This window comes from Strix aluco, chromosome Z (genome assembly GCF_031877795.1).
Source record: "Strix aluco isolate bStrAlu1 chromosome Z, bStrAlu1.hap1, whole genome shotgun sequence".
Lineage (NCBI taxonomy): Eukaryota > Metazoa > Chordata > Aves > Strigiformes > Strigidae > Strix > Strix aluco.
This window is the reverse complement of record NC_133971.1, coordinates 7,648,885-7,937,242: the sequence shown is the minus strand read 5'-3', so window position 1 is coordinate 7,937,242 and position 288,358 is coordinate 7,648,885. Positions and strand designations below refer to the sequence as shown.

Below are 288,358 nucleotides of genomic sequence, written 5' to 3'. Positions count from 1 at the left end.
AGTTAAATCCGGTTGGCGGACGGTCACGAGTGGTGTCCCCCAGGGCTTGGTTTTGGGGCCACTCCTGTTTAACATCTTTATTGATGATCTAGATGAGGGGATCGAGTGCACCCTCAGTAAGTTTGCAGATGACACCAAGTTGGGTGGGAGTGTTGATCTGCTCGAGGGTAGGGAGGCTCTGCAGAGAGACCTGGACAGGCTGGAGCGATGGGCTAAGGCCAACTGGATGAGCTTCAATAAGGCCAAATGCTGGGTGCTGCAGTTCGGCCACAACAACCCCCAGCAGTGCTACAGGCTTGGGGAGGAGTGGCTGGAGAGCTGTCAGAGGGACCTGGGGGGTGTTGACTGACAGCCGGCTGAACATGAGCCAGCAGTGTGCCCAGGTGGCCAAGAAGGCCAATGGCATCCTGGATTGTATCAGAAATAGCGTGGCCAGCAGGGACAGGGAAGGGATCTTACCCCTGTACTCGGCACTGGTGAGGCTGCACCTCAATTACTGTGTTCAGTTTTGGGCCCCTCACTACAAAAAGGACATTGAATGACTCGAGCGTGTCCAGAGAAGGGCAACAAAGCTGGTGCAGGGTCTGGAGCACATGTCATACGACGGGCGGCTGAGGGAACTGGGGCTGTTTAGTCTGGAGAAGAGGAGGCTGAGGGGAGACCTCATTGCCCTCTACAACTACCTGAAAGGAGGTTGCAGAGAGCTGGGGATGAGTCTCTTTAACCAAGTAATGAGCGATAAGACAAGAGGGAATGGCCTCAAGTTGCACCAGGGAAGGTTTAGAGTAGATATTAGGAAGTATTTCTTTCCAGAACAGGCTGTTAGGCATTGGAATGGGCTGCCCAGGGAGGTGGTGGAATCCCCATCCCTGGAGGTATTTAAGAGTCAGGTTGACATAGCGCTGAGGGATATGGTGTAGTTGAGAACTGTCAATGTTAGGTTAATGGTTGGACTAGATGATCTTCAAGGTCTTTTCCAACCTAGACAATTCTGTCATTCTGTGATTCTGTGATTTTAGTGGCTGAGAGTGAAGGACAGGTTACTCCTGTATGATAATAGCTGATTATAGACTGAATGTATTTGGACATCAAATATGTGTTGGACTTCACCACACACAAAAGTGTTTATAAAACATTAAAAAACAAAGAGGAATAGAAGTGTTTTACAGGTTATTTGCATATGTCTCTTATTTTTCTTACAACCTTAGCAATATCTAACTACTTTACTTTTTTTACTGTAAAAGATGCATTCCCTAAGACACAGGGAAGAGCTTCATGAAAGGCACAAACTGCAAAGGCAAGAAATATACAAAGCGTATTATCATCCCTAATGTGCTACCAGGAGCATGATCACATTTTCATCACACACCTGAAGTCCAAGAGCCAAACAAGAAGTGGAGTGTATTTCCCAGCATACCTGTAATGACTAAAGGTCAGCAGAACTGTTTCCTTCACTATAAAAAAAAATTGCTTTCCAATTCTTAATTAAGATTTTTTTTATCAGAAGAATGCTTACTGCTGTTTTTATTCCATATTCTCCTGATTTGATATGAACAAAACTAGGGTTGATGACCATAATCTTTTGTGTGGTACTGTCTGACAATAAATACAAATTATATGAGAACTTAAAAAAGAAGACAAAATCAACTGAGAGTTCAAAGCCAGAACCCTGACTGTAGGGGCTGAAAGGACGACTCTAGGGATGTGGGTGGAGGCACGGAGAGTTGACTAAACTTTACGTGTGTGTAAATGGAAAATGAGAGGAAGGATTTGGGGCAAGAGAGAAAGATGGCTGAGGAAATACAGGGTGACAAGACAGGTTTTACTCTAGACCTTCACACTGCACAGCTATTATCTTAGTTAAGGACAGGAAGAATATTGCACTTGTGGGAAACAGGACAGTTTATACAGGGCTGTCTGTGCAAAGATGGTCCTGAAAATAAAGTCACACATGCTGTTCTCTTGGAACCTAAACAAGCACCTGAATACTGAAACACCCTAGACACTAAGAGAAACCCAGGGAGTGGGAACAGTAAAGACGTTTGGTTGCTGGACGGGAAAACAGAGTGAGTGCTACTTTTTGCTGTTTGATTTATCTCCCTTTATTGCTGACACCATCACCTGCCAGCTTGCTCTAAATCCTCTTCCTTTACCTGTATAAAGTGTCATACTCTGGCTAAAAATTCTGGACCATTTTTCCTTTTTTTACCACATCCTCTGCAGAATCAGTACTACCTCAGTAAAATAAACATAACAATATGGGTTTTGGTTGAAAAACCTAGCAATTTGTGTATTTAAGAAAAGATCTCAAAAGCACAATGACTGTATGACACTGGATCATTAGCAAGAGCAACATCTGGTTACATGGACAGGTATTTTAAACTTTTGAGTTGAAATCTTACTCTCCAAGACTTGTTCTGTTGGAATCACTGGAATTTGCTGGGTCATGTGAAGAAAACAGGACTTCTTAACATGGAAGTAATAGGAACTCGAGCCACCCTCATCCCATCACAGAGTATGAGTAATTTAGGAGTACTCTAAATGTACCTTGTAAACCGAAGTGCCTCCGACGACCCAAACCATGTCTACTTTACTTTTTAACTCTGGTGAATCCAAAAGAGCTAAAGCATCATCCAGACTTCTGGAAAGATAATGTGCTCCTTGTGGGGTTTCCCTAGAAAAAGCAAAGTTTTATTATTAAATAGTTAAAGAACCATTCAACATGATAACCAATACAATCTAGACATACAATGTGTTTTGCTGAATTCACAAATAACTAAATGTTTCACATAAGTTAATTATTTTGAAATATCTGTAATTACTAAACTATGTTAGAATTCTCATCTGACTCCAGGATTGTCTAACAAATCACAGTTTAATCATAACTGTGACTTAAGAGGCATTATAAATTACAGATCTGAAATTTTATATCATGTTTTTTAAAAAGCGTAACTGAGAATTTTAGATACCTATAAAATTAAATATAGACTTTTACTTGAATTCTAGAACATTAGTATTTCATTCAATAAAACTGGTCAGAAAACCCCTATCCCCCACTCCACTACATATTCAGCCCCAAAGCTACCACCATCCTCCAAAGCGATAAACCACCATAAGTGGACATTTTTGTTTAAGAATATTTGGATGACTTCTCAAGAGGAGAGCTCTGAAAAAGGACTGTTATTTTCCCTTAAATTCTAATAAAAATAAACTTCAAAAAATGGATGAAGAGCCACCAATCAAACCAGGAACTAGAGAAATATAGTTTAATACATGAGTCAGAAAGACTGCTGACAACTGTCAGATGGTTTGTGTGTAGAGCTAGGAGTAGTATTTATTATGCAAAGTAATGACAATCATCTTGTGAATTAATTAAAAAATAAAAGAAATAAAAATAATAATTAAAAAATTAAAGATAAAGTAGTGATATCACTCAGAACCAATAGGAGAGATGCTTCCTAACCAGATATCAAAAATGTTACATTTAGAACACTTTATGATGTATTGCTACACACATTTTTAGGTGCAGACTTTTTGTTTCTTTTACAGGCCTATTATTCATCATACATACTTGAGCTCCCTGCTGAGCACTATATTAATTCTGCCTTTTAGAGGACGATTCTTCTCAGGAATGGAGAACCAGGTTTTTTTACCCATTATCAGTGCATTCTGTTTACCTGGGTAAGAGAGAAAACACTTATTTAAAGGGTATTTTTGCTCTGTCACAAATTTGTTTTGCTTGTTTAGTGACACTGCTGGACTTTCCCTCCCAAACTCCATTTCAGCAGTTAACAGAATACAAGCTTAGGCCCCGATTCTCAAATTAGTCACATGCAGAGAAGAACAAGCTCGTGGCCTCAACAACTTGTCAAGCAGTTGACACCAAAGTAGTCTTATGGACACCTATAAACTTATAATTGAAAGAAGATCAAAAAAGACATGTCACTGCCCATTACATGCATTATACATACATTGGCTCTGCTATAATTATGCAGCCAAATTAATCTCTGTGTGTGAGACCAGCTCACACCCTCAAGAGTCCTCTTAGTGTCAAAATAACATAATTGTTCTCTGTATAAATCCGAGCAGTATACAGTAATCAACTTCTGTGTTTGCATGTTTTATCATTCCAGTTATACAATCAAGAATAATTGCCAGCTCTGAGTGTTATTTAAGAAAAAAAAAAGCCAGGTAAAAGGATAACTTTTAGCAGAAGAACCACACAAATTAAATCCAAAGCAGAAGTGCAACAGGTGTTCTGTCATATTCTAGGATTCACCCATAAGTATAATTTCTGACCAAACCCGAACATTCATAACTTGATTATCTCTTATACATACCCTGCTAAGAAGAGGGCTTCTCTTTATGAGCAAATGGAGTTGTCAGAGAAATAAACAGAGGTTGAGACTCACAAAAGGTAACAGGAAGTTTTTTAAAGTGCTGCACAGTGGGAGAGATTTTAGAGAAAAGAAAACAATATTTGTTCACAGCTATCCTCCCTGCTTCTTGATCTGAGAGAGGCTGGATCTACTAGATCACATCAGAGAACTGATGCTCCAGTTCTTTGTTAGCAGTGTTTAAAGACCCTTCTCCTGCCGATAAGCTTCATCAGCAATTTTCCAAGAGGCATCCTGCAGTGTCTGTTTAGATACGTTAGCACAGACCACTGGGACCACTGCTGTAGGAAATGCACGTGTTCTGAAAAATCTATGTATTTTCTTACTAAAGATTCACACTGGGATACCTACACAGTCAGAACAAAGATTTGTCTAGAGCAATAGCTAATTTACAGCAGTGGTCAGTGCAGGTATGCAACCAGACTAAAAGCAAGATCAGGTGAGGCTTCTCCACTGTATTCTTCCTACTTTGAAAAATCTCATGACTTTTTTGAGCCAATGGTGATATCCCTGCTGTGAAGATTTATGGCAACATAGCCAATTAAGAAGCAACTTAACTGCCTAGCATTTAAGGTCATAGCTTATCAAAAGATGTGCAGGCAGGATGGAGCAAAATTTTTCCTTTAAACTGTATTTAAAACATTTTTTTGATTACGGGTTTTTTGTGCCAGGTAGGATGCAACTTGCAGACATAAAAAAAGATTTACAATTGTGTTCTGCCTTTTTTGTACCTAAGGTTGCTATGGGCTGAATCAGATCTCCAAAACATAAGTAAAATCCTTCATTTAAGACTGCTGCAAAATGAGATTAGGCATTCCTCATGGAATATGGAACAGACCTCCAAATCAGAGTATGTAACAGGTCACTTCATTAAAACAAAGGCACACGTTAGGATGCCCTGAAGTTTTAGCAAACAAGTGAGTTTTGCTAGACAGCAGTTTTAACAGAAGCATGAAAAAAACCCCACAGGAAAGAGAGTGTCCATGTTAGCAAACAGAGAAGCAGCAGAAATGTGAGGATAAACCTGTTGTCTCTCATGGCTCTGATTCCACCAGACACAGTGAGGTCCTATGCCTCCTTTCCCAATGCCTCCATGCACCTCGTACTAGCAGTCCCCACAGACACCCAGTAGCCTAGTCTACTGGGTTAGAGAATTAAAACTGTAAGGAAATGTCAAACCAGCACTAAGGTCAGTGTGAAAGAGGAATGGGTGCAATGCGGCAAGACTTGTCTCTTCTGGGAGCGATAAGTACCCAGTCAGAACAAATTAGCTGTTTTCATCTTTTGCATTCCTATCTCTTTGTGCTGATTTTCACCCCACAATAACTGGTTTTATCTCACCTAATCGATAGTCTATATTACTTTGCTGCAAAGGTCTCACTGGGCCTGAACATTACTGCTGCCTATTACCAGTATGGCTGCATATCACTGTGTACAGATATAGTGCATACGTTTGCAGTACTGTTGCTGTGTCAGTATGGTGAGGGTTGTCTGGCGTATTGGGATGGCTCAGCACTCAGAAAATCAAGCAAAATTACTGTCACAAGGGTCAGAGGGGTGGAACAAATGGCCAAGGCTGAGCTACAGCAAACAAGTTAGATAAGCTAATACAGCCTGAAAAAACCCTCTGCTAATTTATCAGCATATAAAAACCTTTCCATTTTTAACTTATTCAGGGTTGGAATTGTAGGTAAAGACAGGTAGGTGAAGTTTCTACCCTGCTGGGTAAACAGGACTTTGAAATTCTTTTTATTTACAAATCACCTGCAGCCCTAAAACATCTGACTCATCTCCAGTTTCACCATCTATCCAAAACTATCTGCAGATGACATATTTACAAAGGGCTAAAATACTTGTGAGGCAGTGGAAGAGGGGGAAGGGCAGGCTGTTTGCAGAAGCAGGACTTTTAAGTCAGGGAAAAGTAAATTTACCAGTCTTTTCCATGACTTATATCACACAGACTAATGTTACTAAGTAGAGGCACACCTCGGGAACGAGTACATTGTTACCTTCCACACGGGATGTACTAGTCATTCTTTGGAAGTACTTGTACTCATTCCTGGCAAGAGAACAAGAAGAGCATTACAACGTTGTTCAAGAATAAGGTACATTTCTCTAATTGGAAAAAGAAACATAAAACGCAAGTGCCAGTGTCCGGAGAGGAGAGGCTGGTCGGGGCCCGGCCTGCTGCCATGCCTGAAGTGAGACCTTTGGCCTCGGCTTTTCCTCCATGCGAGAGAACCCGCAGCCGGGAGCTGCCGACGGGCCTCCCCGAGCCCCTCGGGGCTCGCCAGCACGGCCCGGCAGCCATTGCCCCGGCCGCGGTCCCGCCAACCGCCAAGCCGGGCACTTTTTCCCGCCCTGTCGCGCATCGCCTCTCCCGACTACAGCTCCCAGCGTGCAACGCGCGGCTCGGCAGCGCCCGCCTGCGGGAGCGCGCCGCGCTGCACGCCGGGAGCTGTAGTTCGTCCACCCGCCCGCCCGCCCCAGCGGGCAGACCCCCGCTAGACCCGCGGTACCTCAGCGGCGGCCAGGGCAGGCTGCCGTCCTTCCCGATGCCCATGTTCTGGCACACGGCCACGATGGAGTTGAGCGAGCGCACCATGACGCCCACCGCCGCACCGGGCTTCGGTACGAGCGAGCGCGCAGCAGCGGGGCGGGGCGGCGTGAGGGGGGGGTGGCGGTAGCGGCGGCGGCGACAGCAGCAGCGGGGCTCTCCCGGCCGTGGGCGGGAGGTTGGCGGGAGCGCAGCGCACCAGCGGGCAGAGGCGCTTCCCCTGCGGCCCCGCCCCGCGCCCGCCCCTCGCATCCGGCAAGGAAGGTGGTGCCGGCGACCGCGACCTCGGCCTGGGGGCTGCCATCGCCATGCTGCGGGGGCGGCGGCGGGAACGCGGCGGCGGGGGGCAGCAGCTGGTGCTGAGCAGGTTCTTCGGAGCGGCGGGGAGCGGCGGGGAGCAGGGTGCCGCCCAGCAGACGGTGCGCCCGGGGCGGTGGCGGCGGTTGGGGCTCGCTCAGAGCGCCCGGAGGGCGCGGGCCGGGCCGCAGAGGGCCTGCGGGACCTCTCTTGGTGGTGTCGGAGGGTCCTCGGGCCTGTCTGGTTACCCCGTGTCAGAAAGTTATGTCAGAAGGGATGGGCAGAGCTGGCCGCGGCCCTGCTGCACCAAGGGATGCCCTGCGGCTCCCCGCCGGCGGGCAGGGCCTTCCAGTTACCGGAGCTGGCGGTAGCAGCTTTGCCTTGTGTAACACAGGGCAGCGATACCTCGTCTTACAGGAAACAGTCGGGATATGCCCATTTTGTAGGAGCTGAAGCTTGACGTGGGTGAGCTTGGCAAAGCCAGCGTGCCAGTTTGTGCCACAGCGGCTTCTCTCCCTCCCAGTAGTGTTGGACCTTCTGGCACAGGTTCTGTCTCTTGGCATGCAGCGGGTCAAGCTGGTGGCCCAGGTCATGGAACTCGGGTGACCCTTAGTCTGCTGTCAGCTGCAGGGCCAAGAGGGCCTGCAGTGATCCAGCAGTCTCTCCATGTCCCCACTGGAAAAAAAATGCAGTCTCTTAAGCAATGGGATTTCATTCTGAGTTTGTATTTTCCACTCTCCCTGTAGTTAATGCTTCCAGCCCTGGAAAGGTGTATGCTTTTTTTCACCTGTGTCTCAAGTTCACCTTTTTTGGTTATCTTTGGTCCAAATATATTTTGAAAAGTGTGATTAACGCTTTCTGTTCATCAGAAAAACTGCTTCCTAATTAGTGTTAATCTGGTGGTATATAATAGTGGACTCAGAAGGGAAGCTCTTTGCTGCTCATGTGGGCTGTGCATGCGGATACATTATGTAGATGCACCAGGGAAGGTTTAGACTAGATACTAGGAAGTATTTCTTTCCAGAAGGGGTTGTTAGGCATTGGAATGGGCTGCCCAGGGAGGTGGTGGAATCCCCATCCCTGGAGGTGTTTAAGAGTCAGGTTGACATAGCGCTGAGGGATCTGGTGTAGTTGGGAACTGTTAATGTTGGGTTGATGGTTGGACTGGATGATCTTCAAGGTCGTTTCCAACCTAGACAATTCTGTGATTCTGTGATAGATGTTACGGACTTAGTTGCTGAGGGTGAAGTTCCTGCTTAGTTATAAGGAGATTGAATTTCCTCAGTAGTACACTTTAAACCATCTAAGATGACCATATGAAACGGGGATACAAGCTGTTGTGTTTATCTGCAAAGTGAAATGGTAGTGTGTTTATACATTGTTGCAGTTTCAAGTTACCTCTTTATATTTAGTCATAGTTCTTGCATTCTGTCAAAGAGTGCATCACTGATGAAACAACATAAATGGACGGATTTTCTGTTTACAAAGTGCTAAAAGTGCACGTGTCAAAAGCCATGTAAGGAGCAATGCTTGAAAGTACTGTATTCTATATAAACCCAGTATGGTGCTAGCTAGGTGTTTATGGATAGTTTAGCAAAATTTTTTAAGTCTGGGTTGACACTTCTAGGATGGTGTGGAAAAGATACTCTTTCATCATCAGGATGTAGGCCATAGGAAGTAGTGCCTCTCCAAGGCAAATATCCAGTATCTGTCAAGAAGAGGGCTCTGAACTGTGGGAATGAGGATTTGCAGAAGCAATCCGATTCAGGCACACGGTGGTAGCGTGTAGTATGATGGGAAAGTCTGTTAAGTGCTGGTTTAGTTCTCTGCTAGAGAGGTACCTCTAAGCTGCCTTTGGAAGCCATGGTAGCTGCAGGTGTTTCTTTTCTGGCACAACAGCCAATTTGTTCCCAGGATGCACTATTTTTCTTCCTTTTGTAGCCTTGAACGTTACAAGAACTATTTTATAAACACAATATGTAGATAGGTAAAATAGTTAGGGATTTTATATATTGTCAATGAACTTTGCATTTTGCATTATCTCTTTATGAAATCCTTGGGTGCATTATTGTCTTTTATAGGGGATGCCAAAGAGAAAAATGAACTGAACTTCTTCGTTTAATTTATGTTTCAGGCTTCTGAATTTGGTGCAAAAAGGAGAACATCAACTGAAAGCAATGAACCCTGTGAAAAGAAGACCAAGGCACGACAAGTTACTCTAGAAGACATCTGTAATCCACTGAAGACTCAGGATAAAAGTGAGTTTAGTGTAAATGAGCCTTCAAGCATTTATACCCAATAAATAGTTCTTCATTGTCCAATGTAAAAAAATTTGTCAGTGGATACTTTAGTAACTGCATCTTGAGTGTAAGATACATCTCTGAAGAGCCATTGTGAGCATACTAGCTGTACTGTTAAAGCACCTTTCTGTGTCTCAGAAACCAGGTATTTGAGTCTTGCTTCAGAATTACTCTGCAAATCCCCTTCAGTAGGCTCAGCTTTAACAGTTTGTTCAGTCAGTGAAGTCCAGATGCCCAGACAGAAATGCTGCAACTTACCTTTCTGTGGTTTAACAGTCTGTCTTTTAGACTCAGGTTGAGGTGTGACTGACACCTCGCAGCTCTGTGAAATCTGGCCTGTGACTGGGATACCCAAATTCTACTTCAAAGTAAATAGTTATAATGCAGTGATCTTGACTGTGAAATGACAGCCACTTAATGACATTGAAAATGCCTGTGCTCCATCTGGCTTTGAACTGAGAATTTAACAAATTACTGATGCTAGTAGAAAAACAAGCAGTGAATATAAAGTTCATTACACCTACACTTCATTGAAAGGAATTAGCCTCTATAGTTTTTTTTAGGGAGGGAATTATATTCAGTTTTGTGGGTGTGACGATTTGAAGTATCATTTAGACACCATCAGCTAGCAATACTGTCTGCTTCAAATCCGTACTGAAAAAATACTACTCATCTTCCAATATTCTTGGCTAATTTTGTGTCTTTGCAGTTAGCAGTCCAGAAAATAATTGTACTTATTTTCCCATGTATGAAGAAGCATACCAGTGAGGAGTACTGATTTTCCAGGGAAGTTAACTGAGCTGATTGCATGCATGATTCTGTCAGGCTGGCAGAAATACTGCGGTGGGAAAGGAGAAGGAATGTAGGGGAGAGAGAGACAGAGCAAAATGTTTGTGTTCTCTGCTTACTGATGTTATTCTAGTAGACATTCTGTTGTAGAAAAAGTTGCTAATATGTTTTTGTTGTATGTTTTTACTGAAGAACCTCAGAAGTGTGAAAAGCCTCGTATATGTTTGCAAACTCTAGACAGACTGAGGGAATTCTGCAGTGATTCAGACCAGCAGTGTAGCAGAGTCCGGGAGGATAGTTTTCAGAAGAAAGAATCTCTGACTTCGGAAAAATGTCCTGGTATTACTGGAACAAGTTCAGAATTGAAAAACCCTCTTCAGTCTCGGGACACTAGCCCAAAGGTTGCTCAGAAGGTAAGTAGAGATTTGGTCCAGTGCTGCATAGATTACTTTTTATGGTTTCAAAAGGCAATCTTTTCCACAAAAGTCCTTTTGTGTTTGTGCATTCTGTCATGAAACAGTGCAGCAGTACCCAGTAGACCAGTGTTTATGTACGGATGCTTTCCTGGAACTCTTAGCATGGTGAGCAGAATGCCTCTCATAGCTCTTCGGTGGTATCATTGAAAAAAGCAGTAATGAGAGGGCAGAAACACTGGCAGTGTACCTTATTGTGAAGAACCTATAACAGCATAGTAACAAATGTTCAGTGTGTCCCTTTGCTCAGCTTTCTTTCAGTTCTGTCAGATTTGATACAGACTGTAAAATGCCTAACAGGCTTTCTTTGCAAAAACATGATTGAGTATTGTTAGTAAGATGTAGCTTAATTCAGTTGCTAATAAATCTTAACTACTAAATGTATCACTGGGCTTTTTTCATCTGCAGAAGGTGTGGATAGCTCCCATGAAAAATTATCATTAGTATACCTATGATACAAGTTGATAAGAGTGTAATAGTATTTTGCGCCTCCTTTAATTATGTGGCTAAGTAACATTAGTTGATGGGTTGGGTTTTGGGGTCAGCTTGCTCAGGTTGAAGTATTCAGGTCCTAAAAGGCATCTCATGGCTTACTGTGGTGGTGTTGCATTGGGACTGTTACGGTTTAAACCCAGCCAGCAGCCAAACACCACACAGCTGCTCACTCCCCCTCCCCTTCCTGGGGGATGGGGAGAGAGAATTGGAGGGGAAAGGGAGATGTTTAGTTTGAGATAAAAACAGTTTAATAATTGAAATAAAATAAAACAGTAACAATAATAGAAAGTACAATCAGGTAATGCACAATGCGATGGCTCACCACCCACCGACTGATACCCAGTCTGTTCCTGGCTAGCACTCACGAAGAAAACCAAAATCCCAAAACCACAATCCTGGAAGCAAGAGAGAATCCCCTCCTTCCTGGCCAACTCTCCTCTATATACTGATATGGAATATTCCATGGGCCGATTTGGGTCTGGTGCTCTGGCTGTGCTCCCTCCCATCTTCTTGTACACCTGTGCACAGGCAGGACATGCGGAGTTGGAGAGTCCTTGATCTCCTGGCAACAACCATAAACATCAGTGTATTATCAACATTCTTCTCATACCAAATCCCACGCTGAACCCAAAGCACAGTACTATTCTAGCTACTAAGAAGAAAAATGATCTCTATCCCCAGCCAAAACCAGGACAGGGACTCAACTGCTGTTTAGCAAAGCTTTACATGTGGCTTTTTGAGGGAAGGAGGTTTTATGAAAGGTTGTATAATTGATTTGACCTTCCCTGTGTGAAGACCATGACCTTAAACTGGGGTGTCTGGGTTGTGTGAACAGGAGATCAAAATAAGAATAGTAAAGTGAACAGTTTGTGGCGAGAGGTTTCTGTTGTGATGAGCGATTGAGATTATATAGGTGTGGTCAGTTGGAGAACACAGAAAACTGATTCCTTCTCTGTCCCTCTTTTTTCAAACCCTTGTCTGTCTGGAACTTCTTAATTTCTGAACCTTAGTCCATCCAGTTACATTGACACCAGATGCTGCCCCTCCCAGTTTAATCTGTAAATCATACTTTAGCATGTCTCACAGATGTTTGAGAACCAATTCTAGACGCTGAAATTATAAAATATATGTGTTTTACACATGCATACATGTGAAGCATGCATGAGGAGTATTTAGTGACTTCTTTTTGGTAACACTGGAAAAAGCATATGCCTGGCACAAGTTGTCAGTTAAAAATGTGTGTTACACTAACCACAGTAGAAGTAGGTGCTTTTTGAGCAAAGGCATGTGCAATTCTCTTTCCACCTAGCTCTGGGCCTAAGATGGTTGTTTCTGCAGAATTCAGGTTTCTCTTTATCTTTCAACAGATGTGTTTGTTAATCTTTCAGGTATCAACAGGTGCAGTATTTCTGCCTTCCTATTCCAAAGCTGATTTCCAGTGCGTTAACACTGGTGTGCTTTTCATAGCAGTATTGCCACTGCATATTCATGTACTTCGATGCTTGTTGCCAATCAGCACCTGGGTCCAGTCGATCACAGATTGTAAGATTGTTAACTCTCCCTTCCTAGATCACGAGGAAGGTCAGTTTTAACCATGTGCAGAGAGGCTCTGTAAGCAAGATTTATGCAAACTAAAAGTAAAGAGCAATTATTTCTTTCTCACTATACTTAGTAGATAGTGAGGACACATGACACACTTGACAAAGCATGACTGTCATCTTTCTCTATAAGACACCTACTGAGTATGTGCTGGCCAGGCAGTCAGGTGGGGAAGGGCTGGCCTGCCTTCCTTGGAATGGCTCATCTTAGATGTTTATGTCTTGCTTTTTTCTTAGACTTATAACTTTTTTAATGTACTTTTCTTCTAAATTTCTTGAGCTGCTTACTTGCTGCCATCTCAACAATTCAACTTCCATGTATGTTTTTACTTCTTTTACTTTCTTTCATGACCTTATTTCACATGCCTTCTGACAATATTTTTTTCTGTGAAAGGAGATGAGATCATAGTGCTGGTCTGGTGGAGACCTTGGATCAAAGACTGCTGAGTCCTTGGACTGAGGATTTTGCAGTAGAGACATTAAGCTCCTGGGGCCATCTGAGTTCTAGGAGTGGTACAGCTTTGTTTGTGCTGGGCTATGTTGTCTGCTTGTTAAATGGTTCATCCCTTGACTGTGTGCAATTCTGGGAATTTTGCAATTCAGAGTCAACAATACAGCTAAGTGTTCTTTTTTTCTCTGTTGTTTTCTGACTGCATTCCTTGTACATTCTGATGACCCAGAGTGTATGATTTGTGCTATCTCTTTCTTTTCTCCGAATTACCATTGCTTCTAAACAGTCTGCTGATGTTGTTCCTTGTAATCTAGATGGGACAGTTAGAAAGTGAAGTTTACCAGGGTTATTTGCAGATACAGAAACTCAGAGCACAAACTCATCGATTGTGTTTTGTATAGTCATAGGCTTTAAAAGCTTGTGGAGGGTGTTGTTGGAGGGTATTTTTTTTTTTAACCAATTTTTTGAGTACTTGATATTGTGATATAAGTGAGGAGGAACTTCACTGTAACTGAAGCGCACCTTACCAGTGTTGTTCACTGCACTTCTAAAAGACTGAATCCATCACCCTGCTTACCATATGGAACAGAACAAAGTTGTAGAGCTGAAGTTGCTTGGCTAGGATAGGCAACATAATGTTGTTGCAAATGATAAACCTCAGAGAGTGGGCTCAAAGCCTTAACTCTTACGAGTTTTAGAAACTATAATATAGATTTTCTGTGTTTAAGAATAAATTATTCTGGGAGGTTTGCTGAGCTTATGTAGGAAGGGCAGACTGGAGAAGAAATATGGTTTTGGGGCTTGAGACAGTGAACTGAGACTTGTATTGAATTGTTTTGTTTCTTGATTTACTGTGGATTTTTGGAACATCGTTAATCTCTCTGCGCTGCAGTTTCTCATCTGTAAATTGGAGTGGTAATTCATCCTTATTTTTATATCCTGCCAGTTTAGACTGCCCAGTCTTTGCAGCCTGCATGTCTCTGGATCTGTGTTTTCAAAGCTCGTGATACAGTAGGGATCTGATTTCAGCTGAGATGTCTGAGAACTGTTGTAAAGCAAGCTGACTAATTGATGAAAAACCTTTGCCTTTCATGGCTTTAATTCCTTTTAATTCCAAATAAACTGTATTCTGTATGTCCTACTTTAATAGTTTTGCTGCAGTTCTTGGGGCTGTTTGCTGCAGGAACAGCTCTATGGTCAAAGTGAGTCAAGATCTGCAGGGACAATGATTTATTAGATGATTCCTAACTATACTTTTCTCTATTTTATTTACAGGAGGAGTTACGCTGTGATCTTAGTCAGTTTTCTGCATCTTTTAAGTCTTACGACAGTACTCAAAATACTTCAGATACAAATCTTAATAAGAGAACCAAAAGTATTTACACTCCACTAGAACTTCAATTCATAGAAATGAAGAAACAGTATAAAGATGCTGTTTTGTGTGTGGAATGTGGATACAAATACCGCTTCTTTGGAGAAGATGCAGAGGTAATTTTTGCCTGGGTTATGGAAAGATACTTGCATTATGTTAGTGTTATACTAGGTATATGACCTCCAGAATGAAGGTGTTTGGAGGGCATAAACTTCATGGGGTTTTTTTAATACTCGAAATCAAGATGGAGAATCTCTGCATGCTTAAACTGAAGACAATCCACTACGCATACAGTTTTTACCAAAATAGCATTTATTACTTTGTAATCATACAGTAGTGCTTGCTGTCCTGCATATTGAGAACTTAAGATGAGTTCCTAGAGTAATTACTTGTCTGTGTTGAAGTTGAAAAACTTTCAGAGGTGAATTCTCTATCATGGCCCAAAATTCTACTGGCAGTATTTCAGTTTGGATGACAGTGGAACAAGTGGTGTAAAAGTAGATGAGTATACCTGGTATAGCCTGGGTGCAGAAGAGCATCTTGGATGCATGTTCAGATGTGGCACATACACATGCCAGATCTGTAGGAATTGGAAAGTACTTTGTAACAAGCATGGTTTTAAAGTGACAGTTCATAAATGGTTCATAATGAGTTTTTTCATGATCCGTCCCAAAATCACTCCTAAAACCTCTGATCTGTGCTGTTTCCACACTCAAGACGAGCAAGAAACTTTGCTTAGTTACTGGGAATTAATTTTCCTGATCAGATTTGTACTGTGTAATTTGCCTACTCGTTTGCTGGTGCACTCACAGTCCAGAAATAGAAATATGCTATCCAGGGACACAATTCAGTGTTTGACTGCAGTTTCTGCTTAAAACCAGTTTCCCTAGTCGGTGAACACCTACCTTTTTGCCAAGGGGCAAAAAGGCAAATACAAATCATACATTATAATGTCACATTTTAACAAGCGTTGTTACTCTTCTTCTATGAAGTATTTAGTTTCCACTGCTGTTTGATACTGATTTTTCAGTATTTTAATTGATTAGGTAGCTTAATACCATCTTTATAACCACAATTAAGATAACTCCATTCTTTCTGCATTTTTAGTGTTGTGGAAATTATTTGACCCTTTGTTGAGGTGTGTTGCAGAATCCTTGTGTGCGGTGTAGGTAGTTTATCTCACGGTGGTAAAGATCAAGGTGCAGCCTAATAATCTGACATGTGAGGTCTGTGATACTGAAGCCCCTGTTTGTGACAACACGCTGGGACAGGACAGTGGAGGGGCCCAGCTCTCTGGGCATTTTCCTTTTGACACTGGGCTTTTAATTGTAGTTGTACATCAGTGTTGTCATAGAGATGAGCTCTTGTATTGCATTTTGAACTATTGGCTGACACTTCTTCTTGTACTTTACAGATTGCAGCTAAAGAATTAAACATTTATTGTCATCAGGATCATAACTTTATGACTGCCAGTATACCAAGTCACAGACTGTTTGTCCACGTACGGCGACTTGTAGCAAAAGGATATAAGGTTATCCATGGCTTTTATTAAATGACAATAAGTACAGAATAGCACTGAAATAACTTGCACTTATTGTACCAAAGTCTTACTTCAACTGTGAAGTGGGAAGCTCATTATAACCTGGTTTTGTGATTAAAATGGCTAACTTTCCTTTGTTTCAATTTCTCTATTCTGGTGAGTGTCACGAAATTTAAGTAGATTCAAGCTTCGTCTGTTTTACAGAAAAGTATCTTCATGTTTTCTAGAACAGTTCTAGAACAATTTTTTTCTCTCTTTTTTTTTATCAAGCCTTTGTATTTGATAAAGAGAAATTTATATATCCGCTCTCTTTTATTTTTCCTCACATCCTTTTCTTATCCTAGCCCATATTTTTTCCTCTTTTCTTTCCTATTGTTGATCCCTGTAATTCTGTGGCTTTCTGTTGATACCTCTTTTTTTTTTTTTTTTTTTTTTTTTCCCCCTGCTTATGAGAAAAGGACTGGTTGAATTTAAATTGATTGCAGCAACCATTCTCTGGCAACTGGTGAACTCTAGCTAAATTAGCTAAATTGTTTCAAAATAGGACAAGAAGCACAGGGGCAGGAGTTGAGAGGGCAGTTAGAAGTGGATAGAGTGTAAGGAAAGCAGTGCCTTATCGTCTCATTAGTAGGATTGATGCTAGCCTCTGCCCTTCCTGCTCAGCTTTAATGATGCACTTGCTGTTTGCACATCTTAAAAGATCACTAAATTTATAAAATAAAAAAAAATAAATCATTTGTTATCAAAGAGCTAACTTTGTTTCTTGTCTGTGTGCCTGTAGGTTGGAGTAATAAAACAAATGGAAACTGCAGCACTGAAGGCTGCTGGAGAAAATAAAAGCTCTCTCTTCAGCCGGAAACTGACTGCTCTTTACACAAAGTCTACGCTTATTGGAGAAGATATCCTTTTCAAAGAAATTTGGTTTCACACTCTAATCTTCAGTGCATGAGAGGCTGTAATTCTAGTATTATCACCTAGATGGAAAATGAGTAACTAGTGACATAAGAGTGGCAGCAGGAAATAAAATTCCTTTAATTTTATGTGGTGGTAAAACATCGTGCTGGCTTTATAAAGAATTTAATCTCTTCAGGGCTTTAGGTGTGTTGTGAAATGTCAGAGTTTGTGTTTACTGTAGTTGCTTTCTGAAGTCGGAGAGTGGACTTCCCCATCTACAGTGTTCTGTAGGTTTTTATCTTCAACTGGGTGTTTCACCAGATTGACAATGCATAGCATTAGTGATTCAGGAAAGTGTGAAGGAAGAAAAATTGACTGTTTGGTGTCAACGATTTGCTTTAAGTGACAAGAAGGTGATAAAATCAACGGGCTGTTAATAATCTGGCTAGGTAGTTAACTCCTGATTGTTGTAGTAAAGAAAATGCAAAAATGAGATTGAAACATTTTTTAACCATTTAAATTATTTTCTTAATTTCTTTCCCTCCAGATTTTGTTTTCCTATCTCCTGCCTTATCTACCTCATGTTTTTTTTCTTTAATTTCTCAAACTAGTACTTACTAGATACCAAGAGCTGAAAAGATTGTTAGATCAATGCCTGTGAGGTTGCGCTTACAGGGTAGATCAGGGAAGCAGATAACGAAGTCCTGAGATTTTGTTGGAAAACTTCTGGTATATTTACAGACTCTCTTGTAATGGTTGGCAAACTCGATGAAAGCAGGCTCAGCAGTATGACCCAGCCTGGTGGATAGATACATGGGAAGTTTTCAATGCAACTAACCTAATGCTTCTGCTAAGATGTAGACTTTTGTTTAACTCGGGGTACTGTCTGCTTTTCAGTTGCTCCATACCTAGTGCCTTTAGTATTTTCTGTCAGGTGCATGCGGTTTGTGGATATGAAGTGAAAAGGACAAGGTGGAGTAGCCCATGTGCAGAATCAGCTGCTGGTTTAACTTTTGACACAGCTGCTCTTACTTAAATGGGGAGACCCACAGACATAGTCAAAGATGGTCTTTGCCTGAGCTGATGAAATCTGTACATTGTGTAAGTGCCTGTCCTGTGAAGACAAGCGCTGACTTCAGTTCTCATGCTAACAGTCACGTGAAGTTCACTAAAATTACAGTAGGAGTCAAACTAATAAAAGTCAAATAGACCTCTACTCTGACAGGCCTAGCACAAAAGTCTAGTTGAGGACTTAGATCTAGAAGGATATCCGAATAATCCACCAAAATCTGTACTATTTTTTTTTAACATTTGTTACATGTGAACCCTTTGCTGAAGCTAGATGATTCTGTAGATGTTGAAGAGGTTACAACAGATGTCCCTGATAACTACCTCCTCTGTATCTGTGAAAATGGAGAAAACTTAAAAAACTGGAAGAAAGGTGACATCATTATAGGCATTATGGTAAGTTAGTTTCACAGGGGAATCAGTATTTTAGGGTTCTTGTGGGGTTTTTGGGGGGTTTTGAGAGGTGGGTGGTTATCTTCTTAAATTCATGATTGTTCTGTCAGATTTTTTGGGGTTTTGTTTTTTTTGTAACAAGGTGCAGTTTAGCTAAGATCATCTGTGTGTGACTTGTGATGTCTTTATATTTGAAAACTGCAGAAAAGGTCTGTCTGGAGTTGATAGTTGAATATTCCTGGTACTGTTTTTGCTGCCATGTCACTTCAAAACATAGCTGTGTTTTAACCAAATACAGGGAAATCGTTAGTTCAGATGCTTTACTAACTTTAAAGTTTAAATGTTTTTAGGGTCAATATTTTAAAGCTTCTGAGCACTTTTTTCCTCTACAAAATACTGTTCTTTAGAGGAAGAGGTGCTTTTTTTACTGTTTACACTTCAGACTTGTATTCTCTTTTATGCTGAAAATTAAATCCAGGATTGTTTAACTGGCAAAACACAGTGATAACTGAAGCCCAGTCTGCTGGTAATTCATTAATTTAAAAGTGTCTTGATTGTGCTTGTATTTGAATGTCACACTGCAGCTGGGAGAGAACAACAAAAGCAAGTGCTGGTGTAACAGTTTCAAGGCTGAATTGCATGTACCTTCCATAGACTTTCAATTATGTAGATCTGCCTTGTGATAAAAGTTGAGCAGTGATGGGCTGATGATAACAAGAGCACATTTACATTTTTAAGGTATTGTTATCATTTATCAGGACAAAATTGTGGTAAGTCTTTTGGAATTACTACAGTATCATAGATTTGAAAACCCCGATTATATTTTTTTGACCTGCCACTTTCACTAAGTGTGTGGGTGCTATATAATTTTGTGCTGTACATCCTAAATTTTCTTTCTGACTTAACAATTTGAGTCATCGAAACACTCCCTGAAAATATAAATACTCTGTGCATTTTTTTTTTTTTTTTATTTGACAGGCAGTCCAACCAACTACTGGAGAAGTAATTTTTGACAGTTTTCGGGACTGTGCATCTCGCTTAGAATTAGAGAGTCGGGTGTTGCGCCTGCAGCCAGTTGAAATAATACTTCCATCTAGCTTGTCAGATCAGTCTGAAAAGCTCATCAACAGTATAACCTCCATGAGGTATGTTCTATGGGGATTTTACTGTTTGGGGTTTTTTTGCCTTTTTCTTTAATTACGGTATAGCTATTGGTAAGAGTTTAGATACAGAAGCAAGCATGGATGTGTGGTTCTGTCAAGGCCCATTTCAGAATGGCTGTAATTTTGCTGCTGGATTGAAAATTCCTCAGTTCCCACTGAGTTCTGGACACTCCTTCTTAAGTTGTATTTAGGCTGAAATTCATGGGTTCTGTTTCAGGCCTTTGAAAGATTTGTGCGCCTAAACATTTGTTGTTTTCATTTAGATCGTCTTGCTCCCACACTCCTGATCATCTGATCTGTTGGATTTATTTTAGAGCTCATATACTTCTCTTTGGGATCTGAAAGTGTTGTTGTGTGGCTTTTTTTCTTGTTTGTCATAGTCTTAAGTTCTCTAAAAGGCTTGAAACTTCTAATAATGTAGATAGTATAGAAAACCTTTGCAACTGGTATGTCATTGTTTGTCCTATTACACTGCCTTGAACTTGCATACACACTGGAAGTATTGTGACTGATCATTTGTTTATATTTTGCATTCTCTTTGTGTATTTCAGGAGTAAATTTGTTGTGTGTTTTCTATATCAGTTTTACTGTGGTATAAAGACAGAATACGATGTAATTTGTAGGATGATAGATGAAGGTTAAAGCAATCCTGTGAACATGTGGTGAACTTGCAAAATCTTGCAGATGCAATTTTTGTGAGAAAATACCAGGTTTTCACTTTTTCTTTTTGTTAAACTGTGCAGCTCTGGGTTGTAGAGAGCTAGCTTAGAACTTGGCATTTCCATTTTGAATGAACTAGTCAGAAAGCATATTTTTCTTTTATGTGTTAACAAAACTGAAGCTAAAGAATGCCAAAGAAAAGTGAATGTATTATATAGGTGAAGTTTTGTATTGGAAGGAAGATATAAATTTCATCACTCTGCCATATTGTAAAGACAGACAAATGTATCACAGTCACATGGATGGTAGCCACTTGAAAGACAGTTAATTCTGTGCCTTGACTACCTCGCTTAAACTCTGCTCAAGTCTTGTAGCTTCCTCTAATGCTCCAGACAGCTGAGCTGCTTAATCAGTGTGCTCCACAGGCATTCCTTTTCCCACCAGCCATTGTAATCCTTCTTGGTCCCCTTCTACTTAAAAAAAAAAAAAAAAAAAAAAAAAAAAAAAGTAGAATTTGACACGAAGTGTTGGGTAGGCAGTCAGCTCATCAGGAAAAGCTGATTTTGTGGCACTTTATAGGAACTTGCACAGATGTTGCTGTACTCAGCTATCAAGCTTTCAAGGGCACATGCATGTGAGAGGCAAGACTGAGAGGAGGGACTGAAAATGTCTGATTTGGTGTTAGGCATTTTAAGGAAATGTGGCTTGTGAAGGCGGCGTATTCATCATCATTCAGTGGCATTGTAATAAGCATTATTACACACTTGTAGTGAAGTGTTCTCTTGTCATTCAAGGCTCTTCTGTTCCCTCAGCTCATGTATGGACTGCAAAGCCATAACGAGTTGTAAAGGTCAACTCTAATTAAATGTACTAAGCAAACAATATCAGTGTATTTCTTGCTTGTTCTTAAAGTCTTAAAATGGCTTGTTAAGGCTTGGGCAGATGACATACCAGATCAGGAAGTAACAAACCTCTTCCAACTGCCAACAGATGTACATTTTTGCCTTGCTAGTCCTTTGGTAACTTTCTTTCTTGCAAATCAATTCTGTAGGAGTATGCCCAAAATATTTCTAAATATACCATGATGAAGAATAACAATTCTTATTTTTGTTTGTTTGGTTTGGTTTTTTTGTTGCTGGTGTTGTGCTGTGACAATTTTGTGGAAGCCATAGGAGGGTAAAATGACGTAATAAACCGACAAAGCAAGTGCATTTTTAGTTGTGCGTTAAAGTAATTCAGATGCAGGTTTGAGAGCGATTGTATTTTGTTTTTCCTTTGGTTGTGCACAGCTGAGAATGTTAGTCAGTAACTTCTAATTTCTATTAAGAACAAAAATTACCACCCATTAGCTGATTTTTGTGAACAGGTACTAATTTGTAGGTTTCTCCCCTTTCTGGTAATTTACTAGGCAGCTCTCTGGTGTAAATGTCCTTGATTATATGGGCGTGGTAAAAATAAAACACATTACTTCAGTATGCTTCAGTAGCCTTATTTCAAAACAAATGCTTCATGGATTTTCTTGTATCAAAGATTTAACCAGTAGAGGGCCCTGAAGTATTTAGTATTAATTTAAGTGGTTCCAATATGCTGTTTTCTTGTGCTTTTAACTAGACTCTAGTTTTTATATAATTGCTTTTATACAGGCAATAATTTTAATGCATATTGAGTGGTCTAAAGTATTCAATTTTCGTTATTGTCCATTACCTGGTAATTTCATTCTTTGTCTGCTCTTTTCTAATAACTCTTGGTGAGAATCATCCATTAGCTGGGAAAGGTTTCATTTCTATAATTTTAAGACCTTTCTGACTAAAACCATGGGAGCTAGATCTTGTGTTTCAAGAAGACTCCTCGTCTTTTTATGTATTTATAATGCAGCAGAAAACCACTGAATTTATAAAACCAGGGTACAAATGGGAGAGAAAAATAGTCCCAGGAGGTATACAGCTTGGAGTGGCTAAGAGCAGGGAAGAGAAAGGTTCTTCTGCTCACTGAATGCCCGTGTCATGTAAGAATCGCAGTAGAGGTTGTCTCAGTAACTTGGGGGACGATTTGATTTTGGATGTTAGAACTTTGCACTGAGTGACCAAGGTGATGTGGCCTAGGTCTCTTCCAGGACAAAGAGTGTGCTGATGGTTATTAACAAAAATTAAAATATCTAGTCCAGATAAACAACTGGAGCATTATGAGAGCAGTTATAATCTGGTTCAGTGCCTGGTTATATTGACAGAGTTGAAAGTATCTGTGTGCTTTCCTTCAATTTCTGTGTCCTTTTTTTTTTTTAAATATACAAAGACCAAATGTGAATATTATATACTGGTGTACATGTCTCTCTGCCTTTACTCTACAAAAATAAAACATACAAAATTCTTCCTTATGGAATGCTGTGCTTCCTTCTTCCTGTTGTCTTCTTGTTGCCACCACAGCTATGTCCAGTCTCAGCTATGTCATTCATTGGTGCTTCTATTTTGGGACTGTGTACATATTCACAGCCAAATTTACATCAAAGAAATGCCTGTCACAGGAAGAAAAAACAGCTGAGCAGTAGGGTGCTGCTGTTCTAAATTTGTTTTTATCAGAAACAAGAGCCAAATAACTCGCCAGAAAGGTTCTAGTGTTTTAATCTGGTTGACAGTCACCAAGAGCTACTACTTAAGCCTAAGCAGTACTTTATTATGGTAGAAATTTTCTGTGGATTACTGTAGAATAGTTGTAAAGAGTTTTGAGTCAGAAATGAAAGTATAACTAAAATACAGAATGGAAAGTGGCCTCATCACTTTTAAAGTTTTATGCAGTACAGTGATAGTGAAAAGTTTGCTTACCTTGCAAATCAGTGGAGAAAACAGTTTCACACGTTTATCTGTGGCTGTAAACGCAGTCTTGCAATTGGAAGATTGTTAAGTTAATACATGACTGAAGCAGCAGCAGAGCTGTTTTAAGAACTGTCCAAGAGCAGCAGTTTCAGCTGTGCCCAAGAAAACAGTTTGCAGTTTAAGTGGAAGATTTGGTCCTGATTTTGAAGTGCTTCATGTCTGATTTAGTCATGGACATTAATGCAATGAGCAGTAAGCAAAGCCAAAGGCTACTGTAGCAAGATTACTTAGCTGTTTGTATATGATGTGTTCATACAATGGAGTTTTAATTCAGTTAGTATGAAGCCAGTTTAGGTAAATTTCATAACAGGGCAGGGGGAATCCTAGCCTTAATCAATAGGTATTTTACCACTGGTTTAAATGAAGTTAGACTCATCCATCTTTTTGTAAAGATTTTGCTTAACCATTTGGATTACATCTGGTGTTTGCCAACCTGGAGCAAGCTTTAAAAAATAGTTTAACTTGTGCTGTAGATTTGTGTTACAAGTTACAAACTTTCCCCTTTGGTAACTTAAAACTCATGGAAACATGTATTGAAATGTGTAGTATGGTTTCACATTGGTTTGCTTCTAGTGTATTGCTGTTCAGGGGTAAATTAAATGCTCCTGTTGCCAATGTTACAACAGACATTGTCCATAAAAAAACTAGAAAGTACTATTCAAGGACAGATTTAATGACTAGAAAGTACTGTTCAAGGATACTGAACCGGAGGTCAGTTTCAGTGGAGAGCCTTCCTTCAGAAGCGCGGCGTAAGTTAAAAGTAGGTTGCAGAAACTGGTTCAGAACAGACTGTTCTGGTGGGTACTGTTCTGTTCTCGAACCATTAGTAACATCTGTTTGCAAGTGCTGGCCTGGCTGAAGGAAAATCTTTCAATACTTTTAATTTCCTTCTCTCTAGAAAACCAAGAAAACATTCTCGCCTTTAAAAGAATGTATGTTTTTCCCAGAGAACACTCTGTTTTGTAGTCCCAGCTCTTCCTCATCAAGGGTCAGTACTCATACTTCCTAATATATTGGCTGGTTGAGAAGTCTTGCCTGTATTGGTTTTCCTGATAGCATTTTTAAGGCTCGTTTCCCTTTTGGTTCTTGCTTTTCTCATGTGCCCCTTTCTTGTTTAATTGAAAAATTCAGTGCATCTTAAGAGTGCCCCAGTGCTCCTCTTTATATTTTTTTCCGTTTGCCCTTTTTTATGTTATGTTTTATTCTCTAGCATTCTTTGACACCATGTAAAAACACACTGATCGCAAGTATGCCACTTTCAATCCAAAGCATAATTTCACCCAAGTCTGCACTGTTTTGGTTTTTTTACATGTCTTGTTTGATGTCTGGCCAACAATCTAAAATCAGGATGATACGATAACTAACCTGTTGTCTATGGCCACTGATTTTTCACTTTATTATGTTTGCAGAGCATAATGTCTTCCTTTTACTAGCTTGGGTCTGTAATCTGGCAGACAGTTTTGACACAACCTCCATCATGCACTACTTTGCTTAGGCCACAGGTAGGTCTGCTACTTGTTCCCCTGTAACATGTCTAAGATTTTTTTCCTTCTGATCATGGCCTTCAGATTTCTGTTTTCTCTTCAGTACTGCAATATTGTCTTTGGCTTGGAGTTTGCTCCCTGGAATTCCCTTTTCTTTCAAATCCATTGAGAACTAAAACCATCTTCCCTGCTCACTGGTATGATCAAGTTACTCCTGGGCCAAATCCCTCAATTAGATGATCTGGCATCATTACATGCAACACAGGTCTTTTTGTGTTTAAGGACCTCTCTAAATAACATTTTAAGCTCTTTCTGCTTACACTGTGTGGTGCTGATAACCCCCTCTGTTTTAGCAGTGACTTCTGCTGTTTCCTGTCAGTTGTGGTCTCTTGGGTACCTGTGTTGATCTTAGGTGTGTTACTTTATAGTTTCAGCTCTGTCATGATCTCTTCTCAGCCCAAAGTATTAGCTGTGGCATAGCTGGTGGTGATACTTGCTGGTTGGTTGTTTCTTGTCATCCTGCCTCCTGACTATAGTTTACCAGAAATGAAGAATAAGAGATAATCTTTCGGCTTTTTTGTTTCAGTATGTGTGGTGCCATAGTAGAATGCAGGAGTGCTTTGGATTTCTTGAAATGGGAAGTACAACTGTCTTTATAAGTTAACTTGTAAAGGGTGTAGGAGCGAGCTATAGCTGATTTATTGCGTGCATTGGTCAGTAGTGCTATTCATTGGTAATTGCATAGCATATATATCCATATTCTCATGGACAGAGTTACACATTTATGTCATCAGTCAAGGACTAGAATCTCAGCTGGAATGAATTTGGTGGTCTTGTAAAATGCTTTCAGTTTTGTGGATCTCAATATGTGACTAGTGGTTGCTCAAATCAGAGGATGCTTTCATATAGTTAATGTTGAGGATTTTTTTAAAAATGGGGAGCAGTTGTGGGCATATATTTATGCAGCTCAGCTCATAACGTTTGTAGGTGAGCAAGGACGGGAAGACTTTTAGTGGCAAAAACAAGACACAAAATGGTTACAGTGAGAGTAAACAGTATTGCAAATGAAATTGCCAAGCAGAGGAGTGAAAAGTATGTAAAGGGTTGGTAATCATAAAAACTGGTGGTTTCATTGTTTGTATAGTTTGTAATATTCCCATGGATTTTTAAGTGAAAGGCAAGATGTGACAAACATCTTGAGAATGTTTTGTGTAAGTGGAAGCTGCAAGCAGTTGAATTTGTAGCAGGAAAATGCAAGTAAAGTACAAAACCAGCATGTGAGCTATTTTCTGTAAATACAAAAAACAAATGCATCTCTGAACAGATGTTTACCAACTGAAGAGGCTTTTTGCACTGCTAATAATCCAATTCATGGCCTGGGCAACTCAGGTGTATGGAGGACTGGTTGAAGAATATTGGTCATGTCATAGCTCATTTGCTTTGAATGGGGCGGGGGGGGGAACCCCACAACAGTATTATCAAATCATGAAATGACCTGAAGGAATTGTTGGATAGGTTTTTTTGTGATTTAATCTTGTTGCAGTCATGAAATATGCTGTTCTCAATATTGTAGTTCATTATTGTCTTCTATGGCATTGCAGTTGAGGGAAGCATGGGGCTTAAATCTTTTAACAAGTTGCTTGTGTAAAGTCTACTTTTTTACCATTTTTACCATTTTTACCATTGCCTGCCTTACTGCCCTTCACAGTTTAGGACACAACACAGGCATATTGGCATCCTTTAGATGAAATTACTGTTCCGTTGTGCGTGCAGAGTTGTCACCAGAAGAATGTGGGAAGGCAGTTGCAAAGTAATGTCTAAATGCATTGCAGAGCACTTTTCTTAACCTGGATGATATATTAGATTAAAAATGGTAACATTGCTTCTTACAGTAACAAGTGGCCTTTGCAGGTCTTGCCCAGCCCATGTGTTTTTGTAAATTCCTCCAGGAAAAAACAGAGATACATGTTCTGATAAGCTTCCCCAGCCATTCCTACCTGTTTCAAAGGTACATTATTTTTCATGTGATTGCAAGCACAGTGAAAAATGTGCTGTGTTCAGAAGCTGTATTCATGGCATTATGGCACTGATTAGTGATATTCATGGTTTTGGCTTTTTTTTCCCTAATATCTGAACTAGAAATTATTAAATGAAGAATGATTAAATTGATCTTGATGCTTGTGCAATTTCTTGCTGTCAAAAAATTAACTTTTTATCTAGGGAAAAAAACACCTTATTGAAAGAAGCAGGAAAATTAAAACTTTAAAGCATTTGTTTTCATGTTTTGGTGCTTATTTGATTTATTATTATAGGATAGATCAGAAACTGCAGGAGGTGGTATGTAACTAGTTCTACTTTTTGTTGACCTCTTTGGTCGTTATAATGTTACTTGTTTATTTCTCTCAGTATATATTTATACACCGTTGACTTTTCACAACAGCTGTCGAAGTTTCTCAACCAGGGAAGGGTGCTGAAGCTCACAATTACAAACCCAGATGGGAGACTGGAGCTCTACACCTCTGTCCTCCAGGAGGTGGCACCACCATGCTGGGGCGCTGCTGGTCCTGGTCCTAGACAGGGAGGGGATGAAAGCAACCAGTTAGTAATAATTCATTTTCCCTTGATATCTACGAGGACAATAATTGTGGTGCATTAGGTGACTTGATAGAGAATGGTAATAAATTCCGAAGTTCAGTAATCCCAATTTGAAGGAACAATTCTTATTTACATTTGAAACTTTTAAAATTTGAGGTAGAGGTCATTGCTCTGATAAAAAATTTTCAGATAACCTGAATATCCAAATGGCATTGTTATTCTGATGTGATTCATATTAGGAATTTAATTTCCAGTTTTCAGATAATGCAATTATCATTCAAAGAAATGAACATTTCCTAATGGACATTTGCTTTGCTGATAAGCTAGTATAGATGTCACACGTATTGAAGATTTTCATGATAGAGCAGGTGATTATATCTGACAGGCTTGTGTAAATTGGAGGGTTGTACAGTTGTTATCAGTCTGGCAACCACATACTGTACTGAGGTAAGAGGAGGGAAGGCATACACACAGGCACACAAAACTGGGAGTTGTCTCAACTGTGTTAAAGTACAGATATAAATGGCTTGCAAAAGTGTTGAAGTGTTGCAGTAACTAATTGTACAGATACTAGGGAGTTCTCAGGTCTACGGTAAGTTACAATAAACCAGCCACTTGTTTATGTGCTTTGAGGTGACCAGAACAAAAAAGGTAAGCTGCTTTTCTTCTTAAAAATAGCCACACCCCAAACATAACTGGCAACTCTGTTTGGACTGAAAGTGGTTTTGAATGAAAGTAAAATCCTTTTTGAGGGATCCAGTAACATCACTTCTTTGCTGTTGTAACTCTATACTCTAAGGCTGTCCTGCACCTTGACTGGTCCATGGTAGCTTCCAGTGTGCGTGTTCTGTGTGTTAAATGTGAAGGTAACTTGGCTATTTTCATCAAGAGGTAATCTAACTGGACCTTTGTGAGGGTAAATGCATGTGTACAGTTTGATCCATTGTGGGGGAGCTAGCATACTATGATGCAGCATGTGTACATCTGATGCCGACTTGCTCTTACAAGAACATCAGTTACGTGTTTTCCTTTGTTCCAGGTATCAGTGAAAATGTTGCAGTAACCTGCAGCTAGAGTGCACGTATTCAGATGCAGAAGGACTCCTAAGCTCTTAAAGCTGGCATGCAAATTTTAAAATTTTTTTAACAGCCTATGAATGTTTGTTGGCGTTTGTTAAAGTCCTAGCTTTTTTTTTTTTTAAACAACTACTTCCTTTCTGTGATTTAATGTTCTTTGAAGTTGCCTTGGGATATAAATCTTTCCCTGTGAAACAGTTTTATCATGGATACCTTGAATGTGTTAATTTCTCAGACATTACTTCTTCCCACATTTCCTGCCCTCATTGTTAGCACTAGGAGTTAGAAATTCAACAATTTTAATCAAAACAATGTAGTGATGTGAGACAAGTATGGGAGGGAAAAAGACTGAAACTATCTGTGTGTTTGACATGCAGATAGCAACGATACTAGAGTGAGGAGGAGAATAATGCTCTTGCAGTGTTTGTTCCCAGCCCTCCTGAGTTGGGGAAGAAAGGCCATGAATATATTTTTCATAAAACCAGGATATATTAATTTTCTTAATTTTGAAGAAAATGACACTGAAGTGGCTTTTTATGTGCCATCAATCTACTGAACTGCAAAAGGGAACAAGCTTTATCTTTCAGGCTATCCTTAACAGTTTAATTTTGTGCTTGACTGGCTTACAACATTTGTGTCTTTTAAGATGTTCTTTTTGATGTATGGTATAGGTAAGAGGCTTTCAGTAAACTAGGGTTGTGAAGAGTGTACTTTAAGTGTGGACTCTTCCTCTGGGAATTTGAATAATAAAAATGATTGTTAGAAGTTCATACTTAAGTTTGCTTCTAAATTTACAGATATTTTCTGTGTTCTTAATGAAGAATTTGAAATCATTCCTATAGTAATTAATTCTTCCAGTGCACAGCTTAGTAATACAGTATTTTTTAATGCAAAAAGGTTTTGTGTTGTGTATTTGTTTTCCATTTACATGAAAGAATGGCTGTACTTAAAAACAGTTTCTAGCAAATATACTTGAATCTATTACTCTTCCTATTTTATATTGTGCCTGTTTTTCTTGCTTCTTGTCAGGTGGAAGATAACTGTCTGCCCCTCCATCCCGTCTGCCTATTCTGTTACAATAAAATAAATTCTTGATGCATCTGAGAGAAAGGGAAGTAGGAAGAGCGAAAGGCTGAAAAAAGAAGCCTTTAATTTATAAGGAACAGTTGTGTAGCTGTCAAAAATCTTTACTTACAGTATTAATTGGTGTGTTAAACTGTTTTAATTAACTGAAAAGATAGCACATGGATTTGCATCTCAAAGTGGAGAAGTTGTGCCTCACCATATAGCATTCTGTATATATTGCAAATACAGTGTACTTTTTATTCCTTGTGGCCTTGACAAAAAAATACTTAATTCGTCTCTGAAATTTAATTAAAGGATTTGTGCTTTGAATTAATCTAGGTGAAAGTACAGATGTGTAATATAGCAGTTTTCTATATATGGATGAGCTGTGCAGGGTTTTGTAAACTCCTTGCCTATAAGGAAAGTCTTTGTTTCATGAAGGATTCTTAGCTGTAAAGAGCAAACTAGTCCAGCCAATATTTTTTGGCTTATAGACAGCTTAAAAAAAATCTCTAAGGAAAACTGTAAACTGATGACTGGACTTCACTTTTTTTTTAACTGAATTTGAAGGAACATCAATTTTCCTAGACAAGCTTTTTAATGCACTTTTTGATAAAGTTTAATGTCTGCATCAGAGCTCATACAGGATCTAGTTTGTGTGCAGCAGCATTATCAGGACAGGACTGTGGAGAAAACGTACCTTTAAACTGGGCCAAATAAAATCATCAGTCAACCTAGAAGATGCTATAGACCACTTATTTCTCTTTTGAGTGGGTATTTTACAACGAGGTTCACCTAATGACTGTCTGTTTAGGCCAGCCTTGAAGTTAGAAGATTAGGAATTGAACGTAGCATAGGGAGCTGTGTAGCCAACACAAGCCAAGGATGGTACTCCCTTCTGCTAGATTTCTCACACAGGTTTGTAGAGTGAACGCCTCAAGGAGGGATCCTTCTCAGCTGCTAGGGAATGTATAGTGCTTGCTGACTTAAACTGTACAAAGGCATCAAGATATACGTAGAAAACATTCTTGAAGCTAAGCTGAAAAGGACTGAGAATAGAGAACATAGTAGCAAACATTTAGTTACCCAATCTGGATGGGAGAAATTAAATGTGGCCCAGGTTTCAGACACGGCCAGATTCAGACCACAGACTTGATCTGGCATAAATTTGAATGCCAATGCCTTTGGGTTGCCTAAGTAAAGAAATGCTTTCATAGCTGTCATAATTGAGTGCAGTTATGATTAACTTGCATGAAATTATTTTTTGGAATGCATATTTTGGAATCTGTTTGCTGTTTATTACTGAAAATCATAATGTAATTTTGTGAGCCATGGCAGAGTGGAAACTACCAGCTGTCAAAAAAGACTAGTGTAATCCTGAGGAGTAGGGAGAGCTGTTGGTTAAGATCCCTGGTTTTATGCTGTTTTCTATAGTGCGGATTTCTTGATTAGCTAGAATAAATACATCTCTCTTACTTGGCTGTGCCTGAGTCTGCACATAGCATAGGGATCTGGATCTACACTCTGTCACAGCCATGCATTTCATACAGTCCGTTAGACAGGTACTGGATTTGAAGTGGTGACTTTGGTAATATGGAAGACGGGCAGAAAAGAGCTCTGTAACTTAGTGTGAGTGTGGGTCCTTTGAAATATGATGGATCATCCTAAACACAAGTGCTATAAAAAGCATAGGTAGGAACTGTGATGAGACAGACCGCCTCAGCTCTGATGTGAAAGGACTAATCGTTACATTTCTAATAACACTGCATATTGTACTTTTAGAATTGTTCTAGCTTGCTCATATTGCAGATTCAAAGATAATGTCTGTGTGTCAGAGTTATTTCCAGTGGAGTCATGCCCCAAAATGAAGGGGAAGGACTGAGGGGAAAGCAATCGTAAGAAAAGGATCCCACGGCTGCCCGATCAAGCTTCATATATCCTTTTTAGTACTCTACTAGGCAAATAAAGGGGTATGATCACAGTGGAGTTATATCTGACTCTTGGTATTTGTCTCTGAAAGGGTTTAAAGGAGAAGCTGGGGCTTCAGCCAAACTAACAAATAATTGTTGTGTAGCTTTTTGATGTTACAAAAATGAATTGAAATTTGCATGGCAGTTTAATCATATGTGTGATATTTAATTACTATATTATCAAAAGTTATTAATTAATAATATGTTTGATTTTTAATATACTGTGGAAAGGCACCTCAGAATGGAGTTTCATCAACAACTTTTCAGTGGTATTGGGGGGTTAAGCAATTGTTTCTGCTATCACATGGCCCCTTTCATATGTTCAGCACAAAAGTTTTTGTGGCTTCATGGTGAACTGCAGCAGGTAACTGGGACAGGTGAAGAACTGCTATGGTCATTTGTTCTTTCTGGGTAAATTTTTGACTAGTTAGGATTCTTGTCTCGGTTGTCTAAGCTTTTATGCCAGTGCAGGAAAAGGATAAGAATGAAGATGTTGGGAATGGTGGGACTGTTGTGTTTGGTGACTGTGTTAATCTATGTCAGTTTGCATAGATGCTCAGGCTGTAGTCTTGGTTGTGTGAGTGCTGTGCTCTGAACAGGATCTGTGATGTGATAAATGAAAAGAAAAAAGACAACTCAACAACCCCCCCTGCTTTTAACATAATTACTTTTTTTTAAAAAAGAAAATTTGTCTTAAAGCATGGTCATGTTGATGGTTGAACAATTCAGGTTGGCTGTTGAGAGAGGACTTAGCAGGGAACTGAAGTCCCTTTATTACAGTGCATACACATGTAGTATTTCAGATGCAAATCATATTAAGAAATGGATGTGTATTAATAGGGATGTTCTTTCAGATGCTTCTTTCTCATAATTTACTATAAGTAGATTCTCATCATTTAATATAAGTAGACTGTAGACTAGTACCTTGTACCTTTTACATGAAACTGGGTGAAGGGAATTCTTGTGGTTTTGTTACTAACATTCTTTAAAGATGGATTTCAGTGTGTTATGCCAGCAACTTCATGTATTTTAAAATACAAGAACTGAACAAAAAAGAAGGCAGTGCGTCTTGTGTGTGAAAATCCTTTATCTGACAAAAATAAATAGTTTCACTTAGTAGCTTTATCCCTCTACTCCCTCTAACATTGTAAGCATTTCATTTGTTGGTAGTAATAGAAGTTTTATTCTTCAGTTTCCTGAAGTCTTGACTTACAAAATCTAATAAGGTAAATATCAGTTGCCAGTAGAATTAAGATGCTATTTTTTTTCCTTCAATTTTTGTCTACTTTAAAAACAAAACAAAACTCTGTCACTTCTGTTTTCAGTTCAGTTCTGCAGAGCTGGTGTGCAGCCTTGTGGTATTGAAAATCATATTTTGGGCTGGACCATTGCCAGAGAGAACATTCACTCAAATCACGGCCTCTAAAGTGTAAACAAGAGATAAATTGAGTTTCAATTTTAACTCCTGATCTGCTTTTTCATTTTTTTCTTAAAAAACATACCATTAAGCCTACGCTGCCTTCATCTGTTTCCTTCAAATGTATTTTCCATTTGTAAAATAATTTAACTAGCGTTTTGCTGTTGGCTCATTGATCATAAATCCTAGCAAAGCAGCAGTATGAAAAACGCATAGTGTACAGTATCTCTATGTTACGTACTAAATAAAGCCGTGGGAAAGATAACTTCCCTGCTTTTTCACTTGTATTAATTTTTCATAGAATATGAAATCCATTTATGGTTAAAATATGCCACTCTTAGTTACAAGAACATGGCAGTGAAAAGAAAGTTTTGTATATAGAGGGCATAATTATTAATGCTCTTTGTATTTATTATATTAGAAATGTCACTGTGTTTAAGCATCTTTGTCCATCTCACAGGCAAGCCTGGAATACCTTGTTGAAAAAGGAACAAGGTCATTTCATCACAATTAATGGGTTCTTAAATCTGTATCAGCTTATCAAAGGAAGTGTTAATTAAAAGTGTAATTGACTAGCCAGCTGTTTCCTGTTTTCTGTCCAGCAGCCTCTATTAAAAACATTACAAATCATGTAAGGCTCTTTATCAGAGGGAGATGAGAAGTTCCCTCTGACAAATTCTGCTTAAGCAGTGAGATTTAAATGGTAGTTTCTTAGTTCAATGCATGTTGGGTGACCAGTATAAGTAGGCATGTACTACTTCGTATGGAGGCAGGCTATGTCACCAATTGGCAGAGAAACCCCCTTTAAAACATGACATAGATGGCCAGCATGCCAGAATGCTTTGTTCCCAGAGGGGAGCACTGCATGACTAAAGCTGAACATGTGGTTGCATTTTCCTCACTGCACACAAGAAATCCTTTGATAGCAGTGCAGTTCTCAGGCTAGGCTCATATATTGAGGGCAGTAAATGGGCACATACTGAAGATGACCTCTACCTTGCTGAATTGGCATACTTGAACAACGTAAAATATACAAATCTTTTCTGCATGGGTAGAATATGTTTTGTCCATAGATTTACAGCGTTCATTCCCAAGCTTGGAAATTATTCTCCCCAGGTAGAAGGTGTCTGTCAGGGAACCATTCCATATTTTAGTTTTCCTTTTCTGAGATGGTTGGGAAGTACAAAGGTCCCCTTGATCATGGAGAGTCTCTGTTGCTCTTTTGGATGTGCCCAGTTAACAGTGGGGATGTAGCTGACCTCCTGTGTTGATACTACACTTTCCATTGGGCCAGCGCAAGACAAATCATGACCAAACTTAGCAGCTGTCTTTCTCTTTCCGGAAACCATAGTTTGGCCTTCTTGGGGATTAACACAGAATTTTCAGGGTCTGAAGACTTCTTTGAGCATCTGTCTACCATTTGCAGGGCTTTTTTAATGTACAAGAGCTAAATTCTGTTCGAGTTAGAATTGTTAAAAATAAAAATCCCATTTGCCATTAGCGCACATGACCAAAAGCCTGAAGCCTCTTTTGCTTTTGTTGTGGAGAATGAATGTGATACTCATTCTCAGATTAAGACCTGTAACAATAAAAGTTCCTGCTCCTTTTTTGCTTTAATTCAGATTACTTCCTCAGGGACTTCTTGCTCACTCTGTACTTGGATTTGTTGTTATATTCAGCTCCCTCCTGCCATCTTAAATATCATCCTGTTTTCATGGGGTGTCTGAAAGATCAAGTTAGAAAATTTTGTTCTGGAGTGCTGGACAAATGTCAGTCACACTGGAGAGAGGTAGAATGCAGCAGAAACCAGGGTGCTGTGATGGCTTGACAGCAACAAAGGAGAATAACTCCAGTAACAGCAAAATAAAAAGGAGTGGGGATAGAGCAGAACTTCGCCTATTGTGTTTAGATTTGAAGGTAGTGTCTTGCTGGATATCTTTGTGAGTTTAGAATTGGAATCTCTTTTATTTTAGTCATAGCTGGAGAGCTCAGATGGAGTCATTTCTGGAAGAAAATCAGGGAGATTTCCAGCCATATTACGTTGTAGAATCATTATGAAAAATGCAGTGTAGCAACACACAGCTAGATCTTCCTGAAAAAGGATAAAAAGGCTTGTAAGGTATAGGCCATGTACAATGGCAAACTCAGTTCGATTACTGAAACTATTTCAAAACAGAGTATGTTTGATTTTGGGGATGGAGATGCTTAATAGTTGGGCTTTTTAATGGTCTCTTAATTACATCTGTGGGTACAAATGCTGACAGCTGCAAGATTGTGTTGTGGCTTAATATTTTTATTTCTGTAGTGTAGAGGGGACTTGAATGTGTTAGGTGTCCCAAACATTGATCTTCCAAATGGAGGGAAAAATGGGAAAAACCCTAGTTAACTGAGTAGTTGCATAATCTATCATATCCTTTCAGTTGGAGTAATTTCAAGCGATGTTGTCAGTGGTGTGAGAAGAGAATGAAATGTGAACAGCAAGTTATACATGCCAGAAATAAAAAAATAAGAGACTTTGTGCCACAGTCTCAGCTGAAAAATATGGTTAGATAATCAGCTTAAATAGTATATCCGGTCCTTCCTGTTGCATATGAAGTTTGCCCATAGGAAAGGGAAGAGCATATCTCTTCATCTAACTACTGGATGGTTGACGTTGTCTGTGTGAAGACATATTAAGAGAATTCCTGCATGGAAAATTCCTTGGATTTCCAAAGAACATCTGCCACAGATCTTGAGTTCAAGATGTGTGAGAGACTTTGTGGAAGCAGATCACATGAGACCATGATGTGGTCACAAACCAACTCTGGAACTATAATTATTCCTGTGTCAGATCCTTTTCTGATCTCATTAGTAGATCATTGTAAACAGTAAATTAAATGTTACATGCTCATCTCTTTACAGCACAGAAGAAACTGCTTGGTGGAACACTGCTGTAAGGCAAGAAGGGCTATGCAGCTGGTCTGTATGTTCGTGTTCTTATTGGTGCAATTAAGCTACAGCTGGTTTATATTGTATTTAATAACTTTCACAGTTTCTTAGAATAATTTGTTTCTCAGAATCTTGGAAAAGTTTGGCTTGGATGGGATTTCTGGAGGTTATTTTGTTTAACCTCTTGCTCAAAGCAGCAGGCTGTCTTCAATGTTAGATTAGGTTTCATGCAGTTTTGCCCGGTTTGGAAAATCCTCAAGGAAGGGGAGTCCCCAGCCTCTTTATACTGCCTGCTTATATTTTACCTCTGCTAGCTGAATTACAGTTAGTTTTGTAACTAATGTACTAATACAATGTATTGTTCCTCCAGATGGGTCCTGTAGACCTATTGAATGTTACTCTGAGTAACTGAGTGGAGCCTTGTGTGGTATATAAACACCATGCTTGTTGGTTTTCTTTTCCTCTGCAGCTTGGATGAATGTATTTCCCACCTTTTTTTTAATGATGGGTAATACTCGGAGGGGTGTCTGCCTGAAAGTTTTGGTCTGGATATAGATCAGATACTTATTTTGCAGATAGTGAATAATGAAAAAATTAAGAATATCAAGTCTTGTGCAAAAATATCTGGATAAAATGATACAAATCCCGAAGACATATTTTGTAACTTTTCTCCTTTTTGTTATAATTTGTTAGAATAATGTGGTGTTTTAAGCAGTCAAGAACGATTGCAGGTTTTCTGCCTAAGTGCTGGGTGTAATGACCTGTCAGCATAGTTTGAAAACACAGTAATGTGTATACTTTCCTTTCAAATTTAAATGAAAGTGAGATGTTATGGGCTGAAGTTTGATTTCATTTTTTTTTCTGCTTAATTTTTTAAAGTTAGTCTGTAATCCTACAGAGTCATGCAAATTATTTATCAAGAGGATTCAGCGTTTCTATTTTTTTTATGGGAGATTTTTTTCAGATATGTGTTGCTAGTTGACATCTGTCACTTGAGAACCAGAGAGTTTCTTCTGACAGGATTTGGCTGAAGAATGCATGGGAGAAGGGTTATGCCATTGTCTCTGCATTGAACTGTGATCTGCACTCCTAGTAAACTGAAAGAAGAAAATTTCCAGTTTCCATTAGTTTATTTGGTGTGTCAGGTGTTCTCCAGCTGTGAACACAAATCTATGGATCAGAGGGCAGAATTAGTTACATGTAGCTAATTTTGACTGCTGATCAGTTTCCAGACAGGGGTCATAATATTACTTTCTGTAATGTAGACAAGGCATAGATAGATTCTTCCTGGAGGCCTTTCAGCTCTTCCATTCCCTCATGACATCTGTGTGGAAAGTACAACCATCTGCTCCCTGGCCTTCTCCCTCCTTCAAGCTGTCCCCGGGGGCCCTCTGGATTTTCTCTCTTCCTCTAGTACAGCAGTCCAGCCCAACAAAACAGCTAGACTGTCTTCTCATACGAGTTTCCTTTTGCTGTATTGTTAGTGTATGTGTAAGTGTTTGTTTATTGTAAAAGTCTCTGAGCTTCCCTTACACGAAGTTGAAAACCAAGCAGTGGGCATACTGCGTCTTTACAGAGCACAGGAGGGTGTGTAAGAGCCTGAACAGGAGCTACATCCCTTCTTCAGAGCTGTTAACTTAAACGGTTTCAGTGCAGTGGTGAGTGGAAAATCCAGGTATGGCCTTCCTGCTTGCAGAAGCAATATACTTCCTTAGTGTGGTCCGTATTGGATGTTCAGCACTCCTAGTAAATTTCCACAGCAATTCTTGTGTTGATTAAAGAACAGGATTTATGTTTTTGACAGTTCTTGGCAGGTAGAGTTGTGGTAGTAGTGTGGGAGGTTAGTTCAAATTGATTTATAATAGATACATGGATGGACTCTCTCTGTCATCATCTCCATTATTTCTTATATAATCATTGGAAATTATGTTTCATAAGCCAATGATGACTTCCATTCAACTTCCTACTTATGCTATCTATTTGTGCTAGTAAAATATCCTTTTATCCATTACCTGGGCAAAAGCTTGGTTCATGCTTCAGCAGCTCCCCTCAGAGCCACTGTGGATTTTCTGTGGCTGATACGTTCTGCAGCATTCAGCTTTGATTTGGGGTTCATTTAGCTGTGGAATAAGTCACTAACTTGAATTCAAGATTCTTTCCAGAAGTACGTTGTATTGTAGCCATTTGCTTCTAATTTTTACTTAAACAGCCTCACCTAGGAAACACTTTCCTTTCTTGGACAGAGCACTAAATGCTTTGCATATGTATGTGTAGGATCCAGATAACTCTGAATGTTTTGAGGCCCAGTGGTATTTCAAATATATTGAAGTCAGAATGCCTGAGATTTTTGCTCAGGCACAGCATAGGGGAAGGGGAGATAATTAAAATGGGTGGGAAGCATTGTTATGCATTGAGCTTGACTTTGTTCAAACTGAATTTGGGCCGTTACTTCTTCTGCTAGGGAAGATGTGTCTTTCAATAAAATGTACTCTACTGAATTTTTCTCCATCAGCTTGATTCTAGAATGGGGTTGTAATGGTGAGTTTTAATGACAGTAGGCAGTGATTTGACAGAAGCACAATGGTTGCGACTTCACTGCAAGATCTGGTAGGTGGGAAGCCTTTCCAAAAAGATTAGAAGAGAAACAAAGAAAAGTGCTTTGTGCTCGAAAGTTTTTGCTATTCAAAATGGGAAAGTTTCATGTTCCTGTCAATCAAGACAGGTATGATCAGACAACACGTGACCCTGTGAAGCAAAGAGCCAGTACACTCATTTTGGAAAAATGTATAAAACAGTGAAGGAGGTGTGGGGTTGTGAGAGGTGTAGCAGAAAAGCTGCCATTTAGAACAAGGTGATAGTCCAAAATTCACCATACACATTTGTATTAGTTTCAAAATTCATTTTACTTCAAGGTTCTATCATCTTTTCCTTCACTCTTCCCGTCCAGACTTTTTCCGTGTGTTATAGCTGTAGTCCTGTTATTTTGTTGCTAATGTTTATGAAGCACTTGAAGTTTTTTTTTTTTAATGATGCAAGGTAAGTTTGTAATATTTCAAGTTATATAATATGTAATACAGAGCTCAATTTTTCTCTCTGCCACCCTATTGTCTGGTGGTGTAGATGTTCTTTTACAAGTTCCGTTTGGTAAAAACTCATGGTAATTTAGGGGGAGTTTTGAGAGTCAATTATCACTGTGTTAGAGGACGATTTAAAATAGTATTAAGTGGTTGCTGTAGGTCTTATGGTCAAGTATGAAACTATCTAAAGTATTTCTTTATATGAGCAGATTCAGCAATGTTTTGCAGTAGGGCATCATCTTTGTAAAAATAAATATTTCAGGATGAACTGTAGCTGGCTTCTGGGGGAATTATATCAAAAGCAGATTAAAATGATGATATAATTCCTGGATTACATTTCTGCTTTCTTTTCCAAATAGTTGTATAGTTGGGACTCTTCATTCAGACCCTGACAATCCTTGTCTAAGTTAAATCTCTTTTCCCTAAACATCAGTTGTGTTGTACTTTCCAGAGAACAGCAGTTCTCTACGTGTTTCTAGTGTTTGTCACGTACTGGAAAATTTTGGCACTCAGTTCCTTGTCATGGTTTCAGTAAGGAGCAGTTACAACTGTTTTGCTTTTCATGCTGCAGTATTTCCTTTTAGTGTGTGGCCATATTAGCAGATAGATGTGCCATTGTCCTGTGCTGTTCTCTGTGGGAGTTCAGGGTGTAGCTCCTGCAGCTGTGGCTGCTCTATCCCATAGTCTTTTCTTTTGTGCTGCATTTTAAAATTCACTTTGGTCTGACCTTAGACTTGCTCTTACAACCTGCTTCACATTTCTGTCAGCTCCTCTGTTATACCAGTGACAGACACTTATGCAGTTTAGTGAATGATCCAGCTGATGTTGGTGATGGTCCTGCTTCAGGTGGAGGGCCAGACAACATGACTCCAGAGCTCCCTCAGTGATACCTGCAGTTTTAGAGGCAGCTCTGTGTGGCTCTACTCTGCTCACTGTGATAATTGCTTTCATTCAAAATCAAGTTGTTAAGCAATGAAAATAGGAAAACTTGGAGGGGGAGGGCAGGCAGAAGTGTCAGGCAGTGAAAGTCTCTAAGGGGTGAATCATCCTGCTGACCAACTGCAAATAGAGAAGTAAAGCTTCTGGCCCTAGGGAGGATTGGAAGAGGACTGTGGTACAAGCCTGAGACAATAGCCAGTGCTCCCAAAGCTTTTTGGTGGCAAGCTTTTGCCAAAGTCTCCCTTAGAAACAGCAGAGCTCGTTGTTCTGGTCCTGTCACCATCACCATCTTTTCACTTTCGCTGAGCCATTTAACCATGATAAACCAGTAAAAAGCTCTTATTTCCTTCCCTCCACAATGAATTCTTTCTGTCATAGCTTGCTCAAAGTGCTTGGTGCAGACTCAGAAAAGTTCTACAGCTATTGAAGACAAAGCAGTGGGAATAAGCAGCCAGGGATGAGGTGGGAAGAGTGGTACTATGAGTCAGTAGCTACGTTGATGTAGACATGCACAGAACTGCAGCTGCGAAGTAACTGAGACCAGACACAATAATAAGAGCTAGTGTTGAGGTAAATGAATAGTTATCCCTTTCATAAAAGTATGCTTCTCCAGCTATATGTTATTGTATGACATTTAAGACCCGACGTGAGAAGAAAATATAGAAAATCACCCTGTCTGATGGGAAAGAACACAGATAATTAACATTTTAGTTAGTACTCAGCAAAAACTTGGGCAATACAGGGAGAGGAAGCGATCCATTCTTGAGGAAAAAAGGGGGACAGAGGAGTTCAGAGTTTGAAAATGATCCCAAAAGCACAATGTGGTGCTTAGGTGTTTCATGGCCTGTCAGCTAGGTGCAGAGGAAGAGACATGGAAAGGAGTCTTCCATATCTGATTTTAGAACATATGACATAAATGTGGAGTTTTATTCATTTCTGTTGCCTGTGCATTTTTCATCTTCGTAACTGTATTGTCTGTTTGGCGTTTTAGAAATACTTGCATTTCCTGTTACGTTGCCTGTCTTTCTTCCCCAACTAGAGTTAACATTGGCTTGAAGCTAAGTAGCATCAAAGCACTCTACCTTCAGAATCCTTAAAATGCTGGCACACTGGGTTGCTCTGGCAGGATGCAGCAGTTCATCACATTCTTCTGTATCGTAAGAAAAAGATGTTACAAGCTTTATAGGTCGTGTTAGGGCCATGTTAGTGGTGTCCTTTTGGAGAAACTTCCGGTGACAATTAGTTGGTAAACTCTTTGGCATACTGCTGTGTGCTTGAACCCAGAGTGTTTCAAGGAGTGCAGAATAGCGTGCATCTGGAATTTGTTGAACTGTTCTCTGACAGAAAGGCACCACAGGGAAATCTTCTGTCTAAAAAAAAAAAGAAAAGTATGTGCTAATTCTGCTGGAAACTTCCAACCTTAAATTTGTGTAACTAATGTCAGAAAATTCAGGGCAGAAATAGCCACAGACCATTTTAACAAGGCCACAAAATACACCCAGCTGTGGGGGACTTGATGGTGTGCAGAAAAGAGAGGCAAGCCACAGGTGTGATCCCCACCTATCACGAGCAAATGATTGGGTCTATGGCTTCACTTTCTCCTCACTCACGGTTTGATTCTGAAAGAGGTATTTTCCATGGTGGGATGTAACTGAGGGAGCATTATTTCATTGTTACTCAATTATTACATTGTTAATGTAGTATGGCAGATATTGGGCAGGTGTTCCTATATTTTGTTTTGTGGTGGTGTTGTTGCTTTGGTTTGGTTTTTTTTGTTTGTTTGTTTGCTTGTTTGAAGACATGCAAGAAGAGAGATTTTTGCTGGTTGATATAATCTTGAATGGAGGAATTGTGGTGCCAGTGGTGATTCTGGGGACAGACTTGCACAGCTGGTTTATGAAGCTGTCTCTAGCACATCACTGTCAGGGGTGCAGGTGGAGGGTAGCAGTAAAACAAGCACATAGCAGATTAGTCCAGTGTGCTCTCAGTCTTCTGACGACACCAAATCAGGGTGAGCTGCATCCTCCCAGTGTCATGTTCTATATAACACCTGTAAAACACAGAGGGAAATACTGCTGGAAGCATGGAGAAGATACTGTGCTGACTCTGAAGAGCAGTTGTATGAGCTGATACACAACTGCACGAGGCAGTGAAGATCACTTTAAGTAGTACTGTTCATTGGATATGAACTGCTTTTTGTCATTTTGCAAGTAAAGTATATGTGTTTTGGATGTTTAATGGAGAGAGCTACTATATTAGAAGTTAGAGCTTCTACTCATTTATCCCCTGTTCTGCTCGTGCATGTGTTGTTCACTCGCAGCCATACATAATGGAGAGAACTTCTATTTTTTAGGTAATTTCTCCACCATGTTTTCAGTTCAAGCCTGGTTTTCTAACATTCTTTGCAGTCACTTCAACCTCATACCCTTTGCATGTTGACTGGAATTGTCTTCTGTTTTATTGTCCAAGTGATAACTGAAGTATTGAGTGTTACCAGATGCAGTATTAAGCTTTATGGAACTTTGAAAAACACATTCTTTCATTTTGACAGTGAACCCCTGATACCATTCTGAGTATTGTTCTTCAGCCAGTTTTGTACCCATTCTGTAATAAGTACTTTCATGTAAATCATGCTTCCATAGATCAGTTATGAGAACATGTGAAACGATATAAAATAACCTCACTGAAATCAAGCATGTAGGAAATCATCTGCTTCCTCTCTGTCCACAGAATCTGTTCCTGTGCTATTGAAGGAAACTAAATTGATTTGATGGGATTTTCTTTTTCTTGACAAATCCATGCTGACTATTAATCATCTTACTTTCTTCTAGGGGCTTAGAAATAGTTTCCTAACAGTTCTTGATCTTTTCTACTAGGTTTCCGTGAAACAAGTGTAGTGTGTCTCATCCTATTCTTCAGATGAGAGTGCCTACACAGCCCTCTGGCCTTTGTTTTTCTGATAGTGTCTTTGCTCTGCTTCCTTGACAGCTGCTGTCTCTTGAGTTCCTAAAGCTAAAAGAATGTTTTCTTCTAATTTCCTGAATCCAGACTCTTGGCTTGTAGATATGGTTGGAGTTCTTTTCAGCTGTAGCTTTGCTAAGGTGACTGGAAGGAAACCAGGATGTACTTGTTGAGAAAGGTTGATAGTTTGGATAGTAAAAGGCAAGCAAGGAGTTTTCTGTAAGTTTTTTCTCTGTGTGTGTATATACATATATATATGTAAAAAATATGTGTGTGTGTATGTATGTATATAAATTAAAGTGTGTCAAAGTTGCTTCTAGGCTTTTCAGAAGCTTCTAGCATAAATGGGGGTTTTGGGATGGGATGTTTGAAAAGCTGGAGGTCTTGTGGGGTAATGTGTTGTATGTAGTTGTCCCGATCCAATGTCGGGGGAGGTTTTGATACGATCGCAAGAGCGAGATTAGGACACAAATGAGGTCAGATGCCATACAACCTTTTAAGCTTTATTCCCGTAACAGGGCATAATAGTGATAGGACAGAGAGAAGAAGAAGGGAAAAGTCAGAATACCTAAGCAAGCGAACAGAAGAGATGCAGCAAGATTAGTTACCACCACCACGAATCCAGCGACGTCCTGTTGGCTCAGTCTCAGTGCAGGTGATGGGGTGTGTGAAAAGAGTTCGCAGTTCTTTGCTCCAAGCTCCGAGCTCCAAGCTCCGCAGAGAAATAATGTCCAATTCCCTGAGAGAGGAGTACGCAGTCCTTTTATTGTCACAGTCCCCACGAATTCTTCAAAGAGCCTGCCCATTTCCACAGAGCTCATTGTCATACACGCCACCCCATGTTCCTCCATTCACGCATGCCCAGGTGTTGACAGTGGTCGTGCCAGGGGGTGTTGACCTGTGGCATCTTCAGCCTCCGCTCATCTTCCTCACTCTGATTTCCTCTCCACCCAGCCTTGCGCACAAGTGCAGCTTGGTAGGTGCTACAAAGGATGTTGCTGTTCTAGTTTCAGGCGGATACGGTGGATTCTTCAGGGACATTAGTCTCCTTCAGAGTGTACTCCTCCACGGCGACAGGATGTTGAGGCCAGGAAGTGGTAGTGGTGCAGCAGCAATGTTGAGACAAACACAGTCCAACACAGTCTCTTATAGTAGTATATTGATAGCATACATGTGGTGTTTATTGTTTGGTTATTACAGGCAGCAGTGATTTATATTATTCTGAGAGTGGCAGCTAGTCAGAGAAGGTGGCTGTGCTGCCATTTTCCTTGCAACAACATTGTCTCCATCTCTGGTATCTGAACGTTGTTCAGAGCAACTGTGGGAAAGTACTTTACTCCGGCAGGAGAAAAAGCTGTGCTTATAAAAATGTGAGTGCCAAAAGAACAGTTGCTTGGAAATGTCATTGAGGCTTTGCCAGAGAAGCTATTTGAGCACCATGCCAAGATTTACCAAGAAGGAAGAACGATTGTTCTCCAGTTCTCACAGACAAGTTCAAACCTAGAGCCCCTGAGCTAGAAGCAATTGTGTAACAAAGGTAACACAATTATGACAAAGGAAACGCAGTTTCTGCTAAGCATATTGATAAGGGAGGATGATGTGGTATACTTGGACTTCTGAAAGGATTAATGCATTCAGGTTTCCTTGCTCTACTGGGCAGCGTAGGCATTTTTCCTCTACAGTGTCAGGCTGGTCATCCTAGCAGAGCACACTCTGAGGAGTGCAGAGAAAATAGCAGCTTGAATAAAGTGTATACAAAAAAATTAAATAACAGTTATTTGTGCTTTATAAATCTGTGCTTAGCATCAGAAATAAAAACGTCTTACTAAATTTTAGGAGCAGAGATCTCCCTTCCCAAATTCTGTTTTGTTTATGAACTTTGATATATGGGATGAACTTGTGATATGTGGGTGTACAGTACAGTATTGGTGCCTGCACCCCTGCATTTGAAGATTTTAAAGCAGAATGGGCAGAGCAGGATAGTAGTTGGAAGGTAAAATTCTGGAGTTATTTACTTTCCTTAGGAAGGCGTCCTGAGCTTTAAGAAAACTTAGTTTGGATGGGTTTATTTTTCAGGAAGTCTTTATGCACTTTATGCCTGTTTAATTGTGAATTATAGAGCAGTAATGAGTTGACTCCTGTTTTATTCAGCACACTGCAGTGAGCTCTTGTGCTTATATGCAAGCTCATTCTTACAATAAAAGATTTCTGTAAATTAGTTTTACATTGTTTTACATTCTTCTAGCTTCTAGGTTTTTTTAGTGTTTTTATTAAGAGATCTTCCCCCCCACCCCCACCCCGCCCCCCTCATTTAGTGATCTCTTTAAAATGTTTTTCTGCAGCACTTGGTAAGCAAAGAATCTTTAAGTGGATGCTTCGAATTGCTGGATAAATAGAGGGATAAAACCCAGCAATTACGACCTTTTTTCATTTTCCCAGTAGGGTGACAATAAATTAGTCGCTGTAGTAGTAGAATCATAGAACAACATAGATTGGAATGGACTTAATATATTATCTTATATACACAAAAGCGTGTGTATGTCTGTGTAAACATGTGATTTTTAGGATCCCATCATTTATGTGTCTATTTATGGACACATTGATTTCATATCTATAACTGTGGCTGATGTTCATCTCTTCAAGCATCTTCCGTAACTCATCTTGTGGGGAAAAAACAGTTCTGCATCAAATCCTGGTGCTATAGGTTCATTTGTACCATCAGTTGACAGTTTGAAACCTTGAAACATCTCTGCTCAGTATCTAGTTAAGGGTGGTAGCAGAAGAACTTCTACAAGGAAGGTAAAAAAAGCTTTAAAAAGTTGAGTTTCATCATTGACTAGCGCTATCAGTGTCATGGGACTATGAGGATTGCTTGCTTTCAGAGGTACTGAAGGGGTATCAGTACTGGATGAGTTGTGCAGCAGTTCATTGTAGATGTTCTGACAAGAATGATGTTTACAAAAGTTGATGGGAAATTGACTTCTGATTTAAATAGGCATTGGTAGCTGGAGAGATAAATCATCAACATAAACATCAACATATCATTCTGGCTATAATCAGAAAAATGGCCTATGGGTGATCATCTGACTAAACAAAGGACAGATGTGAAAACCTTCTGTAGCAAATTTTGTTTTCATACATTTTGATAAAAATTCATGTTTTTTCATATGTTGAATAGATATCTATAACCTTTCAGTTTACTTGATCTAGAGTATCAGATGCATACTTTCAGATAAAGTGTCAGATATTTGTTTGATGATGCCATAGCTAGAATATAAATATTAAAATATGTGAAGATCTTTACAAATCACGGAGTTGTCGAATTCTAATTTGAACTATTTTCTATCAATGTAGTTGATGGACAAATGTACTGCTATAAGAAGTCCCTCAAGTTATACTGATTGTAACTGTCATTTGCCAAAGTTTATTCTAAGGGGTTGTATAAATTTGGTTATGAAATGAAAGAAAATCCTAAATGCATTAAAGAAAGTGACACAATTAATTTTTAACCATTACTTTAAAAACAGGCAGGTATGGCATGAATCATCCAATGAATGACACCCCCCCCCCCCAAGCCTTCTGTTTTGACTTTGGTTCTAAAAATTAGCTCTGCGGACCTTGCTAAGCCTTGCTTTTCTGAAGTCAGTGTTATGAAAACACAAGAAGTAGAAATGAAAAATAAAATCCTGTTTTAAAAAGGTTTCTCTTAAGTCCCTACTCACACATGGTCAACCCAAAAGCCCTGCTGTCTTGCAGGACTGATTCAAAGGTTTGTACTCTGCTAACCTCCAGATATCATATAACACATTTTAAAAAGTTTAATGCTGAAGTGGTATTCTTGCAAAAGACCGTGGTGAGTATACATGTTAATTTGGCAAAATGGATGGATGTGCTAGAGCAGATTATTAGTGAAGGTTGGAGCAAGTGAAAAACACAAGGAAGAAAATAGCTGATTGCTATCGGAGGTTGAGGAACACAGACTAATTGTCTTTTACGGAAATCCATTTACTTTAAAAATGTTTGCTCATTCTGAGTAGAGTTGGGGCAGAGGGGAATCCCAGAGGGTATGAAGACTGAAAACTTAATTGGATCAGTCAGTTAAAACTAAGGCAGTCGAAGTAAGCAAGGGATCATCTAGGATGTGCTGAGAAAAGTCAGACCTCTAAGACTTAGTTAGTTTGACACGTATTATAGGAAAATAACTCTCATTTTTAAGAGGTGATCCTCAGAGACATATTGATTCTTTCAGATGGGAATATGTACAATGTAGTGCAGAAAACCTGTCTGGTTTTTCCTGTGAAGTCAAAAAGCCCTGCAAAAAGGGTATCGATTAATTTCCTTCCTATAATACCTACACAATCCCTCTCATTGGCATAATTTCAATGTGCTAGAAGTATTTGGTGAATTCATGTCCCATGGTAGTATGAGACTGGATATGCTGAAGCCAAGTTGGTTTGATATATGTCTTTTACTGGCAGCTTTCTACTGGCCACTTCTTCAGTGCTTGTTCTGTAGCTGTGTAATTATGCTCAGAGGTTGAAGGGGCAGTGTGTGTAATTTTTTTGTTTTGTTTTGTTTTTTAACCAGCACATCAGTTTAATGCTGTATTAACAGCTGTACAAATTGAATTGATAATGCAGCATTCAGTTTTAATTTCAGTGAGCATTAAGGAAAAGCAACCAGTGTAGAAAGGCTGTATCTTGTAAACACCACACACATACTCTTCTCTGAGTCAGATTTTGGCATCTTGGGTGTACTGCTTGACACTCAAGCCCAGGTACCAAGCAGCTTTGATCTCATGCACATTGTGATGAATAAAGGTTTTTTGCCACTGTCTCATGTAAGTGGGCTGTGGAAGCAGGGGTCACAGAAAATAGGCTAGATTAATTTCTCATGGGTTGAAAAACTGGCTGAAATCCTGTACTGCTGTAATTCTCAATTACTTGTCGACAGTAGGGAAGGATTCATGGAAGAGATCTCATTTGGCTTAATGGTGGAATAGAGTAAGTTTGCCATGTTTGCTGGTACTGTTAAACTGGAAGGAAGTGCTGGCATGTTGGGAAGACTGGATTATCATTAATAACATCCTTGACAACCTGGATTGCAAAAAGACTGAAAGAAATCAAGTCCTTTAGCACAAGGAAAAGTCTTCAAATAGTTATGAAATAAAGGACAGGAATACTTTATTTCAGCTGCATATAGTAAAAGAGGCAGTAGGTTAATGTTGCAACAAGATATACAGCATAGAACAAAGCCTTTAAAGATAAAGGATGATTAAATATGGTAATAGCATAGGAGAACTGCTTCATTGTTTAAGTCTTTAAGAACTGATAGGGCAAATACTTATTATGATTGATTAAAACATATCTACCTTGCAGGTATACTGGACAGCCTCTTGAAGTCTCTTTTGGTCTTGCTTGCTGTTGCTGTTTGTCTTTTATTTGTTTGCACTTTTACAATGGAAAGAAGAAATGTCTGAAAAAATCCCCACCTCTTAGAAATGTTCTCAACCCACCCAAGTAGCTCATCTTTTCATTCTTTACCCGTTCAATTCTTCACAAAGGAAAGACAAAAGAAAGTACACCTTTATAACCTGCGTAAGTGTTGTTCATGAAAGGAGCATAAATACTGAAAGTCAATTATTTTTTCTTTGCAGGTTACGGGATGACAGAATTAGGATAGAAAGGATGGAAAACCTCCATTTTGAATACAGCCATGCTTTCCAGCTGATCACAAATTTTTATGCAAAAGAAGTGCCTGATACTACAGGTATGTCATTTAGATTTTTATGTGAAAGAAGTGCCTGACATTACAGGTCTTTCATTCAGAATGTCTTTGAAGCATGCATCCTGTTAGCTTTTAGATAGATAAGGAATACATGTGGGTGCATCCCATGAGGTCTCATGGACTTGCCTACTTCCACTTTGTTTAAGTGTTTCCTAACTTGACCCTCCTCTGTTAACGAGAAGTCTTCATTGCTCCAGAATTTCCCACTGGTCTGAGAGGCCTTGGATTCCTCAAGGCATATTTACCAGTAAAAACCAAGACAAAGAAGGCATTGAGTTCCACAGGCTCTTCCATGTCCTTTGTCACAGGATCTGCTGCCCCATTCAGCAGTGGGCCCACATTTTCCCTTGTCTTGCTCATGTACTTGTAGAAGCTCTTGTTGTCCTTCCAGACCTTGCCAGTCTCAACTCCAGGTGGGCTTTTGTTTTCCTAACCCCATCCCTGCAAGCTCTAACAATGTCTCTATATTCTTCCTGGGTCACCTGTCCCTGCTTCCACCTCTCATATTGCTCCTTTTTAATGTCTGAGTTCATCAGGAGCATCTTGTTGATCCATGCAGGCCTTCTGCCACCTTTGCTTAATTTTCTGCACGTTAGAGGAAGCGAACCTTGAAAGTGAACATTGTTTAAATAGGAATGGATACAGCATCCCCTTTCTTCATAGCTTGAAGATGTGTGTTTAGACAGATGTAAATTCACACATATATAGCAACTGAGGGAAATCACTCAACATCTGAAATGTTTCAAGTCCTTGTGTGTGTTAACACTCTAAGACCAGAAGAACAGCTTTAAAAAACATCTCTAAAAAAACTTAATAGGGTTTTTAAAAAATGCTATTTTATGTTGAGATATCATGGAGTGAATTTTCCTATTGTTGCAACTTGAAGAGGGACTGTGGAAGTGCACTGTTTAAAAACATTATCAAATACAAATAGCTGTTTCACAAAGATGGAACCATGTTCTTCAGACTGGCTGAGGCAGATAAATCATCAGCACATGCGCCAAAGCCTGTTCATTCCTTTTAACTTGCACAGATGTTGCCTGCAGCGATGGAGATTTCCGAATTCAGTTGTTAGTTTGGATATTTAGAAATTTCTTATGTCAGAAGTTAGTAATTGTTATGAAGAAAAGCCTGTGGAGTCAAATGCTTTATGTTTCATAATATGTTTACATTATTATAATGTTCTACATGCTTTGGAACCATAAGTTCCAAAATTTTGGGAACCATAAGTTCCAATTATTTTGGAGCCTCACTTTATGTTGATTTATAGATATCATAGAACACTGTACATATATTACAGATTTCTATTTTATTAAATTGAAAAACAAAATATGCTTTTTCTAAAATACGTAAGTAGTAAACAGTGTTTTAACAAGAAAAACTTTTTTTTAGATCCTCAAAAACTATCTGTAATAGTAAGCTTGGATAAGCCTGTTATTTGTTCTCTGGCAGCAGTAATTGCATACCTCAAAGAATTTAATTTGGAAAGGATCCTTTACAATCCAAGGTAAGTTGCCATATATAAACTTCCAATTCAAAGCACCAATACATGTACCACTGTTATCTTGTAAGTTTTAGCAGACATTCACTTCAATGTAATGAACCCATCTGCTAGACTGATAAACGTAGTCTTTGTAAAAATTATACCTTACATTTAAGCTCCTAATCAGAACTGAAAGAATCAAGTGACTTCTTTTTGTGGTGTTTCATGAAAATCTTTATGAAGTATGTTTGTCTAGACATTACTATCAGTAATGTAAATGAACATGAACTGCTGCCAAGTGTTACTGAAAACAAACAAGGTGCAAAAACTAGTAGATATTATAGAGTGGAAATTCTGAAGTTTGTTAATCACTATCAGCCATCATACCTCAACCTCAGTTTTATTTTGTGAACAAAATTTGGAGGTTTTTTGGGAGCTTTAAAAAAAAAAAATTAATGCTTTGTAGATATTGTTTTATTTTTGCAAGAGGTGTGTAAACAATTTTCTCTTTCTATAGCTCTGGAAGCAGGTATAAATACTAATGTGTTGTAATGTTTAGACAGTACTCAGAAGGTCTGTTTGAGCTGGTGAATCTAGTTATCAATTATAAAGAAAACAGGCGTTTAACACATCCCGGCTTTCTGAAAAATCCCTCAAGTTGGCTCAGTAGTAACTGGGAGTGGGGGAACAGTCCTGCAAAAAGTTGTTGATAGACCATCACCATTTGTACAACGTTACTACAAAAACACACAGACACAGAAATAATCTTGCCTTCCCTTAAGTAGTCCCAACACTTAGGTTTATTAGATATGTTCAGATGAGTACTCAAAATTTGTAACAGGATTATGCAGGTGGAATCAAATGAAATTGGAAAGATATTGCCACTCAAGCATATTTTTGTCCTGTCTTGCACAAGTATAAAAGATTGCTATGCTACCTGGCTTACGTTTGAAAATATCACTGAGGTTTATTAAATGCTTTATTAAAATAGGTTTATCTGGCATGGATCCTGTGCAGAATGTTCTCTTGGTTGTCTCAGTATTCCTCTATCCTCTAAGTAGGCAGGATTTAACAAAGTAAGTCTGACTGGAAACTTAGAAATACATCATGCCAGTTGTAGATCATTCACATGTATGAGGATCTTAAAGTTTCAACTCTCACTTTGAAGGGCTCCCTACATTACCAGGTTTTTTTAAATGCAGCTGCATTTAAAAACCTGACTGCAGATGTCAGCTTTAAACATTTTTCAGTATCTATTAAAATATCTGGAAATTATATGTACCTTGGTTTTCTAGATTTTTGGAATGGATTTTCTTCCTTAAGTTACCCTTTCCCTTGTTGAGTACTATTAAAATGTTAACAAAAAGTTTGCTGGGCTTATAGGCCTAATGTGGAAAGAATTTCTGTGACATCTTCTAAGCCATCTCCCCTGCCTCGTCCATCAAGAAGCGTTCTGATCTGTGGTGTTCTGGCACCATGATGTTCCCACTCATCCACTTCAGTTGGCTTTTTAGTTGCTTGGGTGGTTGGAGATACCTTGTTGTAAGAGTTTCTGAAGAAAGTGAACTCCAAGGAAATGCCATTTCATGGTCACACTCGTAGATCACTATTGTGACTGTGCCCTATGTTCAAGCACATAAGGTAAATGCTCTTTCAGATGGAAGAAGTACAAAATCCATCTTTTATGTAGAAGTAATTCAGGCTTATCTAGTAGCAGCCAGTCACATTTGTAATAGCTGCATCTTAAAATCAAGTAATTACAGACTGGGAAGGAAAAGCACTAAATCCTAGTGTTGACATTTGTCGGTGAAGGTTGCTCTAGTGGACTTTATGTGAATGTATGACCATCTGAATGGAAAGGCAATGAACTATTTGATATCTTGGTGATACACTATGAAGAAATAAAATATATTACTTGAGATAACTTTGTTCCTGTGTTTAGGAGCTTAGATTCTGCTGTATTTATTTCTAAAGCCTTTACTACTTTGACTACCTGCTACTGAATTCTACTTGCTGTTTTTAGCAGGTCACATATATTGAAATAGTGAGCTACATACTGAGACAAACTCAACTTCAGTATTTTTCCTAATGCCAGCGAAATACTATCTAAATACTGAAAAGGGAAAGCCTTTTAAGCAAAGGGTGTCAGGGTCATGGATCTTCTATGATTCTGCAGGAAACAGAGAAGAAATACTTCCCTTGCACTGTCAAGCAACTTTAAATTCCTAGGAGAATTCAGGTCAGTGAGCATATACTGATGAGTCAGAGAGCATGAAGATAAGAGTTGTGAGATAGTTTTCAATTTATTAATGTAAGTGACACAGATCTGGATGAAAAAGACCTATTTGATAGGAAGAATGACAAAAAAATTCCTTACACCTTTGTACCTTCTTTGGTACAGAGTTTTGGGCCCAGCTGAAAAAAAATTCCAGCTCAATTTAATAATAATAATCATGAAACATCACATAAGTGGTAAGGGATTCTTATTAGTTGGGGGAAAACAAGTTTTGTTTTAATATTTAGATGAAGCTTTTAAATCTGCTTTTAAGATCCTAAAGAAAGCAAAATACTGAAAAGAAGAAAAGGTTCTTGCCCCACAGCAGGACCTTGGGATATGGCTAGGCTTCATTGGAGCTCTAGCAGCAAGTAAAAATAGATTTAACAATGAATGAGACAAGCTTTTTTTAATCAGTGTATTCCAATACCTTTACATACTGAGAGACCTTTATTGGCTTTTGACAAGAAGTTGGTACACTTCTAGGACAGGTTTTCAAATACAGTTTTGCTTGAAAAATCATCATTTGCATAGCAGTTGCTGGGGAAGTGTCTCAGTGTATTTTAATTTTACCTACAGGTTTTGCAGCATATTGGAAATGGAAGAGAGAGACTGTAGTTTTTAGATTTTGAAGAGCGATAGATGAACTTCAGGAAATGCAGAGAATAGAAGAGCCAGGTATCTTTCTGAAGGAGAGGACTAGCTTTGGGATTGGAGAACTACCAGCAGTGAAGAGAGAAGACAGAGGCAGAAGTGTAAGAGGAGAAGGAAGGGTTAAAATGACTTTGAGGGAGGAGGGGAAAGAGATAAAGAATTCAAAAGGAGGATAAATGTTTGATTGTACCTTATAGTAGGCGTGGAAGGGAGTTGGCAAGATGAAATTGAGAGAAGTCAAATTAAATTCTTCAGCTTAAAATGGTGAACATCCTTGAATTTTCAGGGGAAATGGCATAGAAATTGAGGGAATGGTGTTCATAAGGCTTTCATATCTCTTGGGTGCTGATGATGTCAGAAACATCATGTATACAAGACAATTCTTAGATTTATTTACACACTCTTTATGAGGAAGGGAGTGCTGAAATGATTTTGGGAGATTTCAAAGTCAGCTCAGGAGCATGAGGGACTGAAAAAGGAATGGCATGGTTTTCAGACACTAAGAAGAGGTGCTTAGCAAAGGATTTGCTGTCTCTTTTGAGACCACAGAAGAAGAGCAGCAGGTGGGACCTCTTGCACTCTGGACATTTGGAGCTTGTAGCAGTGCTGACACTGTGTGAAAGGGAAGCGGACTAAGAGAGTGTAGACATCTAGGTAGAACATGGTTGCAGGCCCACTCCTTGGGGTGAGTTCAGTGGAGAAAAAGAAGTCTAATTCAGGATAAAAATGATGGATGTTATTTTTGGTTTTCTTATTTGTTCCGAGGTCCTCTCATTTCTGTTCTTGTTCTTTGTTTTGTATTTCTCAGTTTTGTATTGTGCGGGGGGGGGTGTGTGTGTTTTATTTTGTTACTGGTTTAACTGGAAGTTTCTGGACTCCTATCACATCAGGGATACAGATCAGAAGTTCTAGCCCTGTAGCAATATTTGCTAATGGATTTAAAACTGGTTAATTAAATACAAAACATAGTCTAGGCTTGATGTCGTTAACTACTTAGAGTGTGGTATACGTCTTTCATACCTAAAGAAGGCTAATGCTTCTGAGAAATGGAGAGACTTGTTTTTATTCCTTAAAGCTGAACAGGGATTCCTTCAACTCTTGTCTAAATATACAGGTTTGTTCTGTGGTTTATTCACTCTTAGAAATCTCAAAGACATGGACTCTAGAGGTCTGTAAAAGGTAATTGAGCAAAGAAAATCTGCTGCTTGGTAGGCTTTCATTACAGTGCCTTGCAGCTTTGCTCAAATGTTTTACAGATTTGCAAAATTAAAGTAGTTGAAAACTACTGATCTGAATAACATGCATTCACTTAGGCTTGGTTACTGAGTACGAAATTATATATAATATCTCCCGTGGAGAGACTAATGAATAAAGCATAAAAAATGCCCTTCACTGCAAGCTTCTAAGGAGACAGAATGACCAAGAAAGTCCAGTTTCACAGGTAGCACATAACTGAAATCTGAGGATGTAGTTTACTGTCCTAAAGCAATCATAGTAAACCTTAAATAACCATCAGGTGTGGTTCTACTCTGAAAAGTTATTTCATGAGTAGGAACCTCTTTCTCTTGAGTATTGTCCAAAAGTTTCCTAAAGCTTACTAGAAGCTTGTGTTTCTTTTTGTTCCCTCTTTCCACTTTTCTCAGCACAGATGGCTGATGATCCCAGATGATCCTACCTTGCCTTGCTCCTCAGCAACGAACTTGCCAGCTATTTCTGTCACTTGTGTTTTGTGCTGTTCGAGTACGTGGGACAGTTGCAAATCTGTTATTTGAAACTTAGGTCACACTGTCTCTTACAGAAGGAATTATGACATTGTGATCCACTTAAAGTGATTTTGAAGAGCCATTTTTACTGATGCAGGAGGTGGCTGATAGCAGCAGGTTAGAATTTCTCACAAGGAATGTGTTGACACCCTTGCTGCAAAACCAGCACTAACAATATTTGTTTATAACCACCTTATGCCACTTGGTCCCTAAATTCCTTGCAAATAGTCTGTCTTTGTTCACATTTTTACCAAGTTCTTATCCCAAGCTGTGAAGGAAGATGAGGGGGTGGAAGCAAAACATATTCTGTGCTGTGACATCTGGAATTGTTGGTTGGGCATATACTGCAGTTGATCTTGGCTATTATTCATATACTCTAAGCTCTCAATTACTAGGGTTAATAGCAGGGTGGAGTAACTCAGATAAAGCAAACACCTGGATAGTATAAAACACACATAATTTATGCTGTAAAAACAACTTTAGCATATCTGATTCTGAAAGAATAGTAAATATACTGTGCAGTGGACCAGTTAGTTGTCTTTAAATACTACCAGAGATCAAGCTTGCTGTGAACAGAATATGCTCTGTGTTAAGTGCTCTGAAGCCAGGTGAAGTGGGGAAGCACTGAAACTAGTAAATCAACAATCTTGAAACTCATGTATGGGTGACTGAGGGTTTATAGAAACTGCCAAAAACATCCTTTTCTGTTTTCAGGAAGAGGTGTGAAGGCATGGTTCTTACCCAGCTGGGTTTAAGACATCACAGTCTTGAGTAGTGGCAAACTAAGATGCAGCAAATAGGGAAATTGCAGTTTAGGTAAGCCCTAGATGCAGAACAGGTGTTTTCAGAAGAGTGGGTAGGATTTGTTGTTGATCATAGGTGTTAGGAGCCAAGCAGAAATCATTCCTATTTAATTTTGACCAGCATCAGCAGTTGCGACTGAAGATAATAAAGGAAGTATTGTTTTGTTGCTTATAATACTGTGTACTTTGGAAAGTGCTGCTGCTTTTGCCTCCAAGGTTTGTTTTGCTGGTCAACTTTGTTGGTTGCTGGGATAGCACAGCAGAGCAGAATAATTATGACTGTGGGTGCAGTTCTGAGTCAGCTGTACTTCCAAACTATCCCTGAACTTCTTGAGGGCACTTAGTTGAATCTACTTTTTAAAAAAAAAAAAAAAAATTCTGTGGAAAATACTTCTAATTTGACCTACTGTGTAGGAACAAATTTGCTAGGAGGCCCAAACACCTGCATACAACATAAATATATAACATTAGTCTCTGAATATTTCATGTTTCTGAAAGTTTTAGTGCTGTTTTTGTTTTTAATATAGCAATAATGCAGCTGTGTGTGCCTAACAGAAAAGTTTGAGCATTTGAGTGCTCCTCCAGAAGCTTAAAATTGAATGCACTGAAAAAAATTTGTGAAAAGTCAAGAAAGCAGTTGTAAGTCCTATCCAGCAAGTCATTCTGTTTTGTCTAAGACAATAAAGAGTGTCCTAGATTTTGTGCAAAGGGCAGTCAGCAGTATGATTAACCTAGACAATCATGACTTGATTTGTCAGAAGCATTTAGTGAGGATCTTGAACTTCACAGTCCCAACTACCAGATGTGTATGTCTGAGACTGAAATAATTTTCATATCTAATATGATTACACATCTAATACAATTTTTTTATTGATTCTAAACCAACACAACCTTCGGGTTGGTCTCATCCAGTTCTTTTAGGGAGTGTCAAAAAGTCAAGTAATTTTGATCACGGTTATTTCATATTAAAAATGAAATAACTTAGTTTAACTATACTCTATTTTTATTTTCCTAAATAATTGTACTAACAGCCTGTTTAAATTTGTAGTAGTAGTAAAAAATAAGAATATGTATTTTGATATGCTGTTTGATGATCAGTTGTGTTAAAAGTCCGTTCCACTCTTATTAATTCTTAGACCTGTCCCTGACCCTAATCCTACAGTGATCATAACAAAACACTAACTAAAGCACATACTTTTTCAATTTCATCATAGACTGAAGAAGGGGTACTTCCTTAACCATTTAGTGGATCAGGATTAGATAACAAGAGAGCTGGATTTTATTCTGAGCTTTGTCAGAGTCATTGTAGAAAACTGGGAAGCGAGTCATAAATCTTGTTTTTCCAAGCAATATAATAAAATAAGTTATTAGTGTTCAGTTCTTTTATTTATTTGAATAGATTTTTAATTCCTTACTTGATTTTTTTTTTATTTTGAATAACTAATGAATTCTGTAATATGAGAAACTTGACAGTGTTTCACATTACATCCATGCCCAAATTTAAAATATAACATATGAAATTCCTCTCCCCAGCAATTTCAAACGGTTGTCAAATGAAACTGAATACATGACAATTAATGGGACAACAATGAAAAATCTCGAAATTTTACAGAATCAGGTAAGGACAAATGTAATTTTTTTTTTTAATAAATGCTGAGATTTTCACAACTGTTTGACATACTGTTCCCAATGAAGTTAAGTTTGCAAATCTCACTCAGAAGGTTTGAATTATTTTAGATGGGATCAACTGAAGGAGGATTACATTTTCAGAGGCATAAATGAAAGTTAATCTGTGCTGGTTTTTAGTATGAGTTAGGAACCTTATTGCGCTTTGACTAGCAAAGAACTTTCCTAAAGTTTGAGTTCTTGAGCAACTGCAGGCAAGTGATATTTTCTGGCTAAAGGAAGAACATACTTAAGTAGCTTATGACTATTGGAAGTACTTTATGTAAGGCATTGTAGGCAAAAAAGATAGGTAAACAAACATGTAGTTGCCATATCTTAAAGCCTAAACAGAATGTTTAAGTAGTGTGGTGAAGATCCTTTCACTACATTGTTGATGTTTCAGTTAAAAATAGTGACACTATTTTTATTATTTTAGACTGATATGAAAACAAGAGGAAGCCTACTCTGGGTCTTGGATCATACTAAAACTTCCTTTGGACGTCGGAGATTGAAGAAATGGGTAACCCAGCCCCTCATGAAATCCAGGTGAGAGAGTTCTTTATCTTGGGCTAAATTTGTATCATAAAATTATGATGCTGAGTATGCCCAAGGTCTTCATTTTTCCTGGAGACCTGAGAGCCACAGTAGAGTTTAGATAGGAAACGATATGGTAGAAGATGTGGACATTATATATAGGTTTGGAAGTGCTAAACTGCTCTTTGGGCACAGAGTGGTTTGAGCACAGAATTTCTAAGTAATTGGAGTAGCCGATTTGGAGCAAGTTAGAAATTCCTATGCAGAAATCAGATTGGGTACCATTCTAAATGAGTATCCTTTTTCAAACAATGGATGAGGAATACCTGCTATTGGAGGATTATTTATTTTTAAACTTGCCAATTAGTGTTTGATGTCTTTCTCACTTCACAAATATTTGTATCCTTAATGTATTTAATTTGTTCTAAAGTAGCTGTGGATGTTTCTGTTATTCCTGTGTGCAATGTATTGCATATGAAAGTATTTCTTTTTTAGTCCTGAAATGTGGTGATTGTTTGGTCACTTGTGTTTTGAGCTATACTTTATTTATTAATGCTTTAGAAATGCTTTATTTTGTATATTTGTCATGCTTGGTTTTACTTGTCTCTGTCTTGAAAGGGACTCCATCTTTTCTGATTTCTCTTCACAGGCTTTACTGGAGTGTTGTACTTGAGTATGTAGTAAATAACAGTATTGAGTCCATGGAATGTTTGTTGCCTACCTTTTAAGGTTTTGGATCTGTGCCTTTGAATGTGCATTCCCTGAGCATTTTCAATGTAGAGTTTACTCAACTGTCACTTTGTTCACTTCAGCTATAGCATACAGAAAATCCTTTTGGTTTGGTTGTTTATTTCCTCTGTTACTTTTGTAAGTATGTTAAACAGTTTTAATTTTTATTCATTTTTAACAGTTTTAAATAGTGAGGTATACCAATGCTTTAGTGTCTTGCTGTTCTTGGTAATTTACAAATGTTTCTACAGAAGCATTTTTTTTCCTCGACCAATTTTTAATATGTTAAAGCACTATACTTCTGAAGCATCATTGCTTAGTTTTCTTATTAGCCTTTTTGTAAGGATCTTTTCTCAGTAGTGTAAGAAAAGCACATAACTTTTTTCCTTCCTGTTTTGTTAATTTAGAATATTTGAGACATTTTTCATTTGTAGGAGCCATACTGGTTAGACTGTTTCATGCCACAGTTTCTGGCAGGGATTTAAGAGGTTGATTGCAGTATGTCTTTTTTTTCTTAAAAAAAATTCTTTTGATAATAGCTTTTATATATCTTACCCACTTCAAAAAGGCTTTTGATGTAACCATCCTAAATAGTATTAGACTTTATGGAAGTTGACTATGTGCCTAGTGTTCACCTTAAAAGCATATAGATAGAATTTCTGGGCCACTTTACAGGAATAAGTTGAAATAAATTAGTTTATTTCTTTTCTGGCCCTTCAGGCACCTTACAAGTACCTTTTGGGAATTGCTTGTAAAGTTGTCAGAGGGGGGAGCCAGAGCACAGGCTCTGGTCTGGTGTGGTGGCAGCACTGAGGATGGGGACCTGAAAAGGAGTGCCTCTAACCATTTTGCTCCCAAATGGTCACACGTGTGATGCAGCAGGTGAAATACCATTCAACAATACAATAGACAGAGTTCTTACCTGAATAGAGAGGATAGAAAACTGCTTGCTTGGGGACTGCAGGCCATCTTTCTTAACCAGTAAACTTAGTTTTAGTTCTCTCTCTTCTCAGTGCAGAACCAGCTTTACAAATTTGCAATTTTGGTTTCTTCTCTTTCTCCTCAGCTCTTTGCTACTTCTAGAGATTGCTACTTACCTTTTTCAGCCTTATTTCTCAGTATGGAAGAAAGTTCATGGTTGGAGATGACAGTACCCCACAGCTGAAGCTAAACAAGCTATTTTGTTTATGTGTATTTCTCCCTTTCTGACTCTTAAGTTGTAATTTCACATACTTAGTGCATCAGACATTCGGCAGTATTGTTTCCAGTAATGCACACAAATGCACTTAAAGAACATTCTGTAACTGTAATTCACCTGTGCCTCCTGGGTTGACGTTTTCAAAGGAAATAAGATTTCTGTACTGCGTCTTTTCCAGTCAGTGGGTAGGTGCATTTCCCTTGGTGTATCAAAAAGTGAGAGGGTGTAATTACTGCTTTATGCCTTATAGTTGAAAATCACTTGGGATGATGACTAAATTTCCAGGGGAGAAACCATACACTGGGTTGAATAAAGGTAGAATGTGTACAGACAGCTCATTTGGGCAAACTTGAAGGTACCCATTAGATCATAAGTGATGTAATACATTTAGAGACTTACAAGAAAGTTTTAAGCATTAGACATGTGTGATTTTTGGAAAAAAAAAAAAAGCAGCTTAACCAAGGAAGGTGTAATGTCCTCACTTATTCACCTAGGTGTACAAACCTGATGGGATAAGAATGTATGAGTCATTGAGGACTGAGCTTTTTAGGAGGAATCAGGAAAGTCATTGTTTTTTGTAGGAGTTACGTCTTTATGGCTTACAGAACTGTTATCTTGCCTTGCCTATCTTGCCTTTGAAATGTAAGTTCCATCCAGTGCCTTTCTTGCCTAACTTTTGTAAGGGGAGTGGAAAAAAAAGGAAATAGAAAGCTGAGGCAGTTGGAACATTTTTGACTGAATGAAAACGTGCTGTTTCCATGTCAAGCAATGGAGTTTCCGCAGCAGAAAGAGTAGAGCTGTGTATTACCATACTCAACAGCAAAAGGGCTAAGGACTGGTCCTGGGACACAGTGTTGTAACAGAATGTGATCTTGGTGTCTTTGTATGTGTGCAACATTTAAAAATAATTTCTTTCCTAATGCAAAATAAATCTTCGAACCTCTGCAGTTGATATGAAGCAGTCACTGCTTTTTCAATAGCTACAGGAAGAGGAGAAAGATAAGCTTAACATAGGCCTGGTTAAGTAAACCTGGATCTGATTTGCATCTTTCTTATTTTGTTCTTGTATATTATGGATGTGTTGGCCTATGGTGGTGGTATAAAAGAAAGTGCAAGGAAGCTGTTGCCCTGCACATCTACCATATGAAGCCTCCTCTCTGCAAAATGTGTCTTTCCTTGTGTCTCTGTTATATCCATGGTTACTCCCTCCCACCCTCATCTTTGCATCTGCCTTTCCTGTTCCATAAGTGTTATGACTGGCTCCAAGCTACAGCAATGCTGCTTGTCCAGTCTGGAATCCAAACAGAATAGACAACTGTGGAACAAATATTGCATCCTTTTCCTCACCAAGTATTATCTGTCTCTCTACCTTGCTCAGCTGTTGATTCTTGCACAATTTTAAGGAAATTTGTTTCCTTGAGATCAAACACTTTCCTCGACCTTGTCAAGTTTGGCTGGAATTGAACAAAGAGTTCAAAACTGAAAAAGGCAGATGAGTAGCACAATTGTATGGAGGTTTATTATTTCCATATTAGATCAGACTGTAAAGCTAATAAAGCTGTAACTAGGTGCTTAAAGTAGAACTTGAGATAAATGATGGATGTATCATACTGAGCAATTTATAGCCACTGTAGGGGAACGTGTAGAATTCCATTGCTGTGCAGAGAACTCTGTGGTCCGTATGTATAGAACGTATTGCATAAGAGAGATTATTTTTTCACCCCCCAGACTATTCCTGGAGAGATAGAATATCTTTTTAATATCAGTGGGTGGACATCATGAAGTGTCATTTCTAGTACTGTAGCCAGGGAGAAGGTAGAGACTTTCCTATCTAAGTGGAAGATAACCTGGATAATGCTGGTGTTTGCCTTTGCAGAAGTGCTTAGTTTATGAGCTAGAAGAGCATCTAGTGCAAAATTTTAAAAGCTTAGGTGTGGGGAGCAAATAACTGAAAGTGATAAAATGTTTGGGGCGTGTGTGTGACATGAACATATTAGTTTGTACAATGCTCTGGTTTTGGGGTGATATCTACTGGGTTTTGAGGGTGTTCATGATTGAGTAGCTTAAATGGATTGAGTGATACACAAGTACCTAAACTGTATGTCTTTAGTATTCTGTTAACTCCCTTAGTTTTTTAGTATGTTACGTATGATGTGCAGAAGCTAATGTAATGAGGTTAATGATGAGATTAGGGAGAGCAGAATGCCCTAAACATAGAGTTCAGAAGTCATGCAACTTCCAGCATGGAAAGCTTGCTCAAGACTTTGGGGTGAATAGGCTTTGCACTTGTCAGGCTGTGTTGAAATAGGAAACACCCGCGCACACAACCTCATGTCGGTGTTTTGGGGATACGTGTGTCGGTTCTGGTGTACTGCAAGCCTCAGAATATGCTTAGTGTACTGGTGTAAATGTAAAGCAAAAAATTTAAAGCATCTAACACAACATCGTGTGCTACAGGAAGAGAGTGGTGGTGATCAGAGGTTTCATCAATGTCTTGGACCTCTGCCATAACAGAGAACTTCCCAAGGTCCCTCTTTCTGCTTTCTGTGTGGACCATGAGCCAGTGGCAAGGTGTAGCCACCACAAGGCTCAGTGTTTTGTCAGTGCTCCCTCCCAGTGCACTGCCATGACCAGCACCCTGCTGGTATCTCTGCTGCCAGGCTGGTACAAAAAGGCAGGGGACAGAGGATTCTGTCTTAATTCTTCCAGACCATTAGTAGAAGTTCAGAAGCATGGAATTAATTAGTTTAAAAGTATTCCAGACCACATCAAGTACATGGTGACAAAGCTTCTTTCTGGGTGCCGAAAAGGGTATCAGCAAATCAAACACTTAAAGCCTTGTTAGGATGACCTCACCTTTTTGGCCCCAGATTCACCCCAACCTGTCAGTGTATTTCAGCTTTACTATGAAGTGGTTCATGTTCTTGTCTCCGAGGCACACTGTTTGCCAGAAGTGAATATGGGCCTTCAAAAGTTGGAACTATGTGTCGTTTCTTGCCTGCATTTATTTGAAGTCAATTTATACTCATTTGATCTTTTTCTAGTTAAAACTGATGTTTAAATCTCAAGGAAGGAGAAAAATGGTATGTATTTAGAGAGTTGTCAAAAACATTTTAACCTTTGGTTTGCAGGCTAGAGAAACCAAATTTTTAATTACCCCTCAAAAATAGGTTTTCCATTTTTCTTCCTGTAATTATAATAGCCTTTGTGCCCCATTTCTTCCAGTTCTGGATGAGATGATGCTTTTATTGAGGCTGAATCGAAGCCTTGTAGAATAGTATTAATAATTACTATTAGTCTGAATGTGTTTTGCCTGCAAGAGCATAGAATGACTGTAGCTTTAGCAAATTCAGAACTTTGCGATTCAGAACTGCAGACTCTTCCTTATCTACCTCTGAAGAAGAGAAAGAGTGTAAATTGGTGTTGCTAATGAAACATGACTTTCATTTGGAGGATATGTAATGTAGAACTGGAAAGAAGAGGGTCCCTCTGTAGTGATGTTGGCAATGACATGTCTGTCTTAATATAAAACCAGCTTGTTCTAAATCCTCTCACTTTGAATACATTGAGTGCTGTTTTACTTATCCTTTTGTACACAAAGTACAGTCCCAAAGGAAACTTTCAAGTTTGACTTTGTCCTTGTTTCCATAATTAAGATATCTGGGCAGTAACACAAACTACTTAAAGGTCTTTAAAGAAGCCCATCTTAATTCAGAGTTAAACTGGTTGCCATTTGATACCACCATCATCCAGAGCAGGATTAGAATGTTATTTTGCAACAGTGATTTAGGAATAAAATCCATACATCCTACAGCAGAATTTCATGGGCTAAATTTTCCTCCTAAGAATAAAGATTTTATAGCATCAGTGCCAATATAAAATTCACAAATACAGGTTACAGCATATGCCTGAGATCTCAAAATTGTTGCAGTAAAGAAAAAGATTGCAGCATCATCACATGTATTCATTCATTTTTGATAGCTGTGTTTTGGTACCAGTGAATGCTGTGTCTAACTCCTTGTAAATGTAGTAATCAGGCATTCATTCATGTTGGCCAAAGTAGCTAATGGTTCTCTTTTTTGTCACAAATAGCTGAAATATATTGTGTTGAACATAAACAAAAGTGTTTGATTACCATTTGCATATTTTATACATTCTTTTAACAGATGTGAAGGCAAAGTTTATAGTACTTGTATACTGCTGTGAAGTATTTGAGATCCAGTCAGGAATATTGTCTTTGCATGGCTGTGTGTTTATTTAGGGGAACATTGGATGTCTCTGGAAAGGTATGAGACATTAGGAGTTTTGGGAGTAAGTTACTCTGTTTCTCCTGCATGTGGAAAAACAGGTGAACAGATCCAGAAGATGTCTAATTTTTTCAGGTTTAACTTAAATTTCACTGTAGTTATTATAATTACCCTTGTTTGTACTTTTCCATTGTTGCTAATGCATAAAATTACAGTGGTCACAGCACAATTTAGCAATTCAGGATTTATCCCATAAAGTTAGCCAGATTCTAGCTTAGCCACTTAAATAAAAAATGCGGAGATAGAATGGTTTTTTGTTTGCTTGTTCTTTGAAAAGACATATAAGGTTTATTGATTGCATAGTGCTAATTGTACCACAGCTTTCGGTTTTGATGGCGTTAATTGTTATGAAAGAGAGCGGTCTAAAGCAGAAAACACTCTACTGTTTAACATGGCCTTAATCAACTCATATAAAATCTTTGTTTGTAAGCAGTGTTCTAAAGGATGATCAAGAAAAAAGCAAAATGTGTGAGACAAAATATAAATCAACAGAAGTCAGAATAACTTTCACCTTGCCTGTGTTTTGAAAGTAGCCAGGATCAGAGGAGGGTATGAGAACAGGGCAACTGGGTGATGTTACCTCCCCAGAGCACTCTCCCAGCTTCCAGCAATTTGCAGTTCAGGGATTTCCTTAGGCACAACTGATCCCCATATGCATCTTGCATTTTCTCAATGTTTAAGTAATACATTTTCTTTCTTTGGAATGCTGTAGTTAGGCAGGAGGCTGCTAGGCTTTGATCTAGGTAATATAGCTCATGGAAAGCAACTTTTGTTATTTCATACCCTTCATTATATTTTTTTTTAGTTGTTGAATTCTTGTGACCGTTAGTTTTTACATATCACTCTAGTCTCTAAACAGATTTAATACAATGAATTTCAATTTTATATATTCATTGTAGTTGAGCTATGTCTTTACCATGATGAATGAACTCATACTTTGTGCATTTATCGTAAGTTAAGAGATAGTTAAGAGATTTCTGATAAATTTGTATTTATTTATCTCTTATAAAAATAAAACCCTATATGACTGAAAATTTTCTGTGGTTCTTATATAGCAGTTACATTATCAATTTTGCTCTGCTTTAAATATAATGATCTATTATCATATCTAAAAATGTTAGGTTTGCTTTACTGTTTGAGAGAGAAGCAGATCTGTTAGCACACTAGCAACCAACAATCCTACTTAGATTGTTAAGATGTTCAGATGTTAGTGCAGTGCATTCATATCTGCAGCCTTCTGCTTTGTCAAAATAATTTTTAGTTCAGGATTCAAATATTTTAATATTTGGTAATTTTCTGTATTGTTCACATATCTGGCAGCAGAATAATACAGGGGAGTATCTTATGATTTAATTTCAAGTAGTTCTTATAAATGACTAGAATAAAAAATTCTGCAGTTAGATTTGTTATGTTTAAATACATTGCAAAGTGATTTTAGTATTGTATTAATGATGCTATTATTAGATGGAGAGTACGGCAGAAATAAGTGTATTGCTTTTAGTCTACTGACTTATGTTACATTATTTCATAGAAGATTGTTTGGAAAATTGGATAGAGCTCAGATTGCTGACATGGTTCATACAGATTGGAAAGAATAGGCTAATATTGCACCTAAATAGAGAATGAAGTAGTAGCCAGTTTATAAAATGTGAGACAGTTTCTTAGCATAAGCTTCTTTGTGTAATATTAGATTCAAATTTTCTAGTGGTGGAATTTTTTGGGGGATCATGGAGAGATTAGAAACCTCAAACCGTACATCTGATATACTGAATAACTGAGCAGTGCAGAACAAATAATCTTTTGAGGTGGTTTGACAACTGATCAGTATAATGTATTGGTGCTCAACAAAATGTTTATTAGTTTAAGTGTAAATATTTAAAGTTTAAAAGCATATTTCGAAATTCATCATCTGGCTGGTTTTGTCATCTCTCTTCCCAGTCCTTTGTTCCTCACAGATGTGGAGTTTTACATAATTCTTCACTGTACTTTATGGCTTTTGAAATAGGAATCCTACTATGTTTTGTTTACAGGTGGAAAAAATGGGTCATTTGATACTCGATGCCATTTTCCTGACCCTTTCTTATTTGTAAGATTAAAGCAGAAAAACTGTATGGATGCTTAGTTTTAGATTACTGGAGCTGCAGTAACATAGCCATATGTGAGGATGATTAAAGTGCAGATTAATCTTTGAAAGGAGGAGTTTTTTGAATATCTGCCTCTATTTTACATATTACTGTATGTTTTCAGTTGGCCACATAGATACAATCATGCTGTTTAAATTAAGTGACAGTGTTCTGGAACAGAATTCTGCTGCTTAGACGTGCTTTTTATAATAAAAATGCAGATTATTTTATTCTTTAAGGTACATTTGTTTATAATTTAACAGTTCAGTACTCCTTCATGCAGAGTAGTGTTCCAGGGTCTCAAGTACAGCAAATTTTAATAATTCTCCATGAAAATGTAATTGTGGCTAATGATACTGACCTTTCAGAATTTCAGTGTAACTGTTAGCTAGCTTCAAAGGTGTGTACTCAGGGTATTTTATTACTTTGTCACTGATATTAACACTTCTCAATTTCCTCTCCATTATCCAGCTGTAGTTCAGAGTGCCTCACTAATTGATGTACAAAGCTTAAATCTCTGCTATCTTGAATATACTGTGTGGATGCCAACAGCTTGCTCTCTGGTTATTTGGTTGCGTAACTTTTAGTAACCCTGCCAGTCTACAGCAGATATGTGATTGTGGCTTTTAAGGATCGGATTTAAAGCTCAGATGTGTTCTGTGCTGAAAACAGCCCCTATAGGTCTGAGCAGTTGTACTGATGGTAGCTGCTGTCTGCTGCTTGCGGGTTGCCTGGCTGCCCAGAGGAATGGGAGAAATGTTTAATTTTGTGCATTTGGCATTGCTGGAGGAGTAGAACAGTGGTGGGGAAGAAGAAGGTACTCTTGCAACCTGCAACAGGGCTGCTAAGCAGAGCCTGCAAAGTCTGACACTTCTGTTTTCCTTGAGCTGGGAAGAAGCAGTCTTTCAGGACAGCGGACTATTTTGTGTGCTGTGGTTGTGATTGGAGGGTCTGCTGTCCAGTTCAGAGATAAGAGTGATTTCCCAAGGTGCCCGGGGTCAAGACAGCAGAAACTCTGTCCCCAGTTTGTACAGTGGCTGTGGAGGAGTGCATCTACCTGCACACCAGTGCAAATCCTGGTGTTGTACAACAGGATTTGGGAATGAATATATGTCGTTTGTGGCAGATGAGGGGATGGTTTTGCTGTTTTAGTATAAAGCTGTATGTCACTGAAAAATTCTGGGTGCTTAAATGCCACTAGATTGATGTGTATTTGAGTGCGCATCCAGTCATGAAGTTCTCCCTTTCACACACAGTATAATAAAATTTCAAGGACTCTTAGATTTAGCTATCTTCAGGGCCAGAGGCCTCTGCCAGTCTGTTGTAATGTCTTTAACCTGTAGAGCCGCCTAATTTTGTTCATTTCCTCATGGATAGTATTTGTTAGAAGCTACAGTGACAAGTGGCACGGCAGTTCTGCAATAAAAGCCATGGGCAAGACAGACAGTCTTCCCTGAAATCTTACATTTTGATTGCATCCTTACTTGTCATCCCTCTGTGCTGGCTGAGCTGTAAGCATCTTGCTGGTCCATGAGAACAGATGTGGGCTGAGCTGTGCTTGCCTTGCACACACTTGGCTAGTGTATGAAGTGTTGGTATCAAAAGACCGCTTTCTCCTTAACCTGCAAGGGTGGATGGACACATATATAGCAGCATGGGGATTTTTGAACTTTCTTGACTCAGGAGGAGAATGTTGTGATAAGGCTTAGTTGTCATTCTGGGAGAAAACACAAGGATTTTAAAATAAGCGCTGGGATGTCTTGAGGATTTTTAGTTTCTTGGAACATCGTGTTTCAGATTCAGTCTTACTTGCCGGAAACTTTCCGAATGCTGGCTAAAGCCTTCCAGTGTGCTGGTACCTGCAGAGCATGCCCAGCGGCACAGTGCTGGGGGACTCTGGGGAAACATATGATCTGGAACAGATGTTTTTTGTTGTGAAACCTCTGCAAATCTTAGCACAGCTTTCATCTTGTTGACGCTATTTTGTAGTGCACACAGTTACCTCAGAGATAAAGCCTGAACATGGAAAAGCTACATTCAGATGAATTGTGCTATTCAGCTTTGACACATCTCTTCTACTGCTGTCTTACAGTGAGCTAGCTACCTTTCACTCATTTCCTTCAGGCTGCATGCACTGATGGTGCTTTGGTTCACTAGCTCCCGAAGATAGAAGTCCTAACCTGTATGTTTTGGATATACCCATGTACCCCTAATCTCAGTCTTTTCCTAGAAAGCAGCAATTTGGCTGCACAAAAAGCAGAAATGGAGTCTGCCTTAGCTCTGCAATCTACAGCCAGTTCATGGATGTATTGGAAATTGTAGCTGTGCCATTAGCAGCAGTGTAGACTGAGGTGACCCTTGACAGTCGGTTGTCCATTTTAAAGCTCTTTTCTGACAGTGGGCATAAGAATATGATTGTAAGGAAGGTGCAAATAACTATAGAATTGTTTCTTCACATAAAAAGTGTTTCCTTATTGATTGACTTCAGTCCTGCAATATGGAAATTAATGTTACATTTTTGAAAAATAAAAAAGAAGCCAAAAACTCAACTTGGTTCTGATTCATGTAATTACCAGTTGCTGGTCTGGATCAAAAGTAGAGGGGCAAAACAGTAACCCATATCTATACCTGGTATAAAGCATGCTACAGAGTTCAAATGTAAACTCCCCCTGCCCCTTCCCCAGGTACCTGTCTGCAAATTTAGGGTTGGATATTCAGGATTCAGTGTTGCTCATGTTATGTACCTCTGAAAAAGCATGCATACATGGGCACTGAAGTGTATATTTAGCTGGTTTGAGCATAGAGAGAGGATAATGAGCTTATATCCAGGATCTTGCTTGCATCTTGAATGAAAGCCCCAAGATTTTCTGCATTTCTTAATTGTTCTACTTACTTACTCATGACAATGTGTGGCCTTAGTCAAGGTTTAAAAAAAACCCAACAAAACCAAAACAAACCAAAGGAAAAAGTTCACTGGGTATATGCCTTCCACTCAGAAAAGTTTTATTTATTGATCTTATGATTATTCTTTTACAGTGAAATAAATGCCCGACTTGATGCTGTGTCTGAAATTCTACTGTCAGAATCCAGTGTGTTTGGTCAGATTCGAAATCTTCTTTGTAAGCTGCCAGATATAGAGAGAGGCCTCTGCAGTGTTTTTCACAAAAAGGTATACCCATAATTACCCTAATTTATTATTTTCTAAATGGCATCATTCTATCTTAATGTACTCTACATTAATGTACATCACTCTATCTTAATAGTTTTTGCATGTTTGTTTAAAAATATATTATTCTTAGCAAGACTGAGGCTGAAATAATAAAGGAATGCAAGTTTATAAATTTTTTTTTTTGCCTTATGGTAGAATCTTATTTCTTATCAGTGATATGCTGATAGAAGAAATGTCTGAGTAGGATTATGGAATACATACATTGTATTGCTAATGCTAACAGGAAAAGCATCAATGGTACTCATGATTTAGTGGCTGGATTCAGTGAGATGGGATGGTGCAATAGGTCCTTGTGCCATGAATTATTTCCCTTTAAAACAAAGCATTGCATTCTGTATGCTTACCTAAAAACTCACTTGCAAGTGAAACCACTTGGCTGTAGTTAGCTGTTTTCAAATGAATGTTGTTTATAAATTCTGTAATTTGGATCTCACTTGCACATTTTAATAAGAATTACTTGTAATGAGGCACTGACAATTCTTAGTTGAAGCAGATTAATGTGCTAATGGCACCTGTGCAGTACTTCATGTTCTTTTATTTCACTGTTATATTTAGAGGTTTTGACAGTTTGTTTTAGATAAAGGAATAAGTGGGTAAAAGGGGAGCAAAGTTGTAATTTCTTTGGATGGTACAGCACAAAGGTTGCCTCCCTCTGAAAATCTGAAATTCAGTTCTTGTATGATTTTTAAAGCCCTAATGTGTTGCAGTGTTAGGCACATAGAAAGACTTTTATGTTTCAATGAATGGATACAGAGGTCCAGCCATAATTAAGTTTATGAAAAGAGGGAGTGTGCACCAACCTCCCCATTCTCTAAAATGTACCATATCCACATAACACAATTGTTTTTTCAAAACAACTGTCCAGGAATTAGATAATTCACTTTTTAATGGTTTAACTCATTTCAGGTTGAGTGCTATGTAATAAAGTTTGTAGGGATACATCTGTATTTCACAGCATGCTGGCAATCCTCCACTGCTATCCAGTGCTTCTGCTTTGGTGTTGTGGGGTGTTTTTTCTTTGTTTGTTTTGGGTTTTTTTGTACTAGTCTGTATCTTGTTTCTTCAGGTGTCCTTTCTTATTGTAGGACTGCTTACCCTTCTCAGCTTTAAAGCTGGCGTTGAGGTGGAACCATTCAGAGACCATGAACTTTCATGTGATTTTTGGAATGAGGTGACAATGTAGTTTGTCGTAACAACAGCCACTGTAGTGTAAAGATATGTATTTTGTGAATCAGATGTTGGAAAGAAGTTGCAGGAGAGGAGAAATGCTCCAACAGAATCCTTAAGAAGTATAAATGAGGGGGGGAAGGCTCCAAGCGTACACTTTTCCTTTGATGAATTACCTTCCTTCGGTAAAAATCTAGTTTGTCTTCCATTGCAGAAGTCTGTGGAGAGTACCCAAAGCACTGAGTAATCCCTGAAGATCTTTAGGTCTTTGAGGAAATGCCAGTGTTCCTGAAAGACAGGCTCTGTTTTGAATAAAGAATCAAAAGCAGGCTCTGGGAAACAGATTCTGCTGTCTAGACAGACAGTGAATATGGAGCCTGAAGAAAGGTCCCTCCAAAGCTGATACATATTCAAGAACATGGAGCAACTGGCTTTCATTAATATTTTATTTCGGAATATCCAGTGAATGCTGCCATTGCAGTTCCCGCTTTTCGGTTTCCCGAGCCTTTTCAGTTGTGTTAACTCCAAATGACCATCTCCCACATGCTCAAAATGAGGTTCCCTGCAATTTCATTCCCATTAAGGAGTCCAGAACTCCGAGTGGAGCACACTGATGGCTTAACTAAAGGAATGTACCTGTTAATTCAGAGTCAACTGCAGGAAAAATAGGTGAATGTGACAAGTATTTCATCCTTCAGGCCCTTTAGAGTTCAGTGATGTTAGTATCTGAGGAGGTATATTTCATGAAGGGAGACCTCTGAAGTGTACAGAGATGGCTGGATTTTCTCAGTCATTGCAAACATCTTTAATTCAGATTAGCCACTGCAGAACTTTTATTGTACAATACACTTTGTACCAGTAACCTCTAGAGGAGACAGAAAAAAATTATGCTCTGTTTTGGAACTTACGTTACAAGGCAAAGTGTCCTTATGGGAACTCTTCTGGTAAATAACATCATCGTATATTTTCCTGGTCTGACTGTAATTTTATTTTATTTTTTAATAAGTCTGCTAATGTTGCTTATCTGGTAGCATCATTCAAGTTGACAATTGTTACTCTGACCCTCCACAAATTCCCATCACCCCAAACCACCTAAAAACACTGCTGATCTACCCCCAGGTACGAACTATCTGGAATGAGAACAGCATTCTTGTAGTACGATTTAGGTGTTACGTTGGAGGTCATATTACCAGCTCTGAGTTTGCCTCAGCCTGAGAAAGAACTATGGGAATGGTTAAGGGGACAAGAGCAACGTCACTGTTGCAATAGAGAGTGGAATTAATACAAGGACTGGTTGTTCTTCTCAGTTCCTGCAGCTCCAGCACCTGACCAGGCAGAAACGCTGTCAACAGCATTCTATGGCAAGAGAAGGATGCCTAGAGATGAACTGTTTGAAGGCTTCTTGGTAGTGTTCAGAAGTTGACTTCAAAAGGAAACTGAGACAAGGAATTGTCAAGAGTTTTGTCTAAATAGTGCCTGGAGCTGATGCAGAATTAGATCTTGCTGGAAGACACAGTGGCTCAATGGTTTCTGTAACCAGTTCAGCCATGTCCTCTGGCCCCTGGAGAGAGACACCAGACACCAAATAAAACAAAATTTAGGCCACATGCTTTTCCTTTTGGGATCTGCATCTCAGGACAGTGGGAAATAGGAATGACAGAACCCTACATTCTTGTTTCAGTTAAAGTGATGACTGCTTAGCCTTGTCTTGGAGTGTGCAGAATGGAAGAGAGTGGTTGGAGACCTATGCTTTAATAGGTCTGAAAACTAGTACAGAGTAAACATGCCATCAGTACTTTTAGAAATGTGTCCTACAGGGCCATCCTGATGTTGCTTGCTGTTTTCATGCCTGGTTTCATGCAGTGTGTTTCAGAAGATAAATATTTATACAGGCTCGATCCATAACTGTTTATCTTATTTGTACCCTTTGCTCAATAAACATCATTTTTTGACTAAAGCTCAGTCACCAAAGTGGACAGGAATCATCATAACAAATGGTCATTGAATTTACAGAACAGATTAAAGTGAAGCTGTCTCATTGAACTCCTACACAAGGAGTGAGGTCAATAATCAAAACTTACCATGGCATGTGGTAAAATGTCATTTCAGTTTGTTCTAACTTCAACCATAGGCTCTCCCTTGTTCAGAGTTCCTCACAAGCTGCTGCAGTTGGGAAAACAGGTTCAGTTCTGAATCAGTCACCAAAACTTTGCTGCCTGCTTAACAGGCTGCTCACCTGTGCAAAATAAAGCAGGCAGTTAACTACAAAGGGAGTATTTGCTGCTTGGTTGCCTACAGCCACCTTGTGGGATTTGCCTTTCAGTTTTTCAGTGAATACTTCAGTACTTCACTGTCATGCTCAGACTCTGCAGAGGAGTGCTGCTCAGATGGGTGCTAAGTGCTTAAAGTCTTTCACAGAATGACACTGAAAACATGCCCTATTCTGGAAGGTACATTTGATACTTCATTGAAGGTGGCGTGATTCTCAGAAGATTCAGAGAAAAAAGTTGTAATTCTGATTTTTTTCTCTTATTAAATCAATATCTGTTATATATGTCTAGGAATTTAGTTACTGTTTGTATACAATGTTTAAAATAAATTCTCCCCACAGCATAATATATTATTGACTTCAGCAAATGCATATCATATTATTTTACTTTTTTCTTCTATGATACCAGTATGCACATCTTGCATATACTACACTTTTAATCTTTTAAAGAATTTGCATCACAGAGATTTTTAGATTTGCAGTACTAAGTGCTGATTTGAACAAATTGTTCCCTGTTAAGCTGATTAATACAAATAATGTCACAACAAGGGGACATAGTAATCTTAAAATTAAATATCTCATTTTTCCTAAACCAAAAATAGTATGCTCACTATACTAAAAACATAAAGGTAGCTATTACAGGTTGAAAGGAGTGATAAATGTATGATGCATTTCAACTCCCACTTTTATTTGAAATGCTTTTAACTAGGAGTGGTCAATGGCTGTCAGTTGTGGGTCTCTGTGGCTCCCTTTTAGATCTGTTGGAAATAATTTCACTCATGCAAACAAGGCTAAATTGCTTTCAGTGTTCTTGAAAGGGTGTTAGATCTGGCATACTGCTGTGGATCTTTCGTGCGTTCTTCTCAGTGGCAGCCATACCATTTTCAGTACGGTTTGATAAACGGCTGGCTGAAACTATTGTTTGGCATCACTGTCAAGTCTGAGGTTATTTTTCTAGTGCCAGAGAAGCTGTAGCTGTCATTGATGGCATTTTAAAATTAGACTTCAAAAATAGCATTGAATAAGCTTGTGAGAATCTTCCGTGAATGTAAGGCTATTAATCCTGCTTTATGTAAACCACTCTTACTGTATTTTAAAAGCTTCTAATTTATAACAGTTATATATCTTTTGTAAGGTTACTTAGGATTTAAATGGAATCAGTCCCACTTTAACAGAGTCCAGCTTTTCAGAGTTATTTTTACGCATCTGTTCCAAGTTATCTCTTTGCTTAGTAAATAATTTCTGCAGCGGAGCCATTAAATTTTAGATGCAAAGTCCTGCAGTGTTACTAAAATCAAGCCAGGGGAAACAGTAATACTCTGAATAAGCACAAAATGGGTACGTTCATCGTCTTTCTTGGGAACGCTATGTTTAACGAAGTTGTTTGCAGTAAAGCATGTTGAATTTCCCGTTCTCCAAAGGTACTGGTGACTGTAGCTTGCAGTAGAATCAAATAGGTTTTAACTCATTAGATGACTGTTATGGTATGTAGGCTATCAGAGTTGCTGTGAGAAGCTTCAGGATGTTCATTAAAGATCCTTTGAGAAATCTCATGATAACTTTCAGGGTTGTTTATGGTGTCTTTTGTACATGACAAAGGTTTTTTTTGTGGTTTTCTTCCCCCTGATTCCTTTATAGGTGACAGTGCCTTGAAATCTAGCTTCCTCCCCTTACTGAAGCCTCACCTTCACCAGCCTCACCACCCTTATTGAAGAACACCTCAGACAGGTGTTCTTATGTATTCTTAAAATCTTTTCCCACCCTCATATAGTGTACTAATTAAGTCCCATTTAGTTCCTTTTTTTAAAGAACAATTAAAAAACCACCTAAAGAAACACCACCTGTTCAATTTCTGTATTTCTTACTGTCGATATTTGCTCATTCTTCCTTTCTGGACATTATTCTCCTATGAATCACTTGTTGCTGTCTGTCAGGGACTTACTTTGCAATTTCATGTGTCAGGACTTCAGCCTTTGCCTCCTTGAGTACATTTTGTATTTAAGGGAAGCCTTGCAGAATTTTGTCCTTTATCTGGATCAAGGTTGATGATGATGATGCAGCCAGTCATACTGTATTTTACTTTGACTTTGAGTCCAGGATTTATCATTTGTTTAGTCTTTCAGACCTTTCCATTGTGCTTTGACTTCAAATGCCATTGACAGCTTTACTGCTTTATTTTTGGGGGTTTTTTGTTGTCAGATAGAATAAGTAAGTTCCAGATTATCAGAAAGATATTGGATCAATTGCAGCAAGTGCAGGGAGAACCAAAGTTTTCATGAGGCTGAATAATGGATTGTTTATGAAGAAAGATTAAAAGATTATAGTTTGGTTAAATCAATGATTAAAGGAGAACAGAAGGTTTAGAGATATTTGAAGGGTGTTAACAGCAAAGGAGTTGAGTTAGTGTAATGCAAAAGGGTAAAACTAGAGATATTTGGATTAATTTAATGCAAGGGAAATTTAGGCTATCTGATAAAACTTTTACATGATGGTACGTATTGCTTTATGGATTAGTTTCATAAAGGAAGCGTTAAGCACATAGTTTCTTGGAATATAAGGGCCCAAGACCAGACAAAAAGAAAACCCATGCAGAAAAGTTGAGCAGTTGCAGGAAAACCACCTAATGGTTCTCTTCTGTCCCTAGCTTCCATGGATCTGAAACAGAGATGAATTTAGGTTTTCCAGAAACATTCAGAATGTAATGTCCCTGGCCTTCCTGAATGTCATGAAATACCATGGTTAGATTGCTTATTCCTTTAGTCAAATATCTACCAACCTTGCCTGTTCAGTATGACAAGTTCAGTTCTCCAGCACACAGCCATGCTTCAAGTTAGTTGGAGAGTATCTGATAGATACTGGCTTTATGATAAGTTCAGTAACATTTAAATGCATTTTAAATGGCCAGGAATGATTTTTTTTAAATTTTTGTTTAATATAGCCTTTATGATAGAGAAAATCGGTGAACACAGCAATTAACCTTATAAATTATTTTCTTTCTAGCCTTACTATTGTCAGTCACTTAGAACTTCCAGTCTCCATACTGGATTGCCAAGGCTGCAGGTTTAGATGTATCTTTATTCTGTGTTTATACAACATGGAGGCCACTCTTCTATCACTGGTCACTGTAGTGACATGTATTTAATGTGAAGAGGGCTAAGGCTGTATCTGGAGTGTACCTTAATTTATTTTTTATTGTTTTCAGAAGGTTACATTTAGATGGCCTTCATGTTCTGAAGGGCTAATAGGCATTATAGAGCAAACATTTTAGGGTTTACATATGTGGGGAGGGAGAGAAAAATATTCCTTTCCAGCCCAGCATTTTCGTTAATACTAGTTTCCATGTTTGGGTACAGAAGTTGTTTGGGAGAAAAAACTACAGTGTAATAGATGAGAGAATTGTCTTAGTTCTTGCATAAGAGTATGGGAAGGAAAGAGAAACAAAACTTTGATTCTGGGAAGAAACTGAAAATGTAGATGTGTTTTATGAAATAGTAATTCACTGAAGCCTACATGTTCTGTAATTGTTGTACTGATCACCACAAAATACTGACCAGAAATTAAATTCTAGACTGTATTGCCTGGGCTGGAGATGGAAAAAATATAGGAAGAGAAGAGTGGCATACAATGAATATTCTAGTAGAAGCATTCAGTATATACTATCCCCTTCCTTGCAATCCTCGTGTGAGGAAAATTAACTGGCTTTTTCAGTGTTGTCAGTTGACCAATTTGGAGAAGTTCAGAAGACTGAAGAAGGAATGTTTCTACAGATCAGTAAATATGAAAAAATACCAACATTAATTATTTATAGACATCTGTTTTCAAATCTTCTGTATTGCGTTTGCATGGCAAGGTTTTGGTAGCGGAGAGGTATGGGATGGCTTCTGTGAGAAGCTGGTAGAAGTTTCCCCTACATCCAACAGAGCCAATACCAACCAGCTCCAAGATGGACCTGCTGCTGGCCAAGGCTGAACCCATTGGTGACAGTGGTAGCACCTTTGGATAACGTATTTAATAAGGAGAAAAAGTTGCTGCGCAGCAGTAGTTGCAGCTGGTAGAGAGGAGTGAGAGCATGTGAGAGAAACTCTGCAGACACCCAGGTCAGTGAAGAAGGAGGATGAGGAGATGCTCCAGGCGCCGGAGCAGAGATTCCCCTGCAACCTGTGGTGCAGCCCATGGTGAGGCAGCTGTGCCCTGCAGCCCACAGTAGTCCACAGTGGAGCAGATGCCCACCTGCAGCCCGGGAAGGACCCCACGCCAGAGCAGGGGGATGCCCAAGGGGTCTGTGACCCCGTGGGAAGCCCATGCTGGAGCAGGCTCCTGGTAGGACCTGTGGCCCCGTGGAGAGAGGAGCCCACGCTGGAGCAGGTTTGCTGGCAGGACTTGTGACCCTGTGGGGGACCCACGCTGGAGCAGTCTGTGCCTGAAGGACTGGACCCCGTGGGAGGGACCCACGCTGGAGCAGGTCATGAAGAGCTGCAGCCCATGGGATGGACCCACGTTGGAGAAGTTCATGGAGGGCTGTCTGCTGTGGGAGGGACCCCATGCTGGAGCAGGGAAAGAGAGTGAGGAGCCATCCCCCTGTCCTACTGGTGTGGAGGAGGTAGAGAAAATTGGGAGTGAAGTTGAGCCCAGGAAGAAGGAAGGGGTGGGGGAAGATGTTTTAAGATTTAGTTTTTATTTCTCATTACCCTACTCTGATTTGATTGGTAATAAATTAAGCTAATTTCCCCAAGTTGAATCTGTTTTGCCAGTGACAGTAATTGGTGAATGATCTCTTCCTGTCCTTATCTTGACACATGAGCCTTTTATTATATTTTCCTGCCTCTGTCCAGCTAGGAGGGGAGAGGTAGAGTGGCTTTGGTGGGCACCTGGTGTCCAGCCACCACACCTTCTGAAATGGAGATGTCCTGGAGTGCCACTGGATTCAGCAGTGTTTGAAGGCACTAAGTGTCTCATAAGACTGGGTTTCCATTTGGTATGCAAATACAGTTTAGCACAAATGCAAACTTCTGTTAAGATCATTTCAGAGAGAACTGGAATTACCTAATTTATAGGTGGGCATGAGTACTTTAGGTAACTGAGAGCTGAATGGGTCAAAGGAGTGGGGGGGACTAGGAGTGTGGCAGGAGTTGGATTGTTTTGTTAGGTTGTTAACTGCTTGCAAAATCCTGACCCTGACTGCTAATTCTTGAAAATGAGCTAAAGGTAACAAACTGTGCTGATGCTGAAGAGTGCGTAGAATCTAACAGCAAAATATGTGAGCCGCGTCAGAAGTAATATTAATGGTTAAAAAAGAAAGAAGAGTTTCTCTTTCACAAGTCACTGCTTGTGGTGAGAAGCTGCTTTAAGGGAACCAATATGCTCCTACTCTGTGGATATCATGAAGCAAACTCTGAAAGTGCTGTGTGCTGTTGGCTCCAATCTGGGAGATTCCCTTCTGATGATGCCCTGGCTAACTGCCTGAAAGAGATAGAAAAATCTCTTTCATAACTCTGTAGTGAGGAGAGAATGAAAGACAAAGACAGGGTTAGTGTATTCTCCTTAGTCTTCTCATCACATTGACCTGGGAGTAACCAGCCAGAGGCTGAAGCTGACAATAGCTACAAGCACTTTAAGCAATGACTGCTGGTTTTCTCTTTCTGGGTTGTTTTTTTTTTCCCCTTTTCTTTTCTGTGTTCTTGTTCCAAGACTCTCCCTCTCTGTGCCTGACCTTGTCTTTCCAAATCCACTTTTGCCAAAACAGCAACCTGGAGATTTACATAACAGCACACATATGCACAAGTCTGTATGGACAAATTGTGGTGGTCATAAAATTACTCAACCTGGTTTTTTGCTGTTTGCACATTATTAGCCCATTTTTCTGCTCTTTGTCTGCTGCATGTGTGTTGCACATCTCCGTCCAACAACAGGAATAATGGAGATCAGCTCCCAACTGATTCCTAACAACAGGGGTTAGAACAATTAGTATGCCTTATTAACCTTGCAAATGTGATAAGATTATGCAGTTGTGTTACAGTCCATACATTTTAATTGTATTTTGTCTCCTTTTCAAAAACCAAAAAAAACCCCTGTAGAATTTAATGACAATATAATACATTGTAATGATTTAGACATTGCTTCCCTTCTCAGTGTTCAACCCAAGAGTTCTTCTTGATAGTCAGCACCCTATCTCGTCTGGACTTGGAAATTCAAGTTCTTGTTCCAGTCATCCATTCTCATGTGAAAACTCCCCTATTACAAAATGCACTGTTGGAAATCCCAGAACTTCTCTCCCCTGTAAAACATTATTTAGAGATCCTTAATGAAGAAGCAGCCAAGTAAGTAAATAGATGAATCTTCTGTGCCTCACAGGCTTTCTGACTAAATGTATTCAGTTATGCTAATTATGCATCTTGTTTTAATGCACCTTAGTTTTTTGTTTTGTATTTATGTATGTATAGGTTGCTTATAGTTAAAAGCAGAGGTGGTTATTTCCTGCAGCTTACATTCTTTTTTAAAGTTAAACTAGGTGAGCAAGTATTTTGCCTAGTGGGTATCTACCTCAGGCTGAATGAATAATTTTTTGAAAGTTTTTCAGCTGGTTTTGGAAATGAGTTTAGAGCAAACATGATTTGCTCATGTTAATTTGTTTAACAACTTTTTAATTATTTTTTTAAAATAGAGAAGCTATTCCTTTTGAAGAGAGACTTGACCTTTAGCAGAGTGGCTGCTCTGTTGTCAGGAATATGCCTTTTAGGATTTTTGTGAAAATTCATCAAAGCTTTGAGTGCCTCCCGTTTTTGTTTGTTTTTTTTTTTTTTTTTAAATCTTTACACGCTCGCTAATGACAGTGAATATGAAGTTTAACAGCTCTGAAGATTCCATGTAGCCTGTGTGATTTGCACCCCTTTAGAGCATTTCTGGGGTTATTGCCCTGTTCATGGACTCCCTCTAGAGAATGACTAAAGGAGCACCTACCTCAGTGTCTGGGTGTGATCAGGCTTTTCCCTGAAGTTGCCTTCCTGTAGTCTTGGAAAGGTGAGCTGAAAGTATGGAAGCTGTCTGCCCTTTTTTGTCTTAATTCTAGCCCTTGTTGGTCCAAGAAGAAAAATGTAGACGAAGAGGATGCTGAATTGGAATAAATGTTCATTGTAAAGGAGAATGTCTTTAAATAATTTGTTATAGACTATTTCTTCTGAAGAACTGCCACCTCCCTTGTTACCGCAGATCCTAGTTTTAACCACAGAAAGAAGAAAGCAGGAGGCTTAAGATGCAGAACAGTAAAAAAAGAACATGAGTTCAGAAAGGGACGGATGTGTAAATACCTCTCAGGGTACAGGATTTAGGAGGAATACCTTGTGGCCAGTAGAAGTCACTGCCCTTCTGAAAACAAGGAGTATAAAATCTTCTAAAAAAGGTTTCTGTAGTGGTGCTTGGCACAGATGCAGCCTGTCTGGCTTACACAGCCAACCTTTCTGAGCACTTCACAGGTGTTTGATCTTTCAGCGTAGTTTTTACAGAACATGTTAAAAGGACATTCTGAACGCAAAATTAGTATCATCCGGCTTTATGTCCAGATCATCCTAAACATCCTCTCTATGAGCAAGTTTCATTTAACTTTGAACATTTCCTCATATAATATTATGAGATATTACATACCTAGAGATCCTTTGATGAAAGATGTGGTATGTAGTTTAATTTGTAGTTATATTGGGGCAACATAGTCTTGATCTTTTATTTTCAAAACAGACTAAAAATAAACATCAAATTAATTTATAAAATGTCTTTTGTCTTTCTCCAGCTGAGATTTACAATTAAAGAAATTTAAGAATTAAAACTTAGCACTTTATTTGCTTCTGAATTAGGGACAGATGCAAGGTGTATAAATTTAGAAGTTGAGAAGGGTAGAAATAATTGCTATGCCGTTGGACAGGTGGATTATGAGATTTCTACCAATGCCTGGTATCCAATTATAGTTGTGGCACGTTATGACAAAACAGACTGTATCTTAATTATACCAGATTTACTGTAGATAGGTTTAAAATACGGATTTTTTTCCTGTCACTGTGATGATGGCTACAATGGTATACAAAAAGAAGATACAATAGTATAAGTAGAAGATATCATTACTGATCTGCAGAATGCATAGATTTTATTTGCATTTATTCAAGATAACTAAAATAGCTTACTTTTTGGCCTTTACATATCTCAAGCTTGTGTGGCAATATTATTTGTACTCAAAAACGTTTTTTTCATTGAAATCATGATGACTACTTATACATACATGCACACACACACTTGTGCACACATATGTATACTGCATCACGTGTTAATTTTATTATGTGGTGTGGATGAAATCCTGTAGGGTTTTCAAAAGTATTCCTCTGCTCCAGGAGAGTTCGAGATTTCAGGTTTTGTGGTTTTTTTTTTAACTGTCAACTTTTAAAGGCATCATATAGCAGTGACAGTCTTCACAGTCAGCTGCTGGCTACTAGTGATCTTTTTTTCCTTGCATTCCCATGGAAACAGGTCTAATTAGCACAAAATCGTTTCTAAAAATTAGAATTGTATTTTAAAATGGCATCTTTACCATCACTTATATAATAACTATGTCCATGTGATGCAAATTCAAAGCAGAGCTTTGTGTTACCTGTCTGGTCACTGACTCCAGTTGTAGTTTCATTCTCAAGCAAAGGGGTATCGGAGTAGGTGGAATATTGACTTTTTATTACTTCCATGTTTTATTGCTTTCAGTTTGCTAATTACTTGCTCTCCAAATATTAGATTTCAGGGTAATTATGTAATTAACTGGTAGTTTTGTATTTGCTCTAAAATACAAATGTGTATTCCAATTAACTTAGGGCTGATTGCACTACTTTTTATTGTTTGCCTGATACTAATTAGGATAAGTTACATTTTTGTTATTTTTTTTATGACAGCCATATCTTTAATAGCTTGTTCAGCTTCCCAGTTTTAAACATTTGAATGGCATTGTCTGTTTCAGGTTTCAATCCTGAGGTGAGATAGTGCAGCCAAAACAATTCTGTCATTTTCTGACATTGAGACTAGAAAAGAGCATTGTTTTGCATGTATTAAAAAATGCTCTGGTTGATCTTTTCTTGAGAAAAGGAAGCTACTCTTAAGAAACTCCAGATGACATCCTGCTTTGTTGAAGGCCTTGTGGGAGCGATTTTTCTTTGCAATCCTCATTTAAATCTACCCAGATTTGGCCAAATTCTAAATATGTGAAAAATCGTAGAGACATCATGTGTTCATGTTACGCAGAAATTATCTAGACCTTCACATTTAATCATGATAAAGATGATAACAGTACTTCGGATGCTCCAGGTTGAGACAGCAATTGCATTCCAGAATTATGAATTGAGACATAAGGGAATGATCTTTCTTGTGCCTCCGTTTCTTGCTCTGCTCGACTGAGGGAGAACAAACAGAAAGCTGCAGAATGCATGTTCAGAGACAACAAAAAACCCAAGTCAGCAGGATTTGGTATAGAACAACGAGCATAATATGATAGAGTAGAAACGAACAGAAATAGGTTGATTTTGAATAGACGGGGGGGCTGTATCTTGGTGTAGCCTCTTAGAGTTCCTATAGACAGTGGCTTTTCTATTTATGTAGTGTGTATGGCAGCTTTTGGTAGATGTGATGTACTATGACCAGCTAACAGAAAAGCTGTATTTAGAGGGGAATAAAGCTAGTGTTAAAACAAATGAGAATAACAAAAATATGGATACAACTAGTAGAATTAGGGAATGTATACTTGGTTTTACTGTTATTTTATATTATGCTTCTTATGGATAGGACTGGAGACAAAACCCAATTGTTCAAGGACCTTGCAGACTTCCCTGTCATCAGAAAGAAAAAGGAGGAGATCCTGGATGTGCTTTCTAAAATCCAATTGCATCTGACAGACATTCGTAAACAGATTAAGAATCCTTCTGCAGAGTATGTTACAGTTTCTGGTCAAGAGGTAATATGGTGTCTATTACGTATGACTGTATCTTTGCTTGTCTAGAAAATAGCTTGAAAGTTAGGCTTAACTAGAACTCTTTGCACTTAGTATGATATTTGATGAGGTCATTTGACTATAATCTTTTGTACAACTTTAAAGAACAGTTTTATGACAATGTTACTTTTTTATTTGTTAAGCCAATTACTTAGTGATTTAAATAGTAAAGACACATTAGTGCAGTTGAATATGGTGCAGTAATGCTTTGCTTTTCTGTATATGTAGAAACACTTGCATACTTCCAGGGTTAATTACATGGCTATTAAGTGCTGAAATATTCTCAGAGAACAAGGAAGCATAGCATTAGGTTAATTTGAAGAATGGTAAAATGATTTGTAAGTACTGATTAAGACTGTAATTTGAAAGATGGGAGAGAAGAGGAACAGTAAAATAACATTTATCATTCTTTAATACTTTTAATTCTTAGAAACGGTAGTTGTGGACTGGAGCTTTGTTTGCTAGATGCTGTGCAAGTGTGGGCAGGTCACGCTCTAGCGAGCTGAGAAGTTCCATAAAAAAAAAAAAAAAAAAAAAAAATGACAGTTCCTGCCAGACTTGTGGGGGAACTGGAAGGAGCAGTGAGGTAGCACTGTTCAACATCGTTCTTTGGGAACTGAGAGTAGGAAGGTTGGGGAAAACTCCACAGAAAATTGGGAAAAGAAAGGAGTTAGGAAACTGAATGAGAGTTAGGAGTAAAAGAGATGAATCAGTGAGGACAGGGAGGAAAGGAACTGGAAGCAGTCCCCTGTCACATTGAGAACCTAGGAAGCTGAGAAAGACCCAAGATACACAACAGGGAGCAGACAGGCAATGCTGAAGTAAAGAGAGCATGTGAGAAGGGATGAATTAGGCATAGAAGCATTTGATGAAGATTTTGGGTAGATGTTTCTTTCGATGGTGAAGCTGAGAAGAGGAAACATATGGCTAAAGAGTTGGGTAGGCTGTCAGCATGGATGGTGAAGTCCAGGAGGAAACGTGAAGAGTGCATTTTGAGTGTTGTTGAGGAAAGAAAGAGCCAGGAGTTGAGAGATTACTCTGAGAGGCTGGATTAAGAGGTGGATGATGACACGTGTGTGAGGGAGCAGAGAAGAGAAGAATTGATCAAAGAAATGAGAGCATCTGAGGAAGTAATCAGATGTGAACTGGACAGGAGAGTTTCAGAAACTGCCAGTCACTATGCACATGTTTAAGAGAGGAGGCCTTTGTAGCAGGGGAGGACTCAGAAACCATTACAGACAGAGATCTCTCTGGTTTATTCACGGAAGGAGCTGCAGAGGTTAGGGATAGCTGTTATTTAATTACATCTGGTATGGGTGTTTCAGAGAAATCAAAAGAGGCAGTAGAGGAAGTGTTGAAGAATATGGTCAGCGAGGAGAGGAAAGATACTAAAAGAATGGAAGTAATGGAAAGGAAATTGTATGGGAGGAGCAGAGCATAGGCATAACAAGAGTCTCTTTGAGTTGAGCTCTTTCTTCCTCAGATCTGTATGGGGTATTGTTCTTATGTTCTTGCAGCACTCTGATAGATGTAGTATTCAGACACTTCTTCACAACAGACCTGAGCAGAAGCAGGTTTATGGTTTGCTAGTTCTGGAAGAGAGACTGCCAGGAAACTTTTTTTATGTATCTTCTACTCTGAACATCTGTTCAGGGAGCAGACATTCTTAAAGGGGTGGAAAAAAAAAAATCAAACTATCTACTCCTTCATGTGCTCCCCCAAACCCATGATTAAGAATACATGGTTAGATTTTCAGAGTCAGCTCACAGTTTAACTTACATTTGTTAAGTTCCTGTTCTGATGAAGATCCAGTTGACACATACCTTTTCCAGAATATGAGGTTACACCCGTATCTATCTTGTCTTTTGTTTCCAGACCTCTAATGTAATTTTTAGTATGCACTAAACAGGACAGAAAGCTGTCTGGATAGTGATAGCACTGCTATTTGTTTCAGGCAGGATTTAGAGAGAAATTGCTACATTTGGCAAATATTTGCTTCTTTCATTGCATAAGTAGTGCTTTGATCTCAGTTTATTTAATACTTCAATTATTTATCTAATAGGGCTAAGAATTAAAGGATAAAAATAAATGCTTTTGTTGTTTTGAAGAAGATTGCAACCTCTGTGCTTCTTTCTCACTAGCCACACAAACAAGCCAGGCAATTGAACTGACTGTGTTAATTTAGACTGTTCGGAGTTCAGTTAGGCCTCCAACATAGACACAAATGTGGTACTATTTTCTGTCTTCCTTTTGTAAACACAGCATGTTTAATTGTTTTGAGATGAATTTCAGAAAAAACTGTAATACCAGCACATCAGCAACACCACTAGTGGCGGCAGCAGTTGGCTTACTTTCAAATCTTTGCAGGTTTCTGCTTCTACCCATTTTCAGTCTTGTTATCTCATGCGTATTAAGCATGTGTATTAAGTTTCTACAGTACCAAATATTTTTAAAGTGTCTTAGGTGAATTAAGAGCTAGTGTACTATGTCCTTGCTGGAGTCTTGTGCTCATGTTAGGATTATTATTCTTGTTTGTACTTGAAGATGATTGCTGGCTATTCTGGTGAGGTGTGGAAGTTTTTTATCTGAATTATGCTGAATGTAATGAAAAAGCTTTGTCAGATGAGAGTCTCGTGGTTTTCTGTAAAGGTGATCAGATTCTGGGTTAATCTAATCTCTGCTAGAAATTAATTTTCCAGCTGAATTCTTTTATTTGAGAATGCCTCAATTCTTTGATGCCTAGGACCTCAGGCTAGTGTTACGATGATAACCGATGTGAATCATATAAAATACTGCAATAAACACATAATGTAAATTTCATTGCACTGAGCCTCTTGCCATTACTGCTGGCTTCCCCTATTCCTTCCCTTTCTGACTCTGAGTTGATCCAAACTTGAAGCAAGGTACTGTAGATGCAGTGATCTGAGATTTTGAAATCTTGTCTGTGAAATGTTGTAGGTAGCTATGGCTCAGTATGAATCCCTGATCCCTAGACAGGAAGGCACATCTCACTGATAAGGAGCAACCTCAGAACAGGTGATATTATAGTGTAGAGTCCATGTAAATGCTGAATTCTCTACAAGGCCTGGTCAGGATCGGGTAAGCAATACTTACTAGCTTCGGTCTGGTTTTGGCTTGATAAGAGGGAGATGAGAAGGGTGTGTTAGTGGGTGGAGGAATAGAAGGGCAGAGATGGGGCAGCAACATGGTAGGGCACAAAGCCAGCTCAGTATAGGAGTTGCTCTTTTGGCAGAAAATCTGTATGTCATAACCCTCACTCTGGGGAAAAAAGAACGTTGGCTTCTGGTCTGCTCAGTGTCTTCAGGCTGAATATGTTTTTTCTCTGATTTGTGCAGATTTCTTGATATATGATGATTATGGTTCTGTAGTCTTTCTCACTTCCCATGATGTGTAATCTTACATTTCTGTTTATTTTAGTTTATGATAGAAGTCAAGAATTCCCATAAATCATCTGTGCCATCTGACTGGGTTATGATTAGTAGGTATGAAAAATGTCTTTGAAGTTTATTCTATTTAAATGTATAAGAAAAAAAGTGGTATTTTGGTATTACAATTAATTATGTACACATTCTCATTGCTCCATGCATCCTGAAAACCAACCAAAATAGTTATGTTAATTTATTGCCATAATAAGTTTTGCTTAAAAGCAAACAAAACCAAACTGAAAAATGGATTTCTTAAAACATGTTTTTATATGGTAGATCCTTAGTGTACTATACTACTTGCTTAATCTTCTAAAGTAAAGGTATGGTGTCAAAATTTGGTCTTGATTCAGTAGTGCCTGTAGTTTGTAGATGCAAATCTTTCATAAAATTTTGATTGTTCTTATTGTATTCAGAAAGGTAATGGTAGCTGTGCAAATATCAGTTTGTGCATCTCAATAAACACAGTGTATTTAAAATGTCATTTTACTTACTCAAACAGACAAGCTTTGCTTGCTTTAGTACTTAGTGTTATGTAAGCATGATTTTAGATAGTTTTGGATACTTTTTCCAGTAGGTGAAACAGAGATGGACTGAATTGTGTAGCTGGCTGTTTTTATTTTCAGCCATTCCTTTTATTATTTAAATGGGTTGAATACCTTAATGCCTTATGGTATAGAATCCATGTAAATGCTGAATTCTCTAGAAGGCCTGCTGTATGTGTGAGCACAAACATTGTGAGATAGGCATAATCAAGGTGAACTCTGAAGTGATGTTTTAATCATTTATGCTAGAAATCAGTATTAAAAGTGCAAAGATCAGATAGAATTAGGATGATGAACAACAAATTACAGTTTCTCTGGATTTTGTAAAAGAATGCCTGGGAATGCCAAAGTAACTCCTTAATGAAAATACATAAATAAATAGCAAGTGCCCCAAATGGAAACTATCAAGACAGTCTATATTTACTAAGTTTATTTCAGGCTTATCAGGAATTTTTCCTCTTTAAAGTGAAATTTTTTCTTGGAGTTCATTGTATATACAGTCAGAGAAAAGTCATCCATTTGTGCAGTGTATTGTGCAACAGAATTTTGTGAAATATGTAAATTTCAGTGATAGATGCTACATTGTGAAAAATATTTCAAAAGCCTTCTGAATGGGCAGTGGTGCAGTAACCAACCACTTTATTCACAATAAAGATCATTGGAATCAATAGAGTTTGGTACCACAATAAAAGAAGATTTTTTTTTTTTTTTTAACATCAATTTTCAAGGCTCACAGTGAGTAAGAACACTAGTCCAATTTTGCATGGAGATGGTGTAACTGATTGCTTAGTAACCTTGATTTCCTATTTGGCTTTTTTCTCTCTTCCAGCACAAAAGCTGTCAGCCGTTTTCACTCTCCTTTTATTATAGAAAATTACAGACATCTGAATCAGCTCCGGGAGCAGCTAGTCCTTGACTGCAGTGCTGAATGGCTAAATTTTTTAGAGTGAGTTTACAAAATAGAGTCAGTTTCTATAATTCTACTTTCTTTTATTTATTTTTGTTACAAGAACAGAAAAAGAAGGATGCTTATCTTATTAAAAAAAAGAGTTGGTAATTCAATTATGTTACCCATGACTTTAAGTATAGTCAATTAAAATATTGTTCTTCAGTTTAAAGCATTTGAAAGCAAGACCTTTGCAGACTGTGTCCTGAGACCAGCAGTGATGTCTCTAGATTTTAAAATCCTGATGAAAATACAGTATTAAATACATAAACTGGCTTTCAAAATTTGATAACTAGTATCACAACATTAAGAACTTGAAAGTGTGACTGCCTGTAAATGAGTGAAACTGAATCTAGGAGTTTTGTTATTATTGAAGGGCAATGTAAGTGAAATGAAAAAAGAATTTATAATACAAGCTAACCAAATTCACTTTTAATATTAATTGAAATAGACAATACCTTTGCTGTTAAGTGTGCCATTACTAAAAAAAAAAAGTAATAATAAATTAAGTACAATTGCAGTATTACAGTTTTTGAGTTAGGAATGTTTAGGGCAGTCTTTTGAGTGAGTGCGATTCTCCATAGCCCTATATTTTGTATGCTAACCCTGTGCCTGAATGTGAGTCTGTTTGCTAGAAAGTAATGGGAGAAACAGATCTTCCTCACAACTGGCATGGAAGATCTGTTTGTCTCAGATCAGGGTTTTGAATGGAGTTATTTGACTATTTAGCCAAAGGATCTTTAAAATGGGAGTTTAAAAAATATTTCTCAAAATTCTGAATACCTTTGATTTTTCAGATGTCTGGCTATCAACTACTTTTTTACTTCCATGAATTACAGACTCACTGAAATTGTCCCTCATGTCATATAATGATAATTGGCTTGCTTTCACTTGTGCATTTTTCCCCATTGCAAAAACTTAACAAGTTCCTTCTGAAGTTGTCTCCCTGGACATAACTGATGCCAAGGTTTGCCTTCAAGTAGGAACCCAGCAATTCTGTAAATTTGGTAGAAACTAGAACAACATTCCAATTCATTCTTCTCCAGGTTTGTTGCCTTTGCAATACTATAAAAATAATTCCGTTAGACGATGTGTTGTCACTATATTAGCCGTGTAAGTCTGAGTAGACCTATTTTAACCTTCCTTCCCTTAGATCTGCTACTTTTCATGTCCGCTTTGCTGTTTTCAATAGTGTTGTATGATAGCAGCATACAACAAGGAAAGAGACGTGTGTAGGAAAGTGCTCTTCTTTCCCACGCCTCCATTATTTATTGATTGATTTTTCTCCCCTACTGGTTTTATATTTCATGTTGTATCTTTGAGACTAGGAGAGGAAAAAACAAAATTCTTGAGGACTCTACTGAAAACTGTGTTCTCCTGGTAACGTCATTATTGTACTGGGGAAGGCAATTCCATGAATGGAAAATGAATTTTTGAATTTTCTGTTGTAGGTACCATATTTCATTGAAATTGTAGACAACTCCTGGGTTCAGGCACTTTTAGTTTATTTTTTTTGACTGTAACTTACGTTTGAAGTGAATTGGCAGTTGGGATTCAGTTGTCACTTTGATAAACAGTGGCATTTTTATAGACCTCATTTAGGCAGCAGGGATCAACTGCAGACCCTTTATATGCTATCTAATGAATTTCATTTTGCCTGCTTTTTTGTGCTTAAAAATAATTCACTGTTACAATGGAGCATGAAGTCCGTCTTGATTAAGATTGTGTCCTCCTATTGTAACTTAATACACTACTGGGAGATTTGAATTCAGGGTAATTGAAAGACCATAGGAGCCCTGTGAGAAGTATACATAGGATATATTTTGACACTACATTTGTATCTGTATGAAATTATTTTTTTCTCTTTTCTTCCTCCTGTTCCCTGTTTTGGCATAGCCATTTTAGTGAACATTATCACCCTGTGTCTAAAGCGATTGGTCACCTAGCAACTGTTGACTGTCTCTTCTCATTGGCCCAGGTGGCTAAACAAGGAGACTACTGCAGGTAATCAATTTTTAATTTTTATTTAGGATTTTATAGAGAACTATAAGAGAGCATTTAAAATAAATTTGATTTTAATATGTGTACTACGATAAAATGCATTATTAAAATTGTTTACAGTAGTTTCAGCTTAATCTGATTTTTGCAAAGCAACACATCTGGGTTTAATGCAAATCTGTAAACATTGCAGTTCAAATTTGACATCTTATGCTTGTCTGTCTGTTGTTTGACCTGAGTTTAGTAGGTAATATCTCACATACAAATAAATATATGTTGGACTTTGCATGGAAATTTTTTTGTCGTGTTTTTTTTTTCTCAGCAAGGTCTGAATTTATAATGTCTTCTAATACCTAAGATTCTTAGGTGTATGAGGTGTGTTTCAAAGATATATTTCAGGTAGATAATGGTTAAATATTAGTGCCAGCTTCCAAAGCAGTGATGATGGCTCACCTAGGATCATGTGTTAGGTCTGATGAGCTGTGCACATCCCTCTGCCCAAGACCCACATGTGCACCTCAGCACTACAGCCTGAGACTCTGGTGGTGCCAAGGCTGTCCTCCCTGCTCTCTGTGATGGGGAAACATGAACCCTCAAGTCCTGCTTCACCAGAGGTTGGTCCCGAGTTGGCCCCTGAGCCTGTACACCCTGTAACTCGGGTCTTCCTGCACCTCCTGAGCCTACATCTCTTGCACCCACACAGAGACAGTCAGTCTCACTGGGGTGCTGCCTTCCATACTGTGAGGTGTCTGTTGCCAGAGGCACTGGACAGTCACTGAGTCACTGCTTCAGCTTGCTGAGTGCTGTCTTAGAGGCCCACACTGAACTGTTTCTGAGGTTTACTGTAGACACAGCTGTAAGGGCTGTCTGTTTCCAGTCCCCAGCCATTCCCTCTGCCAGACAGTCCACGTACACACAGCACTTTTCAAAAGAGAGTAACTTTTTAAGTATTGTCATTGGCTGCACTGCAAATGCTTAGGAATAACCATATGAAATAGTAATATTTGAGAGCTGTGCAAATACAGCAAATCATGTATTAAATGTATGTGGATGAAGGGAAATCAACTTACATATGTTTCTGCTCTTATACAGCATTAAAGATAATATTGATCGCTTCTGGACTCTTGGGATCTTGTGTGCCTCTATCAAAACCTCGTTGAAAGTAATGGTGCACTTACTTCTGTATACTCAGATGAGAAAACAAACTGAAATCTGATTAATTCCCTGCGCAGAGTTTAAATCACTGAATTTTAAACAGTGGCTTAGAGCTTATAAACTGGCAGGAAGAAGGCTTCTCAGTGAAACTTCAGCTGTAGGGAAGGTGTCAATAATTAATTTTGGAGGGCTACTGAGGGAAAGATGGGACTTTTGTATTAACTAATTCAAACATTTCAGAGGAATGTTTTTTGATTAAGTGAGGATTGTTTCATATCACCCTGCCTGAAACATGTAAATGAGTTGAAGTCAGGAGGAGCACTGTTGCTCTGCACAGTTGTTGGAGAGAGTAAGCACTTCTTACAGTTTTGAGGCATCTGAAGACCCCTGTTTTGGGAAATTCATCCTTTACACAGATGATGTATAGCATCAGGGCTCTCAGGCAACAAAGTTAGATACCTAAAGATGATGATGTAGGTAGTCCAAATATCATCATCTGATGTTTGAGTATCTGCTCTGCAGACTGACTTTGTTTAACTTTAAGGAATGCTGTTGAAAAGGTGGTACATGACTAAAGGACATGTTTTGCATTCCAAATTTTTTTTTTTTTAATTTTCTTACTGCATGACACATGATTGTCTGATTGTGGGAACAGAGGTCAGGGAAGACCTTTTGAATGACAGTGGCTGAGACCCTACTTCTGCAGGCCCCATTGTCTGAAACCAGAACAGGCAGTCAGCAAGGCTCATGACATCCTGAAACCACATCCTGTCTCACAATTAAGTGGAAGGAGGCTTGAGCAGTTAGAAGAAGGGAATTAGTTCGGAAGACAAGGGCAGAATTATAAAATAGCAGATGGATCATTCAGCTGTCGTCTTGCTCTCTGGAATGTAAAGTGGAGGGTTACAGGAGGAAGTGCTTCTAGGTACATGCTTCTCCCTTTTCAGACCATCACATTACAGCTCCAAACAACGTACCCATCCAGGAAGTGAAAGGTGAAATTTCCTTTCTTTGTCCCCAGGGCCTAAGACTCTGTCTGTATTGGTTTCATCTCAGCTGTACAACTGCTGGAAATACCTTAATGCTAACAAACCAACATCACTATCGGCTTGCATCTCCTTCCCCACTGCTTTGTCCTCCTAAACTGCCATTTATTTTATCACCATTTTCCTTTCAAATAGCATCATCATTCTTCAACCCAAGAAAAATCACACTCCCCACACACTGTCTTCCCTCTAAAGTCTACCCAAAGTGTCAGTTAATTTCCAGTCAGAGATTTTTGAGGCTTTGTTCTGGTATTCCATTTTTCTCAGCTGCTGCCACTTTTCTTAAGTTACTACTCTTATTTCAGAGTTACTGTATTTCTAGTGTAGGAAAATGTTGCTGAGACATGAAACCACATTTACCTCTCCATTGAATGCTGCACGGTTTACAATGAAAAAGTAAACCTAGGTTGCAGAAAACAAAAAGAAATTGTAGTCATAATTCAGTGGAACATGCTGCTTTTGCATTTTTTGTTCTGTGAAGAGCACACAGCTCTTGGAGATGGAGCTTTTCAGACATGGAGATACATAACGTAGAATTATATGTTATATTAGTAGACATGTAGACAAATTTGTAGCTAAGATGGAAGCATTTGAGACAAAACTTCTTTTTACATGGTTTGGAGATGAGAGAAAAATTAGTAGTATTGATCTGGTTTGCATATTCATTTCTAAAAAGGTACTGTAATTTCAGTGTTTCAACTTGGATAGTAAGCTCTTTCTATAGACAGTTATTGTTGGATGACTCTTATACATGTTTGGGAGCTGCTGTCAGATTATGAGAGCTGCTAATGTTTATAGGAGAGTTACAGCTCTGTCGTACTGTAGTCTTTGATTTGACACTTTCCACCTGGTCTAGTGCAAGGTGTCCCTGCCCATGGCAGGGGGTTGGAAATAGCTGATCTTTAAGGTCCCTTCCAATCCAAACCATTCTATGATGCTATGATTGTATCATTTAATGTGTTACCAGTCATACTATACATAGCTGAACAATTTCCTTTACTCCCCATGCTCCAGTTAGGACTGAATGCAGTTATGGGCTGAACCAGTTCATCAGCAAGATCATTCTGAGAATAAGAAATGTATCTGCAAAAGTGGCACATTGCAGAAGGTGTTGCAGTGCTGGGAAGAAAGAAGACTGTCCTCCAGTTTGGAGATTTTGCTATTGCTTGTTCAATTCATAGTTCTTAATATTTTTTAGAATACACATAAATAACAGAAATCATTCCCTAGGTAATGAAAAAATGAAGAAAGTACGCTAAAATTTCTTTATCCAATCTGCTAATATTATTTTATAATTGAATGAAACCAAGGAATTATTGAGAAATATTTGATAGCAATAATTCATTTTTGTAACTTGTATTTTTTCACAAAAATCAGTGTCATCGATGACCCTTCTGCAGGCTTTAGTTACAGTAGGTCTAAACAATTGGTTACAATAAACATCGAAATTAATGTCTTTTACTTTTTGCAGACCAACTGTGCAAGATAATTGTCGAGAAATAATTATAAAAAATGGGAGGCATCCTGTGATTGATGTACTTCTGGGAGAACAGGATCAGTATGTTCCAAATACCACTAACCTTTCAGTAAGTACTGAGATAGTGTTTGAGCTTCAAAGTCATTCAAGAGAAGGAATCTGGGATTTGCTTCTTGTCCAGGAAGTTAAAATAAATAATTTAATCATACAACTGTCTGCTTGGTTGCATTTCAGAATGATACTGCTAGATGTGACTACATCTGTTTGTCCTTTTTCTGGTATGTTGCAGCCAGATGCTCTCTTTACAACCTTGTTCAGTCTTAGTGGCACAAAGAAAAGAAAGGTGATCTCAAAATTAGGGAAATGAAAGTTTTAAATGGTTACTTTTGAAAAATTAATAATTACAGTTTTTTTAACAGCATCATCAGGAGGAGTCTGCATTTTGTCATAATTTTATCTCAAATTTTTTGATTTTTTTAATATACAAAATAGCAACAACTTAAGTTTCTGTGTAGCATGTTATAGGCTTAGTTTTCCGAATGAATTCTAAAATAGCTCAGATTTTTTTGGTTTTTTTAGGTATTAGTATTAATTTCATACAGCCTTTCTTAACATGACAAAGCAGACTTGGAGTTCTGACTCTTCACTACATAGTGTCAAGTACACACTCTGTATACTGCACATTAGTTGTAAGAAGCCTTTCATATTAACATATAATAAAGATCCGCCCTTGCGAGGTGTAGGTCGCGGGCTATGTTACTCATAAGTCTCCCTCTGGCTGTTGTTTTGTGCAATAGAGAATGGTGTTGAGAAGTAGTAAGACTACTACTTGCTTGGTATTGTTGTCAATAGGTCAAAGAAAGTCAGGGGGCTACTTCTTAACATTTTCTATGCAATGTTACCTAAATTTATGACCTAATTTGTCTAAAATTGTTATAAATATGACCTAAATTGTCTAAAATTGGTATAAATTTGTAATTACCATAGGTAGGAAACGTTGCGGTATTTTATTTCACATATCTGTTTCTGATAAGCATATTTTAGTTTTTTTCCTTCTTTTTTTCCTGAAAAACTAAAATCTGTCTTTTAAATTACATGCCCTTTTGACATTTTGTGGTTAATACTTAACTGTCTGTATATTTTTTTAAATACATGTCTGTTCTTAATGTAAAAGATGTGCTTTCAACTCAACTCTGAATACATAACTGCCTTTTCATAGTAAATATAGAAAAGGTATGAAACAGATGTCAGTGTGGAGCATTGCTGTCATAAACACCATTCAAATTTGTATGTATTTCTTGGGAAATATTTTTAAATACTGTTCTATACTGAAAAATGATACAGATATTGTGCAATACTTCAGGGAATGTTTTCAAAGTTATTTGTCAACTACAAACAAGCGACAGATGGCATTTACAAAAAATGCAGCATTTCATTCAGTAATTATCATGCACTTTCCCCCATTAGTCCCATTCTTATGTTGGCTTTCTAAATACTGAATATTGCAAAATCAAGTGATCATGGTAGAATCACTCCTGCCTCTACTGTTGGTTTGAGCTCTCTCTTTTTTGAGAGAGGTGGGTGGGAACCCAGTTTATTAAAGTGTGTCTAGTTCTAAACTGATGTGTTTGAACCAGCAGGAAAATGCATCTCCTGTCACGTTTTCAGCTGAAGTGTTGTCGAATAGCTAACTTTAGGAAAGCTTTCTTGCAGTGCCTGTCTTATTCTTCTATTCCCCCTCTCTTCCTCAAACATTCATGGATTCTTTTAGTACTTTTAACTTCAGCCATAAATTCCAATAAGATGTTAACTTACGGTTGCATGCAATTGTAAGGGCAGATGGGTTCTCTCGTCTGATGTTACACCATATGTTCTTTCTGAAAGCTGGCTCTTGCAAACCAGCCACCGGTCTCACAACATGGTTGGAGGGACCCTGGAGGGCTACCAAACACATGCAAGAAATTTGTGGGTTTTACCAGATGAACTCATTCTGGTTTTAAGTATCTATAAATTCTGTTGTGTTGAGCCAAATGGTGGCCCTGACAAAGTTTTAGTAGCAGTATTGAAACTATACCTTGGAGACTAGAATGTAACAAATTTTGTTCTTTTATAATCATATGCATTTTATTACATCCATCCTTTATTCCTGATAATGGCATTTTCTGGGTTCCGACTTTATTGTGACTTCCTTATGGATGGGGTTTTCTTCACAAAAGCTAAACAGCTTTTTACATGTAATACTGATTGCACGTATCTTTATGATCTGGATTGTGACATAAGTGACAGTCCTACCTGAATTTTATTTGCTTCCCTATTAACAGAATGAAAGCCTGATTGAAAAATGAATCTGTGAAGATTGTGAATTTTATTCTGTGGAGATTGTTGTTGTTGTGAAAGTACCTGATCAGTTCCAACTTTCCTAAGTAGCATGGCTAATGTTCATTATAAACAGCTTGTCCTTTCTTCCATGCCCCTCCCATAGGGCAGTGGAATATGCTGGCTTTTGATTAGTTCATCAGTTGTTGGATTTCATTTTATGTATCCAGTAGAAAGAAGAAGTCTAGTTGTCTGAAATCCTTGCATATGAGAAAGTTTTATAGACCCATATAGGTTATGAGAAAGCTTTATAGACCCATTGATGAGTTTTAATTTTGTATCAGCAATTGTCTTGCACTAGAGGAAGACAGTTTAATTCTGCAGCCATAGACATGTAGCAGTACCATAGTCTCACAGCTGAGATAAGCTCTTGCATCTGATTTCATTTTCCATAGTATTTCAGTGTTGAGATACACTTATTGATCAGAGATTGGATACAGTCTACTCACAATATCTGTGTTGCAGTCAAATATTTCCAAACTTGGCAATGTCTTGATTTCCTGTTGTAGCCGGTCTGTTTGAATGTGCGTATGTTGTACCAAGGCAGCAATTACGAATGGGTGTAAAATCTAGGTGAGGTCTTTGTCTGCCAGATCTTCTCCCCATTTGGCAATGAAAACTGTTAACTGGAGAGGAATCCAGATCAAAACCAAATTAGGACAGCACTGGCTATGCTGAAAGCTAATGAGTTTCTCCCTTTCTCCAGATAAAATTGCATAGAAAGTTCTTGGAGTGCTTCCTTGGCTCCTTGATGGAGAAAGGGAAGGCTCCCCCTCACTCTGTCCATTTTGCTCAAGAGTAATGAAAGTTGATTGTGATGCTTCTCTCTCACCAGACTGGAGAGATCTTAGGAAGATTTATCCATTGAGACTTCACAATATCTTGACAAGCAAACACAGTGAACTTCAAGAATGAAGGAAACAGTTCATCTAGAAGCAGAATGTTTAATCCTGAGGACTTGTCCTATGTCCCTCTAAGCACATACACACACCAGACTATCTTACAGGAGCACCATGTGCAGGTCGATATATTTGACCACTGTTTTATGTTTCCAGGGAGATGGTGAAAGGGTCATGATAATAACTGGACCCAACATGGGAGGAAAGAGCTCCTATATAAAGCAAGTTGCATTGATCACAGTCATGGCACAGATTGGTTCTTACGTTCCTGCAGAGGAGTCAACAGTTGGTATTGTGGATGGTATTTTTACCAGGTAACCTTTCAAAACTTGCTGTATGTTTATGAAAATGTTATTGTGGCAGGGTGTATGTGTATATCAAAGTATATTTCATTTTTCATTCAGAACTTTAGAATTTATACTTGAAGTTTGCTTTTTCACTTTAAATACATGCATTGGTTGGTAGGTTTTGATTCTGGTTTTCTGGTAAGCTATAGTACTTGTTTTGGAATCTTTGAATCTTTAAAGTATAAGAATGTTAATGTGTCTGTCTTGATTAAGATCCAGATATCTAACTTTATCTGCCTGATTGGACATCTCAGCCAAATTTATTCTGTTGGGTGATAGCCAAATGATGTTTCCCCTAAAATGAATGCTGTCACCTCTAAAAATTATGTCACAGTTTCTGCTGTGCAGAGCAGTTGTATATGCTCACAATATTTGAGACTGAGAATTTGGGACTGTATATATTCTCTGCTTACTATCCTTCCTGTACTATCAGTCTTGAACACATTTTACTTGATGTCTTTTAAAGAATGAATAATAGCAGTTCATATCACTAAGTCTCAATTCTAAGATAGTGCTGAGTAATTTTCAAAGATTATCACTACAGTCAAAACTTTTGTATTTCATAATCTAATACTACCAAGTATTTTCCAGCTGTTTTTTACACTTTTTCTTTAATCTATTTTTTAATCAGCAAAAGTTCTGTGTTATTGATGGTATTTGAGACGTATAATTATTTATGGTTGTAAGTTTCACAACAGTCATGTATATGTGTTATCTTTCCTGAAATTCTAGTTCTGTGATGGCAGTGTGCATTTCAGAGTTAACTTTTAACAGAGAATCTGAAATACTGCTCATCTGGGATTGCTTTATTATATAAAGATGTGTTCTTATGCCTCACTGTGTCATGACAAAAATGAATGAAATTACGCTTTGATGCACTTCAATGCTAAGCAGTTGAACAAATTAGAAAACAATTTATATTATCTTTCCAAAATTAATTGGAGCTGAAAATTCAAAATGGTTAACTTTTTTCCCCTACCCTGTGTTGAAAGTAATTGACTGGTTGATAGGATGAACATTTCTCAAGGGGACATGGAGATACACAAGATCTGATTTACTTCACAGAAAAAACATTACAATGTTACTAACAATTTGAAAATTATTTTTGTCTTCCTCTGTGTTTTGTAGATGAGCTTAGAGTACTTGTGTTCACACTGACTTAATTTCTGATCATACGTGCATAAGTCTGTTACTCTTAAGCTTAGTATCCACCTTGCTCTAGTTTTATTTGACTGTCATTGCAGCAGGATTATTTCTGCAGAAAAATTAAGAAATGTGACACAGTCACTGGGACTGCCATTTTGGTCTGGGTCCACTAGAAAGTGAACAAACTGGGGTTTGTCCTCTACAGTGTGAAAACCTAGAAATGAATATATCTGAGTTCCAGCTGATCCCCAGTGTATTTCTCTGATTCCACTTAGCTTTTCTCTATATTATAGGTATTTTTCACATCTGTTCTGATAAGGTAGTGTGGTTGAAGGTAAAACTTACGCTTTCAGATTTCAGGCCCAGCATACCTAGAGTGTGTTACTTACTGGCCATGAGGTTTCAGACCATTTAATTTGGAGCCCAGACAGATTCTAACACAGAGGATTGACTTTTTTCCCCCCCTTGTCTAAATTAGCTTTGGAAGCTCAGCTGGATATGCCATTCTTCATTTAATGTGAAATGTGTCAAATACCAGATGAATATACTAAAGAATTACTTAAATTATTGTCATTGCACTGGCAATTGCGAGTAAACTAATTGGCTCAATATTAACCAAGAAGAAATTGAAAACATATTATGAATGAATTAGTTTAATGGTTAACAGGAAGCAAAAAAATCTGAGTTTATTGCATTCCTTCAGAAATCCAGGATGGTCACTTCAGTGTATAAATGATTGTCAGTGGAACTGCTTGTCTGTGCATCTATTTAAACTTCTGTCTTCTGTGTAGTGTAATCTGAGGGAATAGATTGTACTGCTGGGGCATGCATTAGCCATCTGCAGTGTCCTTACAGGTTCCTAGATCTTGACCCAGCTGTAGCTTTCTTTTCAATACAAATGTTTAGGAGAATACTTGCATCATGATTTTGCTTCAGCCTGAAGAGTATGGGGGCTTTCCTTGCTCTACATACCCAAGTAAAGACATCCATGTTCCACAAGTAGGTAAGTTGTCAGTGCTCTTTTCTGTCCTGCTGATTTGATTGTCAGTAGGCACAAAGTGGTCTTTACTGCCCAGTCTGGTCTTTGCCTAACCCCTACTCCATTTTCATCTTCTCCAAATTATGAACTTCACCCTCTCCAACGAGAAAATGAGTAACTCACCAGATTCTGCAACTCAGAAGCTCAAGGTGTACAGAGACTGTCCAGGAAGTAGGCACCTCTGTTTTGGTTTATTTGTGGGTTTTGGGTTGTGGTTTGGTTTTTTTTTTTTAGGGTTCTGTGAAAGGTCTTAAAGTATGTAAGTCTATTGGGTCAGGTTAATGTGGTGTTATATTCAGGGTATTTCTTAACCCTGGGAAGTTATCCTTGTAAATAGTTTTTAATGCCTGGTTGGAGGAGAGAAACAGTAAATTCAGCTGCCACATGATATGTTCTACATAGTTTCTTTAATGCTCTGTCTGGCTGAACATAGATTTCTAAAGCCTCAGCTTTTGCCAAGAACTCTCCTCTGGTAGGGAATGGGTTTGAAGAGATTTTCTCTTAACTCGCCCCCAGTTTTGCTTTTTTGTTTAGTTTTCTTCTGTGTTCTGTTTTGGGGGTTGTTTTTGTTTGGGTTTTTTTCATGGTATAACAGCTATGCAGACCTCCTTTCTGCACTGCCACCCCAGGCTACAAGTGTCTTGCTGGAAAATGGGATTTCTTTGCTGATAACTTTGGTATATTTTTAATCTTCTTAAAACATTCTATGGGAAGATGTCAGTTTCCAAGTTATTTTCATCACTGCCATGGTGTGTTGTTTTCTAGATGCTGCTGTTAGCATAGCACCCCTGCTCTGAGGGATGCTTTACAGGCTGACTCTATGAGGAGTTCTGTGCATCAGAAGCACCAACTGTTCTGTTGCTTGCTACGTTTTTTTGAACATTGGTGCTTTATACTGCAGTCTCTTTTTTGTTTGTAGAGTGCATCTTTGAAGTGTGAATTTATATAGATTTAAGAGATTAACATTCGTCTAGTATTTGTATCTTATGTTCTAAGTAGGGTTTCCATGGAAATTGAAAGGTTGCTACTATGGTTATTGCTTTGGATATATTTAGTATTTATGTATTATAGCTTCTCTAAATTGACTTTAAGTTCTGCATTATATTAAACATTTTTAAAGATGCAAAAGGACTTGTATTGCTTACAGGTACCATGAAAATAGGAATGATTTATCTTCATTACCAAGTGTACAGACACAATGCAGTACTAAGGCTAGTCCAGGTATTTCCCAGTACTGTTTATGTCATCCTAAAGAGGGGGAAAGGGAGAGAATCTTCCACTGCTAATGCCCCTAAGCCCAGATGATATGCTGTTACAAGTCTGTAAATTGAAAACTTGGAGCGGTGGGTGGGAATAGTAATATCCTACAGTATGCTATTTGTGTTATCGACTTCTCAAGGAAGTCTCTGAGTACTCTTATGGACTCTCCGAAATCTTACCATTTCTTATTGGTAAAAGCAACCTTGCTATTCCCATTGCTATGCTTTGTGTCTAATCCTGGGAAGGGGGTGCTAGGGGTTGTGAAATAAGTAAAAAGTTTGCTTTATTGTTAGGTGGCTTCAGCTTCCTAACATCAGACTAAAAAGACACTAAATCATTCTCCAGATTTCTGTATTTTATTAGTAAAGCATTTATATAAATTTCTCACTTGAGATTCCATACTTATATTGGGTTTTTTTCATAAGTCAATGTCTGTGTAAACCATGTTCATACAAAAAGTTACTACTTTTCAGCCCTTACGCTATGCCCATTATTTAAGGTATATCTATGTAATATGGAGGAAGTACACAATATTTTGAGGATGTTTTGCTGGTTGATCTCTTAGTCCTTTTTTTTTTTTTTCCTTCTCTAATAATGGATAATGTTATCATGCAACCTTTGCTTAAAGAATTTAAATTAATCAGTGCCATTATATTTAAGAATTTTAAAAGAGTTTTGGAAAGGTCAGCACCCAATCTATATTGACTTTTAATGGGATTTGAGCATTTAATTCTCTGATGTTTGAAAATTCCCATCTGAGTTTCTCCTTGCAGGAAATGGGTCCAATTTTTGCTTTAAATTAACCTTCAATTTGTGTTAGTTCTTCTAATGTAGTTATTCAGACGTTGAAATTAATATTATGTTTCTCTGTGTAGAAAGACAAAGCAAGTGTGGACACGCACATACAAGGAACTAATGAAAGAAATTTTGTAGACCTAATCATGTGTTCAGAAGAGGTGGTTTAGCTGAAGAAGAAAGCTGACCTTTAAATAGGTCCCACTTACAATCAATTACTGATATAATTTCTTACAGCTGTAGACTTCAGCCTACTTCCTGTAGGTCACCAGTAGCTCTTCATCAGGGTCAATTTTAAAAATTGAGAGAGAGAGAGAGAATGTTACAACAATTTGATGGTAAAATATGTTCAAATAAAGAAGCTAATTAATAGTTAAATCTACCAAGTGCTTTGTATTCAGGATTTTGAGAATCAATTTATTGAAATCACAAGCTGCCATTAGAAAGAATACTGTGAAGGAGACCCAACTTCTACCAACCCTGGTAAAGGGAGAAAGAAGAATTTCCTTCCTATTGCACTTACCTGCCTGGCTTTCTCTTCTTGTATTGAAATAAAAGCTGTTTCATTTATTTTGGTGATAAAATGCAGGTATGCACAGTCACAGTATAGTGACATATATCTTCCAGTGAAGTTTTATACCATCAGCTAGATTTGGCATACTATTAAAGGTGCAGCTTCAGTTGTCTGAACTAATTCGATGCACTGTGCTTCAATTGCATTTGAAAACTGCCTCTTGCAAGTTATGTGCTGCATGCTTAAAGGTTAAAGGAATAAATAGAAGCATCAGTAAGATGCATGTAGATTATCCTCTCATGCACTTCGTCTCTCTCAAAAGAGTTGTTACGCTGTTTACAGATTCTCAACATGTCTTTAATCCTTATGATGGCAAAGAAATAGAGTTTGAATTGTCTAAGAAGGTATATTAAGAAAACAGAGGGATGGAGGAGGTTGGTAATTCAGGTTAACAGGCGATAGTGGTAGGTTGCCTAGGTAAGCAGCAGTTTAATACTTTTGCTTTATATAAGACATGCAGTTGCCTGCACTTCAAGGCAGTTGTCTTGGTATAGTCTCTGCACATCACATGATCTGTATTTAGGTGTACAGAAATTTGTCCTACATTTTATCCTTGTAACAGATGATTTAAATGTATTTTTAACATGGAGGGCACTCCTCATTGCAGAGTCTATAGTTCGGAGATACTCACTTAGCTCAAATTCCACTGTATATATGAAAAAGTGAAAACAGATGGTGGTTGCTCACCTTGGCTAGGGAGGGACAATTTTGTTCTTCTAGCTTGTATTACATGTCTGTATATGGGGTCTTTCAGACAGACATGGCCACAAGTGGAATACTGAATCTATCTGTTCCAGGGTTCAAGTTATATAGCTGGTTTGGTATTTTCTTGTCTTTCTTCCTTGTATAATGATCTTGAACATGTGTAATAGTTGCTCATTCAACTAAAACTGGAGTGCAAAAATCTTCAGGAAGCTGATCCTTACATGTCTGTTTGACATGGCAAAGCTGCAGAGCCATACAAATTAGGCCCTCTGACTTTAGGTTGTTGCCATCATAGAGTGACCTAATGCTTCTGATTCAGCAGAAGCTGTGTCCTGCTGAGGTACTTGCATGTGTTCCTGGCATGCGTCTGGTCTGCCTGCTTTCCCAGATGTGGAAACTGAAAGAAAGCATCAGGTTCAGGCCATGCTTCTTGAAGCTGTCTTTGAAGACAGTCTTCAGACCCCAGTGCAGGGACCTACTTCATTCCCTTTCATACATAGGAAACTGCTTTCAGCTTTTGTGATCTTTGGATCTGTAAGGAGAGGGAGGAGACAAAGGAAAGGAAAGGATGTTTTCTACATTGGTCGAGAACTGCCAGCCTCATCCAACACTGAAATAATGAGGTAGTTTCATCTGCCTCGTCACTGGCCTTAGTTGGGTCATTTTATTTCAAATCCAGCAGCGAAGATCCAGTTCCAGCCACATACATTGCCAAGGAGTGGCAGTTCTGAGTTGGTCAATGGGTTCAGTAAAGAGAAGGAATTTTGATTGCTGCAAGGGACAACAGTGTTACTGAGAGACTTGCCAGTTGAAGATCACCTTCTGCTATTGAAAATTGCATTTGCAGACCTACCCATGTGTACATGTGGTAACACAGTTCAGAGGACTCTCTACTCACCCCCTCACCTGCCCAGTCTTCCTGGAGTCTATCAAAACATCTATGAACAAGCTGTGTCAACCCTTGAAAAGACATTCCAGGTGCACATATTACTCAGTTTGCTATAGGAGCGTCAGTGAACAAGGTACTGCCAATCAGTCCCAGACCAGCACATCACTCCAGCCTGGCTTTTTATCCCGGTTGGGCCTGCTTTCTAGTGACAGAGTGGCACTCTGTCTTAGAGGCACCTCAGTAGTGCCCACCAGATAATCCTTCTTTCTCTTCTAAGAAACAGTATTAAGTGCAAGGAAAGCAAGCTCCTGTCTTCTCGGTTCTTTGGACAAAGTGACCATGCATGTTTTCAACGCTTTGCACAACTTATTATTTGCCAGTCAACTTATATTATGCATTCCAATATAAAGAAGAAATGGCATTATTTATATGTGCATGTAGCTTAACATGGTGACACTGATGAGATTAAGTCTCTTTTTGTCAGTAGGAAGCTGCTTTAAAGGCCAAGACATTTCATGACAGAGTCCCTCTAAGTGGGTAACTCAATGCATCGAGCTGTTCTGCCAGCTGGTGGCTGTACTTCCCTTGTTGACTGTCAATGCTTGCTCTGCTACTGCTCAGGTAGTATTTTCAACTGATCCTGAAATCTCCAAAGCTGAGATGTGGTGCATTCCACTTAAATTTGTGAACGTTGCACACGCACATGAGAGAGAGCTTGATGTTATATCAAAAAAAAGCAGTATTTGAATGCCTGCTTGACTGATGTGACTGACACTCCTCATTTCCATCATCTTGTGAGCAGAAAAGCCCACGTCAGTCACCTGCAATTGGATACACACAGATGGAAGAGAAAAGGGCATTTGCATATCCCAAAGTGACATTTCTTGTATGAGTTTCTACAGCCATCATGGATCCTTTCACCCATATTATTTCTCTTCCTTGATTGTAGTCACCTAAAAGAGAGTTTATGGGCCAGAAAATAGGGGAACGTTTGTACAGGCTTGCAAGAATGCAGGATGCATGTAGCCCGTGGCCTGTTTCCCTTAACACCTGCAAGGACTGTAGGTATCTGTTTCTGCAAGGTGTGTGTGAGAGATCTGTTCAACTTTTTTGTTGTGTTTTGGTTTTTTTTACCTTATGCCAGGAAGCTCTCGTGTTGTCAATGGCATGAACACTAGCTGAGAGCGCAAAGTAGAGATGCAGAGGACTCAGGAGAGTGTACATAATACGGTATTTCTGTTAAGTTCTCTTACTGTGCACAGCAGAGCATGGCTATTCCTGTGCTGCGGTGGAAAAGCTGGCATATTGCTCTGCCATTTAGGAGAGGTACAAATTTATTCCACCTACAAGTGTATATTACAAAGGCAGAACTGTGACTAGGTGTAGCAAATTCTTGCATTTGATACAAGGGACCTTTAGGAACACCTGCAGTTGTTTTAAGGTCCCTAAAGCTTAACTTGTTTTGGCAGGGTCTAGAAGATAAGAGATGATAATCTGGAAAGAAATGCTGCTAAAGTTTAGAGGGCAGTTTAGGGAAGAAGGATTTCTTCAAAGTAAACTAAAAAACCCAAGAAAACTCAGCCCTTATTAATCCACATTTCTTTAAAGGCTGTGCATCAAACATGCCATAATGCTTTCTTCTGTATGTTTTATTCAAAATGTTTCTTTGTCTCTACATGGTGGAATTGACTTTCAAAAAGGTGGGGTCTTAAAGTAGATATATTATGGATGTTACCTCCCTAAATATTTTAACAGCTATTTAATTCTGACAACTTGACAAACCCGTATTACTGTTTGGTCAAGAGTGTGTGGAGCTGAAAGAAACTAGTAGACAAACCTCACTATTTTCTCTCTAGACAAACTTTTTTTTTAACTGGATAAAATGCACATATTTATGTCATCATTACAAATTTTAGTACAATTAAAAATCATGATGGAAAGCAAATATTATGTTAACACCTATAAACATTTGAGCAATCAATTTTGAATATTGGTATTTATTTTTTCTTTAGTTCATTGGAATGTCATCATCATTGAAATTTGGAAGATAATTAAACTTACATGATTTACTTTAACAGGTTAAAATGTTCCAAGGCTTTTTAACAGTACATTTTATAAGAAGTCTTGAGAAAATCAGAAAGCACATGATGGAGTGGTATGTGAAGCAGGAAAAAGAGAATGTTTCTATCAAAATGGAAATTGAATGGAAGATGTTTTCCAAGTGCTTTTCACAATAAATTGAAATCTGAGGTAAATCACTTAAGAGTAAAAACAAAATAGTCCTCATAAATATTAATGGAAGTGAATGTTCCATTGATCTAACTTCCCAGCTTTTTGTAACTAGGCAAATAATGTTGCACTTAATTTCATTCCAGTTTTACTAGTTGATCAGTAGAAGGGAGCTGCACAGGAACAGGACAGATTGGAGAAGTTTTTGTATTTAAAATAATGAGCTCTGTTATTTTAGAGTTTTGCTACAGAAATAGTGCTATTTGCACAGCAATGGACAAACAAACATTGAAAAAGAGCAGTTCATGCCCAGAATGCAGCTTGTTGTATTTTTTGCTACTTATACGTTGCTTGATTCACAGATAAGCTGTAGTTGCAAAGAGACTGCCCAGGAACTCGCTTGCTTGAAAATGGTTTAGAAGTGTTATTCATTAGAAGTTTCTTCCTACATAGAGATTTCACTAAACATGATAAAGAAATGAACATCCTCCATCCAAAGCTACTCTTGTGTATTTAACCTTGTGTGCTGAGGGAACAGCATGCTGATGATATTTTAAAATGGTTACTAGTGTGCGGGAAAGACTTGCAAAGCTTTTATGTCTTAAATGGACCTGTCCCATCTTATTGTCAGTCCTTTATTCTATGAGTGGAGCATGATGGTGTTGCTTTTCACCCTTTGAGGGGGTCTACAGTGATTTTGTTTTGTAATAAACCTTAAAATATACTATTCTTGGAGTTATACATGAGAGATTACATAATCATGACTTTTTTTTTTGTTTTTAAATCTACTGAAAAATCTTTCCCTGAAATTGCTGCATCATTACCATTTCAGGGTTTCTGTGCCTTTTTCGGAATTCTGGTACTGGCCACAATCTCCAGAATTAGTCAGATCATTGGTCTGGACTGACATAGGTTTTGTGTATTCACATACTTAGCAATAATAAGTTGTTGTCCTTTATAACAAACTTCAGTATTTTGCCAGAATAACATATAGTCTCATTTTTGTATCACATGCAGTATCACCAGGTACCAAACTAAAAAATTCCTTGTTTCCATTTATTGCTTTATTAAGCTTTATTGGTTTCTTTGAGACTTACAGGGTAGGATTATGAAGATTAGTCTTCCTGAGTGTCCTAGAAATATCAGTTAAATCACAAAACCTGGTGTGAAGATTCATCTAGTCACCTTCTTCATACCTTTATCATAAAAATCTAGGCTATGAAATTCTAGTCTTGAGGTGACAGCAGTGTTTGGCAGGGCAGTGTGCAGGCGTCCTATGTAATACAGAAATCACCAGGAGATTGAGTGCTGAATAGAAACTGTGGAGGAGTTTATCTCAGCAGAGCACCTTGTCTGTACATTAGCTGGTTTTGGCCAGAACTTTGATTGATGCTTAGTTTTTGGTGTGTTTTGTTTTTGGTTTGTTTTTTTTTTTGTTATTTACACCTGAAAATAAATGTTTAAATTTCAGTCATTCAGATTTTCCTTTGAAAAAAACCTAGATTGTCTCCATTTGCCTGTGCAGTCAGACTCTGAAAGATAAGGGTCAGAAAATTTAAAAGCAAAGGTACTTTTTCACATCTTTGTTTATTTAATACATACGTAGTAATGTTCACTGGTTTTGCCATACACATTAATTTATGTACTGTGCAGAAAAGTAGGGAACTGTTCTTACAAAGCAATCCCAAGTGACTGGCAAGTCCACTTGAGAATTTTATATACTGATATGCTAAACAGGTATTGTTTGCATTGCTCTGGAAAGCAATGACAGTCAGACAAACGGAATTTGTTAGTTGTCAAGAACCCAAAAGTGGTTTTCAGAAATGTTACTTTTTTATGGCACAGTAATTTGTTTCACTTTGTTCTTGCTTAATTGTATTTGTGTTTATTGCCAGAATAACAAAAAATACTTAAGCCTTTCATTTATGCTTACAGTCATATAATTACACCTCTGGGGTAAATTATTCCCAGCTTTCAGGGGAAAAAATATGGTGTATTAAATTCATTGCACCTACTTTTTTATCACGTGGAGATATTCTTTTTGAAAAAGAAGAAAATAAATAAAAGTTGTAGTTAGTGTTGTTAAGTTGAAAATTATTTTGTTCTGTTGTTCTAGAAAAGTTATGTCTTGGGCATATCACAGTACATGTGAACTGTAACTATTTCTGACAGTGTTCTGTAGCTCTGTAGAAATAAATTAAGCAATGCTATGCATGTATTTGTAGCTAATTTAGTTTCATGTCTTTCACAGTAACATGCATCTGCAGTATTAGGATTATATCTCGTATACATGTAATAACATTTCACAAAACAGCCTGGTTTACATACATGACATTTGATAAAATCTGTAAATACAAGCAACTGTTTTGTTTGCAGGGGTTTAAATCAGGCTTGAAAATTCATTGAAGTGAATAAAAGAATAAAAGACATATATATATACAGTGAGATTCATAAAACAATTTCTGCTGCATATTGCGTATTCCTGAAAGGGATTGTAAGGCTTTCCCCATAATGGTATATGGCCGGGGAGGGGCGGTGGGGGGAAGAAAATTTGCCTGTGAAGCTGACCAGCTATTTTACAGTAAAGTTGAAGTTCTTACATTGAATGGTGATATTTGCCATTATAAAACTCTTCCGTGCTATGATTTAACCTAGTCACAACTTGAATTGGATTTTCTGTAGCGTCCACAGGTTTAAAGGGGAAAAGTTCACTTGCGCTGAATGCTTCAGCTGTTGTCCCTAGTCTGTTGCTATAGTTTCTGCTTTTTAATCCCCCTTGGCCTCAATCCTTCAGCTACATATGCACATTAACTTAATTACCTTGAGTTCCCTCGCTGGAATCTGCGAGTAGTAAGTGTGCATATTTTAGGGTTGGGTTTTTCTTTGTCTTCATTTTTTCAGCTTCTTCAAGCTAATATTGATGGTTCACAAATAAACACCCTGATTTGAATATCTATGCTTATAATTTATCCTTCAGCAAAATGATTGTACGCTTAATCTGTTCTTTCTCTTGACCATCAGTAACGTTTATACAGCATTAGTGGTTTCCTGCGGAGAAATCAGGGTAATACCAAGCATGCATTTGGAGCTTCAGTTGCTTAATGGAGCCTTCATAAAACTACTCCATCTAGTACTGACCTGCTGGTATGCACTGCCTGCGCTGCCAGATCTCTCAGAAGGAGAGAAGCTGCAATAAAGACCTCAGTTTGGTACCTATGTACAAGAACAAATCATAGCTTTCTCATTGAGGGCAAGAAAAAGAAATGCTTAGTTCTGTGTGTATAAATGTAAAAGCTGATGGACCTGTGGAAAGCAATCCATTGATACATTATGTATAAAATCCTTTGCGTGTTTGAATGTGGAATTTAAGCTATTGCTATTGTGTCCTTGTTCTGCTAACAGACACCCCACTCTGCTTCTCAGAGAGCTCAGCCCTTGCGTCCTGATGGCCAGCTGCTGTAGGGCTGTGCATAATGTGTGATGGAGAAAAGACTCGAGCAAGTCCAGTTTTAAAATGCAATGGAAAATTTTAGAATTAACTAGAAATCTGCTGGATTATTTTAACAGTGAGTGATGTGTTTGCCCTAGGTGATGTAACACATATTTTTAAGGTGTTCTCATGTTATTGAGGGTATCATTGCTGAATTTCAGAAAGAACTTTCTCAGGTGTTCTTCACCAGGTAAGGTAACATAAGCTTTTGGAAGAACAACTGAATTTCTGTTGCCTTATAAAGCATTAGGAATGAGAGGATATTGGTTTGGTAACTTTTTGTCACTCAGTGACTGTATTGACTAAACCACTATTTCATCTCCACTAAGTCATACCTGTTCTGCCACTCAAGGTGAAGCTTTTCAAATATTGAATGTTCACTGCAATCTCTGGATGTTTTTCTTTCTTCTAGCTTTCAGCAAAAAATCAATGCAGTCACATCTTGAAAGCTAATCCTGTTAGAAATGTTTCTTTTAATATACTGGGGTGCTCGTGTGTGCAAGCATGCCTCTGTTGGCCAGGTCTACAAGGTAATGAGGATTTAAGTGAATACTTGTTTTGGCTATTTCAATTACCTAGTGATATGGAAAAGGGAGAGGAAAAAAAAGTAAAAACCACCATGAAACTGTAAATAGCTTTGGACTTTCTTTTCTTTCCAGGAGAATGCAAAGTATGTATCCCTAGTGGTCTTAGGTTTTACTAGTTTCATTAATTTCTCAGTGACTGAGAATATCATATGTCTACAATAATGTACAAAATAAAAATGTATTTTACATTAACTGTGTAATGCATTCCGTCAGGCTTTTCAACAACTGTTCTTCTAAATTGGATAACATACCATTGATATTTCTTCATTTAAAATTTGCAAATAAGCAGTTGCAGAAATGGTTGAGCATGTGTGTGCATGCTGACTGTAAATAGGTTAGTATCATGAGCATCTTCTGATTTCCCATCATCGTCATCCACGTAACTTTGCACACATTTACTTCTTGGAAGTTGCCCGTGAATAATGCAGAAATAATAACTATACTGATAACAATGCTTTCCATCATACTTATGATAAGAGTTGTTTTTTTAAATTCTGTAATTGCAGTTTCTGTAAATTATTTTTCTTATTGTCAGGTTTTGGTTTGAATCAGTAAGAGCTTGATGGAAATGAAGTCAATGATTTACCAGTACTCTGTGGGGGAGTGTGAAGCATTAGTTTCTTGCCAGTGAACTGTTATAAATTTGCAGATGCTATCTTCTAAAGAATTACTTGGTAAATTTTTGTTGTATGAGGAGAATAGCCAGAAGTTACAAGCTGGGCTACTTTTATACAAACCACTGTGAAATTCTTATTAGCAGTCTGAGTGTTTCTAAAATACACAGGGTTTCAAATCGCTTTTGTGGGCAAAGCTGAGCGATTGTTCTGGTTAAAGGTGGTGGGATTCTTGGGACCGCAGTAGGAGAGGACAAGCAGTAGTCAGCTTGCCAATCCTCCATTTAGGATGCCTGTTTTCATTTTCTTGGCAGACCAGTTTGCAAACTACTGTGAAGTCTCAGTAAGTGTTGTTTGCTAGGTGCCTAATAGACAGTCAATAACCCAGTTCAATGGGAGAAGATTTCTCGAAGTGTGGAAGTGAAATTGTGCTTGTGTTCTCCCATTCATGTCAGGATCAATATTGAGTTTTTCTGTTGTCGTAATCATCTTTGGCTGATACTCACACTTTTGCGACCATTTGTTTGCTGCAGAGACCACATAAAACTTCATCTGAGAAGAGTGTTTTCTGCAAAAAGTAAAAGGATACAAAACAGTTGTTATGACATCTTTATTAACTATACAGTGTTATTGAAAATGTGTTGTAGAGAATGCTCCTATGCAAGAAAAGGGATAAACTGTAAGACAAGAGCCCATCTAATCCTTTCTTTCTGTAAACTAGTTATTTTAATTTAAATAACTCCTATTCAGATACAGTGATCTTTGAAATGACATTTTGAAGGGTTTTGTGTGAGAGGGAGTGAGTGAAATTGTAAAGTCACATTATGAATTTATTTTATTTGTGTTTTTCTCAGTGTTCTCTTTGAATCACAGAAGGAATGTCTTTGTTGGTGTGGTATTCTACATCTTGCATTTAAGATATTCTCAGAGAAAAGAGTCATTTTCTTTTAATGTTAATTGTTCTTGATGAATAAATAATTTGACTGTGAGTACGTTCTGAAATCAAGTCTGGCTTCAATTCTATCCCTGGGAAGACAAAACATATCTGGGAAGCTGAATGCCTTCTCTTGAAAACTGCAAAGGCCGTGTATAGAGACTCTATACTGGTTAGGTTTATTCTTCTGTAACAGGCACTAGGTTTCATTTCTCCAGTAAGTATTTTAGATGAACTTTTAAAGTCAAGTGCATGTTTCTAAAACTTAAGTTGAAAAATCTTAAATTTCATTTAAGTTTTTTTTTCAGCACGAAGTATTTTATAAACTAGGGTCTAATAAATAGCATCAGAATGTTGACAACTGTATGAAAATAAGGCTTTAGAGAATGATTTTGAAGCCTTGTTTTCTAGGATTTGTTCAGCGTTACATAGTTGCTTTTTGTTACCACTGGAAGCTCTTGGGCTGCTTGGTCACTTTCACAAACCGTGGGAGAGATTCACACTAACATAAAAGAATAATAAAATACCTGATGTCCACACAGTGCTCTTAATTTTATAACCAAACCAACTAACAGCATGTTGGGAAAGTTCTTTTGAAAGGTAGAATGGAAAAAACCTTAAATAGAAGCTTCGGGACTTCAGATTCATTTTTCTGCTTGAGAAATTAATTTTTTTCCCTGCCTTCTGCCATACTGGAACAATTACTGTTTTAACCTACATGTTGTCACTTTCACCCCTTGACTGCTAGCATAGAGCAGCTGCAGTTCTCTGGGGGCCTCTCTGCTCTGCTCCAAAACAATGTCTTGGGTTATTCTGTTGTTCTTATGCCACTGTTAGTCATCAAGTCTGCAAGTCTATCCCCTTCTCCAGGAGACTGGTTTTTTTGAGAGCAGTAATAACAGGATGCTGAGAGAAGGAGCTCCGAGAAGAGCTTGGTGGTCTCAAATTTCCTTCTTCCATACAAATTTTTCATGGATGGCTGTCAGACATGTCTGATCAAAAGCTTAAAAGCACCAGACTTCGAAGTAACTTTCAGGGCCACATAGTTTAGCAATATTAGTTTGTGCCTGTTGAGAGCAAGTTTAAATGGATGCGGACTACCTAAAAATTCTTGAGATGTGAGGAAAAAAGTTATGCTATTTAATTCAAGTAATTTCTGAGTGGTATCATAGCTTGTATCTACTGCAGAATAAGGAAAATCTGTATCTTTTTCTCTGGGGGGTCACATACAGGTCAAGCATATAGTGCTGTCTGCTTTACATAAAGCTAGCTACTGCTGCATATCATCTAACTCCAAAAATTAATTTATGAAAGCATTGCCTCCCTGTTGTTTTTTCTGAGGCTATAGACAGGAATCTTTACCACTTGAAACCTAGCACTGAGAAGAGATAATGCCTCCTCTTTTTTTTTTTTTTTTCTTTACATAATAAATGTGTTGAACATTATAAGATGAAGAGCTTTTAATTTTATGAAATTTGGTTGGCTGTCAAAGAGACATTATAACAAGTGGTTTCCAGCCAAATTGCATTTGCTGAGGAGTGATGGATCTCTTGCCAGCACTAAAGAGGCACTCTTCACATTGGATGTCTGCACGCTCCTTGTGGGCAGAATATTATAGGAAAAAGTTTAATGTTTTGATGTATAAAAACATTTAGTAGGCAAGCTACATTAAAATGTAAATTCAAAGCAACTGAATCTTGTAGAAGTTCAGTGGGATTTATTACAGCTGTTTTAAACTTGAAAAAAAAGAATTGTTTAAGCAATAGGTGTTTTGACTCAAACTTTGTTGTATCAGGAATTATACAGCATACAGTTAGGGAGCAGTGCCTTGCTGCATATTAACTGTTAGTTTTATAAATGCAATCATCCACATTAAAATAGTTATTCTTGTTTCTGGGATAATATTGCTTACCTCATAGGTTTAAAAGACAAGTATGATCCTTCTAGTCTCAAGGACAGAGGCAGAAAGAACAATTTCATCCATTTTCAAAGGATGACATTTAAGAGTTTTTATGTCATTTAAAAATACACTTTTTTTTTTACTCTGTAGATAAGCCTGAGTTAGATTTGAATGTTTTAAAATGCTGAAAAGAAAGGCTTCTTTTGCAGCTGTTGTTAACAAGAGAAAGATAATTCTAATTTCTGTTTGTATCTTGATCATTTAGTGAGGAAGTTCTGAAAATTATTTTCGTGAATGCAAATTAGATACAAAATGACTAAATGATTTTGAAGGCTCTATGGAAATGATGCAATCCAAGAGAAAAATAGAACTGAGAACTCTCAGTGTAATCATCATAGGTGCAGAACACACAGCCTGTTAGATGCTGTCTCTGTAATGAAAAGCCAAATAAAAATTATAAAATAACAATACTAATAATCTAGGGTCAGAAACTAAGGTTAAAGTTGCCCATTTATGGAGCCAGAAATTGTTCAGATGTAAAAAGTATGTGTTGTTCTGGTGAACTTATTTGTAGTTAATTGTGTTAAAAATAGATCTAAGTTATATTGTTCTCTGTAGATCTGTGTAATACTGCAATAAAGGGGGATTGTTTGATTTTACAGTAGTACATGATGGCTGAACCAAACTAGAAAAGGGGCTGGGGGATGTTGTGGGCACTGTGAGAAATTCAGTAGTATGTTCATAGTTCTTAACCCATCATTTAAAAGGATTATAGTAGTAAGTGGCTTAATAAAATGTTAATTTCAGAATGCCTCAATATTCTGAATTATATGTTTAATTCAGTGAATTTCATGTAAAGTTTAATTAGCTTATGTGCAAAATCATCCTTCTTCCAGAGTATATGGGAATATACTTCCTGTGTGTGTATGTAAGCACGTACTCAATTAAATAAAAACACTCAATTTGTTCCTTGTATCATAATGCCCATCTCCAACCAAAATTCATTCATCTATAATTGAAGATTTGTGTATTGTGAAGTTATTCATGTCACGATACCAAATTTCCAGGACAGGAACTAGAGAATATATAGAAATCATAGTTGTACTGGGTCCAACCTGCTGGTTTTTTGTATTGGTAGTCAATTAACACTTGACAATCCTAAGATTGTTATAAAATGATGAATATCTTGCTAGTGCTTCTGAAGGCAACAGAAGTATGCAGCAAAACAGAAGAGATGCAGCAAAAGACTGAGAGAAAAAAAAGCTATATTGGGATTCTCTTTAAAGGTTTTGAGTGACTTTAAATACTGTTGTGGCCAGCTGTTATATTTGAAAATGTAATATGCTAAGCCCATGAGTCAGTTTTCCTTAAATCAGTATGGCTTCTATGTAACTATATTATCGGTTGAAGAGAGTGAGCAAATCCATTTTTACAGCGCTACTCAGTGGCTTACTAGTGATAAGCTATCTCAAAAGTGATATTGTAATGCGATTAATGTAATTGAAAAGCATATATGGAAAAAGGAAATGTTCTTTCTTCCAAGTAGAAAGCATTTTAATTGAATAGGTAAGGAAAGCTGTAAAAGAAGAGAAAACCAGGGTGAATTGCCCACAGGTTTCTGAGATTAAAACTGCAGTTTCACAATTTGAGCTAGAATTTGAGGATTGAAGGTTGCATGAATGTGAAACACTCCTCAAGACTTGTATGAAACATGAAGGAATTTGTGTATGTGTGTGTGTATGTGTTCGCATGCGGAGCAGAGAGGAAGCTCACCTGCATGGAGGCCAGTAAGTTCAAGGACAGTTGTGTAAAAGGATGAGGAGAGAAATCTTTCTCTTAAAATCATGTTTAAGCATGCTAGTAAGATTGTGTACTGGTGTATTTATAGGAAATAATTGTTATTTTGTTACTGCCTGAAGGAACTAAATGCTGTATCTGGATGTACAAATACCTGGTCACATGAGTGTCCATTCTATCTCTACATAGAAATGCTAATATTTGATACTTTGAGGTGTTAGCATTTAAAAAACCATACAGATTAGATTGTTGAACTAAACAAAAAAAGTAAAATTCATTTTCATTGCTACCTTTGCTGGAAACCTTCTTGTGAGCTGACTGTTTTGAATTCCCAGGGTTCTTCTTAAGGGAAGAGCAGAGTGCCTTGCACTGTTTGTCAAGGTGGAAGAATTGCATGCTAAGAAATACCCCCTTGTCTACCTTCTCTTTTTTCCCTGGTTCCTGTAGCTGACAATGGGATGCTGAGATTTCTGTCTGTGGATTTACTCTGGGACTAGTTACTGATGGCCCAGAAAAATTATCTGCTGTTCCTACAGCCTCACCTCCCCCAGATGCCTATAGGGTCAGTATACCATGTTGTCTTGGGGAATACATGCAAGCCCTTGTTTTATGGTATGTGAGTGGTTCCCTCTGGACCTTTCAGTCTTTTACACTACCCTCAATCTCCACCATGTGCTGTTGCTTTTTTTCTTAAACAGTAGCTTCTTCTGGGAGGTGAATGTTCTGCCTGGGTTTTTCTGCTCTGCTTAGAGCAGCAGCAAGAGATTTCTAACAAAATGGTTTCATTATCATGATTTTTTTTCCAGCGTTATATGGCATTTATTTGAACTTAATAAATTGATCTAGTTTGTATCCCAATGCAGAATGGGAGCGGCAGACAACATTTACAAAGGCCGAAGTACCTTTATGGAAGAACTGACAGATACTGCTGAGATAATAAGAAAAGCAACTTCAAGATCACTAGTAATTTTGGATGAATTGGGAAGAGGAACTAGCACACACGATGGAATTGCTATCGCTTATGCTACACTTGAACATTTTATTAGAGATGTAAGTGTTCAGTCTGACACATGCTTGCGAATGTTTTTTCAGCCTGACTATGGTAGGCTAACTTGAACATGGTGAGTATTTCCTTGTAAAAATGTGGATGCTTAAACTCAGAGCAAAGGGATATGGATAAAGGATACCAGTCCTATATTGCTGTGTTTAAAAAAAAAATTAAAGTCAAACCTTCTTATGTGTCTATTTCATTGTTGTAGGTGGAGTCACTGACTCTGTTTGTCACTCACTATCCCTCAGTTTGTGAGCTAGAGAAGGTGTATCCAGAAAAAGTTGGTAATTACCACATGGCTTTCTTGGTGAATGAGGAAGAGAGTGCTGAACAAAAAGGTACAGTATAAATCCACCTGAGATTCTGGCACTATAGGTATAGGCAGAAGTTGTAAAATTGTTACAGTAATTTAAACCTCCACATGAAAGTGATATATCCAAACTCACTAGAGTATCAGTCTATACACACATTTTGGGGGGCTTGAAAACTGAAGAACCATTTCTCTGTAATCTTATTAATATAAGGATGACTGAGCTAGATCAGATAAAATATTCATCCAGCCCAGTATCCAACTTTTCACAGTAGCCTAATTCAAAGGATTAGGATCAAACATATGGCAACTCTTTCTCTAAAGGATCTCACTGTCTGCAAACATTTGCTATTTAGGGGGCTTCAAGAGCTACATGTGTTTTCTGTTTTTTAGTATCTTCAATGGATTTCATTTCAACAAGGTTGTCTAGTTTCCCTGAGTATCCTTCTGTACTTTTAGCATCTTCATCCTACTGTGTCAAGGAGCTCCAAAATTTAACACTGCATTGTGTGAAGAACCACCTCCTCTTGTTTATTTTGAAACTCTTTTGAAACAACATGTAGCTTCACTTGATGCTCCCAGTTCTTGAATTAGAAGAGGCAAAAGAATAATCTCTGTTCATCCTTTCTGTGCCATGCTTAATTTTGTAGATTGTTTATCATAATCCCATTCAGTTCTGGTTTTACCAAGCAGAAGAACAACAGCATTTTTCCTTCTTCCCACGGTTGCTCTGAATTAGTTAGTAGATTCGGTAAAGTTTGTCATCTTACTGCTTAGCTCTTTTTCTTGTATGACAATGGGTATGTTGAGTAACTCTGTCTAACCTAGTGATGATCACCCTTCATGGTGAGAACGGACTGTTAACGTCTGTTTCTTATCTTTTAACCAATTATTTACAAATGCAAAGGTCTTCCTTTTAGGTTATGGCTGCTTTTCAGAAGAGCATTTAATGCAGGACTCTTGTCAAAACTCTTTTGAAAATCTGCATGCAGTTTATCCACTGCATCTCTTACTCACATGTCTTCCAAATTTACAACAGATTTGTGATACAGGATTTCCCTTCATACAAACTGCTTTGCTTTTTTTTTTCTTGATGTATCAGGTTTAATCAGGTGCTTGACAATTCCGCTTTTATTCTGGTTTTCCTGCTTTGCCTAATAATGGCCTGTTCCCTGAATCATTCCTAGAATTTTTTTAAGAATTGGCATGGTATTTGCCATTAACCTTCCCTCTAATTCATTCTTAAAATTGTATTATTATGCTTACGTTGTAAACTAATTGGGACAGGGCACTTTAGCATTTGTCACTAAATAATATGTTTAAATATATAATCTTACCACTTATAAAATGTTTTTTGGAGAGTCATTTTAAAAATTTAGGGTTTGGCTAGAGGGAGATTTCGGCTTTTGTATTCTGTCTAGTACTAGAAGCGGGGATCCCTGAAATGTGTTAACTTTGAGCACAGGTAGTCAAAGTAATGTTGTGTTTATGTCAGCACTATCTGGCCACGCTGATGTTCCCAGTTAAGAGCATCACTCCTCTGAGCATCAGCATGTCCTTTTCTCACAGAGTTCATTAACTGAACTGTTGATCTCTGATACTTTCAGGCAGTTGAGATGTTGCCAACATTCAGTATTTACTATTCCTTAAATATTGTGTACATGAAACACTATACTTTGTGTTTCAGTGTGCTGCTTCAGCATTTCTACTTTCAGTGTTAGTTGACCTGAACCTTCAGGCCAATGTAATCTTTACTATTTTGCTACAGAAAGCATGATAGGTATAGTACCACAGCTTGCGAGCAATGACACATCTATGTTTCTTACTCTGCCTGTGTCTTTAGCACCTTCTGTCTTAACATTTTAATTGTTTTATTTAAGGTGAGATTTATGGCATATTTTTTTCCAATCTTTGGCTTGGATCACTCAGATCAAATCAGCTTGAGTCATCAGCATATATGGAAATCTTCATTGTTTCCAAAAACATGCATTTTTAAGACAGATGAATGAATGGCAATGAATGACCCCATAGTTTTTCTGGTCTTTACACAAGGTCTGGGTTGTGCAGAGATGCAACAAGGATGTCTGAAGAGGAAGGAGTAATCAGACTTATAATGATGGCTATTATGTTTTCATCTTAGTGTCATGGAATAGAAAGAATCCCTACCAGAAGATCCACCATCCTAACCTTTGGTTTTTCATAAGCATTTTCTATGGCTCTTAGTTTCCTGGCAGGCAGCAAACTTTTTGTTGTGCTGTAGTTATGGACTTCTTAATTGTGGGAATTAATTGTGGTAAGTAAAATGCGTGGTCTCAAGGAAACATTTTTCTTTCCTATTTCTGCAATGGAATAAATCACACAGGAAGCATGAATGAATGAGATCACAGTCTTTGCCATTTTGGTCTTTGGTCTACTACATTATTATTAACATAACAGAGGAGTTTTTGATTTTGGTTTTATTTTTTGTAGGATCTGAAGATGAAGAGAATCCTGAATTTATCACTTTTCTTTATCAAATAACTAAAGGAGTCTCTGCAAGGAGTTACGGGCTAAATGTTGCCAAACTGGCAGATATTCCTGAAGAAATCTTGAAGAAGGCAGCTCATAAATCAAAGGAGTTGGAGAGAATAGTGAATATGAAAAGGTAAGAACAATTGTGATTTTCTTTTTTTTATTTCCCCCCCCCCCCCCCCTAATGAAACTTCAGCTATGAATCGAAGAGCATTTCAGACAGTGTGCATTGAAAAGAACAGTAAGAGCTACTTCAGATATCCTCCTACCCTTCAGGGAAGAGACGGTGAAACAAAACTTTGAAAAAAGTCTTTAGGAAACTGTGCTATCCATTTCAATTAAAGCTTTAGCTTTTATAGTTACCTATTATGTCAGAGGTTAATTGCTGCCCGCTGAAACATGGAAAAAAATAAATGCTTATTGAGCTAACATCAGAAATAAACTATTTTTTATTACGGCAAATACTAGCAAATTTATTTTCACTGTTTTCAGGAAGACAAATTTGAAATATAACTATCTTCTAATACCTACTTCTGTTCTCACCGGTAATAGTGAAAATTTTAATAGATGTGATTTAGAAAGTATATTATTCACTTTGGAACTTGAAACTGCATTTGCATACTGTAGTGTAGAAGGGATTGCTGATATTATTCTTCTGGTTTAACTTTAAAGTAAATATTTATAGTATCATTTGATTGCCCCCCCCAACACAAAATTTTAATGAAAGTCTTAGGATTTTAATATTTTTCTGATAACCAGTTTTCACTTAGGGGTATATGTACCTTATGTATTAAAGTAGTTGTGAAAATTCCCATGTGTATCAAATACCATCATCTTTATAAAACCTGTAACATTATGTATACAGTTTAGATACAAATATGTCATAGTATTCATTTTCACTGAATTTTTTGGTATTATTTTCAGTGGCAGTCCTATCAGCAAAATTCAAATAGCCCTTTAGGAATATAAAAAATCAAGATTCTTGTCTGATGGCCATAACTAATCCTGACAGAATAATTAGATATGAGAAAATTTTAAGCACTAATTATTTGTAGGTGCAAGCAGCTATTTTGAACTTAACGGTGCTTAGCGCTTAACACCGGTTTTTATCTCCTTTTAAGAAAGTGAAATAAAAATATTCTATTGAAGATACATGCAGTTTATGGCAAAAATAATGTGGTGTCTTATGTTAATTGGAAATAATAGTCCATCAATGACAAAAGTAAAACAACAAATTACTATCAGTATCTTAACTCTGTTGTTATAGGATACGTAGGGTTCTAAAATCAAGAAAAAACTGTTCAGAAAGGTGAGAGTATGAGCTGGAAGGGCAGAGTTACTGTGTAATAAAATTAAGATGTGAAATAATATACTGTGTCCCTTTGCTTTATCTTCCTTTGTTCTATGAAAATCATGCTAGCATATTACTTGGACACAAATAGAGCTCCAGCATGTCTCCATCGCTAAAAAGAGAGTTAATTGCATAGAAAACCTATGAGTAGTAAAAATAGTATACGATGATGTCATTAGAAGGCTGATTAACAGCGCCCATAGAGGGGTAGAGTGAGGGCTGACTGGGCAATTTTAATTATGGGATTTAATTGTATTCCATTTATCAGCTTTTGAGTATGTAAGCTACCATCTGTATTTTATCTCTCAGTATTTAATTTGCTTGTATTCTTAAAGTGAAAAAGAACAAATACTTAATCTAAAGCTGTGATGAGTCCTTTATCCTGACTTATGACTAAGGCTGGAAGCCCCTGCACCCCACACTTCACTGCAGACTGCTGCCCCCTGAGCTACACCAGCCGGAGCAGGCTCCCCAAGCCTTTTCTCCCCTGCCCTTTCTCCGTGGTGTCAGGGCTGGTTTTGGCATGACCATAGAACAGGGGTCTGAGCCAGCTGAAAAGGCATTCTTTCTCCGGTTGATATCATGCAAGTTCAGTTTCCTGATGTTACATGTGAACAGGCATTACTACCTGAAGAAGGAAAGGGTGGGAGCGAGAAGAGGAGGAAGCCCTTGATTCTGGCAGCAGTTGGTAGAGTAAAGGTAACCTCGGGACTGCAGCCCTGCCTGCCAGACCAGCCTACCCCATCTGAAATTTGAGACTTTTGCCTCCCCCTTTACTGAGACAGTGCTATGTAGGGGGTCAGGGACAAGGGACACCCACCACACAGCAGTTACTAATTCATCGGGTTTGACCCATACCAGGTTATCCCTTCATTGTGGACCTCATTGTGCAGTTTGGAGGGAACTTCATGCATCTATATAAACCTGGAGCTCAAGTCACCAAAAATGAAAAAAATATCAAATGTGTCTGATGATTTTACAGTGCATAAAGTATTGTACTATGTAATCCTTAATTTTTCCAGTTCTCCTATGCAGGTCATTACAGAAGTATTTTCTTTTGTATATTCCTGTTTATTTCACTATTGCCATGATGTGATCTAGGTGTCAATGTATTATTCTATACCTTCTCCCCAAAAGAGACAGTAACAAATTTAAAAATAGGTATGGTATATCTGCAATAGGAAGTAAAAGATTACGATGATCTTGGGAATCAAACTCAGAGCTGTTCATAGCAGTATACTTGTGCTGTCACAATACCCACCGGCCAGCTGCCTTGTCTTATTTTTTTAAATCACTTTTGTATTATTTAAGAAAATCCACTGGGTAATTCCATCCAGTCTTGACATCTTTGTCATCAGGAATGTGTGTTTAACCCATTTTAAATGTCCTCTTGTTATTTCTCACGGCTCTTATGAGACCTTCTTAAATAAAAAAATAGTAAAAAGAAAGTAGAAAGGATGTATATATTAATTTATTTCAAAAATGCATTACCTCTTTGTGATTCTACAAGTGCAAATTTGTAGGAACTGAATGCTGAAAATTAAATGGTGCAAACTACAATACTGTTCATTTCCTTTAATGATTTACTCTTGCTCAGTGTTTTATTTCATCTTGTCAGTGCTTGTGGTACTGTAAGTTAGTTACAAAATTAAATTGTTGACTGTCCTAGAGCTGGAATACATACATTTGAAAATGTTAACTGATTGTTTAAAGACCACATAACATTTTGAGCTATGCAAACTGCTATTTTTGAATGTGTATAAAATTTTGTAGATGACTGTAGGGCTTTCAGGGTTTGATGTACTTAATTTAAAAATGTGTCTTTATTTTGATTGAATTTTTTTTTTCCACAGAAAAAAACTAAAGTCCTTTGCTGAAGTATGGAAGATAAATGATTCTCAGGAGCTACAAAAATGGAAAAGTATGCATGAACCTGAAGATGAAAGAAAGGACAGTTTTTAATCCTCAAATCATGCTTAAAGATGGAAAATATTTGAGATACAAAACATACATCTGGAGACTAATAGTTTCTATCAGGGTGTAGTTCTAGGTGCATTAAGCTGACTTCTCTGCCTTTCGAGAGATAAGAGATGCTGCATTGTGATACGATGTCCCACATCCACTTCCTGATTGCACGTAATGTTCTTATTCCACATTCCTTCCCTGAAGTGTTTCCCACCCTTAATTGCAAAATGTCTGCTGGCATTGGATTTCGTTTCTAACATGTTTAGAAAACATGAAAAATTGTGTTGGTAAATTATTAGGTGAATCTTTTATAAATAAAATAATGTCTTTTAACTTTATTGTACTTCAGTTTCTAAAACGTTCCTCTGCGTTGGGAAAATGTAGCTCAGTCTTGACTATGCTTTACTGTTGTGCAGTTGGTAAGAATGAATACCATACAGAAAATTTTTTTGTTGTTGTTCTAGTAGTAATGAATTTAAAATTCACTGGTTCTATAGAGCACCCACTATATTTTATGTGCACAATGAATTTAAGAAAGTGTGTGTTATGTGGTCGGACAGGAGAGTTTTGTTTCTACTGATGGGATTGATGCTGGTGCAACTGGTATTTTTCAAGGCAGCAGCAGAAAACATTCATTGACTGTGTTCTGTTTTCCCTCTTCTTCATTCTCATGCATGCCTGCTTCATTTTCAGCTTCAGCTTTTCTCCTGATCTTGGCCATCTGGTATGGACAGGAGAAAGACTTCCTCTAAGTAATGTTGAAGTACCGTAAGATGAGGTGAAAGAGGTGATTCAGACTATGCAACTGGCATCCCCAGTGCTCTGTCAGATGCAGAGCAAAGTTGAGAAAAACAGATATGTTTTTCAGTTTTTTATTGGCAGTTTTCAAGTCCAGATTTCAAATGGGAATGTGATATCCAAACTGATTTTCCTTTATAACCATAGCCAGGTGAAATATCTTGCTATGAAAATGGACATTGATGTTCACATACTTAAACATTGGCAAATAGTTTGTTGTATTTAAAAATAAATATTAAGTGGAAAGAAGTGAAATAAATATAATCTTGATTTTTCTATAAAGAAAAGAATAAAATGAGGTTTTGCAATCTGAGACAGCTCAACCTTTCTAATTTTTTCAGTAAATGAGGGATTTTTTTCAAAATAATGCATGTCAGATGAATATGAAATAATGTCATTGCAGGTGATTCAATTAGCCTTTCCAACATAGAGAACTTTATGCAGAAAAGGGTGTTGTTTTTTTTTTTACCTGTGATAAACAATTGCTAACCTTCACCTAAGACTTTTTTTCCAGGTTCTTCAGATGACAAAGCATCATTTAAACAAATAGTTTGCCTGCTGCTCACATAGCAGCAATCAATGAGACCACCTTCTTCCAGAGTGTGCAGTATATTTATCTAAACTGGAAGAGCTGAAGAAGAAAACTAGTCTTTCAAGGTGTGGTTACACCTGTGTTTATCTATGCCACACATTGTCAAGCATAATGAGTGTAATGCTCCATTATTAACGCGCACAGATGCAGTGCGTTAGATCTAAAGACCTCTGACCATAGTCTTCAAAAAGAATAAATGAGCCATTACTAAATTCACATATATGCTAAACATAAGCACTAAAAGTAAGACTGCCTTTGCCCTTAAGGGAGGATTCAGACTATGGTCAGACAAGAAAAAAACACCTGGATGCAGTCTGGGGAAAAAAAAAAAAAAAGTAGAAATACGATTAAGAATGGGGAAATGGACACTGGCCTGCACATACGATCAAGTTCAAAGCAGTTACAGCAGACTTTTCTCTTAATGTCTGTGATCACGTTGGAAATAACTTTTGATTTTAGCCCTGCTCAGTTCAACAGTGGAGGTTAACTTGCTATCCCAATAACGTTTCTTCTAGATATACAACCTAATTATTAAAGCTACTGTTTTATCCGCTGCTGATCGTTATAATTCCTAGCAGATATGTAAAAAGTCACAACCATTTGAGAATGCACTGTAAGGAGATGCATACTGTCATTAGATGCGTTTACTGCTGTTTTTAGGGTGCACTTGTAACGAACCACATAGTACAGTGCAGATGTATCTAGACCTTGTGCTGCTGATGTGGAGCAGCTGTGCTTGTTAGCAGAGCGAGCGCCATGTGAGGGCGATCGCTCTGGGATGTGAGGAGTTCAGAGCTCACTTGGGTGCGTTTGTGGAGCATGAGATTAGGCGTAGTCTAGACAGGCAACCAGACAGACATTCCTTGGCCTTTGGTAGCACAGAGTGCAAGGGGGATATAAAGAAACAAAGTGTTGCTGGAAAACAAGGAAAGGCATTAATTTTGCAGTATTTTTTTTCATTTCTTTTGCTGTGGTAAGTTGGGACTTCTGTGTCTGTCAGAGCAGGAGTCCTTCTAGGAGACAGAAAGATGAGAAGCTGCTCTTGTGGTTCTGTCCCGTGCTGTTCTGTCCTGTCCTGTGCTGTTCTTTTCTTGCACACTAAGCTTCATATTAAAGGCAATTTGAAGTACAGTTTTGGTAGTGGTATGATCTTGGAGATGTGCCCTGTTTTTAAATCAGAGTAACAAAATTTTTTCTTTGTGCCGAGTCAGCAAGTTGGATCCTGCGTACTGACAGCTGTAAGGTTAAAGAATGACCCATACTTAGATGGTCCTTGGTCATAGTGGGAATTCGTGCTAGTCTTGAGTTTGCCTTCAGGAAAAGAATGTCTAAATCTCTTTGTCTAAATACTAATATTTTTGGAAACCTGCACAGAGTATTGGCTCCTACTGACTGTGCCAGCATGTTATTGACATTGTTAAAATTTAATATTGATGTGAACAATACACTTCTTTGCTATACACATAGCTACAGTCTCCTTGAAAGACTTTTGTGCTTTATGGGTTTTATCCATTTTTTAAAAGATGGTATTTATCACTTCTGTAAGTTTTTCTCATTGTTCTCCCTTTCCTGCTCTTAGCATAAAAATTTTTATGGCTTTGTGCATCTTCTCTTGAATTGCCTTTAGAAATTAGTGCCACAGGTTAGCAGCAAGAACTGGTAGGCCATTTTGATGGAAGAGGAGGAGAAAGAGGGCTGGATACACTGTCACTGCCTTTTTGTATTTGGTTATGTAAGAATGTTATTATAGAATACGCACAGTAAAATACATTACCAGTAGCAATTACCTTTCTTACTGGCATACAACATCTTTCACTGAAGTAATTCTCAAGAGGATTTTTTTTTTGTATTGCAAAGTTTTCCAGAAGTATTTATAGAAATGACATGAATTTACCTGCCGCATAAGTTTGCAACATGTATAAATGAATTTAAAGATCACTGAAATGTCAGCTGAGTCAGGTGTTGCAGTAAGTCTGTTCACTGCAATGAAAGTAATGTTTATTTATTGAAACCTACTGGAAAGTAAATTATCCAAATATTTCTACTACATGTAAAATTTAGTGAGAATTTAATTCACTTATTTTAACTTCTTATTAGTTCTGATATAAATGCCTGTTTCATAGGGAAATAAAGGTTTGGTAGATTGTGTTGCACTGAGAGAAGTAGGACTCTTCCAGAATCTGGTTCCCACTTCAGAATGCCTGTTGGAGGGCTTCCTCCCCCATTCTCACCCCAGGGTGGCCATTGCAATCTCCTCCAAATTCCTGGCACCAGTACTGCAAGTCTTGGACAGCAGGTCAGTGTGAACTGCCTGTCTCTTTTCCCCCTGAACGGAGAGGATGGCTCTCATTACCTTTTAATTGTTCCTAAACATGAAGTCCATAGCAAGCTGAAATTTACCGTCTCAGCATAATTTTCCCATCTGTTTTCAAAGCTTTCCTCCATTTCGCTGCAAAATCTGGCAATCAAATCCAGATCAAACATTTGTTAAATCCAAATTCAGTTCTGGGGGACAAATTTGCAGTCTGCTGATCTGAATCAGAAGTTTTAAAAAAGCATACAGCCAGAGCTCAAGAAGATATTTACAGCTGAACAAGGATAAATTCAGGGTTGAAAATCCAGCTGGTAGGTAAACATGGGATTCAGTTCTGAGACCACTTGTTTGGGTCTTTGACCTGCATCAGTCCAGCACTGTTGACTGTTCTTGTTTTGTAGCTCTGTACAGGGGAAGCCAAGGATTCACCCAGCTTGGTAGAGTCCTGTACTAAAAATACTCTTGCCAGAATTATAGAACTCTGCTTACCTTAATGATGCTACAATTGTCATTGTACATGGCTGAGCACATTTGGTCTGGAAATCTTCCCTTTGCTTGAAATGGTAGATCGGTTTCTTCTTCCTCAGCTACAGACGCACAAACTCGATGACCTCCTTAATTACATTATAGATTTTTCTCCTTGCCTAGCCTTCTTAAAAATCTTAGAAAACAATTTCTGAAGCAATCATCTTGTTTTGCAAGATGCGAGTCCTTGCAGGCCATGATGCTGTGAAATGGTGTCTTGAGATTAAACTGGTTTAAGTCATAAGTGAGCTGTAGAGAAAAGGATGACAGTGCCTAAGATACTATTCAGGGGAAATAAAGGGAGAATAAGATAAAGCCAGATATAGAAATCTAAGAATAATTAGCTGTTCTAAGAATAATGGCATTAGGAAACAGGATGGTTTCCTCCTACATGGTGTCAGGATTTGTTAAGGAGCGAGCAGGCACCAGCTTGATTGATATTTTGGCTACAGTCTTGCTAGCCAGCAGGTACAGCATGTAAGATTAATATGACTTTGCCTGAGGCTGGATTCTGCAGTGAGCCCTTGCGCTTTTGCCCTGGATGTCCAGCACTCTGTCTACACACAGTATAAAGAGCATCTTGCCCAAAGAAGTCACAGGGAGATGGAGGTGGTGCCTGCCTGCTCATGGGATTCATGTCGTTGCACCCATAGCTTGTGAAGGATGAACTAAGCCTAGGGCAGGAGACACTGCTGCTTATTTCAAACAGTGGCCTTTCATCACTTGGTACGTACTGGCCAGCACATGACTCCAGTTTGTCACCTAACTTGCTCACTGTGCTGTGAGGGAGGGCAGGGAGGTAAGTTTGATGGCCCCTCTCCTCTTTGTGGGTCACATGCAGGACTGGTGTTTTCATTGCTTGGGAAGGAGAAGGAACTCGGCCCATCCTCAGACCTGCACAGGGTCAGCAGAGGACAAAGTTTAGCCCTGAAATACAGAAGTTAGCCAGTATTTTAAATGCATATCTGCAAAACAGTTTTCATTAAGAGACACAGTATTCAAAAATTTATGTTCTTTTGAACTTCCAAGCAATCTGTAATAACGTTTTGACTTCCCTCCTTCCAAATGGTTGCTTGTAAGTAAAAGTATTTTTTTCGGGTGTTATAAGGTGATTTTATTTAAAATACCGATAGCTGCATCTAGTAATAATCATGAAAAATACTTCTGATTTTAATGAAATTTTTTAAATTTTTTCTTCTTTTAAGTGGTTTATGACTTTACAATATGCTTATAAGAAAAAGGGTGATTCCTGGGAAAGGAGGGATCAGGAAACACAGTACACAGCAAATGTTGAATACCATTCAGCAATAAGGAAGTAGAAATCAATGTTGCTTTTTACTTACAATAATCCAAATATCTAGGGTGACTTAAAACTCAGAGTGTCCTGAATACAGGAAGATTACTAGATATAATTATCTCACTCTTATGTAACGCAAAATAAAAGTTTCAGTCAAGTACTGAGCTTTTCCTTCTGCCTACATATTGAAATATTTCTCTTTGCATATCCCTCTCTGCATAAAGCATTAGAAATTGCCTATCATCTTAGATCATTTCAGAATATCTCATGTATTATGTGAGCACATACAGTTCTCACGGCGGGGGGGGAGGCAAAAATCACAGCACGGTTATGCCAGTCACTAGAGGCAAGTATGACTGAGCTTACCAAGCGGGACCTCCTTTGGCTGGAAGGTTTGTCAGGGTGGTGGACTGGTGGTTGCTTTTACATGGCTGTGCAGGACCATCCCTCAGCTTCCCCCAGGCCCTGGTCCTCTGGCTGGACCATGTCCCTCGTAGGAGGAGAGCCAGGGGGGGAATGCTGTTCCTCCCTGGACTTTGGCATGGTGAGCCTGCAGGATCCAGTGGGGCAGAGGGACCAGGCATGCGCCCTCAGAGGGTTGGGTTGTTTAGCCAGCTGAGATTCCCACTGCTGGAGAGGAAGGGAGAGAGGGAAGGTCTGTTCTCTGGTTAGACCGAGTTGATCCACCACAGGGGACAAAACCGCAGATGGGATACAGAGGGCAAATATTTGTTTTGCAGTGAGAAGGCTAAAGATCATTCCTTAGATCTCTACTTAGATGTGCTAACTTAGGCAGCTTGTCAGCCCCCCTGTGTGCCTGAAACATCTCACTCTCAGCTGCTGGAAAAACAAGTGCTTCAGTGAGAACAATCAGAGGGGAGTGGGGGGACACTTAAGGAGAGGGCCTTGAAACTGCATGTTTGTCTTTGTTAAAGTCAGCCTACCCAAAAAGTGCATCACCAGGGAGTGATAAGACTTGTAATTTGGATTTTTTTCAAAACTGATCTCAAAGTAAGTAAGTTTTAATAATGCTAAGTACACAACACCAAGATACACTGAGCCAGCTTTTCTGTGCAGTTCAAGAATATTAGCTGTTAGACTGTTAACGTTGCAAGCAGCATGGTGTCCAGTGAGACTGCCCTCTTCCCAGCTGGTTGGTATCTGTGGTGTTTGTACTCTCCTTGGTTATGTTTTATGCACACTTTGAGTTAATTTCATTTCATTGTGGCTCACTGTGAAAGTATTTATACTCTGTATAAAGTGAAATACTGTGCTCTATTTGCAGTGCTTTACTTAAGCAAGGACTGTATTAATGCAATAAGTAGCTATATTAAAAGAGCTGATCTTCTATGCAAGTTCCTATTCTTAGCTTCCACACAGGAAAACTGCTAATCCTTTAATTAAATTTGCAAACTAAAGCTGTGTGAGCCTTTGACACTTATTTTTTTGAGAAGCCATTAAAAGTAAGCAAAAGTAAGCTCAAGTCCCTGGCCAGTGATACATCTAGTCTGACGTGATGTGACATCTGACAAGCCAGCAGGTTGAGAAGCTGTAGCTTTCCTTCCCCCTCTGTCCCCAGCAGTAGAAAAAAATCTCCACCTGTTTCCCAAGTGATGTGTAGTATGCAGACAGCATGTGTGCAGCTATGTGCATGGCACTCAGATTTTATCCATTCCCACAGAGTTTCATACAGGAGTGTCTTAATTCCTCTGGATCTCTCCAAGGCACCTTTGCATCATAACATCCTCTCTCCCATCGCTGTGTGATGTCCTTAGGACACAGCTTTAGTCCCCTTTTCAATAGTTCTAACAGGCTTTGTAGTCTATTCCTCATATCCACCGTTTGTTTCTCAGCTAGTATGTGCTACAACCATATCATCTATCATTGCTTATAATTTTGTTTTCTCCTCATAAAAGTGCAGGGTATTCAACAAAAAAATAAAGGCCTTGATGCTAAATTGAAACTTTCCTCTATGCAGCAGCACTCTGCGACTAGTTCATTCTCCCTCCAGTGACTGACTGTTGGCATTTTCATGGAGGCTACAACAGTGCTCTGGATTTTATGTTGCCAGTGCTTTAATGTAAAAATGTTTCAGTACTTTCCTTTGTTGTGCTGTTCTTTAGGCCAGCATGCTCTGCAGCCTCTCTCCTCTCCTCCAATTTCTGTAAAGACCTGTCCACATGCCTCATAATCAGATGCAGGATTGATGAGACCAGTCACACAGTAAACAAGCGGTTCGGCTGCAAGGATTGCTTCCCTGCAGATTGGGAAACACTGGGCCAAGCGTGTGTTTCCCTCTTGTCAGGGTGAGTTTACTGCTATTTGCAGTTTCTTAGCAGATCCTCAATTCTAAAAGCTTAATCTTTAGGGCCCCTTAAAAAGGTTCCCAGGGACTTCAGAGAGAGTCGGGTTTGATTCTAGGTTAGAAATTGGTTCGTTACTTCCCCTGTGTTTCACAAAATCTCAGCTGGTGTTGTCTGTATAGCACTGTTTTTAACTTACACATTTAATCATTTCTTCCTTCTGTATTTTTGAAATGTAGGTAAGAGAATGATAGGGAGAGGCATTTTGACTCTCTTGACACCTTTATACAGTAATTCTTTAATACTTTGCATGCTAAGCAAAGTATGGTATTGGAATAAAGGAATATCTGAAAATATTGTTCAAGTCTCAACCTCACTCGGTTTCTCAGTTTTAGATCCACTAAGTTTTGAGGCAAGTTTATAGCAAGTGGCCCAGTGCCGTACATCAGTTTCCCTTAGCTTGCTTGTTGGATCTCTGTGATCGCTATTAAGCATTTAAAAAATTTCCCTTTCATTTCCTGTCCCGTTAAGCACTTACTGAAAACAGATATTTTTTTTTTAATGGTTGTTGTGTTTAAAACCTCACTAGCTTCCTATAACAGACTTCACAGTGAAGCTCTTTATTAACATACAAATGTAGCTGCTCGGTGTTACAGAAGGAATTGGTTAGACAATGGAAAGCACAGTGTTGCAGTGAAAAAGGAGCAAAGAAACTGAAGTTGACTGAACACAACAATGTTGTGCATTAGCGAACAGGGAATGCTGCTCCTACAGAGCTCTCTATTTAGCACTGAGCAGGTGGGCACTTCACTAGGCTTGGACACAGCCACGGTCTTGGAGTAGAGGAGAAAGTGGCTGTCATAGCGACGTGTAATAGTAATTTGTGAGGTTGCTGAAACCCCATCTTTCTTTTAGGAGATTTTCAGTGGCTTTATGTGTAATTCATTGCATGTAGAAGATACGTTTTCCCCAGTTAAGACCACGTATCCTGACAAAAGATTTCTGCATTTTATTTGGACTGGGTTTGCAAGTGAGAAAATGATTGCTTATTAAGGACCCAAGGCAATGCAACCTTTTCTTTGCTGGCAACATGAGGCAGAAGTGTCAGAATAGTTTATAATGTTCCAAACAGGGAGAGGAGATGAATTATTTGCAAGAACAAATCCTGGTCCTGCACTAGTGTCAAAGTGGTCTTGTCACAGGTTATGAGCTAAATAGTGTATGTGCTGGTGAGTACTTGCCTTAGAGGTTTACAAGCTATTGCGAAGAAAGTTACTGACAAACTGCATGGAAAATTGCACTTTTTGGTGCCTGAATCTTAGAAACTGAGGGCTATGCATTTTGTACATGCCTTTTTTTGACTGTCCCAAGATAAGCACTGTAACTGACTTCAACTTTGGCCCATGTTACACTTATGAAGAAACTGATACTTGGGTAAGAGTTCATACTGCTTTGGAGTTTACAGTTCTGTGACTGGAAGTGATTCTCCTGAAATAAGTGGGATTATAAATGAACTGAGAATAGCATTGCCTTTAAGGAAGACACAACATTTTCAACAAGTGCCAGCAAAAAGCCATGAAAACAGAATGTTTGTGTTGCATCTCTGTTAGACTCTGTAAGTCTTTACCTTACGGATGAGGCTGGGCAATTTCAGCCCAGGCCAGTGTTCTGACACTCATACATGCATTGTAGACAAGCTACTGTAAGTTATGGCCTCTGTAACGGTGGGAGACCACCACTACAGAAGTATGTGTGAGCCTACTTTTACTCTGTATGTACTATGGACAAGAGACAGTCGTATCACCTCTCATGTCTCCCCTACACCTTGCTCTTTCAAGCCTTGAGTATTTTTTGAACTTACTGGACAGTTTCAATCTGTATCTCAAACACACGCTCCTCAACAGTGCACAAGGAAGCTTGGTAGTTGAGAAGACTCAAATGAGTCCAAATGACCTGCTGGGGAAGAGCAGGCAGGCATTGAACCCTTCTCCTCTTGCAAGGTCGCAGTAAGTGAGCTCACCAGCATGTGTGGGAGTTGCTCGTGTACAGCCAGGCTACGTGTGCATGCAGATGCCTCCACCAGGCAAGAGGGAGCTGGCTGCCATGGGAAGGGTATTTGGGAAGAGGGTCAGAAGGCTGGAGGAAGGAAGGCTCTAATCTTTCCATTGTTGATGGGGTGACATTAGAAATCTTTCCTTGATGCACAACTACATTGTCAGATAACAAAATTTTCTGTAAGCCAACTCAGTGTGTTGTTCATACACACACATACATGTATATATTCTAAAAGCCATGTTCTCACCTGTTAGAAGCAATTATTTTGAAAATACTTTGTTCTAATTAAGCTATATTCTTTCCATAGGCAACCATTTTAAAATGCCCATTGGATTTCCCAGTTTTGCCACTACTGTGTGAGTCCAGTCCTAATTTTTTTAATAACAAATGTCATGCCACAGTATTGGGAGATGTAAAGGGTGTGACTCAGCCACCTGACCACAGAAAACGAATGCCGTTTGAAGTGCCCTGGGATAGCTGAGACATCCTTATGAGGCTGGCAAATGTGACAAAACATACAGGGAGGACCCAGCTACTCTAGTGTGGGTCTTGTCCTGGGGTTGGCAAATGCTATGGTTGCGCATGTTTGGGCAAGTCAAGACCAAAGAGATAGCAGCGAATTTCCTGCCTGATATGAGACTGCCCAAGCATTCCTGGGTTGTGCCTGCAGCTTGTTTCATTGAGCAGCTGATCACTCTTTGCATAGGCACCTTGCTGCAGCGTTGATGTGCCGACTCTCCTTTTATTCACCCTTGACCGTTTATCTCTAACACACCTCAGAGGACTGTACCAGAATATTGGTACATTGGATCACAGCCATTCACATGCAAAGGACTGCTCACAAAAAAGTTTTTTTGAGATTAACTTCTAGTACCTTCACTACCATGGTTCACTTGTGTTTCCAAAAGTAATCATTTGCGTGAAAAAGCGTTGAACTATACTGCACTGATGGATTGATTTATGCAGTAAAATTCATACTCAGTCCTCAAGACCTGCAAGTCTTGTTTCAGTGTTGTGACATGTCACAGAAGACAGTGGTGGCAATGATTTAGTCATCTGTGCTTCACAAGTCCATTCCAGGAAGAGCGCAAGGCTGAAGGGTCCTTTTACTCTCAACAGACCTCCGTATATGCAAACTTTCTATCGCATTAAGTTTGTCCTTGCCTCTCTAAGCTGCTAAGTAGCTTCAGTGCGTAGCACACTGGCGTATAACATTTTTGAGCACTGCTGCCTGCTTTAAGCTGTGTCATGGACAATATCCACTCCTTGGCTTTGGAGGCCCAAGATCCCTACTGCTTCCTGAACAGGACCAACAATAATTCCCACTCAGAGATGGCTTGTCTATTTTGATTGTCACCAAAGCTGCTCCCCCCCCATTCACCAGTAACTCATATTGCACTATAAACAAAACATAGTTCAAGGATTTTTTTTTATTCTGAATGGTAAGCAGTCTGTTGCTATGTTCAAACTGAAAGCTTTTAAGAGGGCACTTTATTATGACCTTCACAGAAAATACAAAACTAATGTATCTAACTTTCAGCTGAGGATTGTTTATGTACTGCAGCAGTTAACTGTTGGCAGAAGCCTTCACCTCACACATAAATAGTAGGTAACAGTCTGTCAGTCATCTACTTTAAGAGTTGATATTGTTTGGATAGCATTGGCAGCAGTTTCATATTTGTGCAAACTTGTCAGGGTAAACCCTCTCCTAGGTGCACAGAATGAGTATTTTAAACATTCATGTAAGAAACAGCATTACTGACCGTTTAGAGCCCAGAAATGGAGTTTGCCATCAGAAAAGACTCTTTTCTCAGGATTGCTCCTCACTGCTCATTCATCTTGGTTTCACTTTCTCCATCTACAAAAAGGGAGACAGTGCAGGTCTAATTCACAGTGGCAATGCAATGAATATTTAGTACATGCTTTCTTGTGACATGCCTTGTGAAGTGGAAAGAAGCAGCTTCTAAAGACAGTGTGCATGGATAGAGGTTAATCAGGTAATTATTTTCAGCTGAGAGCTAGCTTACATAAAAGCATATATATACCTCTTATACTGAAGAATACTTTGCATCTTTATCTCTTGTCTAATTTTTCCACATCACTTTTCATGTACTGAATGATAAAAAGCTGTGACAAGATTCCCATTCCAAAGCATGGGTTTAGGCCAAAGAGGCCACCTTTGCATCTAGGATGAGGGAGAAAAAAATGTCCAAACATTCTTCTTTGGGGTTTGCTCTTTCCTGCATGTAAGTTATCTTCTCCAGTGTAACTTTTTTCCTCTACCAGCAAGTGCAACAACACAGTGTACTCTGCCCAGTCTAACAGCCAAGAGGACCAACAATCTTCTCCAAAAGATTGTTCTTCTCCAAAACCAGTTGCAGTTTGGGAGCAAGGTATGTAACATGTGACATGTTAGAAGAAACTTCATATCCCCTGTCTTTAAGTTCTAGCTCTTCTGTCTCTTTTTGAACTTTTTTCAAGTGAACACCAAGGACTATAAAGGAGGGGAGCACTTGGGGGTGTGGCTAGCCATGACTGGCACAGACAAGTCCCAGATTCTTCCTTCAGGCTGGTTCTGCCGATGGGTCAGGATTCTCCCCATGGTGCAGTGCTTTTGACAAGAATTGGTATTATGCAGCAAGTAATATTTTGTGCTGAGTAATTTTTGTGCCGGTAGAAACGTGTGAACATAGACAAAGGAATGTAGGAGGAAAACGTGGACTGAGTGAGACTTGAAACCAATTCTCCCATTGTAACACAGTCACGGGCTTGGTTTGGTCCCACTGAGAAGACGATGTGGGACTGGTTGATCTCACCATTCCTGCTGAAACATCATCCCTGGTATCACCTGGTATGTTGTCCACCTGAGCACAGCTTGTTTCCTCTCCTGCTAAGCCTGTTCTGGCTTATTTACTTGCAATGAAAGTCCAGATTTCATCATCATTCATATCCAAGACCACCTAAGTGGCATAGCGAGTGCTTTGCTTCTGTCACATCTGGAGAGCTGGTGCTTAAGAATGACTCAAGGCAAAGTCCTGGTTGCTCTGGCAGGTGGATCAGGGCAGCCTCAAATCATGGCGTGATGGTGAAACAAGGAATTCAGAGTACTACTTAAAGGGTCCTGCTGACATCCATGTTTGCTGTGCAGCAGCTCTCTACTGCTGGAGAGAAGTTAAACTCATTATCTCATTGCTTTATATGAGAAAAAAAGTCACGTTATTTGCAGGTAAGAATAAGGGATGCTTTGTTAGGTTTCTAATTTGCATAATTAGGGGTATGATGTGTTTTTCTCTTAGTAATCTTGAGAGCCTTGCTCTTGTTTATGCTGTTATATGTATGAATGAAAAAAAGGCTGTCCCTGCTCTCATGCCTTAAAGAAATACGTCATTTTTGCATCTTGGGAATGGATTCTTCTTTGGATTTGTGGAGTGGTCAGGACATAAAGCAGCAGCTTTTCAAGGCAATAGCTAATAATAACACCTTGCTTCTCCCCACCTCTCAATCATGAATTGTTGTAAGTGCCGTGTAAATCAGGAAACAGACAGCTGCTATCATGAAGAGGAAATGACTGCAGGCTGAGCCAGCCTGAGCCTGTGGTGAAAAACACCATTTCTAAACAAGCTGTTTCAGGAAGTCCTATGTGACAAAACTTCCAAGGAAAGAAACGGCATTCATGAGAGGACAATCAGCTTTCTTTAAGGCTCAGGACAACCACTAAGGAGTACAATGGGAAGGATTTGTCTGGGATGAGCTAGGTAGAACAGTCCCCTTCTTCCCAGCACTAATGCTAAACTGTGTTTATCAAAGCAGGGCTTGAAAAGGAAGCTTGCAATATTTCTTTTCTTCATGCCTCTGTCTCCTCTTCTCATGCATTTAGAGGAGCAGGTATTGTCTTTGCTGATAGGTTCAGGAGTTTTGACTTCCCTGTTCAGTGCTGTCTTCTTCAAGGCTTGTACTGCTTATATTGTGCTTATAAACGCCAGCTGCAGACCAGAAATCACTGATCCGTGCCTGGGCTTGGATAAGAGACAAAGGTAAAAGCAGTCACTGGAAGTTAAGCAATTTGGGCTGATACCACCTGCATCTTCCCAAACAATGAGGATGAGAAGCAACAGGAGTTGTTAAAAGTCCTGGGGGATTCTCTACTGCTGGGTATTTTTTACATGTGAATGGATGCTTTTGTGGAAGAGAGAGAAATTGATTGAAGGTAGTGTTCTGGATTGTGACATTTTAAAAAAGCACATTGCTTTTTCTGCAGAACTGTAATTGTGATTCAAAATACAGATAAAATCAGTAATAAAGGAAAAGTACAATGAATAAAGAAGGGGCGGTCTGGAAGCTACATATGGATAAAAGTAGGTGAGATTAAGTTTAGTCTAAATAGTCCACAGCACTTATGGAAGAAAATTTCTGTAGCAATTGAAAGATGAAAATAAACTTTCACAATACAGTGTAAGCTCTGCTGCAAGTATATATGCTGACATTTTTGGGTTTTCACTTTTCTGGATTTTTCCTTCTGCACAGCTTTAGTTCTCAGATTGTCAGACACCAAAACCACATTCCCCCAATTAACAAATCGACTTGTTTAACTTGCTCAGAAGATCTGCAGATGGATTATTTCAACAAAAGACACAATAAAGAGATTCATTGTAAAGGTCGCAAATGAAAAAAATTACTCTGTTTTTCGTGGTTTCCAAGCAAAATCTTGCCACCTCAGTTAGCAAAGTGTAAGCAGGGCACATCAAGATTTCTTGATATTACTAAATCATGGGGGGGAGTTTTCACTCACAAATAAAGGGATATTAACGTTTTTTCAGCATATGAAAGCCACAGCATCTTTTAAGTCAGTGAAAGTTGTTAAGAACTGAAATGAACTGATGCGATACCATCTCAAGGGTTTCAAGATGAGTTTTTAATGTATTCTGCAAATAGATTCATGTTGATTTCTTTCAGAAACAATGAAAAAATCCATCTACTCTTGCTAGTAAAACCACAGTATATCTCACTACATTATTGGTTGCAAATTAAATTTATTTTTCACAGAATAAACTATATTATGTCAAGTTGCAAGAGTGAACAATAGTTATTGTCGGGAAATAGGTTCAGATAAGTTGTACAAACCACACTTCCTCCCTTAGATTTTCCCAAACTAAAATTGCAGATTGTGGCCTGGGGACAAAGTGTACCCTGAGCTCTTGAAGCAATGGGAGATTCAGTTCTGGCTCATTTCCTTGGGGTCTCAAAGGGTGTGAAATTGTCCTCAGCAGACCAAGCCCACAAATGTTCCCTGCTTGCTTTTGTCCTGAGCCAGTCTTGCAGGAAATCAGTCATTGTTTTTAGTGATGCTACCCACGGTACTTTGTTGTTCTTCAGACAAGGTGTCTGCACAGGAGTTATAGCATGGGTTACACAAAATCATCTCTATGCGGTCTCGTAGCTGCAGAGCTCCTAAGAGGGGGACTATGACCACCGAAGCCCTGATGGAGCACCTATTAGGCTCACTTCAACAGCATGAAGGACTGTGGTCCCTTTTTGTGGGTGGGCCTCAACAGAGAAACAGCCATGGAAATAAGTGTCAGCTGCACAATGCAAAACATCTTCTGATCAGACTGTTTTGACTAAGAGCATAAAGCATAAACCAGCAACACTGTGCTCTCTGGCTGCATCACTTTCTGGACACTCTGGCTGACAGTAACTCTAGACTCTGCAGACCTCTCCTCTGCATTTGCCGATATAAAACCAAGTAGCACAGTAGCACAAGTCTTTTCTTATTTCATGAATAAAGAATATCAGTAATCAGATTTTCCTTTCTCCTCACATGGCTAAGCCAGTACGGCAAGAGTAACAGAAAGCAGAGAGTTTTGCACCGACTGGATAAAACACAATTTCTAATGTACATCTGATAGGCAGAAGTGTCAGATGGTCAGTTGGAGGCATATGACTCTACAGTCATATGAGAGAGTCCAGCCACATGGGACTGTTTAGTTTTCTAGATTAGTTATTTAAAACCTGCTGGTGTGTTTAGGGAATTTCCCACAAGGAACGAGGAAGACGAAGAGAAGCTGTTGGAGAAGGTGGCTGCTTCTGCCTGTCCCCTCTTGCCATCAGGTTTCCAGCTGACAGGAGTGTCAGGAGCGTGTTGGCACTGCTGCAGGGCTGCAAGGAACAAACATTAATATGTGCAATGTTTTCTTCTGCAGTTATTTACCAAAGATTCTGCAGACTTTTATATAGCGTTAGTTGATTAGCCATTGCCCTGTAGTTCCAGGAAGGCATTTAATCAGTTAATAAATATAGTTCCTTAAGCAATAGTTATTATCTAAACCACCTATATACAGATTATTCTTGCTGTTCAAAGTCACCTTTAAAGTTACTGGCAAAGGAAGGTCATATGTAAACACTCTCATTCCAGCTGTAATTTGTCTTGCTTCATGCTCTCAGACCTACATGGGAATTAAGAACTAAAACTAATAGAAACTTACACCAACTTTCTTCTGGAAAAGAGTTATTATTAATCATATCTTAGAATCATAGAATCACAGAATGGTTTAGGTTGGAAGGGACCTTAAAGACCATCCAGTTCCAACCCCCCTGCCATGGGCAGGGACACCTTCCACTAGACCCGGTTGCTCAAAGCCCCGTCCAACCTGTCTGTGTCTTGTGAGCTGAATTTGCTGAGGTTTCTGAACAAAAGCTTATGTTTGAAGATTAAGGCGGTGGAGCTAATCATGTTTAAACACCACTAAGACAAGAAGGAAGAGAGACAGTAAGGTCAGCTCTGGAACTGCAGGAGAAGTCACTCAGCCCTGTACATGGTCTGCAGCCAGACAGTGCTGAGTCTTCCAATGTTTTTAAAATTTAGATTTGGCAGTGAGGTTTTATTGGTGGTTTATGCAGATAAGAGTTTCATTTCATTAAATGCAATTGTGTCCCCTCCAGAAACCTACTGGTCCCACTTCAGAAAAGGCGCAGTTTCATAGTTGGCTTAAAATACTCTAAGACTCCTGCTGATAGAAGGTGGTGTCATTCTCCCACCCCAAGCCCTGGACTACCTCTTTTTTGCATCAGGGCTAGCAACTGAGTGACTGCAAGGCAGGAACTACTAGTAATTTTATTGCTTGTTTAATTTTCAGGGAGATGAGCAAAGTGGACCAACTTACCCTACAACCATGGGACTGCTATTACCTGAATAAAGCAATTATTAAAAATGTGTAGCTGGGGTAGGGGAAAGGAAATGGGTTAAAATGAAGGCAAAACCAGTCTTTTAAAAAACAGTGCAGTATCAAGTTATGTTGAATGAACTATTGCATCTTAAGTGGTCTGCAAACCCAGGTGACCTCAGGCTCCAGTTCTGCAAGCACGTTTTGCCAGAAACGTATCTGTGCTGCTGAGAAAACTGGTCCTACTCTCCTCTGTGCCTGTTCCCTCCCTTGCAATGGCCAAATAGTTGTCTGAATTTTGGGGACATGTTCCTAAAACTGAACAGTTTGGAAGTTTTTTTTTTTTTTCTTCTAATGTTACAGCAACAGTTTATCCTATAATCTGGTTTAGGTGGCAGTTTGCAGAAAAAAGATCCAGAGCTAGTCATCAATCATAAACTGAATATGAGTCAACAGTACCATGCTGTTGTGAAAAAGGCAGACGTTAGATGAAGCAGGAGTGTATCCTGCAAGACAGGTGACGTCACCCTCCTGCTCTCCTCAGAGCCGGTGAGGACTCAGAGCGAACGCCTTGTCCAGCTGTGGGCAGCATATCAACAGAGACATGGACCTACTGGAGTGAGACCAGGGAAGGGACGTGGCAACGATGAGTTATCTGGAAAGAGGGCCAAGGGAAGACTGTGAAGTGGTTTAACCTGGAGAGAGGAAGACACTGCAACAGTCTTCTGAAAGGTAAAAGGCAGCAAGGACCAGCCTGTTCTCCATGTCCCATGGGGGTATAGAGGGACAGAGACTTAACACTGCAGGAAAGAAGATTCAGGTTATACATTAAGGGAAAACTCCTAAAGGTAAGGTTAGCTAAACACTTGAATAGATGCTGTGGAGCATCTGGGAAAAAATCCAAAGTCTTGGAGACCTCTGAAGCTGGAGAGATAAACATCAGTTAGGGATGATGCTGGCTTTGCTGAGTCTGCCTAGGGAAGGGAGGGGATTATCTTTTTAAGCCCATACAAGCTCTATGAGTTAATGGTATCCTAGTTAGTGTGTACATGTGGGTTTTTATACGCATACGAATGAATAATATATTCCTACATCATGTACTAGTATCTCTGTGTTTATGCAATTATTATTATAAGCACTATGATTTCAGTAATCAGGGAAGACTGGTTTTCTGAAAAACCCTTCCTCAAAGGCTAGAGAATATAAGTGATTTTTTTCTTTTTTTTGGTGACAATATGAAAAAAATTTTGGAACTGCTTAAGGACAAAAAGATTAGAGGGTGTTCATGCTTGTAAGACATGAATTTGATGATGTGTATCTTTTCTGTCTCTTACAACATTACCTAAATGGTAAAACTGTCTTCTGAGCTAACAGCTACCTGGGTCTTTTCAACACAAGCTTCACCCCCCTTCAGGAATTTGAAGCAGAGAGGTTGAGGTGAGAGCCATAGGCTCTATTTTTGCTAATGAATTTTATGTTTTTTTGAAAGATAGCAAAGAGAGGAGGACAAGGAGAGCACTGAAAACTGAATGCTTTAAGTCAGGACTAGCAGTTAGTCACAGACAGCATCACATCGTTAACATGCACTCAGCCTGTGAGCGCCACAGCAATAGCAAGTCCTCATTGAGGGGGCTCGGCAAATACCGTTCAGAACGGACACAGCATCAGCCAACCCTTTCTGCAAGGTCGGTAAATAGATCTGTTTGGGGCTTCGCATACAGAGTATTTATGGCCAAGCAGCATCAGCCACGGCAGGGTCACACTTGCAGAAATTCGTGTAAGTTTGTAGCGTGCAGAACTGAAGGAGATGCCGCTGAAGATGTTGTTTTTGTAAAAGAGGGGTGGCAGAGCTTCCACTTGCAGTGAGTGCCTTTGCCAGCTACGTAACCTCCTCAGACACAGATGAAGAAACAGCACTGCCTTCCACCCCAAGTATGACTACAGTCTGGCTTTTCTATGCAACCCTACAAATAGGCTGTATCAAAAAGAGGATTTTGTTTTCCAGGCCCTTTGAGTTTTATGGTCTTCTTTTTTAAAAAAAAGCTCTCAAGATAGAGGAAAATCAAGTTTGTACACATGGTTTGTGGACATGTGCCTAAATGCTACTGTATACCAACTGATTAATTTGGGGGAGGCAGGAAGCAGTTGTAACTCTTCTACCCATATGTGACATGCTTTGCTGCATTATGACATTACATCTCCACTGGCTTAATTTTTTTAAAATTTTTTTTATTTTGAGTATATGATTGTGTTTACCACAAACTGCGTTTAGTCAAAACTTTCAGTATAATTGATTATAATGAAAAATGTGTGTGGGGAATAAACTCTTGTTTCTAATGCAAATAGATTCATATTTCTGCTCAGTTTTTCTGGGTAGATGAGCACTGCAGGAAATCTGTGCATAGCTGTATTTTTGTTTGATTAATTATGAAGATTAGCTCAGAGAAGGATGTTTTAGAGGTAGCAGAATAAATGGGCACTTTGAGATTTTATTATCTTTCCTGAATATTTGCTTTATTAAGTGTTTTGCTGTATCTGGGAAGGAAATAACAAAGAGAACAACAGCAGTGACTATTGCTACGAAGTCCGAATGAAACCAGCATGCTGTTACTACCTAATTTTGTTTCATCCTTGCCTACCAGACTCCTTTACCTAACTTCTTTTTTGGTCTGTTCCTCAGTTATGCTAGTACTTCTAATTTTAACAGCTATTCTGATGCATATATGTTAATAGACTTATATAATTTATACAGTACATCCCAGTAAGGCTGACAATGTACAGCTCACAGATGAATTCAAGCAAGAGCAATAATTCAAGAAAGAACAGCATAAAAATGGTGTGAAATGAAATTAGAACAATACTTTTTATATAAATTATATACATTTCATTTATATTTCATATCCATTTTTATGTAATAACTCAATTTCAGTCATATCTGATGGCTTTAATTTTAGGCAATTAATATCTTTTAACTGTTATGGAAGAAGGCAATTTTGATGAAAAAAATCACAGAGTGGCATAGAATAATAAACCCACCGTCTTTACATATAACTATCTGTATATATATGTGACATACCAAAATGTGAGTCAATCATTTATCACAGTTATAAAGTATTCTTGCAGCCATAGATGAACAGGCAATTGCAACATGATAAAATTAGTCCAACTGTGATGGTTGCCTAAAGCTCCTGCAAGCATGTAGGTAGGATTAATCATGTAGGATTCATTTCGTTCCTACCTACAGAGAAAGGAGCAAAAATCAGCAGGAAAATGCTTAGCACATTTTGCTTTTAGAAGTGCTATCTTGTGATCATTTAAGTACTGTCACTAGTACCATAGATGGGCTGGAATAGGGACAATGAGATGTTACCTACACCAGCCTAAGCCTGTTCTCACTTGGAGGATGCCCCAGCGTGGAGTTTCTCCCTTTTTCTTGAGCTTTACACCAGAGGAAAATGGCTGTAAATGGGAGGGAGCGTGACTCAACAGATGTATGGGGCATGCTGACCTCTTTCCTCTTATTTCCCCCTTCCATAGCTGAATGTGTTACCAAACATACTGAAAACAGACAAGCTGCAGTGACTGATTTACACTGCTTACTGACAGGTACCAGATAACAATTCAGAGATAAATGAGCAATCATTTACTCTAGTGGAAGTTTTATAACTTAGAGCAGGATTTGTTCTAATTACTGTCTTTTACTGAATAAGAATGAGTGACCTGAGGGCATAAACCCCTGTATCCCATTACTAATTCCACAAGCCATTCATTAATGTCATTTAGAGCATTTTAAAAGCTTTTCTGAAAAAGAGATTGGTACATGGCTATCGGAGGGATTGAGAGGAATAACTTGGAGTTATTCTCCCCTCCTGCACAGACCCCAAACGCTGTGCAGCCAAGCTGGCTGCCTTCTTTTGATGCTACCTGAGAAACACGTAACAAAATGCTTTATCAAAACAATTTCAATTCATCCTGTGTCTGCCAAGAAAGTGTCCTATACTCTAGACGTCTCCTTTTCCTTTCTTTCAATTGCACAGCTTGTCAACTTGCATGGCAGATGAATAACACAGAAACATAAAGACATACCCTCCAGAAGAAAAGAATTCAGTTTTATAGGCTGAACAAGCTTAATCATCCATAGTAATTACATCAGTAAGTGATAACAACTATAATAACCTAGAATGTTCCTTTAATCCAATGGAAGTAACATTTACAAGAGAAATATATATGTGAACAGTTAATAAAGATAACCACAATCCATATTAAGAACATGTATATAATACACATATATAATAGAAAGCTTTCTGTCAAAAACCTCAAAAAGCTGATGCTTTGGGATACAAGTTAAATGTTACCAGAAGTGAGAACACTGTAGATGCCATGGAGAAGTACACGGGATGTATTTTCCTTCTACAGGATGGGACAACCTGTCACCTGAAACTCTTCCAGTGAATTCTCACTGACATAGCTCAAAGTGCTTTACAAATAAATTCATGTATTTATTCCCACTGCATTGAAACTAAGGTGCAAGGAAATGCTATAACATCTGTAAGACCAGTGACTTTCATTTTGGGGGAGAACCACGGTGTCTTGAGTTCTTTATGCTGGAACTGGCAGTGATTTTTCTAACGGTGTGGTTCATTAAAAAAAAAAAAAAAGTTCAATTAGCAGTAAACATTTTGAGGAAAAGATAATATTTGACATATGTTTAACCTCAGACTTTTTGGAAGAATTTTCAAATGTTTAAGGCCCTTTGACTTTTGCAAAACGAAACCAAAAATGCCTGAATTTTCCAGGCTGTTTAAATGGTTGCACAATACAATTTCCCTAATCCATTTCTTCCCCAGAGTTCTGGAGAATAACCTTTTTAGAGATTTCTGCACTGAGCACAATTGATGATGGATAATTTTTTTTACAATCTTAAACTTGGGAAAATGTTTCTCACCCAGTCGTACACTGTAGGTTTCATATCCTTACTTCACCTATACTGCAGGCTCATGTGCCTATAGGATGTCTTAATTCCAGATCTTTGTTGCTCTTTCTGCAGAAGACTCTAAGGCATTATCTAATAAGCCTTTTGTATTATCTGACAACACTACTATGCAATAGCTATACCTGATCTGTGTATCTACACATGTTAAGAGATTTAGAATTATTTCCCCAAAGCCATTATATACCACAGCAAAAGATAGAAACAGTATAAATAAGCAAGATAAGTATTTTCATGTTGCCTCTTTCTTTGGTAAAAAAAGCACCACTGAAACAAGAAATAATCTTACTCAAAATTCTCAAATATTATAAATATAACTTTATTATTCATAGAAGAAAATAGGACGTCGAAGTGGAATAAATATACCTTTCAGCTCCACTCGTTACCACTAGTATTTAACCAAAAGGTTATGTGAATACTCAAAACAATACAACTGACCCAAGAAGACAAACAAACATAACAGTAACACACATGGGTGAACACAAACTTTATTTTTTTAAATGGTAAAATTATTTTTCTTTTACATTCTTACTGTGCAGTCAAAAGGAACCTAATCATGAAATAAGTCACAACTAATTTCTGCACTAAAAAAGGCCAAGTGCATTTTTATATGGATTCAGGTGTTTATTCACTTTATACTACTTTATTCAGTAGGGGCTTTGTGACAAGTACAATAAATGCTATTTTTGTATTCCGTTTAAAAAATATATGCATTAATATGAAGTGCAATTAATGTACTTCTACCTTGGGAAACATTCTACTACAAAAGATGAAATTACAAATTTTCTGTATGATGTTGAATATAATTGTAGTTGGATATTGGTTTGAGTTTTTAAAATTTTTATTATGTTTCTCTGGGCTATTTTTTCTCCTTTGTTCTTTCCCTCTTTTTTTTTTTTTTTTTCCTCCTCAGAAATGTATATTTCATAGCTCCCAAGCACCTACAAAGGTTATCAGCTGAGAATCTGAACAACATAAATGTGAACCAGGAGGAATGTGCATTAGCAACAGTGGGTCAGCAGTTACAGATACCTGCTATCCACTTCCCACTTGAGCAGAAATTCCCAAAGCAAAGAGTGGCTGATGTTAAGCTTAATTTCTTTACTCTTGTTAGGCAACACTATTGTTTGGTATCTTTTTGCTTGCATGTGTGGGGTGATAACATTGGCTCAGATCACTGTCATCAGGGCTCCTCTGCCTACAGCCTTCTAAGATCTTTTTCTTCTACTGTTACACACATTTTCTCCAGGCGTTTGTAGAGTCCCAGCTGCATCTGAATGGATTCATTAAAATGGTTTTCAGTATATTGCATCTGTATCAAATACAAATGCAATGTTCTCATGAAAAGGCATTGTCTCAGAAATTTCACATGATCTAGAGATGATGTGGGTACCCTGCAACATTTGATTTCTCTTAAGAGAACAGTGGATTCCATTTCCCATAAAATTTATTTTTATGGTATATGGGTCTGCCTACCTACAAAGTAAGGTGCTGTACTTCTGAAAGCTGCTCAGCTGCATAATACATTAAATGTCTCTTTCAAGGTGACTATGGGGAATGTTACTTCTAGTTTATCAAACCTGTTTCTATTGAATTATGCACCCCTGTGGCAAATTATTTGCAGGCTTTATGCCAGATGGATAGAATTCTCTGTATCAGTATCGAGCCTTGTAAACATCACAAATTCTTCCCAGGGTTACTTACTTATTCCAGATGGCACCCGCTGCGCTCTCTGTATCTTTCTTCCAATCTGTGGGGCTTACTTTTTCCCAAGAAATGAGAATGCTCTAATATTTTACACATTTTTCCTATTTTTATGCCAATATGTGAAAGTATCTTGACAGAATAAGCAAAAAGTGATTTGCATTTATGCTCAGTTCACATTGAATAAGAAGAAAAGGAAATTTTATCCTACTGTGTCTTTTTAATTCTAAAGTAATTTTCCCAGTTACCAAGGGCTTTCTGAAACTTAGAGTAATCATAGCCTAGTGTCTGCTGAACCCTTTACTTGCAAGAGCTCAGTCATCAGGCTGTCTCTCTTGACTCACATTTGGAGAACATTATGAAATCTGTGTTATGACATGCCAATGTCTTTGGAACATTTAAAGTACTAATTTAAGCTATCTCCCAAGAATGTCGAGACAGTTTCATGCTTTGGCCATTTGTGAGATGTAGGACAATACTCTTCTTAAGGATACCACACCAATCACAGGGTCTGTGAAATTCTCATTACATAGCATTCAGAATAGGGAAAATGAGAGTAATCTCTACTAACTTTAAAAATCAGGGCTCAGCTCTGACAGTCATATTCCCATGAAGTGAGTGTGTGTCTCAATATGAAAATTTTATCTGTATGAAGAGAGTTTTAAAATACTATTTTCACTATGCTTTTCATCAGATCTGGAGCTTAGTTTATGTCTGTTGTATCTGTATTATATAAAGTACTTCTGGAGCTTTTAATTAACTGAGTGTATCTGCATATCTTTAAACCTTTGGTCAACAAGCCAAATACTGGCTCTTCCGTTTTAATCCCAGCTAGTGAAACTGGAGCTAGTCTCTGGAGCAAAGGAACCAGCTGAAAATAGGCTTAAGGAGAAAAGCTGCCTATCTTTTCTTCCCTGTGTGATTTTAGTGCTGATTTGGACTATCACCATTTCCACATTCAAAATGCTTTCTTTTTCAGCATTACCCTTGATCTAATCCTCTTGCTTCATGGCATGTATTGAACTGACCCTACCCAGCTCTCCTCTTCCTCTCCCACATTATTGCCTACCAGCCTCCTCAATCCGCCCCCTGTGTGTTCGTCTCTTTTCTTCCTATTTCAGAGTCCCACTCTTACCCCCAGGATCTCTATGGGTGATTTCCACCTTTTCACCGACCACCTGGTTTTCCAGCCTTACCCAACAGCCATGACTCTCATGCTCTGTCACTCCCAACTTTGTCTTCTCCACGACTCTCTCTCCAACATCACTTCCCAGTAACTCCTTCCTCTTTTCCTCGCTGTTAGGATCCTCATACTATCTTCTCCAATTCCCCAGCCATCCTGAGCCCTTGCTTACTCATGCTGGCTTCCTCTGTTCTTCACCTACCATGCTCTCATTACCATCAGTCTGCCAACGAGGCTGAATTCTTCCACAACCCACTTGCTTTTGCCTCCTGCCTAAATAGTGCTATTTCTTCGATTTAATTGAGTCTCTTCATTCCAGCTTTTCTTTTTTTTTTTTTTCTGCTTTTGATTTTCTCCAGCCTGACTGTGAGATAGCTTCTGCCATGCTTTTTTTTCAATCATCCTTCATATTTTTCCACGCTGTCCCTGACTACAGGCAAGAACTCCTCAATGACCTCTACAGACACACCAAACTGTTTCTTTCAAAAGTTCCTCTAAAACCTTCTTTTGCTATTTTTCTCCCAAAATCTCAGCAACAAATGTGCCAACAGTGTACCAAGAATGCTGCCTATAACAACAGGCAGTGCATTTACTAGTCCTTGTACTTCTCCTTTCGGCTGGCTCTAGTGATCTAATCTTATGCTTAGACTAAATTGTTCCTGGCATGGATCCTTTTCTTGTGTTTATGCAGCATTTAGCACAAAGAGACTAAGGCATTAAACCATAACGATAAAATCCTCACCTGCCTAAAAGGTAAATGATCTGCAGTTACCTGCCTCCTGCTGAAATTTCCCACTAAAAGAAGTGGTCCCTTGGTTACCCTTCAGTACAGCAGTAAAAATCCTTTCCTCAGAGCTTCCAAATCAGTGTGTGTGGAGCTGCAAAATTGTGTGTTGGACAGCAATTGTGTATGTTGTAACAAGATGTTTCTGCTACATACAGAAATTACATGCTCTGTTTACTTAAAGTGAGTGCAAACACTCTTCCTTGGAAAGGTGTGCAAGTGACATCAGAGGCTCTACTCATGCTTTGTGTAGAGTTGTCATGAAATTATCCTTACTGCCACTTTATGGAAGACCTGGGAGGGTATTAGCCTGAGATTCCTAAAGAAAGGAATCATGAACACTTGTTCCACCACCTTTCTCATATGACTGGGGGGTATGTGTAGTCACATCTCTTCCACAGAAAGGCTGACCTCAACATTTGCTTCCAGTTGATTAAAAGAACAAGTAACCAAGAGGAATGAATTACCATGACCTAGTATACACAGTGATTTAAAATTGGTTAGCTGAGACAATTCCCCCCCCCAAATGTCTAGATAAAATGGGAAAAGTGTATATTCTCCAATGACATCAACTGGATTAAGCAAGCACAAAATTGTTTGTAGTCATTTAAAAGGAGAATGATAAAGGTAAGTGACATTTCCACACACAGGAGAACATCCCGTTATTTTCAAGATACTCAGGACTTACTATACCAGTGACGTATAATATAATACATTTGAAAAAATTCCTGCTTTATCAGGTAACTAAGTCTTACCTGGATATTATAAATACCTTTCAAATAGTCAAATCATGCTCTGTTCCTTAAAGTGTGAACCATTATGTCTGCAAAACTCGGTAAGTAAAATTACAAAGAAGGTATTCATTCAGTTCTACTTTTCAGACACTATGTAACAGAGATACATAGTTATACTCTAAGTGAAACTTGGTTTCTTCCCCATACGTAAGATACTGTAGTAGCTGTTCAACAGCTTTACAAAATTATTTTGTATTTGATATATTACATTGACATGAAAAGGCAAATAATGATTTACTATCCCAATTTGGTGACAAATAAGCGTTCCAGATGTATAAAAACATAGAGCAAATACATACGAGCCCAGACATAAAAATGATAGCATAACAAATTTTTTCCATTGCTTTAATAAATTTTCATTACTATTACATTAATAGTATTTTTTCCAAGGTGCTTTTCAGAATAGAGGCCTGAATTTTACATACTTTCTGAAATAGATTTTCCTGTCACCCGTCACTCAGAAGAGTGACAACTCAATGACTTGTCCCCCAAACTCTCAGAGTCAATTCTGGGTATCAGAATCAGCAATTGCACTGTCATACAACACTAAGTATTTCGCTATTTATGACAGCTTTGAACAACATGCAATGAATTCTTTCCCAATGGAAATGTCAAGGTAAATGTAGGCTAAATTATCTCAGCTGATATGTGACCACAACTTTTCACCACAGTTTTACAGGAAGCTCCTTGGGGCCTATAATGACACAACACTCAGGAATGAATCCTCTGGAATGAAAATATACAAAAGGAAGGGTTAATTAAGGAGAACATGAAATAAAGTAAACCAGTGTGCTCATCTGTATGTTCTTCAGAGCCCTATGGAGTAAATTACATCAACACATTCCTTTACATCTGTTTGCACATATAACTCGATCATGTTCATACATATGAATTTGGCCTAGAATTTCTTTTTCAAAAGCCACAAACAACCCCTTATTTATTGTTGGTAATGAAGAAATTTCTTTAAAAAATCATATTTTCTTACATGTGTTTAGATGTATTAAGTGGATATGTAATAGATGTTTAAAGCAATAAAAACTAAGAATAATCAAGTAATAAAGAAAATATCATTGAGAGAACTAAATCATACTTTGAACAATAAAGCACAGGACTTCATGACAAACTGATGGTTACACAATCAGCGTTCACTGTAGTGAACAGGAATATTAGATGCCTCGTAATTCCTATGGATTGCTATGCAATGACATATTCAACATTTTCAGCTTAGGAAAAATGCCTGCGCGACTAGGAGAAAATGATGTAGTAAAAGGAAACCCACTCTTTATTTTGTTGCTAAAATTTAACTCCCGTCATTTATTTTTACTGTGTGACTCAGGTGTTGTGGTAGAATAGATGGTGCATAATCATTTCTGATGTATGCAAAAGCTTTATTAATGTACAAATTACATAAGTTGGGACAAAAACTTGCAGCTTATCTTGGCAAAGAGGGGTTCTTACTATAGCATTTGGTCGTGATATACGATGTGCTTGTTTTGGAAGGCACTAACTATTCAGTGTCAAGTATCTGAAATCTCTTCTGAGTTGCAGTCTGCTTCTTTCCCTTAGTTTTACTGCCTTGCCATTTACTTACATCAAGAGATACGATATCCCATGAAATTTCACACACCAAATTAATACTGACCTGCATAGCACTAGCTGAGTGAAATGGAATTAAAGATGCATTGTAAGAGGCAAGTAAGAACCCAGTCATTGAGATGCGTGAATATGAGTTATTTCATACATGCAAATCATCCAAATGATCTCCAACCCCTGTCCAAAACCCAGACTTCCCTGGACATTACGTGTTAGGCTCAGATTTCACTATATGCAAAGCTGCAAGGCAAACTAGTCAGTTCCAGCAGGATTTGTGCATCTGTTTGTTTCTTCTAATACAAAGTTGTCTGTTCACAGAATGAGAGCCTTAAAACTCCACAGTTCCTGTAAATAATACTCAAAATCATAATTGCTGACAGAGATCACACAGGGAATATTTTCTAACTCGTTTTGTGCATTACACTGCATACTGAGTATTGTAATTTTCATGGTTTTGTTCGGACAGTGAATAAGAGAATCAATTTTCTTTCTTTCTTGTATGACTTGGTAAAGCAAAAGAGACAGAAAGCTACACATGCAAAATACGTTTTCAAATGAACGAATTTCAAATGCCTTTTCGTGAAAGAACCTTAAAGGGAAGTTTAAATAATTTGGTAAATTAAAGGTGCAGGGTCCTCTCGTTTGTAGAAATTTCCACATCGCTTAGGTTTTATGTAAAACAATTCTTAATATCAGCTTAATGCCAGAGCTTATTTTTTATAATTAAGGGCTGCTCGTACCTCATACTGTCCTGACTTCAGAAACAACACCGTGCCTGCTGCTAGCCTTACTAAACTCAGCGTAAAAATAAACCCGACTAACTGCTCTCCAAGCACAGCGCACCCAGATTTGCCTCTCGGGATGCGATGAGCCACCCCCCCCCCCGCCTTCTCTCGGCTGCCCCCACGCACCCACCCCGCCGCACCCGCGGGAGCTGGGGGCTGTCCCCACCCGCGACGCTGCCTGCTGCAGCCGCGGCAGCCCCGAGCGGCGGCGGGGACCCAGAAATTGTCCCTGCCCGCCGCAAGCCAGCCCTGACACAGGGCAAAACAGTCCTCGCGGGGTTATTCCCGACACGGATGCCCGGGAAGGTGCGGGGGTGTATTTCCCCGGGGTGGGACCTCACCTCCCCCTCCTTGCCTTTACTCAGTGTGCCTACCGGGTTAAAAGTGACGGGTTTCTGGTATTTCGCTTGGGTTTCACTTCTTGCTTTTGCTTTAATTCGCCACGCAGCTCCAAAACGAAGTTACCGGCTCTCGCCGCCGCGCTCCGCCAGCCCCGCCGCTTTCCAAGATTTGCACTCAAAGAATCGAAAAGGCGAAAACTATCGGGAAACCAACCGCAAGCCCCAAACCAGCCGGCGGCTCCCGCCCCGTCCCGTCCAGCCCAAGCGCACGGCTGCCTGCAGGTGCCCCATCCCGCACCCCCAAACCCCCATCCCCCCGGTACCCCCCGTGTCCTCCCCGTCGTCGTCGTCCCCCCCCCCCCCCCCCCGATCGGAGGGAGGAACCGGGGCGCTGCCGCGGCGATTTTGCTCTTTAAATCGCTCTCCAAAGCGGATTACAGCTGATCCCTCCACGTCACGCCGGAGTTGCCCGGGGAAAACGGGGGGGGGGGGGGGGGGGGCAGATCGCCGCCGCCTCCCTCTGTCCTCCCGCGGGGCGTCGGAGAGGCGGCGCAGAGAGGAGAAGCGTGGAGGGGGGTGGAGGGGGGACACGACGGGGACACGGCGAGGGGGGTGGGGGGATGCCGCGGCGGGTTTAGCGGCGGCCGCCCCCGGGGGGGCGGGCGGAGCTCGGGGCGGGGGGCGGGGGCCGCCCGTCGGTGCGTGCCGGCGCCCATGAAGCGCTGCCGCGGCGCGGCACAGCCGGTGCCGCCGCGCTGAGCGCCCGCGGAGGCTGCGCTGAAGGCGGGCGGGCGGGCGGGCGGGCGAGCGAGCGGCCGCAAGCTCCGGGCCACCATGCAGAAGAGCGTGCGGTACAACGAGGGGCACGCCCTGTACCTGGCGCTGCTGGCCCGCAAGGAAGGCACCAAGCGGGGCTACCTGAGCAAGAAGACGGCGGAGACCAACCGCTGGCACGAGAAGTGGTTCGCCCTCTACCAAAACGTGCTCTTCTACTTCGAGGGCGAGCAGAGCGCCCGCCCCGCCGGCATGTACATGCTGGAGGGTTGCAACTGCGAGAGGGTGCCGGCTCCCAAGGGCTGCGTCGCCGGCAGCGCCAAGGATGCCGCGCTGGACAAGCAGGTACCGGCCGCGATCTCCGGCGGCCCCGACGGCCGCCCCGCTCCCCTCGGGCAGCGGCAGCAGCGCCCACCCGCCCGCCCCGGGCTCGGCTGCGGGGCGGGAGGGACAGAGGGCGGGAGGCAGGAGCCGGAAGGGGGGTGCGGGGCAGGCGAGGCGGTGCCGGAGCTCCGGCCGTCGGGGCGCCCGGGCCGCGTCGCCCCTCGCGTCCCTCCCGCCCCGCAGGGGTGACCCCCGGCCACGGCGGGGGGGGCGGTGCCGCTCCCGGAGCGCTCGGAAGAGCGGCTGCCGCTCAGAAAGCGGCAAGGCCAGCGGCTTTCCCCTCCCATCCAATCACCGTCCCTTCCTCCACGACTCTTTCCCCCCCCTCCCCAGTCTCTGCACGCCTCGTTTCAGTAGGGCACCCGGAGAGTAGCATCTCACAAACTAGGTGTTTAGTCATTTTGATGCCGACGCTTCTGTGGTACAGCTACACATTTCCAACCAAACTTGGCAACTAGAGGGGGCGAGGGGCCAAAGTACCAAAACAGCTCAGGGGGACCCTAAGGAATGACTGAGCCTGTCCCTGGGCATCTGTGGGGCTGCTGCCTCGCTCAGCGATGCTGTGAGGGGTAACAGGCTCTCAGCCCTCCTTTGGGACCCCCTTCTAGAGCCAGGCCGGTGGCTGGGAGGGAGGGTGAGCATGTGGCCTGATTTACAGCCTGCGCCGTTCAGCCGAAGTCGGCGGGCTCTTTGCCAGGCAGGTGTTGTGAAGCCGGTTGTGCTTGCGGTAGAGGTGGTGGTGCAATGCTGGAGCCAGATCTTGCGTGGCTTTCATCGGGCAAAGAGCGCTGAACACTGTTGGTGGGGTTCACTCCTGTGAGGGGTGGCGGTTCATAACGCGTGAACTGCCAAATTCCATCCCCCCCACCCCCCCCACCCCAGAAAGCTGATCAGTTTGACATGCATATGTCAAACAAGTGAGTGGTTAAATACTATCTGCGTATTACATAACTGTGAAGGAAAAGGACACTGTAGTTAGTTGTTAAGCATAGATAGAGATCGGGTATCTTAACCACACGCCTTCCATTGCCTCATGTGAATTCTTGATTTTCTTCGCTGCCTGGCTGAAATTCTTTTGAATCTGCATCTGGCATGCCCTAGTGCCTTTCTCCCTGAATAGGAGAAACCAAACAGGTGTCAAACTGGTTTGGAAAAGTTTGGATAACTGTAAGGAGGGTGGTTTCGAGCTGGCTGCAGGCGTTTCCTGCTGATTGCGAGAAAGAGACACAGACCTAAGTCAGCTCCTGAAAACCAGCACATCTGTGTGCCGTGCTAGCCTGGTAACTTCGCAAGGGGAGCTCAGAACCTTGTCGTACATTTTGTGCTTTTTTTCCAATTTAGAACCAGTACTTGTGTGCTTAAGCACCCTTTGAGATAGTACATAGTTAAGCAAGTGAACTTTGGGAAGTTGGGATGGCTGTAGTTAAGTCATACTCGTCCATCACATTCTTACTTGTTGCTTTGAGGCATGTTTTTATAAGCATTGATAAATGAAATACCAGAGGATTCCCTAGCTGAAATTAAACATGAATATTTCCCTGTCTGCCTTACACTGGCTTAGTACACTTGTTTATTGGTAGTGTTGTTAAACTACGGCTTGACTAACAGAACTGTGTGAAAACAATGCCTTTCCATATCTGTTCTCTGGGAATCTTAAATTGTACTTCTATAGTGATGAATGTCTGGAGTTGTTTGTAATTACATTTAGTGGTGCAGAGACGAAATAATTACAGGGGATGAAGCTGAATTTTGCTTTGCTTTAAACATCAACTATGTTCATGTTTTTAAAAACAGCTGACTACTATTAAAGAGGCAGAAGTACACTTACAATTTTTTTTATGGATCCTAGTTTGAATTTTCAAGGCAGACCATTCAGAAAATATCTTTTTCCTGTTCACCTGTGGCTTGACGCAGAATAAAGCTTTTGAGTGTTAGTAGTTTTTACAGATGTTTACTCATTAAAGTGCACCCTTGCTTGTATATTCATACAGACACAAACCTTTGCTAAGGTGTACAGGAAACTCCATCAGTGACTGAAACTGATCAATCACAAGAAAAAAGAGAAATATCTAAAAATTAAACAGTCCTTTTTATTCAGAAAATGTGCTTGTATTCTTACAGGTGTAAAATAGTAAACTGTGAACCTTCAGTTTATTAACAGAGGAAGACAAAGTTATTTTAATAAGAAGATAATGAAAACTCAGTGTCGTACATGTTAACTACTGGCCATGTAAAAATACTGCCTCGATTTAATTTGCTTTGATTTAACCACACAAATGTATTAATGGAATGAAAAAAATGAGAAGATCTATGCCAGTTTTTAAAGAATCACATCTCTCTTCTCCAAAAGAGAAGAAAACAATAATCTCTTTTAGTTCAGGTTTTATTTACCTAGGTGATTTAGACATTAGAGTGATATGTGCTATAGAATTACACAAATGAGGGAGAGAGAGGAAGATGAATTAATCACATGAGAGTTTCATCAGCATCCTTTGAGTGGATATTTGAAAAAGCTTATGTAACTGAAGATCATGGAAAATGTATGCAGAACAAATTGATTTTGTTTTCCTTAGTTTGTAGATCCTTTTAATTTTAGTTTGAGTTGTTCAAGGATTGTTTGTCAAGTCATATGCCAGGTAGGAACTGTGCTGAGAAGTTGTCAGAGTTCAGTGAGGAGAGTGTACTTCCCTATACAGGAGACTGTATTTTGGTCAAGGGATGAGTTTAGGTTTGCATATCTATCTGCCAACAAGCCCAGCAGCTGAATGATTTCACATTTAACCCTACTGGTGCTGTTGTGGCCTTCCAGCAGGCCATCATGAGGGGACATTAAAGTATTATAGGAACTGTACCACCGTTTTGTGGAAGATGCCAAATGCCATCATAAGATTTGCTGTAATATTAAAGTATTAAGAGCTTGAAAAAAATTTTGCAAGGACAGAATGCACTTTTTTTGTCTTTTCCATTAAGGTATTAGTATATTTTTTTCCTTCAGAAGGATATTTGCTTCAAAGCAAATTCTTTTAAAAGCACAATGCCTTTCTTAATATTAACAAACTGCATAATGCATGAATCAGTTGATATTCTGGTAATATGGGATCACATCGAGTATGTTGCAGATATTAAATGATTCGTAGGGGGAGTTTGTATTTTTAAAGAAAAGTGTTTTGATCTCCCTCAGATTTGAGAAGAGTTTTTGTAAATGCCAGACAGGTGTTGCTATCCACTCTGGTTTCACATTTAAAAAAAAAAAAAAGATGGATTTACTGAAAGAACAGCACTGTGGAAGAAGCTCAGTTTCAAAACAGCAAATTAGGACATGAAAATAATACATGTGAAAAGCTTAAATTCTGATATTAGTTAAACTGCTTCTTCCCACAGGAACCGTAGGCTGTAAACAAGTGCAGCTCCCAGCAAGTCCTCCACTATGACAATGACTGACTTGATGAGAATGAGTTCCAGCTTTTGTTTCAAAAACTCTGGAAGGAGAATGGTTTTGTCTCAGTGAGTGGCTAGTCTCTTTCAAAAGTAAAGTAAAATGCCTAAAAATCATGCTTTTTGTAGTGTTTCATAGGAGACTGGCACTTGTTATCCAGCAAGTTCACAGATTATTTTTTTTTAAGGACTGTTGTAAGCAAGTGAATATAGGAATGTAAATATTATTATTATTATTATTGTCTGCACTGGGAGGAGGCCTATATGTTTAGTTTCTTTCATAACTGTGGATTGAATACATGGAAATGTTCTGATATAGTTATTAATAACTGTCTTAGTGTATTTAAGCTTGTAAATGTTATACGATTTGAGCAGAGACTATTCTTTGTATCTTGCCTGCAATAATCTTCCTCCCACTTAGCAAAATTAAATGCAGTATTAAGTCCATGTCCCCACAGATTAACAGAATCCAATTATTTGAATTTTTTCTGCTTACTGTAGCTCTGTATTTATTTTATAAAGGACATGGTGATTTTGCAGTGTTTGAAACCTCTCTTCTTTTACATACATTCCTTGAAGTGATAAGGCAGGCATATGCCACCAACAGCTTTTGCTGTACCTCTCTGCTAATTGAGTGTATATAAAACCTAGCAACAGCACTTAAAGGTCATTTTTTTCTGAAGATATAACGAATTGAAAGTTAATCTCTTCACTTTTACTGGGAAAAAATACCCCTGTGTTGTTCAGCATCCTATGTCTTTTATATGTAGTGGATAGCTGATGCTATATTTTTGGCAAGATAGCTTGCCACCCTTAGGTGTAGTATTGTCCATAAATCTTACTGCTTGCATGTGGGTGGATAACTTCCTGGGATGTTCCAGTGCAAACATCCACCAGAGATGCCCATGTGTTACAAATTTCACTTAGCATTTAGAAAAATAATAGGTGAATTTGTCTTCTCAGTATCTGAGAAGAAAAAAAATTGTTGTATCCTTTTTTTCCTCCAATTTGGGGGTTTTTTTTGGATGGACTGCCTTCAACAAGAGTTAATTAAAAAAGATGGCCAGTGGAAAGTTTTAAGATACTAGTGCTATTGGGATTAGTGTTTTTGTAAGACCTTCCCATGCAAGAGTCTCTAAATGGTTCTTGCATGAAGACAACTCAGGGGTAACTGACTCTTGTTTACTTTCCCAGCTAATCCCTGTCCTCTTGCCATCATTCGGTCACTGTCATGAGACGATACAGTTTGTGGGCACATTCAACGAATGCATTGGTTCAAAACTGTTTTGATACGTATTTAAGGAGTAATTGAGAAACCAGTCACTGATACTGCGCTTAAGGCAAGCTGCATCAAAGTGGTTGCCTCTGGCTCTTCATAGAGAACTGTAAAATGAATTTACAGTATGCTTTCTGACCTAAGGCAACAAACGGTAAATAAATAGAAAAGTATATCTCTTGTGATCTCTCCAGGGACTGAACTTTGCTATTTAGTAAAAGTTTTGTGTTTACCTGCTTGCTTAGTAATGAGCAAATTTTGGGGATAAAGAGAAGAACAGAAAATCTCATGGCCACATTTATTGCTATTTTGCCAAAATTTAAGCATTTCATTCTAACTCTTGAAAATTTATGTTTCTGCTGTAGCATTACAAAATGGGCTGTTTTTAACTGTGCAAAAGTGGGGAAAGTACGCAGCTGAGAAGTGAGTTACAGGTAGGTCTAGTTCATTTTTGACGTGCCTTCCTCTTGAAAGGTTAGTTAAATCCACACAGCTGTAACTTGGAGAATGCCGATGCCACTGAATATTTTAATATTAAACCTTTGGCTGCCTTAATACATGTCAAGTGACTTTGGTTAGGAACTGGAAACTGATCCGTTTTTTTTCTGTTCTTGAGTGTCTGTCACACTTGAGGGCAAAAAGCAACAAAAGACACCACCTTAGTATCTTAGACTAAAGAGTAATTAAAAGAACATTGGGACTGATGGTAATAAGACCAGCTTTTGGCAAGACACAGAATTATTGAAGAGAAACCACAGGGTGAAGTCCTTAACATTTCTCTGTGAGGTATCGTAAGATCCTGAAATGCTACATTATGCTGTAACCATACTCCTTAATTAAGTTATTGGAAAAATAATTACATCCCAAGGCAAATGGCATTTGGGAAAGGCTTATTTGTGGAGTTGCTGGGAAATCCTTTTAGCTAACAGGTGAAATGTCAGCGAGTGAAAGACTGGAAGCGGATCAAGACTAAGTTAGGAATGCATCCCAAAATGTAAAGACCAAAAATGTCACACACCTACCATGTGAGAATAATGTGTTCCACCTTCTCAACGTTAACATCACACGAAAGCTGTACAAAGTGACCAGAACCTACATACAGCAGTGCGGCTCACACTGATAATGTGAACACTGAAATTACATTTAAAATAAAGTATCATAACAATTTAACACGAATTTCATTCATCTGCCAGTCTTATAGTCAATGCTACTACTTTTTAAATTTTGTCTCCTTTGTTGGTAGAGTTGCGTTGATTTGGCTTGACTGTTTAGTTCCTCAAATTTAAGAGGAAATTTGTAAAAAACAAAAAAATTGTGAGTACAAAAATAGTAAGTCTGTCCCTGATCTACTGAATAATTATACTCCATTTATCTTAATTTGCCTTTATTTAACTTTTAAAATAGATTTGTTTTTTTCTTCTTCATCATCATCGAAGTGGACTGGTAAGGCATGTACCGTTTTCTGGTCACTTGTTACCCACATTAATTTCTCACCGTTTACCTGAATAGAAAGGCAGACCTGCTTATATTTCTGTAGTAGTTTGACAACATTATAACAGTCTTTATATATTCATATATTATGTATTAAAATGTCATCATTAGCAATATAGCAGCATTTTTTTGTTCCACTTGCTGCAGATTTTCCATCCTAAGAATCTGTGTGTGCAATAAAAGCTACCATGGTTGCTCAATTTGGCCACAGATACTGTAATTACCAGTCTTGTTTTGCCACTTGTAATACGTCTGGATTACTGAGTAGTTTGTGCACAGAGGGAGGGGACAGGGCACCTTCAATACAGGAAATCGTTAATGTAGACCTCATGCAGCTGGTGAAGGTAACAAGGTCTGAAAATATCAATCTACCACTTCTGGGCATCCTTAAAAACAGATTTTTGCTGCTAGCAGGGGCACGGTTCTCTAGATCCAGATCCTCCAAGCAAGTTTGGTACCATGACTGCTGCAGAGTCTGAGGCAACGCGAACCCATTTTTCAGTGTGAATGTTCTAAGTGTTCTCACTTTGTGCTTCCTAAAGTGGTGACAGACTGTCCAAATTTAGGTACTCTTTCATATGGGGGGGGGGGGGGGGGGAGGGAAGGGGTAGTTTTTGTCTGGATTGAAAACAATGTTGAAGTTTGTTTGTTGCCTGATTGTTGATCAGGCACAGCAATTCAGAAGGATGGTGTCATCCACCTGTTCATATACTTGAAGGAAAACGAGATTCCACACAGTAACCTCTTTTCTGTCTACCAGCCATTACTGATGCTGAAGATTGAGGTTTTTTTTTAACACTGTGCTTCTGCACTAGATGTCTAGGAACATATGCTTACAATCTAGCTTCCAATGTTTTTTTGACTTACCAATCCCATAAGGTTTTCTGTTTGAGGTACGGAATCAGTATATATAGAAGCAGAGGCTTCCCCAATTCAATCCAGCCATTTCAATAACTCTATTGTATTTTCCATGAGCTCGGGGCTAACTGAGTTTTATTAGGAAGTGTTTATAAACTGCCTGTCCTGAACTGAGCTGTATTATCACAAGCGATTTTACTTTCACGGTTTTTCAGTGGAAGCATTTTATTGTGGCAGATCTAATCAGTTCCTCTACTTCTTTTGAAAAAATGGATTGTGTTTTAAGAGTTAAATGCTGTAACTATTGAAAAGAATCTGGGATTATATTCTCCTGTTTCTTCTTATGGCACTATGGAGCATTGACTTTTGTCCGTTTTTTGCCTTTTGAGTTTTTGACTGCAGTATAAAGGCTGAGTAACAGAAACTATCTGCTGCTTAATAGTTCTGCAGTTTCAACCTAGTGTGGTTCAAGTTCCCAAATTACTGCAAGATTGCCATTGCACTACAGTGTGTCCTTTGCAATCTTTTGAACTCAGCAAGCTTGTTATATTGCTTTTTAAAAAATGTGGTGCCTCTATTTAGCATTCTTTGAAGAAATTATAAACTCTCTGCAAATGTCTATATACTTGCAGGAGTGGAATGTAGGGTGGGATACTGCTCATGCCACTTCAGGTGCCCCCCATGAGCCAGATCCCATTGCAGACAGGGCTGTCCTAGACAATACAGTCAGTGCAGTCTGGAGAACCAGTCACCCCATCCTAAATCAGGTGTTTGCATTTGTTAAACTGAACAGACCCCACCAACTGAAGTGACTGAATGTTGGTTGACTGTCACATGAACTGAGACGCCTGACTCACATGAAGACACCTGCATCCCAGGCAGCTCAGGTAACATGTTCTGCTGCTGTCACAGGGAACATCTACTGGTTTTTCACCTGGCCCACCATGACATTTGAGTGTTTGTGGCTGTAGACAAAGTTCTGAAATTTCCCATGTTGGATCCTAAAACATACTATGTTACTGCTGTTTTCTGTTTGATGTTTTAGGTGTATGCTGGATCCTCACATGTTGGAAGTTTAGGATGATTGCAGGTGACTGCCGGTTCTTTTTCTTTCTGCCTTCTGTTCACTTCCTTTTCCTTACACAAGTTGTTTCTCCTTTTTCAGCAAGTGCTGAAGATTTTATATTCTTCTCTGGAATTCTGGAGATAGTGTTCAATGACTTTGACAGAGTCTGATGTCCTCCAGAATGAAATCAGGAATTTATTTTTAACCCCGTGCATTCCTGGATGGTCAGACAGGACAAGAAAATTACAACCTTATGTTGCACTAGTCCTATTCTCTTCCATTTGGCACTCACAGAAGAATTTTAAAGAAATATTAAAAATACTTCTTCCTAATAAATCTGTTGGGGACAAGTTAAAATTTATGGGCCACCTACAAAGCTCTCTGAAGAGGAAGATGGAAGAAAAACTGACAGGAGAGTGGAGGGATCCAACACTGATCTGTGCACTGTCATCACGTCGTGCAGATATTTGTGTGTACAGACTGTAGAATCATAGAATGGTTTGGGTTGTAAGGGACCTTAAAGACCATCTAGTTCCAACCCCCCTGCCATGGGCAGGGACACCTTCCACTAGACCAGGTTGCCCAAAGCCCCGTCCAACCTGGCCTTGAACCCTTCCAGGGAGGGGGCAGCCACAGCTTCTCTGGGCAACCTGTGCCAGTGTCTCACCACCCTCACAGTAAAGAATTTCTTCCTAATATCTAATCTCAATCTACCCTCTTTCATCTTAAAACCATTACACCTCATCCTATCCCTACACCCCCTTATAGAGAGTCCCTCCCCATCTTTCCTGTAGACCCCTTTGAAGTACTTGGAAGTACTGGAAGGCTCTCCCTAGATCCTTCTCTTCTCCAGGCTGAACAATGCCAACTCTCTCAGCCTGTCCTCGTGAGGGAAGTGCTTCAGACCCCTGATCATCTTTGTGGCCTCCTCTGGACCTGCTCGAGCAGGTTCGTGTCCTTCTGATGTTGGTGCCCCCACAGCTGGGCACAGGGGCGGTCTCACGAGAGTGGAGTAGAGGGGGAGAATCCCCTCCCTCGCCCTTCTGGCCACACGTCTCTTGATGCAGCCCAGGATATGGTTGTCTTTCTCAGTTGTGGGTGCACATTGCCAGGTCATGTTGAGCTTCTTGTCAACCAGCAAGCACCCTCAAGTCCTCCCCAGGGCTGCTTTCAATCCACTCATTGCCCAGCCTGTATTTGTGATTGGGATTGTCCCAACCCATGGGCCAAGGATTTTGCACTGGGCCTTGTTGAACTTCATGTTGAACAGATGAAGAACATTACTAAATTACATCACTGAGGTGATACTACTGCTATTGCATTTGATATCTTCAGCATTTTTACCTATTCCTGGGGCTTGACCAGGAACATCAGGCAGATGAGGGCTCCTGGGAACCATCCAGCCTTATATGTTACAATTTGCCAGTATATTTGTTGTTTTGTGGCTGTGAGGTCTTTTGGTTTTAGCTTTTTTACCCCCCAAAATACATGATGACTGAAGGGAATACCAGGTGAGCTGAGGAACAGTGATGGGGTGAAGATCCAGATGAACTGGTGCTTCCAGACTCTGGAATTTTCCAGACTTCCACAATCCAGGGATCTCAGTGTTTTTGTGGCAGCAGATGCAAAGCGTTAATGCCCGCTGGAGAGGTACATGCCTTCTCCCTCTGAGTGGTTATCCTACAGCAGTATGCTACTAAGCTACTGCTGTCACAGTCTCATCTCAGCATAAGGTCTAAGGTCTGGAGCAGAGTCTCTGGTCCTGCAGCTGCTCCTCACAAGTATTAATGTGTGCCTGTGTGTGTTTTCTGTCTCTTTCACTTTTCTGTGAAGTCCAAAGAATTGAGTGCACAGAGTATATGAACAGGATGTAGGGATGCACGATCGAGCACCCAGCAGTCAGAGGAGGACAGAGCTAAGGCTTCCCGAGCAGCCCAGCAGTCACTCTTTCTTCTGTGTTGTGCTCTGCAGTTTCAGGAGATCTGTTTCTTTCCTGGGACTCCTTTCCCGTAAAGTATTCAAAAGAAGAATTGAGATTAATATCCCAAAAGGGGTCATTTTCTATAGGGCTCTTATGTTTTTCCTCTCTCCTCCTCCGAGCATTTGTAGTACATGAGGCATGAGGCTGTAAGAGGAGAAAGATGATTTCGTGGTAAAATCAGAACACCACCTGTGGGGACTGGATTCTGCCTTTTGCCTAGGATCTCTGTGAAGAACTTCACAAATCACATCGATGAGGTGTTTTACAATGATGAATCATTCCTTGTTTTGGGGACCCAGCTTGGCACAATAGCTGGGCTTGCAAAGGTAGAACTGATCCCTGTGAAAGTAGCATTAGAACAAATAAAAGTGCCATTTAAATACCAAAGGCTGATGGTTTTCCAGATCAGGCAACCAAACTGAGTTGCATCTGAAACTGCTGGTTTTTGTGCTGACCATATTTCCAGTAATTCCTTCTTAGTTCACTGGCTGTAGGGAGAATAAGTTATTCTAAGGAAGCATCTGAATGACATCATGAGAAGTGTCATAGGACATCATGTAAGAAGTTTCTGAACTCTGCTGATTAGTGTGCGAGGGGTGACTGCAGGAAGACGTGAAGGAAGATGTGCATTCAAGAATCAAGAGAAAGCAAAATATGAAATCGTGTCTCGCCTATATGTGGTAACTGAACTAGGATCTCCTGAAAGAAGAATCGTGTAATAAAGGACTGCAGTCATCACGCTTGCACGCATGGGACTAAATTAGCGACGCACAAGGCAGCCTCAAATGTGGCGCTTCTCCTATCTCTGTGTACCTGGCTTTGTAATCTAACCCTAAAACCTAAAAAAACAAACCACTATAAACCCAAAATAAAAAACAACATGTATTTCAGGTACAAATGCACGTAAAAAAATGAAGCTTTTTGGCCTGCATGATTTATATTATGGAAACAACCAGAGACAATTAATTTTGATGAAGGTTTGTTATTGTGAAAGGTGTAATCTTGCAGGCCCTAGACTCGGGTTCTTCTCCTGTTTTTTTGCTGCATGCTGCAGATGGAAGTTTCGTAAGTGCATTACTTGGTGGCCTGAGGGAAAGCCTAGCTAGCTGGTGTCCACTATTATACGGTCCAAAATGTGCAGCGACCTGAGAGAGCTCCATCATCAGCAGTGTGAAAATTGCTGTAGACCTACAGAGAAGTCATGTCTGCACCACGTATACTAATATTAAAATGCTGTAAAGAGAGATACTCTTCCCTGAATGCTGCACTGCATTCTTGTAGCTTAGCAGCAGATAACTTGGCTGCATGCCAGCAAAGCGAATGGAGTAAAGGCAGCCACTCAGATGTACTTGACAATTTAGAGTAATGCCAAGTGAAATAAATGGATAGATTTGCCTTTCATAGAAGGGGGAAACAGGAAAAAAAAAAAAAAAGTATCTTCCCAGCTCTGATTTTAAATAGGTTTTCTTAAAGATCTTTGACTTTCTGCAAATACCTCTTTGATTTTTTTATTTTATTTTTTACTTTTTTGAAGGCATCTGAATGTGTGTGTGTCATATGTGTGTTCATAGGCTGGGTGACGTGGAGTAGAAGAATGGTTATCTGGGTTATGTGTGTCACGGGTGCATTTGCTTCCTGAGCCCCTCACTCCCTGTGGCCTCCTGGTGAATCAGTTTCTTGACTGCCTTACTTCTGCAGTAGTAAAACAGGCCTAATAGTGCTTCCCATATGCTAGCATATGGGTAACACCATCTGCATGGGGATATTTGTTTATCCTTGCAGTATTTTAGGGTGTTCATCTGTGGCTTAATGGGTGAACGCAGAAGTGGTTACTGAGTTAGTCATAAGGTATCATGTGCATGTTTCTGCACATAGGAAAAGCACATGGTAAGACCTGAGAAGTGCCTAATCTTGAAACCTACAGCTGAGGTGTTCCTCTTGTAATTCATGACTTTATTTCCTTCTGCCACTGGAATGTGTTGGGTACCCCTTGCAAATTCATCCTTCCAGGCAAAATGCTCTTGCTAGTCCCAGTGACCTCAATCATACACAATCACTGTTTCAGTTAGTTTGGTTTTGATGCACTTAGATGAAATTGGAAAGAGTTTATTTATCTCTTTTATTTTTTTTTTGTGAATAAGTTATTTGTAATTATAGCAGGTCCTTTTAATACTACTTATGCTAGAAGGGTGTTTCTTCTCTGTCAAGACTTAGGATTTTTATAATTATTGAAATTCATTGCTAGGCTAATATTATATAGCTGTACGCACATTTGCTTCATCTTTCTGGTGTCCTCTGTGACTGTTTCCCTTTGGTGTTTGATTTGCTTTGTGTAAATTTCAAACTGCTTTTGTTTTTTCTTCCTGGTCTGGTTTCTGCCCCACAAATATTAATGCAGTGCTTTTGAGCTGCCTCATGTGTGCAGTGTTGGGAACACTGTATGAGTTTGCTTAGTCTCTGTGCTCCTCTCATTCTAGAAAATGACTCAATGAGCTAGCAAGAGTCAACACGTGAAAAAAACCAAGTACCTGTGTAAGACTTATTTCATCACTTAATGTCCTTTCTCATGGCTTCTAAAATGTGTTGTGTTTACTTGTGCAACTGCTTCAGTAGCTTCCAGGGCAACAACATTTAACATCTTGGTCTGCTGAGAGATCCTGACTTTCTACTGTAGTTTTCAAGGTGAGTGGAGAAGTGTGAGCAACCAAGTCATCTCATTCTTACAATGGTGCAGTGCACAGGAGGTTACTTAAAAAACAAAAGAGGTTATGTGCTTTATTCAGCTTCCATGCAACAAGCTTGGAAGAAGGTACTGTGGTGTGAGCCCCAAAGAGCTGTTGTAGAGAGTGCACTGTAAGGTGTGGATTATACCTGAGGGAGTACAGCTGTAGTATTTGTAATCTCACTGGGAGTCCTTGGGTGTTTGCCTTCACATGGCTTCTCACCTGTCTTATGCTTGCAGGACGTTTTCCCATAGTGGACAGCCTTGCAACCACAGTCTGCTTCGTGATTCAGCCCTTTTCTTTAACTCATGTCTTGGCTACTTGGTCTTGCTATTTCCATATTGCCAGACCTTTAATTTTCAGGGTCTGGTACTAGGTTTTTAGGGTGTAGGGAGTGTGTAAGACCTCAAGTGGAAACCTAATGAGTTGGCTATATGACAAGTGTAACAGTAAATGTTGGGTCTACTTTAAGTGGCTTGTAGAATAAGCTGAATGTCCAGAAGGAGCTCTGATGATTTGCTTTGCAACAGTCACACAGCAATTCCAAGTGATTCTGAAAGCAATTCAGATTTTTGTCTCTAATGTTGCTTTTTGATCTCTGTGGTGGAGTGTGAGATTTGTTAAGTAAGAATAGCAAAAACGTGGTATCCGAGGCATCTCATCTTTTTGAATTGTGTTTTTACATCTTTCCTAATATGTTTAAACATTTGGACTTTGCATCCTTACTGTAATGTCTCTATTTGGCAGTTATATGCATTAAAAATAGATTTTTTTTTTCTATAAATTACTCCAGTTTAATAATTCAAAATTTTCTAAATTCTTGAGTGACTCAGGAACACAAGTCTCTTTGTCTTTGAATCCATCCATAGTCTTTAATGATGTCTTAATGCAGTCCAGTGGTATCCAAGCTTTTTGCCTGAGTGATCATATCATAGGTTTGAAGACTTAAAGGCCGTAGAATAGTCACAGTGATTGGGAGAAGTTCCAGAAGACTGGAAGAGAGCATATATCACTCTCCTCTTCAAGGAGGGCAAAAAGGAAGATCCAGGGCCAATCAGTCTCATCATAGTCCCTAGGAAGGTGATGAACAAAATCATCCTGGAAAGTATTTCCACACACATGAGGACAAAAAGGTGCTTGGGAATGGTCAGCATGGATTTACAAAGGGGAAATCATGCTTGACCAACCTGGTAGCCTTTCGCAATGAGGTGGCTGACTTGGTGGATGAGGAAAAAGCACTGGAGATTGTTTAGGTCAACTTTAGTAAAGCCTTTGATGCTTTCACCATTGTAGACAGCTGACAAAGCATGGGTTAGATAAGTGAACAGTGATGTGGATTGAAAACTGGCTGAACAATCAGGCCCAGAAGACAAGTAAAAGATGATGTTGAACATTCACTCAGGACATTCAGTTCTAAGCCAGAACTGTTGGCCCAAATAGTAGGAATTTTTTTTTGTAAGGGAAAACTGCAAAGCTTCCCACTTCACTTTCTTACATTTTCCTCTCTGTTTGTTGTCAGGAAGTAAAATCACGGGTGAAAAGAAATACATATGCCAGGACATTGTTTTAAGTTGCTGTGCAGTGATCAGCCTTACTTCTCTTTCTCTGGAAGAAATTTATTACTGGCTCAGCATCTTAGCTGATGAGAACTATAATAAAAATCTGAATTCAGAACTTCTAAGAGTTTTCTAAAAAGTAAAACCATGAAAATTCTTTCTAGCTTTTTGTGCTTGTGATGTGCTTTTTTTTCTTTTTGTATACGTTAGTGCAGCATGTATGTGGCATGTATTTTTTACTTCAGTTCTTTTCTGTTTTTTGGGGGAATGAGAGAGGTTGTTTTCTTTTTAATTGTTTCCCATCTGATTTACATTTGAAGTAGTCATTCTGGTTTGGCAAACGTTTAAATTGTAGCAGGAAAAAATTGTGCAACCAGAATAAACTTAACTTTAAACTTGTGCTAATGAGCAGAATGTGATACAACTGTTGCTGACTAAAGCTGAAGCCTTTTTTCCTTCTCTTGAGGTACTTGGAATATATCCATAATTCAGCATTTTTCTGCTTTTGTTTTCTCCTTGTGCTGAGCAGTAATAATATTTACAAAATACTTAGTTTTGCTACCCTGGGAAATGTAACATAACTTTGGAGCTTCTTCAGGCAGTATTTATTACAGAGACAGAAGGAAAGCGGGGAAAGTGGTTGTTAAGCTTTAGTATATTCAAGAAACTGTCAGAAGGGCTAGGGTTGTCTCTAGTATGTATCACTTTGTTAACTTTTTTCTTCCTGAGTTCTCCCTTATCCTTTATGTGTCTCCACTGTTTATTCAGGTGACTTTTCCTTTCTTTTAATCTTCACCCCCCAAGATACATTTGGGGAATACCTATCCGGTAGTGAAGCTGCATAATGTATAAAACTGGAACACCCTCAAGCAAAGCTAATCGTTGTAAGGGTTCATTCCTACTCCACTTACTTTTATAAAAATGCATGAGTGGTGATTCTTACATCAAAAGCATAGAAATAAATGTCTCTCCTTTACCATGTATATATCTTGTATAATTTCACTGGAGTGGATTATTTAAACTAAGTGACTTCAGAGTTTAGACTCCTCTGAAGACTCCTAGTGGGACCAGGTGCCTGATCTGCTTTAATACCATGTACCTTTTATTAGGGGTTGATCAGCTGCCATTTCCATTTATATTTCCTGATATTCTTTCTTGATTCAAGCTTATTTTTAGGTAACCCAGGTCAGGAAGGATATGAGTAGGGTGGAGTGCTGTGGGAAATGTGGACAATTAATGGAAAACATATTTGGAAGAGAGTTTTGGGAGCTTCCAAAGAAGTGTATTCAAATGTAATTGACTCATTTGATTAAAAATACATATCAGAATCAGGTCGCCCCCTTGCCTTCTTTAAACCACTGAATGTAGCAACAACAAATTATTTAATTAGCACAGAGTAATAGTTGTATCACTAACAGTATCTGGTTCTGCATGTATTGTATATATAACCTGCAGCTTTTATTATGGGTTACTCATGTCATGAGAATGTCAGTGTATGTTAATTTTAAGTTGTTATTTGGGATACTGTTGTATGTAAGATCTGCTTAAAACACCAACAGTTTTCCATGAACTATTTGAGAAGGCTACTAAGGTAAAAATATGGAAAGTTTCAGCCTAAAATTGTTGGCACCCTCTCTTGCAATGTGGCACAACAAAGTATGACATAACAATGTTTCTTGGGGTTTTTTTCTTAAGGACTTAAAAGGAAGCAACTAGTTTAGTGAGATACTTAAAACCCATTTTGTCACTGAGGGTGGACATACCTGTTTACAGTGTTTATGTTGAACGAAAACTGTCTCATAGAACAAATTTTTATGGTTATAGCTGTCAGTAGACTATAAAAATCTTTTCTACCAGAAAAACAAGACTGGCACTAAAAAGTCTCAATTTCTCTTCTCTTTCCTTGTCTGCCCCTTTTCCTTCATCAGATAGCTGTACTGGAAATCTTTGATCTCTCACTGCTTTAGTAAAGTCCTCTGATAAACAAGAGTAACTGCAGGTTTTTATTATGCAGGTGACATTAGTTGTTCCTAAAGCTATCTCCTCCAAGTAACTGAGAAAATACGCAGAATTGTAAACTGTTCTGAGATGAATGGATTCATGTGTTGGTCAGAGCCTTGTTACCCCCGTGCTGCTTTGATGTTATTGTTCTGTTGGGCAACTTGAGTTCATCCCTGTTCCTGGGCAGGGTGGGTCTGGGGATAATGTTGTTTGTATATACGTCATCAAAAATATCCAAGTACCCTTAGCAAATAACCCTTCCTGTTAGATAGTAATAGCAAATTTATTTAGCCGGTTTGATGCATTTAAACCTGTAGCAGCTGTTTGGGTATACAGAAAACCTTATTCAATTTCAGTGCCCTCTGTTAAATACTCAGAGAAGCTAAATTAGAAGATGCTGCTTGTACGTGGAGGAGCCAGAGCTGTATAACTGTAGGCGTCTTAGAGCTACGCATGCTTAGCTTACCATACATAGACACAGGAAGGCACAGTAAAATACAGCAGACATTCCAGATTGGATTAAATGGAAGTGTTGGCACCTGTTAGCATAATAAACACAGAGTAGACAGCAAAAGTCCTTGTGATCAGTAAAACAAAATATGCAATATGCACTTGGAAGCATGAAGAGATGCACTTTTTTTGTTGTTGATGTTGTTACTGAAAACTGCTCTGAGGATGTCCTTAGCACGTGAAATACTTGTTTTAAAAACTTATGCTGAATTAATTGTTCTTATGTACTGGTTAAGCAACATCAGCTTAATTTTTGCAAACATTTGTCAATACTCACTTTCAGTTGTTTCTGGAGATGGAATATACTGGGATTTGCAGGTGAATTCAGGTTGTTTTAAAAATGTCTTATTTTGCATATTATTAAATATTACATAAAATTTAATACACTTAATGTTATTAAATATTACATATATTAATATTTAGAACATGGCAGTAAACTCCAAAGTTTTGGAAAATTCCTAAGTTATGTTTTCAAAGTAAACCCTCTTAATCCTCTCTTCACCACCTACAGCAAGAGCTCTTTCTTGCAATCGTGAAATGTACTTCATTAAATGCATTTTATGAAGTTTTGCCTACATAACTCCTATCATTAGGGACTTCCAAATGTGGTAATAATAACTCCTACTTATTGTACTTGGCACCCATCACGCACTCAAAGTTGCTCAGTGTTTTTTAAATTAATACGTAACTTTTCTATCCTTACCACAGGTCGTGTTTTAAAAGTAGTGCTTGCACATCTCCTTCATGGTTAGCCACATTACCAGCAAGTCAACTAGGTTTTCCAGAATCAGTTGACAGCCAGCAAGAATAATATGATTGCTTTAAGTATATACTATCATCTAACGTATTTAAAAAAAAAAAAAAGTCTTGAAAACTTGAAATTGGTTTCATAGTCACACACCTACACTCAGACCTGGAAACTCATGTCTGGTGCCTTGCCTGAGATGTTCTGATCGTTGGAGAACATTAGATAACTGGCAGTTTTAGAACTCTTACTTAGCTAAACATTTCGCAATAAAAAATCTTTGAGGTCCCCCTTCTGATTTCCTGTATTCTAGTGATGTATCCTTGTCTTGATAGGGAGAAACGCTGCTGCCTTCTCTTAGCTCAGTGTGAACCCTCACTGTTTTCTTGAGACAGTGTTGGTATCTGGGCCATTAAGGTACTTACCTACAGTTTGAGAGCCTTTAAATGTTGAGAGTTGCATATGACTAGAGACCCTTCATTTTAGAGTGTTTTTTATTTTAATAAATGAAAGGGCTTGCCGTGTTTCTGTAGTGATGTCATGTGATGCAATTTGTTGTTACCAGGTAATGTTTACATCTTGACTTCCTAGCCTGAAAGATGACTGAGATCAAAAATACTAACAAAGCTATGCAACTCACTTGTGCTTACATGGCTCAAGGCAAAACACCATGTGTTTGGTTTAGCTCTGTGGATGAGGAGATTTATCATTATGGGGCATAGAGTACTTTTTAAAAAATGTTTAGGAACTGAGAGCACTAGACAGCCTCTGAAGTAATGGCACATACTTCATGGATCAACCCTGTGCTATAAATCAGACTTAATTACATGCCATTCATAATTGTTCCATAATTCATTTTACAGAATGCTAGCTTCGTTCTTGAAACAGTAGCAACTGAGTATTGATTACATCAAGGTAAGCTTGACCACCATAAATTGAAAGTTTGTTGAGGCCAGTCTGCACTCTCTCCTAGTGTCAATGGCTGATGGCTGGATAAGTGTTTGGTAACAGGGCATGTGTGATGCTTCCCACAAGTGCTGTCTTAGGCTCTAGCAACTTGCAGTCCTGATACCCTGAGCTCACATTCATGCCTTTGCAGTTAATAGCCATTTTTCTTCTCAGACTTTGCCAAATGCCTTTTTGAATCCCTACATACTTACTTCCAAGATCTCTGGTGGCTGTTGCAAGTAGTTTGATGGCTCACTACACGTTATTGTAAAGAAATACCTTTTGATTTTTAATCAACACCTTAATGTTGTACTGTTCAGTGCTGATGAATCTCCTGCAGCTTCATGCTGCCATGTCTGACCAGTATTAAGGCACACAGCCTGGTGCAGCAGCGCACGCACAGAACCCCTGTGTTCAGTACACACAGATTAACACAAATAGAAATGCTTGGCACTGATGCAAACACAAAGAGCACCAGTGGCCTTATCCTTTTTCCCACTCTGGCTGACCAAGATGAAGGTCTGTTAGTGGGAAATTATACATCTTTACAATATGGATCGCTCTAGAAAATGGCCTAGACATGGTTCATCCAGAGGCTGGCTCTTGGATCCTCTTGCCTCCAGTTATCTCATGCACAGAAACACAGACACACCCAAACACAGACCCCAAGTCTTTGTGGCCCCACCAGTATTTGACCTGGACCTTCTCATCCATTTAGTATCTCAACTCCTCCAGTTGTCTCACAGAGACTCACCTATCTGTCTGGCTCGATATTCACTAGCAGTCACATTCAATCCAGTTGCTGACACCACAGACACATGGGCCTCGGTGACCTGTGGTCTGTCATCCAGTTGATGGTCCTTAGAGCTCCATACACACACGTGCACACAGAACAGTCACCTCATCCAGGAAAACAGAAGTGGAGTTTAAGGCAAAAACCAGGAGATGCTGTGGTGATCAAGCACAGGGCATGGACAGGCAGAGGTACTGATCAGACTGGCCCCTTTTGTCAGCTTATTTCTTTGTTTTCCCATGCTTACTCATCCCTTTCCCTGCCTTTGATTCTTCCCATAGTCATCGCATAACAAGTCTTGTACAATCCCAAAATGCTCTTCCCCACTTCCTATAAGAAGTGTCCTACTCCTGTAGGCACCATTCTCAGCTGAAAGGTGATCTGGAGAGCCTTTCCACTGACTCATCTGGATGGGTTTCTCACAATAGATTCTTTCATCTTCTCCCCCCTCCATTTTCTTCCAGGTTGAAGAATCCCAGCATGTATAACCATAATCGTACACAGGAACCATTCTACACCTTTGAGTTTGTTTCATTGTCTGTAACTTACAGCTCTGCCCTCTCCCTTCTGAGATGTAGAATCATAGAATCATAGAATGGTTTGGGTTGGAAGGGACCTCTGAAGGTCATCTAGACCAAACTACCTGTCATGGACAGGGACATCTTTCACTAGATCAGATTGCTCAAAACCTTGTCCAACCTGACTTTGAACACTTCCAATGATGGGACATCCACAGCTTCTCTGGGCAACCTGTTCCAGTGTCTCAACACCCTCATCATAAAAGATGTCTCCCTTATGTCCAATCTAAACCTACCTTCTTTCGGTTTAAATCTGTTGCTCCTTGTCCTGTCAACTTCAGGCCTTGGTAAAAAATCTCTCTCCACCTGTCTTACAAGCCCCCTGTATATATCTAAAGATCACAGTAAGGTCTCAGATCCTTCTTTTCTCTAGGCTGAACACCCCCAGCTCTCTCAGCCTGTCCTCATAAGGGAGGTGCTCCAGCCCCCTGACCATCTTAGTGGTCTCCTCTGGACCCGCTCCTGTGCTGGGGACTCCAGACCTGGACACAGTACTGCTGGGGGGGTCTCACGAGAGCAGAGTAGAGGAGAATCCCCTCCCTCGACCTGCTGGACACACTTCTCTTGATGCAGCCCAGTGTGCGGTTGCCCTTCTGGGCTGTGAGTGCACATTGCTGGCTCATGTCCAGTTTTGTGTCCATCAGTTCCCCAAGTCCTTCTCTGCAGGGCTGTTCTCAATCCATTCATCCCCCAGCCTGTATTGATACTGGGGGTTGCCCCGACCCATGTGCAGGACCTTGCACTTGGCCTTGTTGAACTGCATGAGGCTCACATGGGCCCACTCCTCCAGCCTGTCCAGGTCCGTCTGGATAGCACATCCCTTCCCTCCAGTGAATCAGCTGCATCACTCAGCTTGGTGGCATCAAGCCAGGATGTACCTAACAGTGAAAGTGTAGTTTGGCCATTTATGCATTATGCTCCCATACTGTTCCCAGAATGTCTTTCTGATCAGTACCAGACCACAGACCTGAGGTTTTCCATTACATCCCCAAAGTCTGATTAGTGCACAGTCAGCTCAGGGCTTATTATCGTCCATGTAAAGTACATATTGTCTTTCACCATATACTCCTTTTCCTATTTATTTGCATTGAATTTCAATGGCAGTTTTAATACTTGATTGGTTGATACTGTAAAGCTTTCCTATCAGTACTCAGAGACAGTCTTGTTCTACCTTGAATAGTTTGCTCTGGCAAGAAAACTTTGTTTGTTTTGGACATAAGATGCTATGTTTGGTTTGGGGTTTTTTTTGTAGAGGAAAGGTGACTTAGATGTTAAGAAATGTACGTTGTAGTGTAATTAAAATGTAGTTATTATTTTTACGATAGATTTGCCTGCCACTAGCATAACTTATGATACATCTACATTTCAGTCACACTTATGGCTGAAGTTCAGTGTATCAAATTGGTCTTAAAATAATTCTAGTTCAGGTAGCAGTCTAGTCATAACATTACTAGATTTTGTGTGACTAACTGCCTGGGCATTCGTTCAGTGTTGATATATGCTTATTTACATTTATTATAGATGACTATTCTCAGTATTTTCTATTTTTTAAAGTATATAACAAAATTTGGCAGAAGTCCACTGCGAAAATTTCTTGAACCACAAAATAAAAATCTCACTGCTAAATGGAAAATGTAATTTTCTGTGTGTTTTTAAATAAAAGAAAGGTTAAATGCATCTTATGTACACACAGAAAAATGTATCTGTTTACCTTAAAAAATAATGCCCCTTTTGTTATGAAACTATTTTGTATGGTTAAGTCATAGTGTGGGAAAATAGTAGTAAAACTGACATATTTCAGTTTTACACAATGTGTCTGATTCACATAATTGACTGGAAAAGTCTTTTGTGTGTCATTGCAGTTATGAATAATAGTCCTGTGTGTGCAAACAAACATTGAATTGGTGGTGATCCTGTGTCAAAAATAGCTCATTAGCTTCAGTGCTAAGTCTTAACAGTAATCATTACCAGTCTGACAAATGGTAAAACATTATTTTAGTAACATGAGCCCAAAGCATCAGGTCATCATTCATGTGTATCTAAATACATGAGCAGCAAAGCACTCTTTTCAAGGGGAGTAGTGAGGAACCTGGGAAATTTGGACCAATGCTAGCTGAAAGTTTAAGACAGTTGAGTAGTCTTCTCAGGACCAGAGTCTTTTTGTTGTTGTTGTTTCAATTACCTGCTGTAAGAATCTTATGTTCTGGTAACCTGAAATGAGCTCTTTTTCACAATCCCTTTGAGGTCAAGGCAGTGTCAGCAAAGGAGAAGGTGTTGCCACACCAGTGTTATAAACTTTGCCTGTGCCCCATAAACAGTTGGTTTTTCCAAGCTCCGCACACTGGGGTGGAACGGCGTGCCTTTCTGCAGTGGCATGAGGGTGTGCAGAAGTGTTTTAAACTACTCTGTCTTAATTATGACCAGTACCTGTTCGGCTAATGTATTTGGTATTCCTCTCGTGCTTTAGCCATACTGACGTGTGTGGGTTGTAATGGGCTGGGAGTGGCCAAGCAAGAGGCTAGCAGCTTCTTGCTCCACAAGCTGCCCATAAGTAGTCCTTCTTCCAAGGCTGTGTTGTGTGACTAGCTGGGCCCTGTTGGTCTGGGAGGTGCTGGATAATACAGACCCTAAGCAATAGAAGGAGATGTAGTTGCAGAAGTTGCTGAGATCACCGTTGATTGCTTTATGACTTGGTGTCTGTGGTGAACCCAGTCCTGTGTCCCGGTTGGGCATGAAATGTCTGATGCTCATCCTGTTCAGATACTCTGGTATATGTACAGCTATTAGCCAGTGGTGGAGAAGGGTTACTGACCTAGATGAATGCTTGCTTTTGCCAGTATGGCCATTTAATTACTAAATTGACTGGCACTTTGTTGACTCTTAGGAAGTTCCCAATTATATTAAAAATGCTAATATTTTTTGTGTTTATAAAAATCTTCATAAATTCATACAAAAAATTTTTTCATTTCTTTGATTTGTTTTATGAGTCATCCTAATATGTAGCATATAGTATTTATTTTCCCTAATATTCAAGGATGGAAAAAAAATTATTATAGCAGGTGTAAGATACAACATTTCTTTAAGGTACGTGTATATTGCATCATAATTATAAAACATGTCTGTTGATCTGTGTTTACACTTGGTTTATGTTTTGTGGTTTCTTTTTTCCAGAGGTAATAAATAAAATCTTTAGTACCTTTGAATAATGGGCTTTCTCCTCTGTACGCTGAAGTTTTGGCAGTTTCTTTTAGTTTTTGCAGTTGAGCGTGCAATGTGAACCGCTAGCTCTGATTCTGGTCCTCAAATCCGCATGCAGGTAATTTTAAAACCTTTTTGATGAGGGCAGTGTAGAGTGGAGGTGGTACATGGAAGGGGTTGTGCAAAGAGATCGATTGTGTGCTAGGGCCTTCACCGTGTGATGGATTTTCAGTGTCCAGAAACTTGTTTGAGGGTTAATGCAGGAAATAAGAAAACTAAAGGGTAATGGGTGATGATGCTAACTGGAATTGCATTGTTTTAACCCCAATTTAGGTGAAATCAAGTCAGTTCTAAAGACCCCAAATTCCTCTGCATTCAGTTGAAGTTTTGCCATTTATTTCAGTGATGATAAGATTTCAGCCCAGCAGTCATAATTTAGCCACCTAAATAAGAGGACAGATTGTTAAACACCCACTATATTTACTTATTCTAGTAGAGCCAGTAGTGCTGTATGACCAGTGTTTTACAGAGGCATTTTGAAAATCTTCATCCCAAATATCCATCTAGCTATGTAAATAGCTGTATTTGGATTACTGACCTTCTTAGCAGGACATGGTGTTTTCTTGTGTGCAAGCCCCAAATTATACTGCCACATCTGTCACCTTGTTATATTGCAAGCTTGCCTTCAGCTTGTTTTGTTAGAACTCCGCTTTATAACTACTTTAGCTCAATGACATTATGATTACTTTTCTGTGTACTTTAGAAGAATAGGAATAAATTGCTCTTCAGTGTTTCAAATCTAAATGGCAGTCATTTAGCTGGAACAATGGCATAGATTGGTACCTATGTTGAGGAAGTTTAAAAAATGATTTGATACAAATATTTACAAGAGATAGGTCTCAGTGGGAACTTGAAATATCTAAAAGCAAACCTTTAAAAACATAGAGTGCTGTGACACTGCTTTTAATATTAAGATCTGTTCAACAAGCTGCTGTTGTGATAGAAGAGCATTGCCTTTTTAATGATTGAGAAGTAAACATGGTTAATTGTGCTGCAAGAAAAAATTAGGTACATACCTCTTAAGAAAAATATCATATCCTTGCAGCGCACTGGTGGTGCAAGTAAAGCATTTACATACTGTAACAGCACATGCCTTTCTTTTAAAATTATTAGAAGGAAAATAACTCTTGCATCTCAATCACAGATTAGCCACTGACAGCACCCACTAATGGCAGCCGTTAAGACTTATGTTTTTTATGTAATTTTATTGCCCATTTTCAGGAACAGTTTTGTTCTTCCCTCTTTCTCTGAATCATTTAAGAACTAACAAGTGGCTCTGGTCACAGATAGGATAATAGATAGGTGGCTAATTTGAGCCAGGATGGCAAAACCTACAACTACAACATGTGAATGCCTGCCATGCCCATATACTGTATTCTGTTTATACAGAAATTATTTTATAACACCGTTTCATACCATGTTTTTACTCAGCAGTTTTTGAGAGACAACTATAGCTTGTCTTCATAGAGCCAACAATATTTTGTTGTAAAGAAAAGGAGTGGGAGCAGAATAAAAATGATCCCTTGGGTCTTCTTGACTGAGTTTAAACCCGGTTGCCTGCATATTGATTGCGTTTTGAATACATTTGTGGTGGAAGACATGAAACAAGCTTTTTCACATGTCACAGTTTACACTGAAGCTGTTTGCTTACAGCATCTTATTCCCAGGTTCACACGAGACTTGGATCACTTGGTCTGCACTCAGACTTCTCTGTGCATCCCTCCTATTCCATCCACAACTCAGTGTTGTGGACTGCAACATACTGTCAGCTCTGTACAGTAAACTAGCCTTCTAGTTCTGTATCTTCATGAGGATTGTTGTCTCTGTATTTAAGCAGTAAGGAATTAAGGCACAATTAAACGTTGCATTCCCACTAACAAGTGTACAAGAGTAATTGCCAAAATCGAGTGGTACCTTTGATTTGGGTAGTATTGTTCCAGGTCAGTTCTCTATGGTAGGATCCTGCAGAGCTTCCTCACAAAATTCTTGATGGAAATTTGTCTGTATATGATGATAGTGATGGGAATGTCACTTTGAAGCTAGAATTTTGTGGAACAGTATTCTCCCTCTTCTCATTTTTCTCCCTTACTGCAGCTGGCTACATCAGTCATGTTTCTGCAGCAGGCAAGTAAATTCACACGATTTTTTATGCCACATCTTTTTATACATTGGAATACAGAACTATAATGCTACAAGACAGTATATAGAAGAATGCATTGTAAACATCTCTAGAAAAACAATGTTTCCCCAGTTGTGTTCAAAATGTGAACTTTGAAACTTAGAGCTTTGGTTATCAAAAGCACTGTAGCTACTTTTGCGTTGTTTTATCTTTGGAAATTATAATTTTAAGGGCTCAACAAGGATTGTTTTGTGGGTTTCTTTCTTCTCTTCAAGAAACCTGAATGAGGTTATCTTTCTGACACCATGTCAGGCAGTAGGATAGCAATCTCCGTAATTACTACAACTACTGTGGTGGAAGTAGTATCCCATTTTCATGAAACTGATAGAACAAAGAAGGTTCTTAATTTTTTACGTTACAAAAGTTAGAGGAGGTGTCAGAAGTGTAAGAATGGAAGCAAGCAGGATAGGAATTCAGGGAGGCTTTCTGTGGACAGTGGACTTCCACTTTTTGTTGTAATTATTTTGCATGGAAAAAGTAGTTTTGAAAGACCTGAAAAACCCTCATTCAATTTACTGCATTTTTGCCCCTTGTAACTGAGTACGTAGTTTTTGCCTGGTTTGATTTTGTAAATCAAATTATCTGCTGACCCGCAGTGAAATGTTTGGCTTTGAACTGAGTAGCATTAAACTTCATTGGTCTATAGCGCTATGGTGGCTTGAAGAAGTCGGGTATGGTGCCTCTCACCTTCCCTTGTATATCTTGACTCCCCGCTGCTTCCACTGCAGCTGAATGTCATGTGTCCTGGAAGACGTATGACCATAGACCTGTCGTGGAAATACAGCTTGGATAAAGCATACACCTGTATGGGGCAGGAGCTGCATTACTGTGCCCTTTAGGCACATATACGTCAGTGTGGAATGGGAGTCAAACAAAGTGGGTTTTGGCTGGTTCATCGAAATTAGTTGATTTGACACAAAGTGCCAAAAGCTTTTGGTTTTTTTTCATTTATTTTTTTTATTTTATGTTTCTAAGTAATTCTTGGTATGATAAAACATTAGAATTTCCTGTAAGATAGAAAGGTGGGTTTTTTTCCCTGTGCTACCCTCCCACCCCTCCATTGCCCAACTCTGGTGTAAATCAAAGCAGAATGTGTAAGCAGTACCTTTCCTCTTATTAGAAATACTCTTCAAGAAAACATTACTTAAGGAGTATTTTGTCTGTTGCTGCAGAAAAAAATGGGTTTTCAGTAAGAAAGTGGCTGAGGCTTTTAACTGACCTGAAACCTGTAGCTAATTTCATGCTGTATTTTGATGTTATGCCTTGTATACCTGTTAGTGCAGAGAACTGTGTTCTTTTATAGTTTCTTTAGTACAGGGAATGCCTCTTTTCTTGTTATCAGTGGCAAAACTGGACATCTTTTCAATCCTTACACACTGCTGTATGTTTCTATGCATTTGAAGAGGATAATATTCATGTGGGCTACAAAACTCCAAACATGAGACAATTGTGAGAAGAGAAATTGAATTTCTGACATAGTCTTCCCACAATACATTCCAGTGAGTTAAAAACAAAACCCAACAGAAACAGTATTTGGATGCAGCTATTAGTGATAAACTGCTTCTCAGATATTTTGGTTGAAACTGATGGCTTAAAGATGTGGTGGTGGTTTTATGTGTGTGTCTTCTTTAAAAAAGGATCAATTTTGGTTAAAATTAAAAGAAAAAAGAGGCAATTTATATTTTGTTGGAGAGGAAGAATAATGTCAGTAAGAAATGAGACATTTGTGTGCAAATGGAAAAATTGTAAAGCAAATTGAATTTTGGCATTTGCCATGTGAATATTTCTTTAATCATTCAGGATTTACTATTACATTACATAAAAAATGTGACTCATAAATATAATTTTGAGAAACTCCAGTAGAATAGCATAGATCATAACATTCTAAACTTGATATAGGCAGCACCAAAAGAAAGTGCAATAACATCCTTTGAAATTATTCTGTTTGTATTCAAGCTGAAGCTGATTTGGTTGCTCTGCTTTATTCGCCATCCTAGATTTTACAGCAATTTGTTATGAAAAGTGTTCTGAAACAAACATAGTAGAAAGCAGAGCTTTACTTCAAATAAAAGTTTCTTTGATTTTATGGCAAGTTCAAGACCTAATGAACTGTGCATTTCTGTCAAACTGGCAAGAAATCAATAACATTCGGCCATTAGCCTGCTGCAAAGGAAGGGATGGGATGCTGTTTTGCACTTCTCAAGCCAAGGCTTCATAGGATTTATTGTGGAATAGCAACAACACTACCGTCATGGGAAGGTTTTTCTGTTCAAAGATGATCTCCCTCAGGAACTCAAAATCTCTTTGTTTATTCAGGTTATCTTGGGAAAGCTATCACTGCTGGGGGTGTGGCTTGACATAGGAAGAAAAATATGAGGTTTATGTTTATGAGAAACATAAAATAATCTCTCTCTGGAAAATGAACGGAAAATCCTGTTGTTCTGCATACAATTTACTCTTTTCTGGGAGAGTGAAAGTGATGCCTGTATTTTTCTGTCCTCTCTTTCTCAACCATGTTGTGACTCTGTCTTCTCCAAAACGATGATGCCAGCTTAGAATTGCTCTCAGTTCTCACTGTCACATGCTCCTTGCAGGGAAGTGACATTTGACCAGAATTCCTGTGTATGCTTGGAAATTCTCAAATCATACGTCTGTGGACAGCAGGATCAGGCTTTACTGCTACCCAGAGTGTGTGCAGGGCAGCCTGATAGCAAAGTGGCTGGACTGAGGTGACATGACCATGGTGGCTGAGCCCAAGCAGCACCTATGACTCTGAAACAGAGTTCTCCTTTGCCCTTGGCAGCTTTGTTACAAGTCTGCACTGGTAGTTGCTGACTCCTTGCAGAAAGTATTTCAGAAAGTCTGTAAGAGAAAATGGTGTTAATTGAAATGTATGTAATATGAAATGCCCTAAAAATCTTCATTGTTCAGAGAATGCAGACATGCTGCATGCACCTTATCCTGAGTAACAAAACGGAGGATGATCTCAAGAAGAGCTGGTAGTGACACTGCTCAAATGCTGATGCGGTCCAGGAGTTGTGGAACATCTGGAAATGTCTCAATTATCAGAAAGGTGCTTCCAAAGGTCAGTATTAACCAACACAGAGCCAGAATTCTCTCATCAGATGGAAAGAAAACTCATGTCTAGCATGAATAAAAAGGTTCTTCTACTTTTCTGTCATAAATCCTTTGGTAAACACTCCATGCAAAAAGAAGCATCACACCTGTTTGCTTGACATACAGAATTGCTATAGCTCCAGGGGAAAAAAGAGTTGATGAAACTGTATTATCAGTAAATGGGTTTTTGAAGGTAGTTCTGTAATTCCTTTTGGTGTATTTGCTTTAAGCCCATTATATTTCTAAATAGAACACGAAAGATAGTTTTGGTCCACATTTACAGCTTCATTCATGTCATCTGAAGGGAGGAGATGCCTGCCATCGTATTGCACTGCTGGATAAAGACAGTGGTGTTCAGAGTAAGTTGTACAAGCTCCGTTTCCCTGAAGAGGTAGCATTTGTAATGAAATGATAAAAACTGGTATCTGTAGCCGAAGAGAGGCAGTGGGACAAATAATGTTTGTGCCTCTTGAAGGTGTCTTGCCAGGATGCATGTGTCTTGCAATGAATGCTTTTTTGCACTTCAGGACATGAAAACTGTAGCATCTTGCTCTCTCAAAAGATTTTGGTGAGCCTTTCTCCTCCATGCAAACTCTCCTGAAAGCAAGCTTCAGATAATATGATCCCTGCATTAATGAACCGAGTGAGTTTTGGGCATGAACGTCCTTACTGGAGAAAACCTGTAGCTCCAGAGAGGGAGAACAGCTAGGGATCAGTTGGGAAAATGTTTGCTTCCTTGTTTCCCTCTTTAGACAGTCCTTTAAAGTGGTGTCTTTGGAACACTTGACTTTGGGGGAGAGGAAACACTTTCTCACACTCAGAAGTTCAGTTAAGGTGTTCTTGGTGTTTGAATGGATCGCAAGTCCTGTCAACGGATGTTAACAGTGGTCTAGCAAAATCTGTGGCCATGTATGAATAGAAATATTGGTTCCCTCCCCATCAGTACAGTTTAAAAAGTAAGAAATAGCTTATGGTTACTACCCTAAATAACTTCCTGTTGCTCTCTTTGTACAAACCTTGTTTGGTTGATAGTGGTGGAATGACAAGTGTGATTAAAACCGGAGCATTCACAACCAATTTTTAAGGGAACCAAAATCCAGGTGTTCTCTAAAAGATGTGAAATGTTTCTGTCCTATTAGAGAATATAATTGTTGAATTTCTTAAAAAGGGAACTTCAACATGTCCTTTGCTGTATGCATGATACTCATTTGAGTGAAAAATTAGGTATAATGTTTAAAGTATTTCACACTGCATGAAACTGCAAAAATTTTGTTACTATCAGACAGTCTATTGAAACTATCAGAAGTAATATGATTTGAGAGATATTAGTCAAAACCTGAAAAGAAAACATGTACTATAGTTGCAATTGGGTAAATTGTTGAAACCTAAATGCATGCTTAAGTGGTAAATATTGTAAATATTATAAAATGTGGATTCCATCTCTAATGCTTTGGGTTTTATAGCCTGAAAATAATTTTGTTTTACACAGGCCGTGAACACATTTCAGCAATCTCCAGCCAAATTTTGAAAACCAGTTTTTGGCTCACCACTTCTTATAGTACAATTCAGTTCTCACCCTTCATATAACATGCTAGTGGATGTGACACTCCTGTCAGTGTGAGGTTTTCATTTATATATGCAAGGTGGGTTAGTTGTTTGGATTATTTTTGGTTTACTGGTACAGTGTGTCTAAACAGCTTCATCAGTTAAGGACATTTCAGTGAATTCTTGCACAAAACCAGAGGTTGACGGTGGGTAGTCAGAAGTTGAAGTAATATTATTGAGGGTTAGCAAAGGATTGCCTTACAGATTGAATCATCTTGATTGTTGCTTGGCCAAGGTGAGGTGCATTGGATTTTTTTTTTTTTTTTCTTTTTTTGTCATTGATGAAAACTTGGAGAACTTAATGGGTAGCAGTTACAAGAATGTGTACGGGAATGTCATGGGAAATTGATTCAAATGTTTCTTAGTGGCTGCGATATGACGGGACTCAACCACTTTTTGATGTCCTGAAACAAGGTAAATGATTTCTTGCTCTGTATATCTCAGTGTACTCCATATATTCAGGTGAATTTGAGACAGAGCAGTCCAAACTGTTGCCTGGTGGTCCTGAATGTCCAAGTGCATTAATAGGCTTAGTTATATTTCCCTTGAAATGGATAAACGCTACTTTTCTGCTTACAGTCTCTAGGAATGAGGCTGGGAAATCTAAGTTTAATGAAGAACTTGTTTCTGTGTGAATTATGGTTACAGAAGCACTGTTTTCAGTTCTGTGGAGTTCATGGACTTCTTGAATGCCATTCCTAGGCCTCCTGAGTTTGGTCCCGGTGGGTAGACCAGCCAGCGCTCCTTTTGATGGAGTATGAGTAAACGGAAGATGGAGGTCTAGGCAGGAGAATATGGTTCTGGTGTTGGAATAACCTTTTCTTGCTTAAAACAAGGTTCTGTCACTTTTCTTCCCAAGTTTTTTATTAGGTTATATCCAGGCTCCAACCCCTAGGGCTAGTTAACCTCAGAGTAGGTAGCTGTCAGTGAGTGTGGTGGCACAAAAAGACATTTTTCCATGTCATAAAATCATTCAGGTTTGATAGACAGTTTTGAAAACACTGTATGTGGCTTTTTGCAGTGGTCTTTTATTTTCAATCAGAGCACTGGCATCTCTGCTGCTGGCAGGTGGACTGTGCAAGTCTTGGTCCTCATCTCACAGAATACTGCAGTTGCTTGAAATTTTGAGTGTTTGTTTTTTCTGAAACTGTTTATAGATAGAAGTGATTATATATAACAGAGATGTAACAAGGTCTAGGATGTGCTGACTTCTTATTCTTGCTTCCCTATCGTATGTTGGCTCACTTCAGGGAGAGAAGATCTGTTTATAGCAATCTTGAGTTGAACTCGTTTACAGCAGATCTATATTTGGGCATCTTTGCACATATCCTTGTGTCTAAAATGGGCACCATAATTCTTACCTTGTAAAGCAGTTAGAAGATTAGTTAGTGTCTGTAAAGAGCTTTAAAAATGACAAATCCTGTGTTTGCATATCTTCAGAATATAATTAGGAAGCCAGCCAATTAATCTGCTTCCTAGAAATTGATATGTCAAAATCACTTGCTCTATAGAAATTGCTTATGTGCATGATTTGGGATAGGTATATCTTTTATTTTACTTGGTTTTTGCATAAGTAGTGCCATTTACTGAGAAACCCAGGTTCCACTCTTGCAGTACACATGCTGTATGGATGCAATCTTCAAAACTGAGACCCATTATATAATTCCATTATTTACCTGTTTATTCATCACTTAAAATGAAGCTGCGTGTTTTTAGTAGTGAGGGCAATTTAGTACCTAGAACAACTGAACATGGGCTCAGGTGGGTTTTCCATTACTTTTTCTGTTAGGGTTGATTAAGGAGGGTCTGTGTTTCACCTTGATCCTGTATGTTCGATGCAGGAGCTGTCCAGTGAGATTTTTCTGGCCGATATTACATAAGTCCTCAGACTAGGAGGTTATAAATGTCCTTTTGGCCTTTAAAGTCTGATCTTTTAATGCAGATACAGGGATGTCTTTTGCGGGGCAGAACAAATACTTAGTTTGTGGCTGAATTCATGTGGAGGAGCTCTGCATCATTATCAGATTTCAGACAAGGGTGGTGAATACCAGGTGCTCCGACTGTTGTTTGGACAAAGAGGGAAAGGCTGTTGGTACATAGAGAAAGGCTACGGTTGATAAGAATGGTGAAGGAATGAGACAGGGTGAAAAAAGAACAAAAGACAAAAAGTCTAATTCCTGAAAAATATATAAAACTGCCACTGATTACAGTATTCCCTGTTGTCTCTTTCTGTCTATTTCCCCCATCTGTCCTTTCTTTGTCACTTTGAACAGCACAGTTTTCTACTAATACAGCTGAATTGGGCCTAGTTATGTGGCAGGGCTGTAATCTTGATTCCCTTTAGCTGTGCTGTACTTGAGGAGGGACCAGAAGAACCTGGATTAACTTGACTGTTCATTCCCTCCTCTTTGACCTCAATCAAAATGCAACTAATGACACACAGGAGAAGTGGAGGTAGAGACAAGAAGTGAGGAGCTGTGCCTCCAACCTCCAGGTCATCAGTAATAATAATGGAATTTCTGTGCTCCCTTTCCATCGTTTGCACTGCAAACATTTCACTGCAGGAGATCATGGTCCCAACATGTACCTGACAATGGTCAATATGCACTCTCCAAATACAGGATGAATGCATGTGTCCTGGAAATGTCTCAAACTGTGATTAAAACTAACTCTTTCAAAGGAAGTGATTTTACCTTTGCAAGCATAAGAAAGATATTATAAAGAAACTGAAGACTGGAAGGGATCTGAGGCAACAAGTGGTAGGTAAAATTTAGAGGTTTTATTGGTAAGTGGGATCTGCAGACCTGAGTGCTGTGTCCTTTTTCCAGTGCTTGGGAAGGTGAGAATCCTAGGAATGGGCTTGAGGTCATACAGTGGTGAGCAGAAGGACACCATTAGGTATTGGGAGAAATTTTGGCTGTCTCTTGGTTTAGGCATGTTTGGTTTGGCTGCAGTTTATAGCAGATACTTTTCACTTTATAGAAATTTGGTCTACGGAAGGTATCGTCAGGGCACAGCTACTGCATCAGTCACCTAAGGAAGTTATATGTAGAGATCTATCAGTGTCAGTCACAGAAGATCTTACACATGGGAGGAGAGGCTAAGCATATTCAGGAAGGCAGCCGTTCTGCAAACGCTGTGCTTGTTTACTAGTGAACATACCAGTGTTGGGATGCAGCCTTTCAGGTCCCTGAAAAGTTAAATGAGGAGCTTGTGGATTGCTCTGCCAAATTCAAGCATGGTGATACAGTGCAAGCCCCAGGTTGGTTGACAAAAAGCCTTTAAGAGACGTGTCTCCTATACAGAGTTCCCAACAAAATGAGACACTTAACCTGACTGTCCTGAATTCCAGTCCTGTACCTTCATTATAGACCTTATTTCTGTTCAACGCAAGGCACTGGAGACAGCAGCAGTAATGAATGTTGTGAGAAGAGGGAAAATGTCCTGCAACTAGCTTATGCACAGCCTTCTAGGCAATCAGCTTGTGGTTTCTGACAGGAAATTCCCACTAGACAGTGTCAGATGCATTTTTGAGATGATGGTACCCATGTTCAGTTTATTATTAGTGAATAATTTAGCTGCTCTTACTGTGTTGTATCAGTTCCTGTAGGCTTTACTTTGTGAAATTTCGTTTTGTGTGGCAGAATTTTTCCCTGTTGATAAACTACTGCTGAAGTACAAATGGTCTGCATTGAAAATACAGCAGATGGGGCCATATTAGCCTGATTCTCTCATCCATGAAAACAAATGCTATAAACATTGTAATTTGGCATAATTTTGATGCAAGTCAACAGAGATGCAGGAGAATTAAGGTCTGCAGTGACCTTTGAGTATTCCTTGATTTCTGTTTTACATGCAAGTGTGGTATGGTATTTTTTTATCGATATAGTAAGAGTTTATAAAACAGGATATGTATAATCTCCCTAATTCAAAAACTGCTGAATACATATTTAAATATAAGGACCTCAGAATGCTGTTGTTCTTGGCCCAGACAATATTTGCAGAATGTCTCAGGAAGGTGATTCACTGTCAGATGCCAGAATAGATTTTATGCAGTAGGTTGTAACTTGCTTAATCCAATATTGGTTAAAGAGAGAAGACATCAAGCTATCTCATCTAGCATACAATATAGAGTGCATATCTATATATACAGTATATATTTGACTGGTGTTAAACCAAACCCAGAACAGATACTACAGTCCGTCTCTGAATCTCCTCAGTGGGGGAGATGGAGATCCACAACAATGCCTTCTAATGTGTTCTTGAGCCAGTGGCTTGGCAGATAAAAGCTATTCTCATTTACCTCTAGAAGTTTTTCCTCTGTAGTCCTGCTTCAATACCAGATTTCTATCTACCAGGGGTGATGAAGTAACATTAAGATGTTAAAAAAACCCTTATTCCCTGGGTGCCACCACAAAGAAACACAGAAGCTGAAATACTGCAGTGGCTCTCTACCAGTTTCGCAAATTACCTCTTTATTTTTTTAAAGAATCAAAATCAAAAACAAAATATGCAAGAAAAAAACAATTGCTAAGAGCCTGCACTTCATGAAAATGCCAGCATATCTTGTTTATAATAAAGTGCAAAGCAACTGGAAGGATTTAGAAGACTCACATATCATAAAATGAAGTTTTAATTAGCTCCCATAAGACTGTGAGAAAGGCTTTATTTGACCAAAGGTCCAACTAGTCCAATATCCTATCTCATGTTGTGGCCATGAGGACATGCCAGGGAAGGCCTCAAGTTAGGTACATATTTTACTTTTCCTTTCCCTCTCCTCTGAGATGACTTTAAGCTTCCAGTTATTTTCAAGCTTCAGGACTGTTTGAATTCTGAATATGTGAATTCTGTGTGTTGAGTAGCTCACAATTTCTGTATAGTGAACTCTTTAATCTACCTGCAACCCACTGACACTTACTGCATCTACCATTTCCTTTGTAAAGGAGCAACACCAGTTTACTACCAGTTGCATGAAGAACCACTTTCTTCTATTTGTTTCGAAGCTGATTTCTATGACATTCATTTAATAGACATTTTTTTTTTTTTACTCAAAGAGAAATAGGGCAGTGGATCCCTGTCTATCCATTCCATATCTCTTGTGATTTTGTAGACCCATATTGTATCCCTGAAGTTGTTCCTTTCTTTGTACTGAGGAGTCTCAGCTCAAGTTTTTACTTAAATGAGTATCTGATTTGGATGTATGCTAGCCCTTCCATACCACTTTCATCGTTTTCTGAACCTTTCCCATTTTATGTTGCCCTTTCTGTGATGGGAGGTCCAAACGTACTCAGAGCATTCAAGATTTTTCTTAGCGTAACAGCCTTGTCCACTTTTTTTCTTTTTCTTTCCCAATTGTCCCTAGCAGTCTGGTTTGCACATTTTGGCAGCTGCTGAGCATTGGGCTGATGTTTTCATGGAACTTATTCCGGGATCTTGCTCCTGAGGGGTAGTACCAAGCACAGAGCCCATCTTTTCACATACAGAGCTTGAAAAGTTTTTCCGCTTGTATGTCACTTTACATTTGCATACAAGTAATTTCATCTGCCATTTTACTGTCCAGTAACTTCGGTATGTTGAGTCTGCAGTTCTTCATAATAGGTTCTCATCATTACTACCTTGAATAATTAACAAACTTTGTCATCCTTTGTAATGCCTGTCCCAGTCCTCAATGCAATTCCCTGAGGAAGTCCTTTGATGACCTTGTTCCATTGTAAGAACTGACAGATGGTCCAGTAGTCCAGCTCTGTTTCCTAGCTTTTGATCAAATTTTTTTTGCTTTTGTCTGTGGAGGAATGTTTTTCGTGCAAGTCCTAGATGCGTGTTTCCCTAAAAATCTGTCAAAAGCATTTTGAAAACCGTATCATCATAGTCCAAATGCTTGTTGACCCCTTCAGAGAACTCCACTGGGTTTAGAGGAGATGACATCGTTTTACAAAAGCTGTACTGACTCTTCCCAAGTACATCATATTGATTCTGATGTCCACTAATCCTGGTCTCATTATAGCTTCTACTAATTGGTGTGATACAAGCATGAAGTGTATTGGCTTTGTAGGTCTCCCTGGAAACTTTTTAAAAAATTGTCATGGTTTTCACCCTCCTGTCATTATTCCATTATCACGCTAATTTAACAGCAATGGGTTATGAATTTCCTGCCACTGCTAGTGGCACAGCCTCAAGATGTGGCAAAACCCAACCCTGGCATTTGCCTTCCTTTGACTCAAGACACAATACTCTCCTTCCCACTAATATGCTGCTGATCCAGTGATGGGGAGGGACTGTTGTCTTCTCCCCCAAACATTTCCCTCACCTCCCCCAAATATTTCCCTCACCTCCATACACTCATCCTTTTGCACTCGTTCCCTTTTAGGGTTGCTGCCTTCTTCCAAACATATTCCCTTCTTTTCCTTCCTTTTTCCCAGGATGTAAGAAATACATAATATACATGTTTTTTATTTGAGAAGCTGGATAAAGTACTGTCAGTAGAACACATCTGAAAACTTCATGAGTTAACATGTCCTTGAATAGTGCAAGCTACTTTGATTTAGACTGCAGTTTGCTGCTTTTCCTTCAGGGATTACTGAAGAGTCTTCAATTGCTGCAGTGATTGTCCTCTTCTGCCCAATAATTTACTAGTGCTTGAGATTGCATACAAGCTTCCAGATTCTGAAATGCAAATGTCTTTAGAAGTCAAGAATGAGAAATATTTTTAGCTTGTCATCTTAAATTTTAAATAATTGCTGCTTCCACATTTTTTAGCCTCAAAGGTTTTAAATATGTCTATATAAACTTCAGGTAGTGAATATAAGCCTTAAAGATACAGCAAATGATTAAGCTTCCTCATGCCTTGCATTGAGACAGACTTTTGTTAAGGCTTTTAATTTTTGGCAGCAATCTTGGTACACAGACTAACTTTTCACAGTTGTTTTGCATTTATAGTGTACTTTCTTATCAATATTGACGGCTAGAATTTTCTTTTTAAATTACTCTTGAAGTCCTGGCTTGAATGATTATACCAAGACAGTGCAATGTCACTGGAAGACCAGGAAATAGCATCTAACAAGGTCACACACATTTAAGCTTTTAAAATGGTATTTTTATAGTATATTAAGAAGAAAATTAGATGTGTTTTATGTTTAGTAAGAAAAGTTTAGGGAAAAGCAGTTCATTGACAGGTGGCTATTACCACACTACAATAATTTACAACCAACAATACAATTTGGTAGTCACCTTGGTGTCCTTTGAAACATAATTTAGATGTTTCTGTGCCATGCTGATGGAAGGGTAAGATAACAAAACTACTGTTGGCACATGCATCATTTCTCCAGTATAAGTTTTTCCATCCGGACACTCAAAGCTGATCAAATTTATGAGGAACTGAAGGCAGGAGCTTGCAATAGGTGTTGTCAAGCAATGTTATTGTCTAGGGTAGCAGCTCTTCTGCCTGTGACAGAAAGCAACACCACCATGGGAAGATGGGTGCTCATTCTCCTTGGTCCTTCAGTATTTCAGTAACGGAATTGTTGCAAGAATCACCACTAATTTACAAATGGAAAAGACATGGCGGGTTACTACAACTACTGGGGGATGAAAAGGAGTAACTGATGAAGCAGATGTAGTGATAAATTTCAGATGATAGCAGATAAGAAATAGGAGAGGAGATGCCCTTTGAGATTCCATGTGAGGTGGAGGGAAGAGAAGGAGCTGTGGGACTGTCCCCATGTGTTGGAGAGCACGGTGCCTGTGACTCCCACTTCATAAACACCAAATGCTTTTGTCAGCTACAACAAGAACAGGATTCTACTCTCAGGAAATTTAGTCTTAGAGGTGTCTGTATTGGTGGAAATGCTACCTCAGTATGTCTTAGAAGTAGTGTTTCTGTTACAGGGCATATATCATTTGGGTTGGGTTTTGGATTTTTTTGTTGTTGGTTTGTTGTTGTTTTTTTACCAGAACAATTCTTTTTTTTTCTTTTTTTTTCCCCTTGGAAAGCATGGTGACTTCAGAGTTTTTGCCGTCTTATTTAAAATACAGCTATTATTTGGGGAGTTTTAGAAGGACTAAGTCATGGTGTGAACTGCTGTCAGTGGGGAATGCAGCATAATAATCAGTTTACTCTGGTACAGAACTTCTTTCACTCAGGGCTTTAATCTTGTTACAGTCTTGTCTCTGAAGCAGAAGTGCGCATCAGCTCATTCCTTAGTTTATCCTTTTCACCGTATGAAGACTCTGATCAGCACTAGATACAAGTCAGAGAAGTGATACACAACAATATTCTTGATTCATCTTGATCCCATTGTTCTTTCTTTGACTGTCAGTCAAGATAGTGCCTTCATACCCATGCAAGGTGTATGAAACTTTCCCTTCTTTTTTTTCCCAAGCTTTATTTTTGAGAACTATGTCATAAATGTTTTTGTTAAAATGAAGACTTACTATTTTGCTTGTACATACCTGAATACTGAAAAGACACCTTAAAATGAAACTACTGAATTTGTTTTATATCAAAATACAGAATGTTCATTGTATCTTATATTAGTCTGAAGATTTTCAAAATAAACAATAAAAAAATTGTCCAACTGAACCACAGGCTTAACTTGAAACATGAGTGCCTGCCTGCTAGTCCAACAGATGTGATGAGTGATAATGAAGATAGTTGATATAAATGTGTCCTATAGTTATTAAGTATTTACTGTTATCACTTCCAGAAACTAATAGTGTGTATGCAGAAAGGTGGTTCTTACCTGTACTGTACTGCATTGGTGTGGAAGCTGAACTGTTTAGCAAATTGAATGGCAGTGCTAAAATTATATATGTCTATATATAAATATATGTATATGTATATAGGCCCACTCATATACGTCATCAACTTGAAAATCTAATAATGCATCACAGAAACCATCTTATTTTCTTGTAGTAAATTAGTTTTGTAAATGAGCAACATATATTTTAAAAAGAGGATTCAATGGTGACTTAGAGATTCTTTTTAGAGGCAGGTTATGATATTTTGCTTGCACTTTGCATACTCTAGAGTTGAATGTAGATGATTTTTAAAGTAGCTTCTGAAAACAAATGCCTTTAAAAATTTAGGTTTTGTTTCATTGGGTCCAGTCCTATGTAGTGGCCCTCTAAGTTTGTTTGAATTTGTGCATTTTCTTGGGCTAACTAAGTGTTTAGATCATGCCTATCACCATAGTAACTGCAGACCTCTAAGTCTAAATTCTGCGACATGAAATCACTGCAAGTCATGCTCAAAAGAGGTCCGAGTTACCTCACTTTAAAAGTAGGAAGGACTGTAATATTGTCTCTCCCTTTAACTTGAATCCCTACACAATGGGATTAAATCCAGTGCTTGTCTACACTTGTGTCTTTATTCTAATTTTATATGTAGCAGCTTTATGAAACATAAATAACTCGTTACATAAAATGCAGCTCTGAACAGTGTGATTTATCTTTAAATACACTTTTAAAAATAGACTATTCCAGTCTATAAACATAGCACATGTGTGTGTAATCTTGCTTCACTTTTTATTGTCCTGTAGGTTGTTTTCAACCACACTGTATTGTTATGGAAGTTTTTATCTATCACTGCTATGGAGAATCCTATGGACCTGATTAAATGTTTCTTTCTATTCATGGCATTCAGGTTTAACTGATATGCACTGTCAAAAAAACACAGTTTTGTAGAATTGTCCTTCTAATGATTTATTGATCCTTGTCTGTACTCTGGAATTGTTTTGTTTCTGAAACTTAATGGCTGAGCTTGGGCTTTCTTTGTATAGCCCGATAATGTGAATTCTGCTTCTTATTTTGTCTTGTCTCTGTTTTGCTGGTCTGTTGCTAATCCTGCAGTGCTTGTAGTCTTCTGTAGGAAAAGTGTTTTGTACACACATAACAATGTTTAGTAAATTAATATAACACACAAATGAATAGTTTTCTCTTTATGGAATACCATCATACCTACTCATGTTACCCAAAAAGAAACCAAACATATGAGTGTACTCAGACACACAGAGGCAGCTGGGTTTTGTAAATGTGAGGTCCCCAGGCACAAACCTCGATGCGAGTACAGGTGCACAGACAGTGCTAGAGCCAGTGTAGTGAAGCCAGTGCATCTGGGGTGTGTTGAACCTGCACACTGCACAGACGACTTGTGTGTTGTACGTGCACAGCAGGCTGCCAGGTGTTTCAGAAGGGGCCAATAAATGGATGAAATCATCTCTTTTTATGTGGACAAAATTCATTATCAATGTTAAAAATATCTGCAGCTAATTCTCCTTAGGTAAAATTTAATCCCTTCTGTTTCTGTTATGCTTGTGTTCCTCCTCCCTTGGAAATGGCTTTTAATTCTGAGGTGTTTTATATTTGCTTCATCTCTGTTTGGCTCAGTGAGGCTTTTTCAGCTGAGCTGTGGGTTTGACAAGGAAAGCAGAATGTTTGTTGACATCACTTCAGGTTTCTTACTGCTGTAAACAATGGCTAATGGCATGGGAGAACGCAAATTATATACCTTGCTTGCTGACTGGAGCAAGTTTGGAATTTGCTGTTAGACCTCAGAAGGAAATTGCTGCCATATGTCGTTGTACTTGGTTCTCTGTTAACTGGAATGAAGGTGGAAGAGGGGTTGAGAAGTTCTAGGTAATGGAGAGAACTGAGTGGTCCGGTGCAGAGATGTTTAGCTATACGAGCTCCTGAACCACATCAGACCTAATAACCAGATGGTTTTATGTATGGGCAGATCCCACACTGGTCCTTCTGCCTGTGAAACAGCTGGCTTGCTAATGGGTGCATTTAAGGCACCTGAGGAAATTACAGGCCTGTGTTTAGGTAGAATATTTTCTGGCCTATTTCATCTAATATGAAAGAATTATATTTGCTACCTGGCTGTAAGTTAGTATGCAAGCTATGCAAAATAAGGTTGTAAAATTACCAACCTTGTGAAATGGGTTTTAAGGTAGACTGGGGTTCTCCCCTTGCCATTAGATACTACTATTATTACTACATTCTGAAAGCAGCAAAAGCTTTCCAGAAGTTCTGTGTTCTATGGGACATATTGTGGGCAACATCCTTCATGTAAGAAATGCCATTGAAGAATATGACACTTCTGGTGTGAATAGCATTTTCTTGTGAAAACAAAAAGTTGTTGCAATGACGCTTATTGGTGAGGCTTCTTGAAAGAAGGGCAAAAATGTTTTGGGAGTGTGACGAATGAGAAGGGACACTTTCATTGTTCTGTTGGAAAGGTGAGGAAAGAAGCTAGAGCCAGTGCGCAATCTGCATACTTGTGAGGAAGTTGTGGCAGTTCCAGATTTGGTATCCTGTACTGGCATTTAAGAAATGTTTTAGGTGAAAAAGTGCAGGGGAAAAAGAAGTACAGACATCCCACTGCAGTCACACTAGTGTATTTGACTGTAGAAGCTACTTAGGGAATTATATTCTGTTGTCTTGTATGTGGGAGCTTAAGAACAATAACCTGTGATAAGTATCATGAAAGCTATTACCTTGATACACAGGAGAATCTGTTAAGGATACAGTTTCAACTTCAGTCCATGTTTCATGACTAACAGCGTAAAACACATCTTCCTAGGTTGTGTTTATGGACATTTATTTTTTCTTGTTCTAATTTGCAGCATTACTTTACTGTTCTTTTTGGACATGAAGGGCAGAAGCCACTGGAACTCCGTTGCGAGGATGAAGTTGATGGAGATGAATGGGTAGAAGCTATTCATCAAGCTAGGTATGAAACATGATTTTTAATCCTCAGCTTCATTTTATTGTAAATAAATTGATGATAATTTGAAAATCTAAATTTACTTTCTAAACAGAAATTAATGTTACAGTGCATTAGATGTATATTGCTTGCAATTCATGGGTATGTTATAAGAAAAAATGCCTTTATCATTCATGCTTGTATCACTGTATTTTATCATTCATGAATAATTGTGTTCCAGTTGAGATTAGTTCAAGAAGAATACTCTTTTATTGGAAACAACCCCTAGGATTAGTCCTCTGTTAGAGGCAAAGTGAAAAGGGGATGAATGAAGAAATAAGTGATATGCCAAATGAATAAATGAGTGTTTCTTATAAAACTTATATAGGAATAAATCTAAGAAATATGAGGTCAAACCACTGTGATGATGAAGTGCAACAAATAAAATTTTGACTTAAACACTGAAGTCCTGAACAATGATCAGTCTTGTGAAAAGGGACATGGTAGGACTTCAGCCATGTGACTGCATCTTACCCTGAGAAAAGGTCTGCATGGCGAATCGGCAAGGTTTACAGTATAATCTAAATGAAAATCATCTAACTAAAGGTTTGTGAAATGGTTTGCAGAGGCAAATGTCTTTGCTGAAATGCACTTTCTTCAGCCTCCTCTCATAGACACTCACCTCAGCTACTCTGCAGTGCCATGGTAACGCGCAAGGAACGAGGCAGTTTCTGAGTTGCTTAGGACATGAGCCCTGTAAACAGAAGTGATTTTGCTTTCTAACTAAAAATGAACACCACCAGCTAGTAGTTTTTAATTTAGAACTTGTGAAATGAGGCCCTGAAGCTGCAGGTCTTGTGTCGCCTGGGCATCCAGTCTTTGGATTTGAATCCTCTCCTTAGCATTGGTACCTAACTGAACAGGGTCTCATTCTTTCTTGGAAAGCACCTGCTGGGTTGTCGTATTATGTGAACCACATTTTGCACAGTAGCCCTGTGGGTGAACACATTATTTCAGGTCTTGAGAAGCTATGAGCCTTTGAACTCTCAGCCCATCCCAGGAGAGCATATCCACCAGTGGGCAGTTCCATATTGCTGAGGGAGGAGAAGAAGAGGGAGGTCTTCACCTTGCATCTGGATCTTAGTCAATTTCTTTTGTGGAGTATGACTGAAAGCAAGTGAAGAAAGGAGCATGACTTTTTGCCTTGTGGTAAGGGCATTCAGGGGAAGTAGGAACCTGTTCTCAGGATAATTTTCTTCTTGTCCAGTGCCAGGTATAAAAGACATGTAAGCAAGAAGAGCTTCATAACAGTGAGTTAAAATTTCTCCCTGGGTAGTTCAGTCTGTAAATGTATCCACATGAATTTTCAAGGCAGAACCTAACAGAAAATTAAGCCAATGTTAACACACAGTTGAAAATACCGAGAACTTAAACTTACTAAGAAGTTAGTCATGAGGTTCAAAGTCAGAGTGGTTGAATTTTGACTCCACCAGAAAGTTATCACTGCAGCCTTCAGGAGACAACTGGGTCTCTGTGTAAGCAAGATCAGTCTTTTTATCTCTGTCCCTTCCGCTGTTCAACTTTTTCCCCTTTATTTGTGCCTATCTGAAATGACAGTCTTAATAATATCATCGAACTATGGACACCACTGTGAGGGTGTTTCTCAGGGCCCTATGGCATTTGGAGGATTTTCTTAATCTACTTTTCTGCGTAGGTGTCTAAATTTCTTGGGGAAATTTTCTGGGGACTTGGACATGGCTTTTCTTGTTCTAGTATTCTTTTCTTGAACAAAATATCAACAAGTGACATAAAATTTCTGAAATGTAGTTGCTAAACATAGAGTGTTTTATGCTACTGTGGTTACCTCATTCTTCTGATGCTTTTCTACTTCACTGGAGGCTGCTTTTATTTGCTTTACATCGTGTCTAGCAAAACAACTTGGAGTTGCATAATTAGTTACTTAACCACTGGGTCTTCTACCAAAGAGACATAACAAAGAAGTGAAAATAATAGTTTTATACTATTGCATAAGACTTTTCTTGCCAACTCAATTAAACAAAATAGAACAGATTTGCTTCAGGGATTAAATTTTGCCTGCATCATGATTTAGACTTTTTTCCTTGTGTTGTTCTGTATTTTTGACAAATGGGACAAGCTTCGGCAACTTCTTCAGTGTCACTGTTCATTTGAGGCTAGCCTAAGACATTTCTGACCCTCCTCTCAGGTTATTGTTTTGAATTGCTAAATGACATTTTGTGTAGCCCTTTGAAGATACTTTTTTGTAGTATGTCAGGTGTTGTAGGCAGAAATTCTAGGAGGTATTGAGGACATTCCCCCTACCCTTAAATTAAAAAGAGGCCTGGAACGTCCTGTTCTGATTGAGTATATTGGCATTTGTGAAATGGAAATATTTAATTGCTTTCTGGAGGGTCTCATCCTCATGAGTAGCTATGGTAATCCATGTTTTAGCTGAGACAAAGTAGTTGAGGTTTTTTTCTTTTTTCCTTTTTTTTTCTTTTTGCTTTTCTTAGATTGATGTATACAAAATCTAATTTTGGATTGCTTTTCATGACTTTTTGCCAAATAGATGTTTGCAGCCATCAAAATCTCTTCCATGTTTTATTTATTTTGCAAGTTATAAACAGACTGTTGAAAAAATAACACGATCTCACTGCACCCCACGTCCCACTCTGGATAAATAGGTTTTTTATTTGGATACAGATTTATAATTAAAAATTTTTTTGCTGTGGCATTGTCCATTGTTTTTTGGAAGATTTCACTGTGGGTGGGATGCTACTGCTTATGATTTGGGGGGTACTGTGTACACTTTTCAAGAGCTGGCACTATGTTCCTATCCATAGTGCCCTCTCCTCATTTGAGAGAGATTGGCTTGTGGGCTTGCAATGGGAGGTGCAATTCAGTATATTTTAATGAGAATCCATTATGAGCTCCATATTCATACCTACTTTTAATCTCTTTCCATTTTATTTGAAGTCTCAGTGTTTTGAGTTCTCAGTAATATCCAGGGTGGCAGAGTAGGGTTTGCTTCTTCTGAGTTACATTTCTGGGCTGGAGGATTTATTCCTGACAAATCCTAATTCCTCCATCAGTGACTGCATGTGGAAGTCCTGTTTTGGGCTTTGTTCCAGAACTCAGTCTCCTATGAAAAAATCTGTTTCACTCTCAATACACTGAGGCGGACTTTTCACCCTCTCTCACAAATTCTTCTATGGTTTTAATTATTTTTTGCATCTCACTCAAAAGTTCTATGCTTTTTTTAAATAGGGATGCAATACTCATCAAATTTCTTGGCCTTTTCTACTTTAGCTTATTGAAATGTCTTAAATGAAGTGCTTCAGTCTGTAGTTTCACGTATGCTTTAGTCCTGCGTAAGCCCACATTGCTGCTGAAGGAAGCAGCTGTCATTCTCATAAGTCACCCATCCATTCCCACACCTTTACCAACCCTTCTCTCATGCAGGCATGAGCATGAACTTAATTGGGAAACTGATTTGCGCTAAAAGGAATTATATTTTGTTTATTTTTTGCCAGCTTAGTTTGAATCCGTCTCATTCCTCCAGGTCTGCTCACTACACATCCACACAACACATGGACAAGGGAGAGGGGAGTGCATGGGTGGGATGTGGGAGAGCATGAGTGCTGTGCAGGGGGGGAAGTGGGAGTGCTTCTTTCAGCTAGGTCTCTGATTAAAGCATATGAGGAGCTACTGCCCTTCAACCGTCAGTTTAAAAAAAAAAAAACAAAAAAGCTTGCTCTCAGATTTGTTGGCACACTTTGCTTGCTAATGCAGTTGTATTTTGCTAATACATAGTATTTTGCAGGCAGTTGTAAGCTCAGTATGTAGCTCAGAGCTGCCTAGAAACTCAGTGCAAATGCCTTGCTGACGATGCCTTGCTGTTGGAGAAACTGTATTAGCTGAGTCTTGGTGCCATAATAACTACAATTTCATAGTTTCCAGTTGGCTGAGAATTTGAGTAACGCTCAAAACATGGGCAAAGCAACCTCATATCTGCCTTCCAAATAATGTTTAGCTAGATCCACTTGTTAGAACAAAGTGGTAGGGGTTGCCAGCAGCTGGTAGGTTGATATAGGTGAGGCTGCTGCTGCTCTCTATACCCAGGTTGAACCAGCAGTGAGCCTGGGCATGTAATTCCAATGCAAATGAACATGCATATGTAGGCACAAACACAGCTGGCTGCACGGATGGGCACAGACAGAAACATTCAGCGCTCATGTGGGCACAGACAACACCAGCAGCTTGATCCTGTTCCCCTCTCTGATGAGAATGAAGGTACGTTAGTGGAAAATATGTACAATACATATATACAGTACGGTTCCCTCCAATAAATGTGCAGTCTGTCCAGGAGCTGGTTCTGGATCCTCCATCTCCTCAGTGGCTGGCACCTGGAAGTACAAGCCCACAGTGCCCACAGAGCCTCTCCAGTTACTGGTACTCAGTCCCTCTCACTCACAGATAGGCATGCACCCCACCCCACCCCCCCTTTCCAGCACACTGTGGATCCCTTAGCAACTGGTCTAAGACACTTAGTCTAACTGGCTCTGGACCCCATGTGCATCGAGGTACCTCACACACCCACACCACATACACACATGCACTGTGGATCCCCCATGAATTGGTGCACAGCTCCGCCCCAACCCTGCACACAAGAACACACGTAAAGACCCAAACACTCTGGATCTCTCCCGTAACTGCCTTGCACATTCAGTCTAGCTGGTAACTGGCCCTTGGACGTTCTCATCTCCAGCTGTCACAGGCACACACACACGAGTGCAGATGAGTTGCTCAGTCAACCAACCCTCTGATCCTGGTTGCTGTAGTGGTTCACTGGTCTGAGTGCTATTTCCCACCTGTTTGACTGGAAGTCAGCAGACACTTCTTTGACAGCCTTTCTAAACAATTGTCCATGCGTGTCGGAAAGCCCATCTTAATTTTGTATCTTCTGATAAGGCTTAGCCCTGTAACCCTTGCAGACATAGGTGTTCTTCGTTATCTGGTATCATACAGGAGTTCATTAAAGGTTAATGATACTTGTGTACTCATGGTCTCCCAAGTCACCTTGGTTAGAGTCATAGGGATGGATTACATAAGTTCTATTTCAACTTTTACTGTTTCCATCCCTAATGTGGCTGTTAATGTGCCATTAGACTTTAAAACTGGTCTGGAGGCTCTTCCTTCTCTGTTAAGGAGTCCTATAGCTGCTTGAAGGTGGTTAGTATGGGCAGATGTAGGCAATTTCTTTTGTGTTCCAGACCCCCAGAGCCATATTACCTAGTTTTCATAAAGAGTTGATTAAGCTGTGCATTTTGCATTTCAAAAGGGTGATTTAATATGATCATAAATAGTTCTGGCCAGGTCCAATGCTTGGTTCTTTCAGCTGCCTGAGCAGCTTTAGTACAATTAGCATAGAGTGATCCAATGAACTGTAAATCTGGTCGTAATTCAGCACAAAAATCAGTTATATTTGCTGTTGGCACTACTGGAGCCTTTATCTTGGTCTGCTACCACAACAAGGAGACCTTAATAATGAGGCACTGGTTAAACTTTCTCCAGTTTTCCTGCCATTCTCTGAGCATGTCAGCTCTCACAGGGCCTAAATGATGCATAATTTTTCTCAGGACTTTCATCATTTCTTTCTGTCTCTATGTGGTAGGTAGTGGTCAATCAGAGTTTAAGGTTCATGAAATATCTATTTTGAGTCCTGTCTCTACAGATGATAGTAGAAAATAGCTATAGCCTCAGCTTTTAAGATGCTCTGTCTTTGAGTGTTACTACATATTATAAATTTACAGAATTGCTTCTCACAATCAAATGTTAATACCAATTCATAGAAAGCTGTGGTTCACAGCAGTTGCTTCTTTCTATTAAATTATATCCAAGCCAGAGAACTAGATTGAGGCTGTCTGATTACAAGTTGTTTTATGAATTTTTCATTTTCCTTTGACATTTGAACACTTTGGTACAATTTTCTTTAACAAAGAATTTTGTATACATGTGTAATCAAGTCACTGTTGAAACCCTGCCCTCTTGGAAGACTCCTGGCATTATGCTGGATATACAGGTTAGCACTTTAGGCATGATGATCTTTAACTCATACATACAGAGAGATGGATGAAAAGGGCTGTTGGAAGTACATGAAGTTTATTCCAAAATCCTATCATTTTCCTTTCCCTGAACAAGTAGCAGTTTTGAGAAGAAAATGGATAGCCTATTCTAAGTTAGTGTAGGTGTACGTTGGCTTTTCTAATTAACTCCTCTTCATACTGCTAATTATGGGAGTGAAGGAAATGTTGTTTGGTTTCCAGGCTGAGACTGACATTTTAGACAGCCAAAGCCACTAACTAGGCAAAATACTCTTAAGTACATCTTAAAAGAACAAAAACTTTTCAATCTTCCATTTCTACAAAGTTTTTGTTCCCTAGTAAAGCAAGACTGTGGAAGTCTGGCTTAATGCATTTAAAGAAGCTGAAAAGTCTAGATGAAGCTTCTTCCCCTAAAGGAGAAAAATAAAAATAAAGTGGAAGAAAAACATTGTATGTAATAGTAGCTTGAGTCTTATGTCAGCTCTGACTGCAGCTGCTGTTTACCCTTTGTGATTCTGTGTCCTACCATTTCCCTCAGTCTTGAATAAAAGCACAGCCAAATCTGTCAAATTCTGTATTGGAAACATTTGATAGCAAAATTTTAAGAATTTTAAAAAGGATGAATAGAAGAAAAGGTCTTGTCACCTCTCTGGATCTGGTTTTAGGTAGAAAAGACTACTCTTTATATTAAATGTAAATCGAGGTGGTGCTGCAGTTACTAAGAAATGCATTTCTTAGTATGTTACATATGTTTTTATCTTTGTAATGTCTCTCATCATTGTAAAACAACTAGTGCTAACTGTGTTTCTAACTCAGATGCTTTTTATCACATGCAAAATGCCTTTTAGAGTGCAAAGAGATTAAGTGCTATGGTTTCTGAAAAAACAGGATTCTTGCAAAGCAAAAAAGATTATTATTGAGTGATTTTAAAAGACCAAATCTCATACATTATTACTATTTATGCACAGTTAAGATATATGGATTGGTTTGTGACAGATTTGTTAATGTATGTTGTTTTACTTGCTGGAGAGGGTACCCTGAGCTTTGGTTTTGTTTTTTTTTTTTTACTATTTTTTTTACTATTTTTTTTTTACTATTGCAGTAGTTAAAATATAAGAATAAATGAAATAGAATTAAACTCATTTTTTGTTCTTTTTATAATCTATTCAAAGAGAAAAAACTTTTGCTTTATGATAGCTGTGGGAACTCATTCTAATTATTTTAAATCTAAGCTTGCTTTCTAGGTTAGGTGTTGAATTTAATAGCTGTACTCAATATTGGCCCCATCCAGTATATAACTGCACTAATACTGATTGAGATGGCAGTAAATATATATATAAAAAAAGATTAACTGGAGAGGATGCACATTATTACATTTTTAAAAGCCTCCCAGTATTTAACAGTGAATGTTCATTTTTTATGTGTGCTGTAACAAGTAGAAAGAAATTTAAAAGGAAAAGGTGTGCAATCCAAAAATTCCTTCTGCCAAGTCCTGTGCTAACTTGACAGTGGGAGAAGATATGATAGTCAGCATTTTCAGTGACAGATCATAAAATAGTAAGAGATCCCTTGTCAAAGATTAGGGCTTTGTTCTGCTGTCCTTTGTGTAGTTTTGTCTTTATCTTGTAAAATTGTTTAACTCTCACAGGAACAAGCTTCCTGAAACCTAGGTAAAGAATCAGTATGTGTCTGTAGACATCTGAATCTGTAGACTGCTGAATCAAGGCCAGCAAACAAGCATGTCATAGCACTGTGCATTTTCTGCACTTTTAAGTTATCTATGTGAGAGAGACTGAATCACATGAAAGAATAGTCTAATGAAGGTGTTGCATAGGAAGAAACTGATTTCTCCTTTACCTGAAGTTGAGAACAGTACTTCTAGTGTGATGCTCATCACTGCTCTGTGACATCTAATTGCACTACAGATACTGTCCCTTTTCAGGAGAATACAAATCAACGGCAGTTTGCCACCCAAGAGCTAAAAGAAAGACTGATATCATAGTTTCTGTTACTAATTTGAATAAATGCATTTATTTAAGTAAGCTCAAACTGGCCTAAACAATAAAATAGGTGTTAGCAAACTAAAATAACAGTTATGATGGGAATTCTTCTGTAAAGAGATCTGACAGGTGGAGAGAATTAGAAATAGTTCTGATGAACTACCAGATTCTCCCCCCAAGTCCTTCCAAAAGATGAAAAACAAGCAGCCCTTTAAATAAAATTAATAGAATTCTTGAGCTTAGCCTGAGAATTAGAAGCTCATAAGAAGATCAGTGCAGTTATCTTGCTCTTGGTAACTGGATGCTGGAAAACTGGGTACTGTTAGAGTCTGTGTCTAAAAAGGATATTGAATACTCTTAAGTTTGGATGGTTAATGATCAAGCTATTCATTATATATTAAGCCACACAAACATGGTTTTGCAGGTTTCTTGTCATTGGTGCAGTGTTTATTCTGTCAGTATCTCGTAAGGGGATATGGAAGACAATATTTGGCTATTTTTACTAACATAAATGGTTTCCCTTTTAGTTATTCAGATATTCTGATTGAAAGGGAGGTGTTAATGCAGAAGTACATTCATCTTGTCCAGATTGTAGAGACTGAGAAGATTGCAGCCAATCAGCTTCGACATCAGCTTGAAGATCAAGACACAGAAATTGAAAGACTTAAATCTGAGGTATGTGCCAGACCCATCAAGCAATCATTGGATTATAACATTTTGCTGTGTGCGTTGCAATAATATTCAATATTTTTGTAATATTTGTGAAAATAATGGAACCCAGTAAGGTTAATATGTAATAGTCCCCTATGAACCCATGGCTAAATTTTTTTCTTAGAAATATTGGGGACTGTTAAACTGATTGGATTACTTCTTTGTCAGGGACTTTAAGTTGACACATTGCTTTGCAGTGTGAGTGCCATTGATTGCATTATTTCCTACCTGTCTTCACACAAGGAGTTTGATCCTCAACACGTTGTCTTTGGTTGAGAACTATTCCAAAGTGCTCTGAATGTTAAAAAATTTTGTTGCAGTCCTGAGCTGGTAAATTCTGAAAGTCACACTTGATTTTGAGACGACAACCAGCTCTCTTCTGGTCCTTCCTCCATCTGGATCAATAGCCTTGCTGGTTTTCAGAAAACTGTGTTCACGTCCCTGTGACCAAATACGTACTCATCATTCTGTGCAGCTTTAACAGGCTTGAAGAAGGGGAAAATATTTTTTTGTTAGTTCTGTAACTGAGAATTTAATTAACTTGAGAAAGCATTTAATGAATGGTTGCTTTTGTCAGATTATAGCTCTCAATAAAACAAAAGAAAGAATGCGCCCTTATCAAGGCAACCAGGAAGACGAGGATCCAGATATCAAAAAAATTAAAAAGGTAAACATGCAGTCTTCTGTGCTTAAGAGGAGAAGGGTGGGATGGGGGGTGTGATTCTGTATTTTAATCTGTCTAGTTTTGTCCTTATTTATTTTCAATAAGTACAATCAAATAGGAAGATTCCTTTTGCCCTGCCCCTGCTTAAACCTCTTAAATTACATCAGCTGCCTATGTTTCAGTGCCGCATTTATTCCATGGTGTGTTTGTTACTTAAGTATTCATTTTTACTTGCAAGATATATATTCTGTTTCTTAAAGAAGCTTGCACATTGCATTCAGCTGCTTGTAAAGATTGAAATTAAGTCATGGGCTATGTCCTGTGGGAATCAAATGTATAGTGACTTTATACTCCATACTTATAAAGTTATACTCCACACTTACAAATTTACAAGAGAATAACTTACATTCTGTCACTGCAGCGGGAGTACAAATATTGAAAATGCAGAGAGAGTCTTGGTTTAGGTTGTCAGCCAGTCTGATGGTGATTGTTCCAGGATACTATGGCCGGTGTTTTTAATAACAGGGACAGAATTGTCTCAATCCATATGGCATTTACATGTGCAGTTTTTTGGTAATATTGCTTAAAGCTGGATATAACCAGCCTCCAGAACTGTGCCTGTCGCTGACTCCCACAAATCCTAATGCACGAGCATGAATGGAATTCGTGCTTGAAGTTGTGGTCCTGTATGTGTCACCCTTATTCTCATAGTGTTGAAGTTGTGGTCCTGTATGTGTCACCCTTATTCTCATAGTGTTCAGTATCTTAAATTGCACAATATCCTTTATGGTATGTGGACTTAGTTTCTGACTTTTTCTGGGTCACGCAGTCTGAGTCAGCACTGAGCTGGTACCCTTGTGTGAATTTTCCTTTTCATGTTGATTATACGTTGTAATAGAAACTGAAAATGTTTCTTTTAGTACAAGAAGAGCTCTGATTCTGTATATATTTCACTGCATTCTATATCTCGATTGTTTGACAATTGGGCCCTTTTTTTAAGTTGTTTATTCAGAGTATACTGCTACCAGTGAGGTTTTGCATTTCTCTTTCAAGATGAATGATCTTTACATCAAGATCAGGGCAAAGACACACTGAAATTTTCTGTGACCAGATGCAGATCTTTTCTGTAATCTTTAATCCACTTGTAACTTCAATGGATATTATGCTTAAGTATATTTTTCCATGATATAGAGATACTTTTTAAGAATGTTAAAAATCTGCCTTTTCTGCATACTACTATTGCTGGCCTAGGTGTCTGATGCTAAGCAGTATATTAATACTTAGCTTTAAATACACGTGCTAAGTGGTACCTATTCAAAACAGAAAGCAAACTGACTTAACAACAATTTTGGATTTATGTCACTAGTGATATCAAGTCTGTCTTGAAATGTTTTACCTGGAAGCATTGCACAATGATTTTGGGGGTATAAAAGAAATGTGTAAGGGGAAGTAGAAGGAGTTAAAAAACCTGCACAGTGTGTAGCACAGCTGTGCTGATAGGAAGAGGTACAACATTTGAGCTTGCAGTAGAAGATACCTTGATATGTATGTGATATCTTTTCAGTCTGTTTTCTGGCAACAAATATGACCAAGTGATCATGGAAATTTCATTAACAAACAGAAATCTAAAAATAAATATAATTCAGGAGCAATTATAGATTAATAAGGGTAACCAACTTTTTTTTTTTTTTAACAGAGGTATTTCATTTAAAGGTTTATTTCTACAATGAAGAGTTTATGATAAGTTGTGTCATGTTTTTTCTCATTCTTCCTTTCTACTTGGTCCATTTTTAGGTCCAGAGCTTTATGCGGGGCTGGTTATGTAGAAGAAAATGGAAGACTATTGTCCAAGATTATATTTGCTCTCCCCATGCAGAAAGTATGAGAAAAAGGAATCAGATAGTTTTTAACATGGTGGAGGCTGAATCTGAATATGTGCATCAACTTTATGTTCTTGTGAACTGTTTTCTGCGGCCTTTAAGGATGGCTGCAAGTTCAAAGAAGCCACCTATCAGTCACGATGATGTTAGTAGCATTTTCCTCAACAGGTATGGGGCTTTTTGTTTGCTTTTTGGAAGTTTTGCTGACCACTTCTTCCCATTCTGCTTCAGTTTACAGTAGTGAGGTCTGGCACTTGTTTTTTACTCTGATGTAAGTAATGTTTGTGAGGTAGACCATGTTTCCAGGAGTAAAGGGCAAGGTGCTGTTGGTGATGCTGTTTGAAACCAGCTAGACCTCTTTGCCTCCTTGCATTCTATTTCTTCCTCTGCTAGAGGAAGGAGAGAACAAATCATGCCTCCTGAGGCAGTTGTCATGATTTTCTGTCACCTTTCCTGTTTCCTTTTCTCTTAAGAGAGCAAAATTGGACTTAGTGGCCTCATATGATCCAGATAAGAGCCTGAGGATGAGTACGTCAAGTCTTCTATTTTCTGTTGTTCTGCCTAAGGAGCCTCCTTCCCTCTCACTTGCCTGTTCATATCCTACAAAAAAGAATTGTTCTTTGCATTAAGCATCCAAGTACTATCATAATGAGTATGTACAAATAAGCCAGCAGACATCTAAAATTTGATACAGGACTGGGGTTGCATCCAAGTCTGCTCCAAACTTCTAAGAAATAGAACATGTTCCTTTAGTTATGAGACAGATTTCCCTTTCATAGCTCATCACGATCACTGTAGTCTTTATCTTACAACTGGGATGATCCCTACTTCTGTTGACCTCATGAGCTAAAGTATTATTAAGGTTCATGTTATAGAAAAGTTTTAAGTTTCAAATCTTAAGCAGCAGCAAACAAAAATGTAGATGACTACCACTGGTTTGATGTTTCTGCATTTTACTGATCCTCTTAAACTACTGAATGCATTGTCAAACATATTCTTGGAGAACATTGATCAAATGGGAACATGTTATTTAATAGATGGTTTTGTTTAAAAGAATTAAATAGAATATGCTTTCTACACCAAATACTATATATTCACTATATATTTTGTAGAGATACTACACTAAAAATTTTAAACAATGCAATAAAAAGAAACATTTACTTCCATAATAATATCTTCTGTTTTTTCTAGCAAAGTGCAAAATATACTAATAACAGGGAAAAGATGTTTCTCTGTGAATTCTTAATCAGAAAATAAAACCTGAATTGTCTTTTAAATTCTTGTTTTCCAGTGAAACAATCATGTTTCTTCATGAGATATTTCACCAAGGCTTAAAAGCAAGAATAGCTAATTGGCCTACCTTAATCCTAGGTGAGTTAGTTTATTTTTCTCTTGGGGTACAATTTTCATATTTATCTTTGAAATTACAGTGAGGTCTTTTTTTTTAAAGTCCTTTTTGAATGGAACACGTTTCCAGAACTAATGCCACGAGATCTGGTGTAGTGGGAGTCCCGTGTGGGCAGTAATGACTGTCTTGCAGTCTGTATATGAGAATGCCTCTGCCCTAAGCAATGATTAGACATGGGCCCCAGAATTTTTGGTGGTATTGTCTGATTATTAACTAATCAGAACAACCATGTTTTGGCAGGTGAAAAGAACCGAGTTTAATGTTTCTAAAATTTCAGTTTATTTGAAACAGAACTGATTATAGTAATTCCCTTCCATAGAACATAATAGTTTCTTTAAAAATATATTTTGAGAGATGGATAGCTGGAAAAAAAAGCATTTCTTGACTTTTTCTAGCTGACTTATTTGACATTCTGCTGCCAATGCTGAATATATATCAAGAATTTGTTCGGAATCATCAGTATAGTCTGCAAGTACTGGCAAACTGTAAGCAAAACAGAGATTTTGACAAACTCTTGAAGCAGTATGAAGCCAACCCAGCATGTGAGGGGCGAATGCTGGAAACTTTCCTTACTTACCCCATGTTTCAGGTAGTATCTATGTATTTTTTGTGACTATTTGTTCATAATGTTTGGTTGATTCATATTGCATTACTGACATTACGACTAATTGAAGATTCTTCTTGCTTAACTAAAAATACTCTCATGCAAATTAGTTTAGTTTTTATTTTGTTATTATACTGAAACTTTGTAGAGATCTTTTCTCCAGCTATACTGATTTATCTCTATTTGGAATCTTACGTATGTTGAAGGGGAATGTGCGATGAGGACTAGCACCAAAAGAAAAAAAAAGCTGAGAAACAATTACTCGACTTCTGCCTGCTGCAGGATTATGAAGCAGTCCAGAGGGATAATATATCTGGCATAGGGAGTTAGAGCAGCCACAAGCATTTTAGTAGGAATGCATTTTGAAACTTTTCTCCCACTTTGTTCTCCAGTCACCTGGTCTTTAGGAAATGAAAAATACATTGCAAAAGTTTCGAAAACTTTTATTATCCTAGTGATATTTTGTCTTGATCTGCCTGGATTAATTATATCCATCTGTTTTAAAAGGTCCGTGAAACACTGACTTTTACATTTAACAACATTTTACTTATGAAGAGAATAGTGAACTCCCTCAGTTTGTTCAGTTACTGGCAAAAAAAAAAGGGGATGTCAGTGACACGCTAGTTATTCGTATTAGCCTAATGGGCCATTAGCACCTGTAACAATAAAATTTTTAGCTTTGGGCTTGTATATTACAAAGTTTTTGGATTTTTTGGTTGAGCTGAAACAAGGTCATGGGGTCTTAGAAGGGAGAGAGAGGATCCTATTCATACGTGATGGAGGATTGTCACTGCTGATGACTTCTGGCTTCAGCATAAGAAGTCACGTCTCCCCTTCCTAAATAACTTTTATTCTGTAAAGTTATAGTGCAGTATCACTTGCTTCCAATTAAAAACCCTGAAACTGCTTTAAGTAATAATAAATGGGTCAGGGTCCTTGTGCTACCCTGTGGCTTTTAATAGTCAAATACTGCTTGTTCTTCAATGTTCATTAGTGCAATGTGTATTTTATCTAAATTCAAACAAGCCAGTTAGCATTTTCAAAGTCACAAGAAATTTAGATGCACATAGCTGATTAAAGTTGAGGAAAGGTATGGATATACCTCCCAGTGAGTTCTAAACATTTTCTCCATTGGTACTTGGGATAGCAGCATGAAACAATAAATTTAATGTCATCTTTGGGGCTGCCTCTGATGTGATCTTTTCCTTAAAATGTAATAAATGGGTTCTGTGCTTCCTCAAACTGAAAACATACATATGCATATGCAGTCTCTATCACCCAAAAGTTCAGTATTTTTGGCAGTAGTTATATTTAGAATATATATATAATCATTTAGCTGTGGATATTAATTTAAAAAAGACTGTTTGCAAAACTCTTCTGACCAAGGTAATGGCTAATATTTAACAAAAAGCTGTATTGAAATTATTCCTTTAAGGATTTACTGATTTTATACCTATTTTGTTTTAAGATTCCTAGATATATTATAACACTTCATGAACTTTTGGCTCACACACCACATGAACATGTTGAGCGAAAAAGCCTTGAATTTGCTAAATCTAAACTAGAAGAACTTTCAAGGTAAGATTTTTCTACCGTATGTTTGATAATCTTGAATCAAAGGTTTTGAAAATAAAAATCTATCTTCTTTATTTTGGTTTGGTTTTGTTCTTTTTTTTTAAAAAAAAAGATCTTTTAAAGAAAAGGATCAAAACCAAACCAAAAAAAAGATAATGGAAAAAAAAACCCCAAATACCCCAACTTAATATTTTGGCTCTTCTGGGGTTTTTTTGGCTAACATAAATCTACAAGTGTCTGCTTGTATTTTGGGTAGGGGAGAATAGGAGTTGCTATAGGAACCACCTATCCCTGGGTTATGAGCAAAGCAATTTTCTTTACATAGAGAAATATATGGTTTTTTCACAGTTTAAAGAAAAAGGACATTTCTGATACTCTGTGACAACGGGAATCAATCAGGGTCTTGAAAAGTACTGAGTTCTCAATCTGTTGTATAGTTTACATGCAGTAACGAAATAACTGATTTTCACATATCCTTCAAATAATGCCAGATAAACAGGAACTAAAGCTATATTTTGAGAACCGGTGCTCCCTGTAGAAACCTGCAAAATGAAGCTCTTCCCTGAACTCCCAGACCATTCTCAGATGTTCCCCTCTGTCAGCCTTTGGCTGTTATCTCTGGGAAACACAGTTTTCTGCTGTGAACAAAGAAATGCTGCATGAACTCCAGGATATAAATCTTGAGTATCTGGAGTATTCACCAAAGATGTCCTTGGAGAATATTTAGTTGTAAAAGAGGGATTGCTTTATAGCTTTTGATAATTGCATGCTCTTGAATGTTCAGTTTTCTTTTTCTGTTAAGACAAAGTTGCTACCTTGTGCAAACTACCCATTAATTTGGAGCTTATTATTTTTTTCCTTTTTGTTCTGCTGTATCTTTAGCAGAGGCAGCTTTCTGAGTCAGGTCATGTTGTGCCACCTCTTCAGGCTCTAACTTCTTAAAGAGCTGGGCAGGCAGTGTCTTTTACAGAAATGACTGTTTGGCTCCTGCAGTGTTCAGCAAGTTCTGTCTTGTTCTGAGGTGATCTGAAACAGAAAGAAGTAATGTCTCCTTTCCACTCAAGCAAAGCAGAGGATTTCCCTGGTCAGGGTTATGTGCACAAGAAGATCAATCAGCTTTGACTTGGCTTCATCTCATAAGTCAGAGTTCATTTCTGATCCAACTAATTCGTCACTGAATGTTCAGAATTGGAGACTGGGACTGATTGATCGTTCTCTGCTCATAAGGCAGGCAGTATAGACCATAAATATAAAACTTTGTGACTCATTTCCATCCCTTTAATGTAGTTCTGAGGGAGGAGAAGATTTCAGATAGTGCAGTCTGGTCCCAGTTTAGGAAAATATTACAGATCACAACACTATATAAACTTCTGGCTTGGTTTCAGCCTTGGAAAAATATGTATTTCTCCATGCCTATGAAAAAAAAGTGGAAGAAAGTAAGTGGTGAGCTATCAAGGTTGTGGTTGTTACAGGAAGCAAGGGGAAGTGAATGGTACATTTAGATGTAAACTGAAGCAGAACAGTGTGAAACCAAAAGTCAAGGACAGGGACTCTACAGTGTATCATAACCAATACAAAATGCTAGGAAACATTTCCAGGTTTGTGGCAGCCTAGTCTATTAAGGATCAAGAAGTACTGTTCTATCAGCTGAGAAGGGTTTTTAGCTTGGTGGCATCTGTCAGATGTGTTTAGGAATAGTCTAAAAACAAGTCTGGAAAAATTGGTTCCACTGCTGAAAAAATTAAATGATTGCAAGAATGATTTGAAAGGGAAGGAGAAAAGGCAAAAAACTTGCTCTGGAGTGATTGTGTACTCCATGTGTACATCTGTTTTGTAGCAGGTGGCAAAGGACATCAGCTACCTTCTGCGTCCACACTGTCTAAGTGCAAGTGAAAATAGACACAACAGGTGCACGATACACTTCAGGGAATTTAAAGTGCGTTTTATATTGTGTCTAACAGGGTGATGCATGATGAAGTGAGTGACACAGAAAACATCCGGAAGAATCTAGCCATAGAAAGAACAATAGTAGAAGGCTGTGATATATTACTAGATACCAGCCAAACTTTCATACGCCAAGGTAAGACATTCTTCTCTAAAGCTATCTATACAATCATGAAAAAATTGCATTAAAACCAGCAGAGTTCACGCTGCTGGCACTGGGCACTGGGCATAGCTAACAGCCTAAGACTACTCATGATCTGTGGAGGATAAGTCACAAAATGCCCTGATGACAACTAATTTGGGGCTATAGTTGAACCCTACTTCTGTGCTGTTTTCTTCAGGAACCATGAAAAACAGCAGCATAGGAATGGTAAAGCACCCATAGGACAGTAATATACATTCTACCTGGACTGTGAACTTCAGCTCCACAGAGACCAGGGCTGCCTGGCCAGTTAACATGGCAGTCCCAGCTGATACCAGCATTTGGGCAAAAGTACAGGAGAGACTTGAAGCTTTGTCAAAGTGATTGCTAGGAAAGAAAAGAGCTCTCAGCTGTTCCCATTTTTGACTGGGTAAACACTTCTTTGTGTCCAAAAAGCATTAAATATATTTAGGAGAGGTTAGAAATGTAATTTACGTGCGTCCCTTCATGAGATCTTTTCTAGATGGCCTCAGCAGAACATTTGGTATTTAATAGACCCCTATACACAGCTGACAATTAATAGACTTTGTTTACATTTTGAAATCCATTCTATGGTGTTTCTGTAGTCATGTGGCTGAACTGTGAAACTATGTTTTGTACAGGAGTTACTATTAAATTACTTGATTCTTCATTAAATATGTGCATTTGATATAACTGAGGTATTGGAAGAGTTATGAATATGGCTTTGTGAAAAATACAAAGCTGTTGTGTTGCCTTCACAGCCAAAAACTTACAGGGCTGTGATTATCCTAGATTGACTTGTACCATGCAATTTAATTATATTTTAGAACTTTTTTTCAAGATGATTACAGTATTTGGTATTCATATATTTGTTGGGGTTTTTTCCTCTTAAGATTGGTTGGTATTATTTTGTCTATGTACCCAGTGTTTCATCAGTAAAAAGTTCTTTTTTTTTTTCTGTGGGAATCAGTCTGAAAAAGATTATGGTTGGAGTGTTAGACCCAGGTCAAACGCATAGTTCAAGTAAATGAAATTCAGATTTATTTCTGGGCATACAGACAAAGGACAGTGGACAAGACTGTATGTTACAGAAGGCTGTATCACAGTTTATCTTTTGGAACATTTACTTCATGAGATTTTGTGTAAGTGCAGAAATCTGAATAGAGCTAATGAAGTAATACAGAGCCCATTTTCCTTTCACATCTGACAGTAGGGTCACTTTGACAGTGATGTCCATCTCCTCTTAATTTCAACTAGGCTCCTATTCTTTGTGTTGATGAGTGTAGACGGGTACAGGAAACCTCTTTTCAGCTTAAAAAAAAGAAGAGAGGTGCCTTTACCTTTGTTCAGACTTTTTCTGTGAAGGTTGGTTACAACTTTGCCGTATGTTATGTACTTTACTTTTCTAAGAAGAGATTGATTCTGTTGAGCTATACAAGTTGAGACCATAGGAACTATCTCTGGCAGTGCTTTGCAATGTAGATTGTGGATTCCCCTTCAGGTTTCTTGGGGCCTGCTTTTCTCTGTCTCTTACTCAGATGCAGACTTTATTGTCAGGCACACTGTAAGTCATGGCAGAAAATTAAGGAACATTTTCTTTAAGATTCTAAAGGAAACATAGGGAGTCTCAATCTGCAATCCAACATTGGCTGACACACAGACAACTGGACATCTTGAGGCCCTTTAGATGCCTCCAAACACTTTGATGTTCTTGCTATCAGCTGCCATGCATTTACCTCTAATGATAAATATATCACAATTGCAAAATCATGGAATAGTTGAAGTTGGAAGGGACTTCTGGAAATTATCTAGTCAAATCTCACCTGCTCAAAGCAGCATCAACTGGAGCAGGTTGCTCTGTATCATGTCCAGCCATGTTTTAGTTGTTTCCAAAGATGGAGACTCCACAGCCTCTCTGAATGAACAACCTGTTCCAGTGTTTGACCTATCTTACAGTAAAATTAAAAGACATCCAGAATGGGGATAGCCAAACTGAATTTGTAAATCAGGCAGTTACATGTAGGCTAAAAAATTACTATTATTTTTTTAAATACAACCTTTTCTATTTCTTGGATTGAACAAAGGCTAATAGAGTGACTATTCTGGCAGTGCTGGAGTACTGGAAGTTCTTAGGTCTGTAGCTGGGTAAAAATTCCTGAGTTTACACTGATCGTCCAAACTCTACTATTAACAAATGTTCTAAAATTAGCGTCACTTGCTCATTGCAACTGTACATTGGCCAGTCGTGACCATTTTTTTCCTTAAGAGGAAATCTGTAGTAGAATGCATGGTGGGCAAATGCCCAGTTTCATTAATCACAAAAGCTTGATGGGAATGCATGAGGTCCTTGCTTGATGTCAGCCATGCAGCACATATAGCAGATGTGTTTCTCTCTGTAAATACTATCAAAGAGAGATAATGCAGTTTCTTTTTTCTGCATTGAAAAAATCTAGTTTATTTTGATTTACCTTGTTAAATGATAACATTTCATCTCCATACAAGAACACCATTTAACCTTCAGCCCATTTTAGTAGAACAGAATATGGTATTCCTGAAAACATTCTAATGAACATAAAAAAAATGAAATAAAAGCTACCTGTAAAGCTATATCTGTAAGCATATCATATTTATAGATGCTGTTATTCTAAGAAGCAAAACAGAAATGAAATGTACAGGTTCAATATTGTTACCCTAAATGTGTATGGGAAATTTCAGGAGAAAAATGACACTGAGAATTTTGTGATGGGAAGTTGCTTGGGAATTGTTTTGTACACACTCCTTGGCCTTGCACTGGGATGTAGGAGGCAGTGGGTGTTACATGGAAAAGTCACCATTTTGACACATGGGAATGATCTCCTTCCTGTCTTTCACAGTTGAGGGAGATAGGCTGTTTTGTCCAGGTCAGAATTTAAGTGAACCTAAAAAAATGTTACAGACCTTTGCAGATTTCTAGAGTGTAACTTTACTCCACTGTTTTGTTGCAGTGTCACAAATTAACATTGTACACATTTAGTTTAAATGTGAATTGGCTGTCAAAGAACACTGTTCTGTTGCAGATTTACTGGTGTATATTTTGCTATGCCAGACAGTGTGAGTTTCAAATATATTAATAACTTAAGGCTAATTAAATATATAGAGAGAGCTAAGTGTAGAAAAATGTAGAGAAACAGTATCTTTCTCGGTTGCCTTAATTTCTCCGCTAGTTTCAGATAGTGTGTATGAACTTTGAACAACATAATTCGTTTGACAATGTAAAGTAAGAATTACTAATCTATTATTTCATGGATAGTTCGTTCAGCCTTGCATTGTGTCAAGACACTGCTCTAGTTTGAGCTTTGATATAGCAATGCTAGTCCAATATCTTGTTGCCTCTGAAAGAGGCAGGCCAATATCAATCCCCTCATGCTTGTTCTGCTGCTGTTACTTCCTTTGCATCATCACTGGTGCTTTTTTGACCTTGCAGTGAGGCACATCAGGGAGCTAAGTCAGCTACTTCTTTGTAGCATTAGTTTCCTGCTGGTTTAGCTCTATTAGCTAGCTAATGTCGAATAAGATGAGAGCCAGTGTAAGGGTTATAGTAAGGATAGATGTGTGGGAATGTGATTAGGAGGTCTCTTGGCTGCCCTGTCTGGTAACAGCAAGTTGTATCATAAAATCTTTCACTTCGATATATAGAGGAATTGCACTTCACCACCAAATTTAACTGCAGATCCAAATTTGGAAGCGATACACATGGTGATATCAATCTGGAAAAGTTGGTCAGAGACTGGTTTTGGGATATGAAAAGGCAGAGAAGCAAAGCTGTCCCCAGTCTGGAGTTCTGCAGAGCACAAATTCAGACTTACGTAACCAGGTTCAATTTAGTTCAGAAGTGTTTTACTGGTAACACATTTTAGATGAGCTGTGGAGCACTGAAAATTATGCAGTATAAGATAAGAAAAAATGTGCTTCATTTCCATCTCTCTTGCACACAGGCACACACACACACACACACACACAAACTCTTCCTTCAAAACCTGTTCTTTTCATCCTCTGTCTCTCTGGCTTGTAAGCAATGTATCTTTTGCAAGTCTAGCAGCTGTCAAAAGTGCAGTTTGCTGTTTAGCTTAATTTTCTGATCAGTGTGCTGTTAGTGTGTTTAAATTGCTTAATAATTTGCCCAAGATCTAATCCTGCCATGTGCATAAGTATTAGTCTAGACTGCACTTGCTTGAGTCTATTTATTTTAAAAAACAAAGTGAACTTTGTGCAAAAAAGTGCAAAAAAGATGATTGACTTTTGCTTAAAAGAGATGCTGATGTATATTGATATGCACTAGGATGAAAAGTTGCATTAATATCATAATATTCAATGCATTAACACGTTAAACACTGCCTACTAAAAATTACTGTAGTACAGTAAATTTTGCCTTCTTATTATCAGGTTCCCTTATTCAAGTCCCTTCAGTTGAGAGGGGAAAACTTAGTAAAGTTCGTCTGGGATCATTATCTTTGAAGAAAGAAGGGGAGAGGCAGTGCTTCTTATTTACAAAACATTTTTTAATTTGTACAAGAAGTTCAGGAGGAAAACTGCATCTTCTCAAGGTATGAGATTTACATTATGACTCCATTTACAAAGTGAAAACACAGCTTCAGTGAAATTTTAATATTTTTCTATTTTATGGCTTTAACGTGAGTCGTTCATGTGTTGTTATAAACATAAGTGAGGTGATACACAGTAGTTAACTGATTTGTCTTCTCATTGCAAATAACAGAACTCAGTCAAAGTTCTTCCTAACTACATTTTTTTTCTAGAACCATGTAATTCTAATAAGCTGGGGGTTAGAAAGAAGGCATTGGCATGTCTGTATAAGCTAGCACTGAATGTAGGTCAGTTTTCAGTGCATAAATTAGCCAGTATAACCCTGTAGAATTACCAAAGAATATTTTCCAGAGATCTAATAAAATTAATTTAAAAACTCAGTTCTGTTTTCCTGAACAGCACATACTCTTAAACTGAAAGCTCTTCTAAGAACACTCTAGTTATATTTGTTGAGAATCAGTCTTTCATAGTGTTCGCTTCTGAATAAAGAGATGTTGGTAGTTTACAGAGTGGATTATGTTGAACCATTAATTTGATAAAAACATTTCTGAGAAGTTATTAAGTCTGTTTGTATGCTTTCTGACTTTGCATCCCTTAAATAGTTCAAGTATTTTACAAAGTAAATAGAGTATAACCAAACCTTTAAAAAAGTCTTATATGTATTTGATTTAAATTTAGGAGAAGATGAAATTCTAGGTGCCTTTATTAAAACTTGTGAACAAGTCTGTATGTGAGAGAAATTATACTGTGCTAAAAATTAAAGAATTTTGTACATTTGATTATATTATTGGTTTGTTGAATTAAGAAAAATTTAGTTCTTGAGGAACTTGAGGTTTAGTTCTTGAGGAAAAATGTGCATCATGAAATTGATCTTCTAAGAGCTCTTCAGTAAAGTGAAATCTTAGAGTATGGTTTATCAAAGTTAAATATAACTATAATGACAAATGGGAACAAATATCAAAATTTGTGAAAAATGTGCTTTGTTTTTGTAGACAGGAGGTGTTCTGTCTTTAATAGAGTGCACACTGATCGAGGAGACAGAAACAAGTGATGAAGATTGTAAGTTAAGTTCAGTTGTTTGTAGTAATTACAACTTCTAGTTTTTTAAAATTGGTATCCTTTGATTATTTTTCATAAGAGCAAATTGAAATGTTCTGCCCTTTCATGAAACTAGAGGAGTACAGCATTAAACTGATTCAGTAGAATAGATGTTTCAATATTGGGCATGCTGGACTTGGATAAGGGTTTGTTCTGTTACGTTTGTTCTTGCTGCTGACATACCACATAGGATTTTCAGCCAGTAGACTTGCTGAAGGAATGTGACAAATTATTTGCTGACTTTTGTATACAACTTTACCCGGAGGATCCCAGAAAGAAATAAATATGCCTTAAAAGAAGAAGCAGATAATTGGGTTTCTTAAATACAGGGGGTTGAGTGAGTTGGCAGAAGTAGTGGAAAGTTTTTGTCTTGGACTCTTTACAAATCTTGACTGCAAGCTTGTTCAAATGAAACAACAAAATGCAGTCCCAAGCTGATATTATTGTTGCTCATTTTGGCTTCTGTCCTGCAGTTTTAGGCAGGTTTTGCACTTGAATTGTGAAAGTAGTTTCATTAATTTCAGTGATACTTCTAGTATGCTGAGGGTATATCAGCATAGAAGTGTTAGAAGGACCTTAGCCTTGTTTGGTATCTTTAAAAATAATGTGTAGCAACTCCCACTATTGCATGTTTGCAACTTTTTTGTATTTGGTGTATGTGAAAAACCAAATGAGTTTTGGATCCCCAATTGGATTTGCTCTTTGTCAGAGTGATATTTTAAAGTAACTTGCATTTTAAATGAAGCCATTATTTTCTTTGTGTTATAGTCTGAAGTTTCACATTTTGACTTCCTTTTTTTCTCCCCTCTGGCTGTAAAGCAAAAGGTTCTGGACAAGTGTTTGGACACCTTGATTTCAAGCTTGTAGTTGAACCTACAGATGCTGCTCCTTTCACTGTTGTCCTTTTAGCCCCATCACGACAGGAGAAAGCTGCATGGACAAGTGATATAAGTCAGGTAGCTTAATGTATTCTTTGTTTGTATTGAGATCTTAGTTTATTCTGTATTTCTGAAAAATAATCCAAGAGAGGGAGTTGATTTCTTGAAGGATGATTCGCTGTCATATGTATGAAAAACCATTAGTGTTACCTGGTTTCCTAAAAATTCTGTCTTTGCATTTGAGTCATCAGTGAAATGTGTTTCTCAATGAGAGAGATGAGATATAAAATACAAAAATGTCAGTTGACGAGAATAATACTAATGGTAGTCATTTTTATGTCTAAGCAGAGTCCATCCAGATATGTATTTTGATTTAAGAAGAAGGATGGTACTTGTTTGTTCATAACTTTAGTACAGATCAAAAAACACCTGAGTTCTGAGAGTGAAAATATTACCATATCACATCAATAATCATATCCCATGCAGTGAGAAAATGAAATAATCTCTGTTTTCCACCAAAAAGAATACTAACAAACCATCACAAATAATTACTAAGCATTCCAGCAGTGTGCAGGAACTGTCTTTATGGTGAATGAAAAAATATGGTGTTTTAAAATACTTTAATGTCAGGGACAAAAATTTTTTTTTTTTAGTGCTTTTGGCTAAAAACACAGTAGACAAACTTTTATCAGAATCTATTTGGGGAAAGAAGTTGAATGCACTATGAAAAGTCCAAACTTTCAACTAACTGGATCTGAATTAAGGCTATTGCTATTTTGTTTATGTATGCAACCAACAAGTACATAGGTCTCCTATAGTTCTGAATTTGAATCCAGTGCTCTATTAATTTCAAGAGAAATAGTTGATTAGACAAATATCAGTGTGGAATTTGATGGATTTCCAAATATGCTACCATTGCTGTCACCATCTCCAGATGAATTATCATCATAAAGAGTAGAAATTGCTTAAAAATAGGTATTCTGAGTAACTTTCTTCTGGACAAACTTTTTTAAATGGATGAAAATATGAAGATAAAAATCTCAAAATATGGTATGAGATGCAGCTTGGTGCATACGGATCTTACAGACAGACCTGGTTGGAGAATTTTTTACAAAATGATTTTTCAGTGAATTATATTGTTCCATTCACATGTAAAAGTATTGGAATTATTTGCTGGGGAGGAAGGACCGTTTAAGAACTGTCCTGAAACATGAGATGCCCAGGAATAAGTCCATTCTCAGTCTAAATAGTAATAAATTTAAATGAGAAGGTCATCTGCAGTCCATGTAGACTAGAGATCAGAGTTTGGGTCTGCTTCCAAAGGTCAGGTCTTCTCCTCCAAACCTCTTCAGCTCCAAACAACACTATTGTGGTGTTAGGGGAAGAGCTGAAAAGCTCCGCAGCTGACTTGAGAGCTGGCTGCCTACAAAGCTTGGAAGAGTTTTAGCAAAGCAGTGATAAACACAACTAGCTGCATATAGATGAGAGAGCAGAGGGTTGGCCAGATTACCAGGGAAACGATTAGACGGGTTTCTCCCTTGATCCCTCTTTGAGGAAGGGGAGATCTCCCAGCTTTTCAAGACAGGGGTATCCTGAAGAGATACAGGGCGAACAATTAACAGAAGCCTGTAAGTGAAACTCTGGGAAAACTGAGGTCTATTAACATTATGAGGCAGAAAAAGCTTCTCCGGCCTTACAAAGGAAGTGAAGCAAGAGGTGCTGAGGGGATAATCAGCAACTTAAAGGAAAAAAAAGAAAGTAAGAAGGGGCACAAGATGCAGTGCAGACTGCACAGACATTTGGGGCATGAATTGGTACCATTGTTTACAAATAGCAATCAAGTTAGTTGACTTAGTAGTTATACTCCATCTGGAGAGCAAGAAAGAAGAAAATAACACAAGAAGCATGCCACCTGTCTTGTGCTAGAGAAAGGAAATTTGGGTGAAAATTTGGATAATGCATGAGAACTTCTAAACAATCGAGAACACTGGTCTCTTGAAAACCAAATTGTGTTTCTGACTGAGCTCATTGCCAACAGAAACATTGCCATAAAAAATTAATTATTCACGTGCCCAGAAGCATTTTTTTCTTTTTAACCCTGGCTACAACCCTCAAGGAGAACATAGGAATATGCTAACAAAAAGGGCATATAAAAAGTATTTTTTTAGTGTGTGTTCTCCTATGTTTGCAGGTAAAAAAAGGATACATGTAGTTGCTGTTCACTCACAGCATTAGTCTTGGTGTCCAAAAGTCTGTATCTTATTAAATTATATATGTGTAAGACGTATAAGTCATATTTGTCTATATGTACCTAATGAGACTTCTTGAATTTATATTCCTTTCATGCAAACCATAGATTTCTTACAAAAATTGCATGGGTTTTGTTGATGCAGAAGCCTCCCCTCTTCTAGTTTGAACTTCTTGTCATTTGGCCCTAGATCCCCATTACACTCATTCCTTAGCTGGAATGATAGTATTTGTCAGGAAGTTGATGAATGTGAGGCCTGTGCAGACTGAGGGTAACAGTGCTGAATTAGCTCAGGCAGTTTTATGATTGGTGCTAAGGGCGTCTTTGCAACATTTAAAATTCACATGGGGGAAACTATGTATTTTTATTAGATATGTTTTTCTCAGTGCTTTTAGGTAATGATTTGGTAAAATCATAATGTGAATTGTTACAACTGCACTTTTCAAATAATCTTACATACCTGAATTTAAAAATGCATGTAGCTACATAGGTATATTTTAAACCCGGAGAGGCCTCTGATTATCTTGTTTGATCAATCTAACATCAATCATTATTTTACTATGAGATGTTCCAAAGCCAACAGACTAGTTTTATTCCTGAAATCAAGGTAGACGTATATGACAATTTTGGAAACTCCTTTTTATTGACATAAAGAAATAGTGGGTTTATATGTGCATATGTATGATACTTTATGAATAAAACTAGAAAGTATTATAAAGACAAGGGTCCTAGAGTGTTAGGTAGCAGGCACTTGTTGCAGACCACATAAGTCTGATCCACTGGCAGACTCTCTGCTGACTTCTGAGAGCAAGGCTTGGTTATCTTAAGGTTATCTTAACCACATAAAGGTACAAACCGGAAGATAATGGTGTACAAATGCCTTTGAGCTACCCCTGTGTACTGCCAGCATTGAACTGCTTTGAGGCTTGAAGGACAGCCTATGCACCCCTCATTTGTAGACTTCTACCGGCCACAGGACAGCTTGTAATTTCTAAAGCAGTGTGTGGTGCAACCATGCCCCAGAAGTGTCTTTCCAGCTTCCAATACCTATCCCAAAACCTTTATACAGGAGTTTGCAAGGAACTCCTTGGACAGCATCTTTACAGCTATGTTTCACAGTAACACCACCACTTGAATTTGTTTTTGCAAGTGTGTTTCTAGAAACTGTTTCTATTTCTCTTTGGTCTTTTTGCACAGTGTAAAGGTTAAGGTATTAGTGTATCTGTTTCTGTACAAAGTATTCTAGCTTTCTTGTGGTATTGATTTTTCAGGCTTAACACTCATTCAGGAAATGCTAGAGATACTTAATTTTGTTCAGTTTCAAAGAAACTTCAAAGGAAATTTCACTTCCTACTCAAAATACTTAATCATGTGGTAAAAAGGATGCTGAGCTGAATGCTTTGAGTGTGCTAGTAAAGATGCATGGACTTGCAGATGAGCAAATCAAAGGCAGAAGACCAGCGAAGCATGTCCACTATAGTTCTTGCATCACTGCTTTCCATTTATGAAAATACCTTGTACCAGTCAGTCCATACCTTGTAAAAGCTACACTATAAGCTTACAGTGATATGAAAAGTGTGGAAGTCAGTCCCCTCACCCTGTGTTTTGATTTAGCAGTTTTCAATGTTTATTTTCACAGTGCATTGATAATATAAGATGCAATGGTTTAATGACCATAGTGTTTGAAGAAAACTCTAAAGTCACGGTGCCACATATGATCAAGTAAGTGCAGCATTTTTTTTTTCCTAATGAATGAAATAGCTTGTTGTTTTCTTTTAATAAATACTTTTACAAAAGAAAATGAGTATCTGGAAAATACAGCCTTCTAATTTTTTTTTTCTGCATTTTTGTTGAATGGAATTAATTCTACATCCCAAAATGTATCTTTTCAAATCTCTTTCTTGAAATGGTAGGAATGACTCAAAATGGTAAATTCTCAATTCATAGTATTGGGCTGTATAGGTTCACAGCTCAGATTTTTCTATTATTTGTGACATTGACTTCAGTTATGCTTCAGATGAATAATGTTACTTACTCTCTGTTAGCTTTTCTCTGTCATACCACTCATAATTTTATTGAACATATTTTAAAGTCTTCAAAATTTAGGGGACTGCAGACATTTTCTAAGCTATTTTGTTGTATTAGACACATTTTTTCTTCTCTTTGTTTGTCTTATTTCTGAGAAAAAATTATTTTCTCCCATAGTTTTAACTGATCACATAAAGGTACATCATTATTCATAAACCTGCTTCTTTCACCCTTTGATTCTTTCAGTCATTGATTGTAATAACTGATTTTTATTTGTAGACAGCAATTTTCAGTACATGATTCCAAACTTCTAACACAATTTTACTTCTTGGATCCTCCACAGATCTGTATTTACATGAATTTTGCCTACTATTATCCAATATAAAAAAGAACAAAACATAAGGATAGAAATACAAGTATTTCCTTTTTTACTGTTATCTGTAACTAGGCCATTTCTCTCTCTTGGATGTACTCCATATATGAAGGTTTCCTAAGTGCCTCTTTTGTAGTTGTTGCTTCTCATCTCTTTGTATATGTTTAGAAATGAAAAAGAGATAACATCTGTGAATACACTGTTAGGGCACATACCTTTGATCCCTGGAAAGAAGGCATTTTATTGTCTTCAGTTTTATTCCAGGAACCCTCCAGTGTGTAAACACTTCTGTTACCTGCTGAATGTTAAAACTATGTCCATCTGTTTTCAAAGTGTAGTGTACAGCAAGGTCTTAACGCCAGTGTCAAGAGAAAGAAATCAATTCTAAAAAACATACAGGATCTTAACAATAGACCCAAATTTGATGTTCTCTTTCTAAGATTTTACTCATCTGATTTTTAGCACACATTGACGTTTAGAGTCAGATGTCTTTGGATGAAATAAAAAAATTTTGCCACTTTTCTGAGGGCTCCACTTAAGAAGAATTTTTTATTGTTTCTTTTATGTAATGCAGTTTAGAAGTGTGTGGAATATCTTGCTGCTGTATTGCTAAATCCAAACATTTATAACAAAAAGATCAGGCAGTACTGAAAGATACTCTACCTAGAATCCATCCCATTTTATTACAAAGTAAGCCTCCAATTAGATAAAATAAAGGAAAACTGAATTTGGAAAAAACCCAACATGAGCAGGGTTATGTAAATGACTGATTTTTGGTTTGATGTCCAAACAAATCTTAGTCCATTTTTTTTTTACTGAAACAAAGCCTCTCCATGGTTTTTGCTTGAAATTTGAGATGTTTCATGCTGTTCCCTTTTAAATTTTTTTTCAAAAAAAGTAATTATTGCAGCCTGAAGGCAGGTGTTACCTTGCAGCCTTAAGCTTAGCTAAGGGGTTAGTTTTGCTGTCTTTTGCTAGGGTCCATTAGTGTATTTTAGATAAAGCTATATCCCAGCAGAAAAAAATTGCATTCAATCCACTATTACTCTGTATTGAACTTATAGTAATATTGGATTACAGGACACAACAGCCTGAAAGAGGCAAGAGAGGACAATAACGCCTCCTGCTCCATTTCAGAAATTTAAGCATCATTAATGGTTTCTTAGACTTTGAAATGTAAATTAATTATTTGCCAAAAATAGAATTTAAATTCCTAAAGTTGTGGCACAAAATATAACTGAATGGAAGCATGTATCACCACAGATTAAGAGTTTTCTTGTGCTGATGAAATACAAGAATGCACACATATTTGCTGCTTCTGCGTTGACAGGAGCAGCTGAAGTGATACCACCACTGTACCATAATCACTCTTCCTCTTTGCTAAAGTGTTCTGAATTTAATTTTTGTGTAGATCTGATGCTCGTCTTCATAGAGATGACATTGATATCTGCTTCAGCAAAACACTGAATTCCTGCAAAGTACCCCAAATCCGTTATGCAAGCGTTGAGCGCCTTTTGGAGCGGCTAACGGACTTGCGATTTCTCAGTATTGATTTCCTGAATACTTTCCTACATACTTACCGCATATTTACCACCGCATCTGTTGTACTGGAAAAACTTTCAGACATATACAGACGTCCCTTCACTTCCATTCCTGTCAGGTGAGCTCTGGGGTCTTCCCCTTCTATCATAGGCTTCTTACATAATCACCATGGTATCATTCGTTGTTAGTTTTTTTTAATCATGATTTTCTGTTATATAAATAGATCTAAGAAGAAAGTTCTTCGTTTGTAAATAGGATGTAAGTTTTTAGGTAAGTCTGTCTCAACTTTCTGCCCAGGCTTTGGGGACTAAGTGTCATACAGATTTTGCAGTATTATGCAGATTTGCACAAAATTTGTTTGTAAATATGTTCAGTGTTTGTTACCATCTGTTGCTTTTTTTGTTTCTTACTCTCAGGTCTTTGGAGTTATTCTTTGCTACCAGTCAAAACAACAGAGGAGAATACCTGGCTGATGGGAAGTCACCACATCTCTGTCGCAAGTTTTCTTCTCCTCCTCCATTGTCACTCTCCAGAACTTCCTCACCTGTCAGAACCCGAAAACTGTCATTGACCTCGCCACTGAATTCAAGGATCGGTGCCCTTGACCTCTCTGCTTCATCTGTGGCGAGCAGTCCTACCTCGACCTACAGCCCAGCCACCTCCCCACCGCCAACGGCTGGCAAAGTACCACTGGACCTTAGCAAAGGGCCCTCCTCTCCCGACCAAAGCCCTGGCTCTGTAGAGGACAGCTTGGAGAACCCTCGCATTGACCTCTGTAACAAGCTGAGGAGAAGCATTCGAAGAGGTATTACATACCCACAAAATACTGAATGTTACTTTTCATAAATAGCATAGTCTCCAAGGTAGGCTTGACTTGGATTACTGCTGAGAAGTTGTTTCTCAGGAGTTTTTTTTCTTCTGATCACCATAAGTTGTGTTGTGAAACCAATACTATGCTCTCTGTTTCTTCTCTGCTAGAAGCTGCAATGTGTTGTCTGTTTCCACCACTTTGTTACTTCTTTGTAAGAGTAGTGGTATGACAGAATGGCTTTGTCTGTTTTCACTTCAGGAAGGGGTTAAGGAGAAAGGCAGAAGGAAATACTTGATGCCAGCTGTGTTCCCTGAGGTGGAAGATTTTGGAGTTGTACAATTACTACAGGAAGTAAAACACTAAGTTAAAAAGAAATAGAGATGTAAAGGCCTAACAGCTTTAACATGTTTACATAACAGGGCTAGTTTTCCAGAAAGATTTCATCACTAATCCAAACAAATAATTTATGTGATGCACTTGGTACTTTGGTGAGATTCATACCATCTGGTTGTTATCCATCCAGAAGGTAGATGTCTAAAATAGATTAATTGCTCCTGTGAAAATGCCTGTTTTCCTCTGTGGATTGTGTAAGGCACCTTGGAATAGGTACTACTTCCAGAGGGCTAAAGTTAGTTGATACGAACTTCAATGCAGGCATCTAGAATGGGAGCATTGTATTTATAGATGGCAAAGCAAGAAAGCAGCTCTAATCTCATAGGATGTGTAAGTGTGTGCTTATTTCTCATTGTTCTTTGGGGATAGAGGGATGGTCTTCTGAATTAGAATAGAAGTATATAGTAATTTTTTTGTATTGTTGTGTTAAACAGAAGATGAGAAAATTAAAAAATGCTATTTTATTTCTAAAATTCATGTTTAGAAATGGTCTTACATGGCCTGACTTACAGTCTGAGGAATATGAACTATAAATCTGAGCAAAACGTAGCTCAATTTTAGTTGCAAGTACTGTAACAATGAAAATTGATATAACCCAAGAGGAAAGAAGAAAAAAGATTACCAAACATAAACTAAGAAAAATAGATCGAAGCATTATGTCTATTCCTTACTGATAAATTGAAATAAGGGCCCTGGTAAGAAATTTGATGTTGTGTTATGCAGAGATATACAGATATTTACAGAATATAGTCTATTGTTTAACAAAAAATCTGTTTAACGGGCAAGTTAGCCATCTTAGCATTATAGAAGTTTTGCCCATGCTTTATGCTTTCATAAAATGCTGGTTGGCTGTTATACTTAATCATTATATTTCTTTATGTTGGATGTTTTTAAATTAATAGTATAACAGACTTTATATATATAAAACATAATAATTACTATGTACAGTTGGGCAGATTTCTTTTTGTGCCCTAGTGTAACCACATTCAAATCAATGTGATAGCACAGCATGTCCTAAAATATAGGCTGTGTATTAAAATTAATTGTACACAAGTAACTGCAGTCTCAGGTGTAATGTCTTTTGCTATACACTGTAAACTAGTAAATAGGTTATTCTGACCTAGTGTTAGCACTTGGCATTGTTGCAGAAGGATGCAGATTTTGCATTCCAGTCTATCAAAGCTGGAAGTGTCATCTGGGCAGCATGAGGAACATTTGGAAATGGCAAGAACCTCATATAAATGCTGAATTGCTGTCTGTGCAGTGTCTCCAGTCCCTCTGGGGATCTCCTGCTGAACAGTTTGCTCTCAGTTTGGAGGAATTTGCAGCTAGATAGCTTGGTTCTGCAGGGGAAAGTCCTTTTGTCACCCAGCTACATATAGCATGTTGGGGAAGACGAGTAAGTTTAAAAGTTTAAAAAGAAATCTCACGAGGAGTGTAGAAATGGATAGTAGGAAAAGTACAAAACGCTAATCTGCATGTTTCCTATGATACGTAAATTTCTTTGTTTCTGAAGTTTTCTGGGTAAGGAAACTGTTTCTACGTAATCAGGAGCCAGCACCCCGTTACAGTTAATACTGTTGCTCTGGTACTGCCAGATTTCCAAGAAAACAGCTATGGCTGACTAAATCCACTATAACCATACAAGTTCTGTTCCTCAGGACATATTATTGTAGTCGTTGGTTTTCTCCTTGAATATTGTCTATTTACATCCTGGAATTTCCACTTTCGTCGCCCACTTCCAAAGTTGTTGTCTGCTTTCAAAGTTTTTGTTTTCCAGTTTTTGTTTATATATATGTTTATATGTACAGTGCTTATGCTGCAGGCACAGTTGCAATCCATATAAAGTGTAGGATATATTTTATCAGCTTTTTTCCCCTCATTTCGGAAGTAGTATTTCTGCCATTCGTTTTTTACTCTTCTAGTAGAAGATCTCCTCCGTGGAGTAATCTACTCTTCAGTGCTGTTTGGCCATTTTATTGGGCAGTTTTTGATTACGCATCATTATCCAGCAAGGATTTTTTCCCCAACGCTTATAAAACCTATGAGTTCAAGTATCCCTACTACATGTGCCTTTCACTGCATATTCTGCTGACTTAAAAGTGCAATATTATCCAAGTTGTTTTTATAACTGAGAGCTTGCTGGTTTTCACCAAGTTCTTTATTTATGAGATTTTGTGTGGCTATATCATCGGTACAAAACTTTCCCAGTCCTTTAACTCCATCCAGAGGATAATTATTGCTGAGTCTTCTTAATGCAAAAGTTTCATGACACGTTCCAGAAGCAGTATTGTTTAAAACAACTGTAAACCACAGATTAAATGTAAACAACTTTGTGTTAGATGGTATTTAGTGGTATTAGGTTGGTATGGAAGCACTGGTATTAAGTGCTATTAATTAACGGCCATTTTTTAAACATTACCTTTCAGTGAAGCCCCCTTTGATGCACATATACTTTATCAATGCAGTACACTTCAAATTGTTCAAAGTTGATCCTTTGCAGACTTTCTATCTCTTGGTGTTTGTAAACTGAGAGTCCCGAATTACCCACATACTCTATAATCACTGCAGAGGCACTCCATATCTAAAACAAACTAATCTGACTATACTCTGTGCTTTAAAAATGTGTATCTTAAAGCCCCATACGGTAGTTCCCTATGGCCTCTTGGTATTTTTAAAAAATATTTAGACTTTATAAATACATTAACATAACATAACATGACATAACATAACATAATATAATAATTGATACAATAATTGACACATTAATTTATATATAAGTTGTTTCGTATTTAATTTTATAATATATAATATACATTAAAGAGTTACAAATTATGAGTTATCATCCCAGTATTAACATTTATTCTCTTTTAAAGCAGCAGTTCTAGAGTCTGTGTCAGTGGACCGGACAATTCCTGAAAGCACCTCAGCAGCGGATACCACAGAGCTTTCCCCATGTAGATCCCCTTCAACACCACGTCATCTCCGCTATCGTCAACCAGGAGGTAAGAACCTGATGTTTCTTGCCTCTATCATCCACTTCAAAGAGTTTAAATACTGTAGCTGTAATCTTCACAGGGTATTAGAAAATAATAATGTTTGAATAATGTGTTTTGCTTGTATTTTCCTTATTTCTTGGGTATTTAAAAAAAAGCTGTTAGAATGTGAATTGCGCCAGTTAATTTGTATAGTAATAACAAGAGACTTGGAAGCATATTGGGACTTTGGTATGATGAAACGTTCTTAAATATCTTGAGCAGGATGTGCCCAAGTTCAAGACTAACATTGTATCAGTCCTATTCTCACAAAACTCTCAAGACCTTGACAGAGTTTTTTCAGCTACTAAGGGGACATATTTTGGGCACCATATGTACTCATGAAGTACACAGCACCCATTATTGTCAATGGGGAGTGACTGTGTCTGCCTCTTTCTATAACACTGAACATTTACAGATGGTGTCACATTATTTGTTCCAAAATTTGAATAAACTGCTCAATTGAAGAGGAAAAGTGAGAGGTGGAGCTCCTCAAATAGCTCTCACGTGGCTCTTTGAAATCATTAGCAGAGCTGTGAGCTATGTCCATGAACGCTTAAAATGCTGCCATCATATGCAAGCCATGTTTCTAGGCAGTTATTTCATGCCTGGGATTAGAACAACAAAACCAGCAGTCTTCTCAACTGTTAATAAATTGCTGAGACACTTGAATTTTAAACCAATAGTAATCTTCTATTATTGGGCATGTTTGTGGTGAGATGGCAAGATTTGGGATTTGGAAACTGTGGGGAACAGTGCTGTATTATCTGAGTACTAGTCAGAAGCAATGTTCACAGCACTCCCTATAGAGAAGGTTTGATAAATTGTGCAAAACTGTACACATCCTAGGCAGTGACCTGGGAAAATATGTGAGTCTAGTTATCAGAAGTTGGTTAATATGCTTAATTGTCTATACATTACTTTTTGTTTAGGTTAATTTTCTACACCATTGTTTTTGTCTTTTTTTTTTTTTCTGTTTGGTTACTGCTTGTTCCTCACCAACCTGATAATAAAACTTAATAAAACCTAATCACAAATTTGATTATGATATTTTTATTTACCTTATATAAAGTCCTCTGCCAATGAAACATGTTCACAATGTATAAACATTAGTGTTTAAGTATTGCTTAACTTGAAAAATGTGAAAAGTATGTAGAAATTGTTAACTTTCCTCTGTCTGTTCCCTTTACAGTACAAACTGCTGACAATAGCCACTGTTCGGTTTCTCCTGCATCTGCTTTTGCTATTGCTACAGCTGCAGCAGGGCACGGGAGTCCACCAGGTGAGAGAAAAGTGCGGTATGAAAAAGAGGTAACAGTAAGATACCTAGGTCTCCAAAGGTAAATATTTCTTCAGAACATACTTACCTGAATCCTAAATAGCCTCTGATTTGTTACTTTAATCTGCTGGTGTTTTGCATCTGGAATCCTGCTCTTCATGTGGACATTGCAGTACAGCATTCACACATACTTGGTGCCTTCTTTTCCAGTTATATGGCCATTATGAAAATAACTCATTTAATTGAAAGTGAAATTGACCCATAAAAATGACTAAAACAGCTTAAGACAGGCTGTTCAGGTACATCCACCCTGTTGCATTTACTCCTGTGGCAGTCTGGAAATTTTGGCCAATGAAGAAATTTATGTCACCAAAGAGTAAAATCATCTTTTAGGCTGTTTATATACCACCCTGTCCTGGGGAGTTGCCAGCAACCATCACCATGTGTACTTGAAAGAAGAAAAGGATGAGAAAGTATTCAGAAATATATTTTAGAACAAAACATGAAACCTATAAACCAATGATAGATTTTCTTGCTGACTTAAGTCAGAGTTATATTATCGCTCCACGTTTTCAGTTCATCATCTGTTAGCTGAATTCTTGTATTCTGTCCTTAATATTTCTAGTCCATCCTGTTACTGAAAGATTAATATTCTACATATATGTAATCTGCTAAACATCTAGATCATATATTTCTTAGTTTTGTATTCACTTACGATTTAAGATTTTATTTTGAAAATGAGATTTTTTATGTCCAAGGTTGGTATACTTAAGAGCAGTTGTACTTAACTAAATTATTGCAAATGTGTGCTGTGTGTTTCTTGGAAAGCAGCTGTGTTATCTACTGACCGGAGGTATCTAGTGCAACTTAAAATAATTGGTTTAAGTTTTGATTTTGTTTGCTGTCTTGCTGTGTACCGTTTGACATACACGTATTTTCCACTAACCGAATCCTGTCCTACATCATGTTATGAATAAAAAGCGACTTTTTTAAAGTCCACAAAATCACTTTCACTTTGCATTGACACACGCAAACCCACAGTTCATTTTGAGTATGTATGACAAAGCATAGTCCAACTGTACATTAGCACCTGCCTCTTTTCCGTCATAAATGTTGGAATGTCGAGAAGCTCTTTTGAAGACCCTAGTATCAAAATCACCATGAAATTCTATAAAAGTCAGTAAATCATCACCATTGATTTCAGTGGATTTAGTATCCCCTGTGTCTAAAGTTGCGGTCATTTGCTTGATGAGTGAGTGGGCATCATGAGAAAATAATTTCTGGATAAACATCAATCAGTGCTGCTCCTATTACTCTTGTGTACTTCCTGTGATCTTTAGATGATCACAAGAGAGTAGTGTAAATTTTTAGGAACTTTATGAAACTGTCACAAACACATATTTAGTTTTTTTAAAATGATGAATAACCTCTGCCTTTGGAATCAGACACTGCCAAGGAATCAGTGACATATTTTGCTTTATGAATTAATTCCACTATGTTTACAAATTGTTCAAAAAGTACTAGTAAGAGTGAAAAATACTGTTCTTTCCCACTAGGACCAATTCAATTAAAAATGACTACTTTTGTATTGTTCAAAGCACAGCTTTTCAATATTTGTAGTATTGAAGTATGAAAGAAAATAAAGTCTAAAAGTATGCAGTCAATTGAAGGAATATCAAAGCATGGGGATGTTGAAAAAGGAAAAAACAACATCCCTAATATTCTTCAGTACTTTTTTGTGTTGCTAAAAGGCTAGTTCTGCATAAAAGGTCATTCTCCCGGGTGATGTAAAAAAACAATGAGAAGGTTCTGCAGCAAATCTGACAAGAAAAGTGTGTGGTGGGGAGTCTCAGAAGGTTGAGCTGGAGCAAGGCTGTTCACCTGCAATCAGTATGAAAATTCAAGGCTACAAACCACAGCTTAAACAACGGAATCACCTATTTTGTGACTTGATGCAATTAATCATGGTAGAAATGGTATTAAAGTTGCAGAGTCACGCAGTTCAAATTTGGGTAATTCAAATGATTTTATTACTTCCCCATGTATGTGTTACTATAATTATGTGGTTTTTTAAAATAATGTCTTTTTTTTCCAGTGGGCTCCTGTCTCATTCACTGCATAGGATGGACATGATCGCTTAGTGAATCAGGTCTGGGTAGTGAATGAGATTTGTCTTTTTTTCTTTTTTCAGTTGGTCCTTGGCCTCACTGCCACAGACATTGTGGTGTGTGCCATTTAATATACTCCTACATGGAACATAAATAAACAGCAGGTGAAATAAATACTAGGTGATGCACGTGAGGCAAAACAGTCTGAACTCTACACCTGGAAGGATGGGCCCTGTGCTGGACTTTTATCTCTCAGGTCTGAGATCTGAGGATTACAATAGATAGTTCCCTTAAATGATCTTAGTGCTCAGCAGGAACCAAAATGGTGAATGACATTACTAGGGGAGGAACAGAGAACAAAACAGAGAAGACCATTATGCTACCACAGCATAAATCGAGAATTTGCGTGCATATTGAAGACTGTACACTTGCGATACATCCCGTTTGACGTGAGGGGATGAAAACTAGAGAAAGACTGACAGTTTGCAATCAAGAAGGAGTGGAAGTATGAAATGGCTTCTGTGCATCTGAAGTTTAGAGATGACTTGGAGGGTTGATTAGAAAGTTCTGCAAAGTTATGGGTGTCCTGAGAGTTAGAAGGCATTTGTTGCTTTTTCTGATGCAAGAGGTAGTAGGCATCAGATGAATTTCATGAGGCCAAGGTTCAAAACAAACACAAGTTTGTGGTCTGTGAGATTCTGTTGAGGGACACTGTGAAGGAAAGAGACTTACTCAGGTTCAAAAAGTGGACAGCTACCTGCAAGCAGAAGTCGTTAGTAGTTACTAGACTGGCAAACTAGAACAGGTCCAGAAGCTGAAATCAGTTGAAGGTTGTAGGAAGGTATTAGGAGGTAAGAGTCATCTGTGTGTCATCTGTGCTCACTATTTCCTGAAGTCTTCTGGCTTCTGGCCGTTTTGTTTTGTTTTCCCAGGGTATGATCTCTTACTGCTTCTCAACTTTTCATCTTTCAGTTCTGACTGTTCAGGGATACATTGAGGCAAGCGAGTTAACAGACTCACTGGAAGGCTCTATAGTCACACATGCTACCAGAACCAGACATGAAGAATGTTTAACCATCTCCTGTGGAGGGTACTGGCCATAACATTTTGTAATTGCTGTCACCATGCAATGATCAGTTTATATACTGATAAGTGTGCAAAGCTATGAACAGCTCTCCCAGGGCATGTGATGGCTTTGTGTATCTTTAGATAAGCACCTAGGGGAATGCTGCTCATGTTGGTCCTGTCTGCAGGCTGCATGGCAGCAAGTGGCTTGATGGGAAGCCACCTGAAAGGCTTTTGAGTACTTTGGTTTGCTTTAGATATTGGTGCACTTCCCCCTTCGGTTGCAGCCTGAGTGCAGTGCATGTTGGCAGTGTTCTCAGTCTGCTCCATCCTCACTGTGGGGGGGATCAGGGCTGTGCTTCAGGGACCTCGATAGTGTTTTCGGGGTACCCTCATCTGTTAGGTTCATTTGTTCTCTGGGTGCACGTGAGGTACACATGTAGGGCTAACAGGGCCCTAAGAAGAGCTCATGCTTGGGTTGCCCCACCACACCATATGCTGCACTAGTTTATGAGCTGCTGAAAAGCAGGGTGCTGGGCATCACAGCATTGCTCTGCGGGGTGCAGAGCTTCCTGCAGTATGTGGAACCTTTCTCTGAACCAGGGTGGTTCAAGATCTTATGCCCTTCAGGTTTTTTTAACTTACTGTTCTTGTTGCCATTAATTTCAGTTATTTTACAGGTAGCTGCTTTTATGTTGCCAAGCTGTATTACTTGTCTTTTTGTTTAGTCCATCTGTCTAGTTAAATATTAATCTCTACATATTTCAAACATGTTTTTGTCTATTCTCTTCCAGAAAATGTGCATATTACTTGTTTATTTTAACAGCATGATAAAGGTAAATAGAAATATGAAGTGAAAGTACAGAAAGTTAAATAAGGCACCCCAGGTGCACAGCTTGGTGCCTGCATGAAAGGTAATTTGCACAGTAGGGGTAAATAGAGCATGTTGTGTCTTTTACATGTCCTTTCTCTTTTGAGGGATGTGAAGGATGGCTGGATGGCTCATGGCTTGCTGCAGTTTCAGTGCTCTGTCACTATTGCTAGGTTGCCACACACCTTCATTCTTTTCCCAGTTTATAAAAAGAGGATAATAATACTAACACATTCTAACATAGAAATGGTCAGGTCAAATCATCTTTATTCTCCCGTCTTCTACACCTTTTTTTCATGGAAATAAAGCTCATTCTTCAGCAAGGGAAGAGAACAAAGTTATGCAAGCTTCCTTCTCCGGAACAGTGAAAGATACCCAGTTTTCATGACTGCGTATTAACTAGTATAAACTCAGATTGTTGATACAGGGACACATATTCTTTACTTACTCTGAATTACCATCTCCCCTCTCATGGCTCTGTCATTGCTCCTAGCGCTTCTGTTCTGTACATGCTTCTCAGAGTGGTAGATAATCCCTGAGCACTCACAAGCATATGCCTGCTCAGAGGCATCAGTTACTTGAGCTGTTTCTTCCCCCCGCTGTTCATACACCTCTAGAAAACTGTTTCTTGATTTCTGCTTGAATCAGTGACAGCTTCCAAAAGCAATGCAGAAGTTGTCTAACAGCTCTGCTCCAATATCTGTTTTATAATATGGAAAAGTTCCTACAAAAATTTTAATGCTAACGGTCTCATCCTAACAAATGTCCTGCTAATCTCTTCTTTTAGCTTTACAATGACAATTAGGTAGTCCTTAAGTGGAACTCCAGGGAGCTGCAGTGAGCCCCATCTCTTCAGGAGTGATTTCCTTCTCTTCTCTGAGAGTCTGTCACACAGCCAGTGTCAAAAAAAGGAGTGAGACTGGTAATGTGGGAGAGGAACCTTCTGCCAAAATACTCACCAATCATTTGTACTTTTGCTGCAAAAATCCTACAGATGTTACAGGAATTAAGTAACAGCAGTATAATCTATACAGCACCCACACAAACTCTAGCACTAGGTGAAAACAGTTTATATGGAAAAGTATTTCTTTCATCTGTGGCTTGTAGAACTTGTAAATTTTTCTGGTTTATCTTTGTACAATTTTTTCAAACATGTTACTGCTTTTTTTTCTCCTTAAATTTTTATTTGTTGGCTGTGCACAGAATCTGAGCACTTTCAAGATCAGTAAGATATCATGCACTGATTTTTAAAGAAAAAACATCTTTTGGCGTTCATTTGCTGAAACTGCTTGCTCTGCGTGCAGGTCCTCATACTTGTTAATACCTAGAAACTATGAAGGTGCTCTGTGTGACTAGAATAGATTCAAGCTTTACTCAAAATCTCTGAAAAGCTGGGTGGATGAAGCCAAATTAGCAAAATAATGCTGTGTTGTTTTTGTAAATAATGAATGAAGTAAAAAGTACTAACATAAGCTTAGCAAATGTACAAATTTCTTCTCTGCTAAGAATGCCTAACACAACTTAAAGAAAAATAGTTAATGTTAAATTGATCATCTTATTTTGAAACAGTTCTACTGAACATGAGCTTCAAGGAGATTGTTTTGACAAAAACTTAAATTCAAGATCTAAACTGATTTTATATACTTTTTATATTTTTTATACTTGTAACAGATAGACTGAAAGAACTTTGAGAAGCTTATTTCTTCCTCAACTCAAACTAGAGACCAAAAATCTCCCAACATGCAAAATAAATGTTAGACAAGAAACAAATACTTAAACCCAAGCAAACGGGTTGTTCCCTAATAAACATAGCAGCTTTATTTCAACAGCTCTGTCATCCGATTTTGAGTTGGGTACATCAGTATTTCCAGCGTGCCGCATGCTTCAAAGCTGCCTTCCTCCTCCTACAGCATGCCGATCCACGCTGTAGAGAATGTACCATTTTTCACAAGAACAAGGTGACATATTATGGGAGAGGATGGGAGTGGGATGGAAGCTTGTGGTTGGCAGGAGGGCCTGGCTTCTTCAGTATAAGCATTTGTTTTTTAAAACACATGTGAAAGGGAGAGGAGAGAGTGAGAAAGAAGTAGGGAAAAAAGAGTCTTTGGGGGAGTATTTCTGACAAATATGATTTGCACGTAGGAAAATCTGCCCCATGCTAGCAAGGAGGAAAGATGGTTTTATTCTCTCTGATTTTAGCGATTTAAAGGAGCAATTAAAGTAACAGCTTGAAGCTTTCAAGCATCTACACAAAAATGAATCGCTTGTATACTATCCCTTTCAATTAATTGCCTGCACATATCTCTGGTGCTAAATTACCTTTGACTTGAATTATTTACCTGAGTATTGTTCAGGAGAGAGAAGTTTTCCTGAAGCTTCTGCGTTTTGCAGCGTGTACCCTATCAAAGAACATTTCAAAAGATCTCTCAAACAATCAGCCTGCTAATCCTTTCTGTGCAGAGAAAGTGCAACCAGCTCCTTCTCTTTTCACAAATCCACTCTGGTGGTTCAGAGAAGTAATCTTAATCTAAATTGCCCTTGGGTTTGGGCTAGCAAAACTGATCAGTCTGTTTACCAGACCATTTTCTGGTATCATCTGCTTTTCCATAGCTCTTACAGTCTGTCCACAGAAGTGATTGGACAGTCCTTTGCAGCTGCAGCAGATTCTCAACAAAGCAAGCGCAAAACCTGCTCCATTAATCTGCTAGCTGCAGCTGCTAGATGCAGCAGTATCTTCCTTCAAAGCAATTTAGTATGCCTGGGCATTCAAAAGTACCTCCCGGTGCCACTTCCACATGCTGCCACCGAGGAGTTTCCACTGTTGACAATGTGTCTAATACAGTCTGTGAGTTCAGGGTCAATGATCCTGCAGTCACACCACTGATTATGGAGGGATCAAGTTCCTTTCTTAAACTTCGTATTAAAAAAAGTTAGTTATATGCTAGTTTCCACTGATAATCAGTTATGCACTAGTGCATTTGTTATATGCATAAGTTATGCATTAGTGGTGGAAAAGGTGTATGGAGGGAAGTGTGTAATCCTTTTACAGTATAAATATCTGATTTATTTTGACTTGGCTTTTTCTGTATTCTTGATCACTGCCTGGGATAAAACATTGTAGGCCCTTTCTGTACTTTGTTTGACCACTTCTGATGTAATGCTGCCAAATTTCAGCGTTTTCAGAGCAATTGAATGTGGTTGAGTATAAACAGTGTGGAAATACTTGTACAAAAGTGTCAGCTTTAAGAGACAGTGATTGTCGTGGAAGTGTCAACTTCAGGAGCCACTGTCATGAATATAGAAAGTTCTCATCTCCTCAGAAGTGCTGTAAGAGTTTGTCTGCCATAACATATCCCATCTGTAACAGCAATAACAAATATAAATGGACTTGTAAATTACAGCTATAGTTTCCAGAATGACACATCTCTTGGAAGCTGCATGAGCACTGAAGTTGAGTCCTCTGAGCTCTCAGTCTGACACTTTATCCCTGCTTGATTACTATCACAATATTAGATGGATAAAAGTTAGCTAAAAGTAATAATTCATGTTTCACAGAGATCCAGACTACAATGGGTCATGTGTAGCCCTTTCCATTCTGATAAATTTGGCACAGATTGATAAAGGCTGACTGCTTATTTTAAAAGGCCAAAATTAGCATGAAAAAGTTCGACAAAAGTTTTCAGTAAGAGCTGCGTAGCTTATTTTAGGTTGTGACTGGTGGTGCTATCCTGCAGTCATTCAAACTACTTGCCAGCTCCCAGTGTGACAGTATTTTTGTTTTGTTTGTTCTGGCATAAGCACTAATTGGAGTAATGGAATGATGCAGCTTGTGCCAAATGGTACAAGAGAGATCAGATCCTGTGTGCATGTTCATGTCCGTGTGTCTGTAGTTATATGTATGACTGTGCCAAGAGGAGGCACTGTAGCTGTACATACTGCTGCCAGGTGCATTCAGCACTTAAGCTGAATAATGTGACTTGGAGATGTACCGTGCAAAATAATGAAGGCATATACTCCCAGTGGGATCCTGCCAATCCCTGAAATGGAAAAGCATGTAGAAACATACATTATGCTTTAAACAGACACAGTATTTCCTTGGTGGTTACCATCTTGCACACAGATTGATGTGAGTATCTAGTTCCACATTCAAGGATATCAGCTGTACTGTTCAAGGATTATTTCCCTAATTCTGAGCAGAGGAATAGTAGTGTGGCATTACACCATTATGTTTCCTGAGTCAGAAATTCTGGAGTAGACAGCTGATTTAGTATGGAATTTGGTAAAGATTAGAATTAAGTGAGGTTCATAAGGGAAATTATTGCCTTCTTTTTCCATTGTGAGAGGGCAGACAAAGAGATGTCCTTGTTATGATTAATGTTATGTGAAAGGTGAGCAGTATCTGATGGAGATGTCAAGATGGATTCTACATTACGTGGATAGCCGGGTAGTGCACTTCTGTGTTGTGCTGTACTAAATGCTTCAAATTACATCAGTGGTTACAAGCTAACCTTTAGAAAAGTATATCTTTCTTCTCTCTTTGTACACAAGTATCCATGTCTAAAGCAAAACCAGAAAATGAGTGTCTTTTTCTAGTTGATATCCAGTATGATGCCATAAACATTGCTATTAGTAATAGTTACAGTAATTTTGCACTGCAGTAATTCTCTGTGTTATAACATCTCATTCTCTGTACTGGAAAAGCTTTGTGGAACTTCTTCCTTGTGAATCTAAACCTGAAAGAAAAAAAAAATGTGATGTTGAGATCCCAATCAATAATCAAGACGCAAAGAATTTAATCCTTTTGAATCTGCAGTTTATCCCAGTGGGACTACTCTTCACAGGAGTAAATTGGCACAACTGGGTCACAAGTATCTTGGAGAGTGTTTCTAGACAGTTGGAAGCAGACCTTAATTTTAACTGTACTTCTTCAGGTCATGGGTTGCCGCGTGGAACTTCAGGATTGAATTTGAGGGCATCTAGCCTCCTGTTAGGGATATGGGATACCATCAAATCATGCCTGAAATCGTTGCAGGCATGCTTATCAATCCTGCTTGCATTGTGACCCTCCCCGGTTCCCCCTTTCTATCAGGGATCAGAGATGCATAATTCCAAGAAAGAAAAGAGTTGATGTAGGATTTGTTATCCTCCCCTGATCCTTTACACAGGACAACCAAGTTTTTTACTTGTCATTTTTGTTTGACCCATGGCTTTAGCCAGGAACTGGGAAAGTGAGTTCTAGTTCCCTCTTGGATTTCCAGAGATTTCCAGAACAATTTATGCAGATTCACAAGGTTTGAGAAGCATTGAGACATGAACACTGAATTTCCCTGGAGTTCCCCATTTCAATTAAAAAACTCCAGGTGGGAAGTACCCATTGACTTACTCTACAGCTGACACTGTTTTCCATTTAAAAAGGTTGTGTGACAAATAACCGGTGGCATATACCCAACCACCTTTCCTTCCTGGTGGCTGAAGGGTTGTCAGGAGTTGCCCAGATGTCATTACTAAGGTAGAGGTGGCCAGCGCTGACGTTGCGACCAACCCACTGGGCTGGCTTGGGGACTTGGTGTGAGGTGCGGTGTGTGGGGTCAGTGGGGGCTGTTGACGATGCCCCAGCGAAGAGGCAAACTTGCTTTCTGTTCCAGGCTGCATTTTTAATACTCATTCAACAGGCTGCTTTTATGAGACGTGTGTATGTTTTCTCCTGCCAGAGGATATTTTACTGGGAAATCGGTAGCAAAATGAAAATAGAGATTAAAACTAATTTGTTTGGAATCTGCCTTCTAATTCAATAACCCTGAATGTTATTCCTTTCCTCTGAATATTCACCTACTCTGTAGTGCATTTGAGTAGACTTCTATTTTTGTTCCTGAATTAGGAGCTCTTTGAATTTAACAAAACTGTTGCTTAGCAATTTTGGATAACTGGAGAAACATTCATGTTTAGACTGAGTTGAATCTCCCCTTGCAGTTTTCTTAGAGCAATAACTTTGAATTAAAACAATGACTTACAAATGAAGGTTAGTTTTGTCTGAAGTGATCCCTGCTCTTGGAAGTTAAGAGCCAGGGGGAGAATGATTTTTTTTTCACTTTAGTAGAAATTTAGGATTCCCTTTTTTAATGTGTTCCTCTCTCTTGAATTAATTTCTTATTCTAGTTTATTAGAGGAGCTGTCTACTCAGGAAAAAAGTATTTGCACTGGACATTTCCTGAGTTGTGACACTGTGAACCACATGTTTGCTGACCTGTTGCATTAATTCCTGAGCAGCTGTAGGGAAAACTCTCTGTTTCATAGACACGTGCAAATAAAAGTGGAAAAAATTCCTTCATCTAAGAAGGGAGACTAGTACAGTCCCTATTCCTGCCCCCCCAAATGGGCCACCACAATCCTACTGAGATTGATTAGATGGGATATGTTGAATATGTATTTTCTGGGGGTTTAGTTGAGCTTCTCTAGGAAACTCTTAGTTGGTATTTCTCTCGGCTCATAAGCTGAGGAGGAGAGAAGCTGGAATGAAGCTGTGACCACTGCATGCAGGAAACCAGCCCTAGTATCTCAATGTTGCAAGTAGGGAGTTTGACCAAAAGGTCTAGTTCATAATGAGGGCAGGTTTGTTTATATTCCCTATTATCTTCATCACATTTGGTGCACCCAGTGGTGTGCGTGGGGTGGGGAGGGAAGTTTTGGGAGGATTTGTGTTTTTTTCCTTTCTTATTTTTTCCTTAGCCTATGTGTTGCTTGCATAATTAATATTTGTGTATGCTACTATTGAGTTGCTTGATTTGTGGCTCAATCATAAACGGTCTGGTAACTGCTTATGAGATGGATGTTTTGTTCAGAGATTTTTTGTTGACTGGTATGCATCATGCCAATTTTTGTTTTGCATGACAGTCAACTATCTGTTCACAGATGGTCTGAGAAATGATACATTTGGCTCTTTGCAATTATAGCCTCTTCCCATTTAACCTTTACTCCTATTGTCATTAAAAATCTAAATGACTTTGCAAACTACTTCCTTTAGCTTATAAAAAAAGGCCAGACCAACTACAGGAAAAAATTTCAAAAGCATTTTTCTCAGTTTTCTGTTTCTAACTGTACATTGTCATAGACTTTATTTTAACCTTTCCTTTGTGGCAGAGCACATGGAGCATTTTAAAGGTCTGAAAGCTTACTTTGAATAGTTCTTTAAAAGACTGTGAGCATTATGCAAAAAAGATCTGCTATACTCTTCATGTTGCTGATAGAGCAGGTTGAGAGTATAGACAATGTGTAAGTAAAGAAATCAAGAGCTAGAGATCACTTGAAATACAGAAATACATCAGCAGATAAAAATTGGTTATATGTTCGCTGAAGACTAAGAGGCATAATAGGAACACAGGAAAACCCCCTTGGCAGACATACAAATCCAAAGAATTATCGACTGCAGTGTTGTCATTCTTGTCATTATTCATGGAAGATAATTCAAACATTGCTGCAGTAAAAAAAAAGTGTCTAAGATGTACTAAAACAGTCACAAATGTAATTATTAAGGTAGGCTCTTCAAAAAGGCTTTTCTTCTTTGTCAATTGTTCCCTATAGTTCTTTTATATAAATAAGTCATAGGAGAAAATTCTGCTGTCACATTGCACATTTGACATGATATTCTGCAATCTGTAAACACAGTTGGCAACAACAGCCTTTGAAATTCAGGATCTATTCTTTTCTAGAGATATAGCTGTAAATAAAGGCACAAGATTTGGATGATTTTGCCTGAGACTTCAGTAGAAAAATTGGACTAGGAGTTTACACATGCATGCACACACATATACTTCTGTGTGCAAACAAATATGATTTTATGATGTATATGATATATACAGGTACACCAAAATTTAGCATTAGGTTTTAGTGATGACATTATCTCCTTGTTTGCTCTATTTGCTGGTGCTGAAAGAGGAAAAGAATAGGATGTTGTCCAGTGGTAATGGAGTTATGGCTACTTACAGTTGTGGAAAATGCATCCTACAAGATACAGTAGTCTAAAGCTCCAGATACTCATTCCCTGTGTTGTTACAATATATGTAAGTGCTAATGCATGCACGTTGTTTTTTTCTCTCTTTACAAGAGAAGTGAACAATGCTATTTTCTCTGAACCCGTGAATTTATCCCAATATGCCAAAAATGCAGTCTTGTATTGCTGCTGAATTTTAGTTAGAAAAAAAATGCAGACTCTTTGGTGGTTTTTACTTCTGAGTTACGGATTTTTCATAACAAGTTGTGTAACTTGTAATTGCAAGCATGTTTTCAGTGTTTAGCAGTTTTTAAAGATTTTCTTCCAAGTGTGAGACTCTGATATAGTCTCCTGAGAGACTATCTCCATTAAAAAAACAGAAATCCCAAGAGTGTGTGCCAGTTATATCTATAGCAGTAACCCTGTTTTTAAGGATTTTTAAAGGACAAATTTTCAAATTTAAACAGTTCTTTCAGTTTAAAGGAATATTTTCATTCTTTGTGGTACTCATATTTTAACCATATAATCTCATAGTATTATAATTCTCAGAGCAACTTTAATGTTATTATTAGGAGTTAGAATAGTATCTTGATCTTAAGCATATTCTTTAGCCACTTACCTTTTTTTCCCATCCATTAAACTAAAATTATTTGCTGGACTAATTGATATATTTTTAGACTACTGGATTTAGTTCAAGTTTACAGCATAATTATGACATAAGTGCTTTATCTCAATGTTGTGTTCTTTGTCTGATTAGAAAAAAAGCTTTTCTAAAGCAAGAGTAATTTAAAAATAGTTTACCAACCTTTCCCTTAAATATTTTGCAGAAATTAAACAGTCACTATAGCTCTATCTGTGTTATACTATTGTACATCAGCTGGTGCATGTGAATCCATGGGATTTACTTTACTAAGACTATAATCCCTTGACTTGATTTGATAGTTAGATTGTATTTGTGGTGGAGGCTTTAGACAGAAGAACCAAATATATACTTGGAATTATTTCTGACGTGGGTGGTTACAATAGGGATTTTCAGTGGCATATTTCTTAGAACAAAATGATTTCATATGTCCTGAGGAGCAGTGAAAGTGAAATTAAAAGCCCGAAATGCATTGGACACTTGATCTCTTCTGCTTTTTAATAGTTGCTTCTTCCAATACTGTGAGTTTACAAACTTTTGTGAAACAAACTCAAACCCTGGCATAGTGAACTAGTGAAATATGCCTCTCTCTTAAACTGAGGTAGCCCAAAGATCATGGCTAGACTTGATAGCTCCTACTTTCAAGCCTCAGACTGCTCATATGACCTGCTCCATTATAAATCTGAAAGTGAACATTTGATAATTACTAAAAAAAAAAAAGAGGAGGAACTGTATTAGTGATGAAATACTCTATTCTTTATGCAGTGAGTAAGAGTTCACCATCTTTATGCTTCTTTTCATCTCTGTTAACATGGTCTTCTTTTCCAGTTCTGCCATTCTTCAGCTGGCTAGTTTATGGCAACCTGATATCATAATTAAAGAAATGAAAAGAGCAGAATCAGTAGCAGTTTAGATTTCTTATCAGTATTAAGCTACTCACACTCTGACACATTTCTGAAAATGTGTGAAACCCAATTACTTGCTTGAGAGTGCATGACCAATAAAGATGGATACCTTAAAACAGTCATCCAAGCTTTTTTAGGTATGTTAAGGAAAACTTCTCATAATTAGTTTTTTTGTGCTGCATATATATTAGGAAGATTTTTCTTTTGTGCTGCATATATTGGAGAGGCTTTTTCAGTTTTAATCTGTGGCTGAAAACTGCTCTGCTCCAAGCCTGAGCTGTTTGTATTTATTCTTGATCCAGGTCAGAAAGTAACACTGATGTTTGCCAAGCCTAAGCTTTCAGGATTTTGAGCCAGGCTGAATCATGAAACTAGCCTACAACTCATAAGAGTGTTTATCAGAAGAAAAAAATCCACAAGACAGAGAACTACATTTGACACTTTTTTAATTTGTCATCTGTCTTGTGAACCACGAATGTTTCCCTTTCACCTCCCTGGGACTCTGTCGGGTTTGCTGTGACCTCCTCAAAGGCTAGAGTGCAATTTTCTCCTACGTTAGGTGCTAATGCAGCTTCAGTGCATGATTGCAGAATATTTCAGTGAAGCCAACATAAAGAAACTTTTTCTGAAATGAAGTTTTTTGCTAAGAAAGACAGAACAGAAACTTGTTGAAGTCAGTCTTCATAACTTCAAATGACTTAGCCCTAAATCTTCTGAGCAGAAGTTATTTTTTTTTGTATAGATAAAGCCTTAAAAACAGATATATTATCAAAACTTTTGACAAATTAATTACTGTGGTCAGGAATTGTGTGTTGCTGTATTAATGCAGAAAAACAAAATACAGAGAATACAGTTACTGTAACTAGACTGAGAGTTTTTGACATCTTAAGTGAAATAGAAAAGTGAATGTGCATCATGTAATTTCTTTAATATACACAGTGCAGAATTTAACATAATACAAATGTTCCTCTTGGGTGAGGTGGATTTTAAAGAGGAAATAATGTAAATTGCTGATAGAGTCAGGTTTGTTCAATAGAACAAGAAAAAGTGGGACAGGATTTTGCTATAGGGACTTCTTATTAGCTTTTTAGGAGAGGGTCTGTTCTATGTCTCACACAGACATGTGATAAGATCTTTGGATCTGGTCCTGAACAGCAATTCCAAAGGTGGAAACACTGACACATCCTACCTGCAGACATTGATTGCCTATGGTTTCTTGCTTTATGAATGGGGTAGATAACGACATCTATGACTGGAAAATGCTTTAGACTTTCACATAAGGAGAGCTGTATATGTACAGGATATTGTCATAATTTAATCTGGTTTTGTCTGCAGGTGTTGAGATTTATGTCTGTTCAGCACCTTTTTCCTTTCAGCACCAAATCTTTGGTGATAGTGGAAGCTACATAAGAAAAACATCTGAAGGTGAAACTGGATTTTGCATGACATAATCTGAAGACAAGTACATGAACAGAGTGATTAAATTATATTGAAAGAAGTAATTCACTGAAATTAACAAAGCTGGCAGGTTAACATTGTGTTTGACAGCCTGTGGTAAAAGTTCTGCATCACCGATATATGAAGAAACTGTTTGTGGAAGCAGTATATATTAATCTCAACAGATACTGGGGAAAAACATAATTCAAAAGTAGCACTCTCTGAAGCAGTTGCCCATAAGGTGATTAATGATTAGAAATACTGCTGATATTTCTAACGTAGAAAGATTGCTTCCTTCAGGAGAGAAACGTATTCACCATGGAGTGTTTCATATTATTTCACCATGGAGTCTGGATGTGGGCAGTTCCATGCAGAATCCTAATTAAAACGTTGCAAAGGTTGGCATCCTGCTAGATGGGACCCTTCACCTATTTCCTCTCTTGGAGTCACAGCGAAGATGAACTTAGAAAAAATCATGCTTACTTTGCCACTGATGTAAGTGTAATGTGTGTAGTTAGCTCCCCAACTGCTGAATGCCAAGGGTAACACACCATGGGAAGGACCACTTCAAAATTGCCCCCTTTAAAGATACTTTCTGCAAGCATTTTCTTCTGGATACCAATCTAGATGGAATTTTATCTGAGGCTTGGGGAAGAGTGGCTGAAAAGCTGCCTGGCAGAAAAGCACCTGGGGGTGCTGGCTGACAGCCAACTGAATGTGACCCAGCAGTGTGCCCAGGTAGCCAAGAAGGCCAACAGCATCCTGGCTTGTATCAGAAAGAGTGTGGCCAGCAGGAGTAAGGAAGTGATTGTCCCCCTGTACTCGGCACTGGTGAGGCTGCACCTTGAATACTGTGTTCAGTTTTGGGCCCCTTGCTACAAGAAAGATACTGAGGTGCTGGAGCATGTCCAGAAGAGAGCAGCGAAGCTGGTGAAGGGTCTGGAGCACAAGTCTTATGAGGAGTGGCTGAGGGAACTGGGATTGTTTAGCCTGGAGAAAAGGAGACTGAGGGGAGACCTCATCGCCCTCTACAACTACCTGAAAGGAGGTTGTTGCAAGGTGGGTGTTGGTCTCTTTTGCCAGGTAACAAGTGATAGGATGGGAGGAAATAGCCTCAAGTTGCAACAGGGGAGGTTTAGATTAGATTATTAGGAAGAATTTATTTACTGAAAGGGTTATTAAGCATTGGAACAGGCTGCCCATGGAAGTGGTTGAGTCACCATCCCTGGAGATATTTAAATGAGGTGTAGATGTGGTACTTAGGGACATGGTTTAGTGGTGGACTTGGCAGTGTTAGGTTTATGGTTGGACTCAATGATCTTAAAGGTCTTTTACAATCTAAATGGGTCTATGATTCTATTCTGTCAACCTTTCAACCCACCCAGATTTGTAGCCTGCATAGCTAAGAGTATCTCTGAGAACAAGTCATGAACAGAAATGATACTATGCTAGGAACTGTATAATCAGAGTTAAAAACTGTTCCTAGCCCCAAAATAGGTAGGAAAAGTATATGGGGAATAATAGACCAGATGCAGGAATTCTAAAAGGGTAACTGGAAACTGTTTGGTAGGATGCTCTCTGAGCTATGCCTTAGAAGTGTGATGAAACCCTTGTTCCTTGCAGATCAACAACTGACCTGAAGCCTTAGCTTGCAATTCTAGTCTGTGGGTCAGCACCCTTTCTTTTAACTGTCTACCAGCATTAATTGACAACAAAATTTCAATATGCATAATTTTCAGGTCCAGTTTCATGCTTAATATGGACAGCAAGGTTCTGGCTGTCTTCTGTTTTTTTGCAGTAGACAAGATAGCTTGGAGTTTCTGCTAGACTAGCACCACTGTCACCTATTGCAAAAGTAGACAGGATTGGAGGGTTGGGTGACCTCTTGCAGCATAGACAGCAGCAGACAAATGGGTTATCCATAAGTGGTGACACAAACATGCAGAACCAGATAAGGTTGTATACTGGGCTCTTTGAAATATGCATAAACAAGTAGGCTATGCATATGGAATAGCTGCAGTTGTCATGGTGGCTCAGGGTTTTGTTTGGAGTTATATTAGGAGAGGATTAAGTGGGCAGAAAGAGAGAGAAGGAAGTAAGGAACAGCAGTAAAGATGATATGTTAGAAGGAATTTGCACTGTCAAAAGTGCAGGAAACACTGATGGCACCATCAAAGTTCACTGATGCCTGCTTGGATAGCTTCTGTAGTGGCTTCATCTGATCTTAGTATACGGTCATGTCCGCTTTGCAGTTTCTGTCCCAAAGTCCACGTGGCTTTGAAAGTTGCAAGGAGCATAACAAGTGCTAGCCAAGGACTTGTTTTTGCATGTTTCTGCTAGATTAATGCAGCTGTGACAGCAATTTTTTGTTGGTTTTTTTTTAAATGTTTTGTTTAGACCTTTTCTGTCAGAAGACCAAGAAAGAAGTAACAATGCATGCTGATCTTACTTGTTTGCAGCTGATATTTTTTCTATTTTTTCTGAGTTGTATAAGATCCTGAAATTAATACCACTCTTCTGTACAATTTGAATGTTCTTAAGTACCTTTTCTCTTACATGTTCTCACCTTTTGGTTAATGAAAAGATCTATTCAGTGACTGTAAGAACTACTGAGATTTCTTTTGTTTTCACCTTCAGTATTCACTAACTTTTCTTTAGGTTAATAATGTGACATAATTTCCTTAGTATCAGGAGTGATACAATCCAGCACATTAAGTGGTTGGGTTTTTAGCTGTTGCTGTACTGACTGGAAGGGAGCTGACACAATAGTTTTGAATAGATTTGCTGGTATCTGTCTACGTATAAATTTACACTTACCTAATCTTCTGATACATAGGTGAATAGATAAAAAAATGGTGCTATTGTCTATAATTATAATTCAAAAAATCATGTATATAAATCCACTTGTTTACCTAGTGAATAGTAGAAGTTATTAAATAACTTCTAATTTTGAGACTAATTTAACTAGTCTGTGCCTGATGGGTATTTTAATTGTGTGGATGGTAACTATGTCTTCCACATGGTGCCAGTCCTGGCTCCTGCTTCAGTTACAAGTCAGTTCAGGATTGAAACACTGAGAGCTGGCAGTGTGCTAAACACCACCATTCAACAGGTTCACACTTTAAAACATCTTCTGGTAACAGATCTAGAGAAGATCATTGTGGTGGGTTGGCCATGGATGAACGCCAGGTGCCCCACCAAAGCTGCTCTATCTCTCCCCTCCTCAGATGGACAGGGGAGAGAAATATAATGAAAGGCTCATGCGTCAAGATAAGGCCAGGGAGATCATTCACCAGTTACTGGCACAGGCAAAACAGCTTCAACTTGGGGAAATTAGCTTAATTTATTACCAGTTGAATCAGAGTAGGGTAATGAATCACAGAATCACAGAATGAACTAGGTTGGAAAGGACCTTGAAGATCATCCAGTCCAACCATTAACCTAACACTGACAGTTCCCATCTACACCAGATCCCTCAGCGCTATGTCGACCCAACTCTTAAACACCTCCAGGGATGGGGACTCCACCACTGCCCTGGACAATCCATTCCACTGCCTAATAACCCGTTCTGTAAAGAAATACTTCCTGACATCTAGTCTAAACCTTCCCTGGCGCAACTTGAGGCCATTCCCTCTTGTCCTATCGCTTGTTACTTGGTTAAAAGAGACTCATCCCCAGTTGTCTGCAACCTCCTTTCAGGTAGCTGTAGAGGGCGATGAGGTCTCCCCTCAGCCTCCTCTTCTCCAGACTAAACAACCCCAGTTCCCTCAGCCGCTCCTCATACGACCTGTGCTCCAGACCCTTCACCAGCTTCGTTGCCCTTCTCTGGACGCGTTCGAGTAATTCAATGTCCTTTTTGGAGTGAGGGGCCCAAAACTGAACACAGTCATCGAGGTGCGGCCTCACCAGTGCCAAGTACAGGGGTAAGATCCCTTCCCTGTCCCTGCTGGCCACACTATTGCTGATACAAGCCAGGATGCCATTGGCCTTCTTGGCCACCTGGGCACACTGCTGGCTCCTGTTCAGCCAGCTGTCAATCAACACCCCCAGCTCCCTCTCTGACTGGCAGCTCTCCAGCCACTCCTCCCCAAGCCTGTAGCGCTGCTGGGGGTTGTTGTGGCCCAAGTGCAGCACCTGGCATTTGGCCTTATTGAAGCTCCTCCAGTTGGCCTTAGCCCATTGCTCCAGCCTGTCCAGGTCTCTCTGGAGCCTCCCTACCCTCGAGCAGATCAACACTCCCACCCAGCTTGGTGTCATCTGCAAACTTACTGAGGGTGCACTCGATCCCCTCGTCTAGATCATCAATAAAGATGTTAAACAGGAGTGGCCCCAAAACCAAGCCGTGGGGGACAGCACTCGTGACCGTCCGCCAACCAGATTTAACTCTGTTCACCACAACTCTTTGGGCCCGGCCATCCAGACAGTTTTTTACCCAGCGAAGTGTGTGCCCATCCAAGCCACGAGCAGCCAGTTTCGCCAGGAGAATGCTGTGGGAAACGGTGTCAAAGGCCTTACTAAAGTCAAGGTAGACAACATCCACAGCCCTTCCCTCATCCAATAAGCAGGTCGCCCTGTCGTAGAAGGAGATCAGGTTTGTCAAGCAGGACCTGCCTTTCATAAACCCATGCTGACTGGGCCTGATCATCTGGTTGTCCTACATGCGTTGTGTGATGGTACTCTGGATGAGCTGCTCCATCAGCTTCCTGGGCACTGACGTCAAGCTGACAGGCCTGTAATTTCCTGGATCATCCTTCTGACCCTTCTTATAGATGGGTGTCACATTGGCCAGTTTCCAATCTGTCAGGACCTCCCCGGTCAGCCAGGACTGCTGGTAAATGCTGGAAAGCGGCTTGGCGAGCACCCCAGCCAGCTCCTTCAGCACCCTCGGGTGTATCCCATCAGGTCCCATAGACCTGCGTGTGTCTATGTGATGCAGTAGGTCACTGACTGTCTCCTTCTGGATTGTGGGGGGGTCGTTCTCCCAGTCTGTGTCTTCTGGCTGAGGAGGCTGGATTCCCTCAATACAGCTAGTCTTGCTATTAAAGACGGAGGCAAAGAAGGCATTAAGCACCTCAGACTTTTCCTCATCACTTGGTACCATGTTTCCTCCTACAATCATATGCTTCACTTCTGCACATCTCTCCACACCATCCAACGATGACTTGCACACCTCAGTCTTCATGAGGGGCAGTTCTTCATCTTCATCTCTGTTGTAGTGCAAGTCTCCAGCATTGCCCAGAACATTGTCACCACTTTTTGAAGTGGGAGTATAATCTATGCCTTTGTCCTGAACTGCTCCTGTGTTCTTTCCATGTCTATGTAGAAGTGTTTGCTTGGCAATAGCATGTAGGTCATAGAAGAGGAAAGAGGCAGAGGCTTCTTTTTCTGAATGCTACAAGTCCCAGTGGCTTTGTCCTGCTACAGCCTCAGTTGCCTCAGGAAGATCCAAGGACTCCATGTGTCATTCTCCAGCATAACTGGCTCTGGTTTAAGGTCTAACTTTGCTGAGCTGTTGTCATAGGTACTGAATCCACAGCCTACCTGAGGTCTACTGTTACTCAAAACAAGTCCTGAGGGAAAACCTTGAAGTAAAGCCAGACATCCAAATGTAAGGACACTAAGCCAGTGTACAGAGAATAGTGGGTATTCCACTCCATTCCATTTCCACAAGAAAATGTCATAAGCACTATTTTCTTCAAAACCAATCTGCAGATTTAAGTCTTGGACAGTGAGTGTTGCTTGAAGACTTTTGGATTATTTTTGTTTCTATAAAGAACAGTAAATTATAAATGTTTTGTGAAGAAAGAAGGAAACACATCCTGGCTTTCTGAGTTGTTTTGTATTTAAAAACAAGGTCAAAATGGAGTTAATAAATGACCAGTTTTATTTTGTAAAAAATGTATTTCACTGATTGAGTTAGTTATTTGAAGTCTTGTAACCAGAAGATGTACAACGAATCACCCACTTGAAGTTAAATTCACATGTGCATCTATGTTCAGCTGAGTTCTTTTCTTACAAAACTGGGGCTCTCCATTTATAGGTTCAAGGCATCAAGTACTGACAATGTGGATCTGAGTGAACATGTTCCTTATTCTCCATGACAAACTAATTACTGCTTAAAAATGGATGAAATTCTGAGGACCATAGAAGTTTGCTGTGATCTCTGGGGATTTTCCTCTTTCCTTTCTTGCTCTTTTTATTTTTTTTGCACCTAACTGAAAACTGTCTCTGTAGGCTTCTTTCTGTTTTCATTCCAGCTTACTGAAACTTCTTTTCCTTAATGTTCCTTTGATAAAGACTCCACTGTTTTAATATATAATTTTCATTGTGACTTTCATTGCTGCAATTAAGTGGCTAATTGAACAGTTTATAATGTGTATGCCTAATGGCTTCTGCAAGAGGTTAACTGTGAAAGGCATAGAAGATTAACACACAAAATGTTGCCTATGTTACTTTTACTGAGTAAAGCCTCAGAGATTTTGTCTATTTTGCTGTTTATGCCCAGTGAAACTCCTGAAGACGTTTTGATATGAAAGTTCCTTTGATATTGAATCTTAGATGTCAATTACAGTGTAATATGCCATAGTTTAAAAAACTTCCATGAAACATAAGTGTAAAAATCACATTTGGGGTCCAACCTGCAGTAAAAGATGAAGACTGCAGTTAAACTTTTCTTCTCCTGCTTATCTTTCCAAAAATGTAGAGCAGCAATTTGGATTTTTTTGGCTGTCTTTAAAAAAATAGAGCAAAGCTAATACTAGCCTCTAAGAATACCTCCAATGAGCTTCTCACAGAATAAATAGAAGTTTAATCTGTCTTTGCTATTTATAATAATACACAGGCTTTAGAACACCTTTTATGCCAAAAAGTAGTAAAGTACTGGTTATGTGGAAGGATGTTTCCAGGTGTTCCCTGTATTAGTTACCAATTTTTTTAAAAATCTGAGGTTTTAATGTAATAATTTTATTATTATTAAAATAATGTAATCATTATTTTGTCATACAGATTGTATTTATGATAGAGCTACAACAGAATGAGAAGAGAAAGAGGCAATAATGTGAATGTAGGAAGAAACTTTCTTGTTTGCTTTTAAAACTATTTCTTCAGAAGTAAATACTTCTAACAAAAAAAAAAAAAGTTGTCTTTACAAAGATGTATGGTGAAATGCTGCATTTGGCAAATCTTTGTTTTCAGGCAGCTAGGATTGTAAATGTGTTTTCTGTATACCTTCCCACTTTATTGTCACCACAGTGGTAAAAAACCAAATAGCTTATCTGAACAGTCTCTGTTTACTAGTAGAACCTGTACAATACTGCCCTTATGAAGGAACATTTCTTGTGTTGATCTTCATCTCCTCTGTGTTTAAACTACTATCCTCCCCTATTTCTTTACCACTTCTGAAATTGACACCTTTCCCCTTTCTAAATCATACTCACTTTCCTTCTTTAATCTGTTTGATTACAGGCCCTGTACATTTTTGGTATGGTCCTGCATTTTACTGTTACTTCCTTCCATAATGAAGGGAGTTCTTAATGTTAAAGTAACAGGCAAATAATCTTTCTTAAACTGAATGCTGATTCAAGGAGGTGTCTATATTAGTTATGATGGGCAAGGCTATATTTTACTGATCTTGCAGAATTTCAGCAGTCTAAATGGTTATATTTGAAAGTCTATATAGGTGTCTTTCCTTTTATTACATATAAATGTTCTATAAGCTTTCAGTTATTCATACTGTATTTGAATTTTTGCTACCTCCATTAACTTTAGTGTGTGGTTTTTTTGCACAGGGTTTAACAATTCTGAGCGTATGTGTGACAAAGAGTTCATAATACGCAGAGCAGCCACGAATCGTGTCCTAAATGTCTTGCGACACTGGGTCTCCAAGCACTCTCAGGTACTTTCCTTTCTTCTCTCCATCTGTAACATGTCTGTTTTCTCCCAACAAAATATTTTTAGGCAGTGCTGCTGTATAGTGTTACAGAGGTCAAACAGCCTAAAAAGTCAATGCTGTAAAGGTAATATGGAAAATTCACTTGTAAAAACACACTGTTAGGTGAAGAATCCTTCACCTAGCCTTGCAAAGCTCTCCTGAAAATATCCAGTTACAACATTATTCCTGGTAACATTGCATGTGAGTGCTTTACTGTTGTAATATGTCTTGAAAGACACAATGAGCAGGTTGGATTAATTTTCCAGATTGTCAGCATTCAGTTATTTTGAGTGTGTTAAAATACTTGTGTTTGCCTACAGATACTGATCGATTTGTTGTGAATCGCATATGGAAAGAGTCACCAGTCCTTCATGTTGGTCTCTCTACAGTTATGACAGGACTGTGGGTCTGATATGTAGTCATAAAACTGTGTTGGCAGAGGAGGGAAAAAAAGAAATCTGAGTAGCTAGTAGAATTTCATATAGAAATGTCCTTTAAGCTGCCAGGTGAGACAAATGTTGGCAGATTTTAGCATGCATGTAGAAGATTACCAGAAAACGTATTGAAAGAAACAAAAGAGGGAAAGAGAGAGAGAGAGAGATGGAGAGAAAGAAGGAAGGAAGGAGGGAAGGAAAGAAGGAAGGAGGAAGGGAAAGAGAAAGAGTAAGAACACTTTGGAAGCAAATGAAGGGTTTTGTATGCCTTGCATAGATGGTACTTCACAGCAATTATAGACTACTTTGTCACTACATCAAGAATACTTGACCTAAAAAGGGTTTATTACACAGCTAACTGCAGCAATGTCAAGCTGTCCTATGTCAAACTCAATTCCCTTTTTAGCATCTAATGAGTTTAATTTTTGTAGAGGTTAAGTTTGCTTGAGAGTGAAGTCAGTAAGAAATGCGTAAGTGGGAAAATTGATTGTGTTTGAAAAGCTGAACAGCCCAGAATATATTAATAAAACCTCTCTTGGTATCATGGGAATGATTAAACATTTAGAGTTATTGGAAACAACCTATGTACACCAAGTTTTCTTTGACTACCTGTTAAATGAAAATCACTGCATGGCAAAATCTTGAGCTGTAATGGAAACGGCAGAAGTCTGTTATTACTGATCTGTGTTATGGTAGTGTACTGTACATGCTTATTGTGTCCCTGCTACAGTTCATATTAAGTAACTGCTATGACTTGAGTTGACCCTTGACGCTAATTAAAAGATGGTTAATTAATGTGACTGTGAAAATGTTAGGAGTCGTCAGACTTTTGTCTACATTAAGCAACCATCTACAACTAGTTAGACAAGTTTAAGTTTCAGAGCTGACCCTGATTGAGTTGTGACGATTCTCTATCATAAACACAGAGTAACTGTGAAGAGGGCAAGCATACTCTGTCATTGTAGCAATTTAACAAAAATATACTTTCTCTCCTCAATAATACAAGCGTCCTCTGCTTCCATTTCAAAAGTACCCATGGTATGCAAAAACATAGTATTGTCCTGAAGGCAGACTTTGGCTTCTTCAGGGATCTGCTTGGTAGAGTAACATGGAATAAAGCCCTGGAGGGAAGAGAGGCTCAAGAAAGGTGATTCAAGGATCACCACCTCCAAGCTCAGGAGCAATGCATCTCAACAAAGAGGTAGTCAGCCAAAAACGCCAGAAGGCCTACATGGATAGACAAGGAGCTTCTGGACAAGCTCAAACATAAAAAGGAAGCCTACAGAGGGTGGAAGCAAGGACAGGTAGCCTGGGAGGAATACAGAGAAACTGTCTGGGTAGCCAGTGAACAGGTTAGGAAAGCTAAAGCCCTGATAGAATTTAATCTGGCCAGGAACATCAAGGGCAACCAGAAATGCTTCTATAGGTGTGTTAGTGACAAAAGGAAGTCTAGGGAAAATGTGGTCCTTCTCCAGAAGGAAATAGGAGATCTGATTACCTGGAATATGGAGAAGGCTGACATACGCAACAACTTTTTTGCCTCAGTCTTCACTGGCAAGGGCGCCAGCCACACCGCCCAGGTTGAAGAAGGCAAAGGCAGAGACTGGGTGAAAGAAGAACCACCTACTGTAGGAGAAGATCAGATTCAAGACCATCTAAGGAACCTGAATGTACAGAAGTGCATGGGACCTGCTGAGATGCATCGCAGGTCCTGAGGGAACTGGAGGATGAGGGGCCTAAGCCACTGTCCATCATATTTGAGAAGTTGTGTCAGTCCAGTGAAGTTCTCACTGACTGGAAAAGAGGAAACATAACCCCCATCTTTAAAAAGGGAAAAAAGGAGGACCCAGGGAACTACAGGCCAGTTAGTTTCACCTCTGTGCCTGGCAAGATCATGGAGCATATCTTCCTGGAAACTATGCTAAGGCAAATGGAAAATAAGGATGCGATTGGTGACAGCCAGCATGGCTTCAGTAAGGGCAAATCGCACCTGCCAGATCTGATGGCCTTCTACAACAGGGTTACAACATTGGTTGACAAGGAAAGAGCAACTGATGTCATCTACCTGGACTTGTGCAAAGCATTTGACATTGTCCTGCATGACATCCACGTCTCTTAAATTGGAGAGATGGATTTGACAAATGGACCACTCAGTGGATAAGGAATTGGCTGGATGGTCGCACTCAAAGAGTTGCAGTCAACAGTTCGATGTCCAGTGGGAGGGCAGTGACGAGTGGCATTCCTCGGGGGTCAGTATTGGGACTGGCGCTGTTTAACATCTTTGTTGTTGACACGGACAGGGGGATTGAGTGTACCCTCAACAAGTTCACCAATGACACCAAGCCAAGTGGTGCAGTTGATTTGCTGGAGGGAAGGGATGTGCCATCCAGAGGGACCGGACACACTGGAGAGGTGGGCCCATACAAACCTCATGGAGTTCAACAAGGCCAAGTGCAAAGTCATGCACATGGGTTCGGGCAATCCCAAGCACAAATCCAGGCTGGGCGATGAGTGGATTGAGAGCAGCCCTGGGGAGAAGGACTTGGGGGTATTAGTGGATGGAAAACTGACTATGAGCGAGCAATGTGCACTCGCAACCCAGAAAGCCAACCGTGTCCTGGGCTGCATCAAGGGAAGTGTGGCCAGCAGGTCGAGGGAGGGAATTCTGATCCTCTACTCTGCTCTTGTGAGACCCCCCCCTGCAGTGTTGTGTCCAGCTCTGGGGGCACCAACATCAGAAGGACATGGACCTGCTCAAGTGGGTCCAGAGGAGACCACAAAGATGCTCAGGGGGCTGGAGCATCTCCCCTGTGAGGACAGGCTGAGAGAGTTGGGGGTGTCCAACCTGGAGAAGAGAAGGCTCTGGGGAGACCTTTTAGTGGCCTCCCAGGACTTAAAGGGGCTACAGGAAAGATGGGGAGGGACTCTTGATTAGGGAGTGCAGGGATAGGATGAGGGGCAACAGTTTTAAACTGACAGAGTGTAGATTTGGATTAGCTGTAAGGAACAGATTGTTTACTGTGAGCTTGGTGAGGCCCTGGCACAGGTTGCTCAGAGAAGCTGTGGCTGCCCACTCCCTGGAAGGGTTCAAGGCCAGGTTGGACGGGGCTTTGGGCAACCTGGTCTAGTGGAAGGTGTCCCTGCCCATGGCAGGGGGGTTGGAACTAGATGATCTTTAAGGTCCCTTACAACCCAAACCGTTCTGTGAATACTTTTTGCACCTACTTTTGCATTATGCTTACAGTTGGTACTGTTCTAAAAATATTAAGAGGACAAAGATAATTAGTAACAGTTCAACACTGTGCATTTTCAAAGTGGAAGTTATTACCTGGATGCCATAGTCTTTCATTGACTTTTATTTTTGCCATGGCAAGGGTGGCAGATTTTAATTCTCTAGCTCTCTTAATCCAGTATTCCAATATAGCAAATATTTTAAAATTCAAGGGCTTTGGCACAGAAAGTACCGAATGCTAGAGCAACAGAGCATGTAAGCAGCTTTTTGTGTTGTTTACTCATGAGACTAGGGAGACAGAAAGGACAAAAGACCTAAGCAAACCGGAAATGACTGAGTAGGTTTTGCCAAAAAAATATGGGACAGGACTGTTTTAAGGAAGACAAGTGAAGAATTACTCTCTGGCCAAATAGTATGAAATGTTGGCAGTAAAGATGTGTAGTCCTGGGAGAGCAGTAGCTCAGAGCCTCATTTTACAATAACAACACAAACTGCAAGCCAGAGAACCCTTAGCCACCAGTGTCTGGTGAAGAAATGCTTATTAGATTTTCAAAATGACAGAACAATGTAAGCATTAAAATTCTGTGAGATCAACAAACCTGCCAGAAACTTTATTACATTTTAAGGTATTTGCATCATTCTCTGGTCACTTAGTGCATTTGAGACATCCTTCACCTTCATCAGCAGCCAAGTGCAGATTTTATTTTTTTTAAAAAAAGTTAACAAAATAAGTTGATATTCGCGAAGATAAATGTCAATTTTGTATGCTTTGCTGATACTGTTTTCTCTCCACTTGGCTTTGAATTTGCTTTTGCTGCAAAAACTCCCAGCACCAAGTAGGCAATTTCTGTCCTCCATGGGAGAAGCTTCTCTTACTGCTTCGTAGAGTGTTCTTCCTGTGATCTGCCTGCCATCCTTGTGGTCATTGCTAGCCTGCACCACTATAAAAGGAGACCTACTGTGCACATTTTTTCTGCCATAATGTCATTTCCTTGTTACTAGATGCAAAGACAAACAAAGACATCATATAGGTAAACTGTGGGGTTTTCTTTAGTTCTTTTTTTAGGGTGCAAGGTGCTACTACAGACGTGCTACTACAGACGTGCTTATTGTTGCAGCATGTCAATAGCTCTGCAGCATAGCTAACTGTTTTGGTGTTCTCTGATCCACCAATGACAGTCAATTCTCTACATTTGTCTGTCTAAATTATTGTACTGATTTATTGCGCTCTAGTGCTCAGAGCACATGAGGTGCTGCACAGCCCCATGAGAGTGTGCTATGTTCAAAAATGTGTGCAACATAAAGAGGCTAACGCACACCCATCTGTTAAAAGTGCTCTTACATATATCATCCCATTTAGTTATTACCTACTCTCCATTCCTCTCTCTGGATCCCTTTGGCTTGCTTCAGTGTGCTGCTCTCAAGCATGTAATAACATGGGTCAGGTTTAGTGCATGAGCTGAAGGACAGAGAAATTATCCAAACAAATGGTTCAGAGTCTTGTGTTACCTCACTTTTCTCTAGTAAATCCTTGCCCAGGGTTTGGAGGGTCTTTCCTCTGCTGGGATATGGAATGAATTAGCTTCCTACAGTATCTTGCAACTGTGTCAAAACCATGGTTTAGGGTTGTTTTTTTTAAACATGTACTTTTAAAAATTTCAAAAAATTTATCTGAGTATGGACAGTATTTAATATGTAAACTCATCTGTGGCCAGGCAACAAAATCATTAAAATAAATAATTCAACCTATTTGGTGAGGATGTGATTTCATTAAATGGTTTTGTTATCTTGAAATCATACTAAACAAGGCTTAGGAAAAGGATTCATTATTTTTAAAACTTGGGTCATACACTGTAGGAGCCTCACTTAAATTCCAAGTAAATATACAGTGTTAATGTTGGATCTGCAGACCTTTCAGGAGGACAGAAGGAACTAATTAATGTCCCCAGCAGCTCCCAAGGCACAGATAAAAATTTGGGTAAAAACATCCTCACATAATGTGACATACACTTTTTGTTTTTACCACACTGATCAAGAGGAATCAAACCTGCATTGTTCATCAGCCAAAACCAGCACAGTGTGAAAGATGGCTCGTTTAGATTTTCTAGGGTTTTTTATTTACATTTTTGTTCTTTTCATTCCCTATCCCTCCTCTTTTCATTCAGCCACCTACAAGCCAACAAAGCTTTCTTTTTGCCCAAAATAACAGCAGAATGTTCATGTTTACATTTCATTTTTAAAATGTAATTGAGAGGAACAGCGTAGGATTCTCACGTTGTAAACAATGAAAACACAAATGGCGAGGCAGTCAGTCATTGTGAAGTCAAGAGTGTTGATGGGAAGAGAGAGGGCTTGTGAGGATAAAACTCCCACTGACTCCTGCAGAGATGGAAAAATAGGAAGGGAAAAGGAGGCCAAGAGAAGAAAGTATAGTATGATTTTCATTATTCTAGGGAGGTTTTGCAGCCTCATTTTCTTTGTTTAACAATACTTTCTTGTCTTTTATCTAAACACTTCGTGTTACAAAATCAAGCTTTTTCTGCTTCTGTGGCAAGCAGATTGAAATGGAGCTTGTCCAAGGAGAAAGCTTTCGCATCTGCTGATGAAGAAAGAGAGGCTGGCTTCTCCAGACTTCCCAGTTTTGAATGACAGCTGGGTGCTTGTTCCTGTTGGCTTCTTTGAAGATCTCAGCTGGAATGAATTGGCAAATCTTAACTCTGTTACAAACTAGATGGGCTGCCAGACAGTGTCAGTGAATTATGAAGTTACCACAAGACCTGGGAAGCAGACCATGGCTTGAATTTTGAAAGTATAGGTCATGTTCTCATGCCTGATACCTGTCTTGCTCCAGCTGTGAGATAATCTACTGCGAGTCATTTTCTTGCTCATACCAACAAAGTAGTGTTGGGTTTTTAACAAAAGGTTTTGTAGATATAGTTATTGATAGGGATTATGGAGGACACCTGTATACAGAGAATTGTCCAAGCAAAGATGATTTCAGTTAGTTAAAAATAGTTTTAGTGCGCACGAATTGGCCAATTCCATTTTGTACATTAGAATAAAAAATGAGATAAAAATTCCTGTATATGAGCCCCACTTAGCTCATGTTTAAAGGCATAAAGTGTTGAATATGATGCCTGGTAGAGTTACAGTAAGTTTATTGTAGAAATATGAACAAATTACACTTATGCCACACTTACTGTATGATAGCAAGATATGCTGTATTTTAACTACATTTCAATTAAACCCTTAGGATCTGCAGCCTCTGCCTTGAAACAGCAAAGAAATTTTTAGGCTTCTTTCTGAAATAAACAGATGTCATAGTACAAATTGTGAACTGAAGAAACAGAGAGAGGCAGAGCAAGGGAACCCTGAGTGAGCCTTCCAGCATGCCATTGGTCACTTAGTGAAGAAATCCAGTTTGCATAAACTTATGCCCTTTGCAGAATACAGTGATGCATTGAATAGTGATGCACTTAATTGCTGCTATGCTCTGTCCAATCATCACAGAAGTGTAAGGGCTTGCTATACCATGACCCTTCAGGGAACGTGAGTCACTCCCAGAATGGTAGCCAAGCTTGCAGTCAGTCAAACTAATTAGCCGTACTCTGCACTCACTTCTGCTGAGGCTTGACAGGTCCTTGTTCACTGAGGTCTTTCTGCAAAGCTCTTGAATGTACTACATTCCAGGATTTAGAGGCAGGGATGTCACATTTCTTATCTGTCCTGAACACTTTAATCGGACAGTAGGTAATGGCTAGATTCTTCTTTCAGGTTTTCTTTGTACTACAGGGTTACACAGTGCTTGGATAAGGAGATGTTCGTATTGTATGTGCTGAGAATTACTCAGTCATGCTATTAACATAGCTTGTACTTTTAACCTGATTATATTGCATCAGGAGTGACAGGCTAACACTGACACTGTAGAATCAGGACTGTCACTCTTCCGCAAATGACGACTGTCTCTTTGCACTTGAAACTAACTGGAAGACAAAGCTGTTGTCCTTTGCTTGCCAGGCTTACTTCAAGTTCATGGATGAATTTTCCTGATAGCCAGTTATAATACCCTTTATCAATTCCTTCCACATGTGTAAATGTATTGTTGCAGGTGAATTTATAAACATTTCCCTCAGCACAACTGTATGTGATAGTTGAAGTGTGCTTTTATGCTGGAAAATCAAATAGTGTTTTAGAGGACTGTGACGCTGGAGTAATTTCAGTTAACTCTGGTAGAGTTTGATCTGCTGTGTACAAGATTAAGAGCCACTCCACTGATGCCACTGAAATAATTATCTGTTTACACTTTGGCATGAGAGCCAGATATACTAAAATTGTAGGGCAAAACCCATCTATTTCAAAATATTCCAAATTCCTTGTAAACAGTTTTTCAGTAGATTTCTCTCCCCATCTGCCCCTTCTTTCCCTCTCTGCAGTGTTTTCTGTAGGCCTTATCACTGACATACTCAAATATAAATGAGGTTCTCGGGTATTAGCTCCCTTTTATTTGTCTGAGTTAGTCAATGTTTCCCCACATTGTTTAAATGAGGAATGTTTCCTCTCACTTAGGAAGATTTAAAGACAGAGGGGAGGAAAAGCTTTTGGAGTTTCACTAAGCCCATGTCAAAATTTGAAAATTATATTCTCTGTATAAACCACCGATAGTAAATCTACATATTTCTAGCTGTACCTCACCAGCATAGCTAACTTCTATTTTTCTTGCTTTCTCCTTGTCTCTGGTGCAGTCTCTTTTATTCTGGCCATCACCCCCTCTTTTTTCTTGTTTTTTTTTTTGTTTGTTTGTGTTTTGTTTTGTTTTGTTTTGTTTTGTTTTTAAAGTCAGCTGGAATAGGTTGCTTCTGAAGCACTTCTCATACTGTAGTACAGCTTTCCTGGCTCCTCCTGGAAAGGGAATGTGCTTGTACATTTTGCTTGTAAAGACAACACTGATGTCTAATCCTGTGCATGGTAGAGATGAACAGGCTGGTTATGAGTCTACTTAAAATGTAGTCATGCTGACTTTGGTGCTCTGTAGTTACAAAGGAGACTTCTGCTTTCATAGTGCAGGTGGGTGACAGCAAAATTAATACACTTCTCTGTTACTGCAGTCTTCTGCTGCTGGAAATTTCATTAGGTGATGCTGATCATGGTGCACGTGCTTTTGATTGGTTGGGAACTTCATACATCCTATTCTTATCCTAGGTGACTCCAGGGCAGACCTCCTACTTAACTCATCAGCTGAACTGTCATTTTTCCTATATCTGCATATTTCATAAGTGGTTTTGCAGTATAAATATTAAGTAAATTGGGAAGAAATATCTTTTCCCATTACCGACAGTATGGATTTAAAAATAAAAGTCGAAATTTTGCTTGGAAATCTTAGTTAATTTCTCTGCTTAAGTCAAATGAAAATCTGAGTAAGACCCACAAATCTTTAGGCTACTATGGACTCTAAAATGTATTAGAGGTATGTGCCCTCTCATGAAGGATTAGACCACTGTCAAATTGAAATGTGCCTGCTGGAAAATTGAGTGGTTCTCGTCTGACCGACTGAACTCCTTCTGTGATATGCAAATTTCAACTAAAAGTCTCTTTGAGCATTGGGGTAGTCTAACACATGCAGCAGTTTAAATGTAAACCAGTATAGCGGGTTTACTTAGGCTTGCCAGCCTTTACTGCTGAGGATGGTGGCAGGGTCTTGTCTGGAGTCCTTCTGCTGGCTGGCAGAAATAGTGAAATATATTAACAGGTGATATGACAGATAAAAATGTTGCAAAAGTGATCTAAAATTATATATGGAGATGTGATATACATGTATACAATATATCTAGACCTATGTATAGCTATATGTAGATGTATGTGTGCCAGTGAAATAAATAGATATAATATACATGTGTAATATATTAATATATATTCATATATAATGCCCATAATACATGTAGATATAATATGCATGCATTTATAGTTATTTATCTATAAATTTGGAATTGGTTGCTAAGGATTTTGGTGTTTGTATAATTCTCATGTTAACCTTTCTACATAAAGTATATATACATGTTCAACTTCAATGATTTCCCTAGATTTTTTATATATTGCACATCACACTGGTATCTCAGTACCCTGTAGATCATGAACTTCAGTGGAAGAATAGATTAGCTGTCAAGTTTTCTTCTGAATCTCACCTTTTTTCATTTTTTTCCTCCTCACATTATAAGAAGCTGCTGGCACATTGCTATTAAAAAGAATACCACCAAGGCACAAAAAAGACATTTTGGGAAGTAAGACAACAGCTGCAGAAATTGCATGGACATAGGGCCAGGTCTGTCCTGTGGGAAGGCTGTACTGTGAAGTGGCATCTTCTACTTGTGGTCAGGCTGGCATGGAGGTGTGACAGCGGCTGGGACTGAAGGAATCACACAAACCAGTGCATCCTCTGTCCCTATCACCCACGATAGCTTGGGCTGGCTATACTGATATGCTGTTTTGTTTTTGCTGAGTGTGATATTCATTCCCCATCCTATTCATAAAGGAAGTAACTTAAAAATCTAGACTTTTTTTGGTCATAAATCTAGCTGCAATAAAGCAAGACTTCTTGAGAAAAAATACCATGTAATGAAGATAATCAATCAATTATGGTTTGAAAAACATACTTGGAGATAAAATACTTATGGTGTTGTGATCTGCCCATTTACAGTGACAGATAGAGAATTCTACCCAACGTGCTAAATGGGGATGTTAGATTTATCAGCTCTTGGATACCTTTTCAGTTCTTCTATAATATTTTTGTAGCACAACTAGAAAAGATACCCAAGTTCTTTTATACAGTGTCCACTGTCAAGCTATAGGACAGACAATACTAATTACACTGGTTGCTTAAGCTTGTGCAGACTCAAGGTTTCTCCTTTAGCTAAATTTTGATAGTTTCATATTCCAAATGGCTTTCTTTTAAAAATCACTGAAGCGAGCAATACTCTTTGTAGTTTAGTTACATCCCTCATGCTTTCACTAATTAGTGCCATCTCTATACCCATAATAAATAAATAAATAAATATCTCTGTCTTCTTTTGCAAACAGGCTAAAGCAGTTCCTAAAGGAGGCATTGTGGACAATTTTATAAAACAAACACAATGCGGTACCCAGAACTATTTTTTACTCGGCTTTGAGGTATATCCAAAGCCTAATACTGCGTGGCATCCTGTTCTCCAACATCCTCTAATAGGGACAAACTTCACAAGAAACTAAGGCACAAATACTAACTGATTTCAAAGTATGAACTAGCTGTGGCCAAGACTTTTGAAGAATGGAAAGGAGATGCTTGTAACAGGAGGGAAATGCCCAGGGCATTGCTGGCAGGCAACAGCAGGGTATTTCTGAGATATGACATTTTGAGCACCAGTTTTTCTCAAAAAGTGCTGTAAGTGTGGCTGTGACACCTCCTTTTTTAATGAACATGCATTCTCCTCTCATCTTAAGTATTTCAGCCCTTTTCCAAACTAAGCATCACTTTTCTTTTTGACTTTGAATGTGCTCTGATGCTCCACATCCCCTCAAGTGCAGGCCATGGTGTGGGGATGTGTGTCTTCACCAGGGGTGGTTCTCCCACGGTACACATCTCCAGAAATCGTTGATTTAGGAGCTTGTCACCACAGAAGGGGTTATAGCTGGTTCTTTGGAAAAATGAAATACACAGCTCTTGCACAGAGGTGCCAAATATTTCCCATTTTCAGTAACTTTGTAGCTTTCGTTCCCATGGAAACAGGCAGGGGCTTGGCACAAACACGGTCCTGCTTGCAAGTAACTGTGGGTTATCAAGGAAGATCTATGATGCACTAGATGACTGAAGGTTTTGCATTTAGTTTTCTTATCAAAATGCTAGCTTTGAGCTAAATAGAAGCATTTTTGAAGACTACTCCAAGACTTGCTTGCAAGTTCCCACCTTAAAGCTTGTATGTTTTATTGATCTTCTCCAATATCAGAGATCAACAGAAATGGTTATTGCGTGTTCCTGTTTTTGAATTGCAGTCCTGTGTCAGATATCAGTCTGCCTCAGAAGTAATTAAAATGCCAAAGCTCTTAAGTGCAGTTCCAGAGAGCACCAGTCTGATTTATTGAGCTTATTAGGTTGAGTATTCCACTATGTGGAACAAAAACCAGACCTTTCCAAAACGGTGAGTATGAGATAAGAAGTACCAGAGTGGGAGGCAGATAAACAGAGAAACTCAAGAAAACAGTAAAAAAAAAAAACCCAGTGTCCAGCCTCCCTAGGCAGTGGTCTCAGTATTGCAATTAAACTGTTTTTCTGCTTTTATAGTCATAAATATGACTATAGGAGAATAGAGAGGAGAGAAGAAGGAGAAGAGAGAGTAAGGCATTTTGTGAGTGTTGGTGAGATGCGATTCTTACTTCAGAAGAGAAAGGTTAAGTGATTTGCCCATTTCCACACAGAAGATAAAGGTCAGAAATGGAGATAAGTTACAGCCTCTGAGGGCTCCTACTTTTGTGGCCTGTTCACTACAACAGTTTTCCAAGTTTCTCTAAATAAAAAAAAAAAAGGCAAAACTCAAAAGAGTATATCCTTTTAGTTATTTGATCAACTTTGTCAAGACAAAAGAAAGTAAAATTGTTTTCCTTTTTAGGATTTTGAGTTGAACAATGAGCTGAAAATGAATGTGTTAAATTTGCTGGAAGAAGTTTTGAGAGACCCTGACCTTCTGCCACAAGAAAGGAAAGCTACTGCAAATATACTGAGGTAAATACGTTTCTAATAATTTAGTATGTTAACTATAGCATGTGAAATAGTTAGGGAATCATGTATCCTAGAATTCACAGGGTTTTGGTTTTCTCCAGAGTACATAGTTTTGAAGGATTACTGAGTGGTTTATTAGCTATAAAACAGAACAAGTGTTAAGTTTCATTCATTAAAATACCTGTATTGGAACATTTTGCTGCAGAACGGCTCACAGCCATGGGTTCAGTCTATGCAGCAGGAAAAAATGCTGCCCAGTAAAGGAACAAGACCACTCACTATAATACTTTGAGGAACTTCTGTCTCAGTAATGAGCCATCTACTCTGCTAAGCTCACAAGAAGCTGATGATAGCCTGTTGTGTCATGACATCCTAACAAGACCATCCTTGCACCTTCCTTTGTGTTGACACCATGTCAAGTTCCTTGGGTAGCTTACAGACAGGAATTCTTGTTTAATTAATGCCATGAAATAAAAGACCTTTAAACTTCTGCATAAGCAGGACTGTTTAAATTAGGGTTAGAACACCTTATTTTGTTACTTTGGGTTGGTATTACTGTCGTGATTTGAGCCCAGAGGGCAACTGAGCACCATGCAGCTGTTCACTCACCCCTTCCCCGCCAGTGCTGGGAAGGAGAAAATGAAGGAAAAAGACTCAGGAATGGAGATAAGGGCAGGGAGGGGGTGGCTCGCCCATTACAGTCATGGGCAAAAGACACGCTTGTTAGGGGAAGAAAAAAGAACATCACTTTCATTCAAATCACTAACCACAACAACACTTAACAGACAGAGTGGGACAAGACACCTCCACCCCACCCCTTCTTCCCTGGGCTCAGTTTTGTTCCCAATACCTCCACCTCCTCCCCCAACGGCGCAGGGTCAGCAGATGGGGAGTGCAGTCAGTTCGCCACTTCTTCCTCCAAGGCAGGGGAAGCACTCTTCTGCATTCTTCCCCCTGCTCCACATGGCTCCCCTCTCACGGGAGACAGTCCTCCATGAATTTTCTCCGGCGTGAGTTCTTCCCACAGGCTGCAGCCTTTCCCGGGCTGCTCCAGCGTGGGTCACCCCTGCATGTTGCAGTCCTCCCAGTGCTGCACAGCGGGGGCTTCTTCCCACAGAGTCCAAGCATCCTTTGGGCACAGTTACCTCCTCCATGGGCTGCAGGTCGGCATCTGCTCCACCATGGATGTCCATGAGTGGCAGAGCAGGGCTCTGCCCTCTCACCATGGGCTGCAAAGGGGTCTCTGCTCCAGCACATCTCCCACCCTTCCTCCTCCTTCCTTCCAGACGTCCTTCCTTCCTCCTTTCCTTCCAACCTCAATGTTCCCATAGGTGTCCTTCTCATAATTCTCCTCACAAGTTCCCAACCCCTTCCCAGGTTCCCCTTCTTAAACACATTATTGCAGAGACACAGCCACCATCACTAATTGTCTTGGCCTTGGCCTCGGCCAGAGACGGGTCTGACTTGGAGCTGGGGGAGCTTCAAGAAGCTTCTCACAGGGGCCACCACTTTAGCCCCCTCCCCTGCTACTAAAAACCCCACCACACACACAAACCCTGTGCAGTTACAGAGTTGAGTGTCTAGGCATGCCAAAAAGACAAATCTTTATATGCGTTTATCAGTGAAAATAATTCCGTCTACTAAGTGTGAATATTTTATAGCCACTGATTTTCATGTAAATTGTTCTACATTACTAAGGAGCAGTAAACATTTAAAGACTAGGCAGTGGTTAAAATAAGATATGACGTGTTTTGTTAGTATTTTTGTAAGTATTCTGCTGGAAAGCCAGTAAGGGTGCAATAAACGCAATGTGTCTGAATTTTCTAAGAGCATTTGACAGGTTTCTCCACCAGATACTTACATGAAAAAGAATTAGAGGAAAGTTGTTCACATGGGGGGAAAAAAATGAAACAAAGTATAAGAAACAAAGATAAGTTCTTAATAAAAGCACTTCATTTCAACGGGATGCTACTTAATTTTTACAAGAATAAAAAACCCCTCCTTTTTAATAATACTGCATGTGCTGTTATTCCAAGTAAAAATAGTAAGTTTGTTTCATGTATTTCCTTGCAAGAAACAGCAAGCAAGAAGAGCAAAAAGGATTAGGGTAATGGGTTTTAATAATATGTGTGACAGCAAAGGTTCTGTCAGATTGCTTACAGTGGGAAAAATTACCTTAAGACCTTTAGCTTCTTAAGAAATGATGAGAAAATAAACCTGGATTGGCTGTTCCTGGCAGAGTCATGGGATAGATTTATAGGCCTTTAACATACAAGTTTGTTAGCAGTTTCCTGTATCCAGTTTCCAATTAGCCAATTCAATTAGGTGTTGCATCAAAAAAAAGGGACCTTGGTAATTTTGTGTAAACTGTGAGTTGCCCCCATTTGCATCCTTTTACTGCTATTCTATGAAATGGCAGGTATTGTTTGTCCTCTCTTCCCTTCCAGCACTTATTACTGTAGTATCTGAGCACACTATATATACTAGTGAGCACGGTTAACCAGATATTTCCATTAAATATTTTTCAGAATTTTTCAAAAATTCAGACTGCATTTTTGACCATTCTGTGAATTTTTACACTATTTCTTTTGCAAAAAAAAAAAGAAAAAACTTAAATTCTATAAGAAGTGAAAATTATGAAAAAGTTGAATTTTTAAAAACTGAGAAATAGGAAAAAGAAACAGCAAAAGGAAGGAGTACTGAAATAAAAAATACTCGGAAAAAAATTTTAGTAAAAATGAAAAAATATATGGTCAGAAGTTGAGCTAAAAGTTAATTAAAAATTAACTCATTTAAAATATTTTGTAGAAACAGATTGCATTTTTTAAAATCCTTCTTTCATAGTCATTATCCTGACAGTATTTCTGGAAAGGATTATGGCACTTTATTTTACAAGCAGGCAAGTAAAGCACAAATAAAATGACCTGTCCAAGTTCTCAGTGGGAGTTTCTGTTGGAAACAAGTAAAGAATGAAGATTTCCTGAGATATGGTGCTTAGCCAAGCTATCTTTCATCAGGGTTTGCAGCTGTATACCCTAATCCTGCCAGATTTTTCAAACAACATAGTTTGATTGTAGATTTAGTCATATAGAGTCATAAATACTTGTTTACATCCCACAAACTAGCATTGGAAAAAGAGCCATTGGTGGCTCAGTGTGCAGGACTAGTCCTTTTGTCTGAATGCTGTATGGATATCCCACTTTCCTTCAAAATGAGGCATGAAATTTAAGCCTTGTCTAACATTGGTTATCAAAAATCCTTTATTGCTTTTCAAGATTGGCAATGCTGCTAACATATATGCATGCTGGACAACTTGTATGTCGAATATTTCAATACTATTTCAATTTCAATTAAGTTTCAATACAACTTCAATACTGTTTGAATTCTAAATCCAGTAAGCATCAGTGACACAGTATTGCAGTCCCAAGGGTTTGAAAAAATTGTTAAATTTTCAGTAGCACCTATATTTCGGTAGCAGCTGAAATTACTCCTATGTCCTATCCATATGTTTATTATATTCACAAACTGCCCGTAAACTTCCAAATAAGAATTGTGGCATAAATAAACTTTCAGATACAAGCTATTGCATAAATACAACTTTCATAATTTAAACTGTTGTTAAGCTTCAGACAATAGGACATCAGGACACAGTCTCCAAGTTTAAAATGTTATCGCATAAAACAATCTGTCCTAAAGTCTTATGCTGAGCAAAACTGTAATCTGAAGCACTTGGGCTCATTCTCCAGCCACACAGGAGGCAGTTACTTGCCAGGCATGTCAAATTTGTTAACAGTCAGCTGGTAAGGAGAAATTAATTCTTCAGGAATGGGAACTGTTTCAGGAACCTTGTGAGAAAGACTGTATTGGAGCAATTCTGATTTTGGACAAAAAAATAATTCATCTGAGGTGAAATACACAAATATGTCTTACATCCCACACTTTCACTGAAAGGAGGAGCTCTGGTTCTTAAATCACCTCAGGAAAACGGATTGTCTGGTAATTAAGAGTGATTTACAAGCTTTAATAAAGCACTGTAGTGACTCCTAGTGATACACACTCTCAGAAAGGCTATATAGTTAGCTGAGAAGAGGAAATTACATGATTTAAGGAATAATCTGCAGTTGACTGTAGTTGTTTTGTGTGTAACTATTTCTGTGGTAGTGACACAGGAGTGCATGTTCCTTTACTCTTCCACAAGCCTTCAATTTTATTGCACATTATTCAAATTCTAGTGCCAGAAGAGCAAAGTTTTTTCTATATTTGCACTAAAAACAAAGATACTGCCTCTGGTGCAAAGAAGAGGACATGGTGACACAGAAACGTTTTTTCCCCCGACATTCTTGCCTGATGCCTCACATGGTGCCATGGCTGGTTGTGGAAGTTGGTCAAAGCAAACATTGAACTTGCTCTTCCCTAAGATGGGAAAGTTCTCTCTATTACTTGTCTCTGAAGATTACTATTTGTTGTGGTAGGGACATCCAAGACTATGTTCCTCTTGACCAAGAACTGCTGAGCTTTAAGAAAATGCTTCCATACTGCAACAAGATGTTGTGAAGAGGCACCATGTTCTACACCAGTGCATCTCTCATATCATCGTTTTCTTTTTCTGCATCAGATTATAGGTTTTCTATCATTTGCCGACGTGGCAGATTATAGTCAATATTCTGAATGTTAAGAGAAGGCCTGTAATGCAATAAAATTATTTCTTGAGTTCCTTGAACCATCCATAGATGATAATGACAGGCTGAGGGGAAAGGGATTTCCTCTCTGCATTGCCATAGAAAAAGTTCTTTGGTGGGACCCACTGTGCCTAACTGAAGCACATAAACATGAGGCAAACTGTAGACAGCTATTGAAGCACTGCTTCCAAGGTAACTGGCTATCATGAAGGAGATTCTATCCACCAAGATTGTCTGGAGTTAGGCATCCTGACTGTTCCTCCAGAGATCTTAGAAGACACCTTCCGTTCTCAGACAATTACAGAACACAGGCAGTGACTTGTGGAAGATGTGAATCCCACCCTGGATGTCCTAAAGGTATCTAGAGTGTTTCTTTTTGTAGAAATGTGTAGAGGTGCTTCCAGGTGTTGTGTTCCTCTTTTGGTTCATGTGCCAATGTCTGGTTTGGAGAAATGCTGCTCAGTCCATCACCCCACATACCCACCTCTTTGGAATGATGTTATCTTTTTGGTTTTCTTCTAGATGAAGGGCTTTCATCTAATATTACTTAGAGGAGGAATATAAATTACCCACCTAGAACTGAAGGGCTTTTTTGCTGTTATTAGAAATCAATGTGTATGAAGATATTTGGCAGCATATTTTTTATGTGAAAGCACGGATTTGTCATAACTGGAGGTTTTGATGACACTTATGTTGAGAAGGCTTCTTTGGGACAGAATGAAAATGGGAAGGAAGGGTGAGCCAGTTGACGTACCCCTCATGAAAATTGTCATTCACCCAATTCCTAGGTGAGTGTCATAAACAGGCTTTTTAGTTGTTCGGAAGAGGGGCTTGCTGCAGGCTTTTATATCTAAAAGGCCTTGGCATATCAGAAGACATAGTCTATCAGAATTCTGGTTTGCCAGTCAGCCCTCACTGTAGGTCCTGGCTTCCCTGCATTTCAGTTTTCATAGTCTATTCTTGACTCTGAAAAGTAGAGCAATTCAGAGTGAGGTTAGGAAAAGCATTTCTTATCATAAATTCAATGTTCAAACACTCATGAAAGAAAGTTCATGTTTACTGAGCCTACGTATGGGGATGTTCCATGGACTGTCTCTTTGAGGCATATTGGGTACAAATGTCTCTTTTTACAAACTGACCCAGCCTTTGAGTGCACATGTGCATATGTGCATATAAATTTCTTTGGAAAATCAGTCTCTTTGTTAGTAGAGATTAGAGGAGGAGGAAAGGTTGGTCTGCACCCAAAGATACTGTGGTCAGCTCTGGGGAAGACTTTGTATAGAATATGAATGACAAGGAAAGTGTTTATGAGAGATATGGAGCTGCTTCATGCCTTCTTGAGTCATCAAACAGAACAGCTGGTATTTCTTGTGTGATGAGACTTTTGTTGAATGGACTGACAGGGTTTCTCTGCAGGGTAAAAAAGCTTCTTTTTATTCAATATCTGTTATGAAAGCTAGGCAAACCTACTGTAGTATGTTTTGCTTGAGATTTTGTCAGCCTTATTTATTAACCCCTGAAATCTAGGTAGAATTTCATTGATGGTGAAGCAGGAAGGTGTAAAGTTTAGACTGAACAGCAGTGAGGAACTCTGATAAATAGTCATATCTGGGGAGAAAAAAATTGGTTCAAGAAACAGTTCTTCCTTCTTCCTCAGAATAAATGTAAATGAAATACAAGGATATGCAGAGATCCAAATTTGATGGATGACCAATTTTCTGCCTTGGATGATCTTAGCAGACAATATATTTCAGACTCTGTGACTTACACCAGCTTTTAAAATATTTTAAAAATATTTTATGTACTGTAAAGGAATGAGGAAACAGTTGTTAGTATCTTCGGCTAGAAAATTATTTTAGTATTTGGACCAGTCAGGCATGAAGAATAGTGTAAGTGAGAGAGAGAGAGAGGTCTAATCTTAGCTGCTGACTGTAAGAATTAGGAAGTTATTTCTTATATATTTATTTCCTTTATTTGTAAGGATAACAATGGAGGTGTCACACCATTCAGTCCTCACTGAGAGGGATACTGTTAAATGGTCTGACAGAATCTCTCCTTACCTTTGCTTTCTCTCATAACTCTTTTCACATGGACCTGTGCTTCTTACCCAGCTTCCAGGAGGCTCTCCAAGGAGTGCAATGGGAGCTGCCCAGGCAGAATTGATCAGCTCAACATATCTTCCTAGACCTCTGTTAAAACTAGGTATCCCAAAGCCAACGACAGTGCAGACTGTAGTGGAAGCTACTGTTGATGCTGCCAAAAAATAGCTTTTTCCAGTCTAGAGATGCGTTGTCCTCTGCAGATTTAAATGTGGAGCATTTATGGACAAAAGGAGAATTTTTTTCATGAGACCACTGTGTTAGAAAGAAAGCACAAATCGTCTCTTTAGAATGAGGGATTGGAAGTCTACCTAAAACATGAGTCATCATGGTAGAGAGTATCAGGAAACAAAGATGGGAAAAAGTTAAGTATTGTCAGCCTTTTAAGAATCTCATGTTTCCTATTTTATTTTGTATTAAGCAAATGCAATCATTTCTGTATCAAAGATGGGAACTCCAGCCAATATAAAGTTTTATGTAAGGAACCCAAATAATGAATTTACAAGATTACTAAAAATACTTGGGGCAGAAGGACAAGCCATCTCTTTTTTCTATTGCCAGGAAGCACATGCGATGAACAATACCTTTCTGTAGGCAATCAGTCATGAGATACAGCACAAAATAAGCTGCTCAGGAAAGACAGATTACCTGTTTATTTACAGTTACTGAGGCTGCACACTATTATTATCTGGAGAAGAAGCTTAGGGTTCTCCTGAAGAAGTAGACATTCAAGACTTTACACCGCTTGCCCATCAGACATAAGGTGTTTCCAACTCCTATGAAAAAAGGGGCATTTTGTGCAGATTTGATAGGCTGAAAATGAAGGCAAGGAGGTTTCTAATATCCTTTCTCTGTGTATCTGCATTTGATTTTAACCTCGTCCTCCAATTTGGCAAACAAAAAGGAAACAACAGCAACCCACAACAGAAGAACCTAGTGTACTAAGCATTAACGCTTCCTCCCCACCCACATAGTACAAATTCCATATCTCACACTCATAGCTAAAATCTCCAGGCAATATAATCTTTTTCTTTTAACCCTTTCCCCAGTGCAAAAATACATTTGAGGTACTATGAGAAAATACCTGGTCCAGTTGCTGTGCTTTCTGGAATGATCATTGTAGAACTGGATCTTCTTTGAAAATGGTCATCTGAACTTTCCTTAAAAATTCAGCCAATGAGTACTCTACAATTTCTGCAGAAAGCCTGTTTCATTGCTCTCCTATCCTTACAGTTGGAAAATGGAACTTAATATCGAAAGTAAATCTCCCCTGATGTGAATCAGTCCAGTGACTTCTTGCCATGTCATTGATGTCTTTATAGGCAGTCTTTTACATACCAACATACTCTTCTTTCTCCCTAAATCTTCTCTTTCCTCTGTTATATAAATCCAGCCTATTCAAAGTTTCTTTGTATTTTTCAAATGAAGGGGTGAGATCTTCAGATTATGTGCCAAGATACTACATCAGGGTAGATGGGGTTTGATGAATACTTATTACTTCTGCTGGGTTCATTTTTGACCCATTAGTCTGAAATAACCCTAATAATCACAGGTTTTATAGCAGAAATTGGAAGCATGGATTAACACTTGTATTACTCAGAGAAAATTATATACTTGCTACAAGTAAAATCTGCTAGCAGTTTGTTGTCTGTTTCCACACTCACAGCTCTTTGTGTGGGACACTGAATAGGACAGTGTAGAGCTAATAAACAAGAACACTGCCCAGTGAATCACACTTTTATGCATGCCTATTTTGCTGTCTTTTCTTCACATTTCCAATGTTAGTTTTTCAGACATTTCCCCAAAATATCATTTAGCACAGAGAAAAGACTTGAGATGTAATTTTCCACCTTCAGGTTTCCTAGAATTCTTCAGAATAGGGAGCTTCTGATTAAATATTATTGTTATTGTGTTGTGTTTTTGTGTTCCCAGTCCAGTTCTTGAAAAGGGAATTTTTCTTTGTCCAGCAAACTTCTTTGCACTAAAATCAAAGTGGGATAGATGTTGAAACCTTATCACTATAATCAACAAATAAGTACAGTAGTTATTGCCATTGACCATTCTATAGTATATGCTGTTCTTAGCTCAGAGATTTTAAGCCGCCATGACCATCATTTTACCTTATGTGACTCTGTTGTACCATTTCTCACACTTAAACCAAGAGATATGAGGTACCAGATTTTTTTTTTTTTTACCTCTTCAGTTGCAGTCTTAGGATTTATTTTAGATAAACATGATTGCCTATCTGTGGTAAGTTTTTCTCATAACAATAGACAACTTTATTTATATAGGATGTTTTGCTACTTAATTTTTCAGGGCTCTTTCCCAGGATGATCAAGATGATACCCATCTAAAAATAGAGGATATCATTCAGATGGTAAGTTCATCTTGAAATTTAAACATAAATATAGAAATGTTGCGGTTTTAAGTCAGTAAAATGTAGCACAATTGCAGCTTTACAACTCTGGACAGAAATACTGTTCTTTTATAACAGGAATGTACATTTCAGTTTAGAGAAAGTAAGATTTTGGAGCCTGTATCAAAGATAAACAGGTCAAAACTTTAGGATTCAGATTTAAATCACATGATTGGGGGGGGGAGGGGGGGAGGGAAGTAAAGCTATTAATATATATGAAATGCTAAGTGTCTGCCATCTTAGCTGCCATCAGAACCATAGCTGGCCTTGACCGACAAGGCCTATCCTCCAAACTAGAGTCACCACTATCTCATAAGTGCCTTGCATTAATCCAAAGAAGAGTGTGGGCAGTGAGCTAGGTGCAGAGTGATTATGTGGAAAGCCATGCAGAATGCACAGACTTTAATTAAGCTACATACATACTCATGACTTGCTATGTGCCTGTTTTCCTATGAGTTTCCAGTCTGATGTTTACTCTTACGTTGTTAGCAATTTTTCTTAATTCTTATTTCTTTGTAGCAAAGAAGTTAATTATGGCTGTGTGTTGGAAGTTCATATGAAGTTCTTAATACCCTGTGCTTTGAAATGTCCTTTGATGCAAAAAGAGATCATTAAGTGTTCTCCTTATTTTTGCAGTCAGATTGTCCAAAACCAGAGTGCTTTGAGACTTTGTCAGCCATGGAGCTTGCAGAGCAAATAACTCTTTTAGATCACGTAGTTTTCCGAAGCATACCCTATGAGTAAGTGTTCTCCTACGAGTGACTGAAGTGAGTACGGTGGATGAGTTACACACTGACAGTGTTAGGCACTACACTAATTCATGCTACTGACAGGATGATGTCCTTTGGCTGTCTCTAGCATTGCCTCAGACTCCCCTATAGTTTGATCATGTTTTGCAAGATGGAGTTCTTTGCTGAGAAAAAAAAATCTGTGGTCTAAGGCTCTGGGCTAGTGAAGGGTAAATATAGTATGGAAGTGCTGAGTCTCTAGGGAGAGAGTGTCAAATCAGCTCCATTCATACAGCAGTTTAGCATGGATATAACCACATAAGCTGACAAGACCAATTTCAAATAGAGTCACAATGCTGAAAATCAGGATGGGGGGATTGGGGAAGGGGATTAAAAGAAAAATAAATCTTCTTTATCATATTTATTGCTTCAGACAGCATTAAAAATGGTATAGTGAAATGCTGGAATTAGTGTAAAGTTGTGTTAATAGCTTCTAACAAAATGAAGTGTACTTGAAATCCACTTAGGCTACAGTTACAGACAGAGACTGTACTGTGTTTATTAAGGGCATTTTTGTTTGGTTTTTTTCTCTCCCCTCAAAATCTAGAGAGTTTCTTGGACAGGGCTGGATGAAAGTGGATAAAAATGAGAGAACACCCTATATTATGAAAACTAGTCAACATTTTAATGATGTGAGTACTCTTAAATGCTGATTGCCTTCTAGGAGCTCTGTTGACACTGTCTATAACCTCTGGAACAAAACTACCTTTCCTTTTGACAATGTGACGTAGCTTCTTATCTAGTAGTGACTGAATGTTACAGTCTTTTTGTGATTAACCTTTTAAATCAAAGCACACGAAGATTCTCATTTTGAAGTATTGGTACTCAGCATTTCAATGGCAATTTAACAGAGTGGAACATTTTAAAGTGTATTACAATGCTTTGTTGCTTACAGAATAAACTAAATTTTCTCCAGAGAGTGAAAATTTAACACCGATTATATCTGATGAACCCAATTTTATTTAATTGTATCCCCAACTATATCTTTGCACTTTACCATTTTCCTTGAATTTTACTGAGAGGCTTCCCAATCATTTTTTTTTACAGTTTTCTTGGCGATACTCTCCATTGTATATCTTACCCTTCCTTCATATCATCATTCCCCCTCCCTTCCCTACAGCACTGTTCTCAATACATTTTTTTGATTTTATTAAGAGCCATATGTTCTGTTGTGCATTAATCTTTTCTGCCTTGTTCATTAAATAATTATGTGTTGAAAAGTATTATATTTAAATGTCCTAAAATTCTTCCTCTTTCTTTGGTCAGATGAGTAACCTTGTTGCCTCCCAAATCATGAATTACGCTGATGTCAGCTCTCGGGCTAACTCAATTGAAAAGTGGGTAGCAGTAGCTGATATTTGTCGATGTATGCACAATTATAATGGTGTGTTAGAAATCACATCAGCCTTGAACAGAAGTGCAATCTACAGACTTAAGAAAACTTGGGGTAAAGTATCCAAACAGGTAAGAAAGATATGATGACAAGTAGGGTTTCTAGATTTCATTGGTCAGTTTGTTGTTCAGAGAACAACATGCTGAGATAAGATTCCTCCCATAAATATATCTACTTTTACAATAGTCTGACTATTTGCTGGAAGCATTAAGTGATACTGGTATTCATGTCAAGGTGTTTTGCATTTCATTTATCTTATTTTATATATAAATAAGTAAATGTGGGAACAAGCTGATTTCAACAGAATTAGCAGGTGCCTAAGACTACGACTTGAGCCTGAATTACTGAAATATTTGAGAAAACTAAATTTAAATATTTTCAGATACACACATCTAGCTGGTTACTAGCTATAACTAAAGTCAGCTCAGGTGCCTAAAACAGGAGCCGTATTTCCCTGCCTGTGCAGAAAGTTGGTAGAAGGGTCAGCACGTCTTCTTTTTCATTTAGGGGCCCAAGTTTAGATGCAGGCAATACCTCCCTTAACCCTTACCTTGCTGCTGAGACTGTGAACAGCATAGCTAAGGCTGTGAGAATGACTGCCAATAACAAAAATAAGACACACACAAAAAAAAAGACTAGCCGGGATGGAGAATATCCAGTCTTTTACGTTCTCTGTTTTAAATGGTTTGGAGAAGTTGGTTAAATAATTTACATTGCATCTTTCTGCTATTCCAATAAAAAAAATGGGTATTTTAGTACGGTGGAATAACAGAGCAAGGAGGTCAGTAGGGCAGAGCCAATCACTTGTAAACTAGGCAATATTTGGATACAGAGTTTTCTCCAGCTAATTGAAAGATTTCAGGTTGCCCATTTTAGATCTGGCTAATTGACACACAAAAGGTGGGCTTTTATTATTGCATTTCCCCTCCATATGTTTCTGCAGCTTTTGCAAAGTCCTAAAGGAGCCCAAGCAATGAAATCCACTTAAAATACATTCTGACTTTATTGCCTTTTTCAGTCAGCTTTTTCTCAGCTGCTTTATAGCTGGTGCTACATTCTAATATTCTTGTATAAACAGTAAACTGAATTGCTGACCATTAATTTAATGAACCTGTGTTTTTTCCTGTATTTGTGGACTAATAATATTAGCATAGATACGGGTTCTGTGTATCACTTAAAGGAAAATCTTTAATGCTGTCTAATCTCCATTTTCAGAAATATACTAGGAACTACAGTAAAACTAAATTCCTAATGCCTGTGTTACTATTTTTGAAAATGGGATGAAGATGCTAAGTGAATTAGATCTTTTTAAAAATCTAATCCCAGTCATTAATGTGCAACAGCAATGACATTTGTAATGCATTTTCTTTCTAGACAAAAGCTCTCATGGACAAGCTTCAGAAGACTGTATCATCTGAAGGACGATTTAAAAACCTTAGAGAAACACTCAAAAAGTATGCTTCCCTACAGTATACAGTTGTGTTTTCTTATAAGCAGTGAATACTACATGTTAGAGATGAATAGGCTTTCATTAAGCTTTAATAATTAATACAATATTGGGTAATATTTTTACCTAATAACCTTTTCAATTCTAGTTTTATTTTATTTGGTATTATTGTTTTGCTGAATATCTTGTGATTTAGTACCCCTGATAGATAAATTTAATATCTCCAGAGAATTACTGAAACAAATTAAACTATTATTCTGTGTGAATGTTCCCTGTTGGGATTTTACTTACACTGATAAACTTTTTCAATAAGTGTAAAGCCAGGTTTATAAATAAAAGTTCTTATTCAAAAACAAGATTCCAGAGAGTCCTTGTTCCAGATAAGAAGTTTAGGACTTAGTCAGCCTAAGTCAGATCAAAGATCCTTTCACCCCCTTATCTTGTTTCTGACAGTGGCCTGTAGCTGACGAGAGGAACATAGGAACAGGACAAATGCACAGTGATATTTCCTCTCCTGTAGCCTCTCAGCACTCTGTAGTCTGCCACCCTGGAAAACAGCCTGCTTTTTTTGTACCGTAGCCCTTGAATACTTTTTTCTTCGAGTGGTTTGCCAGATAGTTTGACCCTATGTAATTTTGGTATGCAAAATGTCCTGTAGCAAGGGTTCTACAGTTTATGTATGGACTCCAGCTGCATGTGTACAAAACTTGTATTTTTGCAAGTTCTATAATTAGAAGTAGGCTTTCCAGGATTGAGTGGTACTACTACTTTAAATGATCTTGAGAGAAGCAAAGAATTGAACTACTAGAATAATTACTGTAATGTTTCAATATATATATAGTTTAAGTTAGTAAATATTTACTTGAAAACATTGCTGGGAAGCTAATCACATTTTAAAAAATGTTTTTACTCACAATATATGAACAGGTACTTGTACACACCTTTCAGTTAATACATTGCTTGCCTGTGTACAACAGTCATCCTCATAATACAGAAACTACCCAAAATGAAGTGCACTGCTAAGCATTGTCAGCAGTCTACCTAAGTTGACAGTGTGGCCATCACCCTGCATTCTTCTTATCCCAGAGCTTCAGAAAACCAAGTTTGCTACTATTTCCACTGAGGCAAGAATCAGTGAGTGTGGAGCAGTGATTATTGCATTAGGGAAGCAACAGTCATTATCCCATTCCTCCTGTCCCTCCAGGAAAAGAAAATCCCTATTCTCTAGGGTCTCTATTCCCAGTTTTCCAGATGTTTTCTACCTCTCTCTCTTTCTCTTTCTTCTCTGTTGAGATGGCCTGAATAGACTTTGACAGAATGGTATATACATACATATGTATACAGATACATATATATGTACATGCATACATATGTGTGTGTATATATGTGTAAGTATGTATATATACGTGCATGTATATACATATGTATATATCTCCACACGCACCCACTCACACACGCAGACATGTACCCTTGCTGTGCTAGGATGCTTATACAACTGCAGAATATGAACTGCTCAGAAGCACTTCCACGTGCATTTTTAGTCTGTGTGTAGGATCTATTTCTGAGATTGTCTGTCAGCCAGGATTGAAATATGCTTGAAGGTGTTCTCTGATTCCAGAGTTTACTTGTCCTTCCTCTCACTCCATCATGTTATCGTTCTACCTTTTACTAAAGGTTATCTTCCATTAGTATTAGATATTGGACAGAATACATTCAGCTGGTCACGGACAGAGCAAATACAACTCAAATGTCATCAGAGAAGCAGTTTGTCTCAGAAACAAATGCAACCCATTGGTTAGAAGTATGTTAAGTAATAAAGAGTTTGTGTGAGTTATAAAAAAATCAGTTTGCAAATTCAGCTACAGGCAAATGTGCTGATTTCATGTTTCACAGTTGTAACCCACCTGCTGTTCCCTACCTTGGAATGTACCTGACGGACCTGGCATTTATTGAAGAAGGAACACCAAACTTCACTGATGAAGGCCTTGTCAATTTTTCCAAAATGAGAATGGTAATTTTAATTCCTTATATTCTTTCCCAATAGGTGTGTAGTTATGTGAGTTAATTACTGATTTGATTATAACTCCTTTGAATTTAACTTCTAAGACATACAAGTATACTGCAAGATATATCACTATTTGAAAGCAATTACTTGACCCAGTCTTCTATCACCACCTTCTGGTAAACTGAGAATTTTTACAGGGTGAATTTGCCTCCAATTTGTTCTCTGAGAAATGACAGACAGAAAAAGCAGCTGCCCAAAGCTTGTGAAGGTGCCACAAAAGTCTTTTTGAAATCACCAAAATTAGAGCGAGGTAGTCATTCACCAAAAAGCAGTAATCACAATCTTCTTTTCAAGTGTGCTAAGGTCTATCTAAATAAGCATTTGAAAGTTGATTTCTCTCCAGTAGTGTTTTGTAACAACTCCTCAGAGGGAAGCATGGAAATTTCTCTTCTAATCTCAGTGTAATGCCCTTCTTATGGCTATATATTGCAGCAGTCACTCAAGGCAAAGAGAAGAGAGGCTGCCAGTATGGGGAGAGGAGAGACAATGTGTTTCACTTGAGGCTGACTTTATGATGATCTCTGCCCTTCCATTCCCTCCTTCCAGGATAAATTGCACAATTTGGTGTATAATTCTTGCCTTATGTGGCTTAGCTGAAGTCAAAATGCAGTTGTACTTACTGATACACATGTGTTCTTTTGAAAGATCTCACACATTATCAGGGAAATACGCCAGTTCCAGCAGACCTCCTACCGCATAGAGCATCAGCAGAAGGTAAGGCTCTTCTTAGGCACTGTTACCTACTAATGAAATCAAAGCTGTGGTAGCAATTAGTAGTAAGATACAGCTGTTGTTGAAAGCTAAAATCAATGTGTTCTGCTCCCACACACACAGAGGAGAGGACAGACAGAAATACGGACAGGTACTCTGGGGCTGTAATACCCTCACCCTGGCAGAAAGTCTGTTTGACACTGTATATGGAAGCAAGTTTTTTCCTCCTTCTCTGGAAGCTCTCTTGGGATTGCAGCCTTCATGGGTCTGAGGTACAAGGGAATGGGTTCAAGGGGAAGTGTGTTCTCCCTGCCCAGTTGGAAGCGTAAGTGCCCAGTGAATCCCAGAATTTTGGGATTAGGGGACAGGAGATGGCCCAAGCATCTGTGATGCTGTGTGCATCCTGCAGTTCTTCTCCCCTTGTCCTTCATGGGAGCAATGAAAACTTGCCCAAAGCCAGTCCGTGCCTTCAGAGATTTCATCTCAGAGTCCAGAAGAGCAACGTGGGCTTAGGTAACCTGGCTAAGGATTTGCCCATTCCTAAGAGGCCTTACTTGAATCATAGACCACTGCTGGTGCAGCTTTACACTATTCAGACAAGCTGTTGTGTTTTGTAAGAAAAAAAAACATGAGGGGATCTCAGAGCCTGAAATGGGGCTGAAGTGGAAAAGGAAAGCAGAGAAATTTTTGTGGAAGTAACATACAGTCTGTTCATCTGTGTTTTCTCCATTCCAGGTCACTCACTATTTACTTGACAAGACACTCATCATAGACGAAGACACCTTGTATGAGCTTTCCCTAAAGATTGAACCCAGACTCCCTGCCTGAAGAGCCAGCATTGCCTCAGAGTCTACAGAAAGCTTTAGTACAATGAACAAAATCATGCATGCTAAGTCCTAAAGACAGCAAGGAAAATATTGAGAAGAATGCAAGCTCTCTTTTCCAATAAGAGATACAGAGTCTCACAGCATTTTCCTCTCAGGCAATGAAAATGAGCATTGGAGGTGGGAGACAAAGATGCTTCCTACCTGGATTGCTTGCTGCTTTGCAAAGATTATGTTTTGCAATAGGGACTATGCATTTAATGGAAAATAGGAGACTTTCCTGTGAACGAGTACTCATTGTAGCCATCTTATGTGACAAATTAAGGGGACATATTTAAATGGTGGTAGTATACTCAGGTATATTAAGATAAATGAGCAAAATGAGATGGCTGTGATGTGGTCTGGGTTGATGGCTAACTATGCGTTCACTGAGGCAGTAATGGTAGTGGGGTCCTCACATCATGTTAACTTAATTGAAAAAACAAGATCTTAACAGTCATCTGCTATCATGGAGTGACATTAAGGTAGCATCTAGTATCTTCAGATTTGCAGTTGTTCAAAATACTTGCTGTACATTTAATGCTACCCTTTACAAAATGTTACCTTCTTTAAATGTCTTGTCAGCCTTTTCTAAGGTGACTGATTTTACCTGTAAATGAATTGTAAATATTTCTTCATTCGTACACAATGAGACTATTTACAGCATAGAAAGGAAATGAACTAGCTGAATAGCTGTAAATAGTTGTCAGCCTTGCAAGCTTCAGCTGTGAAATACAAGGTTAGGAGCTCTACCTGAGACTTGGGAAATCCAGACATACAAGTGAATGGGATGGTTAGTCATGTTGCACACAGCCCTGGAAGAGGCACTTTATTTTTCTGCACCTTCTGCAGCTTCTCTGGCAAGTTAGGCTACAGAGCACTTTCTGGACACACTGTGGAGAGGAATACATGTCTGGTCTGGCAATGGGTAGTGATCAGCAATGAACACGAGGAGTTGGAGTGACAGTTTTGTTTTGCATGGAATCAGTGGTTTGAAAAACGTCTTTTTTTTTTGTTCAGCCATTCGGCACTGACTTAGCTCTAAAATTGTTCACATCAATGGCAAACTTTGAATGCCAGCAAACACAAACTATATGTTTTTATCTGAGCTAGTACTTATCATTTGCATATGGGCATATGTTTAAGAAAATGTGCTATTTGTAAATGTTTTCAAAGCCTATGCTTTTGTGACATTCCAGGTAGGTAGATGTCATTTCTGCAGCTAGTTGGTACTTCCTAAATTTTCCCGATCAAGAGTGGCCTGTTGTAGCTGCATGGAAAGTGAGCTCAAATGCATGCTGTAAAGTGCATCATAGTATAAAACGCAGGTATTAGCACTGTTGAAAAAAATTGGCTGGAAAAGTGTCCTTACTTTTCCAATGATATTCAGCCAGTTGAAGAAATAGGGCTATATCACTGTATACCTCCCTTAAATCCTCTCAGGGAGATAGATGTTTAAAATAGATTGTGACCTAGGCCTATTTGATCTGACATTTCTTAGCACAGTCGTGATGCTTCTTAATGCTGGCCATGAAAAACGGATCTGCCTGGCTTGTGGATTTCGTCTTTATTTGCACTTTAATTATATTGCTGGCCCAGCCCAGAGCTGCACAATAAATTCCATTCATTCTGTCCGAGTGTAACTGCTAGCATTTATAAATGTACCTTAGCAACTGTAAATTTCATTAAGGTTCTTCACCACAAGGACCATCTCTTTGTAAATAACTGCATGAGGAAATGTCACAAATACTGGAAAATTCCTCGATTAGAAAAGCAGACAGCAGCAGAAAAGGAAATTCCAGAAACATTTTAAATAGTTCTGGCTAATGATTGCTGTAGAAATGAACATGGAAAATGTTACTTATAGAAGCTTTTTATTGTCAAAAATATGCTTGATCTTTTCACTAATGACTGACAGGAAGCTGATTGCATCACAATGCATGATACAAGAAAAAAAGAGCATGGTTTATTTGGACCACAAAACCAACTTACTATGTGTTTTCTGTACAAAAGCAGTTACCATGTGGTAGTTTCATAAAATGCTTTGAAGTAATGAAGAAACAGGGAAAAAGTGGTCCAAAAAGTGATTACTTGGTTTTATTGTTTCTCTGTTAACAAAGACAATGTGTAACAACTGTCAGTGTCAATTGGTATCTCTGTTGTGTGCTATTAATTGATGCTTCATCTGCCTGTACCCCATTTTACCAAACTTCCTTGATGTTCTTAGGGTTACAGGGTACAATTCTTCATCTTACTCTTTTAACAGTTTATTGTTTTGTACTTTATGTGTGTATATTGGTTCTTCAGAGTTTCAAAACTTTCAATGTATTTTAACGCTTGCAATATGCAGGGGTGGTGCTGTGCTCGTGCTACAGTATTACAAATGTACAAAGAGGAAGACAAATGATTAGACATGGGTTTTATCAAAGGTGCTGAGCACCCATATCTTAAAATCAGTAGACAACGTGGTAGTTCAGCGCCTCTGGAGAAGCATATACTATTTATATGCCAAAAGTTACCTCTTGGGTCAGTGGCACCATTTAGATTAGAATCGCTAGAGTAGCTAGATACTTGATTTGTGTTCAGAGCAACAAAAAACAAAAAAAGGTTGTGGTCACAGTAATGTTTGATTTGCTGATGACTAATATTAATCTTTTTGGATGGGGATACAATGCGTTCATTAAAATACAGGAGGTGACTGCTCAGAGAAGTGAGCGCGCATCTTGTATCCACAACCCTAGCCAGTGTGGCAACCCTAACCAAAGCTGGAAACAGCTGTTCTGCAGAAATCCTACACAGCGAGTGTAGAGCAGAGTGTCTGCCCCGCAGTCGGGTTGTGTACTTCATGTGTAAGTGGCCTGAGTGCCTCTGCTACAGTACTGCTGCAGTGTTTGAGCTATGGCAATCGTTAGTAGGCAGCAGCAACCTGCTTTATGTGAGGCTTTGCCTAGTACATCTATAGTGTACTGTAGTGCAGTGATCTCCCTGTACAGCACACAGGGATTGTGGAGCTCCTTGCTACCAGCTTCTCTGTGCCACTCCACCACAGCCATATAATATATAGAGATAGAAATCCCAGTCGTGAAACACCCACTGTTTGCATCTGGTGTTTTAGGGAGGATATCTCCAAGTGAGGACTTTGTCATTTGGATCTTGCTGTCTTTTAGGATCTTGTCCATTATAGCTTTTATGCCGTGGAAGCAGAGCAAACTTGCTTTTCTGCAATTGGAGCTGAAAAAGCCCAGCTGATGCAGGATTTGTAAGAAAGAGAAGGGCTGAAGCGCCTATCTATTTGCCTTTCTTAGCTCCTCAGCCCTGCTGCACCAGTCAGATGCAACGGTAGTTCTCGCGTTGGAGGGGCTGCTCCCTCTCCGGACAAAAACGCCTCAGGGTGTACGGGCTGGCTAGCTGCAATGGGGATAGCATATTTCACCCACTGGTTCAGCAGTGGGGACATTTGCCAGCGAAGTCCGAGGGGAGTTTTGCAGTATTTTTTTACTGCATAAGTAGCAGCCCGGATTCAGCCCGTAGTTATCGGAACCTGGGCAGCAGCACAGACACGTCCCCTTCCATGTGACAGAGAGCAATTGTCACACGCTGATATGGGGTTAGAGTTGCCTTCACCCCAGCCTTCACTCCCCGCCCTGTCCCTCTCCTCCCCCCACTAAATTCACCAGTATTGTTAGTGGACTGAGCCTGTGATTAGTCATCATGTGGAAGAAAACATAGATCTGTTGAATTTACAGTGGCAGTAAGTGTATATTCTGTCCCTTTCTTTCGGCTAGTCCTGTAACACACAAACGCGTAGCTTAATACTGAGAGATGATACTGGGAGTGATCACCCTTATTTAAAACAAAGAGGTCTCCGTCCTCTTTCTGCTTTCCTAGTTCTTAATACTGATTATTGTTCTATAGGATAAAAAGGAACTTACCTATTTAAAATATTTATTAACTTTAACCACATTGATTTTTATTTCAGGACATGTTCATTATCCCAAATTTTCCTTCATAATCATTATTTATTTTAAGGGTTTTACGGAAACATTGTTTTGTTTGTATCAATATTCAGTCTTTCCTCCTTTCACTCTTTTCAGCAACATTAAAATTAGATACATGATTTTAAATTCTCACCAATAGAGACATTTTTACCCACTCATAATTGTTATTCATTAAGGGCAAAATCCTTCAGACCTCATTCTGATAATACCTTAGGCTTCACTGAGAGCTTTTCGTAAGTAAGTATTTGGGGATCTGGCTCTCAGCTATTTGCCTGTTACAGTTTTTGCCTCCAAAGGTCAAATGTCTCTGTGTAGGATGCTTTGTGTCCAATATGCTGCTCAACTATGGTTGTTTAATTGTACCTTTACTTTTTAAATAGTCTCTGAAGTTTTGTTCTTTAGGAGAATAGATGTATGTTTATTTGACAGATGTACCTATATCTAACATGTTACTTAGTGCACACTCCAGGTGTTTTTGCATGTATTGTAACTTATCTTTTGACCTGAGGTTATTGCTTTGTATTGTTAGTAAGGCATATCAGGCAGGGTGTTGTGCCTATATGCTAATTAAACATTCTTTTTTTTCCTGAGTTTCAAGAGTCCTTACTGGTATCTGATTATATTTTACTCCCCAGTGGTGAATAATTAAATCTACTCCTTCTGAATTACTGAGTCTTTTAGAGAAACATGGGAGGGGAAGGGACAAGCCATTAATAAGGGTAAAAATCAGAGAAAGTTCTGGGTCTGTACCGGGAAAGAATGGTTTGAATTACTGTATTCTTTTTTCGCTCATGCTGCATTGCAGCTGCTGTGGGCATCATTGGGAATAATGCTGATTTTAACTTGGAACAGAGGATGAAGCCTACTTCATATACAGATAGAAATGCTGATCCACTGTGAAGTGTACAGCACAAATAACTAAGACACCTAACATTAAACTGAACCAGCCACACAACTCATTCATCTTCAGCTGAAGAAAGCCTCTCCCTTTCCACATCTCTGTTCCCTTTATAGGAAGTTACAAGTAGGTGACGTTTAAATGTCATTTCAGAAGGTGTTTAAGGACTTCACAATTCAACAGAATATTTTTTTAGGCAAAAGGCAATGAATTATATAAATAGAGAGTAAATAACATTGTCCTTCCCTTCTTTATCCTGTTGGTTTGGGTTTGGACTTTAGTCTAAACATCCCTGGTCTTCTCTTGGCTGGTGTCCTGCCCTGGCATTAAAGAAATAGTCTAGCCACATTTTATACCCAAGTAAACACAGAAAACATTTTAGGTTTGTAAGTATGGTATGTCCCTCCTCTTGATAGGAAAACAAGTCACATGGAGATAAAATTACTTGCAAATTGAAACAAAATAGTTACTAAGAGTTTAAGACTACAAAGCCATGTGTAAAGCTTCTGTTACATGCTTTTAATCACTGTTTACTGCTTTCATTTGTTGAACTGGGTAATTCCTTTAAGATAGGAAGATGCCTATTTAATTTGTTTTAAAAATTAACGTAAAGTAACTAAACAGTAACAGCACATCAGGTCTGTGTAAGATGAAGATAAAGCAGATGATGTATTAAAATCACATTATTCAGTACTCTCTACTGCAGGATAATTTTAATTTCAAGCTGTTTTCCCCACACTTTAAACCATTTCATTAACCTTACACCAAAGAGTTGGCTGGTTTTATGTCTTTTACCTAAGGCCATCATCACGGAATCATAGAATCATAGAATGGTTTGGTTTGGAAGGGACCTTTAAAGATCATCTAGTCCAACCCCCTGCCATGGGCAGGGACACCTTCTACTAGCCCAGGTTGCCCAAAGCCCCATCCAGCCTGGCCTTGAACCCTTCCAGGGAGGGGACAGCCACAGCCTTTCTGGGCAACCTGTTTCAGTGTCTCACCACCCTGATCATACAAATTTCTTCCTTATGTTCAGTCTAAATCTACCTGCTTTCAGCTGAAAACCATTGCCCTTTGTCCTGTCACTACAGGCCCTGGTAAAAAGTCTCTCTCCATGTTTCTTATAAGCCCCTTGTATATACTAAATAAGGTCTCACCAGAGCCTTCTCTTCTCCACACTGAACCCCAACTGTCTCAGACTTTTCTGTAGGACAGGTGCTCCAGCCCCCTGATCATCTTCATGGCCTTCTCTGGACTTGCTCCAACAGATCCATGTCTTTCATGTGCTGGGGCCCCAGAGCTGGACACAGCACTGCAGGGGGGGGTCTCACAAGAGCGGAGTAGAGGGGGAGAATCACCTCCCTTGACCTGCTGGACACACTTCTTTATATGCAGTCCAGGATATGGTTGGCTTTCTGGCCTGCAAGCACATATTACCGGCTCATGTCCAATTTTTTGTTCACCAGCATGCTAGGGCTGCTCTCAATTCATTTATCCCCCAGTCTGTACTGATATCAGAGATTGCCCCAACCCATGTGCAGGACCTTGCATTTGGCCTTGCTGAACTTCATGAGGTTTGCACAGGTGCACTCCTCCAGCCTGTCCAGGTCCCTCTGGATGACATCCCTTCCCTCTAGTGAACGAACTGCACCACTCAGCTTGGTGTCAGCTGCAAGGGTGCACTCTGCTGAGGGTGTACTCAATCCCACTATGTCATTAATGAAGATATTGCATAGTACTGGTCCTAGTATGGACCCTTGAGAGAGACCCCTCAGGCTACTGGTTTACACTTGGACATTGAACAATTGACTGTAACTCTTCAGGCGCCACCATCCAGTCAGTTCCAAATCCATCTAAAAGTCCATCCATCAAATTCAGACTCTCTAGAGAGAAGGGTGTTGTAGAGGACTGT

The 288,358-nt window shown here is 38.7% G+C and overlaps 3 protein-coding genes across 5 annotated transcripts in view; 2 read left to right on the top strand and 1 right to left on the bottom strand.

The window, feature by feature from the left end:
- The window catches only part of DHFR (dihydrofolate reductase), a 22,710-nt gene extending 15,576 nt beyond the window's left edge, over nucleotides 1-7,134 (bottom strand). The window contains exons 1-4 of the mRNA XM_074813810.1: nucleotides 6,917-7,134; nucleotides 6,407-6,456; nucleotides 3,572-3,677; nucleotides 2,548-2,674 (exon numbers count right to left, since the gene is read on the bottom strand). Coding sequence (XP_074669911.1) covers nucleotides 2,548-2,674; nucleotides 3,572-3,677; nucleotides 6,407-6,456; nucleotides 6,917-7,002 — 369 coding nt within the window. The 5' untranslated portion in view covers nucleotides 7,003-7,134. The remainder of the gene's footprint in view (nucleotides 1-2,547; nucleotides 2,675-3,571; nucleotides 3,678-6,406; nucleotides 6,457-6,916) is intronic.
- An 18-nt stretch (nucleotides 7,135-7,152) lies between these two features.
- Nucleotides 7,153-122,533, top strand: MSH3 (mutS homolog 3). Its single transcript, XM_074813809.1, has 24 exons — nucleotides 7,153-7,373; nucleotides 9,386-9,509; nucleotides 10,533-10,753; nucleotides 14,633-14,845; nucleotides 16,144-16,260; nucleotides 17,051-17,170; nucleotides 18,484-18,627; nucleotides 19,603-19,769; nucleotides 48,486-48,598; nucleotides 50,009-50,123; nucleotides 57,128-57,212; nucleotides 57,696-57,805; nucleotides 69,187-69,319; nucleotides 78,945-79,132; nucleotides 82,617-82,785; nucleotides 86,260-86,324; nucleotides 87,639-87,755; nucleotides 89,652-89,759; nucleotides 93,426-93,540; nucleotides 96,863-97,020; nucleotides 115,876-116,062; nucleotides 116,272-116,401; nucleotides 118,843-119,017; nucleotides 122,089-122,533. Exons 1-24 carry the CDS (start codon nucleotides 7,263-7,265, stop codon nucleotides 122,195-122,197), a joined length of 3,294 nt encoding a protein of 1,097 aa, XP_074669910.1. The 5' UTR covers nucleotides 7,153-7,262; the 3' UTR covers nucleotides 122,198-122,533.
- Nucleotides 122,534-152,252: 29,719 nt separating this feature from the next.
- Nucleotides 152,253-286,138, top strand: RASGRF2 (Ras protein specific guanine nucleotide releasing factor 2). 3 transcript variants are annotated; one of them, XM_074813806.1, is made up of 27 exons: nucleotides 152,253-152,537; nucleotides 194,321-194,427; nucleotides 203,050-203,197; nucleotides 203,811-203,900; nucleotides 205,692-205,945; nucleotides 207,069-207,148; nucleotides 207,581-207,774; nucleotides 209,258-209,367; nucleotides 211,326-211,444; nucleotides 215,894-216,054; nucleotides 217,045-217,111; nucleotides 217,970-218,106; nucleotides 221,916-221,998; nucleotides 224,089-224,337; nucleotides 224,636-225,024; nucleotides 228,303-228,428; nucleotides 229,651-229,740; nucleotides 252,538-252,644; nucleotides 264,980-265,092; nucleotides 274,184-274,244; nucleotides 274,920-275,023; nucleotides 275,619-275,703; nucleotides 276,338-276,535; nucleotides 277,839-277,918; nucleotides 279,805-279,922; nucleotides 280,622-280,690; nucleotides 281,423-286,138. In XM_074813806.1, the coding sequence occupies exons 1-27, from the start codon at nucleotides 152,253-152,255 to the stop codon at nucleotides 281,513-281,515; spliced, it is 3,717 nt and encodes a 1,238-aa protein (XP_074669907.1). In that variant the 3' UTR covers nucleotides 281,516-286,138. The 3 variants fall into 3 exon arrangements, with proteins under 3 accessions (XP_074669907.1, XP_074669906.1, XP_074669908.1); XM_074813805.1 differs by having other exon boundaries at nucleotides 228,300-228,428; XM_074813807.1 differs by lacking the exons at nucleotides 274,920-275,023; nucleotides 277,839-277,918; nucleotides 279,805-279,922; nucleotides 280,622-280,690; nucleotides 281,423-286,138 and having other exon boundaries at nucleotides 228,300-228,428; nucleotides 276,338-276,534.
- The last annotated feature ends 2,220 nt before the right edge of the window (nucleotides 286,139-288,358 follow it).

Coding starts and splice junctions, on each gene's coding strand:
- MSH3 (XM_074813809.1), top strand. CDS start 7,263: ATGCTGCGGGGGCGGCGGCGGGAACGCGGCGGCGGGGGGCAGCAGCTG. Junction 14,846..16,143: donor TCTTTGGAGAAGATGCAGAG/GTAATTTTTGCC, acceptor TGTACTTTACAG/ATTGCAGCTAAAGAATTAAA. Junction 16,261..17,050: donor TTGTAGCAAAAGGATATAAG/GTTATCCATGGC, acceptor GTGTGCCTGTAG/GTTGGAGTAATAAAACAAAT.
- RASGRF2 (XM_074813805.1), top strand. CDS start 152,253: ATGCAGAAGAGCGTGCGGTACAACGAGGGGCACGCCCTGTACCTGGCG. Junction 218,107..221,915: donor GGACAAGTGATATAAGTCAG/GTAGCTTAATGT, acceptor TTATTTTCACAG/TGCATTGATAATATAAGATG. Junction 252,645..264,979: donor GGGTCTCCAAGCACTCTCAG/GTACTTTCCTTT, acceptor TTTCCTTTTTAG/GATTTTGAGTTGAACAATGA.